This window comes from Mixophyes fleayi, chromosome 3, assembly GCF_038048845.1.
Source record: "Mixophyes fleayi isolate aMixFle1 chromosome 3, aMixFle1.hap1, whole genome shotgun sequence".
NCBI lineage: Eukaryota > Metazoa > Chordata > Amphibia > Anura > Limnodynastidae > Mixophyes > Mixophyes fleayi.
In genome coordinates this window covers 107,009,180-107,280,683 of record NC_134404.1, presented here as the reverse complement: position 1 = coordinate 107,280,683, position 271,504 = coordinate 107,009,180, and the positions used below count along the sequence as shown (strand labels likewise).

The following is a 271,504-nucleotide window of genomic DNA, read 5'->3' as shown; positions in this document are numbered from 1 at the left end:
AGCTATTCATCTCTCCCTGTACAGACTAAACAGGCTCTACTGAGGCAAGATGTCGTCCTCATCCTCAACCTCTGATTCCTCTCCCCCTACAGTGTGTACTTCCTCCTCATCACACATTATCAATTCGTCCCCGCTGGACTCCACAACCACAGGTCCCTCTGTAGTATCTGGAGGGCAGTGCTGTACTTCATTGAGGAATTGATTATTCATTTTTATAAACATCATTTTTTCAACGTTGTGAGGAAGCAACCTCCTTCGCCGCTCACTGACCAGGTTCCCCGCTGCACTAAAAACTCTTTCCGAGTACACACTGGAGGGGGGACAACTCAGGTAAAATAGAGCCAGTTTGTACAGGGGCTTCCAAACTGCCTTTTTTTCCTGCCAGTAACAATATGGACTGTCTGACATGTCTACTTGGATGGTGTCAGCAAAGTAATCATCCACAATTTTTTCTATTGTCACAGCATCCAATGCAGCGAGAGTAGACATGTCTGCAATGGTTGGCAGGTCCTTCAGTCCGGACCAGATGTTATCAGCATCCCCGCCAGTGCCTCTTTTGGGAAAACTGAGCTTTTTCCTCGCAGCCATAGATGTGGAAGAAAATGAGGGTGGAGCTGTTGGCATGTCACGGTCCTCTTCAGAGGACAATCTCCTGACCAGCAGGTCTTTGCACCGCTGTAGACTTGTGTCCGCCGGAAACAGAGACACAACATACGCTTTAAACCGAGGATCGAGCACGGTGGCCAGAATGTATTCCTCTGACTTTAAAAGAGTGACCACCCTCGGATCCTGGCAAAGCGTACGAAGGGCTACATCCACAAGAGCTACATGCTTGCTGTAATCGCAATGGCTTACCAGCTCCTCCCTCACTTTCTCCAGCTGCTTCTGCAACAGCCTGATCAGGGGAATGACCTGACTCAAGCTGGCAGTGTCGGAACTGACTTCTCGTGTGGCAAGTTCAAATGGCTGCAGAACCTTGCACAACACGGAAATCAGTCTCCACTGCGCTTGACTCAGGCGCATCCCCACTCCTTTGCCTATGTCGTAGGTGGCTGTGTAGGCCTGAATGGCCTTTTGCTGCTCCTCCATCCTCTGCAGCATATAGAGGGTGGAGTTCCAGCGCGTCACAACCTCTTGTTTGAGGTGATGGCAGGGCAGGTTCAAGCTTTTTTGATGTGCCTCTAGTCTGCGGTAGGCACTGGCTGAATGCCGAAAGTGTCCAGCAATTTTGCGGGCCACCGCAAGCATCTCCTGCACACCCCTGTCACTCTTGAGGTAATGCTGCACCACCAAATTAATGGTGTGGGCAAAACATGGGACGTGCTGGAAATTGCCCATATTTAATGCCCGCACAATGTTACTGGCATTGTCTGACACCACAAATCCCCATGAGAGTCTAAGTGGGGTAAGCCACTGGGAGATAATTTCCCTCATTTTCTCTAATATGTTGTCAGCGTTGTGCCTCTTATTAAAGCCTGTAATGCACAATGTTGCCTGCCTTTGCATGAGCAGCCATTTTGTAGATGCTGCTACTGATGCAGCTGTTGCTGTTGCTGCGGAAGGGGATGCATCTACCCAGTGGGCTGTCAAAGTCATATAGTCCTTCGTTTGCCCAGAACCACTTGTCCACATGTCCGTGGTTAAGTGGACAGTGGGTACAACCGCATTTTTAAGAGCACTGAGGACACTTGATCGTACTTCTCTGTACATTTTTGGTATCGCCTGCCTAGTGAAGTGGAATCTCGAGGGGATTTGGTACCGGGGACACAATACCTCCATCAACCCTCTAAATCCCACTCCACTGATGGCGGACACCGGGCGCACGTCTAACACCAACATTGCAGTTACAGCCGCAGTTATACGCTTTGCAATAGGGTGACTACTATCGTATTTGGTGGTCATGGCAAACGACTGTTGGACGGTCAATTGTTTGGTGAAAGACTTAGCGGTCTTACGACTTCCCCTCTGGGAAGATGACCGACTAACAGCAGCAACAGCAGCAGTGGCAGTAGTAGGCGTACCGCTGCAGGATTCCTCGGATGAATCCCGTATTGAGGAGGACTCAGTCTGGCTGCTGACTTGGGCTGCAGGACTGAATCTGATGGAGATTGTGGAGGAAGTTGACGAGGAGGGTGTTGCTGGTGTGTATCCAACTGGACCACGGGATTTAGGTGTCCCTGTACCGATGAGGGTCCTAGCCCCAGTTCCTGAACTAACCACTGAACTATGAAGGTTATTCAGGTGACGTATAAGGGAGGATGTTCCTAGGTGGGCAAGATCCTTACCCCTGCTTATTTGAGCTTTACATAAGCTACATATTGCCATACATTGGTTGTCTGGATTTGGATAAAAATAACTCCAGACCGAAGAGGTGCATTTTTTGGTCTTCTGACCAGGCATGACGATGGGCTTTTTCATCCCATGGACATCAGCTGTTTCCCCCCCTGGTGCCTCATTTACAATAACCACATCACCATCCTCATCATCAAGTTCCTCCACAGCGCCAGCTACATCATCAATAGCCTCCTCCCGAGCCACCTCTTCCCGTACAGTGATGGGAAGGTCAGGCTTGACAACCACCAACACCCTTGGACTCGCCTTGGGGATTTGTGATAATTTCTCTTTAGAAGGCAGAGTTGTTTGCTGTTTTGTTGCTGACAGCATAACTCTCTTCAATTTTTTGTAGGGGGGGGGAGGAGGAGGAGGGCTAAGATCCGTGGGTGAAGCTGAACCACTAGTCATGAACACGGGCCAGGGCCTAAGCCGTTCCTTGCCACTCCGTGTCGTAAATGGCATATTGGCAACTTTACGTTTCTCCTCAGATGATTTAAAGTTTCTCTTTTTGCTACTTTTTCTTAACTTGGGCTTTTTGGATTTTACATGCCCGGTACTACGAGATTGGGCATCGGGCTTGGAAGACGACGTTGATGGCATTTCATCGTCTATGTCATGACTAGTGGCAGCAGCTTCAGCATTAGGAGGAAGTGGGTCTTGATCTTTCCCTACTTTATCCTCCAAATTTTTGGTCTCCATTATATGTAGCACAAGATACTGCAGAATGTGTGAACTTGGTAATATTGCAGTACCAATGGACTTATACTGCTGGATTGGTTTTGCAAATTTGGTTATAATTATTATATATTTTTTTTTTTTTAAATTTTTTATTTTTTTTTACTTTTTTCTTATTTTTAAAAAACTTGGGAATAGTGGGGAAATAACTATGCCCTTAGAAGCACAGAGCACAGGACACAGCACCACTGGACTGAACAGGACACGGCACAGGACACAGCAGCACTACGGAACTCAGCAGGACAGAGCACAGGACCAGGGCCGCCGAGAGGGGGGGGGAGCGGGTACTAATTACCCGGGCCCGGCATGTCAGGGGGCCCGGCCCGGGCCCTTGCGCTGCTGATTTTTTTTAATTTTTTAATTTTTTTTTTGAAAACGTTTTTTTTCCTTTCCTTTTTTTTTTTTTTTTTGGCGGGGGGGGGGCTCGGTCGTTGGTGGGGGGAGCAGGCTAGTTTAAAAAAAAAAAAAAACATACTCACCTGATCGCGGAGCCGGCATCCCTCCTCTCTGCTGCTCTGTGCTCTATTCAGACTGTCTGAATGCTGGGTGTGATGTCATCATGTCATGCCCAGCATTCAGTCAGTCTGGAGCACAGAGCAGCAGAGAAGACCAAGAGAGGAGAAAAGGTAAGTGAAGGGAGGAAAACGAGGGGGGCACAGAGGGGTTAAAAAACGGGGGGGGGGGGCAGCATGACAGAGGGGTTAAAAAATGAGGGGGAGCACAAAGGGGTTAAAAAACGGGGGGGCAGCATGACAGAGGGGTTAAAAAATGAGGGGGCACAAAGGGGTTAAAAAACGGGGGGGGCAGCATGACAGAGGGGTTAAAAAATAAGGGGGGGCACAGAGGGGTTAAAAAACGGGGAAGCAGCATGTCAGAGGAGTTAAAAACGGGGAAGCAGCATGTCAGAGGGGTTAAAAAATTAGGGGGAGCACAGAGGGGTTAAAAAACGGGAAAGCAGCATGTCAAAGGGGTTAAAAACGGGGAAGCAGCATGTCAGAGGGGTTAAAAAATGAGGGGGAGCACAGAGGGGTTAAAAAATGGGAAAGCAGCATGTCAGAGGGGTTAAAAAATGAGTGGGGGCACAGAGGGGTTAAAAAATGGGAAAGCAGCATGTCAGAGGGGTTAAAAATTGAGGGGGGAGCACAGAGGGGTTAAAAAACGGGAAAGCAGCATGTCAGAGGGGTTAAAAAATGAGAGGGGCACAGATGGGTTAAAAAATGGGAAAGCAGCATGTCAGAGGGGTTAAAAATTGAGGGGGGAGCACAGAGGGGTTAAAAAATGGGAAAGCAGCATGACAGAGGGGGTGAAAAAATGAGAGGGGCACAGATGGGTTAAAAAACGGGGCAGTATGGCACAGTGGGGTTAATAAACAGGGGTCAGCATGGCACAGTGGGGTTAAAAAATGGTGGGCAGCATGACACAGTGGGGTTACAAAGGGGGGGGGGAGGCATGGCACAGTGGGATTGAAAAAGGGGGGGAGCAGCATAGTATAGTCTGATGAAGGGGAGCCAGATGAAGGGGGCAAAAACAGCATGGAGGGCACAGTGTGATCATAAGGCATGGCGATGATGAAGGGGCACATTATTGTAATATTGGAGCTGGAGGAAGGCCTAATTATTAATCGTGGGTGCTATTGATTTAACGCTGGGGCTGGCTGTAATTTTCTAAATGTAGCCATTTTTTTTTCAAAATAGGTCCTTCAACATTTCTGGATCCGGACAAGCCACAACTAAAGAAAGCAGCAGCCACAGGTGGAGAAAGTGAGAAGAACAGGTAGGAGAGAGCAGCACAGTGTGTGAAATGTTGTGATTCTAGTAGGGACAATACCAATTTTTGGTGAATGTTGTGTCCAATGTAAGGTGTAGGCCAAGACTGAACTGTTTGTGTACACACTGCATTGTTTGTATACTACCCTGTGGTGGTAGATGTCCTGAAAGTCAGGAGTGCTTAAACATATGTGACGCTCCGGCGAATTGAGAGCCTAGTGGTTTTTATGTTAGCCACGCCCCAATGGCACGTTTGCCATGCCCCCAAATGCATGACCGCACCTCCCAAAATTTTTGCACTGCCGTTTGGCTAGCCACGCCCCTGAATATATGACCATATACCTAACTTTTTTTGCGCCGCCGTAAGGCGGCGCAAAAAAATTTTGGGGCTTACTTCACTATGAGGGGGGCCCCATGAATTTGTTGTACCCGGGCCCTGAATTCTTCTTGGCAGCCCTGCACAGGACACAGCACCACTGGACTGATACTGCAGAATGTGTGAACTTGGTAATATTGCAGTACCAATGGACTTATAATGCTGGATTGGTTTTGCAAATTTGGTTATAATTATTATATATTTTTTTTTTTTTTAAATTTTTTATTTTTTTTTACTTTTTTTTTATTTTTTAAAAACTTGGGAATAATGGGGAAATAACTATGCCCTTAGAAGCACAGAGCACAGGACACAGCACCACTGGACTGAACAGGACACGGCACAGGACCCAGCAGCACTACGGAACTCAGCAGGACAGAGCACAGGACACAGCACCACTGGACTGATACTGCAGAATGTGTAAACTTTGTAATATTGCAGTACCACTGGACTTTTACTGCTGAATGTGTGAACTTGGTAATATTGCAGTACCAATGGGCTTATACTGCAGGATTGGTTGTGAAAATTTTGTGGTAATTAAAAAATATTAAAGTAGTTTTTGGTATTTTTTAAAAAAACTTTTTTTTATTTTTTTAAACACAGGGGAATATTGGGGAAATAACTATGCCCTTAGAACATACTTACCAACTTTTAAAGACAGCCGTCCGGGAGGGGGTCCGTTGAGGGGGCGTGGCCACGCGGGGATGCGCCGTTTGGCTCCGCCCCCTGTCAATCATGAGACATTCTGGCCAATCGCAGCAGGGGGCGGGACCACGATGCCGCGGTTAGCCCCGCCCCCACCATCTACAACAACGGGGAGACGCTGGATCCGGGATTTTTGCCTGCTCTCTCGGGAGTCCGGGAGAACTGAGAAAAATTCGGGAGTCTCCCGGACATTCCGGGAGAGTAGGCAACTATGTCTTAGAAGCACAGAGCACAGGACACAGCACCACTGGACTGAACAGGACACAGCACAGGACCCAGCAGCACCACTGACCTCAGAAGGACAGAGCACAGCACACAGCACCACTGGACTGATACTGCAGAACACAGCACAGCACAGCACAGCACAGCACAGCACAGCACAGCACAGCACTAAACAGCACAGCACTAAACAGCACAGCACAGCACTAAACAGCACAGAACTAAACAGCACAGAACTAAACAGCACAGAACTAAACAGCACAGAACTAAACAGCACAGAGGACCACCTAACACACCCTCCCTCTACCCTGATCAATGCCCGAGTGAAGATGGCGGCGACTAGCGGGGAATTTATAGGATCCGAGTATCGCGAGATCCGACAACGGGATTATGAGTCAGAGCCTCAGTTTCACTTTTGAATTTGGCGCCAATACCCGGATCTGTCTCGGATCCGACTCGGATCCGCAACGTTCGGGTGGGCTCGGATTTCATAAATCCGAGTGCGCTCATCCCTACTTGGAATGTCTACCTCTGTGGTGCTATAAAGAAGTTCACGTATATTACAGCCTTCTTACCTTTAGATGTGACAGGTGTTCTGCTGACACTCCACTGCGTGCTCAGTGGAGTGTCAGCACTCCACTGAGTGCGTTCATGCTGCTCAGACAGATGAACGCACTTCCTCTCTGAGGTTATGGGGCTGCCTGACGTCTTTTTAGAGTGCTCACACAGTGCTCTAAGGAGACTGTACAGTCACAATAGCCTCTTGCTTTTTTACATGTATGAGGCTAACCTGACTGCACAGTCTGTTTGGAGCGCTGTGTGAGCTTCATGGAGACATCAGACGGCCCCACAATGCTGAGAGGACTGCAATAATAGCAGAAGAGGGCCACTGGTGGGGAACCCTAGTTAAAATAATTAAACATGTCAGATAATGAGGAAGGAGCTGTGTTTAATTTAAATCCCTGAGGAAGCTGTCACCCAGATTGGGGTACTGCTTGGAAAATAAAAGCAATGAAGAAAATCCAGCTTTTATTTAAATTATAATTTGCACCACATGTATCATTACTATACATGAAAGGCGATTTTGATATTTTCCTCTTTTAGGAAAAAAATTACACTGACTGTGAAGCATAGGTAAAAAAAAAATGGTATTTCTGTATATTGGAGATAGTTAATGTGTGGGTAGATCTCAGCTCCTACCAGCTTTTGTACTTACATTGTTCTTGAGAGTTTCTGTCAATCATTCTTTTTTGCAAATTATACAATTGTAGGCAACAAGCCCATCAATATGCTATGTTTATAAATGGCAGATTACATATATCTGGAGTTTCACAAATCCAGCTGCCACACAAATAAAAGTACATGTTAGCTTGTTATATGATAGATTATAATATTTCACACTAGTTTCAATAAATGTGTGTGTTCCCCACTGAGCAGGAGGAAGAATGATATCTGTCCAGGCAGCTACAAAATATAGATAAGTACGAAAAGAGATTTGATGCTTAGACATAAAATTAGTATTAAAGAAAATGTGTTGCTACTTGCAATTAAAGATAACACTCACAAACCTCATAATAAACATGGTGTGAAGAATGAAATAATCTACTGCAAACTGGACTTGATTAATAACATTTTCTTCAGTTCTAATGAAAACTTATACTGTATGGTGGCAATCCCTCGACTGAGAACCCCCACAACTGCTCCAGTGAGACTCCGGCGAAATTAACTCCTCCCAGGACCAGCGCCAGGGCCTATTAGGAACAATTTAAAGGGAAAAAATGCAGGTAACCCAGTGCTCTCCTGCCCCCAGCCAGCCCCTGCTGGGCATTCCATTTCTCAGTTGTTGCACCTCCTCACACCCCCCTACCTTGGTGGGAGTGTCATCAGTGCTCAGCACTAGCCTATAACTGACACTGAAGAGTAACAGAATGATGTGCCACCCCCTCCTCTTCTTCTCTGTTCTACAAGGCAAGAAACGGCAGGGAGGAGGTCCAGACAAAAGCTTATATAATTAAACATACACCCCCTTGTGTACTAATAAGGAAGGGGATGTGTTTACTCTAAATACACAGTAGGCCAGCACTCAGTGCTATCACCACAGGGCTTGCTTTTCCTGGGCAGGGGGTCTGCATTTTTTTGTAAACCAATCACCTACGGAAATCAGCCCCATGCTGGCCATTCTCACCTACACTGTAGGAGGACCCTACACTGCAAGACCAAACCAGCTTTGCATAGCTTGGTGCCAGTATCAGATTTTCCTCGCAATGTAACCAGACCAGACCAGGTTATGTGCCCTAGTGTTAGATTCACTTTAGGGAGAAAGGGGGTCTATGTCAGGGTTTTTTATAGTTTATCTTACTTGCATACACATGTTCTGTGCAAGCTAATGGCACACATATGTGTAGTTTTTAAAACAAAGACTATATGTCAGTCATCACATCACTGGAGCAAATGATATAGCTGAAACCAGGCATACTTATGAGAAACCCAGTACTTCCATCTGCTGCATCGGAACGCCCTCTATATTGTTAGGAACCCCTCCAGCCGGCACAACACAACCCGGAATCTACTCTGCCAGTCAGGTGTTCACTGGAGCCCCTGATGGAGGGGACAGACTGGGCCGCAGACTGACAGAGGGTCGTGAAGTGTGTACCGGCTGGGGAGAACCCAGGCAAGCAGAGTGAGGTCCACGCAGAGGTCAAGGGCCGGCAGCAGACAACAGTATCAGTAAACAAGCTGAGGTCAGGGGTCACAGGCAGATAGCAGAAACGGTAAACAAGCCGAAGATCAGGGTCACAGGAAACACAAGCGAAGTCCAAATCAAAGCGAGGGGTCATACACGGGAAATCAGTAGCAGTATCAGGATACAGGAACAGGAACAAGCAGGTCAGCAGACTGGAGCACAGAAGCTATAACTGGCAATGAGGTAGCAGACCTCATTGCCTTAAGTAGTAGACCCAGCCAATCAGAGCCTGGCTCTGATAATCCTCAGCCCCCTACCTAGATTAATTAGCCTACAGGTATAATTATGTTGAGCGCATGCGCCCGGCTTCTCACCACCGGGACGCAGCGCCGAAGCGTCCATCCGTTGCCCCGGCAACGGCCGGGTCATGGGCGGAAGTGACGTCCCGGTCGCCATAGCGATGGCCGGGACGCAGGTAGGAAGGTCGCGGCAGCTGGGCACCTCCGCGGCTCGTAACAGTACCCCCCCCCTTGAGGAGGGGTCGAGGGACCTCGACATCCAGGTTTCTTTGGAAATTTTTTGAAGAAATCCTTCAACTGTTTAGGCACACATAGTCGTCTTCGCGGAACCCAGGATCGTTCCTCTAATCCACGTTTTTTCCATTGTACTAAGAAGTGTACCTGCCCCTGCACTCTTCTGGAGTCAAGAACTTTCTGGACCACAAATTTTTGTGTTGTGTTCCTATTTCCCACAGAAAGCCCTATCGGCTGGGATTGACTCGGGTATAGTACTGGTTTAAGTAATGAACAATGAAACGTGTTCGGAATCTTTAGTGAGCCAGGAATCTTCAACCTAAAAGCTACCGGATTAATCTGCTTGGTGATCATGAACGGACCAATAAATTTAGGCCCTAGTTTTTTACAAGGCTGTCTGAGCCTAACATTCCGAGTTGAAAGCCACACTTTCTGGCCCACTTTAAATGAACAGGTGGTACGATGGCTGTCCGAATTTTTTTTAGCAGACAATGAGGATTTTCTCAATGAGGACTGAACTTTCCTCCAAATTACTCTCAGATCAGCAGCTGTGGAACGAATCTCCGGGATACCAGCAGATTTGAGAGAATATAGTGAGTTAGACCTGGGATGGAAACCGAAGTTACAGTAGAACGGGGAAGTTTGAGTAGATGAGTGAGATGAGTTATTGTATGCAAACTCTGCCCAGGGCAGCAAAGAGGACCAGTTGTCATGGAACTCTGAAGTGTAACATCGGAGGAACTATTCCAATGACTGGTTAACCCTTTCAGTCTGCCCATTTGACTGAGGGTGGTATGCGGATGATAAACTGATCTTGATTCCAAGGAGAGTACAGAAGGATTTCCAGAATTGGGCTATGAACTGAGAACCCCGATCAGAGACGATGTCAGTAGGAAGTCCATGGAGACGGAAAATATGTTGAATGAATAAGACGGCCAAATCCTGAGCAGTAGGCAGTTTGGTTAGTGGAACGAAATGTGACATCTTGCTGAACTGGTCTACCACGACCCAAATGGTAGTGTGTCCTGCAGAAGGTGGTAGATCAACTATAAAGTCCATGGACAAGTGCGTCCATGGTTTTGCAGGAATGGCCAAAGGAACTAACTGACCTACTGGACGGGTCCTGGAGACTTTGTTTCTGGCACAAACCTCACATGACAGGACGTGACTCTTGACGTCAGCAGATAAAGATGGCCACCATACAGTACGGGAAAGGATTTCTATTGTCTTAAAGACTCCCGGATGTCCGGCAGTTTGACTATCGTGTGCTTCAGCAAGAACTGCCCTCCTCAGATGAACTGGGACAAACAAACATCCTGCTGGAGTATTATCAGGGGCTAATATCTGAAACCTCTGTAAGGTACAGCTCAGGTCTTGGGTTAACCCAGCATGAATCATAGACACAGGGACAATAGGTTCTGGGCTAGTGACCGGAGCATGATGTGCCAGGAAACTTCTGGACAGAGCGTCCGCTTGAATATTTTTAGAACCAGGACGATAGGTGATAATAAAGTTGAACCGGGTGAAGAACAGCGACCAACGAGCCTGTCGGGGGTTCAGACGTTTGGCTGACTGTATATATTGCAGATTCTTATGATCCGTTATAACGGAGATCTGGTGTGCAGTGCCTTCCAACCAGTGTCGCCATTCTTCAAAGGCCCATTTAAATGCCAGCAATTCTCGGTTTCCCACGTCATAGTTGGTTTCTGCTGAGGAAAACTGACGGGAAAAAAAGGCACATGGATGTAAGCGGTGGGTCTGAGGATTTTTTTGTGACAAGATGGCCCCAGCACGACGTCAGAGGCATCTACCTCAAGAATAAACGGTACCTTAGGATCTGGATGTCTGAGGACCTGAGCAGACATAAAAGCTTTCTTCAGGGTTTCGAATGCAGTTTTCGCCTGTTGTGACCAAACAGCTGGATCACCTCCTTTACGGGTCAAGGTGACGATGGGAGCCACGATATCCGCAAAACCGCCAATAAACTTCCTGTAGTAATTGGCGAATCCCAGGAATCTCTGGACCGCTTTGAGGTTGTTCGGTTGTACCCAGTCTAGGATTGCTTGGACCTTGGTTGGGTCCATAGAGAATCCTTCCGAGGAGATAATATAACCAAGAAAGGATACCTTTGGAACCTCAAACTCACATTTTTCGAGTTTAGCATAGAGGTGATGTTTTCTCAACTTTTGTTACACTTGTCTAACATGACCCTGGTGTACTGACAACGAGTCCGAATATATGAGGATGTCGTCCAAGTAAACCACAATGAAATGTCCCAGAAACTCACGTAGTACTTCGTTAATTAGATCCTGAAACACTGCAGGGGCGTTACTCAGACCAAATGGCATGACCAAATATTCATATTGGCCGGCGAGTGTATTGAATGCCGTCTTCCACTCATCACCTGCTCTAATACGTATGAGGTTATATGCACCCCGGAGATCAATTTTGGTGAAGACTGTTGCACCTCTTAGTTGATCGAACAATACAGAGATGAGAGGAAGTGGATAGGTGTTTTTAACTGTGATGAGGTTCAATCCTCTGTAGTCAATACAGGGTCTTAGCCCTCCGTCTTTTTTAGATACAAAAAAACAACCAGCTCCTACTGGAGATTTGGACGGCCTGATGAAGCCCTTTTCCAAATTCTCCTCAATATACTCCTGCATGGACTTGGTCTCGGGAGCTGAGAGGGAATACAGACGTCCCCTGGGCAACTTGGAACCAGGTATGAGCTCGATAGCGCAGTCGAAGTCACAGTGAGGTGGTAGGGTATCCGCTGCTCTCTTGGAAAACACATCCCAGAAGTCGTGGTATTGTGAGGGAAGTTGCTCCGGAATAGACTGGACCAACCGCAGCGGTAGTGACAAACAGGACTGTTCACAATAAGAACTGACCTTGGTGATGGTTTAGAGAGTAAAGTTTCTATTTTTGCAGATGACACTAAACTCTGTAAGGTAATAAAATCAGAGCAAGATGTAGCTTCTCTACAGAGGGACTTAAATAAACTGGAGGATTGGGCGGCTAAATGGAATATGAGGTTTAACACAGATAAATGTAAGGTTATGCATTCAGGGATCAAAAACAAGAACGCAATCTATAAATTAAATAGAATTAATTTGGGAGAATCTATAATGGAAAAGGATTTGGGAGTGCTCGTAGACAGTAGACTTAGCAATAGTGCTCAATGTCAAGCAGCAGCTGCAAGGGCAAACAAAGTATTGGCATGCATAAAAAGGGGCATAGATGCAAGGGAAGACAGTGTAATTTTGCCACTGTATAAATCATTGGTAAGACCTCATCTTGAATATGCAGTACAGTTCTGGGCACCACTCTATAAAAAAGATAATTTGGAACTAGAAAGGGTTCAGAGAAGGGCGACAAAATTGATAAAGGGTATGGAGTCATTAAGTTATGAGGAAAGGTTAGCCAGTTTAGGCATGTTTACTTTAGAAAAGAGGCGTCTAAGGGGAGATATGATTACTATGTACAAATACATTAGGGGTCAATACAGAGAGCTTTCATGGGAACTTTTTACCCCAAGGACCATACACAGGACACGTGGTCATCCCCTAAGGTCAGAGGAGAGGAAATTTCACAACCAGCAAAGGAAGGGGTTCTTTACAGTAAGGGCAGTCAAGATATGGAATTCATTGCCAGGGAAGGTTGTGATGGCAGATTCAATAGATATGTTTAAGAAAGGGTTAGACAAATTTTTAGCGGAAAGGTGTATCCAGGGATACGACCGTTAGTTTAAAATAAAGCATAGTAGTGGATATAGGGTAAAAATTGGATTGCAATATTGAGTCTGGGGGGATTTTCAAAATTGAAACAGATGGGCGGTTGCCTACTCTGGATTAATTTCAAATATAAGTGCAGGATCGCAGGAGATCCAAAATAGGTTGAACTTGATGGACTGGTGTCTTTTTTCAACCTCATCAACTATGTAACTCCAGTGGATAATTTCTCCTTTTATCCAATCCACTACAGGGTTATGCCGGGAAAGCCATGGGTGACCCAGGATCAAGGGCACCGATGAGCAATCAATAAGGAAAAAGGTTATTGATTCTGAATGGAGGGCTCCGATATTCAACTGTAGTGGCGGGGTCTCCCAGGAAATCGTGCCACCAGGTAACGGAGCTCCATCTAAACCACAAACCGTAACAGCAGACTTGAGTCTTACCATTGGAATTTCAGCAGCGCGGGTGAACCCGATGTCAAGGAAGTTGCCCGCAGCTCCACTGTCAATGAAGGCTGCCAGGTCCATGGAATGAGTATTGAACGTGAGCTGTGCAGGGATCAATACGGCATTTTTCGGGGAGACAATTTGTAGACCTAGGTGAACTTTCCCCTTGTTCCCTAGGCATGCTCGTTTCCCGGATTATTTGGGCAGGAACGGGAGAAATGGCCTCTTGTGCCACAATATAAACATAGGCCTTGTGATCGTCTCCTGTCTCTTTCCTCAGGGGAAAGGCGATATGCTCCTAATTGCATCGTTTCCTCACCATCCGTGGAAACAGGAACAAAGGCGGTTGGAGGTGATGATGTCTCCTTTTCAGTTCTCCGCTCTTTATACCTCCTGTCAATTTTAATGGAGAGGTGCATCAGATCCTCCAGAGAGCTAGGAGATGGGTATTGCACCAGCGAATCTTTGATCTGCTCCGATAGGCCGAGACGGAACTGACTAGGTAAGGCGGGATCGTTCCATCCGCTATCAGGTGACCATCTACGGAATTCAGCGCAGTATTCTTCTGAGGTAGCAGACCTCATTGCCTTAAGTAGTAGACCCAGCCAATCAGAGCCTGGCTCTGATAATCCTCAGCCCCCTACCTAGATTAATTAGCCTACAGGTGTAATTATGTTGAGCGCATGCGCCCGGCTTCTCACCGCCGGGACGCAGCGCTGAAGCATCCATCCGTTGCCCCGTTGGGCGGAAGTGATGTCCCGGTCGCCATAACGACGGCCGGTACGCAGGTAGGAGGGACGCGGTGGCTGGGCACCGCCGCGGCTCGTAACACACATGTCCTTACTGGACATGGCTTACATTCCCCCCCTCATCTCGTACATACTTGCCAACTCTCCCGGAATGTCCGGGAGACTCCCGCATTTCGCGAGAGACTCCCATACTCCCGGGAGAGTGTGGCAATCTCCCTGATCTGCCCACTTCCTAGTGAAGTGGGCAGAATTAGGTCCAAAACGCAGCGATTCACCGTGAATAGCTGTAAAATGACGCGTTGTGCGTCATTACGTCACTGGGGCAGGGCCAAAATGACAAAAAATTTGGAGCCCCGCCCCCTGCACGCCCACCTTCCCCGGCAGGCTCCCGGATCATACTTGCCATTAGTTGGCAAGCATGATCTCGTAAGGTGTCGCAAGTGTCATTTGTCTTTGGACATGAATTGCATGCAATTGCGTTTATTGGCGTCAGGTCCATTTCCGAGCATACGCAACATACACTATGCAAGTGGTGAACACTGATTGTGTCATCATATACCTGGCCCCACTCACTTGATGTCATAAATTCCGTCAGCACAAATTTAAAGTGCCCACTACTCCCCAAAATAAATGAAAATTAGTATCTTAATTATCTGAAATTGATACATTTAGAGGGCTTTATTTAAGTAAATAAGCATGAAATGCAGTATACCTAATGTCAGCACACTCAATAACAAGGATACACATATTTACTCCTTAATATAACACATATATACTTACAAACAAAGGTACACAAGCAAACACTGTGATACACGCTGACTTTTCTGTAGTGTTCTAGAGGCATAATAGGAGTTGCTTCAGGGATTCTATGTATGATGACCTCCAGGTCCCACCCCACGACACAAAGTAGTCGATGACCTCACTTCTAGATAACCAATGGCAGTGCAGAATGCTCCTTGCACAGACACTAGTTGTTCAGAAACTGAATTAAAGACAGAAAAGTTGGGGCCCAATTTGGCAAAAAAAGACAGGTATATGAAACTGATAGTCCCAATCAGCCTCTGCGCTAAATCAATAGCTGTCAGGATTTGAACCCAAAGCTTTTGCTTCTGTAGACTGCTGCTCTGCTGACTAAACTATTCTGGCTGCTGGACAGTGCCCTACCTTTACCTTGTGTTCTAGCTCAATTTAACTGTTCTCCTGATGTTCCAGCTCCACCCCCTGACTTCCTGTCTCTTTACCGAATTATTGTGCTCCTGAAAGTAATCTATTTCCTGCTGTTGTTGTTGCTGCATTTCTGCCTCCAGTTATCCACTATTTGTGTACTGATCTTAGATTGTCCTTCATTACGCCTCTGCCTGAACGCTTTTGCTTTATTGCTTGATTGTGCAAGGAACCTGGCTGCCATTGATCATTCTTATTTCATTATCCCCATGTGGCCTACCTTCCTTCTTGCCACTGGACTCCTATTCAGTCTCCGGGCCATTACAATAGCACCCACGTTGAATAATTCGACCTCTCTCTCCCTGCAACCAGCCCCACAATTAAATTAATAGTATTCACCATTTGATAAATACACCTATTTCCCCCAACCAACCCTGACATTAATAGCATATACATTTAATAAATACACCAATTTCCTCCCAAACAGCCCCAAAATTAAGTTAAGATTCCATTACTTGACCTTAAATTAATGTGCCCAACTATTAAATGAAACAGCCTACACCCCACAACTAAATTAATGTCACCCATCATTAAATAATTAGCCCCTAAACACAATCCACCATTAAATTAGCCTCTTAGCCTAAATAAACCCAGCTTCCACCCACATTAAATCAAGCCCCACTCCCTCTACCTTCCCACACACTTACCTTCTTCCATCTGCACTGTGCTGGAGTGACAAACTCTTCTGTCTGCCTCTGTTGCAGTCTGCACATGGGACAACGCCTGTCATGTGGTGCTCAGCCCTTGTGAGACTTGCCAGTGCTGGACATAGGAGGAAGGGAGGAAGGAATGGATAACACAATCCATGGCCACATGGAGCAGGTCAGCCACAAGAAACCATACAGTGCCCCGCTTGTGCCCCTTGAGCCAGCGCTAACAGGAGTACCAGGGACAGGCACAGAGCTCTCTGGTGCTGCTACATGGGGCTTTAATGGAGGTATGCTCTTCCCCTCGCTGCAGCCTCAAAGCAGCTGGACCACTACTATGGTCATCCTGCCTTTTGCAGTGATTCACGACCTTTGTGTCAGGGCGCGTGTATGTCACAATACCAAGCTGTAATTTGTAAATCAAACAAATAAGCTGAATATCACATTGGTTTTCAAACATAATCATATATAATCACGATGCTGGATTTATTTAATGCAATATTTTAAACGTGGTGTGTCACTCATGTGGCATCTGTGTCAAACGGTGTGGACCAATGAGGTTAGGAACCTCTACCCTATAAAAGAACATGTAACATAACGTGTATATGATGAGCTACAAGCTAGAAGGCACTAGAGATAAATAACTGTGGTATATCTCTGAATGTGCTCATACTATGACACCATTTAATGTATGTAACCTCCGAATTACATTTACAATAATGATGAATCATTGTATACATGATAAACATGAATAGAATACAATTACAAAGGCCTTAAATAAGCAAATAATTAAATTCCCAATACACTCCCTTGAAACAAATTGAACCTTGTGCACAAGTGCAAAATCAAGTTGTAAGGCCTGTCTTTCTGGTTTTCAGCGCCGGCCTGTTAATCATTATGTCTCACCAATTTCACAAGTGATTAAAACTGTTGCATGGAAAAGGGAATTCCCACTAACTTTTTATTAGCCATCTATCATCCTGTGGTGAATCTATCTTTCCTCAAGTGGAAAGAATGCAGCCCCATTTATCTGAAATACTTTAATAGGGAGAAAGAGCATCAATCAGCGTCATGGTAGTGATCTCAGAGAAATTATGGGAGTTCATTCTTAAACATTTCAATTGATTTTATTTTTTGGCTTTTATTCTTGGAAAATATGCTTGCAGGTCAAAGTAAAACCAAGGGGAACCCCTCCTAAAAGAAATACCTATACATGCCACAAAAATACTATGCCTGACTAAAATAACAAAATGGTCTCGGTGTCTTACTAAAGACTTTCATTTCTTTCCTTAGGTAAATAAAAATCACTCTAATTCCACGGAATTTAGGGATTGGGGCAGTGTTTTCTAATAAAGTAGAAAGGGCATAAAGTTCAGGCCATATTTGTTTAAATAATAAACTGCATATAGTCCAAAAAATGTGCTAAGTATAAGAATAGGGACTCAAGTGTGATGAAGAAGTACAAAGAGTTTAGTTTACCAAAACATGGTACTAATACTTTGTTATCCCTGTATACTAGTGATCTGGGGCTTTAATTCTTTATCAAGTTATCTTCAAAACATCTTCCATCCTAAAAGGTAATGTTCGTTATACATATCTGTGTAAACTAGGAGAGATAATTTTCATTACACTTTCACTAGATCATAACTCTTGTTCCTCTGCTTTCAGGAATGATTATGTTTATCATTATTAAGTTATAATGTGTGTGAGCTTTATTGGAAAGATTATGGGCCTGATTTATTAAGGCACGCAAAACGATCATATTTACATTATTTTTAAAACGCACGTAATTCGGCATTCGCACATCCGTATTCAACTACAAGGAGATCTGAAGAAACGTCTCTTGGTGAATATGAGTCTAGGTACACTCTGCTCTAACAGAGACAATACACTGCAGGATATGTATAATACGTTAAATATAAAGTCCCAGCAGAACGCACAGAAAAAAATAAATGTTCAACTATTGTCACCTGTTAAAAATATAGTCATTAATTAATAAACAATACAAAATAAGTGTTTTTTTTTTACCGATTAAATACATTTTTCATGTTGTCATTAATGTCTACTGTATACAAAATGCATTTTACAGTTGCTCCTGATTTCAACCACATTTTGCAGCATACAAACACGTTTGTCATCAATGAGCACATACACCTGCCCTGTAGCTGGAGCAAGTGATACGACAGAAAAATACGTACCTTTCAGATGCCCAACGCTTGAATCGGACACTGCTGTGTGCACTTGAGCTTGGCACGCCCTTACTGTACATTGACTACCAGCATACGCCCCTTCCCCTCCCCTTTCCGCCCATGAAATCGTAGGCTGTCGTAAGAGTCCTTTGTGCTCGAAGATGAATTGCATACACTTGCATTCTCTGGTGTATATACGCAGAGCATTTTATCATGAAATATGGCACGTATCGGCATTTAAGTTCCTTAATGAATCAGGCCCTATATGCTTTTGGAAAGCTTTTGTCTGGGGCCCTTTTGTGTATACAATACCTATTGATAGGAAATGGAATACATGATCAAAACTATGGATGTCTAGGATCTGCATATCTTAATCTGTTCTCCTCACAGAGGGTCTGCTCCACCTAATTACCTCCTACTGGGCTAATTGACCAAATGTTTTAAAAAGGAAACAAACTTTTATCTGAGGGGAAAATCAGGTTCACTTCTATGTATCAATGCAATATTTTATTTGGGCCCTGACATTTAATATTCTATTTCATCATATCAGATTTATGCTCTCATCCTGACACACCCTAATTATTTCTCATTTTGACGTTAACCTCATTCATGATCCACTGTTGAATGTGCTATCTTGCCAATTGCACTGAGGCTTTAATATATTTTGCATTAACAAGATCATGCCAGTTCAGGATATTAAACTAGTTTACTTTATACATCATCTACATCAGTTAGAAACCTCTTCAGATTTCCTATTTTATAGCAACTTAATCCATATTATCTCATTAGTATCTCTCTTTATTTTTATTTATTTTTTAAAAAATTAGATGTATTTTATATTATTCTTTTCTATATCTAGTTTTTATGTAGAGATGAGCGGGCTCGGATTGTGCTAATCCGAGCCCACCCGAACAGTGCGGATCTGACGGGATCCGAGCACTGTTCGGGTATTTCTGGCAGAAAAACAAACTCAAAATGAGGCTCTGACGTCCAAGTCTTGCGTCGGATCTCGCGAGACTTGGATCGCATAAATTCCCCGCTCAGGTCTGGCAGCAGCTGAACATGTGACAGGATCAGTGAATGGTAACCTGACATTATCTGCCACTTATCTGCCACTTCCGGTTGTGCACATCCGGTTCTGGACATCCAAGCAAGCGTGCGCTCCACGGTTTGGCGTGCACACCGCCAACAGAATTATTGCCACTGAACTACTAAACTCTGCTGAATTTCCTCATCGGATAATTCATTATTGACTGCCAGGACTACTCGTCTTCCAATCTATCCTGCAGTGGTTCAACTGGACACTCAAAGGAACAACCACCACATCGGGCATTACATCAAAGCGGAAGTATATTAACCAGTGTACTGTGGACATCAGTTTTACACGCTGGACCTCTTCTATCTCTAAAGACTATTATCTGATCCTATCCTGGATCACAGATTTTCTTCTGCCAATAGTGCACCCTGCACTCCACAATTAGGTTTTATATGTGAACTTTGACACTAGATAATGTTTGTACGAGATGTGCATTCTGTAACTATTATGCTTAATATTGATGTTGTCTACCCATGTTTTTATCAAACCCTTGATAAAGGTTTTTTTCCCTTATACATTAGGGTCATATTTTAGTTTCCAATTTATTCTACATCCACAATTTAGATTCAAGCGCAGAATATTCTGTATTCACTTATGCCTCCAGGCTGGACTATCCTGTTATTCCGCTGCTGAACCTAATATAGCCCGTAGTGCGCTATCCTCTTGACAAATATTGGTAACCTGACATTACACTGCACATATTCTGTCAGTGGTGGTACAACCACAATGTGCTGGGGACGGGGCAGCTGTCCATCCACTAAGTGTAACAATGTGATCATCTGGACAGACGGCAGCAGGGTGACCTGGAGGAAATCTGACAAATACCAGTTATTGGGGAACATATCACAGGGGGACGTGTCTCTGACCATCACTGGGGTGACTGAGGAGGATGAAGGAACGTACTGCTGCCGGGTGGAGATCCCAGGATGGTTCAATGACCAAACAAATGATATAAATGTGAAGCTACGAGAAGGTTAGAAACCCTTTTTTATTTTCTTAAAACAACATTTTACACAAACAGGTTATAAAAGCAATGTCATTTTAGCACTACATTTAAAGGAGGTCAATTTACTAAAAGGAAAGCATTTGTGAAATCCAAATCCTAACCATAACACTGCTCTTGTAATGTAAGATTGTAGAGAAGCTTTAAACACAGATCTGTAATCTCTTTATATGTGATTTTAGGGCTCATTCCCACATATACACTTGTCATGTTCAATTCATGGCTTAATAAACACAAAAATCACATTAAAAACAAGACAGAACTACAGATACACAATGATCTGTTTGGACATGTTAAATTTACCTGAGCTGTGATGAGTCTATCCCGAACCTGACTTGTGTGATGACACACTTTATTATGGATCTGACTGCTGAGTTCATTTACGTGGTGATAAAAGCTAGGTATTTCAGTGAATAGTTGGGAGTATCTTGTATGGAGAAAACTATTTGGTTAGCTTCTCGGCATGAAGTGTAGTGACATTGTTTATCCATAAAGTATGTGTTCCATATTTTACTGGCCATGCCCCTGTGTGCATATTTGTACAGATTATTTGCGTTACCTAGGAGACTGCAAGCAAGGCACTGATCCTGCCGTATAAGTCCAGTGGTACTGCTGTTTAAGTCCACTGATCCTGCCACGTGTTTGTGCCTCCCACTTGTGTCGCTTAGCTTAGTCATCCAGCTACCTCGGTGCAACCTTTTGGCCTAAAAACAATATTGTGAGGTGTGAGGTGTTCAGAATAGACTGGAAATCAGTGGAAATGAATGTTATTGAGGTTAATAAAAGTGTAGGAGTGAAAAAAAACGAAAAAAAATGGATTTTAGCACTTTTTATGATTTTTTAAAAAAAAATCAGAACCCAAAACCCAAAATCAGAACCAAAACCTTTCGTGGGGTGTTTTGGCAAAACAAATCAGAACCCAAAACCTCAAGCTAATCAGAACCCAAAACCAAAAACACCAAAAGTGGCCGGTGCACACCCTTATTTTTATGATAGTTTTCATGATATGGTTTGCAATAATTTGTATTAGGACATATATTATCCTACTATCTATATATGTCTCTTTGTTGATTACAAGTCTGTTTAGCATACAGACCTAGAATATACAACATAGGCAAAAAATAATTGTTTAACTATGTTTAACATGGGCCTCAAAATCTGGTGAAATACTCTGTGCCAGAAAACATCCTTTAAGCATGCTATATTGTTCCAGCCTAACGATTCATCTGTATAATTGACATCGTTTTCTATCCAACAATCATTGAAATTGCTGAATTTAACCACACCCCCAACATGAAAGGAGTATACAACAGTGTTTGGAACACTCGAAAAAAACTTTCCCTGAGGAAGCACGATGAACCGGGTGAAACGCGTTGGGTTTATCGCTATTTGCCTCATGACATTTTGGGCTAATGTATTGCCTCAAACTCAATTTATGTCTATACAGTTCCCTATTATACCTACTGCCGCATGCGCCAGCTTGCGGCTTAGTACAAGGGAAAGGGCGGAACGCGGAATTGTGAAGGCGTGAACTTGTATAATATAGACACAGGTGGTGTGACCCCATAAGTAAATCCTGGATGCAGTAAGGCGCAGACGCAACACACATCAAAAAAGGGCTAAAAATTAATTAGGTGGCGCAAGTAGTTAGCTAGCTGCATGAACCAGTCGCAGCTCGGTAGAATATTACGAGTGGCATGCAACCCCAGCTGCGTCCCAAGCTACGGAACAATACCACTCCTGCATGTCTTAGACGCACATTGCGTCCGACTGTAAATGAGGCTCTGAGTGAATATATGTAAACAACTAGCACTTTATATATGTTTTTATTTTTCTGTTTTTAAATATATTCAGAATATTTCATATATGTGCTAACATATGTGACTGACTGCATGTGAATATCAGATTACATTAACAGCATTGCTCCAGGACCTTTTTGCCATATGTATTGAAACAGAGGGAGGGACACCCTGTATTCTCCTGAGTAGGGATGTGCACCGGCCACTTTTCGTGTCTCGTGTTTTGGATTCGGATTTGCTTGAGGTTTCAGTTTCGGATTTGTTTCGCAAAACACCCGACGAAAGGTTTTGGTTCGGATTTAAGGTTTTGGATTCGGATTTATTTTGAAAAAAACATAAAAAGTGCTAAAAACCAGTTTTGTGTTTTTTTTTTCACTTCTACGCTATTATTAACCTCAATAACATTCAATAACAATCATTTCCACTAATTTCCAGTCTATTCTGAACACCTCACAATATTGTTTTTAGGCCAAAAGGTTGCACAGAGGTAGCTTGAGCACAAAATGCCAAAAAAAGAGGTACAAGATGGAATTGTTCTGGGCCCTCCCTCCCACCCCTCGCGAGATTCGACGCGAGACTTGGACGACAGAGCCTCGTTTTCATTTTTTTGCCCGCCGGAAATATCCGAACAGTGCTCGGATCCCGTTCGGATCCGCACTGTTCTGGTGGGCTCCGATTAGCGGAATCCGAGCCCGCTCATCTCTACTCCTGAGCAGCATTACAATTACCTATTTCATTCTCCAGCAGCGCAGTTAGGTTTTATTTGGGTTTTGGAGACAAAGGATTCTGCCTCTCCTACACAGCATGGCTGAAGAAAGGTAAGTGTGAGGGAACGGGAGGTGCGTTTATTTTCTTAATGTATTAAGGGAGAGGAGGGGGAGTAGGAGAAGGAGGGCTATTTATTAAACACGATTATGAATTATTTAATGTCGGGGATGATTGAGGGAAATAGGTATATTTATTAAATGTAACTATTATTCATTTATTACCAACATTCCAGGATATAGAGAGACAGCACCTGAGCATAAGACACCAACAGCCGCAGGCTGCAAGAACAGGAAAAGTGACATACTAATAAGAGCAAATTGCTATTTTTCTTTTTAAGTGGCCTAACATTTGACTTTGTCTCAGCTGGTGTCAAGACCCTATATTTAGTATTATGTCCTATATTTAGTATTATGTCCTATATTTAGTATTATGTCACTTTGGCTTAAAAGAAAAAGAAAACAACCCCCCCCCCCCCCCCATCTCTCCTCAATAAAATGTTTAATATGTTTTCCTTAATTCACCAGTGAGAGGGAAATATAGGAGCAGGGACAAGTATAGATATATAAGAGCAGGGGGGAAGGTACATAGTGAGAGAAGCAGGGGGTAAGAGGGTGAGAGGAGTAGGGGGTAAAGCACAGAGGAGAGGAGGTGGAGAGAGAGAGAGAGGGGGAGTTACCTTGGATCACTATAGAGGCACATGGGCAAAGTGGACAGATAACAGATAAGGGAAAGTTGAAGGGTCAAAAGGGGAGGAGATAAAACACAGTATTAGTGGGGGACACAGGGTGGGTAGCCTTGCATTATTTAATATGTTGTACATTATACTATATACTGTAAAAATGCATCTAAAATTAATTTTACACTATGAAAGAGTGAAATGTAAGGCGGCCCCCGGCTTTACATTTCCAGTTGCCATGCCTGCACTTCTAAATTCTCACTTTGACCACTGATCTAAATCATAATATATATATATATATATATATATATATATTGTAACAAAAGGAGGCATTTAGCTGGCAATATGCAGAGAAAGCAGGGAAGTAGAGTAAAACATTGGCACAGTTATGTACCTAGGTGGAGATTAAACCAGGTAAAAACATATGTGTAGTTTAAAATTGGTTTACTTACATGATTTAAAATCTGCTTCCTCTCAGCAAACAGACAGGGTGGGTCTGATAGTCTAAACAGAGCCAGGAATGGGCGTTTCCTTTTAAAGAGAAGGTGGGTGTGTCACCTGTCCATCAAGCTAGGCCTGTGGGAGGAGTGTCAGGTATAAAACCCTGCTTGTTTCATTGTTCAGGGAGATCAACACTGGGCTAGCTGGCTGATCTGGACAGAGAGCTGGACTATGTATAGTAAGCGTTGAGGGTCTCCATAGTTGCTGTGCAAGTATACGGTGTCAAAACATTATTACCATCCTGACAATAAAGAACCATAAAAAGGAAGAAGTTGTACGCGTGTGCTTCTGCACTAGCGGGCTCTTGCCACAAGTGGTGTCAGAAGTGGGATGCTCCGGGAAGCAAGTTTCCGCTACCCAACCCGCGCAGACGTCAACATGGAGGAAGTACTGAAAACAATTGTGAATGTGGCCGCTGCGCAGCAACAGCAGCTAGCTCAGAAGCTACAAGTCGCCGAGGCACAGGTGGAAAACACAAGGCTCTTAAGAGAAGAGTTAAGCCAGGTGAGGCATGACAGAAATGAACCACCTGGTCCTGTTCTCCAGAAAATGTCACCAGCTGATGACGTAGAAGCATATCTGGTGTCTTTCGAGAGACTTGCAAAAAGGGCAAAATGGCCTCCTAAAGATTGGGCTGAGAGACTGGCGTCATATCTGACTGGTGAAGCTCAGCGAGCTTATATGGATCTAGATGAGGAACGGGCCTCTGATTATCTGTGTCTAAAGTCTGAGTTATTGGCTCGCATTGGAGTTTCCGGGCCAGGCACCAATGGCGCTATGATAAAGAAAAACCGGTCAGAGCGCAAGTGGCTAAGCTTTCTAAAATTTTAAAGAAGTGGCTGCAGCCTGAGGAGAATTCGCCTTCTCGGATTATTGAAGTTCTGGCGATAGATCACTGCATCCAGGGGCTGAACCGTGATTTGCAACGGTGGGTACTGCAATCAGACCCACAAACTTATGAAGAGCTTGCCACCGTGGTAGAAAGGTTTTGTGCGCTACAGCAAATGACTAAATAACCTGCATTTGTGCCAAAGCCGCTGCCACGCCAAAAGCCAGGTTTGACAATCCTTGCCACAGGGCCCAATGGCAAAACTGCTACGGACAGAGGGCCAGGTGCAAAGCTGTCTAATCTGAAGTGTTTTGAATGTGGTGAGCCAGGCCACTTTAAGGCAGAGTGTCCTAAACTACAGGAACCCATGGACTGTTCTGTAGCACATATTGGACCTGCATTTCCAAGCTGTTTTACCATGAGTCCCACATCAGGAAGTCCTTGTTTGTTCCGGGTGACTGTGCTAATCAACCAAAACCTTGTTCTGGCCTTGGTTGACTCGGGGAGTGAACTCTCATTGGTTTCCAGCTCTGCTGTACCCGAAACCATAACTTCTCGGTTGCCCAAAGCGAAAGTTCTTTGCGTACATGGCACAACAGAGGAGTATGAGAGAACAATACTACCAGTCACACTCAAAGACAAAACTGTTATGGTGATAGCTGCCATAGCACCTAAACTCCCATATCCACTCATTTTGGGGCGAGACTTCCCACTGTTTAATGATGTCCTCGGTGAGCGGATCCGGCCGGACATGCCGGCAACTGATGCAACGGTCGGAAGCCCAGTCTTAAAGGAACCGCCTAAGAATCCACAACATCTGGACATCGATCTTTGGGAACCGCCAAACTGCAATGCCATCCTGGGAGTCACAGCAGGAGTTCCACAAAAGCATCCATCTGTGGGGAAACATGGACAGTCCAAACTAGCATTGGTCGGTGATGTCGCAGATGAGCCCACCCCGCCTGTCAGTGAGGATACGGACTGGTCCGTAATACCAATTTTGTTTCCTTTGCAGGACTTTGCTCGAGACCAACTTAATGATACCACTTTGGAACATGCCTTTAAAAGTGTGACTGAGGTAAATGGGGTAGCGAAAGCCACCCAGCCTGCAGAAGGTATACCATGTTTTATTGTTAAAAATTATTTCCTGTATAGAATTGCTAATGTACAGGGGGAAAAAGTAGAACAATTAATGGTTCCTCAGGTCCATGTAACCCTAGTGTTAAAAGCAGCACATACACATGTCTGTGGGGGACACCTAGGGGAGGATAAAACACGGGAACGAGTTCTGCTTAGGTTTTACTGGCCCGGTGTACACATGGCAGTGAAAAAGTATTGCCGGTCCTGTCCCATTTGTCAGAGAACCTGTCCCAAACCCATGTACAGGGCACCTCTCATTCCAATACCAATAGTACAAGTGCCCTTTGAACGGATAGCTATGGACCTTGTGGGGCCGCTGGAAAAATCCGCACATGGGCACCAATATATACTAGTGGTGCTTGACTATGCAACCAGGTATCCAGAGGCAATTCCCCTACGAAACATAAAGTCCAGTACCATAGCTAAAGAACTTGTATTGATGTTTACACGCTTGGGAATACCCAAAGAAATTCTCACAGATCAGGGTACTCCATTTATGTCTAAACTGATGAAGGACATGTGCCAGTTGCTAGCGGTTATGGCGCTTCACACCTCTGTATACCATTCACAAACAGATGGCTTGGTGGAACGCTTTAACCGCACATTAAAGCACATGCTCTGGAAAGCAGTGGCTCAAGAGAAAAAAGATTGAGACACTCTTATTCCCTATTTGATGTTTGCCATCCGTGAGGTACCTCAAGCTTCAACAGGGTTTAGTCCCTTTGAGTTATTGTTTGGGAGACAGCCCAGGGGTATCTTGGATATGTTAAAAGAAGGGTGGGAGCAGCAAGGTCCCAGGGAGCCAAATCTGGTACAATTTGTGTCCCAAATGTATGAGAGGCTAGGAAAGATAGGGCCCATTGTGCAGCAACATGTAAAAGAGGCTCAGGAACGACAGAAGAAAAGTTATGACAAAAGTGCTGTTGTTCGATCTTTCAAGCCTGGGGACAAGGTCCTAGTCCTGGTTCCTACCCAGGAAAGCAAACTTTTCGCCCATTGGCAGGGTCCATATGAAGTTCTAGAGGCTGTCGGTCCTGTCAATTACAGAGTCCACCAGTTAGGTAGGAGAAGGGAGGAGCAAATATATCATGTGAACCTCCTTAAACCCTGGCATGATGAGGAAACCTCTCCTCAGGTAGTGAGTACTGCCATTGAAATGAAGTGCCCATAGAGCCAGCCTTGTCCATTCAGCAGAGACAACAGACTGAGGAAATGATTCGCCGGAACAGGGATGTCTTCTCTTCCATTCCTGGGCGCACTACCTTAATCGAACACGACATTGTCACTGTGCCAGGAGTCATTGTCAAGCAGAAGCCATATATATTCCAGAAGCCAGACGGGTGGACGTAAGAAAGGAGGTCGAGAAGATGCTCCAGTTAGATGTAATTGAAGAGTCCACTAGTGAATGGAATAGTCCCATTGTGCTTGTCCCGAAACTCAATGGGACAATTAGGTTCTGCAATGACTTTAGGCGCCTAAACAGTATGTCGCAGTTTGATGCCTATCCGATGCCACGTGTGGATGAACTAGTGGAAAATCTTGCTGGTAGCAATTATTTAACAACTCTTGATCTAACAAGGGGTTATTGGCAAGTTCCCCTGACTTCCACGGCCAAGCCAAAGACTGCATTTTCCACCCCTGATGATCTCTATCAATATAAAGTCCTACCCTTTGGGTTGCATGGGGCACCTGCCACCTTCCAAAGGGCTATGAATAAATTGCTACGACCTCACACAGCTTATGCAGCTGCTTACTTGGACGATATAGTGATTTATACCCCAGACTGGGGATCACATTTAGCCAAAGTTGAGGCGGTCTTAGCTTCATTACGGTCCACAGGGTTAACAGCTAACCCAGAGAAATGTGCCATAGCCATGAGAGAAGCCAAATATTTGGGGTACATTGTTGGTCGAGGGCATGTAAAACCCCAGTTAGACAAAGTGGATGCAGTCAAAAATTGGACAAGACCAGAGAAAAAGTCACAGTTAAGAACCTTTTTAGGCTTAGTAGGTTACTACAGGCGGTTTGTAAGCCACTTTGCCACTAGAGCTGCTCCACTTACGGACATGTTAAAAAAAAGTTGTCCAGATAGATTAACCTGGTCTGACTCTGCAGAAACCGCCTGGTCTGATCTTCGGTTAGCTCTTTGTTCCTCTCCAGTTCTACAAGCACCAGATTTTACCCGGAGGTTCTTCCTCCAAACTGATGCTTCTGGTGTTGGCTTAGGTGCAGTCTTGTCACAGGAGAAGAATGGAGTAGAAATCCTGTCCTGTATGTAAGTCGTAAGTTGCTTCCAAGGGAACAAAAATATGCCACTGTGGAAAAAGAATGTCTCGCCATAAAATGGGCTACAGAAGCTCTGCGCTATTATCTCCTAGGCAGAGAGTTTACCCTAATAACAGACCATGCACCATTAAGATGAATGCAGAACAACCGGGAGGTAAATGCCAAGGTAACCCGCTGGTTCTTGGCACTACAACCTTTCAAGTTCTCAGTAGAACATAGGCCTGGGATTCTACACAAAAATGCAGATGCGTTGTCACTAAAATATGCACTCCTCGCGAAGTCCGCGGTCCCCTACTTGGAGACGCTAGGGGGAGGGCTATGTAACAAAAGGAGGCATTTAGCTGGCAATATGCAGAGAAAGCAGGGAAGTAGAGTAAAACATTGGCACAGTTATGTACCTAGGTGGAGATTAAACCAGGTAGAAACATATGTGTAGTTTAAAATTGGTTTACTTACATGATTTAAAAGCTGCTTCCTCTCAGCAAACAGACAGGGTGGGTCTGATAGTCTAAACAGAGCCAGGGATGGGCGTTTCCTTTTAAAGAGAAGGTGGGTGTGTCACCTGTCCATCAAGCTAGGCCTGTGGGAGGAGTGTCAGGTATAAAACCCTGCTTGTTTTATTGTTCAGGGAGATCAACGCTGGGCTAGCTGGCTGATCTGGACAGAGAGCTGGACTATGTATAGTAAGCGTTGAGGGTCTCCATAATTGCTGTGCAAGTATACGGTGTCAAAACATTATTACCATCCTGACAATAAAGAACCATAAAAAGGAAGAAGTTGTACGCGTGTGCTTCTGTACTAGCGGGCTCTTGCCACAATATATATTTATATATATATATATATATATATATATATATAGCCACATCACTTATCGGTACTAAGGACTTTCATAATCCAGCCTCATTTTCTTGCATCAGGTGAAAAGCAGTGTCATTATGCTAACTGTATTAATCTCAAGTGTTGTTTCTATTACATTATTACATAAACTAGCAAGATTTCCCTCAGGACAACATAGGTTCCTGCACACGATTCTGTAGGTTTTAGATGGTCCTTAATTCACTTGCTTATGTTACAACATATCTTTCCTCACAACCTGATGATCTCCTGATAAACCTACATATATGGACAAAGTTACCTCTTGAATTTTATGCAAATCTCAATATTATCTATACATATTTTATGCTGATTCACTGAGTTACCTGCATTTAATTTCCTTGAAATTTTTCCTAACAGGCTGCTGAGCGTGTCTCGACTCCTGCGCTAAAATTTGCCAGCCAGACCTTGGGACATGCAAAATATAAAATCAGCTCCTATCATATGTATCAAACTTGAAAAAAAAAACTTTCTAACTGAGAAACACTCTTCATGCTGTATGTCTGTGTCTCATATATAAAGATAAATAATATTAAAACGCTATATAGAAAAAAAAGAAATCAAGATTATTTTTCCCTACATATGACACACATTGATACAGGTCATTGATACATTTAAAACATAACAAATATTTATGATGATAAATACATGTTAATTGGTTTATCAACTGGTAGTGGTGATATTTGTGAATTTATGAATGCCTGTTGTATGCATATTGTAAATAGCATTTTTATATCATAATACGGAAATTAAAACCCAGGATACCCTGTGACCTTAAGCTCAGGTTATAAAATCTGCCCAAAGTTTTATCGAGGTCCCAAGTAAGGCATATAGAAACAGTTATCCTGTTAATTTGAATGAATTAGAAGAGTATATTATGGGAAAATAAACATTGTGAGATAATGATTTACAATGGGGGAAAAGGGGGACAGTCCAGACAAAACCCGAACAGATGGAAGCCCTAGACAGACAAAGAGAAAAGACTTCTCAATGTAGAGATTCTATGAGTGAGCAGTTCAAACTGAAACTGTACTGTGTCTGTTTCTAACACATACACTAAGTGAATAGAGTCACTGCTCTGTCTAGAAAAACTTACACATCAGTGTTTGAACTTTCTGTTCTCCTGGTTCTCAGCGCTGGGACAAGTTTAGCAGAAACTGGTACACATGCAAAATTAGAGACAGAGATACACACACACACACATACAGAAATGGGGTGACAGAGGCACACACACTCGGTGACAGAGGTACACACGCACACATGGTGACAGAGGGGTGCACACACACATGGGGTGACAGAGGGGCATACACATGGGGAGAGAGAGGCATACACACACACAGGGGGTCAGAGGCACACACATACGGGGAGAGAGGGGTGCGCACACACATAGGGTTAGAGAGGTGTACACACACGTGGGTGAGTGAGGCACGCACATGTATGGGGAGAGATAGGTGCACACACAGGGTGAGAGAGGCGCACACAGGGTGAGAGAGGCACATACACAATGGGTGAGAGAGGTGCGCACACAAATGGAGTGAGAGACGTGCACACACACACACACAGGGTGAGAGAGGCATTCATACACAGGGTGAGAGGGGCACACACACAGACAGAGAAAGGCGTACACACACACAAAATGGGGGGAAAAGCTACACACAGAAGAAGAAGAGGAGAGGCACACATAAAAATATAGGAGCATGAAAGACAGAGACTAAGGTACACATACAAAATTGGAGAGAGGACACATACAAAATTGGAGAGAGGACTCTAACACAAAGGGGAGACAAGTAGCTCCAAAATGTTATGGAGGTCCATCAGCCTATTGGGAAATCTCCCGGTAAAGTCTATGACCAATCCATCCTTGGGGGTAGTCATGGCAACCAGCTACCCTATAAAACAAATGCAGTAAAATTTGTATCATTCACTCACTAATTTATCACAGGTATCACAAGCTTGCATTGCCTGCCCAAGGAGTGAGAGCTTGGTGGTAATTGATATTTAAGGTTAAAAACCTAGACTGGCCTAACTTATAAATTGTTCCTCCCTACACAGTTGTTCACTTCAGAGAATACCTTTTCAAATTTTACAAAAACCACAGACAGTGAAAAAAGACACCTTTTTAATATCAAACCAACTTCTGCTCTGGAGGTTATACTAACAGCATGTCTTTGTAATCACCTGTACCTCCATTACAATCTTTAAATGAAGGCATTCAGTCTGCTGACCAAACAATCTTTGCAAACCCACATGAAAACTGTACATTTACAGGCCACAAGGGAGGATAGGTGGCTCACATCTCAGGGGACCCTTGGTCAGTAATGAAAGAACTTACATTAAAAAGACATTTTTAATAAAGGGAGCTACATCTCAGTCTATTCAGTTCAAACTGATCTCTCAAGAAGAGGTGGGCCTGGTATCAAAAATTGTCAGGGGACCAATAATTCTTACGGATAGATAGATAGATAGATAGATAGATAGATAGATAGATAGATAGATAGTGTCAAGGAAAAGTCCCTCTGGCCACTCCTTGATTTAATATATATTCCAACAAACATACAATATATCACCTCTATTTTGTCAGGAAACCGCTCCTGAACCCCTTTATCTGTCACAAATCGACCTCTGCGCACTCGTGACTTGGAAGCTTACTATAAGGGAACACACAGGATTCCACCCAAAACCCCACTTAGATAAAGATTTGACATATAAATAAAAAATTGCAAATAGTTATAAAAACAAATGGGATGAAAGTACAGAGCATAACTTACGTTTAATAATCTGTATGCCTGGGGGTAGGCAGAAAAGGTGGACAGTCCTTCAATTAGACTGATCCCCAAGAAGCTAACAATTTGTTGTCATTGGTCTCAGCTTTTTAAAGACACCTTTGCATCGTTCCCCACCTCCAGGGGGGTTGTGGTCTAATCACTATTTTCATGGTGCCTGATTTACTACCCAATACTACTAGGTGACATAACTGTTCTGTGGAGTGTCACACAGACCCAATTTTATTATTAATAGATCCCCCATGAATTTACCCATCTATTGATACAAAACAGGCCTAGGTACCGGGTATCAGTTGAGTTTATACTCATTTCCTCAGCTTCTCGTGTGACAGAATTCTTAATTTAACATATGAGCTGCCCTTCATCATGCTATTGAGGAATATGTGGTTGATCACTACTTTTATTGATTTTAATTGGCATATTTGAAACTGAATTATTTTTGTCTATATAAAATATAGCCAAGTCAGGACATGGTCTCTTTGTTCCAGACACCATGCTGAGTGGTTCCTAAAAGTCTATTCAGGTGTCAAAACTCCATCCTAGGCCAGGATGTAGCTCACCGCAGGAGCCTTTGAAGCTGCCACAGGTGACACTGCTATATTCTAACATTGGGATGTGCAGAGCCACCAAATACACACACAACAGACTCTCTGACATTTTACACATTAGTAATTCAAAGTATCAAAGGATTAATTTGATATACCATATTTACACTGCAGTTATGATTTAGGCTTTATTCCCCACAATTATGTGATGGTTTAACTCTTATAAATAACTGTAAGTTCATGACAGATAGAAAAACTTTCCTTCCATGTGAACTGGTTATTCACTGGGGAGGGGCACCGTCTTCACCACTGCCAATTTGCAGCAGGCAAGCAGCAGTAAGTCACACTGATGCTAAACTGGACAGGTGGAGATCTCACTGTACCTATCTAAATGGAGAGAAGAGCAGTCCAAATGAAAGCCTTCAATTATTAAATGCCACCCAAAACGAAATCTTCAGTTTCAATTGGAATTCTTCTTTAAATGGAGAGGAACAACTTATCTTGCAAACCATGTCCTCACTATAGGTGATATTTTGTTTGCATCAAGCACACAAGCATATAGAATTTACTACTCTTTGATGTCTGAAAAAGCTATATTAGAACAATCAATTTGAAAACAATCATGGCAGAATGGGGGTTAGATCTGCTAACCAAGTGTCCACAAATCCTGTGCCACCAATGTAATTGGTCCATTAGCTTATACCCTTATGAGAACTTCCTGTGTGTAACATTGTCCGGTCCTATTATGAACAAGGAAGTTTGATCAATTATGATAATATAGTAAAACTGTCCCATTTTGGGGGGATATTGCTGATTTCTTGTAGCAAAGGCAGCATATCCATGGCAAAATGGGGGTGGCATATTTTGTCTTCATTTTTAATTAAATGTGGAATGACATGATATAGATTTATTCACCTAACACACACTGGGCAAAACTAAGTACATATCTAGAAATCACCACTATTAATGTGGTGCAGCATCACTGAAGTGAACATGTTACATAGCAAATGCTGTAGAAACACTCAGGACAACACGCATATTGATGGAATAGGCTGCAACAGGGATTCTTTTCTAAAAACAAAGCGGTAGTAATATTCACAATATAAAATTATATTTCATACCAGCTTCCAGATAATGTGCATTATTTTATCTTTTCTACGTGATTTTCAAGTAATCTCACAAGGAATGATTTACTGTAACTGTTTCACACACTACTGGCTGCTATAGCACAGTCCAGGGCCATCTGAACAACATTATGGGCCCCCGGGCAAAGCAGTGCACCGGGGCCCCTAGATATAGATATAGATATATAGATGTATACAGATACAGATATAGATATAGATATAGATATATAGAGATAGAGATAGATAGATGTACTTGCTCAGTGACCCTTGAAGGTTTTTTTTGCAGTTTTTTTTCTTTTGCAGGATTATTTATTCTCATTAAGAGCCGTGCCTATGGGGCCCCCTTGCCCATGGGGCCCCCGGGCAGCTGCCTATCGTGCCCAATGGAAAAGATGGCCCTGGCACAGTCCACACTTGTAACTGCAGCACTGCAAAGAATCTGATACCACTGTAACAGGAATACAAACAATAGAGGGTGTTGCAGCAATACAGAGAGGTTTTGTAATTTTTTTACATTCATGTCCCTCCCTTTGTAAATTGCCTACCAGGTATAAACATATAGACACATGATTATACTTGTGTGCCTATTTCCTGGTTTCTCAGAACTCTTGATGGCATAAGAGCAGTGCAGGCTGACATTGTGAAAACAAATGATGGGCTGTATATCTAGGTTGTAGGGACAGTCCAGCACGCTTAACAAGTGATAGTACATAAATGACAGATAATAACTGACTTACTTTCAAAGTCTGGTTCCAAGTTATGCACATGAATGACACACTTTGTGTAGGTGAATTTTTTGCTTTCACACTAATCTGTTGTTGCGTGTGTCTGTCTAGTTATCAAGTGTATGGATAGCAAAAACATTTTATAATGTGGTTACCTCTGTAGAAACAGAGATACCCATATAAATACAAATGTGTACTGATTGCTATATAACTGCAGTTGAAGGTTTGAGGCAAACAAACCATTGTAATCCATTTTCTGCATTTTCACGAATAGGGTTCTTTACTGTAAAAGCCATTAGACTGTAGAATGTACTCTCACAAGAATGGATATTGTCAGACACCATATACAAAAGTAAGAAAGAATTGATCAAAAAACACTACCACGCATGTGCAGAAAGCACCAAATCCGCCTGCATCATAGATGCAATTAACACTAACGACAGTTTGCGACTTACTACGAGAGAATGGGCGGAACGCGGAATGGTGAAGGCGTGACCATTTAAATACATCCTAGTCGCAGTGAGGTGCAGACGCAACACACGTCAAAACAGGGCTAAAGCTGTGCGGCAGGAATTGGGTGGCGCAAGCATTAGCTAGCTGCAGGAACTGCTCGCAGCTCGGTAGGGTATTAAGAGTGGGACGCAACTGGGGTTGCTTGACACTCGTAATACCCTACCAAGCTGCGGCACACTCCCACTCCTACACTTCTTACAAAGACTATGTGTCCGACTCTAAATGAGGTCCCAAATAAGCAAAATCACAATATAATATAATTCTATGAATGATCAATTTCCTGTACTAATGATGTTTTAGTACTATTGCTAAAACTACTATTTAATACAATATGCTGTACTAAAAGCAATGTTTAATAAGGAATGATGCAACAGGTAAAGATACTGATTTTTGTAGTAAATGTAATAAATTTCTGAAAACCTCTTTGCATAAATTGACAAACTTTAAAGGAACTTGGTGTAAATAGGTTTAAAACTGTTGTGCCTGAAACACCTGTAAATACAGGGTTGCTTATAGTCTGGGTGCTAAGTAATGAAATCTGCAGACTTTTTTTCAGACACGTAAGAGATTACCTAGATAGCTCGTTATGTCCATACGTATAGTTTGCTTGAGAAAGTAGAGTGACTTAAGTCCCACTCAGAAGTGACTGCAAATACAGCCAGTAATATTTTGTTAGCGGGTGTGTCTGTGTGTATCCGGATATCTCTCTTGCAGCGGGGACAGGTTGCAAGCAGCTGCTGCAGATCTGGTTCCAGTCACTGACTTTACCCTCACAGAACATGCTCTGATACAGGTACAGCAAATTGAACACTAATCAGTTGCACATTGCTGGTTAACGGAGTTAAGTTAACGCAACAGTATTGTACTGCATTGCAGGACCAGGGAAGCTGGTGTGTATTAGGCGGTGTCTTTGTCTTGTGCTTGTCTCATTGTAGCTGCTGAGCACATCTGCTGCACAGAATGCAGCGCAGCTAGATGTGTGCTAATATGTTTACTGAGGAATAAATCTGCATTGTTAATGTATTATACGGCTAGACTACTTTCTGATGCCTTATAGACTGTAACGTCGTAATGTCTATTTTAGTGCAAAGACGCTGAAGCCTTGCAAGGTGTTTAATTCTGATTTATAGATTGGAAATACCTTTCTCTAGATGTAAGATGACACCTGAGGTATGCTACACGCTATGGAAGTAATTATTAAAGCCAGACCTCTTGCTATGATATGATGGAAAGGTGACATAATATATGAACCAGGGTTTATAAATGAACCTTTCATTTGTATCTGAATTTGATTTGCATGTTTTTTATAATATTATTCACACTGGGCTATAAGCATGAAGCAGGTGTAATGTCTTCATCTACTTTCTGTGTTTGGGGATATTATTATTTGCTTTAATGCATTGCTGTTGTTTTGTTGTATTGTAACTTTTCTCTTCTTTTTGTAACTTTTTCTCATTCCTCTCCAATGATGTGGCACACAGTGCTGTACTAACCTGTTACTTATGTAAATATTATATGAAGTCCGTGACAGACCATTAAGTTCTGCATTGCTACTTTTATTGCCATAATAAATGTTTTTAAGCAATAAATAGAAAATAAATAATAAGTAGTGCAACAGGAATGACAATTTCGATATTACAAAATCTGGTGGCAATGTTGTTCAAATGTAAAGCATATAATTCTCTCTGAGATTAACAGCAATGTGCAGTACACATTAAGAGGAAGAAAATAACTCACTCACAAAAAACACATTTCTGTAGAAGTTGCACAAGAAGGTTTCCAAACCAGACCTGCAAAATGTTTCAGGCAGCAGTCTGAAAGGTTGGACTAAAATTTTGAATAATAATAAGTGGGCAATATATTGTCCCTGCAACACTTTGGGGGACAGTTATGAAAATGAAGTAATGAAAAAACTAGAATAGATATGGAGTTATGTGATAATTCCATAATTGTGACTTTGGAATTCTTAAAGAACGACACATGTTAATGCAGTTTTTTAGGCTATGTCAAAAAGGAATAGAAGTCTCAATTTACTTGAAAGGCATTCTGAAAAACAGTAATAAATGGCTAAAAGCAATATTTAGAACCGCCATGTACAGGCATGGAAAGTAAGGACGGGCTTCATTTTTGTACATGGATCGTGGATGTGGCATGAGGGAAAATCAATAGCTATGGCTTTATTAAAAGGACAAGTAAAATGTCTATCTAAATGTGTCCCTAGTGTAACGAAAACCTTTTTCAGCTCCTTTCTATTATGGATTTGTTCTCACTTATTTATCTAACTGACAGTGACCACAAAGGGATATCTTCTGATATTTACTCAGCAAAATGGATGGCCTCTGACTATCCAGTCACATGTTTCCTAACTCATGTCATGTTGTGCCTCAGGCCAAACTAAGGGTGGAGTGGCCAGAGGTACAATAATGTAAATGTAATATTTGCGTAGTCAGTTGTTTGAGTTCTTTCTGATGTTTGTGTTTTAAAACTAGGCCAAAAAGGTGAGGTGGGGCGGGGGTTATGATATATATATATACATATATATATATATATATATATAAAGAAGGGGGGAGGGGAATAGGCAACTAATAGTGTAGTAGGTTACAACAACTTAATCACATCAATAAATAGTAGCATAAGTCCAGGGAAGTGACTAGGGCTGTGTAAGAGGGTCGAGCGCCCAGGGCGCAGAGCTGAAGGGGGGCGCAGTCTATGAATATATTAGGTTAATTTGGTTAAAATTGAAGGCTAGGAAGGCGACAGTTTTCTTTCTCGCCCCAAGCGCTAAAATATAATGCTATGGCACTGCGTACGTCACTTACATCTCATACTACTACACCATTGTTGGATTATATTTATGTTTGCATATGAGATGACAAGGAACCATTGAAGATCTTTCATCCACCTTGAGAGTCTGGTGCATGCTTTTTGCCCATACCCATCTGGTATGCATATATGCTACAATTTATTGGTGTGATTAAGTCGTTCTAACATACTATACTATTAGGCGCCTATTCCCCTTCCCCCTTTACATATATATATATATATATATATACATATATTTATATACCCACTATCTGAACAAAAGTATTTGGACGCTTGTGCATTACACTAACAAGGGCTGTAATGACGTTGTATTCAAATACATATACTTCAATATGGAGTTGTTCCTCCTTTTGCAGCAATAGCAGCTCATACTCTTCTTGGAAGACTTTCCACAAGATGTTGGAGTGTTTCTATGGGAATTTGTATCCATTCATTCTGTAGAGCATTTATGAGGTCAGGCACTGATGTTGGACAAGAAGGGCTGGCTCGCAATCTCTATTCCAGTTCATCCCAAAGGTGTTCAATTGGGATGAGGTCAGGGCTCTGTGCGGGCCAGTCAAATTCTTCCACAACCAACTCATCAAACCATGTCTTTGTAGTTCTTTTTTTGTGCACTGGGCCACAGTCATTTTGGAATAGAAAAGGGCCTTCCCCAAACTGTTGCCACAAAGTTGGAAGCATAGTATTGTCCAAAATGACTTGGTATGCTGAAGCATTAATATTACCCTTCACTGGAGATAAGGGGCCTAGCCCAAATCCTGATAAACAGCCCCATACCATTATCCCTCTTCCACTAAACTTCACAGTTGTCATAATGCAGACAGGCAGATAAAGTTCTCCCGGCATCCGCCAAACCCAGACTCGGCCATTTGACTGCCAAGCAGAGAAGCATGATTCGTCACTCCACAGAACACGTTTCCTTTGCTCCACAGCCCAGTGTCGGTGTGCTTTACACCACTCCATCTGAGGCTTGGCATTGGTCCTGGTAAAGTGAGCCTTGCATGCAGCTGCTCGGCCATTAAATTCCATTCCATTAAGCTCCCGCCTCACAGTTTTTGTTCTTACATTAATGCGAGTGGAATTTCGAAACACTTCAGCTATGGAATCAGGAGAGTGTTGGTGACTTTTACGCACCATGCACCTTAGCAGTTGTTGACCCCACTCTGTGATTTTACGTGGTCTTCCGCTTCGTGGCTGAGTTGCTGTTGTTCCTAAAAGCTTCCACTTTCTAATAATATCTCTTACAATTGACCGTGGAGTACCCAGCAAGGATGAAATTTCACAAACTGTCTTATTGCAAATGTGGCATCCTATCACAGTACCACGCCTGAAGTCACTGAGCTCTTCAGAACGACCCATTTTGTATTACAAATGTTTGCAAATGGAGACTGCATGGCTAACTGCTTGATTTTATACACTTCTGGCAAAGGTTCTGATTGAAACACTTCAATCCAATAATTAACAGGTGTGACCAAATAATTTTGCCCATGATATATATAAATATATATATATATATATATATATATATATATAAAAATATATATATATATATATATATATATATATATATATTTACACACATATATCACAAGCAAAAGGAAGTATCCGAACAACTGATTACACAACCTTTATATTGACATCCCACTAAATATAGAACCTATTTTTTGTAGAGTAGTGATGTAACTTATGTCACAAGTCTCATTATTCAGAAAGTGTTCTGTGATGCAATTGTATTATACTCCGCTTGTTCCATGATCTGCACATGTCAGTCTGCTACCTTGTGTTTTTATATTGGATGAAGCAGAAACGAAAGAAGTGCAATTATACCCTTCTTATATGTAAAAAAATTTCGTTTAGATTTCCTACTTATTCGCTAATCCTGTATTTATGATTTGTCATTTTGTCATTTGTCATATGGAATATTAATAATCACTGATGTTTACTTATCTATGAGAATTTTATTTAGTTTCATTTTTTAGTCATATAACTTTTGTACTTTGTATTTTATACATTAAATATTTTCATATAATGTGTAAATAAATTGGAGAAGTTAAACATTGAGGTAGATGAGTCACTTATGATGACTATATACCTGGATTTATGAGGATCCTTTAATTATGGGTTTATATCAGTAAAAGGTTGATTTACGTTTTGATCATATATATTGATTTATGCTGACTAAGTCATAATTCAGTAATAACAAAGTACTCATTTGATATTTCCCTGTATTGTTTTTCTTAAAATCTGCAAAGCTGTTTTAGAAAATATTTCGCCATATTCTGCATTTGATCACAAAATGTTGCTTGATTTGCTGCACAGAACTTGGCCATAGGTGTTCCCAGTACTACCCTAACCACACTACACAGGAGATTAAATTTACCATCCCATCCCTATTCATTTCACATAATACTATGCTGAATTACATTCCATGGAATGTTGAGGAAAATGTAGAACATTACATCCATGGAGCCTCTCACCTCTGCAAACTGCCCTCTGCAAATCTCTCTTGTGTGATATGTCACTGTGATTAATCTCTAGTTAGTATTTATTTGACTGTATGATGGTTCACTTTTTGCCATTTTTTATATTTTTATGACATTAAATCTAAGGTGATATATTTTACTGTCCCTACTTTTTGGTATCGCAGGCTTTGCTGATGTCTTTCCTTTAGTATGTTTTGTGCTTTTGGTGTCACTATAGGTAAAGATAATTTCTTCTCACCACAGGGTGTAAGACTTTGCTTGAGATAAGAGTTTCTGGTTTATATACATATTGTCCACTAAGATTTGAGTTGCATTACATTTTCAGGCACTATTGTAAAATCTCTATTACCGTTTCACCCTTGCACATGTGTACCTTATCATATGTTGTATAGAATCCAAGGTGCGATAGACCCAGTAAGACAAATAATATTTATTTTTGTTTTATTATTTCTGCAGTTAGTTTATGCCAGCCAAGCATCCATCCAGTCAAAAGCATGTGTGGACAGCATGTCATGAACCAGTGCAGTTACAGTATAGGATCTTTTATCCAAAAATGCTTGAAAAGACTATAATATTTCTATAATATGACATACCAAGCATAAATTCTAAAAAAAAACAAAACACATTTAATAATTACCTGTCTTACCTGATTTGCCACCTGATTTGTACATATTGTGGCAAGAGGGTTATTTGCCACAACTCTCCTGAATGGGCAGCACGTTGGCCTACTGGTTAGCACTACTGCCTCACAGCACTGGGGTCATGAGTTCGATTCCCGACCATGGCCTTATCTGTGTGGAGTTTGTATGTTCTCCCTGTGTTTGCGTGGGTTTCCTCCGGGTGCTCCGGTTTCCTTCCACACTCCAAAAACATACTGGTAGATTAATTGGCTGCTATCAAAATTGACCCTATTCTCTCCCTCTCTGTCTGTATCTGTATGTGTGTGTCTATATTAGGGAATTTAGACTGTAAGCTCCAGTGGGGCAGGGACTGATGTGAATGAGTTCTCTGTACAGCGCTGCGGAATTAGTGGTGCTATATAAATAAATGATGATGATAGGGACAGGTAAAATCCCAAAGAGCCCGCATACATAGGCTGCAGACAGAGTTAAATTTCCACTCAGGGTTTCATACAGCACACAGACACACAGGTGCACTGCATGGGTGTAATTAGTGTGTTATTTTCTTTACTGGTTAAGTAGTGTTTTGGAGGAGAATAGCAGATTGTTTGTTGTTATATGTGGGGCAACCAATGCCAGCTAGTTTGCTGGTAACTAGGAAGGAGGTCTATGTCTAACCAGAGCTGAGGTCTCTTGGTGTCATCCTGACAAGAGTGTGCTCTGTTATCAGTGATATGAACAATAATATCACAGTTATTCAAGAAAAAATTTGTTGTGTCTGTTATCTGCCGGGTGTCAGTATCACAGTGGTGCCATGGTAGGATTACAAAGGACAGCCAGATCCTGCTTTTCACCCAGACAACAAATGGTGGTGAGTAACTGTTATAAAGGTGTCAGTTGCAGTCGGGGAAATATTGCTGTGTTGCAGAGAAAGCAAACATTATTGTCTATGGAGAGGCAGAGAAAGAAGCAACCTGTGAACTGTAAACAGTTAATTAGTTTTTTGTTTTGCAAAGAAAGCAAAAGTTTTAAAAACTGCTGGTTATTGTAGTGCCCCGGCTGCTGATTCACTAAGTTGTGAGTCGGGTGTAAGCCAGAAAACCTGTGCAAGAAGTTTGGCTATTTACCTGTGGAACATGGTGAATGTTAAGCTTGTTGGTTAAAGGATTCAATAAAACAAAAATTAATTGTTGCCCTTGCAAATTGCCTAAGATCTCTGCATCGTAGCCCAAACTTCTTTGGAAACGGAAGATGTACTAAGCGCCTTGGTGAATGTGGCAGCAGCACAGGAGGAGAATGCTCAGTTTCCCCGCGAGAAAATTCCTCACTGGAGTCGAGACAGGGAAGCTCCAGTTGCACCCACGCTGCAGAAATTAATTTCAGACCATGATTTGTAAAACCTGCACTGGAGTTTGCAAGTGGGATAAAAAACCTTTAACTCTCTGCAAAACCCTGTTATTACCTGGATCATATTATATAGCCACAGAAGAGTTTGTTTGCATGGATAAAAGCTTCTAAAGACACTGCAAAAGAGATTGTCGTAGAAAAAGAGAAAGAAATTGCTGTTTTCAAACAAAAACTTGTGGAATGTAAGTTAGAGAGGCTTCATCTGGCTGTAAAGCAGGAAGAGCTTGAACAATTGCTCCATGAGGTAAAGACTCTTTCTTCTAGATATGTCAAGGAACGTGACCAAGCTGAGCAGAGGCTCCAAATAAAGAAGTCAAAGATGTGGGCTTGGCATCCTCTTGAAAAACACATTTGAGACTAATTCAAAGTTAGAAAACCTCAACAAGCAGCTGAACATTGAGATAAGGGACTAAGGATGAGAGCGTCCAAATGTGTGAACCCCAAGTCCTCAAACAGAACACTGCTGCTAGTTGTGGACCAGGGGGTGTTTCAAGTGCATAGAACTTGGTCACTTTAAAGTCAAGTGCCCTAGACTCCAAAAGTCTGTGGATAGTTCACTTGCCAAAGCTGGGCCTGTCTTTCTAAGTTGTTGTTCCTGAAATTTCGCACCCAGTGGTCCCTCCTTAATTGAAGTGATTGTATGGGTGCTTACACTGGCCTCCAGCTCTGTCCTGGCTGGTGCCAAGGTCTCACAATTGCCCAGGGTTAAAGGACTCTGCTCACAAGGGGCTTGACACTTAAAGGCCAAAACTGTGAAGGTGCTGACTGCAATAGCCCCTAAGTTACTTGTTTCTGCTTCTTCTGGAATGTTCCACGAGGTTCACTGTGGGCAATCCTGGACATACCTATCAACAATTGATTCACCGGCCAGAAGTCCAATCCTAAAGAGCCTGCCAAAAGAAACTCACTTAATGGACCTGCAAGGCATTGCAAAGGCTAAAGGTCAAGCCATCACGGAGGTGTCGTTGGTTGTCCGGATTGGAGCACCCAGTAGTCACAATATCTGGTGACCATGCAGAGGAACTTACGTTGCCTTCAGATGAGGGTATAGACTGGTCTGATTTCTCTGAACTGTTTAATTGACGAACTTTGCACATGACCAGTTAAATGATGTGACTTTACGTTAATTTAAATTGGTGTCTTTGCTTCCATTACGGAGTGCACCACTTTAAGTGACCCTGAGTTGTCCCTTCATTGAACAACCACAGGATCATTAGTATTGATGGGTTTAAACAGTTAGTCAAAGACTATCAGTGTAGTGTTGGTCTGGTGCCCTAGGTTGACAAAATGGTAGCGAAGCTAGCTGGTAGTAGTTATTTCACGCAAATGATAAGATCATGTTTGTAAGATCTGCATTTAAATGACCAAATTGTAAGAATTTGGCAAAATTCAAGTCTTGCTTAAAGGCCAATGAATTGTTAAATTACTAAATAACAAAGTGAGAAACTTGTCCCAGACTGCAACATTCTAGGGTTTGCAGAGATGAGGCTCTTGTCTTCCCGGTACCTGTATTCCTGAGATCCCTAAATAGCCAATTCAGGACGAACATATATTCATTTTCCTGCAACTCCTGCTGTAGTTCCTGTATGAGAAGAGCACTGGTGTAGCCTCCCTCTCCTCCATCCACTATTCCAGTTGTTAGTCTTGGGTGTAGGAGAAGGTATATGCCTTTTCCTATAGTGAGAATATGAGGAACACAGGAGTAGAAGAAGTAGAAGTACTGATGACATGACAGGGGGTGATGTGGAAGACTGCAGATCAGGGTGGAGTTTAAACATAGTCACATAACATATAGCTTAATATATGAAGTAATCAATATCATGGTCTGCGAGAGGGACAGAAGAGCCCCTTGAAAAACAAATGGGGCTCTGGCTAGGGAGATGGTAACATTAGTAATATATTTTCTGTAGGTGGTAGTGCTGCCTCAAAGTTTTGGAAATATTCAGCAGAAAGAACAAATTCAGTTTAATGTGGGCGTTGGTTAACTTGAGGACATAAGATTTATTATGCTGAAACTCCTACTAAAGGAAGAATTCAACTGTGTATTAGCAAAATATGTTTTGACTATAGTAGTTTTGAGGGTTCTTTTGTAGTTAGCATCACATCTAAACCCATATTGCATAATATATTACTGAGTTGAAAGCAGCCGCAGTTAGGTCACTATTAGAAGTATGCTTTCTCCTGGTGCAACACACCTTGCTGTGTTAACAAAAAGAATTTAAAAAAAAATGTAAAATTGGTGCACCCCCTCCCAAACAACTTAACCAACCGTTGTGCTCTTTGGGGGGGAGAAGCACATTTTGTTTTTCTTTTTACATTCATTTATTTATTCATTTATCTGCTAGACAGGGCTGCTGTGACTCATACACCTAAGTGTATCATGCACACCGGCCGATAAGCCAGATAAAGAGGTGTGTTTGTGCAATTTGTATAGTAATCTGCCCCCCTTCTCTGGAATGATATCCCCCGTTCCATCGGGCTTTCCCCCAGCCTGCCTACCTTCAAACGCTCCCTCAAAACCCATCTGTTCAGATTAGCCTATTCTATCCTTCCTTCATCTAACCCTCTTCACTATCCTTCTACACTCACCATACTCTACCTCCCCCTCCTTCTACCTCCCCCTCACCCCTTCTCTCTCATGTTCATCTCCTCCCTTAGAGTTTTTACCCCTTCACCCTATCTGCCCTCTCTGTGTCAGTCCCCCCCACCTTAGATATTAAGCTTCCTTGAGCAGGGTTCTCTCTCCTCATGTCCTCGTCCTCCTGTGTACCTTTGCCCCCGACCCCCCTCCTTTTCGTCACTCTACTCCTGCCGCTGTCTCTCCTCTTCTCCCTTGCCTTTACATCTCCATCTTTGCCCTGATCCTGTTACTGGTGCACACACTAGTGAGCACAGGTTCAGCCTCCTTTTATCATTCCCCACCTCCCTCCCCACTCTATCTGTGCACTGGGAGTCACTTTTACCTCTCTGCCTGTGCACCTGCTCTTTGCTAAGTTTGTAGTTTTTTTACTTATTGCACTTTGTCTTTGTATGCTGTGTACTGTTACCCTGTACTGTTGTCCCATGGTCTATGTACGGTGCTGCGGACGCTTTGTGTTGCCTCATAAATAAACGATAATAATTAGAGATGAGCGCACTCGGATTTCCTGAATCCGAGCCCACCCGAACGTTGCCGATCCGAGTCAGATCCGAGACAGATCCGGGTATTGGCGCCAAATGAAAACTTGAAACCGAGGCTCGGAGTCATAATCCCGCTGTCGGATCTCGCGATACTCGGAAACTATAAATTCCCCGCTAGTCGCCGCCATCTTCACTCGGGCATTGATCAGGGTAGAGGGAGGGTGTGTTAGGTGGTCCTCTGTCCTGGTAGATCTCGTGCTGTGCTGTTTAGTTCTGTGCTGTGCTGTTTAGTTCTGTGCTGTGCTGTGCTGTGTTCTGCAGTATCAGTCCAGTGGTGCTGTGTGCTGTGCTCTGTCAATTTTGAATTCAGTGGTGCAGCTGGGTCCTGTGCTGTGTCCTGTTCAGTCCAGTGGTCCTGTGTCCTGTGCTCTGTGCTTCTAAGGGCATAGTTCTTATTTCCCCAATATTCCCAAGTGTTTAAAAAAAAAAAAAAAAGTAATAAAAAAAAATACAAAAAACTAAGGAAATTTTTTTATAAGTACAACAAAATTTGCAAAACCAATCCTGCAGTATAAGCCCATTGGTACTGCAATATTACCAAGTTCACACATTCAGCAGTAAAAGTCGAGTGGTACTGCAATATTACAAAGTTCACACATTCAGCAGTATCAGTCCAGTGGTGTTGTGTGCTGTGCTCTGTCAATTTTGAGTTCAGTGGTGCTGCTGGGTCCTGTGCTGTGTCCTGTTCAGTCCAGTGGTGCTGTGTCCTGTGCTCTGTGCTTCTAAGGGCATAGTTATTTCCCCATTATTCCCAAGTGTTTAAAAAATTAAAAAAAAGTTATAAAAAAAAATACAAAAAAATAATTAAAAAAAAAAATAATTACAACAAAATTTGCAAAACCAATCCTGCAGTATAAGCCCATTGGTACTGCAATATTACCAAGTTCACTGATTCAGCAGTATAAGTCCAGTGGTACTGCTATTACAAAGTTCACTGATTCAGCAGTATAAGTCCAGTGATACTGATATATTACAAAGTTCACTGATTCAGCAGTATAAGTCCAGTGGTACTGCTATTACAAAGTTCACTGATTCAGCAGTATAAGTCCAGTGGTACTGATATATTACAAAGTTCACTGATTCAGCAGTATAAGTCCAGTGGTACTGATATATTACAAAGTTCACTGATTCAGCAGTATAAGTCCAGTGGTACTGATATATTACAAAGTTCACTGATTCAGCAGTATAAGTCCAGTGGTACTGATATATTACAAAGTTCACAGATTCAGCAGTATAAGTCCAGTGGTACTGCTATTACAAAGTTCACTGATTCAGCAGTATAAGTCCAGTGGTACTGCTATTACAAAGTTCACAGATTCAGCAGTATAAGTCCAGTGGTACTGATATATTACAAAGTTCACTGATTCAGCAGTATAAGTCCAGTGGTATTGCTATTACAAAGTTCACTGATTCAGCAGTATAAGTCCAGCGGTACTGATATATTACAAAGTTCACTGATTCAGCAGTATAAGTCCAGTGGTACTGCTATTACAAAGTTCACTGATTCAGCAGTATAAGTCCAGTGGTACTGCTATTACAAAGTTCACTGATTCAGCAGTATAAGTCCAGTGATACTGATATATTACAAAGTTCACTGATTCAGCAGTATAAGTCCAGTGGTACTGCTATTACAAAGTTCACTGATTCAGCAGTATAAGTCCAGTGGTACTGATATATTACAAAGTTCACTGATTCAGCAGTATAAGTCCAGTGGTACTGCTATTACAAAGTTCACTGATTCAGCAGTATAAGTCCAGTGGTACTGATATATTACAAAGTTCACTGATTCAGCAGTATAAGTCCAGTGGTACTGATATATTACAAAGTTCACTGATTCAGCAGTATAAGTCCAGTGGTACTGATATATTACAAAGTTCACAGATTCAGCAGTATAAGTCCAGTGGTACTGCTATTACAAAGTTCACTGATTCAGCAGTATAAGTCCAGTGATACTGATATATTACAAAGTTCACTGATTCAGCAGTATAAGTCCAGTGGTACTGATATATTACAAAGTTCACTGATTCAGCAGTATAAGTCCAGTGGTACTGCTATTACAAAGTTCACTGATTCAGCAGTATAAGTCCAGTGGTACTGATATATTACAAAGTTCACTGATTCAGCAGTATAAGTCCAGTGGTACTGATATATTACAAAGTTCACTGATTCAGCAGTATAAGTCCAGTGGTACTGATATATTACAAAGTTCACAGATTCAGCAGTATAAGTCCAGTGGTACTGCTATTACAAAGTTCACTGATTCAGCAGTATAAGTCCAGTGGTACTGCTATTACAAAGTTCACAGATTCAGCAGTATAAGTCCAGTGGTACTGATATATTACAAAGTTCACTGATTCAGCAGTATAAGTCCAGTGGTATTGCTATTACAAAGTTCACTGATTCAGCAGTATAAGTCCAGCGGTACTGATATATTACAAAGTTCACTGATTCAGCAGTATAAGTCCAGTGGTACTGCTATTACAAAGTTCACTGATTCAGCAGTATAAGTCCAGTGGTACTGCTATTACAAAGTTCACTGATTCAGCAGTATAAGTCCAGTGGTACTGCTATTACAAAGTTCACTGATTCAGCAGTATAAGTCCAGTGGTACTGATATATTACAAAGTTCACTGATTCAGCAGTATAAGTCCAGTGGTACTGCTATTACAAAGTTCACTGATTCAGCAGTATAAGTCCAGTGGTACTGATATATTACAAAGTTCACTGATTCAGCAGTATAAGTCCAGTGGTACTGCTATTACAAAGTTCACTGATTCAGCAGTATAAGTCCAGTGGTACTCTCCTGTGCCGCATATAATTTTTAAAGGCTTTGCCGAGTGTGTGTGGCTTAGGGGTACGCTCTCTTGTGCTACATATAATGGAAAACCAAAATTTGGAGTATAAAGTAGGGAAAGATCAAGACCCACTTCCTCCTAATGCTGAAGCTGCTGCCACCAGTCATGACATAGACGATGAAATGCCATCAACGTCGTTTGGCAAGCCCGATGCCCAATCTCCTAGTACAGGGCATGTAAAATCCAAAAAGCCCAAGTTCTCAAAAAATAGCAAAAAGAGAAACTTAAAATCATCTGAGGAGAAACGTAAAGTTGGCAATATGCCATTTTACGACACATAGTGGCAAGGAACGGCTTAGGCCCTGGCCCGTGTTCATGACTAGTGGTCCAGCTTCACCCAAGGATCTAAGCCCTCCTCCTCCCCCCCCCTACAAAAAATTTAAGAGAGTTATGCTGTCAGCAACAACAACAAAACAGCAAAGAACTCTGCCTTCTAAACAGATGACATCACAAATCCCCAAGGCGTGTCCAAGGGTGTTGTTGGTTGTGAAGCCTGACCTTCCCATCACTGTACGGGAAGAGGTGACTCCATCCAGCATTTGCAGCACGCCCTCTGCATATGCTGGAAGGATCACCCACAGTCCAGTTACAGATTTGGCTAATGAAGGTGTGAATGTTGTACACCGGGAGGAGGATATTGATGTAGCTGGCGCTGAGAAGGATGTTGATGATTATGATGCAGACAGATACCAAATTGCCTTTCTCAATTTCTATTTATATTCTAGATTATATAACGGCTGAATAGTTTTCTATTTTACTCCTAGTGGAGAGGGGATCTGATGCAGACAGATACCAAGCTGCCTTTGTCCATTTCTTTGTATATTTGAATTTCTAGTTCTACAGTCTATGCAGGCTACTTTTTTTATATTCAACTACAAGTGTAGGGCGGGGGGGGGGGGCATAGATAGCCACCAAAGTAACGTGGTCCATTTAATTTCACTTTCTAGCTCCACAGTCTGTGCAGCCTGCTTTTTTTATCTTCAAAGTATTTACAAGCCTTGCAATCTAAATTAACTAGAGGTAGTGACGTGGTAGAACTCCAAAAGGCAGTTTGGAAGCCCCTGTACAAACTGGCTCTATTTTACCTGAGTTGTCCCCCCTCCAGTGTGTACTCAGAAAGAGTTTTTAGTGCAGCGGGGAACCTGGTCAGTGAGCGGCGAAGGAGGTTGCTTCCTCACAACGTTGAAAAAATGATGTTTATAAAAATGAATAATCAATTCCTCAATGAAGTACAGCACTGCCCTCCAGATAGTACAGAGGGACCTGTGGTTGTAGAGTCCAGCGGGGACGAATTGATAATGTGTGAGGAGGATGAAGTACACACTGTAGGGGGAGAGGAATCAGAGGTTGAGGATGAGGACGACATCTTTCTTCAGTAGAGCCTGTTTAGTTTGTACAGGGAGAGATGAATTGTTATTTTGGTGTGGGGGCCCAAACAAACCAATCATTTCAGCCACAGTTGTTTGGTAGGCCCTGTCGCTGAAATGATTGGTTTTTTTAAGTGTGCATGTCCTATTTCAACAACATAAGGACAATTCCATCTTGCAACTATTTTTTTGGCATTATGTGACCATTCAACAGTCATTTGCCATGTTCAAAAAGTAAAAGAAAATGTCAACAAATTCAAAAAATTTAATCAAAAGTTAAATGCCCTGTCATTATTTAAAACAAGAGGGTTTGGCGTGCTAGAATTAGTGTAGTATTAATATGTTATAAACACTACACTTGGAACTTGGAGGAGGTATTGTGGCCCCGGTATCAAATTAAGTACCGGGGCCACCCCACTACACAGTCCAGAATATTTTTGGGGGAAATTCAGAGCCGTGGAGGGTTTTTTATTAATTATATTGTGGTGACCACTCCTCTACGCAGTCCAGGTACATTTTTTGGTGCGATTCATACCAGTTGATGGTTTTCTTATTATATATATTGTGGTGACCACTCCTCTACGCAGTCCAGGTACATTATTTGGTGCGATTCATACCAGTTGATGGTTTTCTTATTATATTGTGGTGACCACTAATCTACGCAGTCCAGATACATTTATTGGTGCGAATCATACAAGTTCAGGGTTTTTAAATTATATTGTGGTGACCACTCCTCTACGCAGTCCAGGTACATTATTTGGTGCGATTCATACCAGTTGATGGTTTTCTTATTATATTGTGGTGACCACTCCTCTACGCAGTCCAGATACATTTATTGGTGCGAATGATACAAGTTCAGGGTTTTTAATTTATATTGTGGTGAGTGACCACCCCTCTACGCAGTCCAGGTAAATTTTTTGGTGCGATTCATACCAGTTGATGGTTTTCTTATTATATATATTGTGGTGACCACTCCTCTACGCAGTCCAGGTACATTATTCGGTGCGATTCATACCAGTTGATGGTTTTCTTATTATATTGTGGTGACCACTCCTCTACGCAGTCCAGATACATTTATTGGTGCGAATCATACAAGTTCAGGGTTTTTAAATTATATTGTGGTGACCCACTCCTCTACGCAGTCCAGGTACATTTTTTGGTGCGATTAAGAAAGACCAGTTGATGGTTTTCTTATTATATTGTGGTGACCCACTCCTCTACGCAGTCCAGATACATTTATTGGTGCGAATCATACAAGTTCAGGGTTTTTAATTTATATTGTGGTGACCCACTCCTCTACGCAGTCCAGGTACATTATTCGGTGCGATTCATACCAGTTGATGGTTTTCTTATTATATTGTGGTGACCACTCCTCTACGCAGTCCAGATACATTTATTGGTGCGAATCATACAAGTTCAGGGTTTTTAAATTATATTGTGGTGACCCACTCCTCTACGCAGTCCAGGTACATTATTCGGTGCGATTCATACCAGTTGATGGTTTTCTTATTATATTGTGGTGACCCACTCCTCTACGCAGTCCAGATACATTTATTGGTTCGAATCATACAAGTTCAGGGTTTTTAAATTATATTGTGGTGACCACTCCTCTACGCAGTCCAGATACATTTATTGGTGCGAACCATACAAGTTCAGGGTTTTTAAATTATATTGTGCTGACCACTCCTCTACGCAGTCCAGGTACATTTTTTGGTGCGATTAAGACCAGTTGATGGTTTTCTTATTATATATATTGTGGTGACCCACTCCTCTACGCAGTCCAGAAAGATACCTCGTTGCAACGTTTTGGACTAATAACTATATTGTGAGGTGTTCAGAATACACTGTAAATTAGTGGAAATGCTTGTTATTGAATGTTATTGAGGTTAATAATAGCGTAGGAGTGAAAATAAGCCCAAAAACTTGATTTTTGAACTTTTTATGCTTTTTTCAAAAAAAATCCGAATCCAAAACCTTTCGGCAAGTGTTTTGCAAAACAAATCGGAACCCAAAACATCCCGAAAATCCGAATCCAAAACACAAAACACGAGACACTAAAAGTCGCCGGTGTACATCCCTAATAATAATAATATTCTGAGTCGCACGGATCTGTGTGAATTAGAATCCTAATACGTTTTCAGTGCAAGCTGCATCCAACTCTACATCACGCCCCTTGTGTCTAGTTCCCCCACCTCTATCTAAATTACGTGTGATATGTGTTCTAGCTGTCATTTTGTAGAAGGTACTAAATAAATGATAGCTAGAATCTGATTGGTTGCTATAGGCAACATCCCCACTTTTTCAAACCCGCAGCTTAGTAAATCTAGCCCTTAATGTCACTTTCAATTCTTCATTTTACACTGTCCAGTCATAAAAAGTTTTATAGAAAAAAACCTTCATTAGCTAATGATCAGATTGGGAGGGATGCCAAAATGTTTAGAGAATCATTAACAATAAAATTATTTTAAAAAAAACAGTATTAAAAAATAACCACTTTTTGTTTTTATCACTCAATCAGTTTTGACATGTGAAATATTCAATATTCACAAAAGGATATAAATGGAGAATATATAGTAAACTTATGCAGATTATAAAACTATTGTTGCTGAGTTGTACTAGCTGTTAAAAGTAAAGAGCTGTTTTGTTGCCATATCTAATAATTCTTTTAATGAAGGTCAAGTTGATATCTGTGGTCAAGTATAGGAAACTAGAAAATAAGGTTATTCATCAGTGTGCTAGGTTACAATTGGATTGGTAAGTCCCCTCAAAGATATTAACATAAAAAAAATAAAAGTAGGGAAACCAGTGTTCTACAATACAAAATGTAAATAAAAACAAAAATAATGATTTCTCTACGAAAGCTATAACTGATCTCGATGTGACAGAGAGAAAAAAAACATCAACCTATAAATCTGAAATATTTATTGAAAATCAGTGTATATTTAATCAGTCCATAAATAATGAACTTAAGATGGTACGTGTATATATAACTATATATATATATATAGTCACTATATATATATATATATATATATATATATATATATTTATATATAAAAGAATGATGTCCCTTAGGAAAAGTAATGTACTGAAACGTAGCAATGGATTAAATACACCTATTTGGCACAACTACAGTCTATCTTAAATCCTTTCATTGCCGTCTCATCTGGAATCTATTTATTGTACTATTCCTACAAGTGAAGTACCACGGAAGGCAACAGGCCCACATTCTGGGAATATCTCAGTTGTGAAGAAAACAGTGGACAAATTATTGAAGGGATATGACATCCGCCTGCGGCCAGACTTTGGAGGTCCTCCAGTTACTGTGGGGATGAGTATACATATCTCCAGCATTGACCAGATATCAGAGGTCAACATGGCTGACAGTTATGTATCCAGTCGTGTCACCCGTTTGTGACCAGATGAAGGATATCTACGTACACAAAGCTTAAAAGTTTTGCTATCTGGTACGCATACATCTGCATAAGTGTGTCCTGGGTGTTTCACATATACTATATGGAAATACTGCGAGTTCACTGTGACTTTGCTTGAGAATAAGCTGTAACTTGTATTCTACACCTACACATTGGATGTTATATTACAGTTTTTGTTTCCTGGTTTCCTCTCCACTGGTGTTTCCGGTCCTACTGTGGGTTCTTGTGTGATCCCAATATTATACCAATTTACTACACTATTGTGCGCCTCCTCCTCCATTTTTCTTTTATAGGTTATTTCCATGCTACACCGCTTGGTAAAGAGGATTGGCAGCCGCCTGCACATGGGAAGTGTCTATTGAGAAGAATATAGACTTCATACTGGACTATTTGTGATTTGTTACAAGCGCCAATTGTTGTATCTTGTAATTTTAAAATATATATATATATATATATATATTTATGTTAATGAGTTACGGCTATTAATCTAGAAAGCACACAAATCCAAGGATGAGTGAAAAATTAAGAGTTCAGATAACTGTATGAATGCTAACCTCCTGCAGAGATTAATCTAACGACTATTGTCTGTGTGCTTTTTGTACAATTGTATCACTAATAAGTAATAATAACTAATAATGAATGAATGAGAACTATGTAGCGCCTCTAAATCGTAAATCAGTGTCTCTCTGCTAGCAGGTGCCTGGAGAATAAGTAACTCTAGCTATAACACTAAAAAAGCAGAATCTCTTATCATTTTATTATCGCATCTTTCAATAAAATAAACTTTACATATTTTCCTCCTAAAAAACTGCTCAGATTCATCTAATTTTCATGCCCTCATGTTGCCCCCCCAGATGCGGAAATTTCTGCTCCTCTGTGACACTTTCCTTCTCTGTAAACATATTCGCCTCAGCGCTGTCCTAGGCATATTTGTAAATTGAGGCATACAGTGGGTGCTGCAGAGAATGAATTTAACTTTATTACAAATATTTTAATTAACCAAAATATTTAAATTGAACTGTGAACACTACTGTGTATATGATATACTTACTATGTTTCTCCTCCCCTTTTTGAGAATATGTGCACATGTTCTCTTGCATGCTCTTCCAGAAAGCTCATTAACATCCTGACACTATATAGAACCACCTATAGACATAGGTCCATGTCAAAGCTGTCAGTTATGACACAATGATGTCATCATCATCATCAATATTTATTTATATAGCGCCAGCAAATTCTGTAGCGCTTTACAATTGGGGACAAACACTGTAATAAACAAACTGGGTAATACATACAGACAAAGAGGTGAGAGGGCCCTGCTCGCAAGCTTACAATCTATGGGGCAATAGGAATTGGATACATGAGGTTAAGTCTACATATTGCATTTAGGTCCAGCCAGATTGCAAAGGTAAAAAGTGATTTCTATGCTATATGATCCAGTCATACTGCAATGTTTGTCAGAGAATTGTTGTCTTGTGTGAATTGTGTAACGAGTGGCAATAGGGTAATCTAATGAGGTTAAGAAGGTGGTTGAGGAATATTATAAGCTAGCCTGAAGAGGTGGGTTTACAGAGAACACTTGAAGATTTGTAGACCAGAAGAAAGTCTTAACCGGGAATGGGAGGGTGTAACGAGAGTTGATGAGAGACGCAGATCTTGTGCAGAATGGAGGTGTCGAGTTGGGAAATATTTTGAGACAAGTGAGGAGATGTATGTTGGTGCAGCTTTGTTGGCCTTGTAGGTTAGTAAAAGTATTTTATATTGGATTCAGTAAAAAAACAGGCAACCAATGTAGAGACTGACAGAGTGATTCAGCAGATGAATAAGGATTTGCAAGGGAAATCTGATGTCATAATATAAGTAGAGATGCTCATGCTCAGTTCCCCAAGAACCGCACACACCTGAACTTAGCAGATCCGAGTACCAAGCCAAGCCTGCTTGTTAATTTTGCATGCCCTCAGAATTAAAAATGAGGCAAAACGTTATCATTACATTGTCGGATTTCGGATCTTGCAAGTTTTGGATTCTATAAGTATCACCATCCACAGCGATCCAGCGCCATTTCACAGAGGGACACAGAAGGGGTAGCACAGTTCTTGGCAGTCTCTAGTGCAGTTGGGCAGCACCATAGGTAGAAAAGAAAGAGGAGGGGTAGCAGTGTTCTTCAAAGTCTCCAGTGACATTCAGGAGAGCTTCATTGCGCCATTGCTAATTGTCATTGCTGAAACAGAAATAATAGGTCTGGCAGGCTTGGTCTTCTAAATCTGCAGTCACAGTGTACAGTTTTATATAAGGAAAATACAAAGAGGAGAGCTCCATTGCTCCATTGCTAATTGTCATTGCTGAAATACAAATAATAGGTCTGGCAGGCTTGGTCTTCTAAATATGCAGTCACATTGTACTGTGTTATATAGGTAAAACACAAAGAGGAGAGCTCCATTGCTCCATTGCTAATTGTCATTGCCGAAATAGAAACGATAGGGCTGGCAGGCTTGGTTTTCTATATCTGCAGTCACATTGTACTGTGTTATATAGGTAAAACACAAAGAGGAGAGCTCCATTGCTAATTGTCATTGCTGAAAAAGAAATAATAGGGCTGGCAGGCTTGGTCTTCTAGATCTGCAGTCACATTGTACTGTGTTATATAGGTAAAACACAAAGAGGAGAACTCCATTGCTAATTGTCATTGCTGAAATAGAAATAACAGGACTGGCAGTCTTTGTCTAAATCTGCAGTTACATTTTACTGTACCATAGCTCACTCAGAAGCAGGAGAGGTGGCAGGGTTCAGTGCTGAAATAGAAATTGTAATAATAGGGCTGTCTGTGTTCTTAAAAGTCTCCAGTGACATTCTACTGTGCCATAACTCATACAGAAACAGGAGGGTTGGCATTGTTCTTGTCATTCTCCAGTCTCAGTCATGATGATACTAATCCCTCTACCTCATGTGCTAAAGTCTATGTTCAAGTGCATAGTGGTTTTAAGTCAGGGAAACAAAAATGTAAATAAAAAGCTTGTACCTTTGTAAAGAAAAAAACGTCTCTCTAATAAAGATGAAAGTTTACTGTAGAAAAACATAAAATTGCGAACATGCCATTCTACCCAAAATATTACCAAGCATACCAACATCAGCTAGCTCCCTTCTCTCAGCTAGATCTCAGCACCTGCAATCTACACTGTCATCATATTCACCCTCATCATTGTGTACATCATCATCAATCAATACTAATTCATCCCCACTGGAATCCACCATCACAGAAGTCTGTGTACTTTGATGCAATTGCCGGTAATGGCCTTTCTCATGGAATTTGTAGTTCATTTTACGGAAGAGTTTTCACGATTTTTGGGCAATTCTTTTAGACCAGACTAAATGTCAAAATGCTGTGCAGACTCATCTGCATCACCACTGGGTGTCTTGGGAAAGCTAAGTTTTTTCCTAGCAGCAATTTCCAGATAAACTGAAGGAGAAGATGTCATTGTGTCATGTACCACTTGAGCTGCCAGCTTGCTGACCAGGAACTCATTGCATCTCTTGAGATCTGGGTCAGTTGGAAAGAAAGAAAAGACATAGCTCTTAAACCTAGGATCAAGCACAGTTCCCAAAATATAATATTCCGATTTCAAGATATTGACAACTCTTGGATACTGGCGAAGCAAATAAAGTACTTAATCTACAAGTCCAACATAATTAGTGGAATTGATTTGTCTAATTAGGGTAATTACTTGACTCAAGCTAACAGTGTCTGCACTCTCTTCACAGGTGACTACTTCGAGTGATTTCAGCACCTTGCACAACACGGAAAGTATTCTCCACTGCACTGGACTAAAGTAAAATCCCCCTAAATTGTATTATTATTATTTTCGCAGCATTCTCCTACATGCTGTTGCAGAATACCGAAAAAGACCCTAAATATTTCAGGACACAGACAGCATCTCCTGCATGTCATTGTCATTTTTTAAAAAGTTCTGTAGCACCAAGTTGATTGTGTAAGCAAAACAGGGAATGTGATGGAATCCCCCCCCTCTGTAATGCTCTAACAATATTGGTGGCGTTATCAGAAATCACATATCCTCAGGAGAGTCCAAGCAGGATAAGCCATGTTGCAATGACATCCCTTAGTTTTTCTAACAGGTTGTCAGCAGTATTACCTCTGACCTGTGCCTTGTCTCGTTTCTGATAATCACCTCTCCTGCCTTCAAGACTTCTCCCATGCTGCTCCCCACTTATGGAATTCCCTACCACGCTCTATCAGACTTTCCCACAGCCTTCAAATCTTTAGATGCTCTTTGAAAACCCATCTCTTTTTTAGGTTGACATTATGCTCAATAACACTATTCACACTAATGCACGCTCACAACTATCCCAATCTCCACTCTGAGCCATACTCACTCCTCTTGTTTCAGCTGTGTTCTCTACCCTTTAGAATGTAAGCTCTCTAATGAGCAGGGCCCTCCATACCCTCTGTTTTCATGTCTCCATTCATTTAGTCTGCATTGTCTGTTCTTGTTTTACGTATGTCTTGTTTTATGTATGTCCTTGTCTTCCCTACTGTACGGCGCTGCGGAGCACTGTGGTACCTTACACATCTACGATAATAATAATAATAATAATAATAATAATAATAATAATAATAGTAATAATAATAATAATAATATGCCTCTTAGTGAAGCAGAAGATACATAGAGTAGACTGCCTCTGAAAAATGCAACGTTCTTGGGTACATGCTGCTGCTGTCCCTGCTGGTGGAGGCGAATCACCAACCCAGTGGGCTGTCACAATCATATAATCTTTAGTTTGCCCAGTTCCGCTTGTTCACGTATCTGTGGTTAAGTGTACAATGGGTAGAATGGCATTTTGTAGCCAATAATTACATTTTTATTAACCTTCTGGTACAGGTGATGAATAGCTTTTCTAGTAAAATGGTGTCGTGATGGAATTTGGTAACGGGGACAGAAGAACTCAAGTAACTGTCTAAAACCAGCTGCATTAATAGTGGATATTGGATGCGGATCTAATACTAGCATAGTCGCCATGGCGTCTGTGATCCGCTTTGTGACTGGGTGACAGCTTTCATATTTGCTTACTCTTGCAAAGGATTGTTTAACAGTCAATTGTTGTGAACAACTATTAGTCATCTTCTTGGTCTGCTTTTGGGTTGAAGATCCACCCCCAGTAGCAGCAGCAGCAGCGGGACTAACGCTCAAGGATTCTTCTGAGGAGTCCTGGATAGTGAGGAGTCATCTCGCCTTAACTTGGATGCAGGACTAACTCCGATCACTTGTGAGGAAATTGATGATAAAGGTATTGGGGGTGTAGATTGCAGGTGCTCAGATCTAGCTGAGAGAAGGGAGATAGCTGATGCTGGACTGCTTGTTGTTATTTTTTAGCATAAGTTTCTGATTTTCACAAAAGCTTTCCATGAACACACTTTAAATGGCGTAACATGGATGAGGTTCCTAGATGGTTAAGGTCCCTACCTCTACTGACTGTTGTCAGGATTTGGGTAAACATAATTCCACACATAAGAGGTGGATTTTTTGGTCTTATGCCCAGGCATGACAATGGCCTTCTTCTTATCACTGGCAAGAACTGCTGCAGTCTTTGTTTGAAAGTGTATGAAAATAATATTGTGACCTGTGAGGTGGTCACAATTGACTGCAAATGACTTGAAATTAGTGTTATTGAGGTTAGTAATAATGTAGAATAATATATAAAAATATGTGATTTTCGCTATAAAAAAATAGGGATTTTAGAAAAAATAGGGATCCAAAACCAAAACACGAAATTAATTCAGATCCAAAATCAAAACCAGAGCACAGGGGCCAGTGAACATCTCTAAATATAAGTCCAATACTGCAAGCACAGTAGATGGTATGTGGCAAATTCTGTGGGCCTGAGTCATTAAGGAGAGCAAGACAAAAAAGGAGTCAATTTGATCCTGTACAAAACCATGTTCCAATGCAATTTTGTACATAAAGAAAATACTGACTTTTTTGTGATGTAGCAAACAAATACTTGATAGGTTTATTTTTACACTGAAATTTAAAGTTGATTAAGGACATGTCCTACCCCAACTATAAATCTGTCCTCACATTTTAAATTTACCTCCCCTCCAATGCAACATGGTTTTGCTGAGTTACAAAGTTATTCCCTTTTTTTTACTTTGCTCTCCTTAATGACTCGGCCATGTATGTTTGTTGTGGCTCTCTACGTGTAAAGAGGCAAAACAGGTTAGCGCAGTCTGAGCATTCCATGAACCTTACATACTATATAAAGGAGGAAGCAGCCTCAGATATACCAGTAAGAAGGCGTATTTGTTGCATCTGTTTCTACCCTGTTGCTTACTATTTTGCCGGCCAAACGGACTTACACCAGGGTTAATTTCATCAGAAGCCAATTGATCTACCAGTATGTAGGGTTCTAGAAGGAGTCAAACCCATGCTAACCACTGTGCCACCAGGCTGCTCTATTGGTGATCTATACACAAGATTCCATGGCATTGGTTTTAAGTGCAGTCATTTGGTCCATATATTACAATAAGTGATTTATTACAACCACTTGTACTTAGACGGGTGTAATAGGTGATGCTTCTCGGCAGATAAGTAGAGCTAATCATCTAGGGACCTGGGGTTCATGGCAACAGCCAGCAAATAGCACTGACCAATACAAACATTACCCCATATCTGACATTATTTATAATGTACGCATTGCACACACTGGAAGGTAAACCAGTCAGTCATAAGACTTAAATATAAGTCACCTGTCTACCATAAACCCTTTAGTAAGAAGACAATGAGTCTTTCAGCAATCTGTAGATGGAAAAGCTTTTGCTTCTGTCCCACCTGTAATTTACTTATCAGTCTTCAAGGGTAAGACTAAAACACTGTTTTAGTGTAAACACATTAAATACACATAAGTAACAGATGACAGTAATCTGTATGTTAAGTGCAGTTACTGTTATGAAACCTATGTATTGGAGACTCCTAAGACTCCTAAGTGGTAATAACCATATGTAATTAAATAAGTGTTTTTATTTTAATTTTTTTTATTCAGCTACTTTTTGCAGACGACACAAAAATGTGTCACAGAGTAGACACCACAGGGTTGACCAAAATTTGGATGATCTAGGTAGAGGTACAGTCAAAACCATGACAAGGATAGTTCAATAATGATGGTTCAGATGTGTCCTCAGTCTCATGATTAAGACATAAATAAAGACATATTTGCCGACTTTCAAACGTCGGCGTCCGGGAGGTGGGCGTTTTGGGGGTGGGGCTATACAGATCACGCCATTTTGGGGGCAAAGTGGCATTTTTGATCTAATTCTGCCCACTTCACTAAGTGGGCAGATGCAGGAGGCTGCCATACTCTCCCGGGAGTTCGGGAGACCTACCCGGAATCCTGGAGTCTACCGGACATTCCGGGAGAGTTGGCAAGTATGGATAAAGATAAACCAATCAGTATTGCATGAGAAGAAACTAAAAGTTCAATTTAATGAGTATGGTCCTAAATGCGTATTCCTGTGTATCTGCAAAACCGGAGAAGTAAATGCACCTCCTTTTACAGGGGTATTTGAAGAGCAGATGTGCAAAAGACATCAAGCAGTGTGGGTCCACTTTTATGAAGTAGAGGGGTTTGTAAATGACCCTACCTACCTGCTTGTTCTACACATATGTTGCTGTCACTGTTTGAGCAGCCAATTACATGGAAATTGCAGGTGCAACTAATAATCTGGCCTTTCAAAGTTTTATTTAAATTACAAACAAATTAATGTGTTATTAATAGCATATTTATCAGTAAGGATTATTTTTAATAAGAGGAGATAACACATGGGCACAATTTATTGTGAAGACTGCAGTATTGAGAATAGACTGGGCTCACAGTTTAAAACGTTCTACATAGCAATAGTATCCTCTTTATTATATATGGTGCAACTTCCACTTCCTTTGTCATCTGCAACAAAAGCAGTTGCCAAATGTAGCAACAGCATGAGTCAAGTGCCCTGTATTTAAAAACTACAAATACTTATTTTAGGTGGAACTAAACCTAGAAATCTAAATATACTTTCTAGGACATGTAGTAAAGCTGTGTAAATAGTAATACATATCCATGTGTGTTGGGTGTTTTTCTGCAATGATGAATTGCGAATAATGCTAAATTGTCCTAAGGTGCTCGAAATAGACTCTGGAAGTATAATAATTATTATTTTCAGAAAAAGTCACAAAAATGTCACAAATAGTGATGAGAAAATATCAAATTATTTTAGGTGTTATTCCCAAACTGAATATAAGTGATAAGGATAGTTAGCAAACTTTTGTACCTGCTAATTCTGGTTTTGTTGCATAGTGCTATCTGCTAAAGACATAGCTGAACATGTATGCACTAACCTATTTGGTTTCCTAGCAAACTAGTCATCTATTCTATGTAAGGCTCATTTACAAAGTGCGAAAGTGACCGAAATTGTATTTTTCTCCTTTCCTAAGCGCTCCCTAGTGAATGCTGCCTTTATATCCTTAGGGATCCATCTTACCCTGTATGCAAAAGCCTTAAATATCACAAAGTCAAAATAAATAATGGTGTTATCACTAATACAAGTTACAGAGAAAAACAATAGATCTTTCAATGTAAAATAAATGCTTGTCTTTTCATTAAGTCCACTTTGATATTCCCCAAACTAATATGTTCTCTTTGAAATTTGATCTTTTTTACTTGTCCACCTTCAGATTCTCATTGAGTGCATAGCCATATACCCAAAAAAGAACAATATAAAAACAATTGTTATTTATGTGTTGTATTTTGGAGTACATGCAATAACTTTTGTTAGTGTTACTGCATTTATTTATTCTGACTTTGTGACATTTTTCCCACCTGTGAAACTGGGACTACCTCTATGAATGTGCCCTCTCCACCCTACTAATTCATTTAAAGAGTTCCATCCCACAAAATTAAATCCTGTTATTACACTTCAGTGCAAAGCTAGGAGCACTAACGCGCCTAGTCAGTACTAAGTAAGGCATGACAGAACCGTCCAACTCCACCCATAGGTAAGTGCAAACACTTTTACTCCCCAGGCACCTCCATTTTAACCCTCCTATGCTTGCAGATTAATCAGCTATTCAGTGACATGTAAGTGATAGATGGGTAATATACATCAGTAACTTTAGCATAACAACCTTCTTTTTTTGCAAATGGGAAAAGGCCTGACTTTTTCCAAGTATTTTCAGGCCATTGGTAGCCGCTTAGAAACATGTTTCAGGTTACTTGGAAAGCTTCATGCAGCTTATAAATGCTCCAGCATCAACACCTGAGAAGGCCTCAGTGGGAACAAGCCCATAGGGAATAATGTGTTCTATATTACAGGTGGTTACAAGGTGTGAAGAAAATGCTTCACCAGTGCCAGAAGAATGGGCTTGGTGTGAACAAGCCCTAAAAGATGTTTCCATCAGAATGTAAAGCTTCATGTTTTAATTCTAAACTTCACATCAATAACTTTTCAAAGTGGAGGCTAACCTGGTTTTGAAGCTAGAATTAATATACATCATAAAATTTCAGAAATGGATGTGAACAACCCGTGTATTTGTGCAGGTGTTGCAGGGGCATTTTAACAAATTAGTGGACCTGTGTGCAAGATTGCTGGCTCCCCATATCCATACCTGGCAACATCTTTGAATTAAGAATCTAGTACGCGTGTATGAGAAGGGGGTGTTCCAGGCACTCTGATAGCTCTAGCAGCCAACACATCACATGGGTCTCTGTCTCTTCTATTGTGGTGGGGAGAGGTCCTAGCACAGGGGTAGGCAACCTGCGGCTCTCCAGGTGTTGTGAAACTACAAGTCCCAGCATGCTTTGCCAGTAGATAACCAGCAGATAGGTGGCAAGGCATGCTGGGATTTGTAGTTTCACAACACCTGGAGAGCCGCAGGTTGCCTACCCCTGTCCTAGCAGCACGCCCGCCTGGGTAGTTGGAGAGTGGGTTTCCTGACTCATCTATGCTCCCTATCCTCTTATCTTGTCCTGATAATCCCTTTCCCTTTTATCTGTCTCATTTATCCTTTCTCCCAATAGAGTCCAATCTTGATAATATCTTTTAATTTCCCCCCTTTCACTCTGTTTTATATTGTGTTTTCCTACTTTCCGGTTGTCTATTCTTTCTTATATGTATCTGAAAAAGGGCACTGTCTATCCCCTTCTTTTACTACTGCTGTTTCTGTGTTCTACTTTCTTTCTTTTCTTCTTTACATCCCTTATGCTCGTTGTGTTCTTGCTCCTTCTGTACCTTCTCCCCATTATCTGCTTCCTTCGCTCTCTCCCTATTGTGCTACCCCTCATCTATGCTCCTCCTTCTTCCCTTCTGTTCAGTTTATATCTACTGGTCGCCCCTCTGATCCCCTTCTTACTTCTATTAGACATCTCTCCTCTTTACCTCCGCCATCTCCTCCAACGTGCTCCAACCAGAGCAATGCTTCCTCTCCGAGCCTCTGAGCAGTACTAACACTCTACACACAATTAGTAGCATAGCTGGACCTCATGCACTGTATCACGCGATCAGTGACTGGTAGTCACTGCATCACTCCAACTCTGCAGTGGGGAAAGGACTGGAAAGTGGGAATCACTGGAGGGGGCACGGAGGGCATAGGCGACGGGCTGGCGCGGGCGCCTCTGATTTATGCGCCTGTGTGCAATAATTATAGATATGCCACTGGGGTGTGGTAACCTTCCTTGTTGCCTACAGAGATTTTTTGACAACTGCTTCCCCACTCTTATTGCACTGGTTATTATAAGGTTGTATTTGCCCTATATTTATTTAGGGTTTTGTTATTAATTAGAAACATCTGTCTTTGTATTGTAAAGTTGTAAACAAAATTCAGTAAAATAGGTTGAAAAAAATCTCAACCTTTATCTATTTTATATTCTGGATAGACGATTTGACTGACACTCCGTGATAGCCCCTAATGGGGTAGACATCTCATGGCATCACACGAAAGGCCTCATTTTCAGTTGAGAACAAATTCGGTTAAAGGGGGCTAAATTATGTTGGCATGTAAGGGTGCAAATGCAATTTTTGTTTTGCATGCAAAAAAATAACTCCCTGTTTTGACACGTGCCACAGAAATACTAAGTACTTTTTACAATGCAATTTAGAGTTCACCTGAAATGCGCCCCGAACCCCACTCTACCTATGTCTGTGCATTTTAAATCTGTCTCTCCCTTCAACACAAGGTGCATACTTGCACTATCTACCTGGATTTACTTCTAATTTTAAATGAGGCTCTGAATGGACAAGCCATGAAAAAATAAACAGGTTTTACAACATTTCTATACTATTACTTTATAAAGAGCATGTATTTTACACAATTCATAATCTTGTTAGTGTTATGCATGAAATCACTGCCTTCTACACTGATTTATGCTGATTAAGAGAAGCATTGCATTGTGGGAAATGCCATTGGAAATGTAGCACCTTTTATATTCAAAGTGTACAGGCCTGAGTAATTAAAGAGAGTAAAGCAAAAAATAAAAAAGGAATAGTAACTTTGTACCTTGGCAAAACCATGCTGCATTGGAGGGGGAGAGGGGGAGGTAAATTTAAAATGCGGGGACAGATTTATAGTTGGGTAGGACATGTCCTAGATCAACTTTAAATTTCATTGTAAAAATAAAGCTATCAAGTATTTGTGTGCTGCATGAAAAAGCAGCCAGTAGTTTCCTTACATGCAAAATAATAAACTAATTAGCCCCCCTAGTGTTGTGACATGGTTTGTCCAGGATCAAATGTACTCCTTTTTTTGCCATGCTTTCATTAATGCCTCAGGACCCACATGTCAGCATTTATGAATTTAGTTGAACATTTTCATGTTCAATTAAAAAGCCCTGTATGATGTCCAGGGGTATATCATACATTAATGTATATCATACATTACAACCTTGTAAAACTTATTCCAGGGGCACTTAGCTCATGTGCCTGGTTAGTTAAGCACAAGACTGTGTGATAATTTCTCGAAATACTGCAGCCCCTATCTTGTCATATTTACTCATTTAACTGTAATATTGCACTTTAAGGGGCATATTCAATTGTCGCCGTTTTTCGCTGCGTTAAAACTACTACCGTTATTATGGTAATAGTTAGCTGGATTTCAGCTCGCGGCTCAGGGTGCTGCGAGCTGAAATCCAGCGAGAAAACTACCGTAAAAACTGTTTTTACGCGCACTATTACCATAATAACGGTAATAGTGCGTGCGCCGCGAGATTTTCGGCGTTTCCGCCGACAATTGAATATGCCCCTAAGTATTTTAATAAATATTAAGTTATAAATCCTACAGAATATGAAAAGATTGTAAGTATTACATATATCATGTAGAAAGTGACATTAAATTGTGCAGATATTTAGTAGGGAGAAACAGGAACACGTCAATGGACACGTCTTTAAAATCCTGTGACTGCCGCTGAAAATCAGGAACATGTGGCGGATATGTTATATTGAGGCACATTGAGATAGCTGTCTGAGACAGACAGATTTGAGGTAGGGGATCATTAAACTGGAGAATGCAAATAAAATGCAAAGTTGGTTGCTGCAAAAGTATAATTCAGTGTAATACTGGTCAGAGGGTCAATATTTAATATTACATATTTAATATTTACTTCCCTCTGCTGTCAGAGTAGGGTAGAGAGGACTTTGTACAGGCGGTGTGATGAGTGATAGCAGCAGTGCCAGAAAGTGTGACAGACAATTCTTCTGTCACAGGTCACAGCCTGGGGGCCAGTCACAATTGCAACCTGATGTTATGTCACTGGCATTACACACCCCAGTCTAAAACAGCCTCAGGGATCACAACAGTCCATAACTGATATCATGCTTGTTATTTTCAGGTTTACTTTTTTAGCTGTTTATATTTGTAATCTAATCCCTCTCTTCCCTGATTATATGTCATGCCCTAATTATATGTTATGCCTAATTTCAATGGCTGCATAATGTAAATAAGAGGAAGTTATAAAATATCATATGATTATAAAAGTGTAAAAAGCAACAAACATTCTAGACAAAATTAATTGTGGCTCCGTTTTTTCAATCAATCATCATCATCAACATTTATTTATATAGCTCCAGCAAATTCCGTAATGCTTTACAATTGGGAACAAACAGTAATAAACCAATACTGGGTAATACATATAGAAAGAGAGGTAAGAGAACCCTGCTCGCAAGCTTACAATCAATGCATCTATCTGCTCAATCAATGCTCTGATCCTGTTTTGCCAAAGATGCATCGAAATCCTGAGAAGACAAGTCTTTTTGGAACCAATAATCAGGATTATCCAGAAACAGAACAAATGGGAGATCGGAAGGGAATAAAAAAGTACTTATTAAAGTCTATTTCAATTTTTTACTACCTTACTGGCACAGCTTTATGTGTTTTAAAGATATATGTGCGTATGATGGATATAGTTTAGAGTTTGTAGGTGCTTAAAGCGCTCCTTTGGGTTCTACAATCTCATGGGACTGTCATGATCTTTTATTTGGCTGTGTTCTTAAATTGTAAACATTGGAACTGCATTGTTGGAACACCGGTCTTCAGGGAAAATCAGAGATTCTAGAAACTATATACTACCCCACTTGAGACTCCTGCCACAAGATAAAACATAAAAATAGCTGGAAACGCTTGTTATAATTGAATTTATTTAGACGGCAGGTTCATATCAATTTACACAATTTTAATTATTTGAAGCGCACAATAATATTCTGTGTAACCCAGTCTAACCACTAGGTGTCTCCACGGGATTTATAATTTATGAATTATGAGAATCTTCGATATGGAGAACTCTTGCCTTGCAGTAAAAACAAAACACATAAACAGCGTCACTCTGTACTCACAAGTTATCTTGTCTTAAAATAATTCTATTTTGTCTCAAGGTTTTATCTAAATGTTTAACTGATATTATTGCACAGTGACAACGATAAATATAATATACCACTAATGAAATTAACTGATCCGTCGCTTATCCATCAGCAAAAAATTATATATCGTCATGTAGTAGTAGAAGAATAGGCCGATCTAATACAGAGAATAGTAATATGTAGCAGTTTTTATATATTTGCAAATTATTTGGTGAATAGAACAAAAATGCTATTTAAAAAATAAGATTTGTTGCATTGTTGCGTTGTCGTTGTGTCATGTTGTGGTGATGTTTCCTTCCAGCAGTCAAGCAAATATTTACAATAAAAAAATGATGTTTTCAATATTTGTCGCCCTGTGGCTTTGTGTCATTGTCACGTTGTTGCCATGTGGTTTAATAGGATACTTTTTCAATGCTAAATAACTATGTATGATTTGCCAGTTTTATCCTGAGAGCTGTGGAAGATATTTGCCAACAAACAAGTTTCTGCTTTTATATACTCTCGCTCTCTCTCTGTATGTATTTATATATATATATATATATATATATAAACACACACACACACACACACACACACACACACACACACACTGTATATAGTGACAAAGGGAGTTCTCTAAGAGAGGCATTATGTATTCAGCTGACAGTCTGCAGGGCAAGGCTGTATACATTACACTTTTGTACAGCAGTGTACCTAGTTTATAGATATACAGGGGGAGGACATATGTGTGACAATATAATAGCATAGTGAGTGATTTAACTGACATATTTTGAGGTACTTTTTTGCCTTTAAAGCCATCGCCACTTTAAATTTTCATTGCAAACTCGCCGAATAGCGGTGAGTTGAAAAAATCGTACGTTAATACATTTACCCTCTGGTGGGAGTGTCACCCAAGTTGGACTCTGTTAATTTAGCTTTAGTGTCACAAGCATGTGTGTGGAACTTTGTGTTATAAGTTACTTTGCCATCCTGACAATAAAAACAAAGAACAAAGCAAGAAGATGTTCGTGTGTGCATCGTAGGAAAGGTGGCCGTGACTCAGTATATACACAATGTGGCCAAAAGTATTCAGACGCTTGACCATTACACCAACAGGGACTGTAATGACATTGTATTCAAATACATATACTTTAATATGGAGTTGGTCCCCCTTTTGCAGCGATAACAGCTTCCACTGTTCTTGAAAGACCTTCCACAAGACGTTGGAGTGTTTCTGTGGGAATTTGAGCCCATTCATTCTGTAGAGCATTTATGAGGTCAGACACTGATTTTGGACGAGAAGGCCTGGCTTACAATCTCCATTCCAGGTCATCACAAAGGTGTTCGATGGGGTTGAGGTCAGGGCTCTGTGGGGGCCAGTCAAGTTCTTCCATACCGAATTCATCAAAAATGTCTTTGTATTCCTTGCTTGTGGCATCCTATCACAGTACCATGGTGGAAGTCACTGAGCTCTTCAGAACAACTCATTATGTTTCACAAATGTTCGCAAATGGAGGCTGCATGACTAGGTGCTTGATTTTATAAACCTCTGGCAAAGGGTCTGATTGAAACACCTCAATTCAATAATTAACAGGTGTGGCCAAATACTTTTGTCATATAGTGTATATAGGAGAGAGAGAGAGAGATCATTTAAACAAAGTAGGCATGTCTTGTCTATAGGATTAAAAAAAAATCTAAAAATACCATTTTCTTGGGAACCAAATGCCTTGGAGTCCGCTGTTAGTCTTATAACAGGGTTATATAATAAATATCTACTAGTCTAGAAAACTGGGCTGACATTCATCATCATTCACTGAGACATTCTCCAACAAGCAAGCATGTTTTAAAGCATGAAAGTGAAACAAGCATAAGGATTTTTGCAAATCCTCAAACATTGAAGTGTTATTTATCTGTTTATTGCTACAAAAGACAGCACTGGTTTATGGATAATCCAATATACTTTCATGTTCATGTAAATAAATAAATATATATTTATATTTGAAGACAGAATTTTTCTTTGCAGCTATAGCAACTGTAATATTTATATTGGTTATATCTTGTAATCCATTCTGTCTTAGTGTAGTTCATTTAGTAAATTATCCATGCATACCACCTGTCCTGATTTAGGCGAAACAGTGCTAATATGAGGGCCCTGTCTCACCACCAGCTTTGTCCTGAGGGCCAGAGAGTTTAGAGGTATGTCCCATTCACTGGTGCTCTACATAGCAGGGTAGCGCTGAATGAGTGCTGTTAGCGCCTGTTACTGGTGCCCGTGACATTTAAGGGGTGATTTTTAGAGGAGTGGAAGAGAGTTGGGTCAGTCCAGCATATCGAAAGTGCTGAAACATTCCCTTTTCCCCAACATAAATAGTTGGGAGGTATATAATATCCAATATAATCATTGCATGCCCATATTTGAGCTATCTTTTAAGCTATAACAGATTGAATACATTAACTGTTACTTGTCATGATACTGCCAGAACTACTAATTTCATGTATCCTGACTACTATAGAATATTATGTAATCCTAAGTAATGATTTTTTTTTTTTCAAGTTATACTTTGAGCTGTTAGTCATAAACCAAACATGACTGTTACTGAATTGTATTTGGCGTTCCAGGGCTGCTTACAACATTCTATAACTGCTCAATAAGAGGCCCATTTATCAAGCCCTAAAGCATGCGGAAACGGCTTATTTAAGTAAAGTAACAATTTAGCAAATGCCTAACGCAGGAGATATCGGAGTTTAGCTTTTTGGAACTTGACCCCGATGGCAAACACCATCTGAGGATTGACTCCTATGGAGCGAGCACAGCACTGCAGGGATCTTCCTGCTCTCCCCTGCATGTACGTAAATGACCTATGCACATGTATGACCCAAGGTCAAGCAAGCGCAATAGGCCCCTGTCAGAGCCGTAACTTAGGATTCTAGCGCCTGGGGAGAGAAAGACAAATGTCGCCCCCCTAGCCCTCAATTTTAACCAAATGAACCTGAAATATTCCTAAATTGCACCCCCCTTCAGCGTTGCGCCCTGTCGCACAGCCCTAGTTACGCCCTGGCCCCTGTTGTACAGCCATGTCAACTCAATACTTACCAAAGTACAGTACTGTACTATATGTCTGATAGCAAGTCTATTTTTCCAGTTAGTTTGCTTTAGGGGCACTCCCATGTCTGTGTGTCTTATGGCAGACAATTAAATATTGATGACGTCTTATGCTTTATCATTTTATTACTGCACTTGCTGGGACATTGGTAGTTATTTATAGTTATGGTCTAAGATAATGTATTCAGTTTGAAGATGCTACTAAGAGATACTGATTGACTTCATGCAATTCAAGACTGTGTGATTTTCCAACTTGCCTGAAAAAAAATTGTATAACTAGTTAGGTGCTTGTAATAGGTATCCCTCATATATGTGGGTTATTTCACAGTTATGTAAATCTATCATATATAAATCAGTTTCCTCAATTGTTTCTACAGCAATAGGTGCTTTCATTTGCCACCCTGTCTAAGTATGGCATGTCATTGGAAAAGTTTGGGTTTGTTGTAAGGCAAATCACACCTAAATTTGTAATAATTTGAAGTAATCAGATTTTCTTTTATTGTTTGTATTCATCCTGACAAGAGATTACTGACATGATAATTATCAGTAAACTCCAGGAAAGCATGAATTCCCCTCTCCTTCCAACTAGTATATCCGTGAGGGTCATTTGCTTGGGAGCCGAGACACATTCAGTACAACATATGAATCCAAAGACACCTATTCCAATTCATAGAGGAGCCCTGGGTGTAATTGTATTAAACAGAGGATTATGCAAGTCACAGATTTCTGGCGAGTTTGCAGGGGAAATTTAAAAAGACAATGGTTTTCAAGGCAAAACAATGCCTTGAAAGCCATTGCTGCTTTAAATTTTCACTGCAAACCCGTCGGATAGCGGCAAGTTGAAAAAAATCAGCACTTAATACATTTATCCCCTGGAGTCCACCTTTACAATATGATCTTGAAACTAACTTATGAAATGTGACTAATTATTGGATATTCATATTTTTTTAAAGTTGCATACAGTGGAAAAAGCAACACGAGTGACCATCACATAGACTGCGTCCAGAGACCAGATTTCTGTTTTCTTTGTCAGGTAAGATATTTTATTTGTCAGAGTTAATGGAATATTCAGACTGCCGATGTAGCCGTAGTGCTCTCAGATAACGTTATAACGTTATATAGATAGATATATAACTCAAGAGTTACCGTTTAGTTGATTTTTGTCAGACTCTGGGTAAAGTTGTGGATCCTCTGTGCTACTCGTGATATTTACTGGCTCACCTGAGGTGCGGAGTCTAATAGGTGATTGGCCTTTGCAAGCAACCCTTTCAATAAGGTGATGGACTTTGCAAAGAGGTACTGATAGGTTGCAGCTCAATCTACTAGGCAGCTGCTGATGTCAGGGAAGTCACCGGCAGGTAGGAATGGTCAAAGATAAAAACCAGGTCAGTAATGGTAGAAGTAGAATAAAGTTAGTAGAAAAGCATGAAAGCATGAAAGTGTGCTATGGCACAAATAGCTTGACCATGAAATTGCTCAATCACTGAGGAGTAGTAAAGTGAACAGGCTTAACCATGCATATTGGGACACAGATAAAGAATGAGGGAGCATGGGCACAGGTTTATGCAGACAGAAGCAGGAGCAGGGAGCTGGTATATTCCAACTTAAATGTCATAGACACCATCATGGTGACAGTTTCCAGACAGCAAACATACCCCAGCATTTCCAATATGGAAATCAAGACAATTTAGGCCATGCAAACTGCTTTCCTTATACACTTATGTGTCAGGATACATCTTTGTGGGTGATATAGCATGACAGATTTGCACTTTTGTCATACCTTGGACTGTTTCCTAATTTGTTTCCATGCTTTTATTGATTGCATATTCACTCCCAAAGGTGGGACTACCGTCATTGCAGGAGGTGCAGTTGATACGGGGCCTGGAAGTGGGTGGGTGCAGTCAATGGTGGTTGTTCCACTACTGCCTACACCCAGTATCAGAATAAAGCATTTTCAATGTAGCTTCATTATGCATATGCCAGCCCCCATGCATACTCAGAAGAGTGGGGGTCACTGGATGATGTACCATAGTACCAGGCCCCCATTTACATTTTACTATGGCCCGACAATGTAGTGTTCAGTCCCCGCAATGTACCTCTGGCTCTATGTCAATTTGAAAAGCTTATACTACTCTGTGTCTGTTTATTGGCTAGCTGCATGTTTACTGTACATTGTTCTGAGATACCAAGGGACTTGTTATGTGCTATGTTCAAATACATAATTCTGCAATATTATACACATTCTAGTTGTTGGTGATCATTACTACTGAGCCTGGCCCAGACATAAAATGTGCACCAGTATCTGAAGGTCTTAGTGACACCACTAATATTTTCTTCTTTGTTGTAGATGTGTTGTTTTATATAGGATACTATAGAAGTGAGCAACATTATTATTATTCATCACCTTTACAGTGGTATTAATGTTACTCATAACAAGGTATCATTCTTCTTATCTGTTCTGTCTCACATTACAATTTTGTCACACAAATGACTCATGCAAAAAATTATTACATCGCAGTCTGAGCTTCTTTTGAGGTGCACCTCATAGTGCAAAATGCTAAGAACTTTGTCTCACAATTTAATTTAAAAAAAACCTGGCTGTTACCTCAGTGATTAATAGTGTATGTAGAATTTACAAAGGAAGAACCTTTTGTCTGAGTTGTGGAGGAAGTACCTGATTGTGCCATACTAATGCCATCCAATCCATACATTATCTAAGATAGTGCTGTGTCATTAGAAGAGAGCAGCAAGGTTGTTCACAGCATTCATCTAAACCAGTGTTTCCCAAACTCAGTCCTCAGAGAGCACTAACAGTGCGTGTTCTGGAGCACAGGTGTATTCATTAACGACTGACACATTGTAAAGGATGCACAAGTGGTATAATTATATCACTGGTGACCTGGAAAACCTGCATTGTTAGGGGTCCCTGAGGACTGAATTTGGGAAACACTGATCTAAACCAATACTGCTCCGTCTGTATTTGTACAGTTTCCAGCTCTGTTTATACATGTTGCATGTTGAAGATCTACTTAACTATCTCCCATCTACAAGAAAAGAACATTCTAACTGTACCTAGGTTTCCTAAGATGAGTGATATTCTCACCAAAATATCATAACAGTTTTGACTGCGTACAGCATAATAATCTGCAAAGGATAATTCCACAGAAACTAAAAATGTATGTGAGTACAAAGAATTGAAATAAAAACCTGAACCTTTACTTACCTGCGGTGATATTTTAACTTACCACATATCATATGCTGGGTCTTCGGTCCTGGTAAAAGAAGCCCGGCACACTTGCCTGACCACTGCCGTTCTTCTGACAGCTCTGGCCGGCCGCCACCTTCCTTTGCAGATCCGATCTGCTTTAATTTCTCTGAAACTCATTCATTGGCTCCCTACACAGTCTCCCACTTCATGGAGTCTGTGCCTGTTCTGTAGGTTACTTCTCTGTTAGGAGTTGGATGTGTATTGCTGCTCCTCCTGCAGTCCGCAGACTATTACTCCTTACACCATTCCAGTGGTATCAGCGGTGTAGACCGCAGACTATCTCACCTTAATTACTAGAAGCAGCAAAACAATGGTTCTACACAGGGAAGGGCTGGCAAATTTTAGCTGGCTGCTGAGTCATGTCTTGCCCGGGCGTCAAGACTCGACTCAGCAGCCTATTAGGAACATTTTGAAGGAAATAAATGCAGGTGGCCAAGTGACCCAGCCCCAGGTAGCCCACTATGGGACTGGCCCGGGGGCAGATGCTTCCCTGTCCCCCTGCCCACCTTGCCTCTGGTTCTACCATTTTTCATTATGATGTAGCCATTTTATGTATTACTATTGTGATCAAATTTGGTAACTGTGTAGAAAAGAAATCCTAAACTGTACTAGAAAAATCATTGGATGTAAAGTTTGTTCCCAGCATTAGAACGCAGAGGAGACACACCAAAAACAGTGACTTAGCAGCATAAGTCTGGTATGAGCTGAGTGGAATTGTGTGATGACAGCCAGGGACACGGAACAGAGGGAAGGTGGCCTTAGGATCACCCTGGCATATTTGAGAGCTGGTCCATGGTCTGCTGCCATGAGGGGCCAAAGAACATCATAACTGAGAGAATGTGAGTTAAATGGGACAGATTTGAGGGAGAAATTACCTCAGAGCGTGGCTGCATATAAAGCATACTTGCCTACCTTTGGCAAGTTCTATCCGGGAGAGGGGCGTGTCTAGAGGGCAGGAGGGGCTGGGCATGGTGAATCGCGACTTTTGGCCCCGCCCCCGCATCAAATATGCCGTTTTGCTGCCGGGGACGGGCCAAAATGACGCGATTCACTGCAAATCGCGTCATTTTAGCCCTGCAATGGCGGGATGCGGAAGATTTGCCAGCTCTCCCGGGAGTCCGTGAGAGTTGGCAAGTATAATATAAAGAGGGTAAAGAATCGTGAAGTTCAGAGAGCCACAAGAAAGGGAAGGAGTCCCGATAATGATAAAGAAGAGCCCCTGAGGGAAAAAGGGGGGACCCCAATAATGAAGGGTGGTCACTGCCAAAGCAGCATAGCTGCATCGAATAAGGGGAGATCCCATGTAAAGAGAACTCCAAGCATTAACAAAGCCAGTCCAGAGTGTGGCTATATCTGATAGACCCTATGGAGAGGGAAGCAGAGCTGCAGTGTACCAGCACCTGATGTGACCCAGAGGAGCAGAGAGGACACCAAAGAGGGTGTTATAGCCCAGAGGGTGAGTTAAGAGGTTACAAGAGGACTCTAGTGAGTGTAAGAATCTCAGGAGGTGCACAGAGGCCACATCAAGCATGTGTTATGGCCCAAGGGATACTGACCCGGCAGAGGGGTGGTGATTAACTGTCCTGGAGTGAGAAAGGAGATGTACACATCTATTTTATTGTTATTTGCAACTTAAGTATTGCACTGGAGTGAAGAGGAGTGTATATAGAGTTTATTTTTATAGCAATGGTCTGGCATTCAAATCATTGAGACATCTGTTTGCACTGCACTCTAAGTTACCATGCCTGTGTTCCAACAACTGTAAAGAGACTTTATTGAAAAACATACATGTGCGGGGACCCTCTGTTCATCTACATCCACACCCAGGAGCTAGCCAGATCTACAGAAGGTGGGGCAGTGCCTAACCCATGCCAGGATCAGGACCACGCACACAGTGATAGGGGGTTACATAACTGTCACCCACCAAGACTTATATAATATATTGGTGCAACAATAAATGAAGATGCAGTATGTGGTTTGGAGAAAGCAGAAATAGGGGTAAATGTACCAATCTGCATGTTTCCAGCGGGTTTGAAAAGTGGAGATGTTGCCCGTAGCAACCAATCAGATTCTAGCTGTCATTTTGTAGAATGTACTAAATAAATGATAACTACAATCTGATTGGTTGCTATAGGCAACATCTTCCCTTTCAAACCCGCAGGAAACTTGCAGCTTGATACAGTGTCGGACTGGGGCATGAATGGCCCACCGATGGGACTGCAACGCTATGAACCCACCAGAGGGGGTGTGACCAGCCATCATAGAGGCGAGACCAGACACTAGAGTGGGAGTGGTCAGCCCACGAAGGACAGCTAGCCCCATAGTGTAGTATATAAAGAATGCAGTGTGTATAAATAAAGAGTACACAGTCTTGACCTGCCCCCTAGATTGGGCAGAGCAGTCACCAAAAATCGGGATTGTCCCACTAGACCAGGCTTGGCTAACCTATGGCACTCCAGGTGTTGTGAAACTACAAGCCCCAGCATGCTTTGTCAATATATAGAAGCTTATTGCTGGAAGGGTATGCTGGGACTTATATTTCACAACACCTGAAGTGCCTACCACTTCTTGTCACTTTTAAAACATGTGGCTGCTGGTTTCTTAAGTTGCGGCTTGTCTGGATCCTGGAATGTTAGGGGCCCTATTTGGAAACAATAATGGGTACATTTAGAAAATTCCAACCAGCCCCGGCGTTAAATCAATAGTACCCACAATTAATACTTAGGTCTTTCTCCAGCCCCAACATTAAAGTAATAGTGTTCCTATTTAATAAACCTATTTCTCTCCCTCCAGACAGCCCCCGCAATAAATTATTTGCTTTTACGTATAATAAATATACCTATTTCTCGCAGCCATCACTGCCATTAAATAATTCATATTCACATTTAATAAATAGACCTCATGCTCCTCAAACTCATCCCCACATTGAATTAATAGCCCCCAAACCACCCCATCTTAAATTAATAGTCCCCACTATAAAATTAAATTGCCCCACCTCCACCCTACAAACAAAATAGCACCCATTATTTAGCCACCACCTACCACACACACATTACATTGCCACAAGCCCGCTGTGCCATCACACACACATTACTGTGCCCCTTCATCACCATGCTGTGCCTCCTTATGATCACACTGCACCCTCCATGCTGCTTTTGCCCCACCTTCTCTTGGGCACCTTCACACTCTGCCATGCTGCTTTGGCTCCCCTTCACACTCTGCCATGCTGTCTTTACCCCTTTTCACTCTCTGTCATGCTGTCTGTGCTCCCCCTTCACTGTGGCATGATCCCCCTTCACTCTGCAATGCTGTCTGCGCTCCCCCTTCACTGTGCCATGCCGTCTGTGCTCCACCTTCTCTGTGCCATGCTCCCCCTTCACTCTGCCATGATCCCCCTTCAGTCTGCCATGCTGTCCGTGCTCCCCCTTCACTCTGCCATGCTTCCCCTTCACTCTGCCATGCTCTCCCCTTGCTTCCGTTCCTTCACTTACCTTTTATATTGGCTTCTTTCTTCTCTTTTTCCATCTTCTCTCTTCTTCCCGACTCCTCTCTGCAGCGCTCAACACTGGACGTCGAGCGTCAAGCCCGACATTCAGTGACAACGGAGCAGAGAGGAGTCGGGGAGCGCCGTGGTCATGTGAGTATTATTCATTTATTTTTTTTCCACTCCCTCCACAAATGATAAAGGGAGCAATCAGGGTCGGGGCCTACGGGATGATAGCCCGGTCCCCCAGCGGGCCAGTCCAACTGGCTTGATACATTTAGCCCATAAAGTTAGTTTGCCTGTCACTAGTCCTGACATGCAACATGTAATTTTTATGTAAATTAATTTATTAGACTGCTTTTCACTGCCAGCCTTAAAAAGGCTAACGCCAGCTCAAGATGCGGGACCCTCTATTTGTCCACCGCTGGGTTCCATCTGGGCAGATCCTCCATTCTTCATCAGCATTAGGCAGCCGGTGAAGGATATTTTAGTTTAGGTGGGGGAGAGCGGGGGGGTTTGCCAGCAGTTACTTTTGAGCCCTGGCTTCAAAAATTACAGTGGCAGAATAATAATAATAGAATATATCTTTGGAGATCGCCTTGTGAAATTATGTTTTATTTAGTGCTCTAAGTGGGGCGGTATATGCCGTTATGACATATCGGCACTACTCCGCCCCATTTCTTTACAGCCAGGGCTGGTGGTAAGCGCAGTAGGCAAGGCGGGGGAGTGCCATGCCTGAGAGAGGCTCCACTTCAGCTGCCTTCCCCGACTGTGCTGCAACCGGCGGCAGCGGTGGCTCCCTGCACCTTTCTGCCCCATTCTAACTAAATGTAAGGTTATGATGACGTCACCCCTGAAAATCAGCGAGAATGGAGCAATGTGATGAATGAGGAGACACAGTGTGATGGAGGGGGCACAATATAATGGAGGGGCAGTGTAATGGAGGGTGCACAGTGTGATGATGAAAGAGGGGGCACAGTGCGATGGAGGGAGAACAGTGTAATGGAGGAATACAGTGTAATGGAGGGGGCACAGTGTAATGCATACTTGCCAACATTTCTTTTTCTTTTTCCGGGAGATGCCGGCTGGGACGTGGGCGTGCAGGGGGCGGGGCGGCGAAATCGCGTCATTTTGGCCCCGCCCCCGTGACGGAATGACGCAAATCGCGTCATTTTACAGCGGGGGCGGGGCTAAACGCGGCGTTTAAACTGAATTTTTCCCACTTCCTATCAGGGAGATTGCCACACTCGTCCGGGAGACTCTCGCAAAATGCGGGAGTCTCCCGGACAATCCGGGAGAGTTGGCAAGTATGGTGTAATGGAGGGTGCAGAGTGTGATGATGAAAGAGGGGGCACAGTGCGATGAAGGATTGGGCACATTGTGATGGAGGAGGATGCAGTGTGATGAAGGTGGCTGCAGTGTGATGACGGAGGGGCAAAAGTGTGAATTAACTAGTGAAACGGAATAATAGGAGCAGGAACAAGGATAGATAGAGAGGATCAAGGCGGAAGGGAGAAGCGGGACAAGCAGGATGTGAGGCACAGGGGAGAACAGGTAGGGAAGGAGAGAGAGAGATACATGCAATGAAGATAGGGACACATAGGAACAGAGAAAAGAAACAGATAAGGAAAAGATAAAGGGTAACATGGAAGATATAAGGAAGATATTTTGGATAGTTTTATTATAATATTGAGATATGAGGGAGAATATAAGTACACAAAGGAGACATGAGAGAGAGGTGGGGGACACATAGTGGATAGCCTTGTATCATTTAATATGTTTTATATTATACTATATAGTGTTAAAATGCATCTAAAATTAATTTCACTCTATCAAATTCCCTAAAACTTCGAGCCCCTGACCAGTCATTTCAAAGTGGATGTTTTGCTTTGACCACTGGTTATGATGAACTGCATATTATTAGTGCATAACAGATATAATGTTCTGCACTTTTTTTTAAAACTAGACAGCAATACGAGAAAGCAGAAGTAGATGTAATACTTCCTCTTTTAAAGAGTGCTGGACACAAGTCCCTTACATAATATGACTCTGATGAGTCATATTGACACTTGCAAATCCATCCACTTTCCTCAAGTCATCCATAATACAATTATAATAATAAAATAACACATATTAAGCATCTAACCCTTTGTTTAATTTGATTATACCAAAATTAATGCCATGGTTGTACTTAAAAGTTAAGCATTATTTATAGATTAAGGGCCTGATTCATTAAGGAAAGTAAGGCAAAGAAAGGAGTAAGTTTTCTCCTGGACAAACCATGTTACAATGCAAGGGGTGCAAATTAGTTTATTATTTTGCACATAAGTTAAATACTGGCTTTTTTTCATGTAGCACATAAATATTTGATAGCTTTATTTTTACACTGAAATTTAAAGTTGATCTAGGACATGCCCTACCTCAAATATAAATCTGTCCCCACATTTTAAATTTAGATCCTCCTCCACTGCAACATGGTTTTGCCAAGGTGCAAAGCATTTTCTTTTTTTTGTTTACTTTCCTTATTGAATCAGGTCCGCCCATACGTGTTTTAGGAGTTGTTTTAACCCTGTAAACAATTTTTATATATTCTCCTCTTCGTTTAAAAATATTTAGTTCTTATAATAAGCTAGCTTAAACTGAGATAACAATAATAGAACATGCTTTGTGAAGATGCCGCTGCAATAATTGTTAAATCGTTTTCCCCACACATGTTGTATAGAGCAAAGTAAGAAAAAGTCCAATTGCCGGAGAAAATACAGGCAATAGGGCTATTCGCCTTTTAATAGATCGAACCCTTAGTGCATGCAAAATCTTCATTGAAGAATCTCTGACTGTCTGTGTCTCAAAACCTATTCACTTACGGGGTTTTGAGCTTGATGAATGAGACCCAGAATGTGACAAAAGTTTACTATTCAGAAGCTCAGCAAAAAATTCTTAAAGTCAGAAGATGTGTTTATCTGCCATCCTAGGGTTCTCTGGGGGGTTTCTCCCCGCCGTCCGGAAAAAAAAAAAAAAACACGAGAGAGAGCTGCTGCGCATGCGCAGCAGCTCCGTTTCGCCAGCGCTGTCCTATACAGCAGCCGCGGCGCTGTCTAAGAAGCGTCTGCGGCGGTGCTGTATACAATACAGCACCGCCGCGGATGCTTCTTTGACAGCGCCGTGGCTGCTGTATAGGACAGTGGCCACTTAGTTAGCGCAGGGGGGGTTTCTAGAGACTCAGAAACCCCCCCTGCGTGCGCCACTGGGCCCCCCAGGCCACTCAGCCTGACCGCTGTTTGGGCCGGCCGCCCCCCCCCCTGTGGATGCAATATTATCTTAATATTACCGGTGGCCTCATCACAAGACACGCGATGCGGCCGAGTCAGCGCACAGGCGGCCGCATCGCGTGTCATGTGATGCGGCCGCCTGTGCACCCCCCAGGCTGAAATTTGCCAGCCCACGCCTGCTTGTGTCTCCAGTTTTCCATATCACTTTTGTTCATCAGCCACCTCAACTGGTTATGCCTACCACAACGCAGTAGAGGAAGAACAAAAGAGGTGAGGAGGGGAGATGTGGAAGAAGATGGAGAAAAGGTGTGGGGCAAGAAGAATGTGGATGATGGGTTAGATGAAAGAAGAAGTAGGAAAAACAGATGGTGTGACAGGGTCCCCCTCACCTTCCACATGATGTGCAGTATGAAGTGGGTTAATACATGATGTTGCTGTGCCGAATGGGTTAAACCTCAGCATTAAGGGATTAAAGATGTATAAAAGAGTACATTTATTCATTTATATGTAAATATTTAATGTATGGTGGCTGTGGCACCGGTTAGTAACCAATGTGCAGCGCCAGAATAGGTCTCGGTGTTAGGTGTAGATGTATTTATTTTCATATTGTTCATGTATTGTTTTATGAGGAAATATGCCATGATGGAGGAAACTTGTTTTTGAAAGAAAGGAAGACAGGAACTCCCATGCAAATTAAGTCTTTTCATCTCAGAGTATCTTTTTAGTCTAAATACACAGCAGAGGATCAATACCTTTCTATTCTGTGTAGTTTTTCTTCCTGTGTCTTATAACCTGTCTGAATAATGGAACAGCAAGTGATTTGGAAAATCAGTTTGATGTAAATTTTGTTACATTTAAATAGTGTTATCACCAAGTCTAGAAAATATTACATTCTGAGGGTAAACATCAGATGTAATATCTCAGACTTTGTGGTGTCAGCTAGGATCTGGGGGGCTGAGTTGCCAACATGTGTGTCAGAAAATGTATAAAAAGAGCCCTGTTTGACCATGTACTGTATTATTCCATCTGTAACTTCTGGATGATCACTAATACCTCAAACTAGTGTGTAACTGTCCTTAAGGACTTCTTGAGCTAGTAAATATCACTGATTAAGGATCCTGCTTTTTGCCTGCTGTAATTCCTGGGACCTGCAGATTAGACCAAATCTAATCCATTATCCGGCTGTTCTGAGGTTGGGACCAAGCGTCTAATAACAATGTTCAGCCTGCTATCCTGCAGCTCTGGCCAGTGTGATAGGCCAGGGAAACCATCCACAGCCAGGGGAGGGCTGGCAAATTTTAGCCTGGGGGGCAAGACTCGACTCAGCAGCCTATTAGGAACATTTTAAAAGAAAAAAAATGCAGGTGGCTCTGTCACCCAGCTCAATGTAGCCTGCCCGGGGGACAGATGCGCCCCTGACTCTCAGCGCAGCCTGCCCCTGTCCACAGCAACCCTTATCTGAAGGAATAGGTCAGGGGTACTAGCTCAGGTGTTCAGCAACGGTTTACACTAGCAGCGAGAGTTACCCAGAAGGACGCGGTTCCAGGTGCTGGTGAAGAAGCCTAGTGGTAATAGCAGAGCCCCTCCTACTGCATTTTAGAGGGGCACAATTGGGATAAATAAAAGGGACAGTGGAAAAGCATGCCCAGGCGGCCCCCAGCAACATGGCGGGGTGGCCTAGGAAGTCCATCCTGTCACAGATGGGATGCAGGAAATAGATGGGATGAGGGAACAAAGATGTGATAAAGTCCAGAAAATGTAACATGCCAGTGATATATCGAACATAAAGTAATATGTCAGTGATAAATCCCATTATGGTGTAATATGCCAATGATAATGTCCAGCAAGATGTAACATGCAGTGATGATTCCCAGTAATATGCACAGCGGGTTTAGTACCAGTCGGTAAGATGCTCTGTGGCAGTAACGGTCACATGTGAAGTGAGGGTGCATGTTATAGTTTTGGTTGATATATCTACTCTCTACCCTACTAAATATAATATTGCAAGTTCCTCTATTTGACTGTTTAAATTGACTTACATACAACACATTTGTTTACTTGAAAGATATAGAAAACTTCATATCTATGTGAGAACCGGATTTACCATAGTCTGTGTCCTCAGAAGACTCACCGAACCTCTGACTCTAAAAATTGATCTAACTGAAGTTTTCCAAATTTTAAAGCCACGCCTGCAGAGAAATCTCCAAGCTGAATTCTCATTTTCAAATGGCATCTAACAATGCTTTGGAAAGGAAAATGTATTCAGGATCACTAACCCCAGGCAAGTACTAGAACAGTGTTGGCTAACCTGTGACACTCCAAGTGTTGTGAAACTACAAGTCCCAGCATACCCTTCCAGCAATAAGCTGCTATATATTGGCAAAGCATGCTGGGACTTTTAGTTTCACAAACACCTGGAGTGTCACTGGTTAGCCAACACTGTACTAAAATCATAAGATGAGATAAGAGGAAGTCACATATCCTTATACTATGTGACTACATGTTGACCATTGTTATATAGTGTGGTGAAAAATATTCTGAAATGAAGTAGATCTGTGTTTTGTTTCCTAATCGCAGGTCATATTTGTGACATTGGATTAGGGGCCCATGGATAGAAGTTAGGCATCCATATCTCAGGGAAAAGGAGCCTCATGTGTTGCAGGCAACCACTTACATTCTTGGAAGTATTGGGAACTTTCTCGCAGCAGTAGTAGCAAAAAAAGAGTGTGGCTTTGTAAGGCTGGAGGGAGAAGTGAGATCAGGTCCCTCACATGTTCTCTCTGTGCCTGATGTACACCATAACTCAGAGCACCTGGAAGGTCTGCCAGGAACACATCCAGATGTACCCCTGCTCTCTACTCTCAGGAGACGCTTCTGTAAATTAGAGTGTGCCTAGGTGTGCGGAGTTTTCACTTTTTATTTAAAAATAATGCTCTTTTTAAGTTTTTATTATCTACATTCATAACTTAAATTAATGATGAGAGTGTAGGGACCTCAGTACTGTTATTACTACTTGTGGCACTTTTGTGTGTTTGAAGTTTTTTTCTATAAAATTCACATCTTTTTCTGGAGTGAAAATCACCCTTTTATCTCATTTCAATAATCACGTTGCAATAACTAATTTTTGCATATGTCCATATGCAGGGAGTGAATCCACCCAACTCCTTCTCATGGCCAGTATACACTTCTTCTCCTCCACAAATATCAACATCTTGCTCCACAAACCTAAGTGTTAGGCACACTTGCTCAGATTGTGGTGCACATCAGGACCGAAGCTGATTATTTTTTAAAAAAAATTTAACTTTTTATTTTGAACAGACACAAATGGTACAAATAGTACAAAACAGTATATATACAAAAGAACGGACAGGGTTATGTAGTCTGAGTTTTTAGAAGATTATAATATACATCATAGATATGTGTATAACAAATTTAAACATATATATTTTGATTAGGTGTAGGTATGGGTGATTGGATGGGTGGGGGAGAATAGAACCTAGAGGAGTGAAATCAAATTGTGCTGGGCACATCTTTAAAGATGCACTATTATGGACATGAAGTATGACAAGAATTATAATAAAGATACAGTAGTTAATAAGGGAGTACCATTCCTTTCACATAACATCCAGAGACACCATACTTGAGTAAATAGTTCTGGATTGTCATGCATGTAGTAGGTTTTTTCAGTACATGTAACATGCCATATATAGTTTTTGAGCAAAAAAAAAAAAAAAAGAGGCTCACTGTTTTAAGTATGATGCTATTACAGGTTTTGCTGCAGCTAAGATATGTAGATTTTCTGGATAGACCAAAGCTGATTTTGCTCTGCAGAATTGGCGTCTTGGCTTCATAAATGACCTCCTCTGAAAACTATGCTGGCTCTGACCAATCACCATTGCAAGTCGGCTTCACAGACCACCATTGAGAATAAATTAATAAGCTATTTCTGTGGGTATGAAAACAGAGTTCCATTCGTAGCTGGTTTGTGGGGGTCCCTCTCCTGGGATCGCCATCTTCATTGGCACTGTTAAATAACCAACATATGTCAGTCTGGCACTAATACAGCAAAAAAGAAATAGGTGAAAGAAAAATGCAAAAGACCATTTGTGTTCCTTCCTAAAAAGAGCAATAGTAATGATACCAATAATTGCTGATGTTTATTTGGATCACAAAAATTCATCTTCCTGTGTAACTTTAAAGAGTTAATTTTTCAGGAATGTTTTGCATTGCTAGCTTTATGCCTAACTATTTCTAACAAATGTTAAAACTTTCAGTGTGTCTTCTCTGTAATAATAAGTGAGAATTTCCTCCAACAAATATCCGCGGTGTCAACACACTCATAAAATAAATTAACAGTTTCTGATATCCACATAGGTAGTGCATTAATTAAGTGGTAACATTTTTCAACATTTTCCTTGTGTAACATATCTATTGAATTGTACAAGCTTTACAATATATAAACCACTGAGGCCCCTATTTATCAATGTGCAGTAAGTAATAACATAGATTTTCTATCTCCGCTTATATTAGTCTATTATTGTCACAATTTATCATGAAAATAATCACTGGAGCAAATAAGTGATAATGGCTGTCAGCGGTAAGGTTTATATTATATCTTTGCTGGGTCAGTGTTATGACATATGTGCATGAATAACCCGGGTAACTGGATCATACCTGCGCAGAGGAACTGGCAGCCCAGCCTTGAACTATATGGAAAAAATAGAAAAAAATGATTTTAAAATATCTCACTTTGAAAAAACTGCTTTATTTAAATAATAAAGCATTACTTCCTGTCTTCCCTCCCAGTTATCACCATTCTGTAACGATACTTACCTTTCCTCGCTCCCCCGCCGCTCCGTCGGACCCGGAAGCCGCACTTCCGGGTTTAGCGGTCACATGACCGCCAGACCTGGGCGGGGAATTCAATTCTGGACTTCCTATTTAAACAGCGGTCAGAGCAACTTACTTGTTCCTGGCTCCTGATTCCTGTGTCCTCCTGGTTTCTGCTCCTTGTGTGTATTGATCTCCTGTGTACCGACCCAGCTTGCTGACCCTTCTGGATTCTGTTTCCCCTGTGTACCGACCCGGCTTGCTGACCTCCCTGATTGACTGTGCTCCTGACCCGGATTGTCTGACGCTCCTTCCTCTATACGTTTATCTGCCATTTCTGTGTACCGACCCGGCTAGCTGACTTCGCATCTGTTCTGGTGACCCGTGCACCGACCCGGTTTAATTGACTCCGAGATTGTCTCCCGATTCTGTCTGCATTGCCTACCTGTGTACCAACCTGGCCTGTCCAACTATTCTCATCCTGCTCCTATTCCGCTGTACTACATCTTGAGGCAAACCTGAGGACCGCGACCTGCGTCTCCTGGCAGCAAAGCCCATCCCGCTTTTCGGCGGTTCTTGGTGAATACCGGGGAGATCGTTAGACTCCGCACCTCAGGTAAGCCAGCGTTAATCAAGATTAGTAGTGTATCCAGTAATCCGTTACACATTCTCAGAAAGAAGTGATAGTCCTCACCTTGCATGGGGAGGACTGTCGTCAGAGTACCCCTTGATGTATAGGGAGAAGACTGTTTTAGCCAGAGATAGAGCTGTTCTCTGCTTCATAAATAGACACCAAAATGCTTTGCTTGTGCACTGATGTGCCCATTTTGCTAACATCAAGGTGCACATTTACTCGTCACTCTCATAAGACACCTCCTCAGACTAGGCCTAGGTGTGCGGAGAGGTGGAAAAAACTAAACAGGTGCACTGTGAAAAAGTCTGAACGTCACATCAAATATCTAACCTTCCAACACTTTAGCATCACTTCTTCCATTAAGTATATATTTTCAATTTTTCAACTAGAAAATGCTGCCCAGTTCAAGTTAATTATGAGAGTGGCGGGACAACAGGATTGCCTTCATTACATGTGGCAACTGGAAGGCGCAAAATGACACCTGTTATAGATCATATAAATGTAGGACGAGACCTGATCTCCGCCAGCTCAGACCTAATGAAAAATATCAAGTTCTTTCTGAAAAGCCATTCAAACTTTCTAGACAGTAAGGAACACACCTAAATATGCAGCCCCCCGGCACCTCTTTATCTGATTAGGGGCTACAGTGCTCCTACTTTTAGCTTTGCATGGAACTCCTCACTTCACCCAACTACTCCTTAAATCCGAATTCTTGTTCTGCAAACCTATGTTCTTTGACATAAATGGCCATGGCACTGTAAATCAACAAATTACCATCAGAAGCAGGCAATATTAATAACATTTGGTTGAAAACGCACTAGAGAAAGAAGTTTTCTTGCAAAACTTCTGAAAGAACTGATTATAAATCAATTGAGGTAAAAAAAAATGGTGCCTTGGTTCCAGTTTAGTGGTAGTTTGAGGTAGATCAGAATTTTTCTTATCTTATTACTGTATTAAACCTTTCTTAATCAAGTTCTATCCACAGGGAAGCTTCTACTCTGCAGCTTTCATCAGATAAGGAATGCCTGGCCTTCCGCGATTTGAAAATATACCCTATTACTTCCCACTTGGTCACAGCTGTCACCCCCCTATCATTTTTGTGTGCTTGTAGAAGTTGCTGTGGTGACCTCATTTGAGGTTCTTAAGAATCTATTCTTGCAAGACTGCTCATTTAATTCTAATCTTAGGGTATCAATGAAAACAATCTTTTGGGCCTAGAACAAAGCTGATGTCATAATACCCTGGTACTAGTTTTTCTAATAGTTCCTTTGGTTTAACCTTTCCTTTTTACATTTTCTGGCTATATTGCATCTAGATATATGGGCATATTATTGAATAAAGTAACTTTTTCATATTTATTATAAACATGCCTCTATCCTTTCAATATTAAATGATTAATCTTGCTTTATACAAATGTGGTAATTCTGCCGCTCATTTCACACTGTGCCCCTTGGAGACCTTTATCAGATTCACCTAAAAGGAATCTATTATACATTTGGACAAAAAAAAAAAAGATTAACCTATTCAAATGTTTTGAGATGTCATCTTAATGAAACTCTTGAGTTTAAATTGCCTTTAAACGGACACAACCAGACACTTCTTCAGTGTATATTTGTCTTCTTGTTGTTTTCAACTGTGTTATGATACTACTATGATAAATTGGGACCCATTATTCTTCAATGATATTCGGAATTATTTGTATATTTCTTCTATAATTATTCCTATAAACGAGTAAAGTGGGATTGAGCAATTCCTTTCCTCTTCATTACAGATGGCTGAAGCCGCATCACACAATTGTAGGATAGTGATCTTAGTGGTTTTGATATTGGACAAAAAGCTAAAATTGCAACATTGTCAGATTGTTTTCACAATCATGAATGTACAAAGTGTACAAAACCTTACATTTACTTTGAAGATTTGCTAAGTGACTTTACATGTCATTGAAGGCCTTTCTTATCATCTCCATACCTGTTAAGATATAAACAACTCTGCATTGAAGGGAATGCTAGTCAGAGAACAGAGTCAATGGGCCAAGTATTATGTTTGTCACTATTTGTTTATTGATCTGCAAAATGTATACTTGAGATTTGTTGTATAACACTACTATAGTCTGCAGCACTGCACACAATGAGGAGTGCATGAATTCTGCAGCTGAAAATGAGATTATTAGCTGTTGTACATCACAGATATATATATATATATGTATCAGTTACAGGTATTTGTAACAATATAGAAGGAAATACAGAGCAGAACATTTACGAATGTTGAGTAAACACACTCTTCATTAAGTGCAGTTATGTCACAATGCTGCATTAATGACTATGGGATTCTCGCATAACAATGGTTTTCACTCCAGTTTTATGAATGGTTAACAGAATGTTAAAACTGATACCAGGAAAACAATATTTTATATATGTACAGTTACTAGATTGAGAGACATTTATGATTATATGAGAAGCATTATTATTTGAACTATCATTATTATTATTATCATCCTTAACAGTAGACTATACAGGGTGAAACAGTGCAGAACAATAAACGAAAAATACCAAAACTTCAGAAACTCCAGGCGAGGCTATTGTAGTGAAGTTGGAGCAGAAGAAGAGTTATAGAGACAGGAGGGAAGAGGGCCCTGCTCGTAAGAGCTTACATCCTATGGGAGGGTAAACAAACATCAGGCACAGATGGATATCAGTTGAGGGGACATAGCACAGGAGGAGTGAAAATTCCCGGGAGGAGAAAGGAGATGAGAGCGAGCTGGAGAAGAAGAGAAAGGGTTATATGGATGGCTGGATGAAGTGATCAGAGTGGAGGAAAGACAACAGTCATTGGCTGAGCGCAGGGAGCGGGATGGAATGTGTATAGAGAAGAGATTAGAGATATATGGGGCGGTGGAGTAGGAGAGGACCTCGAAGGTGATGGTGAGGAGTTTGAAACGGATTCTGCAGAGGAATGGGAGCCAGTGTAAGGCAAGGCAGAGAGGGGAGGCAGAAAATGAGAGGCGTGCAAGGAAGGTAAGTCTCGCAGCCGCATTGAGCATAGAACGAATGGGGGTGAGGTGGGAGTGGGGGCGACCAGTAAGGAGGAGGTAGCAGTAATCAATACAGGAGATGATGCATGGATAATAGTTTTGGTGGCATCCTGGGAGAGGTTGGGCCGGATGTGGGAGATGTTGCGTAGTTGGAAACTATCACTTTTTACTTTAGTTTTTCTTAACTCCCTCTCTTAACTCCCTCCCTCTGGTGAGCATACCAGGGTAAAGTTTAGCTCTTTGCCAGCAGACTGGTCTGCCTGTATGGTCAGCCATTTGCATCGCCCCTGTACGTCAGCATGGGTTAAATAAATAAATCACCTAATCAACTAGTGGGTGAAAGACGCACATTTTTATTATATTACACAACACAAAATAGTAGCAAATATACAACAATATCAGGGGGTTAACCACCCTGCAAATATACACAATCCTATATCTCACAAGCGTCTTTTCTCAGTCACTACAGTTTGCAATCCCGGCTGCTGAGTCACACTCTTCTCTTCCATACCCACATGATAAATTCATGATAAATTCATTGTCTTCATGCTTTTGACTGGTGCACAAAGTAGGAAAGTCCGTGGAGACTTCACAATCCACTTGTGTAAAAACCTTTGCTGCCCTGCGACCATCCCAATTGGAGCCAAAACCCCCCATCACCACTGTCTAGAGAGAGGTAGAATGCACAGCAACATGTGTTCTTTATATAGACCAAAAGCCTGTCCCACCCTTATAACGCATTCAAATAACCAAGGAGGTTGTCTGCCCTGAGCTAACCAATCAGAATGGGATTTGACTGGGACAAATAGCACATTTGTGGTGAGTAGATACTTATTATATCACTTCAGGAGGTAGCTCTAACCTTAGTGGCAATGTCTGATCTCAGATTAAGCTTCAACAAATATTTAGTCATCCAATATGCCGTAATATACGTTTTCAACATAGTTTGCCATTGTGACTTGTCAATCTCCATAAGGAATTCTGTTTGTGCACAGAGACACAGGACTCACAGACGTGCCCCCACTTTTCAATGTGCTAATCAAGATAAAACCCTCCCCCTGCCTAAGAGAAAGGCTAAGTAATATGGAATTCTCTGTGTGCAGGATAACATTATGTTTGTGAACCCACCCAGCTCCATTTAACAACATATAAAACCCCACAAATCTAAATAAAAAAACATGCATTACAATACAGGCAATGGCAAACACAATTTTGGATGAAAAGGCGTGTCCGGCAGGCTAAACCCCTAGTTTCAGCATCCTGACAGTCCCATCTCGTTACATCTCCCATTGTACTTGCAGTAGTAAGTGTCCCATTTGCCTCAGATTTCTTGGTATTTCTGGCATCTCTGTAAGCTATTCAGGGAAAATTCAATTCAGAGAAGTACATGGTTTCAAAGCATCTGTTGTACAGTCACTTCAGCTGCCTCACACAAAAATAGAAATCTGAGCTTTGTAAAAACATTTATAACTACACAATTATGCCATAATACTCAAAAAAAAGAAATAGAAATAATAAGACATGATAAGCATTAACTCATTAGAACGCTATATGGAAATATAACTTATCGTTAAAAATAATACCTGTAATGTACAACTATTCTTGCTAAATCAAATAATGGTGCACATACATTTATATATTTGCCCCATCTAAGTGGCTGGATCTCTGTCAGATTTGGCAACACACATACATAGTCGTATGGAACCAAATCTGAAAGATCCAAGCATTTGGTTTGACAGATCTGATACAGCACATTGGGGAAGAAGTTTGCGAAAAAGAGTTTATTTCTATCTCTGCTTTGGTAGGTGTTTACATATTTAATTTGAGAATTGTGCCATTTAATGCAAATGCACTTTGCAGACCTAGAATTGTAAGTTGAGCTGTATTAATATTGAACGCAGAAAATTTTGTATAATAAATTTTGAAATTTGATAATTCACTAAAGGTTTGAAATTCTGACAGCTAGATTCATTAGGGTAGCTAATAAGTCGTCTGCAAAACGTTTGTGTTCTTTTCCCCTCACCTAAACTCCAGAGTAGCATGGATTGCTCTAGCCAAGGCTTCCATACATAATATAAAAATAAGTGGGGACAGGGGTAAATCTGTTTGTACCATTGGTAATGGTGAAGAAAGGGAGGGCTGGCAAATTTTATCCCAAGACTTGACTCAGCAGCCTATTTTAAAGGAAAAAAAATGCAGGTGGCCCAGTGACCCAGTCCAAGTTAGCATAATATGGGACCAGCCAGGGAAGATAGGGGGGTCCTGCAGATGTCCCCCAGCCCGGCCTGCTCCTGTGGTGAAGGGAGCAGAGAGGGTGCAGTTAATTCTAACTTACACCCACGGTTTCTCATATAAAGATAGAATTTTAGACAGGTAGGAAGGGCCCAAGCACAATCCCTGAAGTACTCTTCTAAAGAATTGCCAATCAATCCTATTAAATGCCTTTTCGGCATCAGTGGAGTGGTATAGTCGGTGGAAGACAGAGACCAGGGGGTAAATGTATCAATCTGCGGGTTCTTCAACACCCGCGTGTTCAGCCTCTTCCGCGATTAAATTTCAAGCGGCGCTGCATTGTAAAGGGTTAACTTCCCTTTACAATGCAGCGCCGCTTGAAATTTAATCGCAGAAGAGGCTGAACACGCGGGTGTTGAAGAACCCGCAGATTGATACATTTACCCCCAGATGTATCAGGTTAATGGATTTAGTAGTGTTGTTCCCGGCCTCACGACCAAGAAATCCTGCCTGATTACTATGAATATTCTCTGTCAAAAAGGGCTTAAGGCAGTTAGCAATCATTTAGCAAGCAGTTTAATATCCACATTTAATAGGAATATGGGTCTATAGCATGAGAATAGGGCCAGGTCCTTCCCCTCCTTGGGGGCAACTGAAATGTGTGCTTCAAAGGCTTAGGAGGAGAAATGCAGAGTGTCTGAAATCTCATTTAGAGTCTTGAGAAAAATAGGTGCAATACGCCTTTTAAAGTACTAAAAATATGAAATGAAACCATCTGGGCCAGCACTTTTCCCAGAAGGAGTAGAGTCTATGGTTGCTTCAAGCTCCATAATGATAAAAGGCCTTTCTAAACACACTCTCATGTCATCCGTGAACTTTAGGTAGTCAATGTTAGGGAGATTAGCAAGTTCTAGCCTCTTGTTCAAGTAGAGAAAAAGGGTTTACAAGGTTGTATAGCTTATGATAATGTTTATGGTAGGTGGTGAAAATTGCTGAGGAATGTAGGATGATGTAGGATTCCTTAAACATCCTTGACCTAAGAAATAAAAGAAAGAGACCTTTTTGTACATAAAGCTCTAGCCAACATCTTCCCTAGTTTACTGCTCCAAAGCAAATATTTATGTCTACACTTACTGTAGGCCAGTGTAGTCCTATCAGCTAGAAGTGTGTTTCAAGACTTCCTTGCTCCCTGCTGTTCAACAAGTGCATCATTAGCCTTGGTGGCTTTCTGTTCTGAGTTTTGGTAACAGAAAAGCCATGCTAAATTAGCTTCCATTGCAATACACACATGGGTGCTTCACATGAGGTAGTAGAGGTTTCTGGCTTATCATCAGTCATTATATATTCCTCAATTGCAGATTCAATTTGAGGTTTAAATTCAGGGTGTTGGATTAAGAGCCCTCATTCAGCTGCCAGGGACCTAGTCCATTGCCTATTAACACAAACCACAGAGATAAATTCAAGTCCATCTATGAGAGTGTGTCTCTATAAGCAGGGTTTATAACAGTCCAACAATTTTAATAAACAAAGTTTACATGCACAATTTAAACAAGCAGGCACAATCTTAGGTTCCAACGTGACAGATAGGGTGGGAAGATGCTTGTCAGACCCATCCTGTCACAATTGCTTCTATTATTTCAGCAGACAGGGGGCATTCTTCTGCTGAAATATCATGTATTAAATAGTACTCTTTAAGTAAACAAAATTGAAGTTTACCTCTAGAGGCCATGTTTACTTTGCAAGGTCTATCTGAGCAAGAAAAGCGAGAAGGTGAAAATTCACTTTTCCAAACTTCCAAAGATGATAAGGCTTCCATGCAGAGTAATTTGGGTCTTTCTTTAAGGTTTGCGAAATCATGTAGCCTTGAGGTACAGGTATACATGCAGGTATACATGCACCCTAACAGTTGAATGCACACAGGAATTGGCTTTCCTGGTGAATTGGTAAAGGCAAGAAAGTGGATCACCAGTCGTATACTGGATAGAATAATTGCTGGTTTTAGAAATAACCGAAAAAGCAGAATATATAGGTCAGTTACAAGGTGATACTGTAAGTCCTGCTTTACAGTTCTTATAAGGGGGGACAAAGGAAACTCAAATTGGTAGAATTTAAACAAACTAGCTGTGCAGTGAGAATTGGCCTTTTTAATTTCCATATTGTGATGACAAACAAGGTGGTACAGGTACTGTCAGGCTCCATCTCCACACTGACACTTGGTGCAGGAGACAGATGCCTGCACCTATCTCAGCTCACCTGTCGGCAGTCAGCATGTCTGACCGCCAAAATCTTCCTAACCCAATCAGGATGCACATTATGGTATAAAGCACCCTCTGACACACGTCTAGTGCCAGAGTATTGGTTCACTCCTGCTCCAGCGTTTCCTGAACTCTGATCCAGTGTTCTTCGGTTCTGACTCGGCTTCAAGTTACTATTCTCCTGTGTTTCATTTTGGTACCTCACTGCCCGGCTAGTTTGACTATTTGGCTTGACCTGACTTCTCTCTGGATTCTCCCTGTGTACTGCACCGCTCAGTTGGCTCTGACCTGGTTTGCCTGAGTACGCCTGTCTACTACTGTCGCTGCACCGGTGACTGTCTTGGAGAACCGCGACCTGCTTACCCTCTGCAGCTAAGCCCAAACTCCCCTGCAGAGGTCCCCGGTGAATACCGGGGGTACGTTAGACTCTGCGTCTCCCTGTTCAGTTGCGCCAATACCAGTTAGCGGCCATCTCTGCAGTTCCTTGACAGTATACTCTGGCCATATGAGTGGACAGAACGAACCCTCAGCTTGGGACCTTCTGCTCTACTTAGCCCAGAGGGTGGATCAGCAAGACTCCAATCAGGCACAACTCTTGCAATGTCTACAAGGTGTTGTTTCTCGTTTAGACTCCCTCCAGGGGTCTCTTCCAGCAAGCCAGATGGCCTTAGTAGTAACGGTTTCCTCCACAGCCACGTCTACTGCCAGCACTGCTAGTTCCAGAAGCCTACATATTCCATCGCCGGAGAAATATGATGGCGATCCTAAGAAATGTTGTGGGTTCCTTAACCAGTGCGCTATTCAGTTTGAGCTTGCCTCGGGAAATTTGGCTCAGAGAGGACCAAAGTAGCTTATATAATTTCTCTCCTCGCTGGTCAAGCTTTGTCTTGGGCTTCTCCCCTCTGGGAACGGGATAAACCTACACTCCGAGATTCTTCTACCCTCATTAAGAATTTTCAGAGTGTTTTTGATGAGCTCAGCCGTGTTTCCTCCGCCGCTTCTGGCCTATTAGCTCTCTGGCAAGGTTCACTCACTGCTGGGCAGTATTCCGTGCAGTTTCGCACCTTAGCTTCAGAACTCCGCTGGAACAATGAGGCTCTGGTAGCCACCTTTTGGCAGGGGTTAAACGTCCACATCAAGAACGATCTGGCCTCCCGTGAGCTTCTGTCTAATCTTGACGACTTGGTCTCTCTGTGTGTTAAGGTGGACATCCGCCACAGGGAACGTACTCAAGAACATGAACGGACCCAGTGCTCCTTCCTTCGCCTGGCGCCTCAGTTTCAAGCACCAGCAATTCTTCCGGAGGAAACTATGCAAATTGGCCACTCTCGCCTTCCCTAGGAGGAGCATGACAGACGCATCAAGAATCATCTTTGCCTTTATTGTGGAGACTCGGGTCACCTTCTCTCCTCATGCTCCAAGAGGCCGGGAAATGCCCCATCCTAGGCGATGACAGGGGGGTCGTACTAGGATCCAAGTCCCTCACTTCCTACTCCTTGAGAGATTCTGAATTTCTGATGTCTATTACGCTATTTTCTCCAGATGGCCCCCAGCAATTGACAGCTTTTGTGGATCCACTGGTAACTTCATTCCGCTGAGTTGGCTTCCAAGCTTTGTCTCTCCATCCTTCCATTGCCACAGCCTCTGGCACTGACCGTAATTGATGGTAATTGTATCAGCAATGGTTCCATCGATCGCATTACCAGTCCCTAATGGCTGTCGGTAGCAGCGCTTTACTCTGAGTGGATAAGTTTCCTGATTCTTCCTCAGTCCGTTAATCCTGTTATTCTGGGCCTTTCTTGCCTTAAAGCTCATAATCTGCAGTTCAATTGGTCTCGTGCCCAAGTCATTTCTTGGTGATCCATCTGCAAACAACATTGTTTGACTGCTGTACATCCTCCTAAGTCTTCAATCTCTTGTCTAGCCTCTACTCCGCAGCCTGCTCTTCCTGAGGCCTATGCCAAGTTTGTAGATGTATTCAGCAAAGCTGCAGCCGAGTCCCTGCCTCCTGATCGACCCTGGGATTGCCCCATTGACCTCATACCCAACAAGTGCATCCCTAGGAGAAGAGTCTTTCCCCTATCTCTCCCAGAGACTCAAGCCATGTCTGAATACGTCGCTGAGAATCTTGAACGTGGTTTTATCCGCAAGTCTTCTTCACTGGTGGGTGCAGGGTTATTTTTTGTCAAAAAGAAAGACGGTACCCTTAGACCCTGTATTGACTATCGGAAGCTGAATGCTATTACGGTGAAGAACCGTTACCCGTTACCTCTCATATCAGAGTTCTTTCATCGGATTCGTGGAGCACAGATTTTCACCAAACTGGATCTTAGAGGGGCCTATAACCTTATCCGCATTCCTCAAGGTGACGAGTGGAAAACCGTTTTTAATACGAGAGACAGGCATTATGAGTACCTCGTGATGCCCTTTGGGCTTTGTAATGCCCTTGTGGTTTTTCAGGAATTCATCAACGAAATCTTCAGACATCTTTTGTATCAATATGTAGTCGTCTACCTTGATGATATCCTGGTCTTCTCCCGGAACATCACTTCTCATCGAGATCATGTCAAAGAAGTTCTGTCTTGCCTTCGTACTAATCACCTATATTGCAAATTGTAGAAGTGCCTCTTTGATCAATGTCAGGTTCCCTTCCTCGGGTATATAATCTCTGGCATGGGTCTTCAAATGGATCCAAAGAAGGTAGAATATATCCTTAGTTGGCCTCAACCCCCTGGCCTGAAGGCTACTCAACGTTTTATTGGATTCCGCAAATATTACCAGCAATTCATTAAAAATTTCTCTTTGTTGATCGTGCCCATCATGTCACTTACCCGTAAAGGTGGGCTAACCAAAAACTGGCCTCAGGAGGCAGTCTTCAAAATTCTTAAGGGAGCTTTCGCCACCGCTCCTGTCTTGAGACAGCCTGATCAACTATGAACGTTCTTTTTAGAGTTTGATGCTTCCTCGGTGGGTGTGGGAGCAGGTCTCTCTCAGAAGAATTCTGTTGGCACTTTCTCTGCATGTGGCTTTCTCTCCAGGAAATTTTTACTTGGTGGGGCCAACTATAGCATTGGAGACAAGGAGCTCCTGGCCATCAAAATAGCCTTAGAAGAATGGCGGTACCTGCTTGAAGGCGCTCTCCATCCTATCACAATATTCACAGATTATAAGAAGCTCACCTATCTGGAATCCACTAAGTGCCTTAACTCTCGTCAGGCCCGCTGGTCACTTTTTTTTCCAGATTCCAAAAAATACCAGGACCGATGCACTTTCCAGGTCTTTTGATCCTTTGGATTCTTGCCAGCCAGACGTTAGACCTATCATAAGTCCTCTGAAGATCCTGGCTTTGACTAAATCCTCTGTTAAGACATCCCCTGCTGGACACTCTTTTGTGGAGACCCATCTCTGTCCCAGACTGTTGGCTTGGACCCACGATTCCAGCTTTGCTGGTCATACTGGGGTTAAGAAGACCATTGCTCTTTTTCCCCCGAAGCTATTGATGGCCATCCTTGAGTGCTGACGTTCACAAGTATGTTGCAGCTTGCGGAGTATGTGCTCGTCACAAGACACCTAGACGTCTGCCAGCAGGGCTTCTTCTTCCGCTCCCGGTTCCAGACTCACCATGCATCAGCATGGATTTTATTACTACTCTCCCCAATAGTTATGGCTTCAATACTATTTGGGTGGTGGTCGATCATTTTTCCAAATGGGCACATTTTGTCCCTCTCAAGAAATTGCCATCTGCTGCTGATCTAGCCACTCTTTTCATTAAGAATATTTTTCGGATCCACAGTTGCCCTGTTGAGATCATCTCTGACAGAGGTGTACAATTCATTACAAGACTCTGGAGATCCTTTCACAACAATCTAAGAATTAAGCTAAAATTCTCCTCGGGATACCATTCCCAGACCAATGGTCAGACTGAGCGGGTCAACCAGGATTTGGAGACGTTCCTCCATTGTTGCTGCTCTTACCACCTATCCTCCTTGAGTAACTATTTTCCTTGGGCAGAACTTTCACATAATATCCATCAAGATGAATCTTCTGGTACATCTCCCTTCTTTAGCATCTTTGGCAGAGATTCCATACTTCCCACCTTTTCAGAAGTTCCCAGTGCATCAGTACCTGCGGCTCAAGAGATGGTCGGTGACTTATCGAAGATTTGGATTGAGGTACGACCTAAACTTTTACAGTCCATGAAATGGCATAAACACTTTGCTGATAGTCACTGTAGGAGGATTCCAGTTCTTCACGTTGGGGACAAGGTGTGGCTGTCCACATGTAATGTCAGGCTCAAGCTACCTTCAATGAAATTCGCTCCCCGATATATTGGTCCCTTCCGCATTTCTCATATTATTAATGGGGTTACCTATAAGCTCCATCTACCTCCTTCACTCCGTGTGCATAATTCATTTCATATTTCCCTATTAAAACCATTGGTTCTTAATGAATTCTCCAACCTTCAGCCTCCGCCTCCTTCCATCAAGACGGCCTTGGGCGACGAATATGAGATTAAACGCATCTTGAAATCCCGATCCATTCGTGGTAAGATTCAGTTCCTCATCCACTGGAAGGGTTATAGCCCTGAAGAAAGGTCCTGGGTGGATAAGAAAGACCTACATGCCCCCATTAGCTTTCAAAGTTTTTGAAGAATCAGATTTCCAACTCCTCTTCTTCAGGGGAGGGGGGTACTGTCAGGCGCCATCTCCGCACTGACACTTGGTGCAGGAGACAGACGCCTGCACCTTCTCAGCAGCCGCATCCCGTTGCCTAGCAGCGGGACACTATCTCCGCTCACCTGTCCGCAGTCAGCATGTCTGACCGCCAAAATCTCCCTAACCCAATCAGGATGCACCTTATGGTATAAAGCACCCTCTGACACATGTCTAGTGCCAGAAAATTGGTTCACTCCTGCTCCAGAGCTTCCTGAACTTCTGATCCAGTGTTCTTTGGTTCTGACTCGGTTTCCTGTTACTACTCTCCTGTGTTTTGTTTTGGTACCTCGCTGCCTGGCTGGTTTGACTATTTAGCTTAACCTGACTTCTCTCTGGATCCTCCCTGTGTACTGCACCGCTCGGTTGTCTCTGACCTGGTTTGCCTGACTACGCCTGTCTACTATAGTCGCTGCACTGGTGACTGTCTTGGGGAACCGCAACCTGCATACCCTTTGCAGCTAAGCCCAAACTCCCTTGCAGGGGTCCCTGGTGAATACCGGGGGTAAGTTAGATTCCGCTCCTCCCTGTTCAGTTGCGCCAATACCGGTTAGCGGCCATCTCTGCAATTCCGTGACAGGTACAATCTCTTTCTTTATTATAGATGACTAGGCTCCTGTGTTAGTCAAAAATTGCACCTTTTTTCCAAGTATAGTAACAGGAGGACCTGGCTGGTCTAAGGGGCCCAATGATGAAATAGTTGTGCTACTAGATAAAGTTAGTAGTCGTCGGGGTTGAAAAGTTTGAGGGGACAGGGGAAGATTGTTCAGGTTTTATTTGGACATTCTTCCTTCCAATCTAAAACCTGTCCACAATCAAAGGCAGAACTAGTGAGCTGTGTGCAGGGTGGCGGAGAGGAGGGAACTGGGGCTCCCGAACCTCTGCATCTGCCGTGCAGCGGGCCCCATTATCTCCATGGGCCCAGGTGCACTGCACCTGCCCCACCAATGGCAGTTCCGCCACTGCCACAATAGTGACAGGTATAAGGGTCACTATGAAGCTAAAAGATGCACCCATTTGGCTTTCCTCTGCCTCTAACCCATGCCTTAAATTGTCCTCTTTCTCTGTTCCTTCTTGAAAAATTCTTTCCCTTACAACAGTCACAGACATTTCTCAACACACACAAATATTAATCTACCATTATATATTGTATTTCTCTTAGCACTATCCCATACAGCAACAACATTCTAAGCAGAATAAGATGACTATATCAATTCCTTCCACAATGTAATCCTCCTTCTCAGGTGTCTGCATCCCAATACTTTTAGCACCACATACTTGTGGAAGAAATCAAGATCCGAAGGTTACAATAAAATGATGGTGGCCAGGGTCACATTTATCTATAAAAGTCCTAGCTATGCACCTAGACACTATTTAATCTACGATAAATTCACCATTCAAGTTACATGAAATTCTCCCCACACAGTATTTATATCTTGAAACAATGAAAAGGGAACAAAAACGTAACATATGTTTCATGAGCAGTGCGCAGTTATATTTTGCTGCTCTCTTATCGGTACACATTTCTTTTATCTAATTATATAACACTCATATATCAATAGTTGAAACGTAACCATTTTTAATATTGTGGCCTAGGGCTAAATTTATCAAGATGCGAGTTTCTGGTGGGTTTGAAAAGTGGAGATGTTGCTTATAGCAACCAATCAGGTTCTAGCGATAATTTTGTAGTATGTACTAATTAAATGATAACTAAAATCTGATTGGTTGCTATAGGTAACATCTCCACTTTTCAGAATCTTGCAGCTTGATAAATTTACCCTCTAGTCTCTGTTTTCTAAACATTAGATCATGTATCTAATTGAGTACAATCTCAATCACATAATTTCTTATAAAAACAAGTACCACTGTTATCTTCACACTTGCCCACCTGTGTCTACATTTATTTTTTTTCTTTCAATTAGGACACTTTGTAAGTCAAATACAGAAATCATAACGCATGAAGTTCTGGTTGTTTAAGCCTATTTCCACAACTGATGTAATGTACTCTAAAACAAGGTAAAAATGGAAATATGCAGGAGACCCGCAAGCAGAAGTATTGGGTACGATCTGTCGGCGCTGAACATGTCGACAGACAGAAATGTGGACATGCTCAGTGTGTCTACGTGGTTAAAATGATGACATTGTGACTGTTGATAGGTAGTAAAGTCGACAGTCCCAATGTCGACATTCAAACAGCAATACAGCCGCCGGACCAGCCCGCCAAATGGACCCGCCGGCACAATACAGCCGCCGGACCTGCCGGCATAATACAGTAAGTAACACAGTAAAAAATAAAATGTTAGTACATTAAAAAAAAACAGGGGGGTCAGAAACGTGGGGTCTCCCCAATTTTACTAGTACCAGCACTAAGCTTTGTCAGTCTGGGCTGGTGGCACTAAAGCAGGGGAACTAGCAGCTTGGGGTTCCCCTAACATAATAACAATCAACCACAGGCCGGTTAGCACAGGGCTGGATTCCCAAGGGAGATGGGGTCTGCAAAATAAAAAGCGCCCCCCCCAAGGGGTACCCAGCCTAGTGCTCTTCCCACACCCCTTAACAGTTTGGACATGCTGGTGCTTGTAGTACTACAAGCACCAGCATGCCCATGGATGCCAGCTCATGCTGGCACTTGGGGAACCACAAGTGCCAGCATTCCCTGGCACTCAGGGCCCACTGGGACCTGTAGTGCACCAAGGCAAAATGTAAGTAAAACACACCCCTCATTTGTAAAATAACTTTATTTGAAATAAGTAAAAAACACCACTGCATACTCACCAACATCCAGGTTCTTCATCTGTAATCCATGCTGGTTAATAAAACAAAATAAATTTATATCCTCGTATTTGGCAGCTTGCAAACTAAAAAAAGTCATCTCTATAAAATAAAATAATACCCTGGGATCTGGCAGCTGGCAACCTAATAAAATGCCACGTCCATAAAATAATGTTGGCGGGTCAGGTGGCTGTATTGCTGGCTGGTGCCGACATTGCCGTTTGAATGTCGAAATTGTGACTGTTGACTTAACTACCTGTCGACAGTCACAATGTCAAAATTTTATTCACGTAGACACACTGAACCTGTCGACATTTCTGACTGTCGACATTTTAGAGTCAACAGTCTGGCTGTCGTCAGATTCAGCGTCGACAGATTGACTACATCCCTGGCAAAATTGTTTTTCTCATGGAAAACTTTGTGAGGAAGTGCTCCTGTTTCATGTGTGCTTAATGCTCCCATGTGTTCCAGGTTTCCTAGGACAATCCTGTTTTTGGCCACTGGAAAAATAGAACTCGGATAGTATTTTCCTTATTTTCCTAGGTTACAGTAAACGCTATCAACAATATTGCATTAGGGGTCATACTCACAGGCATTGAAAAATAATATCTGTTGAGCGCATAGAATAAAACTTGCACCTTGTACTTTGTCCTGTCTTTTCACACAGTGTTCAAAGTATGTTCTTGAAGTACTGTTTACTGAATAAGCTTTTCCATAGAATTCCTTTATATTTTACTGAGCACTAACGCATGTGAACACTGCAGACAACATCAAAATTGATGCATAGGAAACACTTGTCAGAAAGTGTGTGTGTGTAATACGTGTTCTATGGCTATAGTACTAGTAGTTACAAAATAAATACATTTGCATGTGTGAAATGGATACATAAATAAATCTGTGAGTACTTTTTTTGATTTAGATTCAAAATGACTAACTGTGTTACTTAACCCAAAGTCAAGCAGTTATGATTTTTACAGGTATTAAACAATTTAGATGAACCAGAATAGCACTGACTCTACTTCCTCATTTGCACAATATATCCTTTACTATGTATAGTAATCATGCGCAGACTATCAGTCTACTGTGTTTGCTCTTTAACCCCCAACAGATATATTCAGTATACATTCTGCAGCAGCCTTTGTATGCTAGTCTCCCTTTGATAGTTATAGGAATAGCTAGAGGAAATAGTTGCACTTATTTTGAGAATAGAATCTGCAGAACTGCCAAGCTGAAAACTTTTTAAAAGTGTGATTTACCAAATACATGGGGCAAAGCACACTGCACAGAGAACAGTTAATAAATAAAAGTAGTCTGGTAAACAAAGTGCCTTCAAAATATTAAATTTAGTGAAACATGTCTCAAAATGATTGTGTTAAATAAATGTACAATAAACATCAGACCTAACTGTGTCTGTCCAACATATGCAACATATAACCAATATAAGCCTCCACAATGACAATGAATGTCTCCAAATAGCCTCATATAACCCCACACAGGGCAGGTGCTGGGTGCACTGGCACCCACTGCCTAGAGTTGCCCCATATGCCAATGATTGTTCCAATACCTGCTCCGTTATCCACTGAGGAGGGACTCCGAAATTAAAATTGTACGTAAGAAAAAAAACTTCAGTACAGGCAGGCTGGCAGGGTGCTCCGGTAATCGTGGCACTATGCTGGCATCATTACCATGTTGAATTGGCCCTGCCACCACAGAGTCTCATATGACCCCCTTATGGTTAAGGATACAAAATCAGCCTGTGCAAGTGTAGGCGTCACCAGGAACACCAGTGGTAGTATGTGTTCCTCTCCTCTGCAATAGCCGTGCAAGATACTCAACTTGGCTAATAAGCCAGCTAGTCTCTTTAAAAGAAATAATGTAACTGGAGTTCACAGTATAAGCATGACCAACTATAAGACCAAGTGGCACAGTCTAAAACCATGGTGTACTATGTGGCTTGGCAGGTCTGCATACCACCCAACGCTTCTAAAGGAAACAGTGGCCCAAAGCACATAGGATCTATAATAGAGATATATCACATATTTTGACAGACTTTCATATACATTTCATAATAAAACACTGCTTGCTGCACATAGTTATAAACACTACAAAATACACAATGAGGGTCATGTAGCGTTTGACTGAAGATAAAATAAACTTTTACTTACTACGCATGTGTTTGTAGAAATAAATAATGAAAAATCAAAAGGGCAATTGTACCCCACCCCCCAAAGACCATGATCACCTAAGCTAAGAGCTCACACCACGAATAAGCTCATAGCTGTTATGTATAATCAGGGATTTATGTGAGAAATAAAGAGGGTGAAAGAGGGTGTTGTAGATGAGTATATATTTCTGTTAAAGTCTTTTAAAATGGATGTGTTCATTATATTTCCAATTTTCCCTGGTGCACTAGAGGTTCCAGTGGGCCCTGGGTGCCTGGGCATGCTTGCACTTGTGGTTCACTAAGTGCTACCATGCCTTGGCAGCCTTAGGTATGCTAATGCTTGTTGTACTTCAAGTTACAGTATGCCTAACCAATTAATAGCAGCCTGGTCATCCTGAGAATTGTAGTGCACCACGGACAAAATGCTTAATCTATTTGTTACTATACTACCCCACACCCACTGCATCAGGAATGTGGGAAGATCCCTAGTGCTACACAGTACAGGGCTGGTTAATCCTAGGGGACCACTCTTTGGAATTCTGCCCCATGCAGCTGGGTGTCTCTATAGCAGGAAGACCCCACACTCTGTGTTCTCGTGCTATAGTGTCACCAGCCCTGTCTCGCATAGCTTAGTGCTGCTATTGGCTTTTCCTCCCCAATTTTTTTAAAAAAAATATTTATTTTTTGCCCTTGCATCCCATTGCGCATGAAACGCTTAAAGCGCATCGTACGTATAATGTGTGCACTTTGCATTTTATGCAGTGAGTGTTCTCAATGTGATGTCAGATAAAAGAACAGACAGACACACTTGGAAGTGAAAGGAGGGACAGGGAGAAAGGAGTGACCCTTAGAAAGATGGAGAAATTGGTAAGCCATCAGAACATAAGGAGTTAAAACTCTATTTCTCACTTTGTTCGTGGGTTTCCTGTGCTCACACAGTCTCGATCTGACACATTACATACATGACTGCTGCTCATACAGTCCACCCTTCAAAGTTGTAAGCAATACAAAAGTGAAGTATGTCACATTCTAGGGACAGCATTGCACACACACTGCGGTTGCTGGGCACGCATATAATGCCCGTTGTCTTGGTGAACAGACCACTTGTGGGGGAGCTGGTCATACAACTGCAGTCCACACACAGTCACACACACTGCAGGTCGTAACAAGTACAGATAACATGTCAATTACCACACTAGTAAGCCACGCCTCGTACCGACGTCACGGCATTCTCTCTAACAGGCGGGGCGTGGCCTGAAGTTCTCCCCCGGGATTCCATAGGCTAAGGAGCCGGGGGGGTTCGGCCAAGTGGTACCGTGCCTATAGGGAGTAGTCCTGAGTCCCCGGTGCTCAGTGTCTGGGGCACGCTGTCACTGCTGTCACTGCTGTCACTGCTCCGGGTACTGCTGCTGATCGCTGGGTGAATACTTTCCACGCAACTGGCCAAGTGAAGTAACAACAAGATGAGCACTCAGCTACCACAGGGGCTTCAGGTTAGTGTCACATAGTGAAACCTTATGTGGTCGGCTCATAACTGGTATTCCAGGTAACCTGCCAATGTAATAGTTATATAGATAAATGTCATTGTGAGAGAAGAGGCATGGTACATTTCTTATTGTATATATGCATGTACAATGTAATATTCTCATCACAGGGGTCATACAGTAGTATATAAGTAGGCAAATTGCATTAATCGATCATATCTGGAATATCATTTTTTGTATTTGTTTTCTACTCAGTTGTAGTAATCGGGGTATAACATGACCATTTAAACTGCTGAACAATACATCCTTGAGTATTTTAAGAATACATTTACATTCATAAACCCTAAACAGCTTTTGTTTGCAATTAAGTGGTATATTGAACTTTATTTTTCTGTGGGATTACACTTGGCTTTGAAGTCATGTTTTAGAGATATTTGAGGGAATGTTAAGGATCTGTGTGATTATTATCCAGCATTTATACTATACGGCTATTTAGCACAAGCCATGTGAAAGGTTGTTTGACCTACTTGGAAAAACCAGTTCTACTGATCAAGACTAGAAGACACAATTAGTTGTCTTGTGATGGCTGTCATAAAAGGGATTACCACATGCAGCTATGCGTCTACTTTGTAAAATAAATTTGAGGTGTCGCAGTATGTTTGAATGTAAAGATGTTTCAGAATATTCTTTTAACATCTCAGTAATAGTTCTTCAGCAGAGATGGGAAAGAAGGGTATTTATACTAATTCATAGCACTGACAACATTATATATATATATATGTATATATATATATATATATATATATATATATATATATATATATATATATATATATATATATATACATACATATAGCAGCTTGTTTTACCCTAATTATAAAAATAATCATAATTTAGATAACTTGCCAAAGCCGGTCATTGACAGGTTAGGAACATAATCTCTTAGTTTAGGTAATTTATCAGATTAGACTTTAGAATTGTTAGAGTGAACATGCCATGTAGGTGATATGTTATCCAATATTTAGATGGCCAAATTCATTGATAATCTGATCAATTTCGGTGGATCTTCATGTGACATTGATAAGAATAAATTTATTGTAGACAGTATCTTCTATTGGTGCTTTTAGGGGCTGATGCAAAAGGAGTACTACACCAGTTTGCATAGTGTATTTGTGAAATTGCACTGTGCATGCTTAGAAGGTGGAGGCACCTATATGTACCCATGCAGATTTGAATTTTTCTGCCACTCATGCCAACCTGTGCCTGGAGAGGTGTGGCGGGAGCATTCTCACGTAGTCTGAGTACAGTAAGGGTGTGTTTTTCCGCAATTGCAAATAGATGCAGACTGGGAAAAAGATGAATATAAACCTGAGAAAGCTGTATTATTTGCACGTGCAAATAGCAGATGATGATGATGACTGTCTCCGTCACTAACAGACTGCTTGTGATTGGCTGTTGCGATTGCACCACTGTGCTGATTGGGGCCTTATTGGTTGCTGAGGCATATATCATGCTTTTGTGTGCGTGTTTAGGCAAAACTTTTTTTTTCCTTAGATGAGACAGATAGTTGTTTTGCTGTATTAGACAGATTTTTTTAATTTTTATTGATGCCTAATAGCAAATGTGTTGCACATGAAACAAATGGATAAAAACATGTGTGCAAATGAGACATAAGTGTCTCTGTGTATGGCATAAACATATGCTACTGGTGCTTTGAGGCAGGTGGTACAGGATGGCAGGTAGTGGTCACTTTGACTATTAAGGTCCGTTTGACAGGGGTTATTATTCTTTATCATTTTGCTCATCATGGGTACCTTGTTTTGAAGTGGGCGGGGGTAGAACAACTTGTAACCAATTAGATCATCTGAATAATCACAGCAGCACATAGTATATCAGGAAAGGAATATGCTGGTGATAGTGAGGACAGGGCTCCATGTGACAAGGATGGTGCAGCACGGTGGCTAAGTGGTTAGCACTTCTACCTTACAGCACTGGGGTCATGAGTTCAACTCCCGACCATGGCCTTATACTGTGTGGAGTTTGTGTGTTCTCCCCGTGTTTGTGTGGGTTTCCTCTGGGTGCTCCGGTTTCCTCCCACACTCCAAAAACATACTGGTAGGTTAATTGGCTGCTATTAAATTGACCCTAGTTTCTCTTTCTCTGTCTGTCTGTCTGTCTGTGTGTATGTTAGGGGATTTAGACTGTAAGCTCCAATGGGGCAGGGACTGATGTGAGAGAGTTCTCTGTACAGCGCTGCGGAATTAGTGGCGCTATATAAATAAATGGGGATGATGATAATGGTGAAATGTTGTGAGAAAGGGGTGGAGATATGCAGTTCTGAGACACAGTGGAAAGAACAGGATCCTCCAGCAGCACAAAGTAGTCATGGTAGATCTTGTGTAATAAATGTGGGATTATTATGGTGTCTTATACACCTTTATATGATAGATCAAACTTGTTTTATTATGAAGGTGAAGTAGCAAATGCTTTTTAGGTAGTGCAGATACAGCAATTTTGCAAAGATATTCAAAGATATAGTTTTAAAATGAGAAATAATCAAAGTTGGGAAATGTCATGTAAATCAGGTTTCACAGAACCGATTTTCTATGGGTAGAACTGGGATGACAATGGTCAGTTAATTCTGTTGAGTGGTGTGTTTGGGGTAGGGCTGAAAACCAAATTCTGTCAAAAACGCATCCAAAATTTTGTATCCAAATGTGCAACTAGGCAAATATTTCACCCATCTTTAGTCAAAGTATATCTAGTTTTGAAATCTTTTAGTGTGAAAAGCGCTAAAATATATGCCTGTTTATATCTGCAAGCTTTGGCAGAATAATGTTCTGCAGATCTCTGGGAAAGTTTTCACAAAGAGTAAAGAAAGAACTATGATAGTCTGTAAGGTACAGTTTATAAAGCAATTTTTTAGGAGCATTTGAAAAGAGTCAGCTAAGAACAGCTCTGCCCAGCAATATCTAATAAGTCAGCCTTTACTTTATAAGAAATACAAAAAACTGACCCGCTTATTATAAGTCCTCTTTAATACCTTCAGCATGCTACAACCTTTTGGTGTTCCCTAAACCACCCATGTGGCCCAGCCCTTCTGTGTAAGTAATGAGTGCTGAAAAATTAATAAGCCACAAGTGGCAAAAAATGGTCCTGGAAATACTGGTGACCTTTTTATGTTTTGTTTTTTTTAAAATTGACCAACTAGTGGCACAAGTGCATCAGTACTAAAAAAAATGACCACAATAGAGTGGCTCAAAATTCTCACATCTGGAAACTTTTCGAAGTTTTGCTGTGTTAAGACAACAAACTATTTCTTGTTTTTTTGTTTGTTTGTTTTCGTGGGAAATACAACTTTTAGATGACCAGGAAATCCCCCACGAAGAGATTAACTTTAGTGATTTCTGTTTATTGGATTATTCAGGTTAATTTAATTAAGAAATATATATCAATTTATTCCACATGCTGTCGAAGAATATCCACATTTATATATCCTCTTATCCTACTGCACAACTGAAGACAATTAATAGTGTTTATCTTCCACTTTTGTTCTCATTAAGTGCCTGATTGAGTATTAGTGCTTTAGCTAAGACATAGGGAGGTGGGAGTAGACTATTTTTAGCACGCAGGCAGAAGATATAAGTGTTTTTATTCTCACAGACATTTTATTGGCTTTTACTTTGGGTCTTAATCAAACTTATTGATCCTTTTAATTTTAGTGTTCCTAGATTATGTTTTTTGTTATTTTTTTAACTGGAAAATAAATATTGTCTTTGAGTTATTATGCTGTTTTTTTTAACTATACAACAGTGGTTACCAAACTTTTGTAGTTCGAGGCACCCTTAGAGTCTACATAATTTTTTTAAGGCACCCCTCCAAAATAATTACAGAGCAGTCCTGTTTTATAAGTAGTTGGCTCAAAAAAACGTAATAAGTATTTAGGTCAGGACAGAAATACTTATTTAGTTGTATGCAAAGATACACATAAATCCAAGGGAAAAAAATATTTTTATATATTTTTTTCAATTATATTTCTGTCAAAGAATAATTTACAGCGAACTCACTCTGTGCCCCTGCATCATCATCCACACATTCTGTGCCCCCCCTGCATCATCATCCACACACTCTGTGCCCCCCTGCATCATCATCCACTCACTCTGTGCCCCTGCATGATCATGCACACATTCTGTGCCCCTGCATCATCATCCACACACTCTGTGCCCCTGCATCATCATCCACACACTCTGTGCCCCTGCATCATCATCCACACACTCTGTGCCCCTGCCTCATCATCCGCACTCTCTGTGCCCCTGCCTCATCATCCACACACTCTGTGCCCCTGCCTCATCATCCACACCCTCTGTGTCCCTGCATGATCATCCACACTCTCTGTGCCCCTGCATCATCATCCACACTCTCTGTGCCCCTGCATCATCATCCACACTCTCTGTGCCCCTGCATCATCATCCACACATTCTGTGCCCCTGCATCAGCATCCACACACTCTGTGCCCCTGCATCAGCATCCACACACTCTGTGCCCCTGCATCAGCATCCACACACTCTGTGCCCCTGCATCAGCATCCACACACTCTGTGCCCCTGCCTCATCATCCACACATTCTGTGCCCCTGCATCATCATCCACACACTCTGTGCCCCTGCATCATCATCCACACTCTCTGTGCCCCTGCCTCATCATCCACACACTCTGTGCCCCTGCCTCATCATCCACACTCTCTGTGCCCCTGCATCATCATCCACACTCTCTGTGCCCCTGCATCATCATCCACACTCTCTGTGCCCCTGCATCATCATCCACACATTCTGTGCCCCTGCATCAGCATCCACACACTCTGTGCCCCTGCATCAGCATCCACACACTCTGTGCCCCTGCATCAGCATCCACACACTCTGTGCCCCTGCATCAGCATCCACACACTCTGTGCCCCTGCATCATCATCCACACTCTCTGTGCCCCTGCATCATCATCCACACTCACTGTGCCCCTGCATCAGCATCCACACACTCTGTGCCCCTGCATCAGCATCCACACTCTGTGCCCCTGCATCAGCATCCACAATCTCTGTGCCCCTGCCTCATCATCCATACACTCTGTGCCCCTGCATTATCATCCACACACTCTGTGCCCCTGCATCAGCATCCACACTCTCTGTGCCCCTGCCTCATCATCCACACTCTCTGTGCCCCTGCCTCATCATCCACACTCTCTGTGCCTCTGCATCATCATCCACACACTCTGTGCCCCTGCATCAGCATCCACACATTCTGTGCCCCTGCCTCATCATCCACACTCTCTGTGCCCCTGCCTCATCATCCATACACTCTGTGCCCCTGCATCATCATCCACACACTCTGTGCCCCTGCATCATCATCCACACACTCTGTGCCCCTGCATCAGCATCCACACTCTCTGTGCCCCTGCATCATCATCCACACTCTCTGTGCCCCTGCATCATCATCCACACTCTCTGTTCCCCTGCATCATCATCCACACACTCTGTGCCCCTGCATCATCATCCACACACTCTGTGCCCCTGCATCAGCATCCACACACTCAGTGCCCCTACCTCATCATCCACACACTCTGTGCCCCTGCATCATCATCCACTCACTCTGTGCCCCTGCATCATCATCCACACTCTCTGTGCCCCTGCATCATCATCCACACACTCTGTGCCCCTGCATCATCATCCACACACTCTGTGCCCCTGCATCAGCATCCACACACTCAGTGCCCCTGCATCAGCATCCACACACTCAGTGCCCCTGCATCAGCATCCACACACTCTGTGCCCCTGCATCAGCATCCACACTCTCTGTGCCCCTGCCTCATCATCCACACTCTCTGTACCCCTCTGCATCCACACTCTCTGTGCCCCTGCATCATCATCCACATCATCCACACACTCTGTGGCCCTGCATCAGCATCCACACACTCTGTGCCCCTGCATCATCATCCACACTCTCTGTGCCCCTGCATCATCATCCACACACTCTGTGCCCCTGCATCATCATCCACACACTCTGTGCCCCTCTGCATCCACACTCTCTGTGCCCCCTCTGCATCCACTCTCTATGCCCCCTCTGCATCCACTCGCTGTGCCCCCTCTGCATCCACTCGCTGTGCCCCCTCTGCATCCTCACCTTGCACCCTCATTAATTTTTTTGCCCCTCCATTGCTGCTTCCTATCACTATTCCCCTCCGTTTCTTTACTTACCATACTTGACCTTCTTTCTACAATTTCTTCTGTCTTTTCTTCTTTTTCTTACCAATTCGGCAGTGCCTGGGACCCAGCATCCTCTCTCCTGCCGCTTGTCACTGAATGTCGGGCATGATGACGTCACGTCCGACATTCAATGAGAAGCGAGGAGGAAGGAGGATGCTGGGTCCCGGGCGCCGTCGGATCGGTAAGTTGTTTATTTTTATTTTTTTCGTCCCCTGGCCACAGCACCCCTGTGACAGAGCCGTAGCACCCCTGGGAGTCGCAGCGCACATTTTGGGAACCTAGGCTATATAGGATTCTCACATCAGTATTATATATAACTGTGAACAAAGGCATATATTTTAAATGGAAACATATGGTACAAAATTTTCCCAAATCAGCCTATTCATTTAGTCTAGTGCAGTGAAAGGCGTATTTCTTATAAGCCATTAATATCTGTTGAGTATTTTCTTTTGTTTTAGACAATACACACTATTAATAGTATAATCACACAACTGTAGCTAAAATGTTGTAGTATTGTTTATGTCTTCACTGGTTTTACTATTATTCCTATGTATGTATAATCAACTGAGCCCCCCTCCCCCCCCCACACACACACTATGTTATTGTTTTAAGCTTTAATCTTTTTATCTGAAGGGATGAATTTAATAATAATATGATGTATGATTACATTCATTTTCAATGTTGTATCATTACACTTCTAAGACATAGATTAATTTAATACACTTTGTAATATAACCGTAATATGATTAGTAATATGATTGAAACTTAATTTTAATAAATGAATAATGATTTTCACAGACTATAGAGCTGCTAACGTGTCACCATTATTGTGATACTGGCTCCTGAAGACGGAGGAGCGCCTCCAACACATTGTGTACCTGTGATATGAAATAAACGGGCTTCTAAGAGCTCTTCTGAAACACCGGCTGTCTGGAGGTGTGTTGCTTAACCTGGAATTGGGTTTTTTGGCATTTCCAATGGTGCAGGTGTTTGCTGCAACTGATGTTGGGAATTGGTTACAGTGAAGATATCCCTTGTAAAGTATGGAGTCGCCCCACATCCCCCATGTTTCGCCCAGCGTTGCTAAAGCAAGATTTCAATTTGTGAATCCTACGAGATTACGGAAATTAGACAAAGAGTGGGGAGGGCAGATTTTAAGAGCATACTGCCTGGGTCATTTCCACTCCACAAAAGAAATTGATTTTTTCATCAAATCTGGGCAATCATTAAAATTGCCATATGTAGTCAGGGCCGGATTAACCCGAGGTCTAACTGGGCTAAAGCCCAGGGGTCTCGGTCATCCAGGGGGGCCCTGACAATGCTCAGTGACATTATTGATCGGTGCAGGGGTGTGGGCGCCCCCGGCCCGATCAATGCTGCTGAACCTGTCACTGTAATCCTTCCGCGACGCTCAGTAAGGTCGTTACTGAGGGGATCTCGTGAGTCTCACTCTCACGAGATCTCCTCAGTAAGGAGCTTACAGCGTGCCGCGGAAGGATTACAGTGACAGGAGGAGAACAGAAAGAGGTAAGTGCTTGGGGTGGGGGGCGGAGGGTGGCTCACAAGGCGCCTCACGGGGGGAATGGAGGCCCCCTTAGCCCAGGGGCCTCCATTCCCTTAATCCAGCCCTGTATATAGTAATGACAGTTGCGATGCCTTCTAAGTCTCATCATTTATTTTCGGCCATTATAAGGCTAAACTGAGCACCATGTTAGACGAAAAACCTGAAGTGTGTTTTCTTTTAAATCCTCTCCGTACACTTAGGAAAAATAGGCCTGGAAATATTTGGCCTTTCCCATGTATTTCTATCCTAATAGGTGGTTAGTGAGGCCAAGTTACATGGCGGTCATGTTCCACATGGAACATTTTCAGCAGCATATAAAATAAATAACATTTTCAGAGAACATAAACAAGCCTGCTTTGCTCCTATGTTACCTTGGTTTATGAAGTTTATAAAATGTTATGAGGGGAACTAGGAAAGCTTGGAAATCTACGCATATAAAAATATGGAGAAGGAAGAGTTAAAGGGTGTTGGGAAGGAGTAGGAAGCGATGCATAGCCTGAAAGAATATACTGTACCAGCAGCTTGTTCCATGAGCTAAATAGGAGAAAGTGTCATTCCCCAGAAATCAACGTTTTCTACGGAAGAGCAATAATAATGTAAAGGTCTTTGGGATTACACATCCTGAAAATTATAATTGAAGGAGTGTTTTCTTTGGGCAAAGTGCACATAGAAATGAAGTACAAATGGAATGTGCAAAGGGCACTGCATTGAAAGTATAGAACTTAGAGCTGGTGTAATATTCAGTTTCATACACACAGAAAGGACGCCCCTAAAAATGCATCTTCTTTATCCATTTTAATAAGCTCACTCCGGAATTTTAAATCCTGTTTGAAATAACCTACATGGTGCACCTATTCCGCACTTATCAAGGACCCCTGCTCTGCCCAGCGCCCCCTATCGCCCAGTGCTGCCTCGCCAACACACCGCCATCTTGTTCTGCAAACTGTTTTTTCTCTTGTGTGATTGTGTTTGTGGAAACGTCATTCCTATTAAGCTAGTGCACCTGGTTTCTGAATAATAGGACATTGCTAACTTAGAAAGATGTAAGCCTCGATCATTGACGTAGATGATAAATGTATTTTTTGTTCCTCTATTTGCTGTGGTTCTTTGTGTGGCTGTGAAGGACTGCCTTAGAGACCAGTAAAGGAAATTAGGTGTTTATGCTTAGGCTAACACAAGATCTCCACTCTCATGCCTCTATTCACATTGATATGCTAATAATACTGCTACTCTAGTAAGGAGATTAACCTGATGGACAGAAATGCCATATGTGCAGGTGAACATTGTACTGTGCACTCTGAACTTCCCAGTCAAAACCAATATTTGTCTGAGTTTATGCAACCCATTATAACATTATGGTACAAAGTTACACTATATATTTCTAGACATGATTGAGACAATACAAACAAGACCAGCCTAGATTTGCTGGTGTGTCAGTAATTGACTGAAGGCAATCATTAGTGTACATCAGATGCAAGTCTGCACTGCTTGGAAGGGCCATCTTTTCCATTGGGCACGATGGGCAGCTGCCCGGGGGCCCCACAGGCAAGGGGGCCCCGTAGGCACGGTTCTTAATGAGAATAAATAATCCTGCAAAAGAAAAAAACCTGCAAACAAAACCTTCAAGGGTCACTGAGCAAGTACATCTATATATCTCTATATATCTATATCTGTATCTATATATCTATATCTATATCTAGGGGCCCCGGTGCACTGCTTTGCCCGGGGGCCCATAATGTTGTTAAGATGGCCCTGCTGCTTGGTATTTGAGGGCATCCGGTTTCAAGAGGTCAACTGTTCCATTTAAAGGGGGGATCTGTTTCATTCCATTCCATGCAGTGTTTTGTACGTACGGCCTTGTAAGGTCACTGACAACTCATATTTAATGCCTGCATAAATATTTTGCTTAAAGAGCTATGTCACAAATTATTTATGTGCTTAAATGGCCAATAAAAAAACTTTCACAAGTCAGTGGTTCCCAGAGGTGAGGCCAGATATCTCTAGTGTAACATTTATTTATTGGATTTGAATTGTTGGTTGGCCAATACGTATTAGTTGATGACAGTATTGTGTTCAGTATAGTTGAAAAAGATGGGCTTGACTATTAATTTAACCATATTGGGCCTTTCATACCAAAATAGCAATAAAAGCATTAATGCGCATACAATTGCTACAAATTAACTTTGAATAATCCTAGTATAAGACTCTTTGATATATGAGAGGTCACATCATTTAAAGTCATTGATAAATACAGAGTCCTTGCTGCACCTATGAGTGATGGCTGTCTGGTGTAATTGAGGTTGTGGTCTGATCTCTTCCTGAACCATGTTTGGTCATTAGAATACCCCAGTGTAGTGTAGAATCTTGCAGCTATGAAGGAGTTACATTTCTAGTCATGAGCATAGCTCACGTTGCTATGTAATTGTCATTGTCTAGAAACCATAGCTTCCAAACATATGCTCTATTTTCTAGTTTCAGGTTTATATTATATTTCTTAATTAATTGTTCATTTGGAATTGTGTATGAAGTGTAATCATTATGTTTTCCTTCATGTTAGTCCTCACATGAAGGCACCTGATATAAATGAGAGGGAATTTCCAAAAGTATGCAAAATGGGCAGCCTCTTTCCTTTGCATCCATACACATAAAGGGAAGTTGTGTTTTTGCAAGTTGAAAACAACAGCATTTAGTTACATACATAGTAACATAGTTGAAAAAAGACCCCAGTCCATCAAGTGCAACCTATTTTGCATCTCCTGCGATCCTGCACTTATATTTGAAATTGATCCAGAGTAAGCAACTGCCAATCTGTTTCAATTGTGAAAATCCCCCCAGACCCAATATTGCATTTTTACCCTATATCCACTACTATCCTTCATTTTAATTAACGGTCGTATCCCTGGATACACTTTTCCGCTAAAAAATTGTCTAACCCTTTCTTAAAACTTATCTATTGAATGTGCCATCACAACCTTCCCTGGCAATGAATTCCATATCTTGACTGCCCTTAGTGTAAAGAACCCCTTCCTTTGCTGGTTGTGAAATTTCCTCTCCTCTGACCTTAGGGGGTAGCCGCGTGTCCTGCAGTGGCGGATCCAGGGGGGGGGGGGGGCGATCGGGGCGATCGCCTCCCCTAGCAGGGGCTTGCTGCCGACAGCTAAACACTGTGCAGGTCCGTTCAGCAGTGACAGTGTGCCCCCCCCCCCCCCCCTACATCGCCCGGGGTATAGTCATTTCCTAGATCTGTCCCTGGTGTCCTGTGTATAGTCCTTGGGGTAAAAAGTTCCCATGAAAGTTCTCTGTATTGACCCTTAATGTATTTTTACATAGTAATCATATCTCCTCTTAGACGCCTCTTTTCTAAAGTAAACATGCCTAAACTGGCTAACCTTTCCTCATAACTTAATGGCTCCATATCCTTTATCAATTTTGTTGGCCTTCTCTGAACCCTTTCTAGTTTCAAATTATCTTTTTTATAGAGTGGTGCCCAGAACTGTACTGCATATTCAAGATGAGGTCTTGCCAAGGATTTATACAGTGGAAAAATTACACTGTCTTCCCTTGCATCTATACCATTTTTTTTATGCATGCCAATACTTTATTTGTCCTTGCAGCTACTGCTTGACATTGAGCAGTATTGCTAAGTCTACTGGTACGAGCACTTCCAAATCCTTTTCCATTATAGATTCTCCTAAATTAATTCCATTTAATTTATAGATTGCGTATTTGCATTTCATTTCGTGACACCCCACATGGTTGTGATGCACAATGATACCCCTCCATAAAGGTGTGATAGGATGCATCTCTAAGGGACGTGGTTAAGTTGTGGGTCCATGCCCTCACTGTACAGATCTTACACGTGAACATCCCCGATTTGCCTCTCCAGACATTAGTTGTGTGCATGCACAGTAAGACACATTGTACGGTGACAGTTCTTTTTAAGTTACACATTTTGTACTATTTAAAAATGACTTTATCTCACAAACGAGAGGGTAACACCGAGTGACTCCCTCCAGACTACTTTTTAGAGGCTGTTATTGTTATAGAATTATGTCCACATATTTTTAAATCCTGTCTATCTGGGAAATTACTGGACTTCTGGCTTAACATTCATTTTACAGATCTAGAGGCTCACATTCCCCGGGTGGTCCTTGGCAGTCACGTCATTATTAAGAAGGGAGTTAGAATTCCTATGCTCTGACCTCACCATTGTACATCACAACCAGCCTCAAATATTAACAGCTGTGGGGATGGCTCAGTTTAGTTTAGAATGCAAGGTACCCTCTAATTACAGGAAAGTAAGACAGCAGCACAATATTGTTTAAAGGATGTGTCCATATAATACTTTTATTATTTAATTAAACATCATTTAGGTATGTAAGAATTTTATAATCTAGTGTTAATACAATTTCAGAAATCTTATTATTTTTGGTGTCCCATATGACTTTACCAGATTTGCTCCATTCTACAGTATAATAACTCGTATATATCAGTGATCCCATCTTTTCTAATTTATAGAAGAAATCCCACATTGACTTTTTTTTTCTTTAAATAGCAAATTAAGTACCTTCTAAGCATGCATCTGATATCTTAGCTCTCCTCATACAGATAATTATCTCCTTTCCTATTCCTCTGGATGGCAAAACAAGTATGGCTGCCACAGGGTCACAGCTCTCAGCATGTCATGTGATGGCAGAAGGCCGAGAAGAAGGGGGGAGATTTCACAGTGCACAGACAGACACAAAACGCATAATCTGGCTTCCAAACATAGACACCGTCTGCTGCACAGACATAGCTGTCATGTCATGTAAAGGCAGAGGGGGGGAGGGCGAGGGAAGATATCAGAGTGCACAGTACAGACAGATGTCAGATAGGCGCTCCAAAGTCTCTCTGGTCATCACATCATGTGCCATGTGACTGTAGTTGACATGAGAGTCCATTACTCTGCACAGAATTATGAATCATAAATGGCAGAAACAAAAATTGTAATGATCAACATTCCTCTTATAGCCTACCACAATGGTTTATGTTAAAAAAGACAACTCTTTTATTCATGGGATTGCCGCTTTAAATGTGCTAGCAGTCAACGCTTCACAAATTTCAGACTCCTGCGTCCGACAATGGCATAAGCAGCATGCAGTGAAGGTATGGTCTGCCTCCAGCAAGCCTGCTTATGACAGTGTTCTAATACACTTAGCACTGACCTTGCCATATATTTCAGGCACAATGCATGCTGGGAATCTGTACTTTTGGGAGACGCTTCAAGCGGTTTCATCATGCTTGTTCTTAGTGATGTCATAGCTCACTTTGTCTCACCTCCTGAGTTATAGTTCAAAATTAGCACTGTGCCAGAAATTGTTGCAGCTGTAAGTGGACAATTATGTGATTCACAAAAGTAAAGTTATTTTGATAATGCTGTTTGGAGAAATTAGTGTAGATTAATACAGATTAACTTTTTATTGGATAGATATCTACTTTAATAGTGATTTCTCAATGGATACAACCCTTGGAAGTCATCACTAATCATCTAGTTGGCTTCCCCCTCAGAAATAGTGGAAGGAACCAGCTTTGTTTTTTAAATATTATGTAAATCTGTCTCATCCCTCTCACATTTGCATGTAGTGCCACTGGCAGTTGAATGAGCAGGGCCTTCCATACCCTTAGTTTGCATTTATTTTGTCTACCTTGTATGTCTCTGTTTTATGTATGTACTGTTTTTTCTATTGTACGGCACTGGGGAGCACTGTGGTGTCTTACACATCTGCAATAATGATAATAATGGATGAAATGAATGTCATGATCTATATCATCAGCTTCATCAGTTATTTATATAGCACCTGAAAATTCCAATTGGGAACATACACAGTAATAAAACAATTAAAGAAAATGGAAGTTGCTCAAATCAATTTATAGGCTATATCAGGTGCATGAAAGGGTGGGGTTATCCGAAAAGGAACAAACACAGACAAATCCCCCCAGCACACTGCTATAGCCAGCAACAGATCTGCTATTTCTACTGTAGATAAAAATGCAAAAGTCTTAGTTTGCACACATTTGCAAATGTATGTTGAAGCCACCCACCACTCCACGGTGCTTTTGCTAATAGGGTGGTCCTACTCTAAACAATGAGAGTCCCATATATTTGGGCCATACATATGTGTTTTTAAATTGAGAGCTAACTTACCAAAGAGGTACCCCAGAAGCCTCCAAATAGCAATCCAATGTCAGCACTCCCCCTCAGCTACTGACATCAGTAATAAAACAATACTGGGTAATACAGACAGACATATCATATGTCGTTTTGGATGTCCTAATGAAAACTGACAAGTTTAAGCAAATAGTTATTAGTCTGTATAAGCATCAGTACTATAGAATGTACTTGTAAAGTGGACTGCTCACCTAAAATGTGATCATTAACCTAGTTCTTTGTTGATAGCTGAAAAAAATAGGCCGTGTATGTAAGTGGTTTTGCTATTTTGTTCAACCAAGGACACCAGATAAGAAATGTATCATTATTAATGAAATCTTGCTTTTATTGCCAGTCATAATCTTGCACATGTGCAAGATTATAACTGGATTAGAGTCCTTTTGCTTTGTTTCATCATCTAATAAAGTAAACTAAATACACAGCCAAGGTTGTGTCAACCAAACACTTCTCACAGGTTCCATGAACCTCTGGGACCAAGTGTTCACTCAGTTTTAGAATAAAATACAAAGAGATCCGTTGTGTCTCTGTGTTTCTCCAGCTTTATAATATCACAAAATTATTAACTTAAATAGGAAGGCTGATTAAGATCTTAGCATTACAGCATATGTACGTAAAAACAAGTAAAACATTTCCGGGGAATAGCTGGATTGCTAAATAGGTTAATAAAGTTGATAATTATTAGTGCAACAATTTTTAAAGATCTTTTAACAGCACAAGATCATGATAGTCCGTAGAAAATCCACAAATAATGAACAGTTCATACAGTGCAGTGTTGGTGCCCCAGTCAAGAAGCCGACTGTAGGCTCCATGTCAGAGTTTGAAGAGTTACAACAAAGGGCCTGATTCAGTTGCTAACACGCAATATTGATTGTAATTTAGAAGTCATCTGGCATTTCTTTTTGTAAACTGAAGTCAATTCTGCTCCCGAAGTCAATAGAGACCTTGCCTCCTGGCACTGTCAATAAGAGTTGTTTTCTTTTAGCCATCACCAGACAGTAGAAATATTTAGTTTAATACTTTGACAGTGGCTTTGCCCCTACACACAACTACATTTAAAGTGGTCTTACAGCTACACGCAACTACAGAGTAAACATTTAAATCTAAAGGGAAGTTAACCCTTTACAATGCAGCGCCGCTTGAAATTTAATCGCGGAAGAGGCTGAACACGCGGGTGTTGAAGAACCTGCAGATTGATACATTTACCCCCTGGAGTGTTACAGGTTAGCCAACACTGATCTAGGTAGTTATAAATATTCATGAGTATTTCTGTAAATGAGAAGATGCCATGAAGTGGCTGGATCAAGCTTCTGAGAAGCTTTCTGAGACATCTGCCATTTTTCCATACAAACTTCTGATTGGCTCTGACATACCGTATATACTCATGTATAAGCAGAGTTTTTCAGCACATTTTTTTATGCTGAAAAAGCCCCCCCTTGGCTTATACTCGAGTCAATAAGTTTTCCCAGTTTTTTGTGGTAAAATTAGGTGCCTCGCCTTATATTCGGGTCGGTTTATACTCGAGTATATACGGTATTTACTGATTTTTAAGGCTTGTCCCAGGATAGGTTCCTATCATTACTCTCCAACCGCACAGTACAATTTCTTCTTAATCTGCATACAGAGTGCAAATCTCATTAGATTCTTAATATTCATTGAGTATTTGAAATAAAAAAAAATACAGTTTAGTCAAATTGAGTAAACAGGATACCCAGAGTTTTGTAGTGGATTATAGACCACATAGACAGAGACAAGTATGACAGGGATAAGTACAGCAACAAGTACCTGGAATTGATTTTATAATGCTGACAGTTAGGTGGTTTAATTATTGCCTGAGGCATAATTTATAGCAGTTTTCTCATAAATGGCATGCGTGGTAAGAAGTGTAAATTGTGATTAGTCTTTTACCCAGTCGGTGCCATTAATGTTGTATATTTTCAAAACTTCATGAGGTGGACAGTTTAATTTAGTTTTCAGTAAGGGATAATAACTTGCTGTACATATAGTAACAGAAATATAGCCTATTTATATAGATTATTGTTTATGTCATATAGATTGGATTCATGTCTCATTATTTTTTAAAAGACTAAAATATGTGGGCAGCACGGTGGCTAAGTGGTTAGCACTTCTGCCTCACAGCGCTGGGGTCATGAGTTTGATTTTTGACCATGGCCTTATCTTATATTAAATGGTGAATGTGAATTATTATACAGCTGTAGAATGAAACATAGTGAATAGACTATAATAGATCAGTGCTATCCAGAGACCAAATTATCATGAAAACTGATATAACTATTGCTAGCATTCAATGTGATTTCAATGGATGAATTGAAACAACAGACTTTTTATATTTTGGATTAAATAGCACTGTCTTCTATTATAAATCTGCTTTTTTGTAGCATGAGAGCAAAATGGAAATTTTTTTCTGAGCTGTCAGCTTTCTGATAACCCTAATGTTGAAAGAATGGACTATCATCATAATCTTATTTTTTTTTTTAACTAATTCCATAATATTTCTGTTTTAATAAAATATTCAGTCACATTTTAATCAAAAATAGCTAAAAATATATACATTTATATGGAAATACATTTTTATTTCAAAAGAATATATGCTAGTATTGCATTTGACAAGTATAAATATTGAATGCTAGCACTATGAACTGTCTATTGTGATTGGTGTGTAATTTTAAATTGTATATATCCTTTTTGTAAAATAACATATTTGTCATCCAGTATTTGTGTATCCGCTCTGAGGACAGTGGCAGGTGGGGAGATTGACTGGGGCGGTACACCTGTCAAACCGTAACGCAGGTGTCCTAAGGTGAGCTCAGGGAGGGCAGAAACCCCCCGTGGAGCAGAAGGGCATCTTGAGCGGGAATCTTCTCCCCATTGGAGAAGCACAGCATGGAAGTATACACTGCATTGAGTTCAAAGATCTTGCTTTATTTACGAGCTATGCACTCCCCAAGCACAGATAGCCGGTAATCATCAACTAACTCCAGATGCTCCGTTCAAGAAAACCATTTTCAAAATGAACTGAGCTGATGTAAGCTGTATGATCAAAACAAAAATATGACTGTTATCCCTGCATAGCAGGGATTGGCTGGTTGTTAGAACGTGTATATATCTAGAAAAGGTTACTTAGAAGCGCACTGAATTTTAACAGGAAAATAAAAACTGTAAGAGATTGGGCAATGTTAATTGTTGTGCTGGACTTTAATACTCAGTACATATTGTGATAACTAGAGCTGATGTACGATTGTAGTAAAACGTGTCAATTGTCTTGATATTTTCAGATGCCAACTATACCGCACTTGGCTTGCCAATATCGCACTCAGCTTGCCAATACTGCAGTTGGCTTGAAACACAAGAGTTAAATTTGCAGAGCTCTCAAGGTCTGGCATAGGCCCAGATATGGTCACAGCTGCAATATATTAGAGCATTTGTGGCTGGAACCCAAACATACAGTTTCTTTAATAAGAAATTGGATTGGTTAGAATTCCCAAAACCTATGAGTCTCAGAAATTTAATCAAAGCTTTAATCAAAGCCGAAAGTACTGTCTAGTAATTACTTATTCAAATAAGACAAGTTTTGATCTAGATTTACCCTTGAAAACAATATTTTGTTGTAGCTAATAGGTAAATGGATCTAAATAATGATCGTTCTAGATATCATATGCTTCTACAGTCTTCAGAATCCTGGGGATGGGAGTTGTGGTGGGGTGCACCAAGTCGGATTTCATTGTAAGTGATGCATTCTGATTCATTGCACCCATGAGTCAATAGTCTGCTCCTTTCTCCCACATATGTATCACTTGCTTAATCTTAGAAAAAGTGTTAGAAAGCAATAAAATGATTGGTTTACTTCAAGATTGTTCTCAGTGGAATGGCAAATCTTGGAAGTGTGAATGTTTTTATTGAGTAATAAACTAAAGTAAATGTCAGGCCCAAGTTGTATCTATGGTGAATTTTTAATCTCTCTATCGACAACTTCCTTAACAGGGAATAATGTTTCATCCTGTTTAAATTAATTAAATGTTAGGGTTCATCCACATGAGCAGGTTCTCAAGCTGTATTCTAAACGGAACTCAACTTGGGAAAACCATTGGGAGATAGCGCTCCATACCTATCTGGTGCCTGTGCTTCACACAATGTTAGGTAACCCTATATCACTGCTGTCCATGTGAAACCAACCAACTCTATGCTGCGCTATTTCCACTGCGGTTTAAAGCGGAATGCTACTCAAGAAATTGCTTGTGCAGGCAAACCCTTACAGTTAATGGATATTTTATTATGACATAAATAATGTGTCTGTCCAAAATGTTGGTTGTTAGATTTTTATTTTTAAAGAATCACTTAAAAAAAATGTTAAAAGTTTTGCAGCCGGCTACCACGACAACTGGGATGGATGAGGCACCAATAGGCTACTGACGTAGCAGTTATGGATGGTGAAACAGGAAGGATGCAGTGCCCAAGTTCAACTAGTGATGGTTACTGAACAGTATAGTGAGCCAAAAAGTAATTGTGAATGCTGCAATTCCAATGTTTGCCCAGAACTGATGTGGCAGTATAGAGCAGCACAAACAAGTGCTGATATAACCTGAGAAAGGAAAAGCAAAAAGGAAAGAGTAGGGCCAGTAATGTCCAGGCACAGCAGGAGATAGTACCAGCCAGATGACATGACAATGGAATACCAGCCAGGGAGATAGATAACTGGCAGTGTGTAGACTCTGTTCAGAATCCAGAGAACCAAATAAACAGCAGGCTTTACTCCAAATAGCCTAATGCATGAGGATAATTTGTTTACAGTCCAGTCTTCACGGAAAGCTTCAGCCAGATAAGCTGTTAGGAGCTCCTGCTGCAGTGCACAACATCCTACACGGGGAATGTTCTCACTAGTAACGCCCCTCTAGTGCTGTGAGCATAAGTACTCCTTTGGTATTGCAAACTGGTGGTGGGCGTTGCCTTGGTTTTTCACTCACACCCTTTGGGTGGTTCCAAGCTATTCTGTCTTGTGATTGGATGAATGCTCACTGTGCCCGGCTTGATTTTGTTTACATATGTCGTTTTTACAATCCAAGTAAATCTCAACTTACTTCCAATTAGGTTGTGGCTCTCAGATTACCCTTTATATAGTTTTTCAAGCAGATTTATTAAGAATTTAATATATTAATCTATTAGTTTGTTAGTTTGCTAATTTATTCTGTGGTGAGTCTTAATCTATATTAATACTGTAATGTTTGCTTGTATTAAGAACATGCTTTCTTGTATTAGCAATATTAATTATTTTGGACGGTTTTCGGTGTTATACACCTTGTTTATACCTGACCAACCTTATGCCCTTTTGTTATATTTGCTTTGGAATATTTTCCTTTTTATTGTCTCCTTTTTGCATGGATGGATTTACTTTTGGCTGGCGACCATTGTTATCATTAATTTGAATTTTGCTGAGTGATACATTGTTTTTATTTAGTCAATTTGAATACACTATTGTGACTGGATCACTTACAAGTAACTTATGGTATAAATGTATTTAAAGTAAATAGCGCAGGGCACTTATTTTTATAATTGCACATGCACTTATTTTTGATATTGTGTATATTTTGATATAGGAAATCTTTATTTCTGAGACCAGGGGACTAAATTTGTGTTTTCTGTTTAACCTTGCTAAAGGAAATGCTTATTTCTGATGTAAATATCTGATACAATGAGCCTTTGTTTAGAAAGCCTTTTGTATATCTTGGTGTAAGGAAATGCCTTGTTTGGGTTTTATACCTTTCTTTGGAAATGTGTATTCTGCAACTGTTGGAAGAAAGCACCATGTTAATTAGACCTTTTGATGTGAGTGTACAATACTCCTTAAGAAAAGGGAAGGTGTAATTAGAGTTGCTGCATCTAAAAACAAGATTCATGACATTACAGTATTTCTAGAATTTCACAGATAAGTGTCAATATTGTTAGCTTTGTAATACATGTAAATCCATGTTTAGGTAAACACATTGCATCTTGATTCTAAAAATAGCCTGTGTCCAAATCTGTATAGAAAGCACTGTCTTGTCCACTGAAATGTATCATTCTGATGTTCCATCTGACCTGACCACTGATACCTTTAATCAGTGGAACATTCTTTGTCAGGGCACCTGAGCGAAATAAATCATCACTCTTTGTTTCAAGACCCTGCTTGACAACTTCTTCAATATTGCTGTAATCCTGTGATCTACAGATTAGACCCTAAATCTAATCCACTCTTCGACTGTTTCTGAGGTTTGGACCCAGCTATCCAGTACCACCGCTCTCTGCCACTACCCAGCAGCTTTGGCCAGTGTGATAGGCCAGGGGGATCCATCCACAGCACCCTGATCTATAGTAAGAGGTCAGGGCCCAAGTGTACCAGCACGGAAGTACACTAGCAGTGACAGTTACCCAGGAGGAACGTGGTTCTGGGCGCCATAAAGGAGCCCAGTGGTGGCAGCGGGCTCCTCCTAATGCGGCAGAAGGGGCGTATTCAGAATAACGACATGGGACGGAGGCAAAGTAAGCCTAGCCTGTTCCCAGCAACAGAAGAAAGTGGCATAGGCGGTCCATCCTGTCACAACTATATACAGATTATATTATATATAATTGTTTTTTCTATAGGTATGATTTTTTAAACTTTAAACATATTGCCGTTTTAAATTTTGCCTGCAAAGTCGCTGTATATCGTTGATTTGAAGAAATTGGACTTAAAAGACGTGAATCGGGTGTACTCATGCCCGAATTCAACAAGGAGCGGATGTGAAGATACGTGCGTTGATGAATACAGGTGTTGGTCTGCTCTGCTCTACTAGACAGGACACTGCAGGATACGTTCAATACATATGAGGAATATAAACTGACAAAAGAATGCACAGAAAATTTAAAAAACTGTTTAATTAATGTTCCATGGGGTCATTAATGACAAAATATAAAAAAAAAATATTTTTCTATGAAGTACATTTATCATGTTGCACTTAATGTCTACTGTACTTAAAATACATTTTACTGTTGCTCCTGACTGCAAACTCATGTCCTAGCATACATACACAGCCGTCATCACTAGTAGTTGTCAGTTAGACTAGACCTATAGCTGGAGCAAGAGATACAGCTAAAATACAAGAATATTTGAGATGTCCAGAGCTTGAGTCGGACGCTGCTGCGTGCGCTGGAGATTGGCACGCCCTTACTGTACATTGACTACAGGCATACGCCCCTTCCCCGCCCCATTCCCTCCCCTAAATCGTAGGCTGTAGTATGTGTCCTTTGCACTCACAGGTGAGCTGGACTATGCTGCATTCTGTGGCCTATGGTCCAGTTTTGGGCATTATACACACAAAATGACCGTTTATGTCGCTTAATGAATCAGGCCCGGAGAGTGCTGTTCAATACATGTATTTGTTTTTGTTACCATTTGGAGGAGTTTATTGAGCACCCCACTAATTGGAAGCTGTGAGCAACTGTTTTTAATGTGTGCATTTGTGTTAAATGTAATGTTAATTTCAGAAGCAAATATATGGGACCCCCCCTCTAGAAATACTGCCCCTGGAACACTATAACCACCAAGGTCTGAGTGACATAGCTGACACCACTGTAAGAGCTGCCCCCAGGTGACTGCCATTACTAGAAGAACACAGACTATTCTGCACAACCGTACCACAAGAAGACACAAGAGCATTGCTTGGGAGAGCAGTTACCTGCTCTTCCTAATAGTTAGTCTCTGCTTTGCACTGATCATTTTCCAGAGTTAGTGACGTAAACTAGACAACGCCAAGGGCTAGATTTACTAAGCTGCGGGTTTGAAAAAGTGGGAATGTTGCCTATAGCAACTAATCAGATTCTAGCTATCATTTTGTAGAAGGTACTAAATAAATGAAAGCTAGAATCTGATTGGTTGCTATAGGCAACATCCCCACTTTTTCAAACCCGCAGCTTAGTAAATCTAGCCCCAAGTCTGTTGTAAGAAATTTTCCACTTTGTTTAACTGGCTAGTTAGATGGCTCATATCATAAAGAATATAGTTGTTTTGATCATTCTGCATATTGTGTAGAAGATGCTAGTTGACAGATATATTTATCCTTCTTTAATTTCCATATTATTTTCTTATCATACTTCTTGTTTCCTTACAGGTCACACATAGGTAAATTATGTTTACATTCTGAACTATCAGTTTGGTTGTCTGCTGATGTAGTTTTATATCGTATAATAATATAATACATTATTTTTAAAAGTGCTTTACATTTCACATTAGTTAAAGTGTAACCAAGGAAGCCATGCATAAAGGCATACAAACATCAGCAAAAGACTGGGGGCAAAATTGTTACGGGGAGAGGTAAAAACGGAAAAGAATAGTTGTTCTCCAAAGTTAAAAGAAAACATGTATGAAACATGTTGTAACATTTTAATCTTGACATAGTCCCATGGTACAGTCTGAAGACAGTAAGTCACCCTTGGGCGGGCGCATGAGGATAGGAGGGTAAGCAAGGATGGCAGCAGATGCTGGCATGACATTTCCCTTCCCCTTCGCATCTTCACCCTCAGCAGTGCTCATTTACGCCTCCATTAAATAGTCAAGTGGAAATATGGTATTATGCTTTACAGTGCTAATTCTGCTTTGATCATATGTTTTATGTGCTTATTGTGGATTGATCCTTATGCTGGAACTTTGTATTGTTTTAGGTTTTTTTTCCTTTTTGTATTGTTTTGAAATATAAATAAAAATATTTGATTAAAAAAATAGCCAAGTGGAGCTGACTTTTGAAAACACAGGAACATAGACATTGGTAGTGGGAGTGGGTGAAGAAGCCTGATTTAAAATTAAGACTGAGTTAACATTTTAGGCTGGCGAGAAGGCAAGGGGGAACTATGAGCCTAGGGTGGGCTGAGCCATCAGACCCCGATGGAAGCTCTTCCATAGAACTGTATTGTGGAACTATGGATAGCATTCAGTGGGGTCCGGTGAATTATTTCAGACTGTGGTTTTATTAGGAGGAGGCTGACCAAAAGTGGACTGTATAAAAAATACTGCATGTTATATAGTAACACTTGAATAAGATTTGGATATATAACATATTCTTCTTTTTAGTAACATTTATTTATATAGGGCCAGCACACTCTGCAATGATTTACAGATTGGAACAAAGACAGTAATAAAACAAGACAGGTTATTAACAAACGGATAGAGAGGTCAGAGGGCCTTGATTGCAAGTTTACAATCTATAGGAAACTAAGAGTTTGATACTCGAGGTTACATGGCACACAGTGCATATTGGTCCCGAGAGATTACAATGCCGAAAATGCCCATTGAGGCTATGTGATCCAGTCACACAACAGTGTTGGTTTGGGTCAGAAGGTTATTTGTGTATAAAAAGAGAATAAATGGATGTTTGAGTGAGTTGTGTATTAAAAAATATGGATATCTGTGGTAAAGAGAATCAAAATGTAACTGCTTTAATTTTATACATATCAAACTATTTGTTTCCCTGTTTTATGTTTGACTTGATAAATAGCTTCTCATAGAGGGTGATGTTTATTTAGCTCAATGTTTAATCATTTTATTGATAAATGGTCCACCTGTACCCAGGCATGTCAGCCCGTGCATTGTACGGCGGCAGCAGATATCAATATCCTGTTAATGTTTTTTTATTTTTATTCAAGATAACATTGTTAAGACTTTATTTTAAAATTGGTTATAAAAGCAGCTTTTTTTAATAAATCTTGTATTGTCATCTTGTGTTTATTCTTTGGAAATAACTCAGCAGCAACAGGGTCATATCAACAGATAAACTTTTAGTTTAGCCACTTATTAAGAAAAATAAGTTTTGTATAAATGTACAGTTGTCGTGTGTGTGAGCTGAGCTGATTTCTGGAGATTGCATTGTTCTGTATACACAGTCTAGAACTGATAACATATATATTAAACTTACTTAAACCAAAGTTTGGGAAATATAAACCATGGGTGGCCAAATTAGCCGATCTGCCTATTCAGATCGAGATCTCATGGGTGCCCAGTGGCGGATCCAGGGGGGGGGTGATTGTGTTTAAAACACAATCACAGCAGCCAGGCAGCACATTGTCACTGCTGAGCGGACCTGCACATATTGTGCAGCCGCCGGCAGCCTTGAAGTCAAAAAGGGGGCGGGGCCTAAATCACCCGGGGTAGGATACTTTTCTAGATCCGCCCCTGTGGGTGCCTGTTATTGACTGGTGGTATTTCCAAGAATTCATGCTAGTTTTGGGGCCATACAAATTATATTTGCCCATTATCACCTTTGGTTCTGCTCCTTGCTCGGACCAAGTTTATTTGAAGTATCCAATTAAACCAATAAAATCGATCCAGGTATATTGATAAAATGGTAGACTTTCTTTTATGTCATTCTTGAAAAACCTTTTCTAATAACATAAGTAATAAAAATAAAATATACAAAACTAGAGAATATATAAACAAGCAATGCATACATGGAAGAGTGTAGTGATAGGAGAAAGGCAAATTTGGCTTAATATATTGTGATTTCCTCCAATGCATACTGGCATATTTCAAAGGCAAAATCAACACCATCAAGTCAAGAAATATCCCCAGACCCTTAGCAGTGCACAGGGTAGATGGAAACATAGCCATGGGCTCCCTACTGCTCAGGCCCCTCCTTCTTTACTGTCCAGCGGTACTTGAATCCTGGAGACAGGTCACATAATTAATCTGAATGCAGTAGCTACAGCTCACAGAGCTGGAGGACTCAAATCAGTTCAGCCCAGTTTGACAGAGTAGAACAGAAGTCTTTTAAAATTTACTGGAATCAGCACTCTCTGACTAAAAACTATAATATAGAGCACATTTTTTTTATGAATCGCTGGTAGTGTTACACAAAAATCAATTTAGTAATAATAATTTTAAAATGACTATACCCAAGCAATAGAGACTCCTATCAATCATAAATTCATGTCATTTTAAAATAGGTCTGTCAAATCCATAATGACTCGTCAATCATATAAGCAGTCATAAGCTACATCAATGATCTCTATAAAGTCCATGGTCAATAATTCAATGTTACAAAGCACTAAAAGTCAAATGTGCAAAAGTTCTGATTAACGAACCCGATCAATGAGCATATGAAATTGTGTCAGATAACAAATGGCTGTGATGAAGTACCTTTAGCAGAGGAATTCTGCAGCTGCTGAAATCCGAAGCTTGTTAAAGACTCTTTTTCCAAAAATCCGATAATCTGCTCAGATATGTCGCTCCCACTATGTGATACTAGTGTGGTGGGATATAAGATGGGAGATTTCTATAGGGAAGTTGAGACTAGGTGTAAATAAAGCAATGATGTTTGTTTTCCCAAAATTTCTAATGAACCGATTCCAGAATCAAACATTCCACCTATTCAACCCAGATTTATATAACAGGCTAGTTGTATTTTACCAAAACTGTATACAAACCTTACACTTATTCCATTATTTAATCTACATTGTATTAATGTCATATCCATTTTTCTGTAAGATTCATGCACAATTGTCTTTGGTTTATGGGCAATTGCTTATGGGCTTTAGGTCATGGGCAGGGCCGGATTAACCATAGGGCTAACTGGGCTAAAGCCCAGGGGCCTCGGGCATCCAGGGGGCCCTTGAAACTGCTCAGCAGCAGTATTGATCGGTCGGGGGCGCCCCCGGCAGATCAGTGCTGCTGAGCAGTTTCACTGCGGTCCTTCCTCTGCGCGCTGTAGTCTCCTTACTTAGAAGATCTCGTGAGTCTTACTCTCACGAGATCTCCTCAGTAAAGAGCGTACAGCGCGCCGGAGAAGGAGATAAGTGCCAGGGGGTGGGGGGGGGGGGGGGGGGCGGCTCGGATCACAGGGGGGGCCCTCACGGGGGAATGGAGGCCCCCTTAGCCCAGGGGCCTCCATTCCCTTAATCCGGCCCTGGTCATGGGTCACAACTTCTAGGACAATTGCTTGGCAATTGACAGCAGATTTTTGCCCTCTTTTCCAACCTGTGCCCCCAGTCTCTTCCTTGTTCCTGCCTGGTTTCCTTAGTATGCTCTTTAATCCTTTACTAACCCCGGATATTCTGCCAAATTCTAACTGGCCTGCTAGTAACTGTTTCAATTTGCAATGACTAATTGCACCCATTAACAATTAACACCCTAATTTATAAACAGCTGCACTGCAGTTATCTTGCGGGGAGTTATCTGTGTATGCTTAGTGTCATGTATATAATATTCTAAATGATTTTATTGGTCTACTCAATAAACTTATTACTCACTATGAGTTTGTATAAAATTGGTCTTGATTCATTGGGAAGATAACAACTATTTTGCTACAACACATGATAAACATCTGAAATTTATGTAAAGACAAAACTTATTTGAAACTGTAACATTCTAAAGTTTCATAGTTTAAGGTTTCTGAGAACACAGAAAATTGAAAGCCCGGCCTTTGGCATTCAGTTCCACTAAATAAACAAATAGTAAGAAATTGTAAAAACATAAATGAAAATATTTATAACAAAACTAAAATAAATATTTAAAAAATATGCACCATTGGAAAAAAATATATTCTAAGAATAAAGCATTTTCTCTATTTTCTCAAGTACCACATATCAGGATGGCATTTTTTTCTATTAATGCCATCCTGATATGCGGTACTTGTTGCAACCCAATCCTTGTTAAATAGACTTCTCTATGATTTGCATGGGGAAGCTGTTGCCTGTGAGACCCAGCAAATGTTATTGCCAGTGGGGGTTAACGCCAGTGATGTGCAGTGACCCCATGATGTATAGGACAAAGACCTGGAAGTATTTCCTGAATATCATATTTGTCCAATTGTGTTTTCTAGCATCAGGTGTTGTATTGATAGTTGTACATCTGTAATGTCATGCTCACCCAGAACAGAGCTCAACCTTGTTTTCTCAGTCTGCCTTTATCTCTCCGAAGCTTTCTGTTGGCTTGTTTTGTTTGTTCAGTGCAAAGGTTAAATGGTTGTCTTTGGAAGCAGTGATATTTTCTTGTGTTATTGATCTAACTCCCCATGAGACCTTATCAGAAGCTGAATGTCAATTGGTTTTATTAGTGCTACAAGAGCCGCTCCTCTCTTTTACCTGGAACAAACATTGCTTTTCATAAGAGAATAGCATTGTAAATGAACTTTCTGGGACCTGAAGATGACAATATGGAATAATGCTCAGCTATTAGATTGAATTAATTTAGTTTTGGAAGGGGTAGGATATAACCTATATTTAATGTCTATTCATATTTCTGCAGCAGTAATACCACTTGCTGCACAATGTGTCTTAATCCATCTCTCTTAAGTTCTATTTGTGATAAGTAAATAGAGGAGATCCCTGAGCTTTATGAAGAAACACAGGAACAGTGCATACAAGGACTATCAATTATACCACTTTCATACTGCCGCCCCGGCAACATCCCGGGTTTTTCAAGCCGGGTTTTTGTCGGGGCTCGGAGCGTCCCAGCTCAGAAACACCATTCATACTGCACCTCGGACCCGGGAATTTCCCGGGTTGACCCCATTCATACTGCACAAGTCTGTGCCCTGGCAATTTGTGGGAGTCATCACCAGAGCAGTTTTCATTGGCTGAAAAATTTGACCTCACTTGTTTGAATGTACCACACAAATGTAAAAGTAAAAAAAAAATGTTTATTTCACATATTGTATTTTGTTTTGTACATATTTCCTCATATGTCTCTTCACAGAAATATAAAATGACACAATACAAAAGTGCTTACTTGCATGTAGAAAAATAAATAAATATATATACACAAGTAGTAAACAGAAGACACAAATGTGCCCAAACAGTAAGTGCAAATTTGCTTTTCACGTAATATGTGAAGCTAACGGCGTGTTTCCAGATCACACGTAACATACATGATAACAATTAACTGTTAAACATTTGTCCATAAAACATGATTATTACAATTGCCGATATTGTGGCATTTCTGGTTGTGGAGTGGTTTGGTTACCAGGTGGGTATTCTATGTTGGGGTTACCCATAGGTTGAGCATGTTGTGTATTCTGTACCGGGTTTGGAGGGTTATTGTTGCCTAACATGGGTTGCCCCCGCTGGTACATAGGATAATGTCCGTCATAATAGTAAGGACTTGGAGGAGGTGCTTGCACCCGTGAGAGGAGTCTGTCCATGAATCCCATAATACACTCACAATTTTCGCGTAACACGCGTTCCTGCATGTTCATGATTTGCATGAGGAAAGAGTCCTGGAGATCCCGCTCATTGTCCATGAAACGCTGCAGTTGTATATTCTCGTGTTCCCTCATGTTGCTCTCCATCTCCCGCAGTTGATCCATCATGACAGTTGTCATTGTTTTAGTTGCTTGCTCCATTTTGTTGGGCCTTTTGCGTTTTTTAGGAACGTTGTAAACTGTGCGTAGAAAAAAACACAGTAAAACATACATTAGAATATATAATGTGGCAGAACAAAAAAGCAGTGTTGTAAGCTGATATGTGCTTGAGGCCTCCTCCCTCTTGCCCAGTAGTTTTGCACTGCAACATATGCGTAGAGATGTTTTAATACTTTGGAGTGTATTATATTTGTCTTTTGGGCTTTTTGTTGATATAGTTCTCTTTTTTAAGTTATGTAGATATATTGGTATTTGGTTTGCATTTATGTTGATATACTTCTCTTTTTTTGCCAGTTATGTTCAAACATTTTTTTTTTTTTTAAAGTTATGTAGATATATTTATTGGTATTTGGCTTGCATTTCTGTTGATATAGTTCTCTGTTTTTGGCAGTTATGTTTATACAGTTATTTTTTTTTTTGCCAATTATGTAGATATATTGGTATGTATATATAGTTGGTTATTATGTGATATTATTAAAGATACTTACTGTTGGAGCGTAAACTGGGACCTGGCGTAGACTTTGACACCGGCACTGGTTCTGGTTGCATTTCTTGCGAAGTTTCTGCAACGACTTGCGCAGCAGGGAATGGCTGTGAATCGTTCAGTTCGTCCCAAGAAATGTTGGTGTCATCTGTTGTGTCTTCTATAGAATCTTCTATTATTACCGTTGCGGCCTCGCTTGTCTGTGTGCTCTCTGGTGGTGTTGGTATAGCCGCATCCACATTGCTAGAAAATGACAGTGCAATTGGATTTGTCAGAGGAGAATGTCCAAAGACCATATTGCACTGGTCATAAAAGGGCCAGTCCATTCTTGCAGCGCCACTTTTGCGTCTGTTGTGGTCATGGACTTTAGTGTACTGCTTCCTCAGGGACTTCAATTTGTTCAGGACTTGTTGCTGTGTCCTCTTTATGCCACGTTGTGTGAGTATTTTGGCGATGTTGTAGTACACTGTGGCATCTTTCACAGTTCCAGTCACTTGCCTTCGAATTTCTTCCTCCCCTCTGACATTCAGCAGCTCACGCACCTCTTCCTCCATCCAGTGTGTCATAATTGCTGTTAATACACACTTTTTCCAGTGAAATAAAAGCAATTTTCTCCAACACACTCCGATTCTGCTTCAGCTTGCACTCCACTCTCCACCATTTCTCCTAAACTCCTTCTTGAATCTTCCACGGGCACCCACCGATGACATCATCCTCCAGAGACAGGCAGACAGCCAATCAGCTTGTTTTCTGTGCAACCCGGGTTGAAAAACCCGGGTTGCACCATTCATAGTGCAGGCAACCCGGGTCCGACCCGGGAATTACCCCTCGATAAATCCCGGGTTTTTAGACCCGGGATTTTTTACTTGTACCATTCATACTGCACCAAGACCCGGGTCGTTTGAGCTCACCCCGGCAAAAACCCGGGATTTTGGTGCAGTATGAATGGGGTATTAGAGATAGAAGTCAATCCAGCAAGAGGGTGCAATTTTGCACCTTGGCAAAACCATGTTGCACTCCAGGGGGAGGGGTGAATTAAAAAATATGCAGCGTTTAGAGTTGGGTGTAGGGTGCATACTAGCTCAACTCTACAGGGTATATTTACTAAACTGCGGGTTTGGAAAATTAAGATATTGTCTATAGCAATCAGATTCTAGCTGTCATTTTGCAGAATTTACTAAATAAGTGACAGCCAGAATCTGATTGGTTACTATAGGCAACATCTCCACTTTTTCAAACTCGCAGTTTAGTAATTCTAGCCCTAAATCTCAGTATAGAAACACAGCCAGTATTTTCTCTGCAAGCAAAACAAATTGTGTTTGCACACCTTGCATCGTAACATGATTTATCAGGTGCAAATTTGCACTCTTATGTGGACTCGTTCCTAACTGTAAATAAGGCCCAATATATTTATCAAAGCTGCTGACATTATTGCAAGAGGGAAAAACAGGACTTGTTCCGCTCTCCCCCCTCCCTGCTCCATCACTCGCTTTAGTAAAGCGTTGGTCTGCACTGTACCGCCATCTCCCGATAGAGATCAGTGATCCCTATGTAAACATGCTATGATCCCTATGGAAAGAATTATGTGCATATAACTCATATTAAAATAAAACCAAGAAAGCAATGTTTACACAAAGTAATGCTGGTTTCAGTTCCTGTCCTCCCCTGACGATATGCATCAGTCAATGGATTAAGTCATATTTTTTTTCACAGAATAGCCCACATTAATGTGTGGATAAGTATAAATAGTATAAAGACAGAAGTCTACTTCAGAAATCTACCAATGTCAGCTAAATGTGTAGCCTGAAGCTAACAAACAAAAGGGCTGAGCTCCCCCTTCTTGTAAGACCACATGCCGTTTTATATATGAATCTCACATGACATAAATAACACATTGGACCTCATTTAGAGTCGGACGCAAATTCCTTTTTAGGCGCATCCAACAAAAAAACACTATCACGTATGTGCAGAAAGCACCATATCCGCCTGCATCTTGGACGCAATTAACACTTGTGACAGCTTGCGGCTCACTACTAAGAGAAAGGGAGGAACGCGGAATTGTGAAGGCGTGACCATGTAAGTAAATCCTAGTCGCAGTGAGGCACAGACACAATACACGTCAAAACAGGGCTAAAGCTGTGCGGCAGGAATTAGGTGGCGCAAGCGTTAGCTAGCTGCAGGAACTGCTCGATAGGGTATTAAGAGTGGGACGCAACTGGGTTTGCTTGCCACTCGTAATACCCTACCAAGCTGCGGCACACTCCCACTCCTACACTTCTTAAACGGACTTTGCGTCCGACTCTAAATGAGGTCCAATATGGGTAGATAGATTGTTTGATAATCTTATCACCAGAGAGATAGGTCTGTGATTACAAGCTTTACAATTATTGATATAGCATATGATAATCAGTAAAGATTACTGTAGAATGCTATGCGATCACTGAGATAAATGGTCACACCATAACAACACATTCCATACACTGCTTTTTATATAAGACACTGGGATACTATAGCCTCTTATTTTATTATAAGGAATGGGTCAGAAATAACCAAGCCTCAGCTGCTTTTGAGTTTACAGTTGTCAGGTACAAATCTCTATAGCATTTTTATACCCAATGGAAACCCATTCATAACCAACAGTAACCTGAAAAATATACCAGGTGTAATAAAATGTAGGATCAAGGTACTGTAATCCTTAGTGTGTAGAGTAAGGGCAATAGACTCCTGGCTACAGACTATCTCCAGGGCTGTGTACACCTCACTGAGTAACAGGAAGGTGTGACCTAGGTCACTTTTCTTTATGTATCATGCAGTGCCGTTACTAGACATTTTAGTGTCCTGGGCGAGACAGGGCACTGGGAGTGACATTGACTAGTGGGCGTGGCCAACCTAATGTGGGGGTTCTGTTAAACATATTTGCAACTCAACTGCATAATATATATATATATATATATATATATATATATATATATATATATATATATATATATATATATATATATATTTTACACATATATACACACGGTGGTGGGATTCAAATTAACAATCGGTTCTCTGCCCTAATGACCATTTTAAGTATGCAAAATATATAGCGGAAGGTATTCTAATATTTCATGCACTTAATACTCCAATAAGAACAGTAAAAGTGTCTGTCTGTGTCTGTCTGTGTGTGTGTGTGTGTTAGGGAATTTAGACTGTAAGCTCCAATGGGGCAGGGACTGATGTGAGTGAGTTCTCTGTACAGCACTGTGGAATTAGTGGCGCTATATAAATAAATGGTAATAATAATAATAATATAATTTTTGCCCCTCAAAACATGCTGCCTACCTTTGCTGCCCCTTGCTCCGCTCCTTCACTTACCTTTTCTATCGGCTTCTTTCTTCTCTTTTCATCCCATCTTGTCGTCGACTTCTCTCTGCGCCGCTCCTCACTGACGTCACAGGCGATATTCAGTGCGGGCAGAGCGGGTGCCAGCACCGCAGAGAGGGGTTTGTTTTTTGTTTTTTTTCAAGGAAGATATATATATATATATATATATATATATATATATATATATATATATATATATATACAGAGAGAGAGAGAGATATCCAAGGAAAAGGAAAAGAAAGGGTCCTTTTACTTATTCACTTTTCACGCCGGTTATTTTGTAGCAGCGTTTTGTGTGTCCGTAAAAAGCAGCTGATATCTGGTGTTTATATCATTAAAATCTGGGATCTGCTCTTCGCTGGCACATCAGCAATTTCTAAATCCTGTAACTCTCATGAACGCTACTTTAATGTTTTAAGCCAGGTCCATTGAGATGAATGTAAATCCCTCTGACCTGTCTCACACAAGCAATAACGAGCTGTTGAAAGATGTATCAAATCAGTGTTTTCCTTACAAGAAAAAAACTCTTGAAATCTCCAAACGTTTTCAAACATTTGTAAGCAGCATTTAAAATGCAACCTTATGGACGCCAATTGAAGGCACTGTAGGTCTAAGTTAAAGAAACCTGTCAAACTTTGTTATTTTCTGAGATATAGCAAATAGTTAAAATGTATTGAACATTACAATTGTTCTGACCATTTAAATTTCACTGAAGATATATTGCTTTGTTTGCTAAAGTTATTATAGTTATGTACTACCAGCAGATGTAGCTTCATCTTTTGAGATGCAGTTATATTGATAAACTATAATACACACCTCGGACTAGATTTACTAAGCTGCGGGTTTGAAAAAGTGGGGATGTTGCGTATAGCATCCAATCAGATTCTACCTGTCATTCTGTAGAAAGTACTACATAAATGAAAGCTAGAATCTGATTGGTTGCTATAGGCAACATCCCCAATTTTTTAAACCCGCAGCTTAGTAAATCTAGCTCCCAGTGTTTGTACATTTAGTCATGGATATGGGAAGTCTCACAGGTATATCTAGAATGTCACTATGGATCAGGAGGGGGGGGGGAGAGAGGGAGAGAGAGTTTGCGTTCCAAATGCCGAACTTCCTGTCAGTGGAACCGTTCCGCTGCGGAAGTTAATGGCTGTAGATACAGAGCCAAGTAGCGGGCGGCTGCTGCACCCCCTTGGGCTTGCGTCCTAGGCGATGGCACCGCCCACACCTGCCTAGTTACGGCTCTGGTATCATGTAATGTGTTATGGATCACTGCTTTGTGTATATGTCACGTATGGCACTGCGGACCCTTTGTGGCGCCCTATAAATATAATATTTTATTAATAATGGCATAAGTGAACAAGTTTGGAATTCACAAGCAAAATCCATACATAGAAATATCCAAGTTAATCTGACCATGGGTTTTTCTGTTGCTGTTGTTTGCTTTTTGTTGTTGTTGTTTTTTTTTTTATTTGATTAGCATCCCGCACAATCTGTTAGTAGCTTATAAATAAATCATATTTTGGCAAGTCTTTAAAAATTTTTTTAATGTTTTTCTCCCAAATTCATGCGAGCTGTTTTCTTCTCTACATGATGTTGCAGACATATTTAAGGTAGAACTATGTCACAGTATCCAGTGTCTGACTATAAGGGGGAGACTCAGTTCAGCGTGATGTGCCGCGCAGTGCCACTCCATGGTGATGTTTCTAATTTTTCCTCGTACCCCATACAGATGCACAGAGAGCGAAGAGTACGTACAGTAGTAGGTGGCACATCACGGTGATGTTCAGCGGCACATTGTGCTGAATTGAATCTGCCCCTAGGCTACAATTACAATTTTCTCCTAAGCAGGGACATCAGTATAGGTGCAGTAGGTGAGGATAGGGCACTACATCCATCAAACCATGGCAGTTCATGTAATACATCTTAAAACAGAAATTCCACATTGAAGGTTTTTATTTCTTTAAATAGCAAGTTGAGTACCTCTTTAAGCATGCATCTGAGTCATTTTTCTTAGCTCTCATCCTACAAATCCTATCTCTGTGTAGGTCAGACTAGTATAGCTGCCAGTCACACAGACTCAGGGGTATATTTACTAAACTGCAGGTTTGAAAAAGTGGAGATGTTGCCAATACCAACCAATCAGATTCTAGTTCTCATTTATTTACAACATTCTACAAAATTACTTCTAGAATCAGATTGGTTGCTATAGGCAACATCTCCATTTTTTAAACCCGTAGTTTAGTAAATATACCCCTCAGACTCTCAGCATGTCATGTGATGAAGGAGGAGGGGGGGGATTTTACAGTGCACAGAGCAGACAGAGTTCAGAAGGTCATCATGTGCGTTGTGACTGTGGTTGCCATGATACAATGGAATCTGTTCAGAATTATAAATCAATAATACCAAGAAACAAACCAAGGAAAAGTTATAATTACAAAGTTTCTTCTTATAGCCTTCCAGTGATTTATGTAAAGAAAACACAAACTATTTTTTTCATGGGTTGCTGCCTTATCACATATTGGGAGAGATTCATTTAGCCGCCATGTTCCTCAGAATATGGCGGCTGCACATTTTTACCGTTACTACGGTAATTTCACTGCTGATTTCTTGTAAAAATCCTGCGGCTAATTGAATCCGCCCCATTGAGTCCTAAATGCAGCATACAAAACCAGATATCTGTCACTGCGCAGTTGATCTATATTGATGAGTATAAAAAACAGGGCCATTGTAAACGACAAATCATTCAGGGAACAAACTGCAAGACATAAATACTGATACTAAACAGAAAAGTACCCACTCATTCACTGGTTATTGAAGCCCAATGGGTGCAAGAGGAGTCTGAAAATAAAACCAGCACACCTGGGCACGGTAGCCAATAAATTAGACAACTGGTCCTTCATTACATAACCGCTTTTGGTATATATTGTATCTCATTTACTGAAGTGTTTTCTTTATTTCAGCAGCTACTGTCGTTTATTGCACGATACATTTCACTACCCAAATGCATTATAGATAGTAGAAAAACATTAAGGATGGAATTTTGTTTATTGCCCCCTTCCTTTTCTGTGCTGCTGTCCCTTTGGCCAACTGAAATACACATGTCGTTGTATAAAGGTCATTTGAGGCTACCTGGCATCCTGTGATGGTTCTGCACATAGTGTCAGCTGCTTTCATCTTCTATTTTTAATGCAAATTGTTATTTTCAATAGTAAGTCTATATATAATATATCAGTAGCGTGGGGAGAGATAAGAAAAGTGAGGGAGATGGTTGCAGATGGCATCCAAGACCAGGCTTGGGATAATTTGATAACAAAATATCACATTAAAGCAAAACCAGTTACATTAACCTATTAAGATACAGATACACTCCACGCTATACAAAGTTGTAAGGGTAGGCCCACAGACGTTTTCACTGTGGTTAGTTTTTATAGGTCAACAATTGAACTTTTCATAACTGAAACATAGAAGTAGTGAAGTGAGGCATAATAGGAAAGTACACTCATAAGCAGACTGAAAGCTCTATGGAGTTTTCATAAAGCTCTGTTGGTGATTTTTTTTTTCCTGAAATGCTCTCTGAAGACAGGCTATTTAGGAAACAATAAACATTTGTGTCATTTTCATGATGTAAATCTTACTGTTCCATCTCTCACTTTCCAACAGGCCCCTGTGTTAACAGGTTGTTAGTGCACAATGTCGCTGAGGCCATCAAGAAAACTAGATTCTTCTACACTAGAGAAGATTGCCGCAGACATGAGTAATCTGATAGAAAACCTCGACACCAGTGAGCTTCACTTTGATGGGGAAGAAGTGGATGCTGATGTTATAAGTGATTCCAAAGTGAGCGGTGAGTGTGCATAAACTTAAATATAACATGGTGGCTTAGTGGTTAGCACTTCTGCCTCACAGCACCGGGGTCATGAGTTCGATTCCCGACCATGGCCTTATCTGTGTGGAGTTTGTATGTTCTCCCTGTGTTTGCGTGGGTTTCCTCCGGGTGCTCTGGTTTCCTCCAAAACGCTGGTTTATTTAACCTTATTTTTCTATGTACATTTCCTTTAAACTGCCTCAGTTATGTCATTAGTGAATTAATAGGCCGCATTTCATGGATATTGTTCCACCTTCCATAATACTGTGTTATGGTGATTGTATTAAGGGGCCATTTGTCCCAGGATTACACACTCCATATTTGTTATATTTTGAGGATATCATATTCTCACAGGATGATAGCCACAAAAAATGAAAATTGAGAGGGCAGAGAAGACATTTGCCTTGGGCTGTGATCTTCAGACCCACGGGAAGACCTGGTTCCCATATTGCCCAATAGTCCCAACCTTCATGGAACAGTCCTGATTTCTGTTTGGAGAAGTGATATAGAATAGCAGAAAGGGGCGTGGTCTTGCAATAAAGGGGTGTGGTCTGCGTGGGTCAAGGTAATACTAAAATAATCTTTCCCATTCAGGATTACTAGAAAGTATTTTTTGTTATTGTACCTGGAAGAAATACATTGAGAGACACCTGTCATTGTCATGTATGTCCTGGATACATCATATATTTACAGAAAGATGGCATTAATCATTACAATTACAGTCAGGTTTACAGAGCTGAATAACAAAAGTTTTGAAAGATCCCAGACAGGTAGCAAATTTAAGTGACTGAGATTATTCCATAAACAGGGAGCCCAGTAGTAGGAGGCAGAGAGCGTCTACATTCCTTATTGAATGCAGGAACTGTTTGCAGACTTCTGCAGATAGATCCTAGGTGCATAGTGCTGTTCACTGTGTGGGTAAGAAGTCTGATTAGGTAATTGAGTCATTTGGCTTAAAGTATTTGAAGGACAAACAGGCGAAGTGAATTTTATGTCTAGACTCCAGCAACAGCCAGCCTGGATCTAATACCATATCACAATGATGTGATTTGTAGTCACACAGCCAAATAAAATAGCAGATTGAGTTGTCTTGTAAAGAGCTTCCTGGCCATAAGAGTTAGACAGGATTTGTTTCTATAGCTTATGCCAATGCAAATCAAATGAAAGGTTAGGAATAAGAATTATAAAAGTATTTATATTTGGATACTGATATAAGATTAGTGTTGGACTTTTTAATCAGTAGATTATGTGTAATACAGTTTGCAAGTTTAGCCTTTGTCCCAGATGACATTGATACTGTTTTATTATTATTCAAAAACAGTTTGTTTTAAATGATCAAATGTTCCACCTGAGAGAAATCAGACTGCAGGTCAGATGAGCATTGTTTAGGCTTTGCGTATAGAAGACATACTTTCCTACTCTCCCGGAATGTCCGGGAGACTCCCGAATTTTTGGGCGCACTCCCGGACTCCCGAGAGAGCGCAGCAACCCCCCGAATCCTGCCCGCTTCTTGGTGAAGTGGGTGGGGCGGGGCTAATCGCATCATCCTGGCTCGCCCTAATGACACTATAAGCGTGGCCTCGCCCCCAAGACTCGGCCAGCTTTGGAGATCTCCCAGGGAGCTGATCTCCAAAGTTGGCAAGTAACTCCGGAAGTAACTTCTAGAATTGGAGCCAGAGGTTGACATACATCAGGATCCTGATAGATAAGCTTAAAACTATTTTAGTGCATATGTACCAATACCTGAGTGCTGACCTTTTCTCACTGTGTAGGGTGGTGCACAGTATATAACGAGTTTGCAGAATTTAGGAATAGTGCAACAGCCAAATGTCCATGTGACACAATAGGATTTAGTAAGCAGACAATAGGTTTTGTAGCGACTGAGGAGTAGGAACATTGACTGCAACCGGGCCCATAGTGTAGTTCAGTTTGTGCGATATCACCTCCTCTTCACATACTGCAGTAAATATGCGTTTGTGATTATATTTTGATGGGGGAGGTGCTCAGAGAGAGCATCTAAATTCTGGTTAAGGAAATAGTGTACCCCATAAAGACTTTATTGAATGCACTGCCAACCATCATCATCATCATTCATTTATATAGCGTCAACATATTCCGTAGTGCTTTAGCAATCCGTGTAGTGTAATTCTTATTGGTACTGCTACTAGTGGCTTCTGATAGCAACAGGGCACAATTAAATTATTACTGACCCTCCAAACGTTTGCAGGGATTGTTGTGCTATGATGATAGTTGACAGTATTGGGCATTTGCCTAGTGCATGTGTTCTGCAAAAGCCTGTGAGCATGGCGATCTTTAGTAGAGCCAATAAGTTTGCATCTCTTCTACATGGCATCTCTGAAATGGTAAAAGTCAATGGGATCGGAGGTAACACAGGGGAGGTTAGTCCCACTTACTCTGGCTCTGTAGAATGGAGCATTACACACTTTTAAGCACTCTGATTGTAGCTACTTAAAAGAGCCATTGAGATCCGGTATCAAATTTATTCTAAACCAGGGACAGTTATGTAAGTATGCTGGTCCTAGTTATCATTTCATTGTCATACTTGTTTGGATGATCTTGGTTATTTAATTGTTTGCTTTATCTACTTAGTAGGTAATCAGGTTGAATGTTAAAGATTATTGTTTTTCCTGAGCCCTCTATTCTATCTCGCATTTCAAATAACATTTCTGATTTGGATGTCAAGTTTACCTGAAGAATGTGTTTCCCCATTATCAAGATGTTTATTTGTAAAATAATACTGCTTCTTCCTTAGGAGCCTGCATTCCGTTCTCTGCAATTTATAGCACTAAAGGGTTTAAAGAACCCGACCTCCAAACATACTTGACAGGATGTCCTATTAAGGTCAGGGTTCTAGAAGTGGAACGTTTCGCCTCATCGTCTACCTCAAAGGTGAGAACTCCCTCTATTAGTCAATTGAAATAGGCAGTATGTTTTCAGCTGTGTTCATATATATATATATATGAGTCTTAAATAATACATTCTTTTTCGATTTTACAAAATAATAATGGAGTGCAGTGAAAATATGGCAATGGGGTGAAATAATAGCAAGTAAGGTATATAATATCAGCTGTACCAGCAGCAGAAACTCTCATGTATAAACTGCGCACACTGGTTTTTATTCATTCTATAACGAAAGAAATGTTTTAGTCTGTTTATTTGCTAAGTGTGATGTGTAAATTAAGTTAAATAAATGAAACTGGTAGACTAAGTTAAATAAAAGGTTGATGTAACATATATTTCTTATACCAGGAAAGTCTCTAACAATGTAGGACAGACTCACAGATATATGGCAGTGTGCACAAAGAAACTTCTGAAACATTTTCAGATTATGTGGAGCTACTTAAAAAAAAATGCAAGACATTATAGTTCACTATCCATCCCTACTACATAAAACAGTTAGTGTGTTTAGTTCTCCTTACATACATACGTTTTTCCTTACATCAGTGTCATTCAAATTTTTTGATGGTAAGACACGCATCCAACTAATAAACTGATTAGGGCCAAATATATATATTTAAATATATATTTATATATATACCGATAGCAAGTGATAATGATGGACCCATCTGAATTGAGTTCACAGTTATATGGTAAAATTAAATGAACATCCTCTAAATAAGTGCATATAAGATACTGTAAGTTATGTGGATATTACAAGTCACCACGGAGTTATGTGGCCACATAAAAGTTGATTGTTTTTATACAGGAAAAGAAATCCAAGGTGACTTACAGTAGGGGTGCATTATCCTTAATAATTATATGATTAAAGTAATTATAAGCAATGACTTCAGAACTCACTGTTTATACAAATTTAATTTACAGGAATTTCTATATACAGTATATATGAAATCACAACAGTTATTGTTCATTATTGACTTTTGCTTTATGATAATAATTTCAGACAGCGGTTCTGAACATTTACACGATTGAGCTAACCCATGGGGAGTTCACATGGCAAGTCAAGAGGAAGTATAAGCATTTCCAGGATCTGCACAGAGAACTGCTTCGATACAAAGCTTTCATCCGTATCCCTATTCCTACCAGGAGGTATGTGTTCACTCACTGAATGTAACGGCTGAAAGCCAAGGACTAGGATTTAGTCTAATGGTTCTTCTATTTAGTCACACAGTGAGAAGACAGACAGTAAAGAGAGGCGAGGTGAGGTCCATGCCAAATCTACCCCGGAATGCTGAGATTGTCAGAGAAGAGCAGGCGTCCAGTAGAAGGGTAATTATATCACAGGCTATAGGCCGGCTTGTAGCTTGGGGAGAATACATCACTTTGCTGCTTTCATTAGTATGCACAAATTGAAGGCATAGTTTTAACGGTGAAATACCTGCTACACATTACTGGTATAGGCAGACCTTTGTCGATAAAGTCAGAGTGGATTTGGAAATATTAGAATGAATGATTCTGTGGCTAATATCACTAAAGCATCATGGGCAGCACGGTGACGTAGTGGTTGGCACTTCTGCTTTACAGCACTGGGGTCATGAGTTCAATTCTCGACCATGGCCTTATCTGTGTGGAGTTTGTATGTTCTCCCCATGTTTGCGTGGGTTTCCTCCGGGTGCTCCGGTTTCCTCCCACACTCCAAAAACATACTGGTAGGTTAAATGGCTGCTAACAAATTGACCCTAGTGTCTGTATGTGTGTATGTGTGTTAGGGAATTTAGACTGTAAGCTCCAATGGGGCAGCGACTGATGTGAGTGAGTTCTCTGTACAGGGCTGCAGAATTAGTGGCGCTATATAAATAAATGGTGATGATGTGATGATGATAATCATTCCATAGCACTCTGCAGTGTGAATGGGAGGTTTGTAGTAATGCCACACATCTCCAGCTTAGGCATATGTTACAATTCCTGCCCACAATTGGCTGCTAAAATGATTTGATTCTCCTGCTGATGTCTTAATACCTCAAAGCTGCATTACCACCTAATGCTGCAAACAGGTGTCCCCTTTGGTTAGGTTGAGCCTGAGGCTGCTACACGCCGCCATTTATCCTCCGTTTCTCTCACAACTCTGGATGAAAACTGGGGGATGTGAGCGGCTTGTGAATGGTCCACCGCTCACACCCCATCTGCTCACACACACCCCTTCCATTTAATGTTGGTTAACAAACTTAATTTGCCGGTTCTGTGTATAGCAGCTCCTGCAGCTAAGGGGAGGAGCCACATTAGTAAAATATATTCCTACGGGTTAATGAAGCAGTAAAGGAAAAAGGACAGTTTTGTTGGTATTTTTCCACGGCTGCCTCAGGTCCTGACCTTGTTATGTATGTCTTACTTCTTTCTTTGTGACATCAAACTCCTGTTTTTGGCCAGTCCTGTTTTATAGGACATGCACATGTATTAGCATGGCAATGTTGTGTTGATTTTACACGTTATGATGCGTGGAGCTGGCCAGATATGGTCGAAACAGGGCATTCCAAAACAGAATAGGGGATTTCTGCAATAATCGCCTGATTTTCCTCATGAGTGCAAAAAAATAAAAAAATGTTTTACTTTGTGGGATAAAATTCTCCAGTTAACTTTGTGTTGCGGAGACTGCACATATTTAGTGATTGGTGGTGCAGTGCCCATTACTTTCAGTGGAATGTCTGACTCCATCTAGGTACACTTTATTTATAGCTGAAGGACATTATTATACCCATATAAACCAAGGCAAATAAAAACAACAAGAATGAGACAGTGGAAATAAAGGCAGCCCTATGTCTTCTTACTGTTATGAGCTGTTATGACTTAAATGAGGCTCCAAGTATGAACGTTTTAGGAGAAATAAGAAACATTTCAAATGTATTACTGTGAAGATCCAATGTCAATGCTCAGTCTGAGACCAAACACCTGTGCCGGTAGACCATGACAGCGCAGGCTTGAGGTGCTCTCTAGATGACATATAGGTATTCTTAATAAACAAAATGCATTATACCTCTGCGTTTTTCCAGGCCCTGTAGCTGCAGAACTGACCCATCACATCTCATACCAGCAATGTATGTATTCTACGCTCATGCTGAATGTCCTGCTTTTTGTGTTGCAGAAACAACTGGAAGATTACTTAACAGCGCTATTAAAAATGCCGATGTACAGGAATTATCATGCAACAGTAAGTGAAAAATGTATTAATTTTCAATGTCGTTTTGCATTTATAATTCTCTTAGTTGCATTGCTCTTTTTACAGGCTGTCTTTGCATTACTCACTGAGGATGTAAATGCCAAATAATATGAGAATGCGGTCATTGTTAAACCTTCTTACTGTGACTTTCTATGGAACCAAAAATGTATTACTTTGTTAAGCAACATAAACAGCATAACTATCTTAAGTATGTGTCCTGCGTACTGATTAAGAATCATTACACCCACATGTTTTCTTCTATTTTTCTTCTATTTTTTTTTAAATGCCAAACGTAGCTGCAGGTATGTAATAACTGTCATATAACGCAGGTCACACAGGCTGTTTGGAATGTCTGTGCTCTTATCCATGTCATTATTTCATGACTTTTACTTGCAGAGAATTTTTTGTGCAACATTGGTGAAGGTTTTTTTTCTCCAGGTTTCAGACTAAAACTAACATTATCCTGATGGCATTTGTTATTCAAGATAGAACATCACTGTTGCGGCTGTGCCACTGTGAATAATAGTTGCTTTTTAAAAATAAATCAAATGGTTGATCTTTTATTTAAAAGAACATATAATGTGCCCAAACCATAGTTTTCATGAATATCAGTGCCATCTATGCAATAATCTCTGCTGCGCTGGTAATGTTTTTACTTTGGTTGCTGTGGGAAACCAGAGTCAGGAAGGGTGTGGACATGACAAACTCCAGCAGCCTCAAAACCACGCCATGTCTTACCTCATTTTGGTTGACCGTCCTCTTACCAGTGAAAGGTTCATGTAAAGGTACATGTCCATGCTTTGCCTGGTCTGATAGCAACATAGGGAAACAAACTGGGCAGAACTTCGTTAGAAGAACATTACAATAATTCAGGCAGTAAGGTAAGAAAATGTCATCATGAAAACCAATGTTACATAGCTAGTAAGGTTGAGGGAAAAAAAAGATCCATCAAGTTCTGCGTCTCAACTTTGAGTGAGTGTCTCATGTGTAATGTACTTGTGCTGTGTCTGCTCCCCAGAGAGAATTCATTGATGTCAATCAGCTATCTTTTATCCAGGATCTTGGACCGAAGGGCATGTAAGTTGTACATGGTTAGTTTACACAGCTGTTTTCTGCAACATTTTTATGGTTTTCTCGTGGAATTAGGGTGAGATCTACAGAAAATGTTGACTTGGAGGTCTCATTCACTCAGTCTAGCAGAATGGCCGCTCATGACAAATAAAGATTGTTGTCTCCACACTTTGGGCCTGAGTCATTAAGGAGAGCAAGGCAAAAAAGAAGTAAATTTGATCCTGGACAAACCATGTTACAATGCAAGGGGTGCAAGTTAGTTTATTATTTTGCATACAAGTTAAATAATGACTGTTTTTTCATGTAGCACACATAAATACTTGATAGCTTTATTTTTGCACTGAAATGTAAAGTTGATCTAGGACATGCCCTACCCCAACTATAAATCTGTCCGCACATTTTAAATTTATCCTCCCCTCCAATGCAACATGGTTTTGCCAAGGTGAAAAGTTACTCATTTTTTTTTGCTTTGCTCGTCTTAGTGACTCATAGTGACTCAGGCCGTTTGTGCCTTTACATTGAGTGTTGTCTGTCTTGTTATGGAATTACTCACTTGTCATAGGTGTATGTGAATAGTCAATGCCTGGGGTGAACGCAGTAGTAAGATTGCCATCTGTTTACAATAGCCAACTCATTTATAGTATTTTGATTGTGATCCTTTGTCTCTATAAACCTTACATAATTGTCTTGTAAAAATTAGACATATATAAGAATTAACATACATCTGCTAAATCCATATCTAAATCTTGAAAAAATATTTCTACGCTAACTTGGTTCAGGTTGTTTGGTCTTGAAATTTATACAATTATTTGCAGTGCTAAACGTAAGCAAGCTGTTAGTAGTTATTTTATCCAACATCTGCTGTAGCCCAGTCACACAAAGCTCTGTCTCTAAACAGTGAAGAGTGAATGCCATTAATATGTATGTGACTGTCATATCCCTTTATTATAACTGGTAATACCATCTTAGAGTACATGTCTAGGACATCTCATTAGAGCAGCTACATACTAGAGCCTTGTGTGCCTCATTACGGTAGCAGCATGCTAGAACTTTGGGGTATTTCTTAAGAGCAGCAATTTATTAGGACCCATGCTAGAAATGTGGAGTGCCTCTACAGCAACGTGCTAGAACTATCGGGAATCATACTAGGGCCACAACATTCAGAATCATAATCCTTTAACCTCTGAGGGCTTATTCAAAATGTTTGTGTAAACTGTCAAGTTTCAAGTTAATATTCCCATATGTTTTGTTTCAGAGAAGGAATGATCATGAAGAGATCTGGTGGTCACAGAATACCTGGTTTAAATTGTTGTGGACAAGGAAGTGTTTGTTACCGATGGTCAAAGAGGTATTGGAAGAACAACTATGTTTTATTACAGTACTGGACAGAAGTGTGGGGTCATCCCATATGTTATAATTATGTATGAGAACGTTGCAACGGGGTTTTGTTATATTGCATCTGAAATAGGCAGTATATGTGCACTGTAGCCAGGTCTTATGTTGCTTTGCCAGTCTGTATTATATATATATACTGCCTTTTAAAGGAAATGTTAGAGATGGGTAAATCGATTCATCTTATTCTGAAATCCAGATGAATTTGCAAATTGGTACAGATTCACCCCAAATTCCCTGAATAATTTAACAAGACAAATCGCAGTGCATAGAATGCAAATAAGTCAGCAAACATCAGCACATTCCATGTTTGTTGCTTTATAAGAGTAGCTTACATCTCCTCTGACACTTGTTCTTCCTGGACTGTTCTAGGGGAAAGTGTCTGTGATTGTGTATTTTTATATCAGTGGCCTCCAACTATTTTCATATTCATCTTCACTTCTGTTCTGTGCACACTTGCTATATGGCAGCAGTGCCTACTTTGCCCTATAATGACTCTCAGTCTATTTGTTGACAGATGTGTGTACTTTTATCCATTATTAACCAAATTAATGTTTAAATAACCAGGCAATTTCTTTCTTTCTATCTCAACTGTTTTTGTAACACACTGAGAGGCACAAAATAATCTAGGGCCTGATCATTAAGGATCTTAAATGAAGAGGATTCTTATTTCAGTCTCCTGGACAAAACCATGTTACAATGCAAGGGGTGCAAATGAGTGTTCTGTTTTGCACATAAGTTAAATACTGACTGTTTTTTCATGAAAAAAATAAAATTAACAAAGTACTGAAAAGAGACTAAACAGAATTCTAACTAATACAAATCCTAAAGGAAACATGCTAAATTTTAATTCCTAAGCACCCTGGCTATGTATGATCCCATGTTGTGTTGTGCTGCCTGCTGTAGGTGGCTGACAGCAAGTGGGTCGGGCAAATCTTAACTGGCATCCGGCATGTTGCAATTCACAAGCAGGATTTTTTTTATAATTAATTTTGCCACGATTTGTAACTTTTGAGTGAAGATTTACCCACGTCTCGGTGAACAGAATTTATGGGGATTCATACAAGCCTAGTACATTCTTTATAAGGTAGGGCTGGCATCTCATGTGTTTATAAGTATTCTTTATTACATAAAGGGATAATTATTGTGCAGCACATTTTTCGGCATATATACTTGAATTCTTTGAACCATTGTCTGTACACAAATGCAGTGAAAATATCAGGGAAACACTGCGCAATACACTTATTACTAATTTTTGTTTAGTTTAGTTAACAAAGACTGGTAAATTGAATTAACAAGTCTAAACATTTAGCTCACTAAGACATAAGAGGATAATTACTGGGCAGCACAAATATTTGCATAACATTGAGCTGTTTCATATATATTTATATTTATATATATATATATATATATATATATATATATATATATATATATATACATACAGTGCTTTTTTTGTAAAAAAAAAAAAAGGTGGTGGAACTCACATCTTGTTAATCTTTTATGTTTTATTTTTTTATATATTCATGTCTTAACATACCTTTAATGTATTATATGTATTGTATGCAGGGCCGGATTAACCCGAGGTCTAACTGGGCTATAGCCCAGGGGCCTCGGGCATCCAGGGGGCCCTTCAAACTCTGCAGCAGCATTATTGATCGGTCCGGGGGCGGGGGCGCCCCCAGCCCGATCAATGCTGCTGAGCACTGTCAGTCCAGTCCTCCGTCCCCGGCGCTCAGTACTCTGCTTACTGAGGAGATCTCGCGAGTGAACTCTCACGAGATCTCCTCAGTAAGGAGCTTACAGCGCGCCGGGGACGGAGGACTGGACTGACAGGTAAGCGCTTTGGGGGGGGGCCCTCACGGGGGCGGCTCACGATGGGGGCCTCACGGGGGAATGGAGGCGCCCTTAGCCCAGGGGCCTCCATTCCCTTAATCCGGCCCTGATTGTATGTCCCCCTTCAGCTTTCATCCTGTGCCAGTGCCCCTAATAATTTTTTGGTCCCCCTTCAGTTATCATCCTGTGCCAGTGCCCCTAATAATTTTTTGGTGCCCCTTCAGTTTTCATCCTGTGCCATTGCCCCTAATAATTTTTATGTCCCCCTTCAGTTTTCATCCTGTGCCAGTGCCTCTACTAATTTTTTGGTCCCCCTTCAGTTTTTTCATCCTGTGCCAGTGCCCCTAATTATTTTTATGTCCCCCTTCAGTTTTCATCCTGTGTCAGTGCCCCTAATAATTATTTACCTGTGTCAGTGCCCCTAATCATTTTTTGGTCCCCCTTGAGTTTTTATGCTGTGCCAGTGCCCTACATTTTTTGGTCCCCCTTGAGTTTTTATGCTGTGCCAGTGCCCCATATCATTTTTTGGTCCCCCTTGAGTTTTTATGCTGTGCCCCGGGCCCGCCCCTCTCACGCTGGCCTTTTTCTTTTTTTTGTCACCATTTATTTTTCTGACCACTTTCATTTAAACGGCGCCCCATTTTTCCTCTAACTTACCTTGCTTTCTATTGCCTCCTTTCTCCTCTTCACTTCTTTTCAGTTTTCTTTTCTGTCACGGCGCTCCTCTTCTTGTTGATTGCTCCTCACAGCTCCGTGAATGACTGTCGGGCGCGACGTGCGTGATGACATCACGCCCGACAGCCATTGGAAATAGAGAAGGGAGGAGGGCGCCGGACAGATGGTATTGTTTACTTTTTTTATTTTTTTATTGTGTGTGTTAAAGGCCGGCGGAGAAGCCGCCACAAAGCCAAAAAAAAAGGTCCTGGAACGCCGTTCCCAGCGTTCAATGGGAAAAAAAGCACTGTATATATATTGTAACAAAAGGAGGCATTTAGCTGGCAATATGCAGAGAAAGCAGGGAAGTAGAGTAAAACATTGGCACAGTTATGTACCTAGGTGGAGATTAAACCAGGTAAAAACATATGTGTAGTTTAAAATTGGTTTACTTACATGATTTAAAAGCTGCTTCCTCTCAGCAAACAGACGGGGTGGGTCTGATAGTCTAAACAGAGCCAGGGATGGGCGTTTCCTTTTAAAGAGAAGGTGGGTGTGTCACCTGTCCATCAAGCTAGGCCTGTGGGAGGAGTGTCAGGTATAAAACCCTGCTTGTTTCATTGTTTCGGGAGATCAACGCTGGGCTAGCTGGCTGATCTGGACAGAGAGCTGGACTATGTATAGTAAGCGTTGAGAGTCTCCATAATTGCTGTGCAAGTATACGGTGTCAAAACATTATTACCATCCTGACAATAAAGAACCATAAAAAGGAAGCAGTTGTACGCGTGTGCTTCTGCAGTAGCGGGCTCTTGCCACAAAAAAAAAAATATATATATATATATATATATCATTGAATCGTTGCCTATAAAATGTGATCTGGCTGTTTTTGATGGTAAGCAATAAAATATTTCAACACACTTAGTAAAAGGATTTATCTAACATTGCTAAACAATTCGTTCACTAAGACAAGACAAAATGCAGATACCCTGGTTCAGCGACTCGCCCAGAAGGTTCTGTGATACTCTCCCGCTTCACACTTTCCTGGCTCAAAACCTCTTCCCCGTAATGTCATCCTTGTATGGGAAGCTCCCTGGGGGACATTGACAACATATCTTTTAATTTGAAAAAGGCCCTTTGTGGTGGAAAGTATCACAGGAGCTTTCAGTGGTACCCACTGGATTGAGGAGATGGCAGAACCGAGGTAAGTGAAACTGTATTTTGTCTTGTCTCGGTGAACTCCATCCAGATCTACAGCTTTCCTTTGGGTGGAGTTATCCTTTAAGTGATAGCTTCATGATAGTTCCCGCTAGTAAAGCGTTTCTTGTATTCTGCAGGTGGTTGGTGGTGAAGGATTCTTTCCTTTTGTACATGAAGATAGACTCCGGTGCTATTTCATTTGTTCTTTTGGTTGATAAGGAATTTAACATAAAAATTGGAAAAAAAGACACCGAGACCCAGTATGGGTTGCGGATAGACAATCTTTCCAGGTACGTTTTAAATGATTAAACCCATTTGTTTTGTCTATTTTCAAGAATGGAATTTCCGCATTGCTTCTTTTATGCTTACACAAGATGTATTTCATTTATTTATAATCCCAATTAAACTAAAGTAGAAGCTTCCTATTAAAATTAAAGTCAGGGCTGACATATTCAATTCATGGTTACATTGCACAAATGCACGCTCCGTGCATAGACAACACATCCTCAATTTGCTATTATACCTTAAACTACAGGTCAGCAGTTCCGAATGTGCAGAGAGCATCTGTAATTCTGGGAAATAATTGCTATGGATTAGCAATCTTTGAAGCTGTCATTAATTATTACAAAGGAAATATACACAGCTCTCCTAAATGTAGAGTTGTTGTCTCCTTACATCAGTTGTCTTGACTTGAATTGATATGTTGGAAATACCAAGGAGTTCTTCATAAAAAGACATAAAAGCAACACTTCCATCTAAAAGAAAATAATGTATACATTGTTTTACTAATGGATGTTTTGCACTTACTGAAACAATCAATACTCCTCGCATTGATATGCTTATTTATTCTAGATATTGTTATTTATACTAGGATATTCCAGTGCATAAGGAAGCATGGAATACTTTGGTGCCTCTACCTATCCTCTCTCTCACTACCACTGAACACTGGCATTTCTTATCTAGAATAATATGATACTGTAATTTTCAATGCTTATTACAATTATTTATTATTATTAAATTGAGAAATCATTTTTTTACAGTACAAAGATAATACAATAATGTATGATTTTTCTTTCTTAGGTCTTTAATCCTAAAGTGTAACAGTTACAGACACGCCCGCTGGTGGGGTCAGGCTATTGAAGAATTTGTTGGGAAGCACGGGAAAAACTTCCTTATGGAACATAGATTTGGCTCCTATGCAGCAGTTCAAAATCACACTCTCTGTAAATGGTATGTACCTGGAATAACAATACTGCCCTATTATCAGACCTTATTGTATGATGAGGGTGGTCTCTGGATGTCAATCACTAAGCTTCTACTTTACAGTCATACTCAACAGTGAGTGTAAACAACTAATGGACTGAGTATTGATTGTAGCCCTGAGGATTTTTTCTTTTGAGGGATGTAACAAACAATTATTTTAAAGAGGAAAATTGCTTTGTGGCCCCCACCAAACAAGGAAAGATATGTAAATGCCCCCCATCCACCCTTTCAATCTCATTTTAGAAGCCATGATCTACCAAGCAACTGCGCAGCAGTGTTAGTGACAGTGTAGCTTGGTTTAGTTTGTTTTGTTGTTGTAGAGTAGTTATAGAGCATAGTTTTTTCATTTGTTTTTGCACACTTCCTTGACCCAGCCTTCTAAAAAATGATTAAATACTGTTTAGTCCCAGCCAGTGCTTCTGAATAAATGAAAAGTATTCTTTGGTTTACTTTACCCATAATATGACCGTGTGCAGATCTAAACATGTGTGCCTCTATTATGTGTTTGTTATTGTACAGATATGCAATAGTTTGAAAAAAAAGACAAGCATGTGGTCTACTTAACACATGTAAAACGCAAACAAATTTGCATTTATATATATATATATATAAATATGCGGTCTAGTTCCTTTTACAAATACATTTAATCTGCAGTTTTTAAACATGTGTCATTGACAATGCAACAAATTGTTAACTTGTTCAAACCAAACACAACTGCCTCTCATTGTTGTAGCGGAATATAAATGTTCAACTACAGTGTCGCGAATCACCAAATTTAATTTACTAAGCACACTAGATATTCATAGATATACATTATAAAACCCTTCTTGTTTTGCATTGATGCACCTAGATGGTCCACCCAGCTCACGTCAAGGTGCCGTCTGATCTCCGTTCTTGAGAGATGCTTCTCAAACCCCTGCACTTTGGCAGAAATCTAGGCACACCAGGGTAAACCGAGGTGTGTGATGTCACCAAAGACGTTTTATACTGCGCCTCAGCCATTTTACACTTTATTAATGAGGCCAATAGTATTATAGAGAAAGTCTCAATGTGGCTGACTCAGTGTCCACTTTATTGACACCTTCAGGAAAGTTGTAAATGTAATTGGACAAAGTAGAGCAGATGAAATTTAAGCAGCCAGATATTATTACCTTCACCTTTGAGCTGAATAACAGACATATAATGAAATAAAACTTGTTTTTCCTTTCTATGCATTTGGTTCTTTTGGAATGTTTTTCCTGCATAGTAAATAATTACCCACATGTAAATCACATCACTAACTGCTCATTTCAGCTAAAGTCGTAACTCCAATTTGCAATCTTAGTACGGCATTTGCCTAATGGCAAGAATTGAACTGGCCTCTTATGTTATTGTAGTAGGTATTTTTATGTGTTTGTAAGTAGCTAGGTGACTGCATTCCATTGCAGTAGTTCTGAAACTCCTTGTTTCAGTCACAGATTATACTGTTTTCTTTAGGAGTGTAACCTTTTTATGACTTATGATTTATTTTAGGTATGTCAATGCTAAGGGATACTTTAATGACGTGGCAGATGCTATGGAAGCGGCAAAAGAAGAAATTTTTATAACAGACTGGTGGTTGGTATTGCTCCTACAATAACTCTTCAAGTTTGCATATTTTAAAATCACATTTCATAATTGATTTATTAATAAGATAATTAGCAAATTATTAATTTATATGTTTTGCTGTCTTTTGATGAGAAAAATATGTAGTTCTATGGTTTCTGAAGCTCCTTCTCTATTAAGTCCACTTTCAACAGACTAAGGCCTATAAACTCCCATACCATCAGAACGTTATATAACACAACCAAAAAATAGTGGGATAACTCCAGTTATAGCAATACTTTTTGACTTCAAATTGTCATACTTTTGTTCCATGTTTTGATTCTAAGAAATAGTGATTTATAATTATTTTTTTGTTACAATGTATAGTTTCTTTAGCCACAAGAAAAAAGTCTTTAAACACACATTTTATGCTCATTACTACAGAATGATACAGTCTATTACTTGTTTTGTCTAACTGTACGGACAACTGTAAATATCACTTTCCCACATATTGGAAGTAGCCAGTATCTAACCTCGGAGACAAGAATGTACAAGTGTTTGGATAGCATAGCCTTGTGAAGCCACACATTCTTACAGACTTATTCCCAGAACTCTGGTAGGACGATGGTTTCTGTAGGATGGCAATTGTCCAGTTGAACCTTGTCTCCAGTCACTCACATGACCCAAAGTGAACTATTCTAACTCACCACTGTGTCCAAAAACAGTGCTAAAATTAGGACTAAGGGGTAAACATTATTCTACAGCAGGGAACCTAATTTGGTTTATGGTTCTCGAAAAAACCCTTTTAAGGTCCAGTGTTTCCCCATATCTGTGTTTATGTTGTATCACTCACACTTACCTGTAAAGTATTGCATGCTGGATATACATTTGGCATACAGATGTAACAGCATTCCGTAACAATGCTTCATCTTTTGAGGATTCACACGCCCAGACATCCTTTATCCTGTCAGGTGACATTTCTGACTTTTGTCATTCAGGAAACTTTAGAGTTGTACTTGAAAAGACATAAATATGATGAGTCCCCCGTAATTATAAATGATAACAGTTAAAACATAGGGTAGTGTTTTTATAAGATCCTTTATTTATGATAAGATTGTTCTCACTTTTCTGATAAACTTTAAAAGCACATATTTTTTTTCTTTCCATTGTATTGTTGTATTGTATTATTATTGTTGTGTTGTGAACGAGCGCACATGGAGGGAAACAACAGTGAATTTCAACCAACCCTAAGGACCATTCGTCCCTATGATGACACACAACTTTTGTTTGCATGACTGAGCACTTAAAGTCCCGAAAATTCAAATTGCAATGCAGGGAAGAAAGAAAAAGTGCCCCTATAAACACTCTGTCAGACTCAAAATAGAAGAGAGAGCAGACTATGAGGTGGCAGACACATCTCCCTAGGTTTATTCATAAGCTGTACATAAGATAAGCAGAAACCTCTGTCTAGAATATGCAATTAAGCATAGGAGTGTTAGAGCACCTTTTATGAGGAACAGAAATGTCCTAAGGGCATTTACAAATCTGTAACCTCTGTTATCATAAGAGTCTTAAAATGCTCAATTCAGTGCAAATGTGTTGATTAAAAGGAATATTAGATTTCCTTATTTATCTCTTCAAAAATATAAAAATGTTTGAAATCACAGACATGGCTTAGACATCATAATCAGGGCCACCCTCAGGGGGTACAGCAGTACGGCCCCAGCCCTGCCCTGGTCCCAGACAGATATATTGGGGGGGGGGCTGGGCTCCGCAGTGTATTAAGAGATGTGTCAGACTCCCTTTATTCGGCAGCAGCTGCTCCTGAGATGTGAGGGGTGGGGGTTGTCTTCTGCACTGGATTAAGGGACACGGGAGAGGGAGAGCTACTGCTGGGGTTAGAAACAGGAGCAGGGGGGGCTTGATAAAACGTGGAGTAGCTGGAGAGAACGTGGGGGGGGGGGGTCTATGATTGGAGGCCGATAGGTGAGCAAGGAGCCAAATGTTGGGCAGAGGATCATTTATAAAATCTGGTGTGGTGAGAGAAGGAGGGAGGGGGTTTGCCTGTTACATTTGTACTGAGGCATGCAATTTCTGGTAGCAGCCCTGATCATAATCATATTTAGATGTACATTTCCACAACACATTTTAATTTTCACAAACATTCTGTTTCACAAGGCTGAGTCCAGAAATATTCCTCAAGCGACCGGTCGTGGAAGGGAACCGATGGAGATTGGATTGCATCTTAAAGAGAAAGGCTGTGAGTTCCTTTTCAACACATGTTTGGAAGAAAATGTGTAGAACAAAATATTAGTTTATTATGTGTAACATGAATAAGATCACATTCCAGACTTTGTTAAAGGGATTAACGCCTTCAGAAGTATTAACTTTTCTGCTTTTCAACTCTTATAGATACAGTGTTTGTAAATAAATATATATATATGTGTTTATATCTGTATATGATTTATCAGGTTTAACAATTTTCTACTGTTACTTTAATATTTATGGCAATATGTTTACACCAGGACTAAGCAGAACTTTAAGTTAAAATGTAATGTTGTGTGTAGTTTATTATGTTACGATAAAAGCCAGAGTTGAATTACTTGTCAGATCTGCTGGGTCACCTTAAGCCTTCAACAGTCCAGCACTTCTCCATTCTCTGCTACCATTGTAAGTCCATGTAAAACGGACAGTGGTGCTGTTGCTGTCACTCCCCTATAAACACTCCTTTTACATACATGCATTGGAAAGTTTACAGAAGAGGGGCATTAAAAACACCACTGCCCTTGTCTGTTTGAGAGTGATTAGCATTAGTTGTAGTATAGAGCAGAACAGTGCTTGACCATCGAAGAGTTTTGGGGACTTGGACTTGACAGATTGGGGCAAACCTCACACCCGAGGTTAGCAAAAGAACTTCACCCAAAACTAACTTTTTATTTTAGGATTTAATTATTTTCTAAAGACAAAACTTTTGCTTTAATATACTCTTTTATTGTCTGACTGCATAGATTTTAGTTGCAAGCTTATGATTATGCCCTGTGTGATGAGCACTAAGCAGTCTTCTAAATTTGCAAAGACAATATATTCAGTTAGCCAAGAATTCACTTTAATTCCACTTTTTAAATTCCACTGGGCCAAATGTAATTATAGATTATATGTAAGTTTTATTTTATTTTGTTTTATTTTATTACAGTGGCTTACTATTTCATCATCAGCGGGGCATTATTTATATTTTTATGATATGGCAACACCTTGTATTTCCAGATGGGGTCACCATTTAAAGTACAGACTTGTGACACTACAAGTGCTCATGTGCATGCTGACACTTGTAGTGCCACAATTATGTGCTTTTAATGGTATCCTCAACAGCAAATTTTAGACGTTGCCACATCATAAAAATATAAATATTTCCCCACTGGTGATGAAATCGGCACTGTAATAAAATAAAAATAAAAACTTAGATATAATCTATAATTACATTTAGCCCACTAATTTGTTCTTAAAATAAATTGTCCCCCGTAAGAAAATTCGTAATAATTTTTGCACCTCTACAACAAAAAACATGGTTTATTGAAACACCCATTGTGCCTCCTGTTATAGTAACATTGACCAGATAGCTTACACTTCATGCTTTTATTTCTGCTCAATCACGGGCAAGTTTCAGTTTCTGTTGAAACTCGGGCGAGTATGTGCTTAATCTCTGGCGAGTTTGACTATAACATGGGAGAGATAGGTGTTTTAGAATTGCCAGAGATTGGATTTTGGAAAGTCAACATTGCTGGTTAATATATATGGCGATTTTGAACTTCAAACCACCGGTAATCTCTCGCGATTTGCGGCGCTTTTAAATCACCTAAAATAATTGCAGTTTGATACATTTACCCCTTGGAGTGCATCAGGATACTTTTATAGGAAGTTTTTATTGTGCAAATAAAAGAATTAATACTGCTAGTAGGTAATAGTGATTCTGAACACCAATATGACTTTACCAGAACTGTGCTAGTGTTTAGTGTCAATGATGAGAACATATAAATTCCTGAAATGTTCAGTGATGTAATGTCGGGTTTGTTTGTTTGTTTTTTTGTTTTGATAACAATTGTCATCCCCTAGCACAAAGAGAGACTCTATCCAAGATTGATTATTCATGTTTATGCAAAGTAATATTATTATTATTTAATTGCTTCCTTACTTTTACAGCAACAAGGAGTTAAGATCTTTGTCATGCTATATAAGGAAGTAGAATTGGCACTGGGAATAAACAGCGAGTACAGCAAGAGGACACTCCTGCGGATACATCCTAATATAAAGGTATGACACACAGCACTTGTCCTGAAAACAGCAGTAGGTGTGTTCTTCAGTGCTTAGGTTACATGAAGCCAGGTGTGTATGAAGAGAGTGATATATGTTGTTTAACTGCCACCTGGTTCTGTACATTGTAGAATGTACTAAATAAGTGACAGCTACAATCTGATTGGTTGCTATAGGCAACATCTCCACTTTTCAAACCCGACGGAAACTCGCAGCTTGATACATTTACACCCAGGTCTGCCCCTTTGTGGGCAGCTCAAGCTTCTTCGTGGACAGCCCTGACACTAGTCACAGGCTAGAAATAGATGCTACCTAAAATATGACATAAGAGAATATCCCAGGATTATCATCCAAGCCTTAAGAAAGCAGGACCTGCAGCAAAACCAGGACATAATCCTGTTTATTCTGAGAACAAATGTCCAAAGAAATCAAAAGGATATCGGCCTTTTTAAATATAATTACACACCACAAGTAAGGTTCCTATTTGCTGGGACATGCTTGTGACATGAAATGTGCTCAGTTCATGAAAGCTACCCATGCTTCCTTGTGGATGCCAATATTTAGTAGCAAAAATCTGGACACATGGGAGCCTTATTTGTACAGTATATGTGGACACATGCAATTAAGGGCACTTGTGTTTATTAAACCAACTTTTTATTAAACCACATAATTTCAGATAAATGCTATTGGTTAAGTCTGACTAAACAGCAAGCTGTAAAACTCAGCTAACTCTCAAATTATACTTACCCTGTAAACTGTAAACACACACTGGTGTTGTTGTCTTGTGGAAATAAAAATGTCTCCATTTCGATTGGTTTAGGTGATGAGACATCCAGATCACATGTCATCTTCTGTTTACTTGTGGGCACACCATGAAAAAATTGTTGTGATCGATCAGTCTGTGGCCTTTGTTGGAGGAATTGACCTGGCTTATGGGCGATGGGATGACGACGAGCACAGGCTCACTGATGTGGGAAGCGTCAAGCGAATCACAGCAGCACAGTCAACGCCTGCCATAAACATGGTAATTTGCTAAAAGAACAGGCACTTTTAATGTTTCATGGATATTATTTATAGGTCATTTGAAGTTATGACATATTAATCTTTACATGTTTAAGTTTTTCAGTGCTAAAACTTTGTTTAGACTTTTGTGGTTTCTTTTGTTGTTGTACATTTCGGACTCAAGTTCAGCTAATTGTAAAATATGAAAACATGTATGTTATAACATAAAAACCTTTAGTTTACATACTATATTCAACACAGTGGTTTGTGAAAAATATAGATTTCCTTAGAAACATGGCAACACCCACTGAGCATATAAATCTAATAAATCAGTGCCTGTCAATGTAGAGCTGTCTGACAACCAAGCGAACATAATCAGCTTGCCATCTAATACAGATTTTGAATACCTGTGGCTCTCCAGCTGTTGTAAACAGTATGTCTTACATACCCCTCCTGTGCAGGGTCCACAGGGGCAAGCAGTAGTAGCATTGTTGCTCCTCCATCTTCCATGCCTATCTGCCCTCTTCTCTGGACCCTGGGGATGAGGACAGAGAAGAGCAGCACTCAGAATGTTGGCAATTGGGTGATTAGAACTGGATGACTATATTGATTGCAGTGAGTTAGGTTGTTATAACTGGATGGCAATGTTGACTGCAGGGAATTGGGTGGTTATAACTAGAGGACAATGTTGACTGCAGGGAATTGGGTGGTTATAACTAGAGGACAATGTTGACTGCAGGGAATTGGGTGGTTATAACTAGAGGACAATGTTGACTGCAGGGAATTGGGTGGTTATAACTAGAGGACAATGTTGACTGCAGGGAATTGGGTGGTTATAACTAGAGGACAATGTTGACTGCAGGGAATTGGGTGGTTATAACTAGAGGACAATGTTAACAGTGGTGAATTGTTTGGACATTTCTGTAATATGATTAGTAAACAGACTGTGTTGTTAGGTCCTATCTGGCTCCTCTCAGGAACTGAATGGTAAAGACGAGAGGAAGATCAGCTTCCAGTTGGAGACCAAGCAAGGGGAAGAAGTGGTGGACAACTCCAAGATTCGAGGACAAGGAAAATCCAAAAAGTTTGCTAAGTTCAGCCTGTACAAGCAGCTCCACAAAAACAACCTCCAACATGCAGACAGCGTCAGCAGCATAGACAGCCAGTCCCGTATGTACTTCTCATTTTGATCTCATTAGTCTCACTGTTATTTGTTGCATACAGTACAATCAGTCCATTGACCATGTTTTTACAATCAGTCCATTGACCATGTTGTTAATGTCTGAATTGTGTATAAAATCCATCAGTCAATATAACAGCATAGTGTACATAGTACATAGAGCACCTATTATACATTTCAAAATAGAAAATGTTTCTCAGTAAAGGAACTTTAATGTCTACATTTTGAAATGTGCTGACTTTACATAGTCAACATCTATTTTATTTTTACTTTAATTATTTTTACTTTGGCATTTTTTTGTGGGAGAGAGCGATGGTGGGAAAACCTACTCCCTATTCCCGGCACGGGGACCCCCAAACTTTCAGATTGCTTCTTATCCACCTTAAGGGCAGAACTTCCTCCCCACTATTTGTGGGAGGTGGTACAGGTGAAATCAGCATATCGTGATGTCGTACTGTCTAGCCAACCACTGTGTCCAGAGGCAGCTTTCTTCAGGGGTATCACTAGCCCAACATCTGTGGTATTATACTCCGATAGGCACACTGTTCAGACTCCTGGGTTGTTCCATTTGCATCAAGTATGGAGGGGGGGGGGGGGGGGGTTGGTGCCTACACCTCTCTGTCACTGTGCAGGCTCCACTGTTTGTGACTACAGTATAAAAAGAGCCTCTCCCTTTCTACAGGCATTACCGATACCGATACTCACAGTAGTCAGCAGAAATTATTCCATAATTTTAAACCACATCGGAAGTTGTTTCATTCCTTGAGTGATTCTGAGCAAAAGTTCACTCAGCATAAGGCTGGTGAGTGAACTTCATTATGTAGCATGCGGTGTGTGGGTACGTGGTACTAATAACCTGTATTGTTCCTTATTTTCTGAGCTTGCAAACTAAAAGCCATTTTTTTCTTCTTCTGAAATAAATTTCGGAATTGTTCCAATGGCATAAATCATCTATTGCATTCCCTTAATAACATCAGGCTCCACCCAGCCACGACATGTCATTTGCATAGGCAGCATGTAGTATAGAAAGAGGAGAGTGAAGCGTAAAGGAACAGCAATAATAGACGTCCAGTTAAGAGAGATAAACCCCAGCCCTCATACAATTTACAGATAAGAACTTACATTTATCACACATCTTGTTACTGAATTCTCAGCTGAAGTGAGAGATACCTGCTGTCATTGCAGGCCAACAGTGCCACTATGCAAAACCAGCAGTGCCATGCAGCATGACACTGCTGGTGTCTGAACAAACACCCCTGCCAGGCACATACATAGCGCATGATTTGACAGAAGGCATGTTTTATATAAAATAACACAATTTCCACATAAATAAAAGGCTAAAAGACACATTAGTCGTTAGTCATTCAGACCTTTTAAGAACTGTGGTGCTTTATAGGAACTAACCCCATAGGTAAGCACCAGAAATATATTTGTAGGTGCCAAGGCTGCCTGGATCCCAGATTTTTCCAGACCCTGCAATAAATGTAAAACCTCAAAGATGGAAATGAAATGAAAAGGAACATTGTAGTTGTAGAACTTTCTGCATTGTGTTGAAGTGGCACAATATATTGTCTTGAATGTATTCTCTAATGTAAAATAACATGGCTATATCTGCGATGTTTACTTTGGTATAAATACTGCACAAACAGTAGTATAAATACTACATGTGCAAACTTAATATAGAGTCTGTGCTAATTGTACTGGTGGTGGTCCTTGTAACACAGATCTCGGGTAAGTGCTTTTCAAGTGTGCGGCTTTACTATACCGGTGTTGGCGTATGATCTGCAGCTTATTATTGATACCGGTGTTGGCGTATGATCTGCAGCTTATTATTGATACCGGTGTTGGCGTATGATCTTTGGCTTAATATTGAGCAATTTATCTTACTCCCTGTTAGTCAAACTGTAACAATCATCATCATCATCATCATCAGGTATTTATATAGCGCCACTAATTCCGCAGCGGCTTTTATCTTCTTTCCAATAACAACTACATTGTAATTTAAGGTAACTTTGCTGTTTGGGTTCATTAAGTTACAAACACGGATGGTGGTCTAAGTTTGACTTTTCATTAAAGGTAACTTGTTCTGAGCAGTACATGATCTATCACTAGTTTTAATAAAATGGCGAAACCTTTTCACATTATACCCAGGTTCTGGAGCTGATTGTTTGCTGTTTGTATATTTGTGCTGTTTGCAGACAGGGGATCTGTCCGTAGTTTACAGACAGGTGTAGGAGAACTTCTGGGGGAAACCCGATTCTGGCATGGAAAAGACTACTGCAACTTTGTCTTCAAAGACTGGGTACAGCTGGATAAACCCTTTGATGGTAAGTTACTAAACCATACATGAGTAACATGCTAGATTACAGTGTTGTTAACGACCAATGTTTCAGTTTCATAACATACTCTCAAAGTCTATTTTACCTTAGTTGCCATTTTTAGAAGCAGGGAACAGTTGATTTCTGATGGCACCCTTTATTGGCTAACTGGACAAATTTAAAATACAAGCTTCCCAGACTACTGTGGACTCTTCGTCAGGCATTATACAGTATAAATTCTTAAATGCAATATACTTATACACACAATTACAAAACAATGAAATTATTTTTTTGATATATGTGGGATGTAAACGTTGTTTAAACATGGATGCACAGATGTTGATTTGCAGAATTAACACGTGACACAAGTCCTGGTTCAGATCATACATACTTGTGAGGTGAGGAGGATTGCAGAGTCTTTTGAAATGTTTTTGAAATAGTATTTGAATAGACATTTATTGGGAGAGACAGTTTAAAGATAACTACACTTTAATGGAATTCATAATGACATATTAAACATCTGTCTCTATATAGGTAACAGTGCAGGGTTGGACATTTTTGCATGAATTTATTTCTGAAGTTCCCCATTAGCACAGTGACTCGTAGGTCATTATTATTGTGGTCACTGCTGCAAGAAAACTGTTTTGTGATTATTATTAACATTCTTTCTTTGCTGCCATGTTGCCCTTTTCCCCTCATTCAGTCCTGTTGTGGGATATGCCACACACACAACTAGGTACACTCAGGGCCGGATTAAGGGAATGGAGGCCCCTGGGCTAAGGGGGCCTCCATTCCCCCGTGAGGGCCCCCCCCCCGTGATCCGAGCTGCCCGCCCCCGGCACTTACATCCTTCTCCAGCGCGCTGTACACTCTTTACTGAGGAGATCTCGTGAGAGTGAGATTCACAAGATCTCCTCAGTAAGGAGACTACAGCGCGCCGGAGAAGGACCGCAGTGAAAGTGCTCAGCAGCACTGATCGCACCGGGGGCGCCCCCGCCCCTGACCGATCAATACTGCTGCTGAGCACTTTCAAGGGCCCCCTGGATGCCATAGGCCCCTGGGCTGTAGCCCAGTTAGCCCTATGGTTAATCCGGCCCTGGGTACACTAAACTGGATGATTTGCAGGAACGGGTACCCCGTCAGTGGTATAGGTGTGTGTGTCTCTCTCTGCAGTCAGGGAGATCTGCGACTGTGCGCTGAACCACTTATAGGAACTACACACAATTGGTTGTTTCAGGTTAGATTGTTGTCTGTATGGTATGAGAGGATAGTAGTTATCATACAGGTTGGCGTACTCTTATAATTTTGCATGGACTTCCAGGTGTCAGGTTTTCTCTAGAGTTTGGTTGAAGTCCAAAAGGTTAATCATAGATATGCCATTTTTTTAAAATTTGAGAATCTCTTGTTTTGGGACTATAACCTTGCTTGAGAAAGACTCTCCCAAGTTCCACTAGATGCTTTGCTCTGTCTATAGCAGCGGTTCCCAAACGTTTGCAGTTCGCGGCACGCTTAGAGTATCCATAATTTTTTCAAGGCACCTCTCCAAAATATTATATTATTATCGAGCAGTCCCCTTTTATAAGTAGTCAAAAAAAATGTAATAAGTATTTAGGTCAGGACAGAAATACTTATTTAGTTGTATACAAAAATAATACACATAAATCCAAGGGAAAAGAATATTTTTATATATATTTTTTTCAATTATATTTCTGTCAAAGAATAATTTACAGCTAACACACACTGTGCCCCCTTCATCCACACACATACTGTGTCCCTTCATCCACACACTGTGCCCCTTCATCCACACACTCTGTGCCCTCCTTCATCCACACACTATGCCCCCTTCATCCACACACTCTGTGCCCCCTTCAGGGCCTGATCAACCACTAGGCTGACCAGGCTGCAGCCTGGGGCGCTGGGTCCCAGGGGGTGCCGCGCTGCGGGTATTTATTTATTTTTTTCCTTTTTTTTTGTAATTAATTTTTTTTGTTCGGGGGGGTGGGGGGCGGGGGGAGGGTCGCCGCGGGGGGTGGACGGCTCGACGATCAAAAGCATTGGTGGTCAGTGGTTAGCAACAGGCAGCCAATCGCTAGGCTGCCTGTTGCTGTGCAGCAGACAGGAAGCAGGATGTCTTCACTTCCTGTCTGCTGATCTGAGGAGTGAGGAGCGACGCTGGCCAGCACAACAACAGGTAAGTGATGGGGGGACTGCCATGCATATCTATAGGGAGGGGGGGAACTACCCTGCATATCTATAGGGAGGGGGGGAACTACCCTGCATATCTATAGGGAGGGGGGGGAACTACCCTGCATATCTATAGGGAGGGGGGGGAACTACCCTGCATATCTATAGGGAGGGGGGGGAGGAACTACCCTGCATATCTATAGGGAGGGGGGGGGGGAACTACCCTGCATATCTATAGGGAGGGGGGGGAGGAACTACCCTGCATATCTATAGGGAGGGGGGGGGAACTACCCTGCATATCTATAGGGAGGGGGGGGAACTACCCTGCATATCTATAGGGAGGGGGGGGACTACCCTGCATATCTGTAGGGAGGGGGGGAACTACCCTGCATATCTATAGGGAGGGGGGGGGAACTACCCTGCATATCTATAGGGAGGGGGGGAACTGCCCTGCATATCCATAGGGAGGGTGGGAACTACCCTGCATATCTATAGGGAGGGGGGGAACTACCGTGCATATCTATAGGGAGGGGGGGGGGGGAACTACCCTGCATATCTATAGGGAGGGGGGGGAAACTACCCTGCATATCTATAGGGAGGGGGGGAACTACCCTGCATATCTATAGGGGGGGAAACTACCCTGCATATCTATAGGGAGGGGGGGGGGAACTACCCTGCATATCTCTAGGGAGGGGGGGGGGGAACTACCCTGCATATTTATAGGGAGGAACTGCCCTGCATATCTATAGGGAGGGGGAGGGGGGACTGTCATGCATATGTATAGGGAGGGGGAGGGGGACTGTCATACAAATCTATAGGGTGGGAGGGGGGGGGGGGCTGCCATGAAAATCTATAGGGAGGGAGAGAGGTTGATATGTATTAAAGAGGGCAGAGGAGGGGGGCTGATATATGTGACTGGGGGAGTTTTGATGTGACGGGGGGATAGCTACAGAGTGGAGGTAAGGAAAATAGCTGCAAGGGGGATGGATGCAGGGTGGGAGGTAAAGAAAATGGCTGCAGCAGGGGTTAAGGAAAATGGCTGCGGGGGGGGATGGGTTGGTGGTTAAGGAAAATGGCTGCAGGGGGTATTTAAAAAATAGAGCAGCTTTGGGGGGCATAATCTTATGATTGTGTTGTGGTCACATGGATGCTCTCTGTGGTCTCAGCAATCACTAGAATACTAAATATTAGTGAGATGGGGCTGGTAGAGGTTTGTATTTGATTGACAACAAATATTCAGATGTTGCTTATATATGCCTGTACAATGGGGTACTTTTAGCTGGCCATAATGGAGTGTTTTGTTTTAACTAAAGGGCCTAATCATTCAGGGTTTGCATTATAATACATTTTTGCATTTTCAAAACAGGACGCCAACTTTCCAGAAGGCAGCGAGAGGATAACAAAGTTGCAAGAGAGAAGAGCAAGAACAGGTAAGAGACAATGGCACAATCTGTCTAAATTTGAATGCTGGAGAATACACCTGAACATTCATATTCAGGAGTGTTCCTATACACCTATATATTCGGAGGAGGAAGGGGGCGCTGCGGCCGTATTAGCCTAGGGCGGCCAGAACCCTTAATCAGGCCCTGGCCCCCTTCATCCACACACTCTGCCCCCTGACTTTGCCTCCTGTGCATCCACGCTCTGCCCCCTCTGTATCCCGCCGTGGACAGGAAGAAGAAAAAAAACGAAAAAAAAAAACTTACCAGCATCCTATCTTCTGCCACTTCTCACTGAATATGTCGGGCGTGATGACGTCATGCCCGGCATTCAGTGAGAAGCGAGGAGGGAGGATGCTGGGTCCCAGGCGCCGTCGGATTGGTATTTTTTTTTTTTTAATCTTCTGCTTCTTCTTCTTCCTGTCTACGGCACCTCTGTGACAGCGCCACGGCACCCCTGGGAGCCGCGGCGCACAGTTTGGGAACCTAGGGGCTATAGCGTCAAAGCGGTTATAGTAGAATTGTATTGCCTGGCTGTAAGTGACTGTAACTAAACAACACATTATAATAATGTACTTAGTAGGGCTATATGATCCAGTCACACAGCAATGTTGGTTTGGAGAGTCAGAGGGTTAAGTATAGAAGGAGAACACATGTATGTTTTGAGTGAACTGTGTAGAGGGATGATGATTGAATAGAATACCCTTGGTAGAGTAAGAAGGTAGATAACTGATAAACTTGCCTGAAGAGATGACTTTTCATTGAATACTTGAGGCTAGGGGCTAAGTCTTATTATACAAGGGAGGGAATTTCACAGAGTTTCCACTTTGAATCTTAGGGGGGTATTCAATTGTTAGCGTTAACGAAAAAAAACGAGCGCTCAAAAAATCTTAGCGTTAATACGGTAATTACTCGCGGAATTTCAGGGAGCGGCGAGCTGAAATTCCGCGAGTAAACTACCGTATTAACGCTTTTCGCGCGCAATATTACCGTATAAACGGTAATATTTTTTGAGCGCTCGTTTTTTTTCGTTAACGCTAACAATTGAATACCCCCCTTAAAGCTCAAAGTAAAATAATATAAAGAGTGCTTGACTTGGGTTAAACTGGAGCAGCCTCTTACTTGAAAAGGATATTTCACATTTTTTTGTTAATAATGTTATGTAAACATATTAATATATACCCAATACAGTGTCCGCCATCTGCATTCATCTCTGTTTAGACTTTATTGACAGATACCAAACACCTAGAATGCCCTGGCATGACATTTCTTCTGTGGTACATGGAAGAGCAGCACGTGACGTTGCAAGGCACTTCATTCAGCGCTGGAACTTCACAAAGGTGTGTGGTTCATTGGTGTTCTGCTGTACAAATACTAGAGTCCTCTATACTAGCTCTGCTTTATGACTTTGGCTGTTAGACTGTACACCTTATTGTTTAAGTTGTTTAATCTTCTGTTTTAGATCATGAAGCCTAAGTACCGTTCTCTTTCCTACCCATTCCTGCTTCCAAAATCCCACAAAACAGCCAAGGAGATGCCCTATCAGGTGCCAGGGTCGGTTCATGCCAGAGCACAGGTAGGTGTGGCGTCTGCTAGATTTCAAAACCGTAAAAAACACTGACATAGAAGTCATTATGTTTATTGTTACAGAGGTTAAAAGCATTATTGCACTTCAGCAAATGGAAAACCTGCCCGCCCTCTCCTGGTTCATGCTCTACGTGACAGTTACATGTAACCATAAGCTTTCCACAGCCGAGGAAATATGAAGAAATAGAGCCAGTGTTTCACGTAGTAGAAGAGTTGGGGAAATTGTGATACATCCTCATCTTTGGTGCATACATTTTATAGTGTGTTTTAGGTGTGGTTGTGAAATGAAGTATCTGACAAATGTCAGCTGTATTACTAACATGAAAACGTTATTGAAGATAAGGGCTCCTTATGAAATTTGTTAGTCAACAGCAGCATGTTAAACTGTAATATACTGTTATACCCAATGTTCTCTGTAAATTAAGGGATATCAAAATAAGGGTTAAAATCTTAAATCTAATGGCACCTTCACCGTATAGAGCTGCATTGAGATTCTGCTCATCAGTTTAACTAACTATGCACTATAACACTGTGATGTCCAGACTGCTCAGTGTAGAGACAACAGTGGTCATGCTCTACAGGAAGAGAAAAGGACATCAGCATTATACGGTGATCCCCTTTGCACAAAATTATGTCTAGAAATGTCACATTTGCCAATGCAATACAGCATATTGACATACTAATGGAGTGCAGCATGTGAGGTGGACGGTGGGCTGTGTGCTGCTGAGAATATCACTGTCAGGCCCCCTATTTGATGTGATTTACTGTTAGCTGCTAATGAGACCAGCTGATGTTCATTCACAAATTCCTCATCAGCTTTCAGCCTATACATGTCCTTTCCTAGCACACCGGCCTCTGCTGAATCATTATGGCTTCCCCCTAGACCCTTCTGTCCTGATCCCATCCTTTTCTGACTACTACCCTGCACCAGGGTCTGTATAGGTTCTGTAGTCCCATTGGTTCCCCTTTGTAGTTGTTTCTGTCCATCTTGGCCTTGCTCACTGCTCGTGGCGCAGCTAAGATGGCGACCACCGGGAATTTGTTTACCCTGAAGATAAAAGTTGCTACCATAAGACCCCGAATATCTCAGTGGTCCCCAGGGCACAGCAACATCTATATCTCCTGTGTAGTCTGCCACTTTTACCTCAGAGTGTGTGCGACAAGGAGGACAGACATTCCTCCTTGTTCATCATCATCATTATTTATTTATGTAGTGCCACTAATTCCGCAGCGCTGTACAGAGAACTCATTCACATCAGTCCCTGCCCCATTGGAGCTTACAGTCTAACTTCCCTAACATAGACACAGAGAGAGAGAGAGAGACTAGGGTCAAGAGCACCTGGAGGAAACCCACGCAAACACAGGGAAAACATACAAACTCCACACAGATAAGGCCATGGTCGGGACTCGAACTCATGACACCAGTGCTGTGAGGCAGAAGTGCTAACCACTAGGCCACTGTGCTTGTTGTTCCCATGGGTCTTAGGGAAATAACATCTAAGCATAACACCTGTGCACATGAATGTACTATTGTCTGTCTCAGAACAAATGTACAAAATGTATTGTTTCACAATACATGCCACGCATTATACAAACCAGCATCAAGTACATGTAAATTCAGGTGATCCTATATCTGACCATTTTAAGTTCGTGATAACTTCCCAACGCACTGTAATAGCTCACAAACACTCAGGGCTAGATTTACTAAGCTGGGGGTTTGAAAAAGTGGGGATGTTGCCTATAGCAACCAATCAGATTCTAGCTGTCATTTTGTAGAAAGTACTAAATAAATGAAAGCTAGAATCTCATTGGTTGCTATAGGCAACATCCCCACGTTTTCAAACCTGCAGCTTAGTAATTCTAGCCCACAGTAGTAATTCACACACATGTCCTTTAATGTCCGTACCTTAACATGACTTTAGATGTTCAATGTTGTATTTGTTTGTTCCATATATTCAAATCTAATACCTTTCTGTATTGTTTGTATATATTTGCATGGGTCACTAGTATTTCTTTCACGTAGGGCAGCTTGTATTGGGCTTAGTGATCCTGTCATAGAGTACATATCCAGTTCACACAGCCAGTTCAAAGTACAGCACATGTTGATGGAACAAGTGTGGGTCCTCAATGAGGAGCTGCAGTGAGAGGCTGCTTTCTGCCATCCAATGCAGGGAGATGTTTCCCAGACATTGGCACTTTCCATAGATCTGTGGGCGTCTCCTCCATACAGAAGAATTGTCAGCAGAAAAACACTGTGCTTGGAAACAGATGGAGGGACCTGGAGCAGATGGAAAGTGGAACTTGACTAGTGCTCCTGTCTTATGCAGAATGCTGGAAAATATCATATTTAAATATTGTCCTCCCCTCTAGCAGAGTTTGGGGGAAAGCATCAAACTTCCTTTTATGAGCAATACCAACATAAAGTAATGTCTGTAGTCTGGGCTGTGTTTATAAGTCCTGCTAAGCAGCAAAGCACATCACAGCCACTGTGACCCATTGCATTTCTGGTTCTCATTCACTGTACCCACTTCATCATGTGAAATGTTTTTATTTCTCTGTCTCAGTGTATAAAGCAGTAAGAAAGATGACTGAAACCTGTCTGAGAATCATACCAAATAAGTAACTTAGAACGTCCTGGATACTATTTAGTGACGCTTAGAACTGAAACGTTCTATATATTGTAGAAGTAAATAATGTGTATTCTGACTTTGACCTCCGTTTTAAGATGCTGATGCCTTATATTTTGTGATGATGGCGTAGTGGTTAGCACTTCTGCCTCACAGCACTGGGGTCATAAGTTCAATTCCCGAAGATGACCATATCTGTGTGGCGTTTGTATGTTCTCCCTGTGTTTGCGTGGGTTTCCTCCGGGTGCTTCGGTTTCCTCCCACACTCCAAAAACATACTGGTAGGTTAATTGGCTGCTAGCAAAATTGACCCTAATCTCTCTCTGTCTGTCTGTCTGTGTATATTAGGGAATTTAGACTGTAAACCCCAATGGGGCAGGGACTGATGTGAGTGAGTTCTCTGTACAGCGCTGCAGAATCAGTGGCGCTATATAAATAAATGATGATGATGATGACCTTCTCACAAACATTTAGGCAGCCATAGCTGTCGTCAAGGTCATGGTCGTTCTTAAGCTGTGTAATATAGATCATTTTTGTATGTGTCATCCCATGTGACCTATAAGTAAGGAAGATGCTTATGTTGTGTATATAAAATATAATATTATAACTCTCCTTTTATCAAACTCCTTTCTCTGTTATGCTTTAACATTAGTTTTTATCTTTGTGAGATGGACAAATGTCTACTGATATTTTACAGACTCTCACATGATTGTTGTATGTTATCTTCAAGGTATTAGGAATAGAGCACATGGCAACATTTCAAACTAGATGCTATTAGCATTGCTATAAATAGACGGCTACATCTTCCTGTCTGTATTATTTGAATATAGTACACATTTACTTATTGTCCGACTTATTGGCTGCCATATGCAATATTATCTACACCTTTGTCATCTGTTTTCTTTATTTCTGTGTAAAATGTGAAAATAATTGGGCACTTTTATACAAGTGTTCTTAGGTCAGATTTGCTAGTTTGCAAACAGTGGAGTTCACCATAATGTAGCTTTGGATAGTAAATTGTTAATACGTTTTGCTAGTAGCATTTTCTTAGAATGATGAAAGAGTGGAACAAGCCATGCTTACGTGTTTTGTGGGTGAGGCACTGATAGTAATCCACAAGCATTCTCCTTGTACCAGGACACTGCTGTCCCCAGATAGTGATCTGTCAGATGGAATACCTTTAATGCTGGTGTGGAAAAATGAACTGTAGCGCTAAAATATACTCCTAAAGCTCCCCCTGCTGGTTCAATGTATGTATTGTATTCTTTATTCTGACGATGTAATACAATAAGAGATTTATTTTTATCTAACATAGCAGCTTTATGTCACCAGCAGTAGGTTGTCCGAGGGAAGAGATTAATAGTAAACAATCCATTAGTAGTTCTCTGATTGTGTGCTGAACGTACTGTATATTTGGAAAATTATGGAGGACAAAGGCTATCGTTGTTTTTTTTCTCCGTGTAAAAGGTATGAGTAATAAGTGTGATTGATAGTATCTGTTTTTTAAACTGAACGCTATGAGCTTAGTCATTTGTTCAGCTTATTCATAAGCAATAGGGTCACTTCTTCCTGGTGTTGCATCATTACTGGAAATCATAATTGTTTCCATAAACTCTCTATGCACCCCTCCCTTGTTACCTGCAATATGACCCTCAACTAGTTCTCTGTCTGTTACTATAAAACTAAGCACACAAGCTGCAGTATCCCAGCGTGTGTTGCCCTAAAACAAGACCGATGCCAGATCGTCCAATTATGAATCCGATTTTTATTGGGTAAATAAAATTTTTATTTGGAAAATACACTTTGAAGATAGCAGCTATCATCTTGTGCATTCATCTTCCAGTTGCACTGATAGTCCCTATTGAACCTGGGCCAAGTGTCTGAATAGTTACCAATATCATCCAGTTTGGCCAACCGTACGTGGCTCTGTCTTACTTGATATGCTGATGCTCCATTTGAAATATTGGAATTGGCAGATATTGAAGTGTGAAGGCTCCAAAATTGACTTATAGAGAAACGTTCACATTTGCATTCATCAGATGACCAGTATGTGATCGGTGCTGATTGCAGTACCAGGACCCTATGTGATCCAGCCGGACAAGTGTGGACAGATTGATCCTGTTGCTCAGCACTCGGGCTGAGCAGTGTGTTTGACCTGTGAGTGCTCAGATTGAGGCCTTTACACAACTTCCTTCTGGTGAGACACCTCTAAGTATCGTCCCTGCCATCAATGATAACACTTTTGTATGGAGCCTGCTAGCTGGTTATACATTTATCCACAATTCTTTTTCTTCCTTTTTACAAACAGGTTGTGAAAATTGCTCAGTTCATTAAGATCACATAGTATACTAGAAGCTATGATAAGAGTGATTGTTTGGACATGAACTTGATTTTTTGCTGTTTTAATAAATACCAGTCTTGCACCATAATCACTTCTTCAAAGCAAAATAGACCTATAACGATCTATTTATCAAAAAGCACTGTATCTAACCTAGTGACTTTGCTGTGCTTCCTGTAATATTTAAACAAAGGCATGGACATCCTGAAGCCTGAAGGTTTCTCACACCATGTTTAATTTTCTGTATAATTCTATGAAAATACTACCACATATCTTGTGTCTGGGATATCCTGGTATCCTAAGTTATTACAGCTAAAATACTTACACCCCTAGCGTTTCTCACAGTTGTCAAAGCCTAATCCAGGTGTCAACATCTGCAGGAAAGGGAGGTTCAGACTGCGCGGTGTCACTTATTAGCGCAGCTGCTGACTTAATCTTGTCATCAGCTGAGGCTTAGTCCAGTCAGCGCCTGTGTTAATAACTGTGACTCTATGAATTTGAACTGATCCTGATTATCAGCAGCGAGACAGTGCTATATCTAAGCACTAGTGTCAGGGCGTTCTAAGCAACTGTTTTGGTTCCTGGTACGTGAAAACTCATTTAAGGGGATGGGAATGTTGTGTATAAATGTTATTTCCGATGGGAGACCAATTGATATTATGATCTTTGAATTAGATACTGTATTTTACCTATTCCACCTATTTAAAAAAAACACAGTGATATGGGTTAACCGGTGGAGGCTAATCTTTTACCCTCATTATTCCATGCAGACCACACTTTTCTGATAAGCGTGTGTAAAATACTAAAAACTACTAAACCGCGTGTGATGTTTCCCTATGTGAATATATCTAACATCAGCTAATCCCGCAGTTTTGTATTTTATTCCTAGGTGATCCGTTCTGCAGCAGACTGGTCAGCAGGTATTAAGTACCATGAAGAGTCTATCCACAATGCTTATGTACATGTGATAGAAAATAGCAAGCACTACATTTACATTGAGGTAAGAACACGCTGCTTGTTGTGTACACATTGTGTTCACCCACTGTATGCATTTGTTTAGAAGGGAAGGCAGAAAAACATGAAAAAATCTTAAATAAAAATGTCAGCGATTACTGTGGAATCATGAAGCTTTCAGCAGAACATATTAAATTGCAATCGTGATTAAAGCCTAAAGAATCATTACATTTCATTTAAATGGCAAAGTAACTAATGAATATCCTTTTAACTAAATACTATATTACCAAGACCCGCTCTTTCCCAGGAGAGCATTAATCTTACGAGTTTCACATGTAGGCTGATTATATTTGTATTTTGGCGTAGGGTAACTTAGATATGTAATTGTAAGCCCTCTCATAGAAATGATAATATGGAAAATATTATGTCATTTGGCCACAATAACATATAGAGCTGACTATTTCCTCAGATGTATAGGCTCTGGAGAGGGAGAGGTGGAAATTAGGGATTTGTTTCAAGAAAGGGAGGACTAGTAGGTGATATCTTCTTTTTAACCAGTGTCACAAACATTTGGGGCTTTGTCGTCCAGGCTGAGATGTAGGATACTACGGTAACCATTGAGTTCCAAGTCTCTCCATATATTAATTCTCTGGCATTAATCCTGACTACAGCTGCTGCCAAGTCCCAAGTTTTCCTGTGTACCGAGTCTTTCACATTAACCCTGGTCACAGCCATTGTTCTGTTCCAAGTTATCCTGTATACTGAATCTTCAGTATTTACTCCAGTCACTGTTAGCAATAAGTTTAAAGCTATTCTTGGTACCAAACCTCTGGCATTAACACTGACACTGGCTGTTCTCCAGTTCTCCAGTGCATCAAGTCTGCAGCTTGTTAGTGTGCTGCCTTGTATTTATTTCCCTGACTGCTGTCTTTGACAATTATTTGGCTACCAGCCATTGGGTTTCATGCCTGCACATACACACACTGCTGGTAAGCTGTAGATATTGTGATATGATTGACAGCATACTGAGCTTGGAAGATAGCAGAGTACATACTACACATTATTTCAGTATTTCACTCCAAACTGTCTAGAAAAATAGGAACCATTTGATAGAAGGCCATAAGTTATCAACTCCTGACCTCCTGTAACTCAATTCCCAGCAGCTCCCACACCTAGGCTTGGGTCCCTGCACCTATGCCACCGCCTGTTAATATGCAGGGGGAGGCTGGACTTTGGGGGAGGGGGGGCAGGGGGGCATCTGCCACAAAATGTTAACCATTATGGATTGGTTACACATAGAGTGTAAGGTGTTGTATCTGGATCTCTATCACTCAACTACATCTATTTACTACTGTATACAATCCATAAAGCTTTAATAATGAAATAAGGGCATGGATTGACAGTCATACAGGATGGGGCATAAAGATCTCCCATAATTCGAGGGGGCACTGTGTGAGTTGTATTGGGGGTAAAGAGGTGGGGTAGATTTAATTCGGTAGGTTAGGCTCTGCCATTTTTAGTACCCATCATGAATTGGACCAGTGAACATCGGGGCTTTGTTGTTCAAGCATATTATGTGAACAATCGTTCTGTGATAACGAAGCAGAGAGTGTTCCATACACGCTTCGCTCAGAGTCAAACTGCATCTGTACCAAATAGGAAAACGATTTTGCTAATGATTTCAAATTTTTGGGCCCCAAACTGGATAATGTGGATACAGAACATGTATGGTTTCAACAGGATGGGGCCACAGTTCACACAGCACAACGTTCGCTCGGAGTGTTCCCTGGGTGTTTGATCTCTTTAAGGGGAGAAGTGGGGTGGCCGGCACGGTCACCAGATTTAAGCCCATATGGCTTTTTCCTTTGGGGATATATGAAGGAAAAGGTTTTCAAACATCGTCCTCAATCTCTTGAGGATTTGAAGGAAAGGATCAGACAGGAAATCCAAGACATTCCACCTGATATGACCAGGAGAGTGATGGAGAAATTCTGGGAACGTCTTCAGCAATGTATTTCCAACGATGGCCGCCATTTGTCTGATATGATTTTTAAAACCCATTAAAACAAAACTAGTTTTTATGTTCTTTTCAGAAATAAATATAATGTTTTCCTAAATAGTTTTGTTAATTTTTTATACCCTTTCAAAATGTGGGAGATCTTTATGTCCCACCCTGTATTATAAACTTATACCGTCACTTCTGTGAGGATAGGAGATAAAAGAGACAGGAAAAGCTGAATATGTCTTCTAAACTTATTTAATATGGGGAAAGCAAACCATGAGACTGTGCTCCATCTCAAGCAGACAAGCTGTCTTCAACCTCCCAAACTGGTTCCTGCACTGAATGGATGGACAATTCAGGTGATGAGGACATAACCTATTATCCCTGCAAGTCTTCAGCTGCGTTATCTTGTGCATTTATGAAACAATTAATGAGGTATCTTTTGAAACCTGTTAAAATGGATCTGAAAGAAGGATAATCTAAAGTATATAAGGCAAAGAGTGGAGCTATTGGAGGACACACAAGTGACCACTGTAGCTACCGCACATCCTTGTCCAATGTTTCCTCGGGTTATAAGAAGCAACTCGATCATCTTTGCCTTCAAAACAATGATAAAGAGAATGGAAGCAGAAACAATCTGAGAAATAAAGGAGTAACAGAACCATTATGTCCAAAGCAGCTGTATTACATCCTGATAACATACTTATCAGGATGTAATATAGGTTGACCAGGTCACTGCAACACTTTGTCAGCCATAAAGGGCCTGGTGATTAAAACAAGCAGATGTTTAGGAACACTTGAATTTCTGCCTATACATATAATAAGTGACATCCCACTTACTCTAGCAGTGTGTTACAGGTCAGTGTTATAGGTCAATGCTAGTTAATGTTCAGAGAAGATTTTTCTATATAATCTTTGCTTTGGGGAAAGTGGACTACATTATAAAATAATTGGATACTAACATCATGCAGTGTTCTGTAGCATGTTTGATATTTCTTTGTCCCTCCTGCACTTCTGCTCCCTCTGTCATCACACTGCTGCTAAGCTGAGGCTGAGCTTGTTACTTTAATATGTCTGTGACACCACATCCAAGTGGCAGTTCATTATGGCTATTTACCATGCAGTACTGTTAAAGTGTGTTTCTATATCTACAGAAAAATATCAGAACAAGTATGCACATGTTCATAGAGCAATAACATTTTCTTACTAGAAACCAATGTTGTCAAGAGTAAAAATGGCATTGAAAGCAACACTTCAACTCATAAGACTCTTATATACCTTTTATCAAGATATAATAGCTGTCTAAGTACTCTTCCGCTTGTCATTTACATATTCATATAAGGCATTTTTATATCTGACCATGGTTCATTTTTTTGTTGTATTGTTCTATTTTTAGTATATATCAAGCAGTAATTTCATTACCCACTTATATCCAGTTTTTATAAATCATTTTACACCTTTTACACAGATGTTACTCTTTTTTCTGATCTTTTTGAATGAAAGATTGTCTTGAGAGCTTACATTCTACATGAGATAGAGGGAACAAGGGACAGATGGGTGTAGTGTGGGCAGGCTGGTTGAACGTGTGTAGTTTTAGCTAAGATGTTATAGACAACATTAGCAGGTATACCCCAATAACTCCAATGCCCTATTTCATGTCACATCCTCTATAAAACTGTATTACTTTGAATTTGTTCCAGAACCAGTTCTTCATCAGTTGTTCTGACAGTAAAGTTGTGTTTAACAAGATTGGAGACACAATTGCTCAGAGGATCATTAAAGCTCACAGGTAACTATGTTCTTTTTATATAACACAATGTACATTCCCTCCAGCAAAGTCTTAAGGCACTGAAACATAATAAATGTTTTTGCTTATTTGTGCCTACTACAATGAAACATACATGCTAGATATACTGTAATTCCTTTTTACACACACACACACCGACACACACACACACACACACACACACACAGTGACCTGAGACTGACGCCCTGCTACCAGGCCCATAGGCAAACCGAGGGGGGGGGGGGGGGGGGTTCCAAGTGCCTGGAAACCCCCCTCCAAGCCTGGGGCACTATATAATTGAGGTGGCTGGTCCTGCTCCCGCTTCACACAGCTCTGCTTGAAAAGGGAGAGCTGCGTGGACCTAATAGTAGTGCACGCAGCATTGCCCATGTATATTATGGGGATAGAGTTGGAGAGCAGCCAAGCACTGTCTAAAATTATAGCCACGCCCCCATGCATGCTGGTCACGCCCACTAGCGGCATGGTGTGGAAACCCCCTCTACAAATCCTGCGTTTGCCCCTGAGGCCATACTCCCATTGAAGCAGAAATTAGCCTTCAACTTGTTTTCCTCACTAAACATTAGATTTTTTTTCACTTTCCAGAACTATTAGGCTGCAAAAAACCTTCAAAAATACTATTTTTATGTTATCAAATGAAAGAGCGACATGGAGCTCAGATTGTACTGTGTCTGTTTCATAGGGAAAACAAAAGGTATCGAGTGTATGTAATCACTCCGCTGCTTCCTGGTTTCGAAGGAGATATTACAACTGGAGGGGGAAATGCTCTGCAGGCCATCATGCACTTCAACTACAGGTGACCTGGCACATCTTACACATAAACAGAGACTTAGAGAAGATACAGGATTATGTATCTACAAAAATTAATATGCTCCTTTAATGAGATGTTTTCTCTTCAGCTATGTACCAGATACTCATAATATTGTCTTTTGTATTACATTGCAGCATATGCTTGTCTCGATTTTAATTAATTTTCTATCTATCTATCTATCTATCTATCTATCTATCTATCTATCTATCTCATATCTATCTATCTCATACCTATGTATCTATCTTTGTCATATCTATCTATCTATCTATCTCATATCTATCTATCTCATATCTATCTATCTATCTCATATCTATCTATCTATATATCTCATATCTATCTATCTATCTATCTATCTATCTATCTATCTCATATCTATCTATCTCATACCTATGTATCTATCTTTGTCATATCTATCTATCTATCTATCTATCTATCTATCTATCTATCTATCTCATATCTATCTATCTCATATCTATCTACATATATCTATCTATCTCATACCTATCTATCTATCTATCTTTGTCATATCTATCTATCTATCTATCTATCTACCTATCTTTGTCATATCTATCTATCTATCTATCTATCTATCTATATATCTATCTATCCATCTCATACCTATCTTATCTATCTATCTCATACCTATCTATGTATCTTTGTCATATCTATCTATCTACCTATCTTTGTCATATCTATCTATCTATCTATCTATCTATCTATCTATCTATCTATCTATCTATCTACCTATCTTTGTCATATCTATCTATCTTTGTCATATCCATCTATCTACCTATCTTTGTCATATCTATCTATCTATCTATCTACCAATCTTTGTCATATCTATCTATCTATCTATCTATCTATCTATCTATCTATCTATCTACCAATCTTTGTCATATCTATCTATCTATCTATCTATCTATCTATCTATCTATCTACCAATCTTTGTCATATCCATCTATCTACCTATCTTTGTCATATCCATCTATCTACCTATCTTTGTCATATCTATCTATCTATCTATCTATCTATCTATCTATCTATCTATCTATCTATCTTTGTCATATCTATCTATCTTTGTCATATCCATCTATCTACCTATCTTTGTCATATCTATCTATCTATCTATCTATCTATCTATCTATCTATCTACCAATCTTTGTCATATCCATCTATCTACCTATCTTTGTCATATCTATCTATCTATCTATCTATCTATCTATCTATCTATCTATCTATCTATCTATCTACCTATCTTTGTCATATCTATCTATCTTTGTCATATCCATCTATCTACCTATCTTTGTCATATCTATCTATCTATCTATCTATCTACCTATCTTTGTCATATCCATCTATCTACCTATCTTTGTCATATCTGACTATCTATCTACCTATCTTTGTCATATCCATTCTTTCTACCTATCTTTGTCATATCCATTCTTTCTACCTATCTTTGTCATATCTATCTATATATCTATCTATCTACCTATCTTTGTCATATCCATCTATCTATCTTTGTCATATCTATCTATCTATCTATCTATCTATCTATCTATCTACCTATCTTTGTCATATCCATCTATCTACCTATCTTTGTCATATCTATCTATCTATCTATCTACCAATCTTTGTCATATCCATCTATCTACCTATCTTTGTCATATCTATCTATCTATCTATCTACCAATCTTTGTCATATCCATCTATCTACCTATCTTTGTCATATCTATCTATCTATCTATCTATCTATCTATCTATCTATCTATCTATCTATCTATCTATCTACCTATCTTTGTCATATCTATCTATCTTTGTCATATCCATCTATCTACCTATATTTGTCATATCTATCTATCTATCTATCTACCTATCTTTGTCATATCCATCTATCTACCTATCTTTGTCATATCTATCTATATATCTATCTACCTATCTTTGTCATATCCATCTATCTACCTATCTTTGTCATATCTATCTATATATCTATCTATCTACCTATCTTTGTCATATCCATCTATCTATCTTTGTCATATCTATCTATCTATCTATCTATCTACCTATCTTTGTCATATCCATCTATCTCTCTTTGTCATATCTATGTATCTATCTATCTCATATCTATCTATCTATCTATCTCATACGTACCTATCTATCTACCTATCTATCTATCTACCTATCTTTGTCATATCTATCTATCTATCTATCTATCTATCTATCTATCTATCTATCTATCTATCTATCTATCTATCTATTGTTCGTATATTATTGTTGGTATTATGATGATGAGACTGTTTTGTGTGATGCAGCATTTTGTCTTCCTGTTTACCCTTTTGTACAGGCATCTGTGTTTTAGCTCCCTCTAGTGCCCATTTTTGTGTAGCTTCTTCTTTTTTTTTTCTTTTTTGTCTTGTGGCTGCTGCACATTGTATTGTAGGAACTCTGCAGTTTCTATTGTCTCATCCTGTAATGTGGAGATGATAAAGTGCTAGTTTTGGCCGATTTTTCCTCTGTTTATCTAAGTTTATGAAATGTTGCACACATGCAGACTTGATACACATTGTTGCTACAGCTGAACTATTTGGAACACATTTTCCATTTTTCCCACCATGAACTGTTAAGTCTGTTTACTCACTGCACTCCCATTACTGTGGTTGTCTCCTGACTTTGCTGTTTTCTGATTGTCTCTCTTGTAACATATTTATAGAACCATCTGCAGAGGAGAACATTCCATTATTGAACAGCTGAAAGCAGAAAGTGAGTTTAATTTTTTCCCTTCTCTTGTTCCCATTGTGACAATTGTGAAATCATTTAAAAAAAATCATTTGTTAAATTTGGGTTTTGTTTTCTAGATAAATTAATATATTGTTTACCAGAAATAAAAATAAATAAATTTAAACTTATAAATGTCAGTGTATATTTTTGGGCAATGGTATTGGCAATAAATAATTTATTTACTCAGACACATTAAAGGTATCTAATAATGTAAAGAAATTACTAGAGTTCTTTTGGCACATGTTCTGTTAATGATCCATCATGATGTACCTAGACACAGGTCTGTGATTCTGTCCGGTAACAGATCATAAAGCAGATTAGCTAATGCAAGCAGGGCAAACAGCGCAGACCAGCCAGATGTATATATGGCTTAATATTATACAAAGGTGTCAGCGCTCAAGTGCTACATCTACAGGAATATATATATATATATATATATATATATATATATATATATATATATATAATGCACTAAGAACAACATTTCTTACCAAAACGCAATGTATCAAATATTAATAATGCCCATCTTTAAAGACCTTTTATGGCAATTTAAGTACTCTTCTGCTTGTTACTCTTATAAGGGATTACTATAAGTGCATTGTTGTGCGGAATGTTCAGCAAATTATGTTTCAATACTTGGAAAAATGGAGACCAGTAGAACAATATGATAAACAGTTTAACAACAGCAAGCTCTATACTCATCATAAATGTTGTCTCTCCATCCTAATTACAGTCAAGCCCATAAATATTGGGACATCGACACAATTCTCTTATTTTGGGCTCTATACACCACCACAATGGATTTGAAATGAAACTAACAAGATGTGCTTTAACTGCAGACTTTCAGCTTTAATTTGAGGGTATTTACATCCAAATCAGGTGAACAATGTAGGAAGTACAACGGTTTCTATATGTGCCTCCCACTTTTTAAGGGACCAAAAGTAATGGGACAAACTAAACAATCCTACATTAAACTTTCACTTTTTAATACTTTGTTGCAAATCCTTTGCAGTCAATTACAGTCTGAAGTCTGGAAGACATAGACATCACCAGACGCTGGGTTTCATCTCTGGTGATGCTCTGCCAGGCCTCTACTGCAAATGTCTTCAGTTTCTGCTTGTTCTTGGGGCATTTTCACTTCAGTTTTGTCTTCAGCAAGTGAAATGCATGCTCAATCGGATTCAGGTCAGGTGATTGACCTGGCCATTGCATAACATTCCACTTGTTAGCCTTAAAAAACTCTTTGGTTGCTTTTGCAGTATGCTTCGGGTCATTGTCCATCTGCACTGTGAAGCGCCGTCCAATGAGTTCTGAAGCATTTGACTGAATATGAGCAGATAATATTGCCCGAAACACTTCAGAATTCATCCTGCTGTTTTTGTCAGCAGTCACATCATTAATAAATACAAGGGAACCAGTTCCATTGGCAGCTATGCATACCCACACCATGACACTACCACCACCATACTTCACTGATGAGGTGATATGTTTTGGATGATGAGCAGTTCCTTTCCTTCTCCATACTCTTCTCTTCCCATCACTCTGGTACAAGTTGATCTTTGTCTCATCTGTCCATAGGATGTTGTTCCAGAACTGTAATGGCTTTTTTAGATGTTGTTTGCCAAACTCTAATCTGGTCTTCCTGTTTTTGTGGCTCACAAATGGGTTACATCTTGTGGTGAACCCTCTATATTCAATCTTGTGAAGTCTTCTCTTGATTGTTGACTTTGACACATATACACCTACCTCCTGGAGAGTGTTCTTGATTTGGCCAACTGTTGTGAAGGGGTTTTTCTTCACTAGGAAAAAAATTCTTCTGTCATCCACCAAAGTTGTTTTCCGTGGTCTTCCGGGTCTTTTGGTGTTGCTGAGCTCTCCTGTGCGTTCTTTCTTTTTAAGAATTTTCCAAACAGTTGATTTGGCCACATCTAATGTTTTTGCTATCTCGCTGATAGGTTTGTTTTGATTTTTCAGCCTAATGATGGCTTGCTTCACTGATAGTGACAGCTCTTTGGATCTCATATTGAGAGTCAACAGCAACAGATTCCAAATGCAAATGACACACCCAGGGCCACCATCAGGGGGGTACAGGGAGTACAATAGTATGGGGCCCAACAGTAGAGAGGGGCCCCACCACCCATAGGAGAGGGGACCTATTAGGGGAGGGGACCTCCACAGTGAATTAAGGGAGGTAGCAGGTGCCATTTCTAGGCAGCAGCTGCTCCTGAAATGTGAGAGTTGGTGTGGGGAGAGACCTCTATGTGTAATTAAGGATGCGGCAGCAGGCCCCCTTGTAGGCAGCATGTCTGCCTCCACTCCCAAGATGTTGGTGCCCCACAGCTGCCGTCATTTGCTCCAGTTCCAGCCCTCCAGGTGTCTGGCGCCCGGACAGAGCTGTGACAAGGCAGAGAGGCTCCCTGCAGCATCGCTGATGTCATATAATTAATAACGTCACAGCGCTATCATTGGAGAGGAGCCGAAAGGAGACAGCAAAAAGACGCAGAGGGGTAAGTAAACTACTGCAGGGATTAGATGGAACCGGGTCATGGGGGGGGGAGTGAATGTAGAGAATGCGGGCGGGAGGCAAATGTTGGGTAGAGAATAATTTATAAATGAGGGTGAAGTAGGAGAAAGAGGGAGGGGGGCCCTGCCCTGTCTGTTACATTTGTACTGGGTCCCGTAATTTCTGGTGGCAGCCCTGGACACACCTAGAATCAACTCCAGACCTTTTACCAGCTTAATTGATGATAAAATAAGGAGGGAATAGCCCACATATATCCATGAAATAGCTTTTGAGTCGATTGTCCCATTACTTTTGGTCCCTTAAAAAGTGGGAGGCACATATAGAAACCATTTTACTTCCTACACTGTTCACCTGATTTGGATGTAAATACCATCAAATTAAAGCTAAAAGTCTGCAGTTAAAGCACATCTTGTTAGTTTCATTTCATATCCATTGTGGTGGTGTATAGAGCCCAAAATATGAGAATTGAGTCGATGTCCCAATATTTATGGACTTGACTGTATGGGCTGTACACCTATTAGGACTATACCAAGGCTACAACATATTACACCTCCTACACAGATAATGAATGAGAAAAGGGATACACGCACCAATGTTCCATGGAACAGGGTAAACTCATACTACCAAAGTCGTGTGGCCTTGCAATGTTGCGACATAGCCTTGCATTTGGGGGGAGTGTCCTGTGTGGGTATGGGGGTAGCCTAAATTGCTAGAAGTGAAATTGGGAATGCTTGGGGGTACAGGGATGTAGTGAAGTATTTTTGATCCAAGTAAGAAAGACTTACACCATACTAAGTACATCAGAGATGTATAGGAGGAGGAATTTACCACACAATCATGTATTTGGAAGAGTGCAGAAAAAGAAAGTAGTGATGGCAAATTAAATTGAGGCTTCTTATGAAAAATGGTGCACAGTAAAAAGGTACTGTACCTCATAGCAAATTAGTTTCTACCTGCCATTGGTTATAACACCTTTTTCTGGAAGAAAACCCAGTTATTGCAACTTGAACAGACATTGCCTGCTCTCTAATAATGTGTCCTTCCACCTTGGGGAACTAGCTCACACTGATACATACAAGTTGTTATTACCTGCAGTCAATACAGAGATTTTTGAACTTACAAGTGCTATTTTCTATTATTTTCAGTTGGGGACAAGTGGTTAAACTACATATCATTCTGTGGTCTTCGAACACATGCAGAGCTGGAAGGAAACCTGGTTACTGAGCTGATCTACGTTCATAGCAAGCTGCTTATTGCTGATGATAATACAGTCATTATAGGTAAGAGAGTGAGCCCATCTTATCTAAGCTTCATGCAGGGCCGGACTGGGACTAAAAATCAGCCCTGGCATTTAAGGTACACAGGCCCACCTCAGTTCCAGCAGGAATGAAAATATGTGCCGCCGCGTAGCGGTGGCGCTGAACACGGCGTGACCTCATTGTGTTGTGGGTGTGGCCAACATGGGGCATTGATACATACATTATAATAATACATTACATTTAGCATTTTAGACAAATACACAGGCCCTACTGTTAGAAGCACACAGCGTTGCCTTCACAAGCAGTACGTTGTGAAGCGGGACATACCTCCCAACTGTCCTTGCAGTCGGACCAAATCCTGACTAAGGGAGACAGTCATCCAAATTCAGGACTGCCCTACCAGATTCAGGACAGTTGGCAGACTGTCCTGCTCTCTCCTACCTGTCTTGGTCACTTTCACCACTTGTAGCAGATGGTTTCTTTAGCTCAGTTCATTCTTGTCTCGAACCTGGAATATTGGATGCCCTATTTTGAAAAAAAAAATGGGTACATGAGATTTAGAAAACTCCAACCAGCCCCAATGTTAAAACAATAGCACTCACGTTTTATAATTAGGCCTCCCTCCAGTCCCCACAATAATAATATTCACATTAATTAAGTAGACCAATTTCCCTCCAACCAGCCCCAACATAAAATTAACAGTATACCCATTTACTCAAGACATATTTCCCTCCCTCCAAACAGTCCCAGCAATAAATTAAATAGCATTAAAATGTAATAAATATAGCCATTTTCCACAACCAATCCCGACAATAAATAATTTATATTCACATTCAATAAATAGCCCTTCTCCCCAAAATCAGCCCCATATTCAATTGATAGCCCTAAACCACCCCAGCATTAAATTAAAGGTTCTTTCACCTCACCTTAAATAATTAGCCCCCACCTACACTCCACCATTAAATAGCCTACCTCCCACACTATATTAAGATCCTCCCTTCCCTCACATATTATATTAAAATACTGCGCACGCACACACACACACGCTATATTTAAAATACTGCGCTCGCGCACACTATATGAACATGGCCAAACACGCACGTACACTATAGCAACATGGGGCCACACATGCACAAAATTAGCCCCACAGCCACACTGTTAGCCCCACTGGTTGTTAGCCCCACTGTCTGGTTGTTAGCCCCACTGTCTGGTTGTTAGCCCCACTGTTTTTCCTCCACTGTTTGTTAGCCCCACTGTTTATTTGTTAGCACCACTGTTTGTTAGCCCCACTGTTTGTTTGTTAGCCCCACTGTTTGTTTGTTAGCCCCACTGTTTGTTTGTTTGTTAGCCCCACTGTTTGTTTGTTAGCCCCACTGTTTGCTTGTTAGCCCCACTGTTTGCTTGTTTGTTAGCCCCACTGTTTGTTTGTTAGCCACACTGTTTTTCCTCCACTGCTTGTTTGTTAGCCCCACTGTTTGTTTGTTTGTTAGCCCCACTGTTTGTTTGTTAGCCCCACTGTTTGTTTGTTTGCTAGCCCCACTGTTTGTTTGTTTGTTAGCCCCACTGTTTGTTTGTTAGCCCCACTGTTTGTTTGTTAGCCCCACTGTTTTTCCTCCACTGCTTGTTTGTTAGCCCCACTGTTTGTTTGTTAGCCCCACTGTTTGTTTGTTTGTTAGCCCCACTGTTTGTTTGTTTGTTAGCCCCACTGTTTGTTTGTTAGCCCCACTGTTTGTTTGTTTGTTAGCCCCACTGTTTGTTTGTTAGCCCCACTGTTTGTTTGTTAGCCCCACTGTTTTTCCTCCACTGTTTGTTTGTCCCAGTTTGCCAGCCCCACTGTTTGCCACACTATTACTTACTTACACACACAGACACTTACCTTTTTACATCCAGCAGCAGCAGCACCCTGCGCGCTGGTCAGCCAACGGAGAATCAATGACTGCCGACTATGCAGTAATCACATGGGACGGCGCCTGTGGCGTGGTGCCGTCCCATGTGATTACTCACATAGTCGCCAGTCACTGACTCTCCGTCCGCCGAGCAGCGCGCAGGGTGCTGCTGCTCGGCAGACATGCGGACCGGCCCTTCTGGCCATCGGCCCTTCTGGCATTTGCCAGAAGTGCCAGATGGCCAGTCCGGCCCTGGCTTCATGTTATACCTTGCCAAAAGTTGCAAGGGAAAGCTTGAGAACCCCTTAAAATGCATCATGTGATGTCAATGTCCATCTGATTTAATCTTAAATTGTAACTGGTACAAAAACAATCACAACACAAAATACCCAATATCACTGTTGGAAAAAGTTTTGACTGCTAAGTATACCACAGATGTTGCAATGTTTAGCGACTTTAGACAAAGATGAGGTGCTGACTAAATGTTTTCATATAAGTCTTGATCAGCACAACTTTTAATCTTGGCTGTATGTTGGCCCACTTCTCTTTGCAGAACCCTGCTCACAGCTCTCCTATAGCTGCGGGCTGCTGGCCAAGGACACATACGATGTTAGCTTGCCATATATAAAGTTGTGAGAGAAACTGTGTTGGCCAGCATGGCACATTAGTTAGTATTGCTGCCTCACAACGCTGGGGTCATGGGTTAGATTCCAACCAGGTTCCCATATGTGTGTAGTTTGTATGTTCTACTCGTGTCTGTGTGGGTTTCCTCCCACACTCCAGAGACATACTGATCGGTTAATTGGCTAATGACAGAACTCACCCTAGTGTGTTTGTCTGTCTGTGTGGTAGGGAACATAGACTGTAAGCTCCACTGGGACAGGTCCTGATGTGAATGATTAAATATTCTCTGTAACGAACTGCATATTATGTATGTGCTATATAAATAACTGATGATAATAGTAATAAGTATTCCCATGTACAGTTTGCCAGTACTATCCAGTACTCACTATACTGTTAATGATTGACAGTCAGTCAATGAAGACTCTACTGCCATGCTTTAGGATTGATATTCTTTTGTTGCAATGCAATATTTAGGTTTTTTTTTCAAATAAAACATTCTCTTTAAGGAGCAAGTAAAGTCAGTATTTGACAAGTATATATATATATATATATATATATTAGCCCCTTCACCGCGGAGGCTGTTCTCACCCCTGTGCTGAGCACTTTTGGGTTCATCGCAAAAACTATTTAATGCCTGCTGATCAAAAAAGACCAGCAGGCAATAAATAAACAGGGTTACAATAGTGCCGAATTCTAAGTGCCCGGGATAGGGAAGTAGAGGCTCCAATACATCCTCCTCCTATATTTGACATTTCCCATCGACTGTAATATACTGTGGATTTGTATGCACATTTTTTTATCGGGGAAAAAATAATTTCCTCTGACAGAATCAGAAAACCCACAGATTATGGTGAGAAGTGATCTGTTGGTTTTCTTAATCAATTAAAGACAGAGAACCAGTGGGACTTTAGCACTTTAGGTGGTCATGTGGAGGACGAGTCCCTCATCATTTGCACTTAAGGGATTAAAGGCTGTGTATTCCTGAGCTGAAATGTATACATGAAATAACTAGATATACGTATTTATGCTTACCTAAGTATGTCCACCATGCTCTTCTTCACTCGTCTGCAGCAAGCTGCCATGTTAAGAAGGAGGTGCTTATTGTTTAACAGCTGTACAGGCTTGCTGTGCAGCAATGCACTGTGTAGGTGGCTGGATTCATACATAGGGACAGGGGCAGTGATGTCACAGCAACTCAAATAACTGCATTCTCAGCTTTTTAACTAGACCAGATCCCATTAGGACATTCCCTAAAGGTTTAGGAGGAGCTCCAGCTGTCTGTAATGGAGTGGACAGTTAATGCGTTACTGTTTAATAGAGCTGCAATGGAATTTCAGGGTAACACTGAACAATGCATTTTGTTCACACCTGAAACTTTCCATTTCTTTCAATATATTTTCTATAGCCTTCTGGAGCATCCAGGTGGTATTAGGCACCAGCTACAATGTTTTAAGTGGGGGAATTATACTCAGAGGAGATTCTAAAAATACCAGGCAAATTATGCATAAAATATGATAATGGACTGCAGGCTAATGTTACTGCTGTGATGACATACCCTCTATATGTTATTAGGACCTAGATAAACATCAGAACACATTTAGATCAAATTAAAGCAGACATACTGATTATTTTAAATGGCCCAAACATTATCCAGTTAGTATTTTGGGGTACAAACAATATTCCGCACAATCTGTTTATTCTCAAGCTTTTAAAAGAAGGCTAAATTTACATATGGAGAAGGAGAACAGATTGTGACTTCTATAAGGAAAAACATTTGACTCTCCACTCAATTTTGTATTTGCTCTCTTTGCAAAACAGCAGTTAACTGTGCTTACTATTACTGATCAATATATTGCATTTTATAATACTTATAGACAACTTATCACCGGAGGATGTTCTATATACAGGTTAGAATAGTATGCTATGCTAATTAATAACTCAGCCCTTCTTCTGACTAGTACTGCTTTCTCTGATATGTTGTCCACCGGACAGCTTCCTGGAGAAGAGTCACAAAGCTACCCACTAAACCATATGGTGCTATGTAGAGCTTGATTTATCATCATCATCAGCAATTAATTATATAACGCCACTATTTCCGCAGCGCTGTACAGAGACCACACATACATCAATCCCTGCCCCATTGGAGCTTAGAGTCTAAATTCCCTAACACACACACACAGATGGAGAGAGATACTTTGATCGAATTTTGAATTTGATAGCAGCCAATTATGTTTTCGGTGTGTGGGAGGAAACCGGAGCACCCGGAGGAAACCCACGGAAACACGGGGAGAACATACAAACTCCACACAGATAAGGCCATGGTCAGGCATTGAACTCATGACCCCAGTGCTGTGAGGCAGAAGTGCTAACCACTAAGCCACTGAGCTGTTCCTTTTAGTATACTGAGCGTGCTGTGTTGCAGGAACCTTCCTGGAGGCAGGCACACACATGACGTAGCCAGCTTTTTGTTTTTACCAAGTCTTATTTATAAGGCATAACAACAACCTATAACTCAAGCTGGGTACACATTACAGAAATTTCAACCAACTTTTTATGCCGAGCGATTTTACATGCGACCGATGGTCCGATCGCTCGGTCCATGGACTGCATACACACTAGCCTTGTTTAGGATGATAAAGGGAAGAGCGGACGTCCCTTTAGCGACTTTTTACAGCTATGTTGTCGTGAGCAATGACTGTAATTTCGTACTCACTCTTGTGGATCGGTCGGAAGTTTATACACACTACACAACGGAAACGAGATTGGAACGATAATATTAAACGGTACGACCAACCAAATGAGGCGATAATCGTCCATTTGGGGAGACTTTCGACCACCGTGTCACTGTACACACTGACCCGACTTTTGAACGAGCGGTCGTATGTCAGCTGTTTGAGCCGATTATTGGACGAAAACCGTGTAGTGTGTACCCAGCTTTAGTCTAAGTAGCAAAAACGTGCTGTAAAATATAAAAATGAATTAGACCATCAGTCTAATTATCCTAACTTGCACTAGGTAGCTACACTGTAGGTTATTTGCTATAAGTTACTGCCTATTAGTACTGTTTGCACCATGAAGTAAATAACATATAATGAATAAAACATATAACAACCAGTTTACATTTCTTTGCAACATAGTTAATTTGCTGTCTATTTTAATTACAGTCCAAAATGTTTTGTTTCCTGGCATTACATTACTGTTTCTGTGCATAGTAAAGATAGGAAAATGATGTCTGTTTTTATTCACCTGTGGCATCTGCTTGGCTTAATTTCTTTATTACCCTTTTTGACATGATTTGTTCCCCCATATCTTGCAGATGAGTTCTGGGGTGTTAGCGGTGGATGTCGGGGATAATTAGTATAGCAAAGCTGGCCACACAGTCTGATTGTTGGATCTGATTGTTGGATCTGATTGTTGGATCTGATTGTTTGTTAGAGAATAGTTAAAGATAACCTGGGAATCCAACCCTTGGGTACCACTGATCTAGACACAGATGTATAATTAAGAGGATTATGTGTTATCCTCCACCATATCCATTGAACAACATGTTACAATAGACACCTTACTGCATGTGCTTGGGCACAAAATTGTGATATTCACGATTTTGATAATGTTACTGATGGTTGCTTTATGCATAGAGAAAAGCATGCTTCAAGAGTGGGCTAACTGTCAAAATGTGGCCCATCTGTCTTGAATCAAAGTCAAGCTTAGTAATTAAACTTGACAAACCTTCTATCTGTGCTTTGAAGAACAGAGAGTGCTCTAGATTTTTTGGCATTGTCTGTACTGTAGGATCACATGTTTAGTACAAAAATATTCCTAATCATGTAGCTATTAAGAAAAGAGACAACTCAATTTGCACATTTCTTTTTTTTTTCATTGAAATGTTTTAGTTAACTAGCTAAAAGCTTCATGTGAAGCCATGTGCACTGTGGTGCAAGTAATATGACAACGAAATCTCACGGCTCATTGTGGCTTGGAATTCAGAAATAGAACTTTTTGTTACATTTTGAATTTTGAAAGTTCATTAATGTTTTTATTGAATAGTTTCCAATAGCAAAACAGTAAGGGGAAATTATCAAAGGGAAATAAAAATGGAAGATAGGGTGTAATCATTGAGCATTGTCATAATGTAGAAGGGCCAGTCTAGTGTATCAAACATTTTTGCCCAGTCATAAAGAGGTCACCAGAACAAAAAGCAGCTCTGTCATGGTTGCCAGATTTGGCCAAATAAGTCTATGTTGTTAGTTACCATATATATAATATGTTCATTACTCAATATTACACAATTGGGCAGTGTCAACAGATGTATCCAAATTAGGGCATCTCCACAAACACTCACCAGTCTTTGTGGTACAAAGTGACAGCTTTGAATTGAAGTGTTGTTTCCATTAGTTGAACTTGGACGTTTCATCAGTACACAAAAGTATACTATATTGTTGTCCATATCTCTCCAAATTCAATATTATTGGAGATTGGGGACACATGGAGTGCTCTTGCATTGGGGATACAAAAGGAATAGAATGTTTCAAGAAACATTTCTTTAACTAAGGAAGGAGAAAAAAAATGGAAGATCTGTAATCAGTGGTAATGCTAAGTGCTATTTATTCAAAAAGGGAGCTATACACTTAAGTCTACAAAGTAAACTAGTATAGTTAGGTTGCTGTGTTTCCACCACAGGAACTTAAAAATTGTCTGTCCCATTAAGAGGTCCAGAGATAGAGCAAAAGAGATGCATGGGACACAAAGACAGTTATTTTCAGAGGTAAATAGAACAGATGAGATACTTCAACCTAGAGAGAAGGGGAGCAGAGAGCATATGAGATCCGATGAGAGAGAAGGGGAGCAGAGAGCATATGAGATCCGATGAGAGAGAAGGGGAGCAGAGAGCATATGAGATCCGATGAGAGAGAAGAGGAGCAGAGAGCATATGAGATCCGATGAGAGAGAAGGGGAGCAGAGAGCATATGAGATCCGATGAGAGAGAAGGGGAGCAGAGAGCATATGAGAGCTGATGAGAGAGAGGGGGAGCAGAGAGCATATGAGATCCGATGAGAGAGAAGGGGAGCAGAAAGCCTATGACATCCAATGAGAGAGAAGGGGAGCAGAGAGCATATGAGATCCGATGAGAGAGAGAAGGAGCAGAGAGCATTTGAGATCCAATGAGAGAGAAGGGGAGCAGAGAGCCTATGAGATTCAATGAGAGAGAAGGGGAGCAGAGAGCATATGAGATCCGATGAGAGAGAAGGGAGCAGAGGGCATATGAGATCTGATGAGAGAGAGGGGAAGCAGAGAGCATATGAGATCTGATGAGAGAGAGGGGAAGCAGAGAGCATATGAGATCCAATGGGAGAGAAGGGGAGCAGAGAGCATATGAGATCCAATGGGAGAGAAGAGGAGCAGAGAGCATATGATATCCAATGGGAGAGAAGGAGAACAGAGAGCATATGAGATCCGATGAGAGAGAGGGGGAGCAGAGAGCATATGAGATCCGATGAGAGAAAAGGGGAGCAGAGAGCATATGAGATTCGATGAGAGAGAAGGGGAACAGAGGGCATATGAGAGCCGATGAGAGAGAAGGGGAGCATATGAGATCCGATGAGAGAGAAGGGGAGCAGAGAGCATATGAGATCCAATGGGAGAGAAGGAGAACAGAGAGCATATGAGATCCGATGAGAGAGAAGGGGAGCAGAGAGCATATGAGATCCAATGAGAGAGAAGAGGAGCAGAGAGCCTATGAGATCTGATGAGAGAGAAGGGGAGCAGAGAGCATGTGAGATCCAATGACAGAGAAGGGGAGCAGAGAGCCTATGAGATCCAATGAGAGAGAAGGGAAAGCAGAGCGCATATGAGATCCGATGAGAGAGAGGGGGAGCAGAGAGCATATGAGATCTGATGAGAGAGAGGGGGAGCAGAGAGCATATGAGATCTAATGAGAGAGAAGGGGAGCAGAGAGCATGTGAGATCCGATGAGAGAGAAGGGGAGCAGAGAGCCTATGAGATCCAATGAGAGAGAAGGGGAGCAGAGAGCATATGAGATCTGATGAGAGAGAGGGGGAGCAGAGAGCATATGAGATCTGATGAGAGAGAGGGGAGCAGAGAGCATATGAGATCCAATGAGAGAGAAGGGGAGCAGAGAGCATATGAGATCCGATGAGAGAGAAGGGGAGCAGAGAGCATATGAGATCCAATGAGAGAGAAGGGAGCAGAGAGCATATGAGATCTGATGAGAGAGAGGGGGAGCAGAGAGCCCATGAGATCCAATGAGAGAGAAGGGGAGCAGAGAGCATATGAGATATGAGGTGCCAATAAGTTATTTTCTGGACCCATAGCAGTGCAGCCAGAGGTGCCTGGGAGGGTGCTAGCAGGAGTTCTGTCTTCTTGGTATGATTTTTAAGAACATGTGGAACAGACATATGCTACCTGTTTATGCAGTCGCATGCTATTATTTTAGCTCTTAGACATTATTTTATTCCATATAAAGGATAAAAGATATTTCTGGCATTTCATTAGTGGGCAGGATCAGGATTAGAATGATGCCTTATGTCCTTGAAAGCTTGCTGGTATTTTCACAAGAATTAGCTTTTAAAGAAATCACCTTTACACTATGCTTATTACTTTTCTTTGTTAAAGTAATCTACTTTATCATCTGTTTTACTACCAACATGTTAGTACCGTCTATTGGGATATTGGGAGTAGTATCACAGAGTGGTATGTATTATTAGTTTGTAGTATTATTTTTTGTTTTAATCTATAGTATTACTTGCATTGCTGACACACAGCGCTAGGGCCCTATCTGTATGGAGTTTGTATGTTCTCCCCATGTTTGCATGGGTTTTCTCCAGGTGCTCTGGTTTCCTCCCACAATCCAAAAACATAGTGGTAGGTTAATTTACTTTTGACAAAATTTACTCTAGTGTGTGTATGTGTAGTAGGGAATATAGACTTTAAGCTCCACTACAGTTAATAAATAAAATAAATAAGATGTTTGAGAAATGTGTTTTGCATAACTGATTCTTCATCATATACAAACGTTCCTGTGCTAGAATTCCTTGTAATAATACATACAATTGTTTAAGACTTTTGAATCAATGTATTTTAAGCATTGTTTATTGATGGCAATATGAAAGGCACAATAAAAATGCATAACATTACTACTACAGTAAAAATTTAATTAATGCAAGAGCCCTGGTTTAAAGTTCATAATCTAGCTATTGTAAAACTGAACAAATGGATGCTATTTGTTTAAGAGCTGCAATATTATTACCTTACTTCACACATATGGGATTATATTAAACAGGTGCAAATTTTAGTCTTTCTTTTATTACTTAATATCACTGATGCTTCAAGCTGCTTGCAATTCCTTCATCTATAATGTTTAGTGGAATTGGACAGAGTACATAAACCCATGTTTACAAGTCACAAATCAAATAACCTACAGCCTACTTTTAATGAACTCCATTAAATGAGGCTGACAAGATCACATATTTGAAAGTAATGATTATAGAGTAACTAACCATAAAAATGTATTAAACTAAATAACAGATGCATCTACTAAAGCTTCTAAAGGTGGGCGGATTTTGATGTTTATATCAGTTAATGTTAAATCAGTAATGTGATCATTGGTGTTTTGAGATAAGTTGGTGATTAAAGGGTTTGCCCACTTCAGTATAATCAGTCTTCCTCCAGGTATTCAGGTAATCCCTTTTATTTGTCAGCATTGCTGATTTAAGCACAGCACTCTGGCTGATGAGTTTATTTACTCCCAAAACTTCAAGCAAAGGTTGAATAGTATGTACTCTATGGTATGTACTCTATGGCATGTACTCTATGGTATGTACTCTATCGAGTAAATTTATCACCCTCCAAAAGTGGAGATGTTGCCTGTGGCAACCAATCCGTTTCTAGTTATCATTTATTTAGTACATTCTACAAAATGACAGCTAGAATCTGATTGGTTGCTTTAGGCAACATCTCCACTTTTTCAAACCTACAGCTTGATAAATATACCCTTTGGGGCATATTCAATTAGCTTTCGGGATCGTGGCTAGGCGCGGCCGCTTCCTTTCTGATATCGCTGCACCCCAGATTTCCCTTCGCACCCTATAGGTTGGCGAAGGAAAATCTGCAATGTGGCGGTACTGTAATTGCACTTTATGTGCGCGGCCACGCGTAACCGCGATCCCGGAAGCTAATAGAATATGCCCTTTAGAATTTAGCCGGATGTAGATATGAATCGCAGCGTTATGATGGTTAATATCAAAATCCCAGAGTTCCCTTGGCTCTGTCCACCAGACTTTCTTAATGTAGATGAAATGTGTGGTTCTGTGAAGTTATTTTTACATACGGAAAAGGAACACATACTGAGAATTACACCATATACTAAGTACAAAGCAGTATTGTGCAGTTGGTCAACACTGAATAACATATTTTTCAGGGACAAATCTTCAAATCTGTGACTACTCCAACAGATCATAATTACTGTGAACCTGTGACATATACAGTTTGCTACTTTTTTGTACCCTTGGTTCTGGAGTGTAATTATTAAAATAGTTAATAAGCATTTTAGGTTTCTACAGATGACTGTAGTATGATGTAAATTATGTATTGATCTAGAGGAAAGTCACCTTTGACTTATCCAATTTAATTCCTTTTACAACTATATAGTTACACTCTAAACCTGTTGCTGTCAGTTGGGATCAGAACAAGTACTATGTTACACAGACACTGACACATGGACCCAGGATGGCATTCTTATCTGATTACTGCTCTGCTAATAAAACAATTCATCATTTTCATTTATTCTTCAGGATCTGCTAATATTAACGACCGCAGCATGATGGGAAAGCGTGACAGTGAGATGGCTGTTATTATACAAGACACAGAAACTGTTCCCTCCGTCATGGATGGGGAGGTTTATCAAGCTGGGAAATATGCCCTGTCACTTCGGATGCATTGTTTCAGGTACACCAAGTCTAATGCAATAATCTGAACATTCTATAAAAGTCTTCTTGTCATGACACTCTTACTGCTTGACTCAAACACTTATGGAGTAAGACTTGTATTGACTAATGGCTGTTAAAATGAGTTAATCAAAAGAAATAATTAATTAATATCCTTGTACATACATCCTTTTTGTGCTGCTAAGATCTCATGGTGCAAATGAGCTCCAGAAATGTAGTGCATTAAAAATGTTACATTTATAACATAATTTACTATGTGTGTGAACTAGTGCAAAATGTGTCATAGAATGTTGAATGTATTATCTGTACTTATGTCATTTTCTACTCTAGGCTTCTTCTTGGTTGCTTTAATGACCCCTCACTCAACATCCAGGACCCTGTTAGCGACAAGTTCTTCAAAGAGGTGTGGGTGGCAACAACTGCTCGGAATACAACCATTTTCGACAAGGTGAATTTATTTGTGCTCATTTCAAGTAATGGTGTAACATAGACAAGCGCTGGGAGTTTCCCATTGTAGATGGGTGCATCTGGGTACCACTGTTTTTTTCCAGTTCTGAGCCGAAGGGCTGGAAAGTGGTACAATAATACAGAAGATCTGTGATTAGTTCTCCAAGATGTTTGGAACAACCTCCCTGCCGAGTTCCTTCAAAAACTGTGTGCAAGTGTACCTAGAAGAATTGATACATTGATACTGTTTTGAAGGCAAAGGGTGGTCATATTGATTTGATTTAGATTTCTCTTCTGTTCATTCACTTAAAACTTTTGCATATTACTGTATATTCTGGGTGTCACATTTAAAACCTTCCTTGAAATTCCAATTTTTAAAGCCTGAAGCACCTGGAGGAAGTGGTCAACTCCCAGAAAAACAAACTAGAAATTAGTGAAAGAGAAAAGGTGCACTTCTTTAAATTAATGAATTGTGTACAAGTGAATAAATTCATTGGAGACGGCAGCCAAGGACAATTGAGATCAATGTGTATGTGCAAGTAAAAAGAAATTGTTGTCCGGCGCTCACAAATAAACAATATATAAGTCACTATGTGTCAGCCTATACATAAAGGAGAATTTTGTGCACAATATAGCTATATTGGTATAAAGCTCACCTGCCAGCGTCAAGGCATCTCCTGTAGGGGAGTCCCTCCAAAGCCAGTGAAACAAACATATATATTGTTTGTTTGTGTTCGCCAGACAAGAATTTCCTTTTGTTTGCATATACACATTGGCCTCAATTGTCCTTGGTGCCGTCTCAAATGATTTTTTTCACTTGTACACATTTAATTAATTTAAAGAAGTGCACCTTCTTTTTCTCTTTCACTTATATCAGAGCAGCCAGTGAAATATATTATCTCTGTGATAAATGTAAAATATACTGACACGTTATAAATAGATTTGAATTGGTTACTCACTAGGGGCCTGATTCATTAAGGATCTTAAATTAAAAAGTTTCTTATTTAAGTCCCTGGACAAAACCATGTTACAATGCAAGGGGTGCAAATGAGTTTTCTGTTTTGCACATAAGCTAAATACTGACTGTTTTTTCATGTAGCACACAAATATCAACTTTAAATTTCAGTGTACAAATAAGCTATCAAGTGTTTGTGTGTTACATGAAAAAACAGTCAGTATTTAACTTATGTGCAAAACAGAAAACTAGTTTTCAGCCCTTGCATTGTAACATGGTTTTGTCCAGGGACTTAAATAAGAAACTTCTTAATTTAAGATCTTTAATGAATCAGGCCCTAGAATTTGAAAACATTGAAACTATACTTCTAGCCTTAATCTTAGTATTACTGTAGATAGCATATTACAGTATGCTAATAAACAACACTGTAGAAAAAGTGTCTGTTACAGGCTTATTGTGGCAAGTTTTGTTTACGATGTTCCAGTATGAAGCATTTGGAAATCCCCTTTAGTAATAGTTTGGCTTTGTGTGGCTTACAAGATGTTGCTGACCTACAAGTACAGTCTCCTGTCTTGAAAACCACAAACTATAGACTCCTAATGATCTGACCTCATTTTTATGAATTATTATTTATTAACTGCACTTCATTATGCATAAGACAATGCAATGTGTTTACTTCTTTACTACAGTATAACCTATAATATATGTATATATATTATAATATATGATGCAAACTCAGGGACTATCGCACATTTACCACTGTGCTTATGTCTTTATCCAACTAGGTGTTCCGATGTCTTCCCAGTGATGAGGTGCACAACTTTGTCCACCTGCCTGAATTCCTTTCTAAGTCAGCACTGGCCATACAGGACCGCGTGAAAGCGCAGGAAGAAGTGCAGAGGATCCGAGGGTTCGTGGTCCAATTTCCGTTCTTATTCTTATCTGGAGAAAATCTCTTACCATCCATGGGAACGAAAGAGTCCATGGTGCCTATGGAAACGTGGACCTGAAAGGAACTTTTGTAAATGAAAACAATGTCAGAATTGTCGTGTGGCCACAGAATATTCAGGGACAGGGATCATACTAGAAGATACTGAAACATTAATCAATTTTCCTTTAGGCTAAAAGATTTGCACGGATTGATTGGCATTGGTTTCCCATGTCAAATTGGAAGTACTTTTATTAATTATACTTTTCATATTTAATTCCCTGCCATAGCACACATTTTCTTTTAATAACCACTATTTTTAGATAACTAATAATTATTGGTGGTAAATGTTAACAAGCCATGTATGTCCTCATCCATTGTTCTTACTGTATAGTCCAAATGATCTGATTATTGTACAATGCATGGTCTCTTTATTTATGTGTAACCTGAATTGAACGTATGACATAACTAGTTGGTAGGGGGAAATTTACGTTTCAGATTAAAGTATGCCTGTGAATAGTAAAGGTTTCCTATAGTGAAACCAAGACATCCTGTGGCTGTCCAGCTGCTGTTGAAGTGTATCTCCAAGTGGCTATCAGTTCATGCTGGCAGTTGTAGTTCAACAGTAGACCGACAGCACAGATATCCTACCAAACCTATTCACAGTATTAAACACTAACATTGCTATTGGCAGAGCTGCTAACTGCATTTGGTGCCATGTGCTGACAAATGTTAGTGAACAGATGGAAAGTGAGGCCTATATCTTTTCTCTGTGATCTTTCCTGTTTAGGGATTAAGAATTACATTCCGATAGAGGGCCAGCCATGAAATCTAGGTGCCAACTACAGCTGCTTGTTAGCTTATGCCAGGCAATACTAAACTCCACTCTACTGTATGTCCAAAAAAAGGACCACCCAAAGCTATCTACTCATTGTCATATATGTATTTATTGAATTGCACATGTGCTGTACTTTACACAGCACTGCAGACAGAGGGCACTGTTGTGCAATAACATTTGTAAAGATTGAGCCATAGGGAACCCAATTACGATGTAACGGAACGTTAGTTATAATATCAAAATATGTTTCTGTGTTCTAATTCCTTGTCATACATTCCTTGTCATACATTTCATTTACTGCTAACAAAAATACAGAATTTAGTTTTACTATGGTCCTTCATTTTAAATGGTACGTCTAATTTGGTCCATACGTGATACTACTGTGGAATTGTTCTAATCTTTTTGTTGTAGTTCTAAATTGTAAATTCAGTTGTTCCAAACTGTCAGAAATCTCTGATCTCATATTTAATTGATGCTAAATTCCATTAATCAGCAAGCCCAGTGCTTTTTTGGTAGACATGTGAGATGAAATGTATAAATGTATGTTTAAGTTAAATGGCAGAATAAATGTAAAAGAATAATGTAACATGCAGAATATATTTTATATGACTGTCCAGGATAACTTTGTATACGTTATGTAGAATTTTGTTGAGGGTGAACCAAAATGCAGTTAAATAGACTTATTTTCCTTCTGTGAAGGGTATTCTACAGTACAGCTATGTATACTGCATGCCTTTGTCATCCCTTGATTTTATCTATGCTACTCACTGTAATTATATTGTAATTAATTGTTTCAACAAATGTATTTGTTTTTAATTAAAATATGGCAACCTGTTTGTTTGCACGTTTGTTTTCTAGTTATCAAGGATATATCTGCTACCTATTACGACAAATATTTTTATCAGCAGAGGCTTATTCCAAAGTTTAAAACTCCACCGATTTTGGGCGTAAGATGCCATCCAATCCATCTGTGGAAACAACGAGTGGCCCACAAGAGATTTTTGCATAGTACAATTTTTAGAGTTTTTTGTAGTGATTATCTAGACTTATACAAAATTGATCTCAGTATTGGACATACACCAATGTTGTTTTTCATTTTGCACATGTACACCAAAAATGCCCATGCATACATCCATATCTAGAATTTTGCACATCATTGACTTGCATCACCTTGTACCTGGATCAGGCAGAACATGGGCCAGCATAAGCTGAGTACATTAAAGGCCTATTCACATAATCAGACATGGACTCGTATCACAATTCTCCTTTTAGGAACTGTATTTCTTGCGGGTAGTGGAAGGCTGGTGCAATGATACACAATGATGATGACCATCAGCAGCCACTTCTGATAGGCTGATTGCATATTAGACTTCTGCAGGAAAGAAGATTCCCATTTGATTTTAAATGGATAAACCACAAATGTGTTTGTGTTTAATTTATACATTAAAAATGTGACTTTCACATTTATTAATAACTTTGAAGACAATATTTGCTCATGTGTGTATATGACATGTCATTACATATTGTGTACTAATAGGGTCATGCATTTACTGCTAACACTGTCAAGCCCCATCTCTACATTAGCCTGAGCTGTATAGATCTTGAACTATGACTGACACTTTTTTGCATACGTTCAAATGCAACTCTAAATGAGTCCCATAATACATGGATTCATATTGTACATGTTATCATTGAAGGTACTGCTCTTGTATTTTCCTGTCCAATGTAGCCTTTGTCCAGTGAGCTCCAGAACAGAGTCTGATGTGTTGTGAATAAACTGTTGGTTAAGTACAGGTATCACAGAGGACAGCCCAAGGGCACCATGTAAAGTGGAGATAAAGAACCTATGTACAATACAATAGGGCCAATGAAAGATCACAACACCATATTTGGAGAGGCATATGGTTGGCACCAATAAATCATACATTCACTAGGAGATAAAGTGTGTTTTAAGCTCAGACAATAAGACTAGAAGTGGAATGCTTTAGAAAACCGGCTACTTTAATTAACTAAATTCTAGGCCCGTATGTTACGTTTGTGGACTTTAACTCCCCCAAAGACAATGGGTGCAGTTAGTAAAACTCTTACAGGTGGCTGTGAAGTAAAGGTGCTGTAAGCCATAGTAGCCATTGTTGCTTTTATTTTATAATCTGTGTTCGGTTCATGTGGTCAGTTTATTGTATTTTGATAATCCAGGGCCATAAACGAGTCATAATGGCTATATATTGTAAGCAAGGCCTTTTTATCGGTTTGTCTGTCGGTTATACCCAGTCTTGTTTTAGTACCGTGTTTGTTCCCAAATGTAAAGCGCTACAGAGTACATTAAATTCATGTTAGTAATATCATGGACTATTATGAAAGCCAGATGACTGATAGATTCTGTGTGCCCAGGGTGCCTAATGTAGTTCCTTTACTGGCAAAAGGCCATTCTGGTGGCAAATATATATAGTTAAGCTCTATGCCAATGACTAATGTGAACGACTGAGAATTTTCCGGTGGCTAGTGTACACAACAGATGTAGAGGTTATTATAAACAGCAGACTGTATACACCGATCAGCCACAACATTGAAACTGACAAGTGAAGTGAATAACATTGATTATATTGTTACAATGACACCTGTCAATGGGTGAGATATATTATGCAGAAAGTGAACAGTCAGTTCTTGAAGTTGATGTGTTGGAAGCAGGAACATGATCAAGCATAAGGATCTGAGCGAATTTGACAAGGGCCAAATTGTGATTGCTAAAGGGCTGGGTCAGAGCATCTCTAAAACCGCAGGTCCTGTGGGTTGTTCCTGGTCTGCAGTGGTTAGTACCTACAAAAAGTGGTCCAAAGAAGGACATCCGGTGAACCGGCTACAGGGTCATGGGTGCCCAAGTGTCAATGATGTGCATGGGGAGTAAAGGCAAGTCCGTCTGGTCCAATCCCACAGAAGAGCTACTGTAGCACAAATTGCTGAAAAAGGAAATGCTGGCTATGATAGAAAGGTTTATAGAGAGGAAAAAATATCCGCACTAGGTGAGTCTCATGCCAAAGTCTAATAATAGGCTTTAAATATTATGGCCTATCAATCAGGATGATTGAATTGTAGCACAAAACATCCTGAGCGGTGCACCCAATACACCAAGAATATAGTGAAATATCAAAGAGAAGGAAAGCAGGTAAATGAGGGGCACTCAGAGACGATGGATGAGTGTAAATATAAAATAAAATAAATTTTTATTGATATACCTTAAAATTGTGAATAAACATTTCATCCTAAACCCAAAAGCTGGTGAAATATTAAAAAACAAAAACAATAATTGTTAAAATTGCAGATCCACTGCAAACTTAGCTCAGTGGTCATAGAATAGATAATAAACTCAGAATAGAGGATATCGCTATTATAATATGTTGGTTAGTGTATAGATAGTAGATTCCGCAATAAAAAGGATTCCCTATTAGCAATTATGACTCCTAGGTTGTCTCAAGCAATAAATGGAACCTAAAAAGATGCCTATATAAATCAGAGAAATCCCCTTGGTGGAGGCTATAATAATGACTAGCTAATATGTCATGTGATGAGGACTCAAATAATAAATGTATCTCTGAAAGGCTATAATAAAACTGCAAACTCTAAAACATAAGGCAAAATCTGGGAGAGAAGTAAAGACCTTCAGGTTGAGCGCTGGACAAACCAGAAAGTATATCCCTGTATGCCCTAAATATCTCCAATAAATGGTCTAACCAGCAAGGGATAGGGGTAAATGGTAAAGGCGTTCCTACTTTAAGGAATATTTAGCACACCAAACCAAAAAACCAATATAGGTAGATGATATCGATATTAAGATAGTGAATAACCTATCAAAAAGATCCCCTAATTGTCAATGTATCTCCTAGATTGTCTCAAACAATAAAGAATATCTTTGGAGAGATGCCTGTAAACATTTCAAAACAGTCCCCCTGGTGGTAGCTTGTATAGTAAATCTCTGATCTATCCTATATCATGTCGTGCTGACTCTAATAATAAATATGTCTCTAGAAGTCTGATATGAAAACAATGTATGTCTAATAGACAAATTCAGGGAATTGCATGGAGACCCTAAGATTGAGAACGCTAAATGACCCACCATGTTTCTCCCTGAATGCCCTATATATCTAGAAAGAATAATTTGTACATCAAGGGTAGGGGAGAGTGGTAGGAGCGTTAACTATTAATAGAACATGTTTGGAACACTGAGCTAAGAAACGCTAATGCGCGTTTCGCTAATCAGCTTTATCAAGGCTTTACCAGCCTTCTCTTTGATATTTCACTATGATAGAAAGGTGTCAGAACATACAGTGCATTGCAGCTTGCTGTGTATTGGACTGCGTAGCAGCAGACTGGCCAGAGAGCCCATGCTGACCCTTGTCCAATGCCTACAAATAAGTATGTGAGCTCCAGAACTGGACCACGGAGCAATGGAAGAAGGTGGCCTGGTCTGATGAATTACATTTTCTTTTACATCATGTGGAGGACTGAGTGCGTGTGTTATTTACCTGGGGAAGAGATGGCACCAGGATGTACTATAAAGAAGAAGGTCGAGGCTGTGTGATGCTCTGGGCAATGTTCTCTTTGGGTCCTGGCATTCATGTGGATGTTACTTTGACATATACCACAAATCTAAACACTGTTGCAGACCAAGTGCACCCCTTCATGGCAACGGTATTCCCTGATGGCAGTGGCCTCTTTCAGCAGGATTATGTGCCCTGCCACACTGCAGAAATTGATTAGGAATGATTTGAGAAACATGACAAAAAGATCAACGTGTTTGCAAGATTTCAATCTGATCGAGCATCTGTGGGATGAGCTGTAAAAACAAGTTTGAGCCATGGAGGCCCCGCCTCACAACTTACAGGATCTGCTGCTAACGTCTTGGTGCCAGATACCACAGGACACCTTCAGAGGTCTTGTAGAGTCAATGCCTCAAGGGGTCAGAGCTGTTTTGGTGACATGAGGGGGACCTACATAAAATTAGGCAGGTGAATTTAATGTTGTGACTGATCGGTGTATGTTTTGTAATGGTTGAAATATATAAAACCATCACTGCCTTGAAATATTGTCACATTAGGAGTTGACCACTAAAATGGTAGCATTTTTTTCTACAATAAGCATTTTCTACATCCTGCCTGCTGTGACCTGTATTTTCACCTAAACATGAGCTAAAACCGCTGCACAGCAATTTTTTTCTCACATATTTGTGTCCTCGAATGTGAGTGTCAGCTGCAAATAATTCTTCTTATTTATACAAACCTCTTCATTGCAGCATCCAACATTTGCATTTTAAAATGGATTCATTGTATTCCATATTTATTACATAATATATACAAGTAAGGCCTGGGAACCCAGCTCAGCTAATTTTGATTAAAACATATTTTAGTTGTGGAACAAAGATGGCCACTAACTTTAATTAGTTTATTAACGTGTATCAAGTAAACAGTCAAATGTCAGAATTAAGGAATTATTCATTTAATAAGAGGGTGATCCTAAAGGACACAGATAGGCCGTGCTTACAATGATTTCGTACCTAGACCATGGAACATACTCTTATTCACAATTCAAGAGACACGTGAAATCCTCCCAGATGGGCAGCGACCACAGTCACATTTATGAACAATTTCCTGTAGATGTGCACACTAGATAGGAAAAGGAGATGTTTTGAAAATTATCTATTGAATACCACAGCTTTTCTGTCTTAGCTCTATGGCATACTTGCCAACTCTCCCGGATTGTCCGGGAGACTCCCGCATTTTGCGAGAGTCTCCCGGACGAGTGTGGCAATCTCCCTGATAGGAAGGGGGAAAAATTTAGTTTAAACGCCGCGATTCACCCGGAATCGCGGCGTTTAGCCCCGCCCCCACTGTAAAATGACGCGATTTGCGTCATTCCGTCACGGGGGCGGGGCCAAAATGACGCGATTTCGCAGCCCCGCCCCCTACACGCCCACGTCCCAGCCGGCATCTCCCGGAAAAAGAAAAAAAAATGTTGGCAAGTATGCTCTATGGTGGAGCAAAAATTATTACATTCAACATATTCTTTTTCAGGCAGCCAAATATAGTCCATCGCGGGGGAGGGGGGGGGGGGGAGTACAAGTAAAATATATATAGTGTTGTATTACCGTAATGGGTCACCTCTTCCTAGAAAGTATAGATAGAAACACATTGCCATAGGCAGTGGAGGAGATCTGCATCTACTGTTCCACAATTTAGAAGCAGTCAGGTGTCTCCTTTTTGGTGACATAAACATGGTGAAGAATTTTCTACGCCGTATCTTGGTAGTTGCCTGCTGGGCACATCTTTAATGTAAGTTAAATGGTGTTTACGATGTCCAACACCCACATTGATGGAAAGTGTCATGTACATTTTTTAATTTTTCAGTTAATACTATCAAAGTTTGGTTTGATTTTTGCATAAATGGCTGAAAAAGAATGAGACATTTTATATGAGTAAATCTAAGGGGTCAACAGTTCATGCTTGTATGAATGAGAGCCACGTTATATGAGAGGTGCTTATGAGATGTATCCGAAAGGTCTTTCAGTTTGGTGGGTCCCAGATGAGCCCATTGAACAAAGGGGAGCCATAGGGCTACTATATATATCACCATTCCCCTTTTTGGTGATTTTTAAGCATGAGGTGCCTGGCAGCTGGGCAGGAGGTCAGTTGTCTTGCTCTTCAACTCACCTCTAGACACTTATATTTGGTGCGTCGTGTGCTGTGATTGCAATCTTGGATGGAGGCTCAGAGACCTGCATACTCGTATATGACAGTGCAGCTGATGATTCAGGGCCAGCATAAAGGTCTGGCTTGTAGGTAGTGGCTTTGTTTTGTCCATTCAGTGGCCCCATCAAGGTTATTTTTGTCATATAGAAACGATAAATTGTTCTTCTATGTGTAAATTTTTTTTCTCATTGCAAGACAAAAATGAGAACAGTTTTTTCCCATTTCACATCTTTCACAGAAAAAGTAACAATGTCATAGTAATTTAAGGCTGCAGGCTGAAACACAGCAATTACTGTTCTTACAAACACTGAAGATCTGGTGAAATGTTACTTCTGGTGGGGAAGGTAATACAGTGCTAGAGAATGTGCACCATTTGTATTCTCATTTTTCGTTCAGTACAATTACTTTCCAGTATATATTTTCATTTTCTTAGAAAAAGGTAACACCTAAGTTCCTCTTATGATTCATTACAAAACTAACACCATGCTAGGGGCTTCTATATATCTACAGCGGTCATAAATGTATTTTTCAAATGTACAAAAATACATTTGTGTAACTTCCCTTTTCCCTCTCGGGTGTATGTACAGATTTGTGTGTCCTGTCTGTAAATAAACTCTTTACCTCATTTCCTTTTTTGTGCTCTGCCCCCAGTTAGTACCATAGGGTCTTCATTGGGTAATGTTGCTGGAATGATGGAGACTAAGGAACCCTCCGCCCCCCCTACAGACACACACAAATGAGATAGTAATTCACCAAGCTGGTCATTTATTGGTGGAGCATGGACTTCTAAAGGTTTTTTATAAATTTTATTTATCATAAATATGCACTCATTTAAAGGGTATCTAGAGAACAAGACTAACTAATATCTAACGCATAATTTATACAGGCCTCACTAATTTTATACCATTAAGAGGTACATCTATTCCTTCTAATGACTGTCCTGCAATATCTCTCTAACCATAATAGCTATCACTAGCAAGACATATTAAGCTCTATCACAGTTGCTTTAACTTGGCTAACACATTTCATACAAATGCATTTGAATATTAGTCAAATGTATACATTCGTGTAGTCCTTGTTAAAAGGCAGTACAACAAAAGATCACTTCTTCTCTCTAACAGGTCAAACAGGCATTATGGTTGCAAATAGCACAGAGCAGTGTCACAGTTCCTGGTATACCTCATTACTGACTTATCACTGATAATCCCTAACAGTGGTACTTTGCAATCTTAGGCCAGAGGATTGCACGAAAAAAGCTCCAATCTGCCGACATTCAACCGTTTGGTCAGATATTGTGAGAGTGTGTATAGTGACACAATGATTTAAAGTCATCCTAAAGTGCCGATCATCGTTTCATTTGGTTGGTTGTACTGTTTAATATTTTCCGACCAATCACCTAAGGATCATGCAGTGTGTATGCACTCATGCTGACGATCTCCATAGAGTTTACAGAGTTGTGCTCTTTTCAGTTGATGCTAGCGATGAATGTCCCTGTGAATAAAACGTAGAGAGTGCTGTAGAAGGAATAATTAATTGGTTCGTTCTGGGACAGAATGTTTAGTGTCACAGAAGCTAAAGAACTTCATTAGGACATGTGGATAGCTTTAAAAAGGCAGTTTTAATCAGTGTGACAATAATGAATAAATGAATATTGTGCTGTCATTCTCTGAAGACTGGAGGACCAGATGAAGAGCACAGATCAGAAGGTAAATCGTATCAGTGTGTATGGATGAATCGTCAGACTGATCGTACCTTCAGTTCTAGGTACAATCGTTTGAGATAACACATCGGTCGGAAAATTCTCTGCTCAAGTATCTAGTAAGCTCTCCCACTCTACACTGTAAAGTCTTCTCCACTCTCTCAGGATGTCTCTCTCTCCTTAATCCCTCTGTCAGACCTCTCAGACTCCGGTTACTTTCTCTGACAGGCTGCAGGAAACTCCCCCTCAGGATGTCTGTCTCCCTAAATGCCTCTCAGAATCCCCAACTGCTGTTTGTAACAGCTCCTTCACACACTCTCCCTCCCCATTGCATGCTGGGAGATGTAGTTCTCTGCCGGCAAGGGAAGTATCTAAAACACCTGTGCGACCCGGCACTACATTTGTGTTTGTGCAAATGCAACCACTTGTCTACCTTGCACATAAATAGGTGCATGACCATATTCCTTTTTTGGGGATGCACCTACTTTTCCAGGTTTTTGTGTCTACCTGTATAATTTAGGTTTGGGTTGTTCCGTGCCCGCTGTCTGTGTTTGGTGCCAAGTCCTGAAAATTTTGGACATTAAACTTTGTCACCTGATCCTACTGTTCTGTGAAGGGCAATTTTGGCTGATCCAAATCGATGGGGATGTACAACACCACATAACTGAATGTAAGGATAACGGTTAAGCACAATTTTCCTTTAATAAATCAATGGGGCTTTTTCTCGCTTCATAGGGATACTGTCAGGATAAGAGCATAAATCTGATATGCTGAAATAGAATATTGAATGTCAGGACCCAAATAAATCTTTGCATGAATACCTAAATTAACCTGATCCGTCAACTCAGATAAATGTGTGACCAAATGAGCCCAGGAGGAGGTAATTGAGTTAGGCAAACCCTTTGTGCAGAGACCAGCTTAAGATATGCAGATCACAGACATCCATTGTATTTGATCATGTATTTCCCTAGCTAATTGACTTCCTTTCAATAGGTAGTGTAAACACAAACTAACTCCTGGGTGTAAATTGGAGCACCATATGCCTAGGTGAGATCCTTGTAGACAAAGATAGCATTTGAAGACTGCCTATAAAGATATATGGAAATATGGGTTTCAAAGGAAAATGTCTACATCGTTCATATTTTGGGAAATCTGGATGCCTCTCTGTACCGAGGGTCAAAAACCACACAAGGGTCTTAAAACATAGATACCAACTACACAGGGAACAACCATAGTCACATGTATTTCAGGATGAGATTGGATATTGTTGTAATCTCATCATATTTGGTATTTAAACGTGCGGGAGATTATGACCGGTTTATTGAGGGGGGTGTTATTTCTCTGAGATATATCTGTGAAGAATTACCAACAGGTCAAAACTTAGGAATAGTTTGAACAAACCTGAGGTGACACCCAGGGGACATTTCCGCCCCCCACGTTAGCATTCACACTGCCCTTGGGAATGCCGTCCCATTTGAGTTTGCTTAAAAACCTTTGTCTGGAGGGACAAAGTGTCAGACTTTTGGGGAAATCAAGATACATTGATAAGTTGTCCATCTTCCTAGCCCCTTGGCCAGAATGCAATTCATGTAAGTGCAAATCTGAATGTAATCCTTTTTATTTTAAACTGTTTTTGCTTGTTATGTCAAATTTATTAATCGTTATTCATTATTTTTGTTATCTGTATGCCCTGTACTTTTTGTATATTAAATCTATAATTTAATAAGTTGCGTCCTTGATACTCTAAAGAATCCATTAGCCTTTTTAGAAGAGAGATTGCTCGACCAGGTTAACCCTTGGAATGCCAGTGTGTGATTTGTGATACATTTGATTAACAAGCTGGGTGTGCTTGTATTTACATTTGTGTAACAGTCTGGCGGTGTGAAGAGTTAACCCTGTGTGTGCTGGTGTGGGTCTTGTTAGTTTGTGGATAACTATAAGCCTGTGTGCCAGTGTGGGACAGTATATCGGGGTCCTATTGCCCATACCCAATAGGTGGTGGCTGAACCTTGAAGTGTCTGGGGGGTGTGAGAGCGCTGTGTTTGGGGGCAATTCCGTAGGTCTAGAACCTGTGTGATAGGTGAGAGAGACTGTGGGCTGAAATCGTGTGTGACCTCATACAGCAAACACCCCAAAGTCACGGCAGCTGGGAGCGTGTTCGTGACAGATACCACCAGCGATAACACTGCCTTTGCATGGACAAATCTATTTAACAAGTATCGCGGCAGTACTTGTACCGCTGCAATACCTGTTCTGTTATCGACATCTCAAAATGTATTCTTTGAATGAAGCTTTTTTTTAACCTTTAAATGTTTTTACTTGTTTTATATATTTTTTTATATTTTTCAGATTTATTTTTACTTTTTATTAAAGTAACATTTTATTAACTGCATCTGAGAGGCTAAAAAAACCTAATACACATGGTGCAAACTACAATTCTATATCCTTCGCAGAGGGCGTAAACTAAACAAGATGTGTCATTGTACTATACATCAAAACTAGATAGGAAAATATATAACTGTAAGTAAGCGCTATGCACAAAACAGTAACGCCATAGAATTCAATTACCTAATTTTTTAGTTAAACACAGAAAGGAAAAGAGGGAGGAGAGACTTGGGAATTGGGGGCACAATCAGAGCACACCCTGTACACAGCACTCTAGTTATAAATTGGATTCTTATTAGCCAACAAGCAACTTTCAATTCTGATTGCTTAACTAATCAGAAATGACTGTTTCTCATTGACTGTTAAACAGAGGCTTCCTACAGCACACATGATATACAATCCAGATGCGTAGTCCGTCTGTGTGTATGGTATTGTGTGACTTTTTACCTTCATGTGCTGTCAGTGTTTGATTCTATATTTTAGGTTTTACGTGTTTCCATATTTAACACTTTACCATAAACATAAAACTGAAATTTTGCAAGATAAAGAGAAATATACATTTCTAAGGAGGAACTTCTGCTGGCACAATTAGAATAAAGTACTGTATGTTTAAAGAATTTAAACCATTGCATCTGGTGTATTCATTAGAATGTGCAAGAGGTTTTTATGACATAGCAAGACATTGGGAGTAGTTGACATAACCTGTATTTTGAGCATTTGAAAGACTGTACACCTTCTGGGGCTCATTTAGAGATAGATGCATATGCGCCTTTGGCACACATAGGAAAACACGCATGCAAATAAAAGTGTATTTGTATCGGTATGTAGAGTCGGATGCATATTACAATGCAAACTGAAATATACTGTGTACACCAGACGTTACAGTGTGTGTACATAGGAAGAGCAAGCATTAGGCATGGACCAGAATTCAAACCAGATGCATTACCCTATTTGCACACAACATAGTTATGTAATACAAACAGCTTTTAATAGATTAATACGGCGGTTCCCAAAGTGTGCGGGTGCCGCGGCGCTGTCACTGGGGTGCGGCGGACCAAACATAACAAAAAGAAGGAACACAGAAACTTACCAATCCGCACGGCTCCGGGACCCGGCAGCCTCCTCTCCCCCGCAGCTGTCACTGAATATCGACGTCAGTGACAGCTGCTGCGGGAGAGAGGAGGCTGCTGGGTCCCGGCGCCGCGCAGATTGGTAAGTTTCTGTGTTCCTTCTTTTTTTTAATGGCTGGCGCGGGGCAGAGTGAGAGGGATCGTGGCAGAGGAGGGGGACAGATGACAGAGGAGGGGGACAGAGAGCAGAGGAGGAGGACAGAGAGCAGAGGAGGGGGACAGATGACAGAGGAGGGGGACAGAGGAGGGGGACAGAGAGTAGAGAAGGGGGACAGAGAGCAGAGGAGGGGGACAAAGAGCAGAGGAGGAGGGCAGATGGCAGAGGAGGAGGACAGAAGAGGGGGACAGAGGGCAGAGGAGGGAGACAGAGGGCAGAGGAGGGGGACAGAGGGCAGAGGAGGAGGACAGATGGCAGAGGAGGAGGACAGAGGAGGGGGACAGAGGGCAGAGGAGGAGGACAGATGGCAGAGGAGGAGGACAGATGGCAGAGGAGGGGGGCAGAGGAGGAGGACAGAGGGCACAGGAGGGGGGCAGAGGAGGAGGACAGAGGGCACAGGAGGGGGACTGAGAGCAGAGGAGGGGGACAGACAGCAGAGGAGGGGGACAGAGGGCACAGGAGGGGGACAGAGAGCAGAGGAGGGGGACAGAGGGCAGAGGAGGGGGACAGAGAGCAGAGGAGGGGGACAGAGAGCAGAGGAGGGGGACAGAGGGCAGAGGAGGGGGACAAGGGGCAGAGGAGGGGGGCAGAGGAGGTGACAGAGGGCAGAGGAGGAGGACAGAGGGCAGAGGAGGGGACAGAGGGCAGAGAAGGGGACAGCGTGACAGAGGGCAGAGGGGGCAACGTGAGAGGGGGCTGTGTGCCTGGTTGCAGAGGGGGCAGTGTGCCTGGTTGCAGAGGGGGCAGTGTGTCTGGATGCAGAGGGGCATTTTTGCATACAACTAAATAAGTATTTCTGTCCTGACCTAAATACTTATTACAATTTTTTGACCCAACTACTTCTAAAACAGGACTGCTCAGTAATTATTTTGGAGGGGTGCCTTGAAAAAATTTGGAGACTCTAAGGGTGCCGCGAACTGCAAAAGTTTGGGAACCACTGGATTAATATGTTGTGTGTAGTAGGGTAATGTGGTCAGATACACAGGAAAAACTTGTTTTACATTGCAGAAACTTATACGAATATAAAGATGAAAACTCAGCTGCAGCACTCCCAAATATTAGATACACAAAAAAGAAAACAAATGCAGCACTTACTATTTTCTCAAAGTATTAGCTCGAAGGAGCATCACTATGCCAGAAAAGAGGCATGATTTTAACTGATGATGCTAAGAGGAAGCCTCTGATGAACATAAGACTTCTGGATGGACAAATGAAATCTTGAGATAAGGGCTGGATCACCAAATTTCCTGATACATATTAGCATTTTTTTTTAACTTGTTAAGTCTTTTATTGTATTTATAAGGTAAAAGAAAACAGACATAACAATGTATACTTGTTACAATCAATAATATCTGAGATTTGTATAATTAACATTGTTGACATTGTTGACATATAATAAAGACACCGTACAGAAATAAAAACATAATCCCGAAATAGATATGGAAGGGAAGGGAGGGGGCAAAGGGGGAAGGGAGGAGACATATTTAGAGACATGCAGCAAGGGGCACATTTGTGAACTTCAGAAAACTAAAGCTCAGGGAGGCTAAATTAATTACTACTGGTCTTGTGGGGGCCTATGTTCTGAATAAAATTCATACCATGGAAACCACTTGATCAGGGGGGAGGACATGGCAGTGGAGTATCTGAAGCCAACAGTTTCCATCTCATAACTAAGTTGTTTTTTGACAATAATGTATGAAAGGGATGGAGGTAGAGGTGACTTCCAATTCTGGGCGATCGCTGCCCTGGTGGCAATGAGTATATGTCCAGCGACATAGTGTTTCAACTCACCTGTCCCCGTGCCTGCGCCGTGATCGCTCTGTCTTCCGGGTCCCTGCAACCTGGTCACATGATCAGTGGAACGCGACCCACGTTCCTCCGCAGCGAAGCCCATCCCGCCTTGCGGTGGTTCTTGGTGAAGACCAGGGGGTTTGTTAGACTCCTGTCACCAGGAAGGTGTATTGGCACAACTACACTAGGAGGCGCGGAGTCTAACACGCCGCCGGTTTTTACCAGGGACCCCTGCAAGGAAGTTTGGACTTTGTGGCGAACGACGTGCAGGTCGCGGCCCTCCCAGGTAGCTACTTGCGAGATGATGGAGATAATCGATGTCGTACAGGCAGGAGTCAGAACCAGACGGGCGGAGAAAGTACCAAATCAGGAAGCGAAGAATAGTCAGCAGACCGAGGTCAGAACTGGAAATACAATGCAGGACAATAGGAAGATCCAAAAGCGAAGTCAGGGAGAGCCGGGTCAGTAACAGGAAACAAATGGCAGGTAAGCTAATATACACAGGAACGCTGGAGGCTAGAATACTAGTTGCTCTGGCACCCTAGTGGTGACAGAGCAGGTGTTATATAGTGAGTGATGGTCTCTCATTGGTGGGCAGTGGTTCGGCGGTCAGACGCGCTGACCGCCGACCGGAAGTTCCATTGCGCGTCCCGTCGTCATGGTGACGGGCGCGCATGCGCACCTGACCGCCTGGGAAGCGTCCCCGTTGCTTAGCAACGGGGCGCTCTGACATGATCAGGCGTGCGTCCCTGCCTAGCGAGGAAGTGCGGGGGCGGCGCCTGATAGTACCCCCCTCCTCACAATTGGGGGAAACATCGGACAAAGAGCGCCGTTTAAGGAAGGCGGCCAATAATCGTGGGGCATGCAAATCTTCTTTAAAAACCCAAGACCTCTCCTCCGGTCCGAAGCCCCTCTAGTGCACCAGATACTGTAAACGTCCTCGGAATTTACGTTAAGCAAGAACCTGACTAACTTCATTTACGTCCCCAATAGTGGTTGGAATGGCTTGAGGAACAGGAGTGACCTGAGAAATTTGTTGAGTACCAGGGGTTTAAGGAGGGCGATATGGAAGGTGTTATGGATCTTCAGCGCAGGAGGAAGTTGGAGTCTAACAGTAACTGGGTTAATCACCTGACTTACTACAAAAGGACCAATAAAGCGGGGTGCCAGTTTCATGGAGTGAACCCATAGTCTCAAATTCCGAGTGGACAACCACACCTTGTCCCCAACCTGGAGGATAGGCACAAGTCTTCTATGATGATCGGCGGAAGACTTATAATGACGTCCAGATTTTAGCAGGTTCTGCTTCGTGGAAACCCATAGTTCAGCCATATCTTGAGTCATGACATGAGCAGCAGGAACTGTGGGAGGTGGGGAAGAAAAAGTGGGGAGAATATGATGGGTCCCATACACAGTAAAGAAGGGTGAATATCCAGAAGAGGAATGACTATGATTGTTATGGGCAAATTCTGCCCAAGGCAGCAGAAGACTCCAATTGGACTGGTTGTGTGAGGAAAAGCAGCGGAGAAATAATTCCAAATCTTGATTTACCTGCTCTGTCTGACTGTTGGTCTGTGGGTGATACCCAGAGGAGAATTTAAGAGCAATACCCAAATCTTTGCAAAAGGCCCTCCAGAACCGGGAGATGAACTGCACGCCACGGTCAGAGATTATCTCCTGAGGGCAACGTGGAGGCGAAAGATCTCTTTGATAAAGGCTTGAGCTAATTTGGAAGCTGATGGAAGACCCTTTAGTGGAAGGAAATGAGCCATCTTGGAGAACCTGTCCACTGTTACCAAAATGGTGTTGAAGCCACAGCTGGGAGGTAAATCAGTGATGAAGTCCATCGAAATGCTAGACCATGGATGATCAGGGATTGGAAGAGGTTGTAACAGTCCTGCGGGAAGTTGCCGAGGTACCTTATTTTGGGCACAGGTAGTACAAGAGGCTACGAACTCCTGAACGTCAGTACGGACAGTAGGCCACCAATAATGTCGAGATAGCAGGGAGAGGGTCTTCTCAGTACCGGCATGACCAGCAAATTTAGAAACATGTGCCCAACGGAGCGCCTTCAGGCGTAGATGAGGTTCCAGAAAGGAGCACCCGACTGGAGGTGTACGAGTGATAGCCACAATGCAAGAAGGTTCAATCACCGGAGGAGGTTCAGTAGTAGGAGGAGTATCGGAGATGTCAAATGAACGGGAGAGAGCATCAGCCTTGGAATTCAGAATACCAGCATGGTAGGTGAGTTTAAGATTAAACAGAGCAAAAAATGAGGACCATCTGACTTGACGGGGGTTTAGACACCGGGCATCCCGAAGGTAGATGAGGTACTTATGATCGGTAAAGACAGTCACCGGGTGAAGAGCGCCCTCCAGAAGATGACGCCATTCCTCAAGCGCGGATTTCACTGCGAGTAACTCTTTATCTCCTATGCCATAGACTCGGAAGGGGAGAATTTCCTCGAAAAGAAACCACAGGGGAGTAGTTTTTCAGTGATAGATTCCTGCGACAGAACTGCCCCAACTCCAACTGAGGAAGCATCAACTTCGACTAGGAATGGTCTGTTTTGATCGGGCTGAGCAAGTACAGAAGCGGAAGAGAAGGCCTTCTTTAGTATTTCAAAGGCGGAGACAGCCTCTGGGGACCAAACCTGAGGGTTAGCTGACCTCCTGGTCAGGGCAGTGATGGGAGCGATGATGGAGGAGAATAGTGGTATAAACTGTCGATAGTAGTTGGCAAAGCCAATAAATCTTTGAATAGCTTTTAGTCCCACAGGTCTTGGCCACTTAAGGATTGCAGATAACTTTACCGGATCCATCTGCAGACCAGCCCCCGACACAATGTAGCCCAGGAAGGGGATCTGTGGCACCTCAAAAACGCACTTCTCGAGTTTGCAGTATAGTTTATTTGTGCGTAGGCGAGACAGGACCTCTTTAACATGACAACGAGGGTTAACCAGATCAGAGGAAAAGATTAAGATATCGTCTAGGTAAGCTACAACCGAGACGTAGAGGAGGTCTTGAAAAATCTTGTTAATAAAAGACTGGAACACAGCAGGAGCGTTACACAGCCCAAAGGGCATCACTAAATATTCAAAGTGTCCTTCCTTGGTACAGAAAGCAGTCTTCCACTCGTCTCCTGAGCGTATACGAACAAGATTGTACGCCCCCCGCAGGTCTAGTTTGGTAAAGATCTTGGATCCAGCGATCCTGTCAAAGAGTTCAGAAATAAGCGGCAGCGGGTATCTGTTTTTGACGGTAATGGCATTCAATCGGTAGTCAATACAAGGCCGTAAGGAGCCATCCTTCTTCTTAACAAAGAAAAATCCTGCGCCAGCAGGAGAGGTAGACTTCCTGATGAACCCACGCTGAAGATTTTCAGAAATATAGGTAGTCATAGCAGAATTTTCGGGTAGAGATAATGGATAGATTCTGCCCTTAGGGAGTGAGTGGTTTGTCAGGAAGAAGTTCAATAGCACAGTCCCAGGGACGGTGAGGAGGAAGGGTTTCTGCAGCGGCCTTGCAAAACACATCCTGGAAGGAGAGATATGGAGATGGTAAGTCAATCTGAGGAGACGTCAAACGACAGGAAACAGGGGACTGACCAAGTTTTAGGCCAGCCAAACAAGACTTGAAACATCGGGGACCCCAAGAGGTAACCATCGCACGACTCCAATCGAATTGGGGAGAGTGAAGCTTGAGCCAAGGTAATCCTAGAATGACGGCATTCACTCAGCGAGGGAGAACCAGGAACTCAATGACTTCAGAATGTAGCACCCCTACCGTCAGCCGAATTGGAGTGCAGATATGGGAAACTGACCCGTTGGAGATCCGATTCCCATCCACCGTGGTGAGGAATAAAGACTGAGGCAATTTTAGTGTGGATAATTGGAGTTGCGATGCCAGTGTGGCAGAGATGAAATTCCCGGCAGAGCCGGAATCCACAAAGGCGGAGGTCTCAAAAGGGCCGACAGGAGTTTCCAAGGAGATGGGCATTAGGCAATCAGTGCCAGAAGTAGAGTAGGGAGTAGTAACCCCAACTCCTAAGCCGGCCTCCTCGCCACCGATTAGGAGGGGGCGTTTCCCGGTCTCTTGGTGCAAGAGGATATAACATGACCAGGGTCTCCCCAGTACAAACAAAGATTTTGCTTAAAGCATCGCTGACGTTCCTCAGGTGTTAGTCGGGAATGGCCGATCTGCATGGGTTCCTCCATAGGCACGGGATTCTGAAATAGGGGAGCGAGGCGAGTAGAAGTCCATCTGGTGGCGGAACGTTCCAGAGTACGCTCCCGAAAGCGTAGATCTATGCGGTTGCATAGGGAGATCAAGGAGTCCAGATCCGCCGGAGGTTCTCGTGAGGTTAATTCATCTTTAACTCAATCTGCCAGTCCTTGCCAGAAAGTCGCCACTAAAGCTTCATTATTCCAACTGAGCTCGGAGGACAGGGTGCGGAATTGAATTGCATACTGACCAACTGTCAGAGATCCCTGGCGTAGATTCAAAAGGCTGGAAGCCGCTGAAGAAATACGACCAGGCTCATCAAAAACTTTTCGGAATGCCTCAATAAACGAAGAGGCACTAGCCAACAAGGGGTCATTCCGCTCCTACAGGGGGGAGGCCCAGGCTAGAGCTTGTCCAGACAAAAGAGATATAATGAAGGCCACCTTAATGCGTTCTGAGGGAAAGGATGCTGGATTGCATTCGAAGTGGATAAGACACTGATTAAGGAACCCTCTGCATTTCTTGGGTTCTCCATCAAATTTATCCGGCGTGGGAAGTTTTAACGAAGCAGTAGAGACCACCACGGGAGAGGATGAGGTTGCCGCGGTAACAGAAGTCGTCACAGGCACGGCCTGAGTAGAAGTCACGAAAGTCTGAAGGGTCTCGAGACGCGCTGCGACTCCTTGAATACATTGCAGCAACTGCGCCTGCTCGGCTTCCTGTTTTTCAACTCTGTGAGCCAGGTGGAGGAGAATGTCTCGAGCAGATGGTGTGCCAGGCGTTTCGGTTGACATGGCCAGAGCAAACTGTCACCAGGAAGGTGTCTGCACCTGCAAGTATTGACACAACTACACTAGGAGGCGCGGAGTCTAACACCCCCGCAAGGAAGTTTGGACTTCGCGGCGAACGACGTGCAGGTCGCGGCCCTCCCAGGAAGCTACTTGCGAGAAGATGGAGATAATCGATGTCGTACAGGCAGGAGTCAGAACCAGACGGGCGGAGAAGGTACCAAATCAGGAAGCGAAGAATAGTCAGCAGGCCGAGGTCAGAACTGGAAATACAATGCAGGACAATAGGAAGATCCAAAAGCGATGTCAGGGGGAGCCGGGTCAGTAACAGGAAACAAATGGCAGGTAAGCTAATATACACAGGAACGCTGGAGGCTAGAATACTAGTTGCTCTGGCACCCTAGTGGTGACAGAGCAGGTGTTATATAGTGAGTGATGGTCTCTCATTTGTGGGCAGTGGTTCGGCGGTCAGACGCGCTGACCGCCGACCGGAAGTTCCATTGCGCGTCCTGTCGTCATGGTGATGGGCGCGCATGCGCGCCTGACCGCCGGGGAAGCGTCCCCGTTGCTTAGCAACGGAGCGCTCTGACATGATCAGGCGTGCATCCCCGCCTAGCGAGGAAGTGCGGGGGCGGCGCCTGATAACTCCACACCACCGGCTGGACAGCGCTGATCTAGAGTAAGGCAAGTACTTGTGAAAGATTTTCTCCCACTCCTCTGCTGAAATAATAATCCCAAAATCAGATTTCCAGGTAGCTTGGACCGGGAGATCCCGAGAGTTAATGGGGGACAAAAGGGTTTGGTACCATAGTGAGATGCCAACCGCATATGAAGAGGAGGAGAACGATATTCCCACATAGGAGGGGGTAGATTTAAGTGTTGGGGGATGTGATGGGTACGATTGTATGCAGTGTCTAATCTGGAGGTATTTACAAAAATCACGGGCTGGTATGTCGTACTTAGCTTGTAAGTGGGAAAATGGGGGGAAGTGTTCCGCCCTCCAGAAGATCCTGTATTCATCCAGCCCCTTGTATATGCCAAAAATGTAGATGAACATCTGGAATCAGTTGTGACAGGGCAATGGTAGAAAGATTGGAGGCAGGGAGTCTGGAGATAAGAGCATCATTTTGTCCCAAACAGTAAGGTAATCTTTGATACTCCGGAGGGTAGTTGCAGGAATTGGCCTGCTAGGCTTATCTAACCAAATAAGGTCTGCCAGCGGTCTTGCCTACCAGTATCAGATATCTGCCATTTTTATCGGTTGTTTGTTTCTCCAATTTAAAAAGGCAATTAGCACTGATCAAAATTACTACTCCATTACGCTTAAATGGACCAGAAGCTGAATAACAAGTTGGATATTTAAGGTTATGAAATTGAGAAGGGGAATGAAGAGAGAAGTGCGTCTCCTGGATAGCTATAATGTCTGCCTTTTGAGGCGCAAAGCTCTTGAGGGCGATTCTTCATTTATTGGGGGAATTCAGTCCCTTTGCATTTATAGAGACAAATTTATTTAAATTATCCTTGATCATATTATTGGTTAAGACCAGGTACCCAAAAATCTGACCTGGGTGGTCTATGCCTCCAAAAAGTCTCTGATAAATTAGGGAAGAAAGGGAAGGATAGGTGAGAGAAAATGGGAGTGAAAGAACAGAGAAAAACTGAAATAGTTCCCATAAGGGAACTAACACTTATGCCACTTAATGAAGGAAAGGAATTGGCAGAAAGGTAGTGCGTATGGGGATGTGTACCCTGGCCATGGGCACTCTAACCTAGTGTCATCTGAACAAGATATTTAACCAAAACTATTATACCATTAAATATACGTGTTCATCATATTATAACTCTGTGCTATAGGTATAGTATAGCGTGAGGTCTAAGAGTAAAACATATAAATGTGATATATAACATCAATAACATAACAGTTTAAACCATAACAGCAGTAAACAAAGATCAACACATAATAGGCCATAACAGTTGAGTTGGAGATTAGAGTACCTCGGTGGGGAAGGCGATGGTAGTCAGCATATCGGTGCTGACTACTCCGACAACACTTACCCCGACGTCTTCACACTGAAGGGCTCCTTCCCGAAGAGGCTCCAGGACGACTGATGTGCCAACCAACTGCAAGCAATCGCGATGAATGAAGAAGCCGCCGCGACTTGATGATGTCACTGGCATCCGCAATGCTGTGATCGGTGCTGTTAAGGGGCTAATGTAAGTATGCGGCCATAGGCAATGTACAACGCTTTGTAAAGTACATTGTCCATGCCCACATACTTACAAGTGATATAGGATATTGGTCGATTGCAAAGCCCGGCGCTTGGCCAGAATAGGGGCAGATAAATCTGGATACAATTGTAAATCGCCTGGTTATACTAGAGTAGGAGAAGAGGGCAAAGAAGCTTGCAGAATCTGTTCTTTAATTCTGTAAAAGTGGACCTATTGTAAAGTATCCTTAGGTGCACAGTCTGGGGCATTCTGGGATATAGGCAGATGGTGGATACGGTCTATGAGAAGGTCATTAGTTGAGGCCATTGGCAATAGCTTATGGAACAGGTCCGTGGCCTATTCATAGAGGTTCGAGTTAGCAACAGAGTCAGGGATACCTCAAATTTTGATGTTGTTGCTAACTCGTCCCTAAGATCCACCAGTTTGTCTTTAGCAACTTCTTCCTTCAGAAGGTCATGATCAGATATCAAGTCATTGTGAGAGGACACAAGTTCTTCCAACTTATCTTCAAATTGATCTGTTCTGGCTGCTAATTGGGTCACATCAGCCTTGATTTCTTTGATCCATGCTCTGAATTCAGAGGTGAAGTGCTACTGAATAGATTGAATAGACCTCAATCCATCCATCTTCAAGGCCTGTTCGTCCGTCGGTAACCCTTAGCATTTTTGCTCCTTATTGCTTGTTGTTTATGAGCTCTGTCACATACAGAAATTCTAACATGGGGAAGCGGGGACATAGTCAGAAATGTGTTTCACTGACGTTTTAATATCATCCTGTGGCTGGAATCCCACAGCAATTATATTTTACATGCATGCAGAGTAGGTAATACAATGTAAGTATATCATAAAGGACCATTAAGAAAGTAGAGCTAGGCAGAGATTCAGCAGTCTAGGCTCTCGTCATTTATCTGTTACACGGTTGGTTGATAGGGATGCTATATCTATTCGGTTGCTCTCATACAAGAGAGTATAAACCACACATTCTGTTTTCTCACTGCTGTGCTCTTATCTTATGAAAACACATTTGCAAGATATTTCATATTTAAAATAAACCAACAGCATTATTGTGTTCAGTTGTTGGGGGCTGTAGATGAACTATGTGCAACTTTGCTATACAATTGTATGATATAGTGTCTGAAGGTAAGTGAGGGCTTATTGTAATAAGGATGGAGGCTGGGTATTAATTTAATGGTGACGGTGGGTAGTAATCATTTAATAACGGGTGGGAAATATGGTGGGTCAATTTATTTCATGATGAAAACTATTTAATTTAATTGTGGGATCATAGTAATGACTATTAATTTAAGTTGTGTGAAGGCATTATTTAATTAATGCTAGGGTGGTTTTAGGCTTATCAATATAATGTGGTGACCACTGTATACTTGACACATCAGGGTGTGATCCGCTGTCACCTGACAGGGAGAGGACACCGGCTACTGTTGGTAAGTAACTGATACGGCGTGTGGAGGTGATCACCTTACTTCTTAACAGAATACAAATTATTTAACATTGGGGCAGTTTGGGGTGAAATAGCTTTAGTTATTAAATGGGAATACTAATTATTTAACATTGGGGCTGTTGGGGGGGGGGGTAGGTGTATTTATTAAATGTGAGTAGCATTAATTTAATGTTAGGGCAAGTGGAGGAATTAGATCTATCTATTTATTCTAAATGCTATTTAATGTTGGGCTGATAGGGAGAAAATACATCTATTTATTAAATGTGTATACTATTAATTTAAAGTCGGTCTGGTTTCAGGTAGGGAGGCCTAATTATTAAATGTAGGTGCTATTAATTTACCGTATGGAGTGGTTGGGGAAAGGAGGATTTAATGGGCTCACTCACTGCTAGACTTTCCATATTTATGTTCTTATGTACCTATCCCTTTTCATCACAAAGGGCCCCAGCATTCCAGGATTCAGACAAGCAGCAACTGAGTTTAAGAGACCAGCAGCTGCAGGTAGTGAAAACTACAAGAACAGGTAGGAGAGCGCAGCACAGTCTGCTAACTGTCCTGATTCTGGTGGGACAGTCCTGATTTTGTGTAACTGTCTTGCTCAGTCAAGACTTTGTTCTGACTGCAAAAATAGTTGGGATGTATGTCCTGCTTCACAGTGTACTGCTTGTTAAGAGAAAGCAACATTCACTACAGTTAGATACAAGCAGCTCGCCCTTAATAAACAGTAGAGTGTGAAGTGGGACATACATCCCAACTATCCTTGCAGTCGGAAAAAAAGTCCTGAATGAGTGGGATAGTCACATAAAATTAGGACTGCCCCAACAGAATGAGGACAGTTGGCTGCCATTGCCCATGTGTCTGTAAATATTCTTTTACTGATGCATAAATGGGAATAAATAGAGTTCAATGTAGTCACAAATTGTCCTTTATGTTTAACCTAATGTAAACGATTAAACAGGAGCTTACAGTCGGTTTGGGATCAAAGGAGATCTTCATCTCTCAATTGCACATATTCTCCCCTGACATTCTCCCCTTGTCACACGTGTCTCAAGAGCCAACTCTCAGGTTCCTACCTGTTGCATAGTCTGGTGGAGGGGGTCTCTGTCTTCACAGCAGCTCCCACATCTGCTGCTCCATGTAGCAAGGATCTCGGTGCAGAGTGCTGATGGCAGGGGCGGATTGAGAGAGCACTGTGAAGTGGGACATACCTTCCGACTGTCCCAGCAGCTGAACTGAGATGATACTCTATGAGATCTTCAACACAAGTCTGCTCTTGGTGTGATGACATTCCTCGGTGCTAGTTGGTAATTTGCTAATTGCCAAATGTTATATTTGTGAACAGATGACTATGTGGGACTTAGGGTACAGAGCTGACCTAAAGTGCAGTCACCTCTGCCTGCCACTAGGTACTATCCGCCTTCTGGAAAGGTGAGCAATGAGTTAACAGTTTAGGACTCCCTTCCCCATCCAGTCTTGACATTAGATCATAACACCCACATTTAATAAATAGGCTTCCAACCCCCTACCAGCGCCATTGAATGTTTAGCAACCACATTTAATACAGATTCCACAGTGCATTATTAGCCCATGCAATATATTAATAGCCCTATTAACCACACATTACATAAATAGATCCCACATTTAATTAAAAAAACAACATATTAAATTAATAGCCCCTACCTCCTGCTACGTAACATGAATTACATTAATGCACCCCTCCCCCCCACACACACTACATTACACAGGGCTGCCAAGAGGAATTCAGGGCCCCGGTACAACAGATTCATGGGGCCCCCCTTACAGGTGCGCAAGTTAAAAAATGTTTAGCTTTCAGAATTTGTAACATTTTTTAACTTGCAAAATTTTTTAGCTCGCAAATTTTTTCAAAAATTTTAACTTGCAAAATGTTTGCCCCCCTTCCTTCCTTCCTTCATCCCCCTGTGCCATGCTGAATTTGCCCCCCTTCCTTCATCCCCCTGTGCCATGCTGAATTTGCCCCCCTTCCTTCATCCCCCTGTGCCATGCTGAATTTGCCCCCCTTCCTTCATCCCCCTGTGCCATGCTGAATTTGCCCCCCTCTTCCTTCCTTCATCCCCCTGTGCCATGCTGAATTTGCCCCCCTCTTCCTTCCTTCATCCCCCTGTGCCTCTCTGCGTTTCTCCTCTTTCACTTACCTCAGTATTGCTTTCTTTCATCTTTCTTTTCTTTTCTTCTGACTGTCTTCTGTCTTCTTCACTGAATGACATTCATTGCATACAGAGGAAGGGAGAATGACGCCGGCGCCGCGATCATGTGAGTATTTGTATACACACATGATCGCGGCGCCGACGACGACCCCCTCCCCCCCCCCAAAAAAAAAAAAGTTTCAAAAAAATAATAATATTTTTTTAAAAAAAGAGTACAGAGTGAGGTCCCAGCCCGGGCCCGCCAGGTGGCCCGGGCCGGGCCCTCACTCTGTACTCTTTTTTTTATTATTATTAGTACCCGCTCCCCCACCTCTCGGCGGCTCTGACATTACATTAAAAATAAATAAACTCTTTTCAGGACATTTATGTGCAAACATTGGAAAATAATGCACACATATGTGACCTATTGTTCAGAACAGTAATTCAGATATCCAGTCTTGGGTACCAGATGTGAGAGCAATTCTTTTCACTGCTGTATAAGAACAGTTTTGCCAAGTGTTGCACATTTCTCGCTGGCTGTGCCATTTTCATTCCAACCCATCATTTATCATTTAACAAAGAGAATGTTGAGTTCATGTTTGGATGTAGCAATGCCATCTGGTAATTATCTTCCTCTTGTACCTTAATTTATATTGTACTACTTACTCTATGTAGTTTAAACAAAATGCCTTATCAATATGCATGCCTAGGTGTGCTAAGAAAAACCTGTCACATTAAAAGTCTAACCTACTACCACTTTAGAACCAAGCCTTTCATTAAATGTTTGTTTTTCTCCTAAAATACTGCTTGGTTTTGCCTCACTTGTGGCTTAAATTATTCATTAGATGTGACAAATGGACTTCCTGTCTAACTTGCAGAGGCATCTCCAAAGACCATAAAGTAATCGTGCACTTAAAGTGAGCTTATTATATGGACATAGTGGTGCACCAGCAATGATTTTTGGTATGTTTCTAGTGTACATAAGTGAAGTCCTGTGCATTTTGAAAACACTTGATTTATAAAAGCAGTATGCGCAATCTGAGCAACAGCATTTTACTATATATTTAGTCTATTTGTTTTTTTAAAACAGTAAATTGTCCCTTTAAGACATATTAAAATGTCATTTAGGTCGTAATTGTTCACACTAATGAGGCTTGTCTGGAAAACTGCACTGGATGTGACAAGTGACTGTGACAGATGTGTTATGTTACATGAGATCATCACTGACCGATTTTGTTATAGACCCATCAGAGGAAATGCTCTGAATGAACAATCCAATCTAGGTGACACAACCCAGACCTCTGCAGTAGATATCAGCATAAAGTTGATAATCTCCCTTGCCTACCAAAGATCGATAATGGCCATCGGGTCGATGATAGGGTATGCACCACCGTTCTGCATCAGGGAATACAGCAGTGGGCCGAGGAACAAGAGCAGGACCTCGGTCTGTATTGAGTCCGGCGGTGGTGGCAACAGAGGCATTGGCCTTCGAAATGGGAGTGGGATCGACTTCCATGGAATGCCTGGACACTCCTGCGCTGTTGTGATCAGTTGGCAGTCCAGGAGGGAGTCTTGAGGTGTTGGGCTTACTTGGAACATGAGCTGAGGTCAGTGTGGCAAGTGGTAGTGGTGAAGGACATTGTAAGAAAACCGATGGAGGAGGCCCATGCCCAAGGAGCGCACTTGGTATCCTTGAAGATCGCTCAGTGGATCCGGTGATATAGCTTCTGGCCTGGACTGCAGGAGCTTGTAGACCAAGTCTGCCAAGCATGTCAGAGATGTGCTGTGACCAAGCTTACTCAGCAGCACCCTCTTGTGCACACCATCAAGAAAGGATGGCCGTTGGAAATACTCATGGTGGATTATGTTTTGATTGGGGAATCCACAAGTGGGCATCAATACGCCCTGGTCATACCCGGCTATTTTACTAAGTTCACCATAGTGGTGCCAATAAGAGACCAGACTACTGTGTCTGTCACCAAGGCCATCAAGGAATGTTTCATCTGGAGATACAACAGCATGGAGAATCCATTCTGATCAGGGAGCGTATTTTCAAGGCCGGCTGATGGAAGAACTATGTCAGATGTACGGGATTCAGACATCCTGCACAACCCCGTATCATTCCCAGGGGAATGTCACTTGGGAGAGCTTCAATAGGACCTTGCTGCAGATGTTACAGGTCTTAGAGAAAGAGCAAAGGATGCACTGGCTAGAGGTTGTTCAAGACTTGGAGCTTGGTTTTGAAACCGCCGGATTTACTAAAGCCCAATCCGCCGTTAAAAAAGCCAGAATTTATATTTTTCAAAACCACCACTTATAAACCACCATCCCGATTTTAACAATGATGAACATACAAACAGCCGGATTTACTAAGACGAGGTTTTCAAAACTGCCGCAAAACAGCCATCCAAACAGCCAAAATGAAAGAGGTGGTTGTGAGTGGCGAGATTGCTCAAACTGCATGCTGTTTGAGCTAGTTTGTCATTCAGAACATAAGAGTAATCATAAAATCATTGTTTATTGATTAAGAAGGAAAATTAATTTAATATTAACTTATGGGGAATTTGTTTTTCTATATTGTTTTAAAGGGACACTATTATAGCATTATATTATGGGGAAATGTGAATATATAATAATATTAACTGATTGTTAATGGTGGATATAATTATTTATGTTGCACAATTTGGCATTACATAGTGTAAGAATGATATAATAATGAAATAATTATGTCTCCTTAATATAATTCCCCCCATAAGTTAATGTTAAATTCATTTTTCCCTTAACCAATGAATAATGATTGCCCAAATAATTTAAATGTCAATGGTGCTTTCTCTTATGTTCTGAATAGCAAAATAGTTCAAATAGCATGGTTAAGTAATCAAGTGATTCAGAAGTAGGTATTAAAACTGTCCTGTCCTGTCTTTTGGATGGCGGTTTTAAACTGCCACCAAACTCGATTCTTAGTAAATCTAGCCCTTGTTGTGGGTCTACAACAACTGCCTGCATCATACCATCGGGTACTCTCTTTACTTCTTGATGTTCAACCGTGTCTGGAATAGTATGCAGGAACTGGTCCTGGGGTCATCGGATGAGGAGCAATGGACGTGACCAGGCTAAGTCACTGAACAGAGCTGTCGGTTGAAGAACGCCTGTTACCTGACTAAAAAGCTCATCAAGACTAAGCTCCATGCCAGATGTGGTCGAGGGAATACTCTTCCGTTGGCCACTGGACAACGTGTGTTGGTCCACTTGCCAAAGCGGGGACAGAAGCTGGACGAAAGGTGGGAGGTCACTACCTTGTTCGAAGACGGTTGTCTCCAGATAATCAAGTGTACAAAGTGAAATCCACTGTGGAATCAGGCCGGACAAGGATACTCCATAGCGACAAGCTGTGACCTTGCTTGTTAGCTGCTGAGGAGTCATCCACATTTGAGGGCTACAGCTGTAATGCTCTCACAATATTGGTGGCGCTATCAGAAATGACATATCCTGAGGAGAGTCCAAACGGGATAAGCCATTTTGCAATGACATCCCTTAGTTTTTCTAACAGGTTGTCAGAGGTATGCCTCTTAGTGAAGTCGTTGGTACACAGAATAGCCTGCCTCTGAAAAACCTGGTGTTGTTGGGTACATGCTGCTGCTGTTCCTGCTGCTGAAGGCGATTCACCAACCCAATGGACTGTCACGGTCATATAATCTTTAGTTTGCCCAGTTCCACTTGTCCACATATTTGTGTTTAAGTGTACAGTGGGTAGAATGGCATTTTGTAGCCCAATAATTAATTTTTATTGAACCTTTTGGTAGAGGTGAGGAATTGCTTTTTAGTAAAATGGTGTTGTGATAACGGGGACACAGGACCTCAATTAACTGTTTAAAACCAGCTGCATTAATTGTGGATATTGCACGCAGATCCAATGCTAGCATAGTCACCATGGCGTTTGTGATTTGCAACTGGGTGACAGCTTTCATACTTGCTCCCTCTTGCAAAGGATTGTTTAACAGTAAATTGTTGAAAACTACTTGTAGTCTTCTTTTTGATCTGCTTCTGGGATGAAGATTCACCCCCAGCAGCAGCAGCAGCAGCAACAGCAGTACTAACGGTCAAGAATTCTTCAGAGGAACCCTGGATAGCGGAGGAGTCATCTAGACTTAGCAACTTGGATGCAGGACTAACTCCGATCACTAGTGAAGTTATTGATGAAGAAGGTGTTGTTGCTGTAGATTGCAGGTGCCAGGCTGCAGAGAGAAGGGAGCTAGCTGATGCTGCACTGCTTGTTGTTATTTTCTTAGCACAAGTTTCAGATTTTCCCAACAGCTTGCGATCTACTCGCTTGAAATGGCGTAATATGGATGGCGTTCCTAGCTGGTTAAGGTCCCTACCTCTACTGACTGTGGCTTTACAAACGCTACAAATAGCTAGACAACTGTTGTCAGGATCTGGGTAAAAATAATTCCACACATAAGAGTTGGATTTTTTGGTCTTATAATCAGGCATGACAATGGTCTTCTTCTTATCACTTTTAAGAACTGCTTTCACTTGTGCACGACTTACACAAACAACATCATCCTCATCAACATCCTCATTACTACCGTCGTCAGCTAGACAAATATCCCCCTCATCCTGTGGAAAATCCAAAGTGGTATCCTCAATTTGTGTATCACCAGCTACACTAAGAGGCATACCATTGACAACCTGTTTGAACAACTAAGGGATGTCATTGCAACATGACTTATCCCGCTTGAACGCTCTTGAGGATATGTGATTTCTGATAACGCCACCAATATTGTTACAGCATTACACAGGGGAGAATTCCATCATATTACCTGTTTTGTTCACAAAATCAACTTGGTGGTGCAAAGCTTTTTAAAAAATGACAGTGACATGCAGGAGATTCTGTCTGTGTCCTGGAAAATTTCTGGTCATTTTGAAATTCTGCAACAGCATGTAGGAGATTGCACCAGCTGCAATAAGAAAAGAATTTGAGGGGGAATATACTTTAGTCCAGCGCACTAGAGAATACGTGTTGTGCAAGGTGCTGAAACCACTCAAAAAAGTCATCTGTGCCCATATGGGCCTAGGCCAAATAAGTCTCCACAGAATACTCACGCTTTATCACTGACCCATGGCTAGAATAAAGATAAATGGTGATCTCTCTGACCCAGTTATAATATCTAACGGCACAAGACAAGGCTGCCCTTTATAGCCACTCGTTTTTGTCCTATGCATGGAAGCACTGGCGAGGTCAATTAGATTAAACCCTGACATTTCCGGAATCCGATTGGGTAACTCAACCTACAAACTTGCTCTCTTTGCTAATGATTTGTTAGCAATTATTACTAACCCAGTAATCTCAGTTCCTAATCTGGTTTTAGACTTCCATAGATTTGGAGTCTTATCGAACTTTAAGATTAATTATTCAAAATCTGTTGCACTTAATCTTACTACTCCCCCAGAGGTAGTTGAACGACTTCAAAGTGTGTTTGCCTTAACTTGGCACCCGAACCACATTAAGTATTTGGGAGTAAAACATCACCATGGACCCTTCCCAACTATTTGATGCTAATTTTCAACCCATATATAGTGAACTTCGAAAAGATCTGAGAGAGTGGCAGGGGAAGAAGTTTTCATGGATAGGTAGAATTAATATTGTCAAGATGAACATTCTTCCACGTGTACCTTTTGCAGACCCTGCCGATACACATACCATATAAATGGTTCTCAAATCTGAACTGTTTAACAAAGAACTTTGTTTGGGGGAGAAGGAAACCACGCTTTAAGCACAATATTTTATTCAGGCGGAAACAACTTGGTGGGCTTCAACTCCCTTCTTTTGAGACCTATTACGATGCTGTTATGCTCAGTAGAATACTTAATTGGACAAGACTTAAAGCAGACAAGCATTGGATCTCAATAGAGGAATGGTCCCTTGGACACTGTTCGAACACCTGTCAGTGGCTTGCGAGTCTACCAAATCTCCAACATCCTGAAATAAAGCCTACTGTGAGGTGTTGGACTAAACTCCGTAAGCTTAAGTATATCTCTCTTCGGTTCTTTCGCCTTTGACCATTGGCGAAAGAACCCTAGGGCCCTAGGGGCCTGATTCATTAAGGATCTTAACTTAAGAAACTTCTTATTTCAGTCTCCTGGACAAAACCATGTTACAATGCAAGGGGTGAAAAATAGTTTTCTGTTTTGCACATAAGTTAAATACTGATCCTTAATGAATCAGGCCCTAGGTCTTCTCTTTCTTTCCAACTGACCCAGATCTCAAGAGATGCAATTAGCTCCTGGTCAGCAAGCTGACAGTTCAAGTGGTACATGACACAACAATGTCTCCTCCTTCAGCTTCTCTGGCAACTGCTACTAGGAAAAAACTTAGCTTTCCCAGTAGTGATACAGATGAGTCAGCACAACATTTTGACATTTGGTCTGGTGTAAAAGAATTGCCAAAAAATCATGACAGCTCTGCCGTAAAAGGAACTACAAATTCCATGAGGTAGGCCATTACTGGCAATTACATCAAAGTACAGAGACTTCTGTAATGGTGGATTCCAGTGGGGATGAAGTAGTATTGCATGAGGATGATGTATACACTGATGAGGGTGAGGATGAGGTTGAGGATGATAAAAGTGTAGATTGTAGGTGATGAGATCTAGCTGAGAGAATGACACTAACTGATGCTGGTATGCTTCTTAATATTTGGGGTAGAATGGCATTTTGGCAATTTTATGTTTTTCTACAGTAAACTCTCCTTTCATTAGATAAGTGTTTTTTTTTACTTTACCAATGTAGAAGCTTGCTTTTTCGATTTCAGTTTCCCTGACTTAAATCCACTATGCTCTTGAGTATAGACTTTAGTAGATGACGTAGAAAGACTAGTATCATCATGACTGCTGCCAGCAGCTGGTTGCCCTATCGATGGCGCTGGGCTATGGCACTGGTGACTGACAAGAACACTGCTTCTGTGTGAGCAATGGCACTGTACAATGGCAATGGAGACTGGAGAATGACAAGAACACTGCCACCCCTCCTGGTATCTGTGTGAGCAATGGCACTCAGCAATGTGACTGGAGAATGATAATGTCACACTTCTGGTATCACAAACGGAACCCAATAGCCAGGTATTTCTGAATTCAACAGGATTTATTTTGGTATATAAATAAATCTCCAGTGTCCAACAAATAAAGTCCAAAGTCACAAGAGTATAAAGGTCTGGTGGAAGTATCAAGTACTTGTAGGAGGCAAGGTTCTGTGGAAGCATCTGGTTCAGATACAAACACAATACTCGTGCAAAGGCTCCATACAAGGAAGTGCCTTTTCTAGGCCCAAACAGGAAATGGGATCCAAGATGGAATCTTCATGAGACAGTCCCGGCCATCTTGGATAAGGGCTATTGTAAGGGCAAGTTCAAAACAGAGATCCAAGATGGAAACTTCATAAGGCAATCACGGCCATCTTGAATGAGGGCAAATCTAAGGGCAAGTACATAACAGATAAGGACACTGCCACCTATCCTGTTTCTAAATGAGCAGTGACACTCAGCAATGTGACTGGAGAGTGACAAGGACACTGCCACCCAACCTGTTTCTGTATGAACAATGGCACACAGCTATGTCACTGGAGGCTGATAAGAACACTGCCACCCCTCCTGTTTTCTATGTGAGTTATGGCACTCAGCAATGTGACTGGAGAGTGACAAGGACACTGCCACCTTTCTTCTTTCTGTATGAGCAATGGCGCACAGCTATGTCGCTGGAGACTGATAAGAACACTGCCACCCCTCCTGTTTCTGTATGAGCAATGGGACAGAGCAATGCCACTGGAGACTGATAAGAACACTGCCACCCCTCTTGTTTTCTGTGTTAGCTATAGCACTCAGCAATGTGACTTGAGAGTGACAAGGACACTGTCACCTATCCTGTTTCTATATGAGCAATGGCACTCAGCAATGTGACTGCAGAGTGACAAGGACACTGCCACCCCTCCTGTTTCTGTATGAGCAGTGGCGCACAGCGACGTCACTGGAGACTGATAAGAACATTGCCACCCATCCTGTTTCTGTATGAGCAATGGGACAAAGCAATGTCACTGGAGACTGATAGGAACACTGCTACCCCTTCTGTTTCTGTGTGAGCAATGGCACTGAGACTGGAGATTGACAAGAACACTGCCATTCCTCATGTTTACTTTCTATATAAGCAGTGGCACAGAGCAATGTGACTGGAGACTGGAAAGCGACAAGACCATTGCCACCCCTGTTTCTGTGTTTGCAATGACACTGAGCAATGTAACTGGAGAGTTACAAGGACACTGCCACCTATCCTCTTTCTGTATGAGCAATGGCGCACAGCTATGTCACTGGAGACAGATAAGAACACTGCCACCCCTCCTGTTTCTGTATGAGCAATGGGACAGAGCAATGCCACTGGCGACTGATAAAAACACTGCCACCCCTCCTGTTTTCTGTGTGAGCTATGACACACAGCAATGTGACTGAAGAGTGACAAGGACACTGCCACCCCTCCTGTTTCTGTATGAGCAATGGAACACAGATATTTCACTGGAGACTGTTAAGAACACTGCCATCCCTCTTGTTTTCTGTGTTAGCTATAGCACTCAGCAATGTGACTGGAGGGTGACAAGGACACTGTCACCTATCCTGTTTCTGTATGAGCAATGGCACTCAGCAATGTGACTGCAGAGTGACAAGGACACTGCCACCCCTCCTGTTTCTGTATGAGCAGTGGCGCACAGCTACGTCACTGGAGACTGATAAGAACATTGCCACCCCTCCTGTTTTTGTATGAGCAATGGGACAGAGCAATGTCACTGGAGACTGATAGGAACACTGCCACCCCACCTGTTTCTGTGTGAGCAATGTTGCTGAGCAATGGCAATGGAGACTGCCAAGAATGCTGCTACCCCTTCTGTGTCTGTCTGTGAAATGGCATCGGATCTCCGTAGAGAGTGATACTTATGGAATCCAAATCTTGCGAGATCTGACGAGGCGCCGATGACGTTTTGCCTCTAATTCAGTTCCGAGGACGTGCGTAACTCAGATTGCCTAAGTTCAGGGAGCTCGGTTTTCAAAAAACAAGACTGAGCATCCCTAGTCTTGACTATTGCAACCTCCTGCTATCTGGCATTCATGACACCCATATATACAGCAAATTAAAATTACTTACCCTTATTCAGAAAGCCCTCAACTAAACTACCCCTGCATACATCTCAAATCTCATATCAAAATACTCTCCCTTCCGCGCTCTTAGATCTACCTCTGACCTGCGCCTTGTCTTGTCTCTGGTAACCACCTATCACTTTCGCCTACAAGACTTTTCCCGTGCTGCTTCCCACTTATGGAATTCCCTTTTATGCCCAATCAGGCTTTCCCACAGCCTTTAAATTTTTAGATGTCTCTTTAAAAATCCATCTCTGTTCTAGAGGTGACCTTATCCCTGATAACACTATTCACACTAATACACCCTCACAACTGTCCCAATCTCCACTGTAAACCACACTTGCTCCTCTTTTTTCAGCTGTGCCCTCTTACACTTAGAATGTAGCTCTCTAATGAGCAGGGTCCTTCATACCCTTTGTTTTCATGTCTGCATTTATTTTGTCTACCTTGTATGTCCCTGTTTTATGTATGTATGTTTCCCTACTGTACCGCACTGCGGAGCACTGTGGCATCTTACAAATCTACGATAATAATAATAATATTATTAATAATACCTTTACAGAGAAAGATGATAGATACAAAACAAGCAGATATGTGAACATCCAATTGTATAATAAATATTTTTAACATTGAGAACCAGATGGAGCTCATTTATATCAGTGCTAAGTGTGGTAGATATTGTAAAATGTAAACAGTTGAGAAGCCATTGGGAGGATTTACAAAGCCTGGATATAATGACTAGGGCCACTTTGAACAAATTCAGGCCCCAATATGGCTGTTGCTCTTAATAGGACTCCTTGGGAAAAAATGGTGTTGCGTGTTTAGCCTAAAGGGCTGTGATTGTATGGACCCTCCGTAGGATGTGCACAAAGCTTTGGCAAATAGGTTTGAAGCTATTTCTCTACACATACACTTTCCTCCAGCTACAATCTGACTCAAAAGAGGCTGTCAAATGGGGCTGGCGTCCTGTGGCTGCTACCTTGTTACTGGAGAGATTGTGGGTCTTCTTAGCTGGCCTGTAAATGAAGCAGAGAAAGAGAGAGACCTACAAGGATAAGTGTTCAGGGCTCAGTGTGGAAGCAAACAGTGTTAGTGAGAAGAGAAGTGTGAGAATACGAAGTAAAGGCAGCAGTAGAGCACAAGGCAATGAAAACAAGGTGATGTATCAATGTGTTGGAATACCTGCTGCTGCCCATCCATCTTTGGCTGGTTGAAAACTTTTAACCCAGGGGAAAAGTCCAACCAAGTGTGTTTCACTGCCAGAGGATGAATGACCGAGCTACAGAGGGGCCATATATAGCACTAGACTCTAAATTCACCAATCACGCATTGCCTCCAAAAATGTACCCTCTCCACCTGGTAAATTTAACTTTAATATCTCTTCCCACAAACCAAAATGTATTTTTTTCATGTGGTCATAACATGGGCCCACAGCCCATAGACAAAATTTATGGCTGTTGTGCAAATGTGATTGTATTCCTTTAAAAAAGTCATGTGACAAGACAAACAATCATTTGCATTGCACTCCCGCAGTTTTGTGCTTTTAGAAGTGATCCTTACTACGCCTAGAAGTAAGTAGTAGGAACAAATCATCAATGGATGATGATGGGTGTGTTCTTTTCTTGACATATCTGAGACAAGGCCTATGTCCAGACTAGCACCAATATTAAATCAGAAGCATCCGGCTCACTTACTATGGTCTGGTGCGCAAGGCGGGGTCTCCTCCATCGGTTCTACCTCCAGTTATGAGGGGCTCGCTGTCTTCCGATGGTGGACGCCATCTTGGATTTTTTTTCTCTTGGAGTCTTTTATGCCTTTCTCTGTTCAGCAATTGGCTGATTGTGTTTCACGCCTCCTCATCCTCCCCAATATTTAAGCCATCTGTTCTGGCAATATAGTGCCAGATCATCATGTCCTGTAGCCTGGTAAATGGCTGGATGAGTTAGCTTTGTATTCCTGGTATCCTGTATCTATGCCTATTCATCAGATCCTGGTATCCAACGCTATATGCTTCTCAACTAACCCTGGTATCTTGCTATCCTGTGTTTGTTCCTATTCATCTGATCCTGATACCCAGCACCATATGCTTCTCAGCTAATCCTGGTATCCTGTAACCATTCCTATTCATCAGATCCTTGTATCCAGTGCTATATGTTTCTCAGCTAATTCTGGTATCTTGTATCTATTTTTATTCTGGTCTCTTCTTATTAGCTGATAACATCTTCTCCTGTCAGTCTTGCCTGGTACCCTCCTGGAAGACTATGATCTGTGGGTTGAAGCAGTGAAGCCCAATCCTCCTTGCGGGTGTCCCTGGTGAAAACCTTCATCTCGTTAGATTCTGTGCCTCCATGATGAATAGAGTCAAGCACTGGAAAGAGTCCAACCACTTTGTGAATTCCGTGACAAAAATATAGGACTTCTGAAAGAGTATTCAACAATAATTGGATATATAAAAACTCTCTACTCAAAAATATCAAGTGAGTGCATTGGCATAAGGGGATGTGATTATACTCCGAACAAGAATTTATTTCCATAAATTGGATATTGATTGGACTGTGGTATCCCTTTATACTATATGTGGTTTTATAAACAATGAGAGGACAGCACAGTAGTTAGCACTTCTACCTCATAGCACTGGAGACATGAGTTAGATTACCGACCATATGTGTGGAGTTTATATGTTCTCCCTGTGTTTGCGTAGGTTTCCTCCGGGTGCTCTGGTTTCCACCCACACTCCAAACATACTAGTAGGTTAATTGGCTGCTATCAAAATTGACCCTAGTCTCTCTCTGTCTGTGTGTGTATGTTAATGAGTTCTCTGTGCAGCGCTGCAGAGTTAGTGGCGCTATATAAATAAATGCTGATGATGATGGTCAGATTCTGTTTATTTGCTCTAAGACTCAATTAGTTACTTCCCAATTTACTCGCTTTGTTAATTTTATTATGCCTAATCTAATTACATAGTTCTTTTCCCTCAATGTTAATAATTAAGAATGTATAGAAGATTTATATTTGTCAGTCTCTTAGAATTTATTGTGTCTTGAGAATAGAGTGTTTTAAAATTTAAAATCCAAAACCCAGGGTCTGCTGGAACTCCATCTCCAACTATATATATATATATATTTTCTTTGTTGCAAACATTTGTGGAGTATTTAGAGACACCTGCCTGGATGTCTGACCAGTCCTCGGGATCCAAACATTCCTCAATATTTGATTTCCATTTAAACTAAAGCGCTTCATTGCCCCTGTTCAATTGAACCAGAAGGTTAAAATAAGTCGTTTGCATGAATGATTATTAGAGATGGTCACTGACCCCCGTGTTTTGGTTTTGGTTTTGGATCTGGATTACCTTTGTGTTTTGGTTTTGGCTTTGGTTTTGCCAAAACCGCCCTTGCGTGTTTTGGGTTTGGTTTTTGTTTTGTTTGGTTTTGTTTTGCAATTTGTTGAAAAAAAATATTTTTTTGGCCTAAAATAACTTAATTTAGGTATTATTTTGTACCTACATTATTGTTAACCTCACTAACACTAATTTCCATTCATTTCCATTTAATTTTGACCACCTCATAGGTCACAATATGATTTTCATACACTTTCAAACAAAGATAGCAGCAATTCTTGACAGTGATAAGAAAAAGGCGATTGTCATGCCTGGGCATAAGACCAAAAATCCACCTCTTATGTGTGGAATTATTTTTACACAAATCCTGACAACAGTTGTGTAGCCATTTGTACCGTTGTTAAAGCTACACTCAGTAGGTGTGGGGACATTAACCATTTAGAATCCTAATTCATGTTACGTCATTTTTCAGCGAGTTCATGGAAAGCTGTTGGGAAAATCAGAAACTTAGGTTAAAAAAAAGTAACAACAAGCAGTCCAGCATCATCTATCTCCCTTCTCTCATCTACATCCCAGCACCTGCAATCTACACCCCCAACACCTTCATCATCAATATCCCCAGAAGCAACAATTGACAGTTAAACAATCCTTTGCAAGAGGAAGCAGGTATGCAACCTGTCACCCAGTCGTAAAGCGGATCACAGACGCCCTGGGTACTATGCTAGTATTAGATATGCGTCCAATGTCCACTATTAATACCGTTGGTTTAAGACATTTAATTGAGGTGTTCTGTCCCTGTTAGCAAATGTCATCACTATACCATTTTACTAGAAAAGCTATTACTCATCTGTACCAGAAGGTTCCTAAAAATTTTATTATTGGGCTGCAAAATGGGATTCAACCCACTGTACACTTAACCACAGATATGTGGACAAGCAGAACTGGGCAAACTAAAGATTATATAACTGTCACAGCCCACTGGGTTGGTCATTCGCCTTCACCAGCAGGAACAGCAGCAGCATGTACCCAAGAAGGTCACATTTTTCAGAAGTAGGCTACTCTGTGTATCAGCGGCTTCACTAAGAGGCATACAGCTGACAATCTGTTACAAAAACTAAGGGATGTCATTGCAAGATGGCTAATCCTGCTTGGACTCTCCTGAGGATATGTCATTTCTGATAACGACACCAATATTGTTCAAGCATTACAGCGGGGGTGAAAATGCATCACATTTCCTGTTTTGTTCACACAATCAACTTGGTGTTACAGAACTTTTAAAAAATGACATGCAGGAGATGCTGTTTGTGTCCCGAAAAATTTAAGGTCATTTTCTGGTTTCTGCAACAGCATGTAGGAGAATGCAGCAGCTGCAAGAAGACTAGCATCTGAGGGGAATGTACTTTAGTCCAGCAAAGTAGTCACCTGTGAAGAGAGTGCAGACACGGTTAGCTTGAGTCAAGAGATTGCCTTAATAATATATTTTGACAAGGAGCTACAGAAATTTAATGTATGAAATAAAACAAAGTAAATATGCTAACTATATTTTAATTGTAGATTAAATACTTAATTTGCTTCGCCAGGATCCAAGAGCTATTAACATCTTGTAAGGACATCTTCTCCTTCAGTTTCTCTGGCAACTGCTTGTTGGAAAAAAATTGGCTTTCCCAAGACACCCAGTGGTGATGCAGATGAGTCCGCACAACATTTTGATATTTGCTCTGCTCTAAAAGAATTGGCCAAAAATCGTGACAGCTCTCGCCTAAAATGAACTACTAATTCCATTTGGAAGCCTATTATCGGCAATTACATCATAGTACACAGACTTCTATGGTGTTGGATTCCAGTGGGGATGAATTAGTATTGTTTGAGGAAGATTAGCACTGAACCCTGCCACCTCTCCTGTTTCTGAGTGAGCTATGGTACAATAAAATGTAACTGCAGATTTAGACCAAGACTGTCAGCCCTATTGTTTCTATTTCAGCAATTACAATTAGCAATGAAGCAATGGAGCTCTTCTCTTTGGGTGTTACCTATATAACGCAGTAGAATTTGCCTGCAAATTCTACAGACAAGCCTGCTTGTCTTCCTCTTCATCAATGACTCTTAGCAATTGAGCACTCATCTTAGGGTGTATATTACACTTAAACCTTATTAGTGCAAATAGGAAAAATACAGTTTAATCCCTGCTAGGCCCTCCACCATCCTTTGCATGTTAATAGTAGAATTGTTTGGAATTATGGGCAAGGTCACAAATTTTTTCGTAAAATCTTTCAAACCAAGCCCAGATGTCAAACTGTTGTGGTCTGCCACCTGCTTCATCCCTGCTTGTGTTTGGAAAGTGCAAATTGGTGCCAGAACCTCATGTGCCAGAACTGCTGCCACTGGTGCCACACTGCTGCCACTGGTGCAGGACTTACACAATCAGCCGCATCCTCATCAGCTCCCTTGTAGGCTACCCAAATCTCCCCTTCATTCTCTTCTAATTCCAAAGTGTCATCCTCACTTGGTGTATCACCAGCTACACTCGGGCTGTTCAGGCACACATCATCAGAAATGCTGAAAGGGCCCTTCTTTATGGGTACACTATCAGAATGGTCACGATTACACATACCACTGGTGGATGGACTCTCCTCAGGGATTGGTGTAATTTCTGATTCATTTATCTATAATGCCTTACTGTTTTCTTGCAGCTCGGCTTTCACAGGTAACAGTAGTTGTGCACCACTTTTGAACTCCAAATTACTTGGTCTTGCTTGCTCACGAGTGACCTTACAAGAAGAAGGCTCAGTAACATTTTAAGATCTGGCAGTAATAGAGAAAGGCGAAGGCCTCATTCTTTCTTTCTTTGCCACTGCGTGTGTAGAATGGCATGTTGGCAATTTTTTTTTTCTCGCCATTTAACTTTTCATCAGTTACAGCTCTTTTTCTCTTCAACACGGTTACATTTTTTATATATTTTTTTATTTTCCTGACTTAAAAAGACTATGTACTTTTACATAGGCTTTACCAGATGAAGTACAGGGAACACTACCATCAGGACTGGTGCCAGCACCTGCTTGCTGATCCTACTCATATGTGGACTGATTTGAATCCATTTTAATGAGCCCAAAGCACTTGTAGTGCAAAATATTAAATAGATAGTGCTGCTAGATAACACTTTCAACACCAGAAAAATTGTTTGTTCACACTGGGGAATATGGGACACGCCAAAACATTTGTAGTGTAAAATATTAAATAGATAGTGCTGCTAGATAGTACTTTCTGCAGCCAGAAAATAGTTTCTGTAGGAGGCAATATGACACCCCAAACAGTTGGTATTGTTTGCAAAAATGCCTCTATCCTCCTCTCTTACTGCTATAACAATTGCTAGAAGAATTGCTAGAAGAATTGCTAGAAGAATTGCTAGAAGAATTGAACGAATAATTGCTCTGTCCCTGCTCTAATGTTCCCTGCTCTAATGTTGCCTGCGACCTAACCCTGCTCTCTCCCTCTGTAAAATGGCGATGGATTGCTGTGGAGGTGGGTATTCATGGATTTCAAATATCGTGAGAACCTAGCTCCGAGATCCAACGGCGTCACAATGAAGTTTTGCCTCGATTTCGAAATCCAAATTGGCGCGAGAGTACCGAGCCTGCTCGGCTCGGTACTCGGATAGGAGAAGTTCGGGCGGGTTCGGATCTCGGGGAACCGAACCCGCCCATCTCTATTGATTATAGAGGCGGAGTCTTTTTAAAGGAGTAAGTGGCCTGGTCGAATGACAGTCTCTGATTGCAAGTACTGGTGGAACAGTCTCACAGTCTCACAGTAGACTATAGTGGACAAGTGCCCAGCTTTAGGAAGTCTAGAAGAAGACTTTCACTTTGACCATACAGATGCCACTATATATATATATATACATACACATACACACACACAATTCAACCAGCTGGACAGGACTGGCCATATGACGAAATGAAAGCTGGTTGGGAGGTTTCAATATTGAAGGCAGCCAAAGGGGTGCTTTTGCTTTTATGGGATGTTACTAAGGTTGAAGATTCTTTTTTTTCTATAATCTTTCTTTATTAAAACCAACATAATACATAGAACATAGCAAAATATATTTCATAATAATCAATTTTGACAATCCTCAGTGTTTTTCTTATTTTCAACTTGCAATAACTGACAGAGTAACAAGGGTTAGGTTTGTTAACTCGACTTAGGAACTTATTTACTACATGAATATTTATATAACCGAGTAATAATCCAATTAGTCACTTTCCTTTTCATTCATTTAGATAATTTTATTACATTAATCAAATTACATAGCAATTTTCCCTCAATATTACGCATTAAGAATTTATATAAGATTTATTTTTGCCCATCTCTTTGAATTCTAGACAGTAAAATCATGTTGACATAAACTCAACTTTTGACGTATGAATATAGAAAGAGTATTTTGTTTTTATGTATTCATTTTGATTGTATTAACTCTTCCTGTCCATGAAAAATTCAGAGTTTGACTGCTTTTGAGCCTAAACATAGGTTGTCTTCTCTAAATTTGTTTTATAAAGATTATCTTTTTTCTGTGATCAATTTGAGACTTAAAAAGTATACTTGGGAAGAGTGTCCTTTGGTAAGCAAATGATTGCTGTAAACCTTGTACTACTTGCTCTGGTCTGGTAAGATTTAAGGCTACTGATTTTGTGTAATATATCTTAAAGTTTGATAGTTGTTCAAGTTCTGTGGAAAATGTTAGGTAATGTTTGTAATAGTTGCTAGTAAATCAACACCCAACAATGTTAATTTATGGTCTGTTGCTCCCACTTTAATTCATTTAATGTCCTGATTAGATCTTATTGTTCTCGCTATGGCCTCCATGCATGATACAAGATTAGCAGAGACTAGATAAAACAGTGTAATAAAGAATTATTTATATTTGTCCTAGCTGATTGCATTTTGCATAGGGAAAGTATTTTTGAGAGACCAGAAGGATCCAGTTCCATATGTTCTAGCGATCTGACCATAAACTGTCAGTCTAACCTATCAAACACTGGGAAGTTAATAGTTCTGAGTCTATATATTGAACTTCATCTATAACTTCCCCAGGAGTAGCTTGTTTATTCAAATTGTAGAGGTTATTTATAGTATAGTATGCATGTAAATCCTCCACAATCTTGTCTGTAGTATGGTGGGTTACCCTTTTATTATCTTTGATGTTGTGGATGTATGTAAGAGCTTTCTTGGCCCGTAATGCTAGATGTCTACTGGGTTTATTGCCCTATTGAAAATATTTATGTCTACACTTACAAAAAACTAATTTAGTATTGTCACTCATGTTTGTTTAATGCAGCCCTAGTTTCTACTAGTTCAGCAAATACCGTATATACTCGAGTATAAGTCGACCCGAATATAAGCCGAGGCACCCAATTTTAGCACAAAAAAATGGGAAAACTTATTGACTCGAGTATAAGCCTAGGGTGGGAAATGCTGCAGCTACTGATCAATACACGATGAAATTAAGTTATTAAATTGTAAGCATACTTGTTTTCTGTTTTGAAATTATTTATCCCTGTGTATTTATCTACCTATATATGTATATACTCAGCCACTTAATTTTGTTCAGCTTTTGTCAAGTAAACATTTGTATATTTAGCAGACACAAACAGAAGTTGAGCGTAAGTGGCTGAGTGTGACAATGGGCATTTCTTGTCGGTACAATTATCGCAGGAACACACTGTGCCTCTTTCTGTCATCTATATTGCATGCAAAGCTTTTTCCACTTGTGATTGGCTGATTAAAAAGAAGAAAATTAAATAGGAAACATTCCAGTTTGGAAAAAAAGAGAATGGGAAACTATTATGAAGTGCTTATTTTCTATGCTTACACCTTAGTAAAAAGAAAAACATACAAAAACTATTTATAGCCCCACAACCCAAAAATAATGCAATTGTTTTGTCAAATTATATGTTGTAAATGCAAATGATAGAAACACAGATGCAGAGGTTTATAATCTCTAAGTTATCACCCACCTGGCTCTTTCATAGCTGTCCACTGTTAATATGGGTTTTATATCCACTAACGACAGAAAAGCACATTAATAATAGGATGCATGTTTTCAAAAGAGCTCCTTCTCTCCATTTAATTGGTAACTTCTGCAGTGGAACGCATATGCGTGTGCGTTCCACTGACAGGAAGTTTGGCAGTTGGAACGCACGTTTGCGTTCCAAATGCCGGACTTCCTGTCAGTGGAACACATATGCGTTCCATTGCGGAAGTTAACAGCGGCGGGATCGGAGAGCAAGTCGGAGAGATCGGCGGGATCAGGTAAGTCACTCGAGTATAAGCTGAGGAGGGCTTTTTCAGCACAAAAAAATGTGCTGAAAAACTCGGCTTATACTCGAGTATATACGGTATATTTCTAGAGAGAAATCTTTTATGTATATATTCTAGTGACCTGATCTTAAGTGGAGCATTTCTTTTTGGGCTTCTCTTTCTTTTTTTATTCTCAAACCTAGTTGGATACATTTCCCTCTTATTACACACTTACGGATACACCTTTTGATTTTCTGTCTGGATTATTTTTAGTAAAACATATGGGTACTGATAATTGTGAATATTAGGTGAGAAACTCAGTTAGGATAAAGAATATCATCATCATCATCATTTATTTATCTAGCGCCAACATATTCCGTAGCACTTTACAATTGGGGACAAACATAGTAAACTAATAAACAATGGACAATGGGAGTTTGACACATGAGGTTAAGTCTACATTTGCAGTTGGCCCAGCCAGACTGCAAAGATAAAAGTGACTCATAAGCTAAATGATCCTGTCACACAACAATGTTGGTCAAGGGGTAGTTGTATAACAGGTGGTAATAGGGTAATGTAGTGAGGTTAAGAGGGTGGTTGAGGAATATTATAAGCTTGTCTGAAGAGGTGGGTTTTCAGAGAACACTTGAAGGCTTGTAGACTAGAGGAGAGTCATATATCTATTACTTCTTTTACGTATTAATTATGTTACCTCTTCTACATATAAATTATGTTACCTCTTCTAGGTATAAATTTTACAGATTTGGTGACAAATTCGGGAGACTCCAATAATATACCAGTACTGTGAAATAAACAAGGCAATTTAGTCAGCATTGTTAAATAAACCTTAAATATATTAAAAGAATTATACACAGACTTATATAGCCAGAACCAGTTAGACCTTACAAATAAGCAGTGATTTTGTATGCGCTTAAAATTATTGCTAATATCTAGCCAACATCCCAGGTCCCTTACAGCATCCTGCAACTGTTCAGAGAATGAATTGGAGTCTAGTGGCAAGAAGGAATGCAGGCATAGATACATACTCCCAGTGCATGTATAATATAAATACAATAATATCCTACCCTTAACACACTATCCCTCGCTAAAATAATAATATAATTGGGGTTAATAACAATATAGATACATTGTGAATAAAAATAAAATGGCTAAAAACTAAACTGAGATAGAAATATTGCAAAACAGTACTACTAATATAGCCAAAATATATATATGACTTAAACAGCGTATGTCCCAACGATTGAATTATTCTGTTTTCATGTTCTATATTTTGCAACTATTTCTTATATATTAAATTCTTAAAATTGTTTTAGATACCGCTGATCTAATTGATTGATATGTATTGTGCCATGATTTTGATTGATTTTTGTAATTGATTATCCACATATTAAGCACCTTTCAGCACTGTAATTTGTGTGGTGTTCATTGCCTCTAGTGGGGATTAGCAATTAACCCCTTCTTCATAGCTGCGGTGTGTATGTTAAGAGAGTGGAATAGCCCAGCGAGGGATTTCCTTTTTCCTTTGATATTTATTTTAAAGTTATATAGGGTTGAGAACCTACTGAATCTCATCAAACACATTGGAGAAGGAAATCAAAGAATTAGTCATTGACAGAAGAATGTCAACTGCATACAGGGCTACTTTGTGATCACAGGAGTTTATTGTAATACCTGGGATGTCTGGATTTAACCTTATCCTGCCAGGGGCTCAATCAACAGGGCGAGTGTGAGAGGTGAAAGAGGGCACCCTGATCTGTTTCCATTTGTAATGGTAAATCAGGGGCGCATGCAGGATTTCCCCCCCACCCCAAAATAATAATAAAAAAAAGCGAGAGAGTTGCTGTTTTGGCAGCACTGTACTATACAGCAGCCGCGGCGCTGTCAAAGAAGCTGTATACAATACAGCACCGCCGCGGACGCTTATTTTACAGCACCGCGGCTGCTATATAGTACAGTGCCGCTATGTAGGGGTACTTCTTTAGCGGAGGGGAGGGGTTTCTGGAGACCCAGAAACCCCCCCTTCGTGCGCCCCTGTGAATGAGGTAAGGGGAGTGCAGCAGGAGGGCCTGAAAAATAAAATGATAGGGATGGAACAAGAGCAATCTATTTGCCATGCGAGAAGGATGGGGGCATAGTGAGGACGGATTCAAAAAAACAATAAGACACCAACAACACTAACTTAGAAAACCTGCAATCAACCTTGAATAAGTAGATCCAAATATGATAACAGACCTATAAAAGTAAACAAGTGCTAGTATATTGACAAAATCATAGCAAATAACATGCTAAATCTGGTGTGAGACTAAGGGATCATCAGTTTAGGGGAAAAGCAAGAGGAGCGGGTAGTCCAGGGCACCTAAGCCCGGTTCCCATGTGGTCTCTGAAAAAGTTCTGTGGGGTATCCCAGATAGCATTTCATATAGAAAAAACATATAACTGAATCATTGGGGTATCCAGGGGTGTCATTGAGATTTTGAGTCTTCAGAATGTGAGAGAAAAACATAAAAGACAAAAAAGGATGTGTAAAGAATAATACATTCAGAACATGAGTGTTCAGCAGTTTGCGACAAAGATAGTGTCTGATGAGTAACAAGGAACCAGATCCATCTAAGAAAATTATATCAGAAACTATGTATGTTAAGCTTTCTCCCATTCAAGGAAAGATATCTTTAATTGTGGGGATTAAGGAGAGGAGGGGATCAAGGAGATTTAGGATGAGCCGGTGTAGAGGAGAGAGCCTTTCCCAGGCAGAGCTCCAGAATAATTGCACTTTCGTCAGTGTTTCAAAGGACTCTCCTATTCTGGATCGTTGTTGGAGCCAGATGATTAAAGTTTTGGATTTCTATGTTAGAGTAGGTGATGGAGTGGGAGTTTCCTGAAGAATCTGAGAGGTGACAGTCCTGGGGTTCACAATTTAAGATAAAGGTTCCTGCAAGGTCTTGTTTTGCAGGAGGTGAAAGTCTAAACAGCTCTGCAATCTCCAATCAACATCGGCAGCATGTTCGTACTGTGCACCTCCCAACTGTCTCCAGTAAATCTTTACCAGACCTCATTGTATGAGGGATGATAGTAAGAGGATATTGGTGCTACACTCTCCTCTGATATCATTTAAAAATTCCCAATGCAAGAAAAGTATCACAGGCTAGTCTTGAAACACTTCAACCGACAGAAGTGGAACTCCATTTGGGGATGTGGCATTGGATAAATGTGGGCTTGCTTGGGAAAATTATGGACATGTATAAGAGAATCAGGAAATGGCCAAATTGTGTACTGTTTTGCAAACCTAAAATGTTGAAATGTGTGACTTGAGAAATAAGTGTTGATTTACAATATAGCTCAAGACATATAAACATGAAACTGTAAAGTTCATAACATAAACCTATAACAGGATGATACAAGCGGTATACTCCAACAAATCTGCTGTGGTTTCATAAAAATAACATTATGGAATAGGTGAAGGGAAGAAGGAAAAAGTGGAAAGAGACAGTGAACTGGGAGCCGGAGAACCTGTCAAACCAGCGATGGCTGGTGGTAGTAGAGGGAATAATTTAAATTCTTATAAATGAAAGGATGAGGAAAATCACGCGCAAATAGCGTCAACAGACAGTTTAAAGTGGCAGTGAATGAATTCTTGGGGATAAATGTATCAAATTGCGATATTTTTTCAGAAATTTCAAATGGCTGCAAATTGCTCAAGATCACCAGTGATTTTACATAACCATATGTATTAACCTGCGATTTTGACATTCCAACATCCAACCTCCAGCATTTTGTGTTGATTTCAAAACACCTATCCCGCCAGCGGTTTAGTCAAAGTTGCAGGAGATTCAACAGAAACTCGCCCGAGATTCAACACAAACAGAAATTGCCTGAGATTCAGCAGAAAAAAAGTATGGTGCTGGAGCTATCTGCTTGTACTTAACAGGAGGCACTATACAAGATTTAACTCTAAGGCGGCGATTCCCTAACTGTGCGCCGCGGCTCCCAGGGGTGTCGCGGCGCTGTCACTGGGGTGCCGCGGGCCAGACATAAAAAAAAAACAAAGAACACATAAACTTACCAATCCGTTGGGCGCCGGGACCCAGCAGCCTCCTCTCTCCCGCAGCTGTCACTGATTATCGACGTCAGACAGAGGGGCACAGGAGAGTGACAGCGGGGCAGACAGAGGGGCACAGGAGAGTGACAGCGGGCAGACAGAGGGGCACAGGAGAGTGACAGTGGGGCAGACAGAGGGGCAGAGGATAGTGACAGCGGGCCAGAGGAGAGTGACAGCGGGGCACAGGAGAGTAACCGGGGGGGCAGTGGAGGAGGACACAGCGGGGCAGTGGAGGACACAGCTAGGCAGTGGAGGAGGACACAGCGTGAGAGGGGCAGTGGAGGGGGGACATCATGAGAGGGGCAGTGGAGGGGGACACAGCGTGAGAGGGGCAGTAGAGGGGGACACAGCTTGAGAGGGGCACAGGAGAGTGACAGCGGGGCAGTGGAGGAGGACACAGCATGAGAGGGGCAGTGGAGGGGGGACATCATGAGAGGGGCAGTGGAGGGGGACACAGCGTGAGAGGGGCAGGGGAGGGGGACACAGCGTGAGAGGGGCAGTGGAGGGGGACACAGCGTGAGAGGGGCAGTGGAGGGGGACACACAGTGAGAGGGGCAGTGTAGAGGGACACAGCGTGAGAGGGGCAGTGGAGGGGGGACATCATGAGAGGGGCAGTGGAGGGGGACACAGCGTGAGAGGGGCAGTGGAGGGGGACACAGCGTGAGAGGGGCAGTGGAGGGGGGACATCATGAGAGGGGCAGTGGAGGGGGACACAGCGTGAGAGGGGCAGTAGAGGGGGACACAGCTTGAGAGGGGCACAGGAGAGTGACAGCGGGGCAGTGGAGGAGGACACAGCGTGAGAGGGGCAGTGGAGGGGGGACATCATGAGAGGGGCAGTGGAGGGGGACACAGTGTGAGAGGGGCAGTGGAGGGGGACACAGCGTAAGAGGGGCAGTGGAGGGGGACACAGCGTGAGAGGGGCAGTGGAGGGGGACACACAGTGAGAGGGGCAGTGGAGAGGGACACAGCGTGAGAGGGGCAGTGGAGGGGGGACATCATGAGAGGGGCAGTGGAGGGGGACACAGCGTGAGAGGGGCAGTGGAGGGGGACACAGCGTGAGAGGGGCAGTGGAGGGGGACACAGCGTGAGAGGGGCAGTGGAGGGGGACACAGAGTGAGAGGGGCAGTGGAGAGGGACACAGCATGAGAGGGGCAGTGGAGGGGGACATCATGAGAGGGGCAGTGGAGGGGGACATCATGAGAGGGGCAGTGGAGGGGGACACAGCGTGAGAGGGGCAGTGGAGGGGGACACAGCATGAGAGAGGGCAGAGGAGGGGACAGAGGGCAGAGGAGGGGGACAGCGTGACAGAGGGCAGAGGAGGGGACATCGTGAGAGAGGGCAGAGGAGGGGGGACATCATGAGAGAGGGCAGAGGAGGGGGGACAGGGTGACAGTGGGCAGTGTGTCTGGATACAGAGGGGGCAGTGTGTCTAGATACAGAGGGGACAGTGTGTCTGGATGCAGAGGGGGCAGTGTGTCTGGATGCAGAGGGGGAATTTTTGCATACAACTAAATAAGTATTTCTGTCCTGACCTAAATACTTATTATAATTTTTTGACCCAACTACTTCTAAAACAGGACTGCTCAATAATTATTTTGAAGGGGTGCCTTGAAAAAATTTGGAGACACTAAGGGTGCCGCGAACTGCAAAAGTTTGGGAACCACTGCTCTAAGGGTAATTTTTATTTCTTGCATAGAGAGGAAAAAAATATTATTAATTATCTAACGGAGGCCAAATTATTTTATGAATACATTTGTGGGCACAAATGCATGCTGCCGCTTGTAGTGCCACAAGTATTTACTTTAAATGGTGCCCCCATCTGGAAATATGAAGTGTTGCCAAATTGGAAAAAAAATATTATTGCCCCACTGGTAATCTAATAGTATGCCACTATAATATACTAAAATAATACAAATTTCCCTGCCATATAATCATTAATGAAATTTGACCCACTAATTTATTCATACACATATTCATTGGCCCCCTGTAAGATAATTAATAATAGTTTTTGCCCCTCTAAACAATAAATCATGTTTACCCTCATAATTAAAACATGTATTGTCCCTCCTGTTATGTTAATACTGGCTAGCAGAGGAAAGCTGATGTGTCTGCTAATCTCGTCTATCCAAAGCAGCGTGTTAATTCTGGCGATTTTCACAGCAATCTCAGGTGAGTTTGCAAAATTGCAGCTTCATACATATGGCGATCTGTATTCTTAGAATGGCCAAAAGTAGACATGGTGATTTGTATTTTGTCAATTTTGGTTACATCACTTTACCGCTGATTTACTATCAACTCACACCTAATACATCAGCGGGTTCAAACTCGCCGATAAACTCTGAAAAATGCAAATCGCAGCTTCATACATTGCCCTTGGTGCCTTGTAATGCCTTAATGTCTTGTATGCTTGTAATATATTACCTAGAATGAACCAACCATATTTTGTCGATCAGAGTAGAGAGGTCAGGAGGGTCAGGTATCTGCCATTTTGAGGTATTCAAGTAGCCACCAAGCTGTCTGATTAGCTTATTAGCATATTTAAAGACACATTAGACTGGGAAGGGAAGTAAATAAGTCAGAGGTGTATATTTACTAAACTGCGGGTTTGAAAAGGTGGAGATGTAGCTATCAATCAGATTCTAGCTGTCATTTTGTAGAATGTACTAAATAAATGCTAACTAGAATTTGATTGGTTGCTATAGGCAACATCTCCACTTTTTTAAACCCGCAGTTTAGTAAATAAACCCCAGGGAGTTTGATTGTTAGTTAATCTAAAATTAGACCTCTGATCAGAAAGCACGTCATTTTGGACCGCTCCACCAAATATGCCTAGATTTAGCTATATGCCCACAGTCTCTCCAAAAGAATCCAGAAGTGCAGAGAAAGAATAGCAGCCATAATATATTTTGTAAGTGTGTTTTTTTGCGTATGGATATTGATGACATCATTATGTGCAGCACGGCGGCTTAGTAGTTAGCACTTCTCCCTCACAGCACTGGGATCATAAGTTTGATTCCTGACCATGGCCTTATCTGTGTGGAGTTTGTATGTTCTCCCCGTTTTTGCGTGGGTTTCCTCCGGGTGCTCCGGTTTCCTCCCACACTCCAAAAACATACAAGCAGGTTAATTGGCTTAAATTGACCCTAGTCTCTCTGTTTGTGTGTGTCTAGGGAATTTAGACTGTAAGCTCCAAAGAGGCAGAACTGATGTGAGTGAGTTCTCTTTACAGCGCTGCGGAATTAGTGGCGCTATATCAATAACTGGCGATGATGATGATAATCTAATCTTGGCCCAGCCTTCAGGGACCTTGGACACCCCCATCGCACGTTCCCACTTGATCTTCTCTGGCTCCTTCTCCTGTACAACAGAGTATACTTAGTACTATACAGCTATTGAACTATGACCCTTGAACTATGGTGAACAAGGCAAAAGGACTCCAATAAAGTTTTGGTGCTAGAAGAAGACTGAGACATATATTCAACTACTAACAATGCCATAGTTGAACGCATTGAAAGAAATGACGAAGTGGAAATGCAAACAGACTCCTGGAAAATCTAGAAGTTGCCAAATGGTGAAATATCTAACAGAAAGTGGATATTTTTATGGACCCATAAAGCCCTGAGGATGAATACCCAGAGGAAACCCCAGTTGTTTTATAAAGGAATGACCTGTGGTGTCGAAGAGAGAGAACACTTTAGTCATTTTGTCCCATATGCTGCTGGATAAAGAGAGCATCAGTAGCATGGGCGAACATGTATCCCAATACACAGAGCTAGGTGGGAACGTGAATCAGGTACCCAATCCCTGCTTCAGGTGGTCGCTTATATAAGGTGGTAATTTTAACTCCTCTCTGGACAAATGAAACCAGATATACATGACTGAAGTTCCATGGCTCTCATCGGAAGTGTTTGAAAGAGATAGCTGAGCCTGGACAACAGATTAAATTTCACAGCGTTAATAAGCTCAGTCCAGAATACGTAGAGCTTATTTCAAGTTGATAAGTCAACTTTAAGTGTCTCAGTCAATGTGGGGAAGTTAACCGAACACAAGTCCTCATAGCACTTGGTAATGTACATCCCAAGATATTTTATTTTAGTTGCCTGACATTAAAGTTAAACTTTACCTTGAGGAGTTTACAGGCTGAGATGTTGAGGGTGTTTTTACCAGACTTGGTCTTATAACTGAGAATCATCCATAGGTATGGATTTTCCACAAAAATTTTTGAGGAGGGAGGTCAGGGAGCGAGAAAGTGTGATAAGTATGTCTTACTGTCTGACCTTTCTATTTCTGTTGACAACATGACCATAAATCCATCCCCACCAGCTAGCTGCCTCGGTGTAATCCTTGACTTGTAAATATCCTTTGTTCCCCACATCAACTCTATATTTACATCATGCTGCATACATCTAAAAAACATCTACAGAATACGTACATATCTCACACAAGACACTGCAAAAATTTTAATTCATGCATTCATCATCTCCCGCATCAACTATTGCAACTCCCTCCTTACCGGCCTTCCCAAAATCAGACTCAAGCCCCTACAATCTGTTTTACACGCAGTAGCTAGATTGATTTTCCTTGCAAATCGTTTTACGTCTGCTGAGTCACTCTGTCAGTCTCACATTGGTTGCCTGTTTATCAATGAATCCAATATAAAATTTTTCTACTAACATACAAGGCCATCAACAAAATTGAACCGACATACATTTCCTCACTTGTCTCAAAATATCTCCCAACTCGACAAATCCTTTCTGCACAAGACCTGGTTAGCGGACTTTTTTCGGGCTGCACCCAATTTATGGAATTCACTCCCTCGCACCACAAGATTATGATATTCCTCAACCACCATCTTTATCTCTCTAGGTTACCCTATTACCACCCTCTATACAGCTAACACAAGACAACAACCCTCTGACCAACATAGTTGTGTCACTGAGCATACAGCCCACTAAATAACCTTTGCATTTTAGCTGGACAAATATTCAATATGATGGAGCACTTACCCTTGTGTATCATACCATTGTCCCATAGATTGTTAGCTTGCGAGCAGGGCCCTCTTACCTCTACGTATGTATGTATTGCCCAGTATTGTTTTATTACTGTTTGTTATCCAATTGTGACGCACTACAGAATCTGCTGGCACTATATAAATAAATGTTGATGATGATGTTGTCGGCGTAAAGAGATATTTTATGTTCGTGGACATAGATGTGTAGTCTGAGTGGTTTAATCTGTTAATTTAGTGCACCAAGCTTTTTTTTCTCCTACCACATATGAACAAACATTGTGTCATGATTCCTGTTTGCAATATTTTAACTGCACATTCTATCTAGGCAGCAAAAGGACAAAAAAGACATATAATAGCATAAAAGCAATTCTGTATATGTAATTGCAGTTACACAACATATTTGCAGGGGCTCCGAGAGGAGGGGGAGCAAGTACAAAGTACTGGGGACCGTGGCCTGCCTGTGGGAGGAGCCATCAACCTGGTGTGGCCATGCCCCATTCAGCAGCTATGGAAGGCGCCCCAAGAAGTTGCTGTACCGGAGCCCAAAATTCCTCTTAGCTGCCCTGTATATGTGTATAGTTTGCTTTTACCTAAAGAGTGTCCTCAGGCTTTTATCTAAAGGGTGTCCTCAGGCTTTTATCTAAAGGGTGTTCTCAGGCTCAGATCCTCATTCCTTGGCAGCAGCTAGTTTCATTAATAGCTCCTGCAGCCCTGCCCGTTCCTTGAGCCCTGTTGCTTAAAGTTGTATATAGTTGATGCTCCAGTTATAGTCCTTTCACTGATGTAAGTCCTACTGTATATATATATATATATATATATATATATATATATATATATATATTTTACACACACACACACACACATTTTGGAGGTGTGCACCCTCACACGTAATGAAAAACGTAGATTTTAAAGGCAGTAAATATATTTGGGGGGTGCTGCTCACAGTCAAGCAGTACTCAGTTTTTTGTCCACTAAGTATTTCAGATGTCAGTGACACTGACCATCACACAATTACCTTCCATTTCATTTTAAAAGCAAGAAATAATGTTTTTTGTCCACTGATAGTTAGTTTACTAATATACTATTACTACCAGTAGTCACTGATTGTCTGCTCCTCACTCTCTCACACCCAATCAGCACACAAATCCGATCTGTAAATAAACTGTTATGATTTGTGCAGTAAAATCACAGCTATTCAATATACATTGCCTCTGTCACCTTGTCCAATTGCTCTGACCTCCCCACTTACTATCAATTCTAAAATGGCAGCTGAGGAGCGGAGGGAGGGATATATAGAGAAGATATATAGAGAAGTGTGACCTCACATCAGAAACTATTAACATAATTACAAACCCTAATGTTATCTTATTTGAACTTATCTTGGATACTGAGTTTTACAGTAAATTGTATCAACTTCTGGATACTATTTACTTGAAATTGTTACAGCAGTGAGGAGTATTTTAATAAAGAAATAAAATATCCATGATTCCATACAAATTAATTTATTAGAAATATATTAACAGGGACCGTAAGGTGTACTCAGTACATTTTAAACTCACTTGTTCACAATTTCACTAAGTATTATTAATAAAAGTTATTTTTTAGATACAATAATTGGGATTTTCGGTCAATGAGTCACAGGACTAACTGAGACAACTAGTGCACCACATTAATGCCAATTTCTTTTTCTTCAACTTTTATAGATTAAAAACTCACAAGAATCGACATTCTCCTGGAAATTATGTTTTTCCTTGTTTTCGGACTCGAATTTAGTGTGAACCGAGTTATGACTCGGTTCAACTCCATACCCCAAAATTCGGTTCTGTTTGATTTCCAGAATCCGAGCTGCTCATCTCTACTTGGAACATCTGTGTCGTTCTGCTTCCACGTAACCTTCACACCAAACTCCACTCTGCTTAATACTGAACTTAACTAACTAAGAAACCCCATGGGACACCACATCCACCCACTCTCACGAATGGCGCCCCTCCCACTCTCAGTGTTATACACTTTAAGGCCACAGAGGGCATTACACTTAGGGAAGTATAAAAATGTGACAAGTTGTGCTTAACACACATCCACACATTTCTACACTGTTATTTTACAATTTATTGAATTACAAAACACGTTACACGCTTTTATCATTTATATTATGATTAATACATAATTTTTTTTTTCTTTGTGTTTCTTAGGTTGACTTGAGCTATATCCCACACAAAGTTGTAGGATATCACTAGGACACCTCTTTCTGGTGGCACGATGAGAACGGCCTGATTGGATTTCCAATTCCGATTCCCCAAGATGCTGGGCGGCATTTCTGGGATCTTTAAGATATTTTCCTTGTTTTACTCTGCTTTCCTGTAGTAGGGGAGCTGCAGTTTTCAGTGAAGTGTTGGTCTCACTAAATGTGTTAAGCATTTCATTCTGGGCTGACAGCATCCTTGTTCCGCAAAAATCCCTGGTGTGTATATCAGACTTCACATGGTCAGCTAGGTGAGACACTCTTCTACTCAGCAGGTTCAATTCAGAATCACATTCTGCAAAGTGCCTATCCAATTTTTTAATTTTTTTTCATTCATTTCTCTTTTTCTCATTCATTTTTTTTTCGGGGTGGGGGTACGCCGTGGGAGGTTGCCGCGGGGGGGGTCACAGCGAGGGGGGGTGGAGGTCTCGATGATCAAAAGCATTGGTGGTCAGTGGTTAGCAACCAATCGCTAGGCTGCCTGTTGCTGTGCAGCAGACAGGAAGCAGGAAGTCTTCACTTCCTGTCTGCTGATCTGAGGAGTGAGGATTGAAGCTGGCACAACTACAGGTAAGTGAAGGGGGGGCTGCAATGTATATCTATAGGGAGGGGGGATCTGCCCTGCATATCTATAGGGAGTGAGAGGGAGACACTGCCATGTATATCTATAGGGAGGGAGAGGGGGGGACTGCCATGTATATCTATAGGGATGGAGAGGGGGGGACTGCCATGTATATCTATAGGGAGGGAGAGGGGGGGCACTGCCATGTATATCTATAGGGAGGGAGAGGGGGGGATTGGCATGTATATCTATAGGGAGGGACAGGGGGGGCTGCCATGTATATCTATAGGGAGGGAGAGGGGGGCACTGCCATGTATATCTATATGGAGGGAGAGGGGGGGACTGCCATGTATATCTACAGGGAGGGAGAGGGGGGGCACTGCCATGTATATCTATAGGGAGGGAGAGGGGGGGACTGCCATGTATATCTATAGGGAGGGAGAGGGGGGCACTGCCATGTATATCTATAGGGAGGGAGAGTGGGGGCTGCCATGAAAATTTATAGGGAGGGAGAGAGGTTGATATGTGTGAAGGAGGGCAGAGGAGGGGGGCTGATATATGTGACTGGGGGAGTTTTGACGTGACGGGGGGATAGCTTCAGGGTGGAGGTAAGGAAAATAGCTGCAGGGGGAATGGATGCAGGGTGGGAGGTAAGGAAAATGGCTGCAGGGGGGGGGTTAAAGAAAATGGCTGCAGCAGGGGTTAAGGAAAATGGCTGTGGGGGGGGGGGTGGTTAAGGAAAACGGCTGCAGGGGGTATTTAAAAAATAGAGCAGCTTTGGGGGGCATAATCTCATGATTGGATGCTCATTGTGGTCTCAGCAATCACTAGAATACTAAATATTAGTGAGATGGGGCTGGTAGAGGTTTATATTTAATTGACCACAAATATTTAGATGTTGCTTATATATGCCTGCATAATGGGGTACTTTCAGCTGGCCATAATGGAGTGTTTTGTTTTAACTAAAGGGCCTAATCATTCAGGGTTTGTTAACATTTTGAATTATAATACATTTTTGCATTTTCAAAACAGGACACCAACTTTCCAGAAGCCAGCGAGAGGATAACAAAGTTGCAAGAGAGAAGAGCAAGAACAGGTAAGAGACAATGGCACAATCTGTCTAAATTTGAATGCTGGAGAATACACCTGAACATTCATATTCAGGAGTGTTCCTGTACACCTATATATTCGGGGGGAGGAGGACTGCGGACGTATTAGCCTAGGGTGGCCGAACCCTTAATCAGGCCCTGTTAACGTCAGACAACTCCTGAAGTCTATTAGCGCTGTCCTCGTTCTGCTGAGGAACTGTGTACATAATAAATATTTTTTTACTTATAGAAGCCATTGGTTATGTATTGTTTTTATATAGGTGAACTGTCATAATAACATTCAGATAACTATTTCTGGGAGCATTTACTGTTATTATTTTTATTATGACTGTAAGATACAGTCTTGTATGTAAACCGTAATACTGATTTACCCTATGGTAAAGTCTCTTATTCAGGAGCAGACCCTCTGATATCAAGACCACACTAATATGCAGAGACTTATAATTGTAAAATGAATCATACTATATTAAGAATGTATTAAAGTTCTTCAGTTAATAATATGGTCATAGCACAGAATTGGAAGTCACATGACCAAACATTGTACATTATAAATATGATGGATTTTAATGTGATGGGTATGTTGTAATGATTGTTTATATCAATTCTGATCATCAACCATCTTATACATTTTATATTTTGGACTGCATCCATATGTCACTGTCTATAATTTCTTAATCAGTAAAAGGCATGGTAACTACTAAATTAGGAATGATAACCTTAAAATAGTAATTTTAAAAATAACTACATTTTTCAAAGAAAACATAGTGATAGGTTAATTGGTTGCTATTAAATTGACCTCAGTCTCTCTGTGTCTGTGTGTGTGTATATATTAGGGAATTTAGATTGTAAGCTCCAATGGGGCAGGGACTGATGTGAGTGAGTTCACTGTACAGCGCTGCGGATTTAGTGGAGTTACATAAATAGCTGATGATGATGATGAAATCAGCAGCTGGATGCACATCACCTTTAGGCTAGTGACACATTGGTAATTTGAATGCCTACATATATCCATACCCTGGAACACAGTGCTTACATGTACTAGTTATACATAGCAGGCAGTGTAAAGCCCTGTGACTAATACACCACCACTGATACCACTTATGAGCGCTGCTGGCAGTGTGTATAGCACGTACCAGCAACTCAGGGTTTACAGTGCTTATTACATGCAGGTAAATACAGAGGGTATGTGCCAAATTCAAGGAGGAAAAAGTAGGCAGGCGTTCAAAGCGCCCGTGTGTCACTAACCATAATCCTCACTTTTCTCTTTCCTATGTGATAAAGGATGACATAACTTCAATATTTACCACAAAAGAATAATTATAAGTAAGATAACTGACTATCTAATTCTACACTATATTGCTGGGCACTCCTTAGGTTATATACTCCTGTGTTCTAGTGTTCTAGTGTCACTAGATGAGAATATACAGAATAAATATTCAGTTACTCCTGTGTGTATGGCTGTGGTAGAGACAGAAAAGCCGTCTACTCAGATATTAAATACAAAAACTCTGCTATAACATAATTTCCCCAACTATCATTCTTCTTGATTCTGCTTTCACAATCTATCCCGACATGGAAAAAGATGACTCCATCAAAGTCCATCACTCTGGAATATGGCTACTAAATAAATGCTACACATTGAAATAGTCCAATTTGTGATATCATTACTTTGGAAATGGCTTAAAAAAGTAAATCAACTAATTCCCTTTTTAAATACTGGTTTAACATCAAGCTACCTTAACCTACCTTGTAAAAAATCGTAATTATTAGCCATATTTAAGTTGCTTTTTGGAATACATAAAAAAATACAAAATACCATTATATACAATCCCACTTGTAGTATTGACAGTTTTGGCATTATTATGTGAGTAAATCTTACCAATCCTCAGTTCAGAACCGATGTAACTTCAAGATGGGTAAAAAATATAGAGTCATAAAGTACATACTATTAGCTTTGAAATAGTAAAGAAAAAGTTTAACCCTATTCTGGAAATTTCATATAAACGTCCACCCTTCTGGACCTATGTGCTCTTACCAGTTTATGAACTCAGAGATTACTGGCAAATTAGAAATCAAACAGTATTATAATGATTTGTTCAGAGCATTTTTCATAATAGTCATTATTACATCACCATTCCGTTCCAACCATTCATTCATGCAAGATAGAATGTTTGGTCATGTGACTTCAAATTAAGTACTATACGCACATATTACTGAATGTGGTAGTTCAATAAATTGTAATTAATTTTTTATTACTTGACAATGTAAACTTACAAAACTGGAATGGACTAAAGTAAGAGATCTAGAAAGATATGTTCATCTAAACTGATTAATTTATAAATACAATATATATATATATTATACTTCCTCTGTATCTTATCACCACAACACTTGTTGCATTGTCAGCCCCTTCACATCTTAGATCAGTAAATCTCCTATAATATATGGCAGGACAATGTTGAAATTCTGTGTTTCTGGCACATAGCGGTTTCTCATGTGTCAAAAGCCCTAAGTAATCAGTGCTTTAAATACTATTATTACTATTTTTTCAAGGCACCCCTCCAAAATAATTACTGAGCAGTCCTGTTTTAGAAGTAGTTTGGTCAAAAACATGTAATAAGTATTTAGGTCAGGACAGAAATACTTATTTAGTTGTATGCAAAAATGCCCCCTCTGCATCCAGATGCACTCTGTCACACTGCCCCCTCTCACGCTGCCCCCCTCCTCTGCCCTCTGTCACGCTGCCCCCTCCTCTGCCCTCCGCCCCGCTCCTCTGCCCTCTATCACGCTGTACCCCTCCTCTGGCCTCTGTCCCCCTCATCTGCCCTCTGTCACGCTGTCCCCCTCCTCTGCCCTCTGTCACGCTGCCCCCCATCATCTGCCCTCTGTCCCGCTCCTCTGCCCTCTGCCCCCTCCTCTGCCCTCTGTCACGCTGTCCCCTCCTCTGGCGTCTGTCCCCCTCCTCTGGCCTCTGTCACGCTGCCCCCTCCTCTGCCCTCTGTCACGCTGCCCCCTCTCCTCTGGCCTCTCTCACGCTGTCCCCTCTCCTACGGCCTCTGGCACGCTGTCCCCTCTCCTCTCCCTCTGTCACACTGTCCCCTCCTCTGGCCTCTGTCACGCTCCCTTTCTGTCCCCTCTGCCGCTGCCAGCCAGAAAAAAATAAACAAAACATAAACTTACCAATCCGCGCAGCGCCGGGGTCCAGCATTCTCCTCTCTCACGCAGCTGTCACTATAGTGACAAGCTGCGTGAGAGAGGAGGTTGCTGGGTCCCGGCACCGCGAGGATTGGTTAGTTTATGTTTTGTTTGTTTTTTCCATGGCTTTTTCTCGCGGCACCCCTCTGACAGCGCCGCGGCACCCCTGGGAGCCGCGGCGCACACTTTGGGAACCGCTGGTTTAAGCGATTTCTTGTGTTTCCAAAGCACAAACAATTTATTTAGCAGATGCAAAAGTTTTAGCAATTCAATACATAATTATAATACAGTGCAGCCGATACCAAAGATACATACATACCGCTGCGCCCGTCTGCGCTCCACTGGTACCAGCTACAGTACTTCACTCCAGAATACTGAGGTCAGAGATGACTGGGCTAGTATCAGCAAAGCTGTATAATATACACTCAGTGTTACAGAGAATACAATGCAGATGATGTGGCTTGCTTCTATTGGTCCAGGCTTCACGAAGGTCCAGTCTACTGCAGGTCATAGGCCAGTTTAAACCAAGATATCCAAAGGTGGGGGTCATCTCTCCAGGGGATGTACTCCGACTTTCCCGCCAAGAATCCAGTTTCAACTAGTCTATTTGCATTTTACAGTTGGTATCCCTTTAAACATTTATTCCCTAACATCACTAACTAGAGTATGCAATGTGCGATCTCTTCGGTGAATGAACCGGACATCTGCTGATGAATAGGGGAGTAAAATGATACTAAACATGACATCGTTTCTGTAACCTGAACCTTAAGTATCATTAAAGTGTACATATAACCTTAATATATATATATAACTATAAACTAAATACCATCTGCTCATAACTCACTGGGGAATGGAACCATTATAAATATGAAATATATAAATAACTAAATGTGAGAGTGCGAGTGTATGCGTGCGTATTTTACAGTGTGATCACGCCGTGTTACACTGCATACTGATCGCAATCGCACGGTAAAACAATATTGACCAATATACTTTCGTTCACCCAATTATATGACTTCGACAACTGATTATTTTATATATACAATATATATATATATATATATATATATATATATATATATATATATATATATATATATATATATATTATACTTCCTCTGTATCTGATCACCACACTTGTTGCATTGTCAGCTCCTTAGTCTCTCAAATCAGTAAATCTCCTATAATATATGGCAGGAGAATGTTGAAATTTGGTGCTTCTGACACATAGTGGTTTCTCATGTGTCACAAACCCTAACCAATCAGTGCTTTAAACACTATTATTAAAAGTGTTACAAATAGAGATGTGCGCAGACCCCCGAGATTTGGTTCTGCTTCTAAAACAATCTTCATGTTTTAGTTTTGGCCAAAAAACCTCATGTGTTTGGTTTTGGATATGGATTTCATAAGCAAATTGTGAAAAACAGATAAAATCATGTAATTTTTAGCTGTTTTTGTTGCTACATTAGTATTTATATAATTATCACTAATTTACAATCTCTTTTCTAATGGCCACCTCACCACTGTCAATATTTTCACTAATTTTGGCCAAAGGCTGTGACCTGTGACAGACCAGCAGCCCAAATACCTGGCAGTTTAATAAAAGATACAATCCCTATGAAACACATTGGCACAGTAGTGGCAGTTAGGATGGCAGTTTACCAAACAGAAAAGAAATAGGTCCTCACTAGACAAGGACTCACCTCAAATATTATATATAGCAGCTTATTAATATCTCACATTCACAATGAGCGGGTGCTCGTCCAACTTACTAGGAGCATGTTTTCTTAAAGACCAGAGTTGGAGACAATAGAAGGCACTCACATCCAGAAAAAATCCTATCTAATGCTAAAACCACTTTTGTTGGTAATAAATGTAAAAATGTGCTCACACTTCCACATTCACCAGGTCAATTACGGTGAAATATCAAAGTAAAGATTAAAAAGGTGAAAACAGAAACAAATAATGTCCTTATCTGTGTGGAGTTTGTATGTTCTCCCTGTGTTTGCGTGGGTTTCCTCCGGGTGCTCCGCTTTCCTCCCACACTCCAAAAACATACTAGTAGGTTAAATGGTTTCTTTTAAATTGACCCTAGTCTCTCTGTCTGTGTGTGTTAGGGAATTTAGACTGTAAGCTCCAGTGGGGCAGGGACTGATGTGAGTGAGTTCTCTGTACAGCGCTGAGGAATTAGTGGCGCTATATAAATAACTGGTGATGATCTTGGCCCAGCCTTCAGGGACCTTGGACACCCCCATCACATGCTCCCACTTGATCTTCTCTGGCTCCTTCTCCTGTACAACAGAGTATACTTAGTACTATACAGGTATTGAACTATGATTCTTGAACTATGGTGAACAAGGCACAGGGACTCCAATAAAGTTTTGGTGCTAGTAGAAGACTGAGACATATATTCAACTACTAACAATGCCATAGCTGAACGCATTGAAAGAAATGACGAAGTGGAATTGCAAACAGACTCCTGCAAAATCTAGAAGATGCCAAGTGGTGAAATATCTAACAGAAAGTGGATATTTTTATGGACCCATAAAGCCCTGAGGATGAATACCCAGAGGAAACCCCAGTTGTTTTATAAAGGAATGACCTGTGGTGTCGAAGAGAGAGAACACTTTAGTCATTTTGTCCCATATGCTGCTGGATAAAGAGAGCATCAGTAGCATGGGCGAACATGTATCCCAATACACAGAGCTAGGTGGGAACCTAAATCAGCTACCCAATCCCTGCTTCAGGTGGTCGCTTATATAAGGTGGTAATTTTAACTCCTCTCTGGACAAATGAAACCAGATATACACGACTGAAGTTCCTTGTCTCTCATCGGAAGTGTTTGAGAGATAGATGAGCCTGGACAACAGATTAATTTTTACAGCCCTCATACGCCCAGCCCAGAATACGTAGAGCTTGTTTCAAGTTGATAAGTCAACTTTAAGTGTCTCAGTCAATGTGGGGAAGTTAACCAAACACAAGTCCTCATAGCACTTGGTAATGTAAATCCCAAGATATTTTATTATAGTTGCCTGACATTAAAGTTACACTTTACCTTGAGGAGTTTACAGGCTGAGATGTTGAGGGTGTTTTTACCAGAGTTGGTCTTATAAACTGGGAATGACCCATAGGTATGGATTTAAAAAATTTTGAGGAGGGAGGTCAGGGAGCGAGAAAGTGTGATAAGTATGTCTTACTGTCTGACCTTTCTATTTCTGTTGACAACATGACCATAAATCCCTCCCCACCAGCTAGCTGCCTCGGTGTAATCCTTGACTTGTAAATATCCTTTGTTCCCCACATCAACTCTATATTTACATCATGCTGCATACATCTAAAAAACATTTACAGAATATGTACATATCTCACACAAGACACTGCAAAAATTTAAACTCATGCATTCATCATCTCCCGCATCAACTATTGCAACTCCCTCCTTACCGGCCTTCCCAAAATCAGACTCGAACCCCTACAATCTATTTTACACGCAGTAGCTAGATTGATTTTCACTCTGTCAGTCTCACATTGGTTGCCTGTTTTTCAACGAATCCAATATAAATGTTTTCTACTAACATACAAGGCCATCAACAAAATTGCACCTACATACATCTCCTCACTTGTCTCAAAATAACTCCCAACTCGACAAATCCTTTCTGCACAAGATCTGGTTAGAGGATTTTTTTCGGGCTGCACCCAATTTATGGAATTCACTCCCTCGCACCACAAGACTTTCCTCTAGTCTTTAAACATTCAAGTGTTTTCTGAAAACCCACTTCTTCAGACAAGTTTATGATATTCCTCAACCTCCATCTTTATCTCCCTAGGTTACCCTATTACCACCCTCTACACAGCTAACACAAGACAACAACCCTCTGACCAACATAGTTGTGTCACTGAGCATACAGCCCACTAAATAACCTTTGCATTTTAGCTGGACAAATATTCAATATGATGCAGCACTTAGCCTTGTGTATCAAACCTTTGTCCCATAGATTGTTAGCTTGCAAGCAGGGCCCTCTTACCTCTACGTATGTATGTATTGCCCAGTATTGTTTTATTACTGTTTGTTATCCAAATGTGACGCGCTATGGAATCTGCTGGCACTATATATATATAAATGTTGATGATGATGTTGTCGGCGTAAAGAGATATTTTATGTTCGTGGACATAGAGGTGACGTCTGAGTGGTTTAATCTGTTAGTTTAGTTCACCAACCTTTTTTTTCTCCTACCACATATGAACAAACATTGTGTCATGATTCCTTCTTGCAATATTTTAACTGCACATTCTATCTAGGCAGCAAAAGGACAAAAAAGACACATAATAGCATAAAAGCAATTCTGTATATGTAATTGCAGTTACACAACATATTTGCAGGGGCTCCGAGAGGAGGGGGAGCAGGTACAAAGTACTGGGGACCGTGGCCTGCCTGTGGGAGGAGCCATCAATCTGGTGTGGCCATGCCCCATTCAGCAGCTGTGGAAGGTGCCCCAAAAAGTTGCTGTACCGGAGCCCAAAATTCCTCTTGGCTGCCCTGTATATGTGTGTAGTTTCCTTTTACCTAGAGAGTGTCCTCAGGCTTTTATCTAAAGGGTGTCCTCAGGCTTTTATCTAAAGGGTGTTCTCAGGCTTTTATCTAAAGGGTGTTCTCAGGCTCAGATCCTCATTCCTTGGCAGCAGTTAGTTTCATTAATAGCTCCTGCAGCCCTGCCCGTTCCTTGAGCCCTGTTGCTTAAAGTTGTATATAGTTGATGCACCAGTTATAGTCCTTTCCCTGTGTGTGTATATATATATATATATATATATATATATATATATATATATTATACACACACACACATTTTGGAGGTGTGCACCCTCACACGTAATGAAAAACTTAGATTTTAAAGGCAGTAAATTTAGGGGGTTGGGGTGCTGCTCACAGTCAAGCAGTACTCAGTTTTTTGTACACTAAGTATTTCAGATGTCAGTGACACTGACCATCACACAATTAACTTACATTTTATTTAAAAAGCAAGAAACAATGTTTTTTGTCCACTGATAATTAGTTTACTAATATACTATTACTACCAGTAGTCACTGATTGTCTGCTCCTCACTCTCTCACACCCAATCAGCACACAAATCCAATCTGTAAATAAACTGTTATGATTTGTCCAGTAAAATCACAGCTATTCAATATACATTGTCTCTGTCACCTTGTCCAATTGCTCTGACCTCCCCACTTACTATCAATTCTAAAATGGCAGCTGAGGAGCGGAGGGAGGGATATATAGAGAAGATATATAGAGAAGTGTGACCTCACATCAGAAACTATTAACATAATAACAAACCCTAATGTTATTCTATTTGAACTTAGCTTGGATACTGAGTTTTACAATAAATTGTATCAACTCCTGGATACTATTTACTTGAAATTGTTACAACAGTGAGGAGTAATTTAATAAAGAAATAAAATATAAATGATTACATATAAAATTATTTTATTAGAAATATATTAACAGGAACCATAATGTGTACTCAGTACATTTTAAACTCACTTGTTCACAATTTCATTCATTATTCATTATTATTTACAAATTCATTCATTATTATTAATAAAAGTTATTTATTAAATACAATAATTGGGATTTTCGGTCAATGAGTCACAGGACTAACTGAGACAACTAGTGCACCACATTAAAGCCAATTTCTTTTTCTTCAACTTTTATACCGTATATACTCGAGTATAAGCCGAGTTTTTCAGCACAATTTTTGTGCTGAAAAAGCCCCCCCTCGGCTTATACTCGAGTGATGCTTTAAGCCCACAATGCAGGGCCGTAAGGAGGGTGGTGCCTGCCTCCATAGCTTCAGCCCGCTTAAGGGCTGAAGAGAAAGTGAAGGAAAATATTAATGGAGAAGAGTTTGGTGCTTGCCGTTAGTGCCGCAGTGGAACGCATGTGCGTTCCACAGACAGGAAGCTCGGCACTTGCAATGCAAGTGCCGAACTTCCTGTCTGTGGAACGCACATGCGTTCCACTGCAGAGGTTAGTAAAAGATCTCTCTCTCTCTCTCTCATGCAGTTTGTATAACTCAAACTAATTCCTGCTCACATTTGAAAACGCTGAGTAGATAATGAAATGTATAGCTACATCTACCTATTTCCTGGACATCCTTAAACCGCTGATAATAGCAACATGTTTTCATGGGGACCAGCGACATAAGGCACATACGCTTCCCCACATGGCTTCTTCATGTCAGCCAGCATCATTGGTATGAATTTTTAAGCAGCATCTGCATTTTGTTCACTAGTACTGAAGTCCTTTGTTTATAAGCAGCCTTGTATGGAGCTCTAGAACATTTCTGTACAAGTGCAGATCATGAAGGTTACAGTTTTATTTCCTATAAATTGGTATTCTAAGTATTTGTTTACTCTGCCTGACTTGTCCTGAAGTTTTGGAGTTGTATGCTCTTCTGAATAGTGTACCACAGTGTCTTAAAAAGTGTTAGTGTTATTTGATGTTAGTGTCAGTCTCTCCTGCAAACACAGTGGAGGTGGATCAGCAGACAAATTTTTTTTATTAAAGAAATTTACCAGTAGCTGCTGCATTTCCCACCCTAGGCTTATACTCGAGTCAATAAGTTTTCCCAGTTTTTTGTGGTAAAATTAGGTGCCTCGGCTTATATTCGGGTCGACTTATACTCGAGTATATACGGTAAATTAAAAACTCACAAGAATCGACATTCTCCCAGAAATTATGTTTTTCCTTGTTTTCGGATTCAAATTCGGTTCTGTTTGATTTTTCAGAATTTGAACCGCTCATCTCTACTCGGAACATCTGTGTCGTTCTGCTTCCACGTAACCTTCACACCAAACTCAACTCTGCTTAATATTGAACTTAACTAACTAAGAAACCCCATGGTACCCCACATCCTCCTCCTCTCAAGAATGGTGTCCCTCCCACTCAGTTTTATACACTTTAAGGCCACAGGGGGAATTACACTTAGAAAAGGAAGTATAAAAAATGTGACAAGTTTACTTAACACACATCCACACATTTCTATACTGCTATTTTACTATTTATTGAATTACAAAACACGTTACATGCTTTTATCATTTATATTATGATTAATACATAAGTTTATTTTTCTTTGTGTTTCTTAGATTGATAGGAGCTACATCCCACACAACGTTGTAGGATATCACTAGAACACCTCTTTCTGGTGGCACGAAGAGACCGGTCTGATGGGGTTTCCAATTCTGATTTCCCAAGATGCTGGGTGGCATTATTGGGATCTTTAAGATATTTTCTTTGTTTTACTCTGCTTTCCTGTAGTAGGGGAGCTGCAGTTTTCAGTGAAGTGTTGGTCTCACTAAATGTGTTAAGCATTTCATTCTGGGCTGACATCATACTTGTTTTGCAGAAGTCCCTGGTGTGTGTATCAGACTTCACATAGTCAGCTAGGTGAGACACTCTTCTACTCAGCAGGTTCAGTTCAGAATCACATTCTGCAAAGTGCCTATCCAAGGCTTGAGATATATACATGTGCACCATGTACTGTAGCGCTTCATATGCATTTCTAGTAACACCACAGCCACTCTCTGCAGTAGGTCATTGGTGCTCCTCTCTTACTGGTTGGCTAAAGGTAGTCACAAGTTCTTCAGCTTTTTCACTATTTTGAATATTTCGATCAGCTTTAGAAGCAAATTCTTCCATTACGTCAGACATCTCTTGAAGTCTATTAGCGCTGTCCTCGTTCTGCTGAGGAACTGTGTACATAATAAATATTTTTTTACTTACAGAAGCCATTGGTTATGTATTGTTTTTATATAGGTAAACTGTCATAATAACATTCAGATAACTATTTCTAGGAGCATTTACTGTTATTATTTTTATTATGACTGTAAGATACAGTCTTGTATATAATTCGGAATACTGATTTACCCTATGGTAAAGTATCTTATTCAGGAGCAGACCCTCTGGTATCAAGAACACACTAATATTCAGAGACTTGTAATTGTAAAATAAATCATACTAAATTAAGAATGTATTTAAGTTCTACAGTTAATAATATGGTCATAGCACAGAATTGAAAGTCACATGACCAAACATTGTACGTTATAAATATGATGGATTTTAATGTGATGGGTATGTTGTAATGATTGTTGATATCAATTCTCATCATCAACCATCTTATACATTTTATATTTTGGAATGCGTCCATATGTCACTGTCCATAATTTCTTAATCATCAAAAGGCATGGTAACTACTAAATTAGGAATGATAACCTTAAAATAGTAATTTTAAAAATAACTACATTTTTCAAAGAAAACATACTAATAGGTTAATTGGTTGCTATTAAATTGACCTTAGTCTCTCTCTGTCTGTGTGTGTGTATGTGTGTGGTGTTAGGGAATTTAGATTGTAAGCTCCAATGGGGCAGGGACTGATGTGAGTGAGTTCACTGTACAGTGCTGCGGATTTAGTGGAGTTATATAAATAGCTGATGATGATGATGAAATCAGCAGCTGGATGCACATCACCTTTAGGCTAGTGACACATTGGTAATTTGAATGCCTACATATATCCACACCCTGGAACACAGTGCTTACATGTACTAGTTGTACATAGCAGGCAGTGTAAACGCCCTGTGACTGGTACACCACCACTGATACCACTTATGAGCGCTGCTGGCAGTGTGTATAGCGCGTACCAGCAACTCAGGGTTTACAGTGCTTATTACATGCAGGTAAATACAGAGGGTATGTGCCAAATTCCAGGAGGAGAAAGTAGGCAGGCGTTCAAAGCCCCCGTGTGTCACTAACCTTAATCCTCACTTTTCTCTTTCCTATGTGATAAAGGATGACATAACTTCAATATTTACCACAAAAGAATAATTATAAGTAAGATAACTGACATATCTAATTTTGCATTACATTGCTCGGCACTCCTTAGGTTATATACTCCTGTGTTCATGTGTTCTAGTGTCACTAGATGAGAATATAGAGAAGAAATATTCAGTTACTCCTGTGTGTATGGCTGTGGTAGAGACAGAAAAGCCGTCTACTCTTTGTTTAGGATAAAATGTAGAATTCACATTTTCAACAGATATTAAATACAAAAACTCTACTGTAATTTCCCCAACTATCATTCTTCTTGATTCTGCTTTCACAATCTATCCCGACATGGAAAAAGATGACTCCATCAAAGTCCATCACTCCGGAATATGGCTACTAAATAAAATGCTACACATTGAAATAAAATTCCAATTTGTGATATCATTACTTTGGAAATGGCTTAAAAAAGTAAATCAACTAATTCCCTTTGTAAATGCTGGTTTAACATCAAGCTACCTTAACCTACCTTGTAAAATATAGTAAGTATTAGCCATGTTTAAGTTGCTTTTTGGAATACATAAAAAAATACAAGATACCATTATATACAATACCACTGCTTGTATTGACAGTTTCGGCATTATTATGTAAGTAAATTTTACCACTCCTCAGTTCAGAACCGATGTCATTTCAAGAAGGGTAAAAAAATATAGAGTCATAAAGTACATACTATTAGATTTGAAATAGTAAAAAAAAAGCTTAACCCTATTCTGGAAATTTCATATCAATGTCCACCCTTCTGGACCTATGTGCTCTTACCAGTTGATGAACTCAGAGATTACTGGCAAATTAGAAATCAAACAATTTTATAATGATTTGTTCAGAGCATTTCTCACAATAGTCATTATTACATCACCATTCCGTTCCAACCATTCATTCATGCAAGATAGAATGTTTGGTCATGCGACTTCAAATTAAGTACTATATGCACATATTATTGAATGTGGTAGTTCAATAAATTGTAATTCATTTTTTTATTACTTGACATTGCAAGCTTACAAAACTGGAATGGACTAAAGTAAGAGTTCTAGAAAGATATGTCCATCTAAGCTGATTTTTTTATATATACAGTAAATATATTATACTTTCTCTGTATCTGATCACCACAACACTTGTTGCATCGTCAGCCCCTTCACCTCTCAGATCCTTAAATCTCCTATAATATATGGCAGGAGAATGTTGAAATTCTGTGTTTCTGACACATATTGGTTTCTCATGTGTCACAAGCCCTAACCAATCAGTGCTTTAAACACTATTATCAAAGTGTTACAAATAGAGATGTGCTCAGACCCCTGAGATTTGGTTCTGCTTCTAAAACAATCTTCATGTTTTGGTTTTGGCCAAAAAACCTCATGTGTTTGGTTTTGGATATAAATTTCATAAACAAATTGTGACGAAACAGATAAAATCATGTAATTTTGAGCTGTTTTTGTTACTACATTAGTATTTATATAATTACACGTTAACCCGTGCATAATACTCATGAATTCTAGTCAAATCAAGCTACTTAAGGTGTTAAAAAGGTTCTTGTCATGCATTTGGTCCATAGCCCAGGCCTCA

At 41.1% G+C, this 271,504-nt stretch overlaps 1 protein-coding gene and 1 non-coding gene across 4 annotated transcripts; both read left to right on the top strand.

Moving 5' to 3' along the window:
- The first annotated feature begins 20,744 nt into the window (after positions 1–20,744).
- Positions 20,745–20,816, top strand: LOC142147665 (small nucleolar RNA SNORD50). The gene has a single exon (XR_012690777.1). It is a non-coding gene; the product is annotated as a small nucleolar RNA SNORD50 (small nucleolar RNA).
- A 14,905-nt stretch (positions 20,817–35,721) lies between these two features.
- On the top strand, positions 35,722–202,096 carry PLD1 (phospholipase D1). Of its 3 annotated transcripts, XM_075202132.1 has the most exons (28): positions 35,722–35,794; positions 71,097–71,176; positions 140,196–140,379; positions 143,174–143,310; positions 144,323–144,468; positions 144,543–144,648; positions 146,459–146,524; positions 147,552–147,610; positions 148,860–148,952; positions 152,821–152,973; positions 153,764–153,913; positions 155,459–155,542; positions 157,688–157,769; positions 159,707–159,817; positions 160,638–160,841; positions 161,776–161,989; positions 162,682–162,801; positions 164,198–164,326; positions 169,162–169,280; positions 169,403–169,516; positions 175,382–175,492; positions 179,149–179,237; positions 179,935–180,048; positions 182,771–182,820; positions 186,508–186,642; positions 197,942–198,095; positions 198,425–198,542; positions 200,282–202,096. In XM_075202132.1, exons 3-28 carry the CDS (start codon positions 140,226–140,228, stop codon positions 200,504–200,506), a joined length of 3,237 nt encoding a protein of 1,078 aa, XP_075058233.1. In that variant the 5' UTR covers positions 35,722–35,794; positions 71,097–71,176; positions 140,196–140,225; the 3' UTR covers positions 200,507–202,096. The 3 variants fall into 3 exon arrangements, with proteins under 3 accessions (XP_075058233.1, XP_075058232.1, XP_075058234.1); XM_075202131.1 differs by lacking the exons at positions 35,722–35,794; positions 71,097–71,176 and adding an exon at positions 104,148–104,287; XM_075202133.1 differs by lacking the exons at positions 35,722–35,794; positions 71,097–71,176; positions 162,682–162,801 and adding an exon at positions 104,148–104,287.
- Positions 202,097–271,504: the final 69,408 nt, after the last annotated feature.

What these genes read in the sequence shown, in the direction of transcription:
- PLD1 (XM_075202132.1), top strand. Translation starts at nt 140,226, where the DNA reads ATGTCGCTGAGGCCATCAAGAAAACTAGATTCTTCTACACTAGAGAAG. An exon ending in TGAACAGCTGAAAGCAGAAA is followed by an intron (nt 182,821 to 186,507) that starts GTGAGTTTAATT and finishes TATTATTTTCAG; the next exon opens with TTGGGGACAAGTGGTTAAAC. An exon ending in ATACAACCATTTTCGACAAG is followed by an intron (nt 198,543 to 200,281) that starts GTGAATTTATTT and finishes TTATCCAACTAG; the next exon opens with GTGTTCCGATGTCTTCCCAG.